Source organism: Solanum verrucosum, unplaced genomic scaffold (assembly GCF_900185275.1).
Source record: "Solanum verrucosum unplaced genomic scaffold, falcon-dt-bn FXZP01000128.1, whole genome shotgun sequence".
NCBI classification, from domain to species: Eukaryota; Viridiplantae; Streptophyta; class Magnoliopsida; order Solanales; family Solanaceae; genus Solanum; species Solanum verrucosum.
Genome location: NW_026020327.1, coordinates 2,770,934 through 2,990,522, shown reverse-complemented (window position 1 = coordinate 2,990,522; position 219,589 = coordinate 2,770,934). Strand labels below are relative to the sequence as shown.

Sequence of the window (219,589 nt, the reverse complement as noted above, 5' to 3'; positions counted from 1 at the left end):
ATTTTGTTTGAATCTTCTTAGAAATAGTTTCACAGATTTATTGTTTATTTTTCTAATTGATATATAAATTATACGTGAGTTATACATATATTATACATCCGCTGGCTATTTTTTATTTAATCACTTGGATGGGATGCTGCTTTTGTACGTGAACCTATGTGTAAAACCTTACCGCATGAGAGTCTTTCCCCAATGAAAATAAAGAAAGTTTTAAGATTGAGAAACATATAAAAGAAATACTAGAGTTGAGTCTAATGTTATTTGAAGACTAATTTTTAAGGGTTACATATATACCACTTTTAAAATAAAAACATAAATTATGGTATATTTGTGGCACAATTACGTAATTTGCCAATTATTGTGGTAGGCAATTTTATTTTAAGTTTTTTTTTTTTTCTATATACTTCGACGCTCGATAGACTCTAAACTTGGCATATTTTGTTAGGTAAACTCTTTCAACTTAGATAGTAACCAAATAAACACAGTAACTTTTAAGCACGATTTCTAAAATCTCAACAGAAGGCCCCATGTTTTTATAAAGGATTTTTTTTTTTGGTTACTCATGTTAATATTCTCACTTATAATATCTCTAAATTTGTCACCAAAAACCTTCCCCAATTAACAGGACATCAAGCTTAGAAAACAAAACTAAAAAAATCCATATCAATGAACTTTTATCTTTGTAAACAACTAGAATAGTACTTACTCAACGAAGAGGAATTTTCCTTTCCCCCACTCTGTTAAAGTTGATGTTGATTTTCTTAAGACTTATTGAATGAGCATAGACAAAACTCAAAAGTACAAGATTACAGGTTCTTTACAAGATTAATCATTCTAAATTTCCCAAAGAACATATGAGAACAAGAAGGGCAGAGAAAAATGCACTATTTCAAAATTTTAAAATGCCTAACAATGTCGATGCTCTATAAGAAGTAACGGTATCAATATCATCAGACCATTTTCGCGACAGAAGGTAATGTCTTCAGAAGTGATGGAGAAGATCGTCGTACAGTGTGATTGAGCAAAATCATGAATGTTAAAAGAGTCAATGCTCCTGCCTGATGAGCAGTTCCTAGAGAAACTGGGACATAGGAAAGAAGAGTAGATATGCCCAATGTAACCTGCATTTGAAATGAAAGTGATTGAACCATCAAGTAATTGAAAAAAAAGTCATTATGGAGGATTTCTTATGATGCATGAAGAGTAGTACCTGCAGAGCAGCCATGCCCATGGTGCTTCCAATTAAATGTCGTACTGCAGGATGCATATCCAGTTTTCTGGCTGACAACCATAATCCGCCTATTGCAGCTAAAGTAGCAGTGGCAAGTATACGATGATCAAGCTGCAAAAGACAAGAATGAAATTCATCATAAAGAACATGTCCCTTCCAAACAGCTAGGAAATGCTTTATTTTAAGCCGAGGGTCTATCGAAAACAGCCTCTCTATATCTATGAGGTAGGGTAAGGTCTGCTACACTCTACCCTCCCTAGACCCCACTTGTGTGATTACACTGGATATGTTGTTGTTGTCTACAAAAAATGCTTAAACTGGCATTCTAAGCATTTCTGCTGGTTGCCATTTGGCAGGTCTCATTTTTCGCGGTTGTGCCAACAATACATAACAAGCCTAGCTCGAGTCCAACAACATAACTTTCTCAAAGCAGCTTTATCTGGATAGATGAAAATCCACGGCTTGTAATAGAAGGTTAATCATAATTCACATGCAAAAACTTAACAAGGAAAATTTAAAGCACCTTGAGTGCTACCTTCTCATGAAAAGAAATTTAATCAGCCAGAGTAATTCCATTCAAACAAACATACAGCTTTGCCATACTTTCTGATGTAAATAAACTTTGTATCTTTAATTAGCCAGAGCCGAGGGTCCATCGGGAACAGCCTCTCTACCTCCACGAGGTAGGGTTAAAGTCTACGTACAGTCTACCCTCCCCCGGCCCCACTTGTGGTATTTCACTGGGTATGTTGTAGTTGTTGTAAAAAAAAAAACAAGTCAAGCTTGAATAAGAGGATCTCAGCAATTCTCTTAGTCAACAGTAACATTCTCTTCTTCTGCTTTTTTTACATAAAATTCTATCAACAGCAACATACAGAATCACCTCCATAACCACACTTTCTTAATTTCTTTTACCATATCTTCTTCATGATGTTAAATATGGAATTAAAAATTTCATGCCAAAATATCTGATCTTTCAAAAGTAGACAAACCGGAAAGTCCAGAAACAAAAGTTTACCTGAACTGTTGAAGTATTCTCAAAGAAGTTGCGGATAAGAGGTTTCATACTAAAGATATCATCTGGAATCCATGTATCTCCCATCTTTGGAAAAGTATTGAATGCCCGGCCCTGAAGTAAATTCATTCAGCCAATATTCAGATGATTACTTCCCTTTAACCAATCCTATTAAGAGAACAATGTAGGCAACGTATACATGAAAGAATAAGAAAGCTTGGATTTTTCTTTGTTGTCTCTCCAATCCCATAACAAACCATCAAATACTTAACCTGTGCAAGTATAAACTACGATATGGAGAATATAAGCTACATACAGCGTCATTTCCAGCAACAAAAGCTCCAGAGATAGCAGTAATTCCAACAAGGATACCCACAGGAAGTGCAAGCCGCCTAACTTTTGCAGCCCCACGAACACAGGCAAGTGATTCAGCAGGAGGTTCAGGCATAACAACAGAAAGAGCTGTCCAGAAGAGTCCGCAATAAATAGCAAATGCAGAGGTAAGATGAGCTGCAAGACGGTAAGGGCTTACTCTTGGTTCAACATACTCAGATGCTGGCTCCTAGGGGAAAAAATGATTTAATCCAACTTAAAGAATGATGTGTCTTATATGAGTTTAACAGACGCATAAATTAAATGAATTGCTTGGTACCTCTAAACCACTTTTCACCATCCACCAACCTATGAGCCCCTGTCCAGCACCAAGAGCAAAGAGTCCAGAGAGTCTAAATCCAAGTCTTACTGTTATGTATCCCTTACGGAGAAAATATGAGAATGGGAGTGCAAACATTATACCAAGGGCCCTTCCCCACATTCTGTGTGCATATTCCATCCAATATATGAACTTGAAATCCTCAATGTTCATCCCCTTGTTCACACTGTCAGGATTAAATTTAAGTCAAATCACTAGGCAACCCCAGTAAAAAAAAAAAACAGAAATAAGACTCAATAATAATCTTCATGAATCATAATAAAAAAATATCAATATGGAATGATCCACCAGTGCATATTTGTTATCCATGGCTAACAACAAAAGTCATTTCATGCAGCCAAACAAAGAAAAATTCTTTTTAGTGTTTTAGCATGTAGGCACTAAGATTAGAGTAAGTGAAGTGCACTGAGCACATACTGCTGTTTGGACTGACCGTTTGTATTCCGGGGATTGCTTGTACTTCTCAAATTCAACCAACCAATCTTCATCTGTTAGAGGAGGAAGGCTCCCGGTGAATTTCCAGTCCGTCATTGATAGACCAGAACGGGTTAGCCGTGTGATACCACCAAGCACAACCATACTAAAGACCCAAGCAGCAGATGCAAAAAGCCATATGCCAACCATTTTCCGGGCATGGGGTCCAGCAGTTACAAGGAACTTCAATCCCTCCTTATTTTCAGCTGCAGAAGCAGCCACCGTGGAAATTTTTCTGAAAGACGCTCTATGTACACCCTGAAATCAATACATATATCCTTGTTGGCTGCCACAATGTAAATATATAGACAGAAAAACAGATGCAAAGGGACAGAAATCTGGCTTAAGCATTTCTAAATTTCATACTTGCATATTCATACACCTATTCAATGCATAAACGCCTGCCTTTAACTTACCATATCAAAATTGCAATTCTAAATTGAAGCATTTTGGGAATACATACACCCTCGTTGGCTGCCAGAATGTAATTAAATGAACAGAAAAACAGACACAAAGGGAAAGAAATCTGACTTTATCACTTCTAAATCTCTTACTTGCATATTCATACACCTATTCAGAACATAAACGCCTGCCTTTAACTTACCATATCAATATTGTAATTCTAAATTGGAGCATTTTGGGAGAACAAAGGTGAGCAAAGAATAAGTTATAAGGCATTAGCTATACAATTGTAAAAAGCAATCAAAGCATTAACTAGATAGATCACAATGATAACTAATCTAAGAATGTAAAAGACTAACAACTTAAAAAGAAGGCACAGTTCAATACAAATTGGTCAATCCATAACAGAAAATGTCACAATAATTAACTAGTCCACATAATCCGTCACACAAATTACAACAACATACCCAATGTAATTCCACAAAGTGGAGTCTGGGAAGGTAGAGTGTACACAGTCAGAGGCAGAAAGACAGTTTCTGATAGACTTTAGCTCAAGAGAAAACAACAGTTAGTAACCAAAACAAGACAATAAAACAATATAATCGAGGTAGAAGAAATAAACCATCACACAAATTCCAAAGATGAATAAACCATAAAACCCATTGAACAAATCATATTCAGTTAACAAAAAGGGGAAAACACTACTATAAAAATAAAAAAGACAACTTTTTTCTCCAAAATAAAAGCTCAAAAACCAACCTTGTGATTAAGTTGATGAAAAGATCTTAAACCATAGTTAACAAAGGTCCTCCTAACAAAGTTTCTACTATAAGGAGCAAGCTTTGGAAGAGAAGATAAAAGCCTATACTGATTCAATGTCGAAAATGAAGCTTCATTTGAAATTTTGGCTGCTGCAAAGCCCCATTTTCCAAGATTCGATGAAATCTTGACACCCAAATCTTTGTTTTGCCTCAGAAGTGAAATTAATCTGCTCTCTAACATTGCTCTTTTCTGGGTTTTGATTTTTTCTATCAAATTTGCTGTAAATTTTTGTGCGTTGAGTTTATGTTGCTGCGTTCTTTGAAAAAGTTAAATCTTGGACAGGGTTTAAGGATGAACCGGCCGGTTCACTCAAAACCGTGGGCGAACCGGTGAAACAAAGCGTGGATATTCGTATAGCCATGGGATTTCAGAGTTTTTTTTATTTATTCGTATTTTTATTTTGAATATGTTTTTATTCTCAAAAAAAAGAAAGAAAAAACTGTATTTTAAAATTAAATATTTACGCAATTTATATTATGAAAAAATTGTATAGTTACACCCGCGTGATGTTATCTCTATTTTATAAAACATATTTAAAACTTTTATATAATGCAAATCCTACACAAATGTTACTTCATCGAACTAAATATATATAAGATAATATTAAAGCGAAAGAATATGACATATTTTCTTATAAAATAAAATATTACAATTAAATTAAATTACAAATAACCTATATATATATATATATATATATATAATAATAAATATACATTATATTTAATTATGCATGTTAATAAAAGATATAATGACAACAATATAGTGTTGTTAACACATAAACCAAAAGTTACATAGAATGATGTGTTGCACAAAGATGCAATATTTGCTATTATTTCCTTCTTCTAGTTAGCACATCCTCAAAAGTATCACATTAATTGTAGTTTGTACTGAGAAAATAAGTAGTAAAAATCAAATATATATACTTTTTAACTCTTTGAAAAAAACATATTCTATTTATTTGCATGAGATATATAAAATTTATTTCAACAAAAGACACAAAGAGAGGAAATAGATGAAATTGAAATTTCATATATTCCTATCAACGTATAGAAGATTGAAAGTTTTTACACAAAGTGCTCCCAAAATTATTGAAAAAGATGGTTGAAAGTCCAAATTCTTATCACACAAAAACAATTATAGCAAAGATCACAAATAATTACATAACACATGATTGTGCATAATATGACATTTTTTGCGTACAATAGTTAGAAGTATAAGAAAGGAAAAAAGATAGAGCAAGGGGTAAGAGTTAAGGAACAAATTAAGGAGGTGAAAGAAGAACGAATAAATACAAGTAAAAGTAGAGCGAATGAATATATATATAATGAAAGAAAGTTATGGAGTACTAATATCTTATTAAATTACAAATAACCTACCTAATCGTTTGCCCTAATGATTGTATCAACGCATACAATCTCGATAGATATAATCACAATAGGTTATATTCATTCAATGTTGTATTACTTATATTCATTCGCTCTACTTTTACTTGTATTTATTCGTTCTTCTTTCACCTCCTTAATTTGTTCCTTAACTCTTACCCCTTGCTCTATCTTTTTTCCTTTCTTATACTTCTAACTATTGTACGCAAAAAATGTCATATTATGCACAATCATGTGTTATGTAATTATTTGTGATCTTTGCTATAATTGTTTTTGTGTGATAAGAATTTGGACTTTCAACCATCTTTTTCAATAATTTTGGGAGCACTTTGTGTAAAAACTTTCAATCTTCTATACGTTGATAGGAATATATGAAATTTCAATTTCATCTATTTCCTCTCTTTGTGTCTTTTGTTGAAATAAATTTTATATATCTCATGCAAATAAATAGAATATGTTTTTTTCAAAGAGTTAAAAAGTATATATATTTGATTTTTACTACTTATTTTCTCAGTACAAACTACAATTAATGTGATACTTTTGAGGATGTGCTAACTAGAAGAAGGAAATAATAGCAAATATTGCATCTTTGTGCAACACATCATTCTATGTAACTTTTGGTTTATGTGTTAACAACACTATATTGTTGTCATTATATCTTTTATTAACATGCATAATTAAATATAATGTATATTTATTATTATATATGACTGGTGTGGTATGGTGTCTTTGTGCAATTTTTTTTGATTAGTTCAACTTAGTAATTTTGAGATTAAAAAGAGGATAAACAAATCTATCTCAACTTTTTGTGCATGGTTAATAAAAATAAGAAGCTTGAAGAGGAAAACAATATTTTTTTTAAAAATTGCTTCTCAAAGAGCCGAATATCGTCCAACTCCTCCAAATTAATACAAGGGAACGAACACTATTTTACATTTTTTGTATTTTTATTCCTCCTAAACATTTTTACCTCCAGTTTAAATGTTCTCTCTTTTTCCTAACAACAAATTATCTCATAATCATATATAGTCACTTTTTCTTAACAATAAAAACTAATGGCTTAATGTCTACTAATCAAAATCAATTTGATACTAAATTCACTTGAATAACAGTGGAAGAGAGTTTTTTCTATAAAAAGTAGTAATTTGTATTGTTCTTCTAGAACTAGATAGTTATATTTATATTTATCATTGTTATTACTGAAATGATACACAATAAAAGTTATCATCATAACAGCCGTCTTGACTAACGTTTAACTTGAATTTTTCTATGACTAAAATGTGGAATGCGCAAATAAAATACTTTATGAAAATATGATATCATTTTTTATTGGAACCAAGTAAAGAAATAGAATATGCAAATCAACATTATTTTGAACACATTTCGGTTTCTACTATATTTTTGCAATATGAAACTTAGGATCTCTTATATTTCACACTAATATTCTTCAAAAGTAATTATCCTTTAATATTTAGCTTATACTTGGCACGAATCATAATATAGCTAAAGACGGTAACATAATTGGAGAAAATTTCTTTACTGCAGAATTATTTAACAGTAAAAAAAATTCTAAGAAAAATGAAAAAGATAAAGCAAAGACCAAATGATACTTGATATAAAAATTGATATTAGCGAATTGCTTAACCACAAAGTGTGCGGTCAACATTTGTTTGCAAAAAGGTTTTTGAGCATTTAGGGACTTATAATTATGTTATTGTAATTTTACTCGTGATAACATATACTTGAGGAAATATTTTATTTTTTTTATAAAAAAAAAATCAATTGAACCGTAGGGATATGTTAATCTTCTCTGTTCGTTTTAATTTTATCGAATGTTCCTGAAGGGACACTCGAAGAAATATTTGGTAATGTATTAGACGAAAAATTTAATGTATAAAAATTTATACTTAATTATCCAATGTTTGATACCTTTTATTGTTTTGTTTTAGTTTCTGAAGATTTTAATCCTAGTATAAGTTATACATCAATTCACGTATTATTTTAGGGCTTTTACATATTTGATCGTTCGGTCAAAACTAAATTATAATCGCTTGATAATATACAAAAATATATATATTCATTATGTATAAAATATGTATATTATAATTAATTATAATCGCTTGGCTATTATTTTGATGATCAACTATATGAGAAAGGCATGAGAAGTCATTTCAAACAACCTTATATCATCCATATTTCGTTATAGCTTGTACCCTATGCCAAATGCAACTATGTTTGATAAAAAATTAAAATAGCGAATTTTGATGTCTATTTACCAAAACATATTGATAGTTTGAATAATTAATCATATATATATATATATATATATATATATATATAAAAGAGAACCCTAGGTCCGCCTACACGGCGCCATCACAAACAAGAATTCCATTTTAATTTATTTATCTACAAAACTAGTCTTCCCCTTTCATGAAAAGTTGAGACTTTAATGAAAAGTTGTAACTTGTATGAAAAGTAGTGACTTTTATGAAGAGTTGCAACTTTTATGAAAAAATATGACTTTTATGAAACGTCGTGACCTTTCCGTAGAGTTGTAACTTTTCCAATGAATTGTGACCTTTTCGACAAGGCACAATAAGAATTTGTTCACACTATCATTTGTTGTCTATAAATAGAGGGATTTCCTGTCACTATTATTTGTAGGGTTTTTTTTTCCGCTATAGGGTAGTCAAATTCAAATTCATTAATTATGCTTCTCATGAAGTTTGTTTCATTCTTCAAAGTTTCTTCCTCCAATTTCATGGAGTTTAATCTTTACTATAAGTCATAGTGATTCATGTAACAATGGCAATTCTTTTTTTTCTATCTTGGTGACTTTCTTTTACCTCTGTTAAAAAAAATTCAGCAAGGATGATTGAAAATTGATCTTCTCTTTTGTCCCTTTCAACAGGTTTCTTCATATAAATAATGAAAAATGATTTTAATTGCAATGCGACATTACTACTCTTGCACCTCCCCACAACTCATAATGCTTTTGAAATGGTTGAATTCATTACATTTGGTTCTTTAGTAAACAAGTCTTTTATTTCTGTCATTATTATTTGTAGGTTTTTTTTTTTTGCAATAAGACGGTCAAATACATATACATTTATTAAGCTTCTTATGAAGTGTGTTCCATTTCTCAAAGCTTTCTTCCTCCTATTGTATGAAGCTTAATCTTTTACCGTAAGCCATAGTGATTCATGTATCCCTTGCAATTTCTTTTTGTTATTTTTATAACTTTTTTTTTTTAACTCTGTTAAAAATTTCAGTGAGAATGATTGAAAATTTATCTTCTCTTTTGTCCCTTTTTACAGGTTTCTTCATATACTTTTTGGGAAAACTGCTTGTGGATTGTGTTATATTTGATAGCATACAACAATAAATATGTGATTACTAATATGGAACCAATGATGATGTTTGTTAAAAGAACCAAACAAATTGCTCTCTTGCTTGCCACAATTAATATATTATTTTGATTGTTTTTTCTTAGGTACAAACATTTTGTATGGATTAAGGTATACATATTATCGTCTCTATTGGAGAAAATTACTGAACTTTTTCCAGCAGATAATGAAGAAAAACACATATACAAAGGCTCGAAAAAAAACTTAGTTTATTATCAGTTTGTTCCAAGACTCTCCAAGTAAAAGTTTTCCCCCTATTTCTTCACTTCTCAATCCTGGCAACAGTAATGACTATTCTGAGACAATGAAGAAAAACATTTATGATACTCACAATTTTATGGTCATTTTTAACATATACATAATACAACATACTATAATAAAAAAGAGATTGATGGAGGTTCATAAGAAAGGAGTCGAAGGTCCTCCATTTGAATTTAGTTAATTATGTTCTTGTATGGACGTGGTGTTCCACTTTACTTGGGAGTGTTGTTGTTCGAGGCTTTTTGGTCTCTTCTTTAATGTCTGATGTTGTTCTTTATAACTTCTTGGAATTTAGAAAATTTCATTACTTTTGACCAACTATTTCCATGGAGATTTTCTTAGACTTCTTTCTTATACTTAAAATTTCTCTCTGACTCATAATTTTTGTATAACAAAAACGAAAATTTAAAAAAATATTGCACTTTAAGATTTCAGAAGAAGGCTTTACCTTAAGATAAAATGTTCTTGACAATGTAATGTATGTATCGAAAATACGAATATTACCGAATGACCATATGTAAGCTTAGTAAAATAGTTCAATCCCGTGCGAATTTACCTAGTTAGCAAATATAGCAACAATGTGCAATTCATTTTGTATCACTCATTTTGTGAATATAATTAATGGAAATTCCTATTGGATACACGGTTGAAAAAATGTAGTAGTAATATGTTAATTAACATGTTAAAATGTCACAACTCTATTAATTTTGAAGGAGTCTACACTTATTCATTTCGAACAAAATGACTTTTTGGTTCATTTATATATATTTTTTTAAAAAGAGTGAAACTCCATTAGTTTTTTGTTTGACCAAATGGAATATTTTATGTTTAAAAAAAAAAAGCAAAAAGGGAAAAGAAGGACAATGAGAGCAAAAAAAAAGAAAAGAAAAAGGAATCCCAAGAAATAATAATGTTTTTTCTATCTCTGGTCGGAGCTCGACTATTTTAGATTCACATCGAAAAGTTTAAGTGTTCCTTACCAACCAAAAGTTTCATACTTGCTCGATTCCAAAACCTTTAATTGATTACTAATAAAGAATGAAGAATAATTTATCGCTCGATCACAATCTTTAACGTAACAATTACAATATTAAGTGGTCAACAACCCCTAAATTACGGTCTAATCAAACTCTCTCTGCTAATAATCCTCTTTTTTCCTGTTAACTATGCCCTTTCACAGTGGCCAATAGCCCCTCCAGATAATAAGGGTTTAACTTAATGTTTACATAATATACTTTAATATATTATATGGTGGGTTACTTGTTTTTTTTTATGTTAAGGATTTCACTTATAATAGATAATTATTGCTCATAATTATTTATAGTTGTATGTTTTAATTGATTAACTATTAGTGTAACTATTTATTTTTTTCTGTCGTCAAATATAGAAGTTAAATTGATAAAATCAAATAACTATGCCTCAATCTCAAACTAATTAGTATCAGTTATATGAATTCTCAATTAAAAATTTGTTATAATATTTCAGGACATTTTACTAAAGAATTTCTAATACTAAGTATTCTCTAATACACAATTCAGAGGTTATATTTTTCGTGGTATAAAGAATAATAGTATAGAGATAAAGTATGAAATGATTTAATCCCATTATTATTTAATTTGGTATTATAATCCCCATTGTATAATCCAATATAACTTGTTCACAAATCAAATGATACGTAATTGGTATCATCTTATTTTTGTTTTTCCATCTTTTCGTTAAGTTTGCCTAACAAGAAAAAAAAAAAAAAAAAAGAACGGATTATAGTTACAAAACTAAGTCAATATTTAAATTTTATAAGTTTAATATTTTAATAGTTTTATATCATTAGATTCTAAATGATTAATTCATACATGTTCAATATATTCTGACACAAATACATAATTTAAATTTAAATTATTAAATTCGATCGATCATATTTTTTACCACTCCTATATGGACTTTTTAGGACATAAACATTGATCATTTGAATTTTGACATCTTAACCACTCCTACTTACTCTAGAAACAATGGTAATCATTATTAATGATTATAACAACAATAATATACTCAATTTTTTTATACATCGATTTTGATGAGGACGGCATATATATAACTTTACTTTTATTTTAGGAAGGTAAAACAATTTCAAATAAAAAGTATCAAAATCAATATGAAAATGAAATATAATAGTAAATAAGTCGAGTAAAAAGATAGTGACAAAAAAGAGGCATAATACATAAACGAAATCTTTAATTTGACCTTAACTTTGTCTTCCAACTTTGTGTGTACACAAGAGACTCTTAAATTTGTATAAAATTGAACAAATAGATATACACATCCTACATGACAATTCACATGAGATACATTCGATCTGATTTGTATGTCTTGTAAAACGCATGCCCCTACTTATACACCCTCAAAATTGAACGAGGTAGATGTTAGATATGTCAAATTAAATAACACATTTATAAATTATATCAACAACAAATAATGCAATAATCGGACAAATAATCACTAATGACTATAGTGAAAGTAAGTAAAAAAAAAAGTTGATTACCACATGTTGATAGGACCCATTCACTCCGCCAGTCATGGCGAAAAAAGAACTCATTTTGTCTTTAACTTTTTTCAAAATAAAACTCAATAGATAAGAGCATCCAAAACCCCTGTTTAATTTACTCTGCCATCACTCCAAGAAACTCCAAAATTTTGCAAATTAATGGCAAAGAATTCATTTTTATTACACATTTTGTTGTTTTTTGTTGTTATTTTGAGTTTATTTTATGGGATTTTATCACAATATGAGTTGGAGGAACTTACATGGTTAGATGACAAAGATGATGAAATTTCAATGTTTCATAGCCAACATTCTTCTATGAGAAAATGTGATTTCACTTCTGGGAAATGGGTTTTTGACCAAAGTTATCCTCTTTATGATTCAAGTTGTCCTTATCTTAGTACTGCTGTTACTTGTACCAAAAATGGCAGACCTGATTCTGATTATGAAAAATGGAGGTGGAAACCACATGATTGTGAAATTCCAAGGTACTTAAAATGTCTTCTTACCTATTTTGAGTTATTTTTAATAACTGTGATGTTCGAACCAGCTTGCGTGCATCTCGAGATAGTCAACAGGTATCATGGCACTAAGGCTAAGACAGATGAAAAGTAATTACTCGTAAAAGTTAGTGTTTTTTGTATTTGTATGCATCTCGAGTTGTCAGCTCACTTTATTGACCACTAGTGTGAAACCACCTTTGCATGCAAAAGTATTTTAAGTTTTAATCTTCTTTATATTTTGGCCTATTGAAGGGAGTTTGGAGCAATGGTAAAGTTGTCTACATGTGAGCCGTGAAATATAGTCACTGACCTGAATTGCACTCCGTTGGGGTGTGGCCCTTTCTCGGTTCTTGTGTAAACACGGGATGTTGTGTATCGAACTGTCTTTTTCTCTTGTACTTTGGGATTACCTTTATTGTTGTCAAATTGTCTTGTATTTGCTCTTGGTACTAACGGAGCTACAATCTGAAGTTAGTGGTGAAACCAACATTTTCACTAAAGAGTTCAAAATATAAAAGAACAAAAAAACAAGAGGTTCAACATGTATTATATTTATACGTAAAAGTTAATTTTAACAATGTATAAACTGTGAAATTTTCCGTCGTAAGACAATTGGGTTACCCTACCTGGCTCCGCCTCTGCTAAAGTATAGGACTAAATTTGAACGTTTTACTCGAAGTAAGGACAAATACGAGACGATTTGTGAATAATGAGGGTATGAATGATCCGAAGTATAACGGAGGGTAAAATTAAGATATTTAGATGTTTTTGGCCTTTCTCCTGTTTTTTGGGTTGAATTGTTGGAAAGTATCCATATGATGGTTTAACTTCCTTTGGTTGAATGTAGGTTTAATGCATTGGAATTTCTTGGAAGGATGAGGAAGAAGAGAATTATGCTTGTTGGTGATTCTATAATGAGGAATCAATGGGAATCTCTTGTTTGTTTAATTCAATCTGTTATCCCTATGGCTAGAAAAACAGTAACCTATGTTGGCCCTACTATGGCCTTCCATGCTATGGTAAGAGTTTTTACTTATTTTTTATACTGACGGTGTATAGAAGTTAAACTCTTACGTAACTGATAAACGTACTAATGGTTGACCGGTGTTTTAAAGGATTTCGAGACAACAATAGAGTTCTGTTGGGCTCCTTTCTTGGTAGAACTGAAGAAAGGACCAGAAAACAAGAGAATTTTGCATCTGGACATGATTGAAGAGAATGCAAAGTATTGGAGAGGAGCTGATGTTCTTGTTTTTGATTCAGCTCATTGGTGGACTCACTCCGATAAATATAGTTCGTAAGATAAATTTCATTTTCTTCATGTGATTCTTGAATATATACTAGAAAAACTAGTATAAATACGAAGGCGGTTTCTTTATGTGTTAAATCCTATGAGGTTATGACATAGTCTTATTGTACCATTTCATTGGCTTCAGGTGGGACTTGATTATGGAAGGGAACAGTTTCTATAGAAACATGAACCCAATGGTTGCCTATGAGAAAGGACTAATGACATGGGCTAAGTGGATTGATTTAAATCTTGATCCTCGAAAAACTCGAGTTTTCTTCAGAAGCATGTCACCTCGACATAACAGGTACTCGTCTTAATTACTCCCTCCATTTCATTTCATATGATGGTATTTGACTGAGCACACAACCTAAGAACAAAAAATGACTTCTGGTATTTTTAGAACTTGTGTTTTAAATATGTTATGACATTTCTATGACTATAGAGCACGTGACTAAGGGTAAAATGAGAAGTTTAAAGTTGAAGAGTTTTCTGAATGTAGAAAGGTGTCATTCTTTTTGGAATAGACGAAAAAAGTGTTCTCCTTTTGTAAATGACGAATACCAATATTCATTATCTTTTGAAATACACCACAATTTTCCTTACAAAAAGAAAAGAGTCATAAAATGGAATAAACGGAGCACCATATTTTTGCAAATATAGAGTTCTCTATCCAACATTGCTACAGAATAGAATGTGTGTAAAGTTTCAGTTACGATTTTTCAATCTCGTGTCTTTTACTATGATTCGCTAGGGAAAATGGATGGAAATGTTTCAACCAGAGGGAGCCTCTAGAGTTCTTTAGCCATCCACATGTACCAGAACCATTGTTGGTGCTAAAAGAGGTGCTAAGAGGGATGAGTTTTCCGGTATCTTTCCAGGATATAACAACAATGACAGCTCTTCGAAGAGACGGGCATCCTTCTGTCTATAGTAAGTTTGTAAGCCAAACAGGTAAGCAGCACTTAGGAGACTATAAATCTGATTGTAGCCATTGGTGCCTTCCTGGAGTACCTGATACCTGGAACGAAATGCTGAATGTCATGCTCTAGTTAGTAAGACGTAACAATGATATAGCTAGGAGGTCATCATTGAGATGGCTTATTTTCAATGTTAAGTTATCTTTCCTTTTTAGTCTTGCTTGATGTTTTCATCACTGTACTTCAGTGCTGAGTGTTCAATGTTGTATCCTATGTAAACAACTGATGTCTGATGCTTCTAAATGTGAGATACTATGTTAGTCTCAATTTTATCAAAGGCAAAAAGTGAAGAAAGCTCCAAAGTTTATTACACCTTAGCATTGGTGCCAACACTAAAGAACTACGTACTTAAGCAAGACGAAGTACATAACCTGTTTTTGTACCTTAGTTCAGGGCTTAAGCGTGCCTAAGACGAGTCTTATAGAACACTACTAGTTCATGAATATTTCATCATCTCTTCACTTGTGGGGAAGAAACTTTCAACTTTAATAGCTTGAACATTGATCAAATGATGGTGTCTATCAATATGATAGCAGCATGCCTGCTTTCACCCTTTTTGCTTTTTTCCTTTGAAATAATGATCCTTCTCTTTTCTTTTTTTCCCATTCTGATGTAGACAAGTTTATGACCAAAAACAGAACTATATCTCTGACTGGAAGACAACAAAATACTTAATAATCATGTTATAACAGCATGTAATGCCTACATTTCTAACTCTTTTCTGGGGATCTTGTAGAATAGTTTTGGCCTAAACTAATCAACAACAATAACTTCCCTGGTGTAGTCCCATAAAGTGGGGTCTGGGGAGGGTAGAGTGTATGCAGACCTTACCCCTATCTCAGAGGTAGAAATGAAATGTTATTTCCAATAGATCCGCGGCTCAAGAAAAAATAGTCTAAAGCAAGTCCAGCAAGAAGTAATGGAAGTGAAAAGCATACTGAGCAGTAACTACATCAAAATAATAATATGATAATCGAAGTACAAGAAACAATAGAAATCTGAGGACAAGAAACTACAGGAGCAATACTATGATTACTACTATGAACGGATAGTGAGACAACACACTGCTACCTACTAACCTTCTACCATAATTCGTGTCCTTCAACACCTCTAATCATTTTGGCCTAAATTAATCGATTTGAAGAAGAATCATTTTTAACCTATATGTGAGCGTGAATTTCAGCTCCCCCAAAACTCACACACACCAAAAAGATGACCAATTATCAGTATGCTTATGTTGCAAGTTGCAACCTTTAGAACTATGGAGCATCTTTTGGAACTAAGGTAATTTAGTTGCATTACTGAATACAGAAGAAAAGAGATGAAACACAGAAACTACAAATATTCCAATAATCTATCCTACTATTGAGGAACAAACTTCTTCCTCAATTTAGCAATCTCCTTGTCATTCAATCCAAAAGCTTTCATCAAGAGCTCCTCTTTAATTCCTGTTCCAAAAACAGCAGATGGGATTTTCACTAATCCAGGATTTTGGCTATTAAAGCTTCCCAGAATAGTCGCTGGCGAATCACCAACATTCATCTGGAAGTGAACTAAACCTTTTGGAAACACCATGACTTCTCCTTTCTCAAGAACCTTAGCAAATACTCTGTTTCCTGAATCAACAAACCCTGAATAAATCTTCCCCTCGAGCACGAATGCAGTTTCTGTTGCTCTCGGATGAAAATGTGGCACATTGACACCATCAACATCAAAATCAGCGCGCACAAATGACATGCCTAATGTGTTCAGTCCAGGAAAGACAGTGGAACTCACTGGAATGGATGAAAATCCAGTATGCTTAAAGTTTCCTGGATCTTTAATCCCCGAATAGATAAAATCATCGACTGTGACAAGTGATGTATTCTTGCAAGAAAGGAAGATTGAAGAAAACTCTGTTCTTGGGATGCAGTAATCATTAACTGGATCAGGATCATATGCTAGGCTTGTATAGCTTTGAAGAAAAATAAATAGAAAAACTATCATTTGAGAAGGAATCATTTTTCAATATTCAAGAATGAAAAAGCTGGAAACTTATGAATCTAGACACATAAAAATGTATAGTAGCAAAGAATATTGAAACCTAGTGAATATTGATTCTATTAAAAAAAAATTGGCCTACTATTGAGAAATATATATATGGAATTTCAAGTGAGAAAAGTTTTTTCTTTTTTGATGTTGTCCCGGTCAACTTTTGCGCACCTTGACTAATTCCGCGTGATACATATCACCTTCCATCAGCAATATGTACCAGGTAACTATGTCTTCCAAGGCTGGGATAGAGAAAAGTTTCTTTTTATAGGACTAATACTCTTTCCGTCCACTGTACTAAAAATAGATGTCCGGTTTGAAAAAATCAAGAGATAATTTATTACTTAGTTCCTAATTTACCCTTACTATTAATTATAGTTGTTCATTTTCCAAAACATTGAATTCATTATATTATAAGGGCAATATAGTAAAATTGTCTTTCTAATTATCACTCCTCAAGGAGTGAGCCAAGCCAATACTGGACGAGTAAAAATAGACAGAGGGAGTAATTCTTTAAGGACAATGTTGTGCTTCACAAGCAAAGGCTTTGCTTGTGAATTAAGATATGGAGGATTAGTGCTTTGCCATGCTTCTGATGTTGTCTTCTTGAAAGATAATGGCAAAAGGTGATGATTTTAAAATAAGGTCACCAGGAAAAGGAAATAATTTTTTTCTTGAATTAAAAGACAGATGAATATTATAAGCCATATTTTCACAACTCACCAACCCAAAAGGCAAAAGAAAATGATAAACAATTGATAATGCTACATGATGGACATTCTTTTTCTTTCTTTTTTCTATAACTAAAATGTCAGCCAACTTGTGCATATACCAACAAGTTGAATCCCTAAATTATTACCGTATTGCGACTTTCATATCTAGATTTTTGGGTGTTCACAAAATCTTTTGAATTATCATAAATTCATATTAAAATATTCTCCGAGGAATATTACATGCTACGTGAATATCACATTTCAAGAGTTCCAAATCATAGTACACATGAAGAAAAAAAATTGAGTGAAAAGTTAAAATCCCCCTAAACTATCACTATTTTATGAGTTACAAACCTAAATATTGGGTGTTCACAATCTTGGTAGCTTAGTTGATTGGCTATCTGAACTCTCACCATATTGGTGAGGGTTCGATTCCCCACATTGTAATCCCCAACCGGCCAACCCCATTTCCCCTTCCCCAACTCCAATTAAAAAAATGAATCATTGTGCTTGGTAGACTCATTTTTAAGACTTTTTTCATCTTTCACATATCTCTCAACCAAATTTTCAAATATTTTATCATATCTAAGGGGACCAACTTCATTTTTCAGAACTTCTGGTCGTGGATTGGATGATCATCAGTACTAACAACTCTTGGTTTAGGTGGATACAATTCCACCATTCCCCCTCTAAACTCCTTCCACCTAGATATTCACCTTTTTAACTTCATCTTTTCTCCATCATGTTTAGGGCATGGTAATGATATTAGAAAACTTTGATTTTATTAAGTCATTATTTTGATTTACTGCATTAATATGGAGGGTTTTTACATTGTAATGCTATCTTTTATATAAAAAAAAATAGGATTAAAAAATCAAAAATAAGAACTAGATGAGAGAAAAAAGGCAATAACACAATCACATCAAATCTATAGTTACAGAAAACAACACTTTTCACCATTACATGACAATGAATTTAACAATACAATATGATTTAAGTTACAATCAACATTCTTGTAAACATGCCATATGAAGTGGCTTTTTACTTTTCAGGCACAAGTAATTGTTAGCAAAAGAAAATAATGTCATGATAATGACAACAACCGCTCGTGCTGTCGTGCACGAGGCTAGTGAGACTAGACGTCACTACGAAGTTTCGATTGCATCAGATAGATGCTGCCATTTAATTTGTACCTACTTCTTAAAATTTAGTCATTCATACAACTTTATATAGTTGAAGTTCAAGTACGTATAATGGAAGTTCAATCATTTTTGTCTCACTTCCGTCATTTTTGCCCAATCCAAGCCTTTTTGCTTGAACTTCAAACATAAATCGCAGAAGTCAAGCAAAAATGACGGAAGTCTAACCGTTTTTGCCTGCACTTCACATCTCTGAAGTTGGATACCATGTGCAGAAAGATTTTTAAAATGAGTACAAGTTAAATCGCGATGTCAAAATAAAATTTCACCTGGGCATCTTGAAGACAAGTAGGCTGACAGCAACCGTGCATGTCAATGTCATTTTATCTGAAACGAATCAAATTTCTCTTCTAATTTGATTATATTTTGATACATTCAAGCCTTCATCCTTCAGTAATAGCAATAACAAGAAGGCAAAGAAATCACCTAGCGTTTCCGGTGCTCATTCTTATTGAGATTATGAACTATTAAGAAACAAAAAGTTACAACTGTCATGTCTTTTGATCCCGCTAGTGTTTTTTACATTCGATAGAAGGACAATCGGAAGAAATTGTGCACATTTTCATGACATTAGTAGTCCTGTCAGTTTGTTTAGTTTATTCATGACGAGAAGGGAGAGTCACAAATGCATAACATAAATTACGACTCAATCAGAAAACGGACATAATATGTTACATGACAACTGAGATGACTCAAGCCCTTGCATTGATTGGGAGACAAGGTTATACATATAGTGTACATACAAGGATGCGCGCTGGCTAGTAACTTTCTTCACCTGTTTCAGGCCTCCTAAGGTAATAGCGCAGACAATTTACAAGCACCTGCAAGTTCAAAGATGGGGTTAGAGATAGCAAAAGAGAACAACGCTATGATAGGGAAGAGACTAAGAGAAATCATTAAGCACAACCAATGAAAATGTTAAAGCCTTTAACTGCTCAGAGTAATCTCCAGGTTTTACATACTATCCTACATCAATTCACTGTAGAGTTCCCCATGTTTATATTATTGACCACTTACAACTTGACATATTGTATTTTGGGTCAATTCAAGGAAATGGGGAGATTGAAGATGATGTCACACACTGTACTAGTGCAAGAGGGGTCAAATGGATGCTTGTTTTCGAAGTTTGTATGACAAGAATGTACCACCAAAGTTTAAAGATAAGCTTTCCAGAGTGGTGGTTATGCGGCTGAATGTGAAGAACTCTCATGTTCTGAAGATGGGAGTAGCGGAAATGAAGATGTTGAGGTGGATGTGCAGGTATACTAGGAGAACAAGATTAGAAATGAATATATCCAGGACAAGGTGGGGTGGCTTTTGTGGTAGACAAGATGAGGGATGCGGGATTGAGAGGGTTCGTACATGTGAAGAGAAGAGATGTAGATGCCCAAGTGCGGAGGTTTGAGGGGTTGGTTGTGGTGAGCTTCAAGAGAGATAAAAGGTAGGCCGAAAAAACATTGAGAAGAGGTGATTACACAAGACATGATGCATCTCAAGCTTACCAAGGACATGACTTTAGATAAGATGTTATGGATGTCGTGGATTAGAGTGGTAGGTTAGCAAGTAGTTGAACGTCATCTCATTGTCCAACGAGATACGTTTCTCCTTGCATACCAGTAGTATTCGCACTATTCTCGTAGTTTCTGGTCCCTTGATTTCTGCGACTACACGTTGTTTAATGTACCTCAATTATCGTTTTATTTTGTTGTTGTTATTGTTCCTTTTCATTGTATGATTTAAAATGTTTCCCCTATTATTTGCAATGTTTTCATTACTTCTGTTTTCTCCTTTTGAATCTGTTTTGATATGCGTTACTTGAGCCGAGGGTCTTCCGGAAACAGTCTCTCTACCTCCATACCTCCATGAGGGTCAGATCTGCATACTACTCTACCCTCCCAATCCTCACTTATGGGGTTACACTGGGTATGTTGTTGGGTATGTTGTTGTTACCACTTGACATATTCAGCAAGACATGTTAGCACCAGAAAAAAAATGAAGGGAAATGGACGATATTTGGATTTAGTTTACACTGCTTTTGAAAGGTCTTAGCTATAAATCATAAAAAGATGCCCCAATAAAGAAACACTGCTAAGACTGTAGGAAGTAGGAACCGCTTCACAACTATATGTTACCTGAGACATAGAACGAGTTAATGCTGCTCCACCGTAACTGACATAGAACTTGTCCTTTGCAATTAGACCCTATACATTTTCAAAAGTGAAGTTGAGGCAAACTAAGAGAAGGAAACTAACATGGAAGAATGTAAGATACACTTCTTCTTTTGGAGAGCGAATGTAAGATGCACTTCTGCACGACAGGGGAACAAAAGAAACTTACTTCTGTATCAATCTCTGCTGATTCGACATGAATGTTAATATCAGCCATTATTTTGACAACTTCCATCAGCAAACCAGATCGATCAGCTGTTTCAACATACAGCATACTGAAATAACCACAAAACAGGCATGTCAGTTTGTGTTGCATCACCAATTTCAATTGCTCATCAACATTAAACTAATCGAGAAGTGGTAATTGTGAGCCATATGAAAACAGCTGCCAGAAGATGCTACCTCCTCTTAGGTCCATCATCCTTAACATGTATATGAGTCGCAATATCAACATCCGGCTGCCATGGAGCAAAGCACAAGTTTATTAGGCATACTTGAAAAGGTTGAGGAGAAATTACCAAGGGCAACAAAATGCAGTGGTATTGAAGGAAATCTTTAACCGATCAAGGTCATTAATTCCCCCCTAGAGCAGAACAAAATAAGAGAAGATATAGGTGGAGTAGCAAGCATTTCCCGAAGGAAGTTATAATTATAACATATGCCCGCTATTTAAGTATTGACAATCATAAAGATATCACAAGGACAACTAACAAATTGAATGGAAGGTAGAGTACCCATATGTAGTCATAGCTTTCCCTCAAAGAATATGCAAGCAGATTTAAAAACTCACAGTGAAATGACAACTATGACGACTACTGGTACAGTGTGACCAGATTTCATGGGAAGCCACCTAAATAGCACCATAACTAAAACCAACAGATGATAAGATAAAACTGAAGTGTTCCCAAGACACCACAAAAATATTTTCAATTTTTCACAACCTTCACATCGCCCGTTGCTTTTCCACCGTTTCTCCCAATATCTATTTCTATTAACACACATTTAGATTTGTCAACAGCCCAGCTTATCAATATGCACACCCTTTTCAAGTGCAAAATAGTTATTTGACTTCAAAAGGGAAAGAGCAGCTATCATGAAGTCTAGAAGATAGTGAGAATGATGAATCTCCTTCATTCAACCAAACCATAGAACCAAAAGCAGATCACATGCACTTGAAGGGGCATAGGGAAGTGAAATATTGTTTATTTTTATTTGCCTCAAATGGGAAACAACAGTGATCATGAACTCTAGAAGATAGTGAGAAAGATATGGTAGCATCTCCTTCATTCATCCAAACCATAGAACTTAAAGCAGAACACATGCATTTGAAGGGGCACAGGGAAGTGGCAACCTTGTTTATTTAAATGGCTCCCTCCACCAAAGAAATAATAATATTTTAAAAATATATAAATAAATAATAATAATAATAATAATGTTGATAATTATAGTAGTAGTAGCAGCAGCAGTTCACCAACAAACAGTTTGATAACATCAATACATCTATATCAACAATAGCTGTAAAATACTTGAAATTTTGTAAGTATGTAGATGTCGAAAGAGGTCCAAACAAATTTCATACATCCGACCCTCCTAGCTTATGATTGAGGCATAATTGTTGTATTGACATAGAGGCCCTGGGATGAAGAGAGGAAACAACTAAATTATCTGAATGTTTCACCTTCTTTTTGGGTGCTTTTATTCCAAAAGCCTCACCCATAGCAAGCCGCTCGCTGGACTCCTGATAAACATAAAACATTCTACTTTAAGGGTTGCAATAGCAAGCTAAGGATCATGAAAACATGAACAATTACTCTATCACAGGATAGATCAATCAGGATGGCATGTATAGGTTCAAGATGTTTCTAGAGATTATATAAGGGAAGTTCAGGAAACATACTGGATGATACTTGATAAGGTTTTGGATTATGGTCAAACGAATGTTCTCCAATAAATCAGGATCTTCAACTTTGCGCCCGGTATCCCTGGAGAGCAACAATCAATGGCATCTAAGCTGAAAATGTAATGGCATATGCCAAAAGACAGACATGGAGGGATATCATTAACTGGAGATAGAGGGAAGTTATGGAGTAACACCGCATGTCTTTCTCATAGAAAATAGATATGAAGATGAACACATTTGGAGAAAGTTACAAGTAGTCATCACAGCATGCTATTGGACGTCCACCATTTCTGTATCATTTCACAACAGGACATACATGCTACAGGGTAAATCATTTTACAGGCATACTTACCCCTTGTTCCATCTACCATTAGGGTTTCAACTATGCAACCTTGAAATATGCAACATATAATCCAACATCATTGCTCTTATTCGGCTAATTTGACTTGCATTATCTTCAACAATTCCCATATATTTCTCAAATACTATAGAGAAGATTCAGAATCAAACAGTATCAAAGCAAGTAGATAAAGAAGTTAAAGAATAATATGCAAAATGCCTTCCATCAGATAACTTGCATTGCAGACCACACTGATTAATGCTCAAAATTTGCAGAAGTGTGAAGAAAATGACAAATAGCCAAAATGATTAGCAAACATCTTTTCTTATAAATAATATGAATGAAAGAATATAAATCACAAACTACTACAAATATTCAGAAAATCTAATTCCAGTATTAACATCCCAATGCACATATTCAATTGAGTAAAAGTTAATCTACACACTTACAATCGTGTAATAAGAAACTGTGTCTTTTTCACTGAATCCTGGGTCGTAACAACTCCTTTCACAACATCCAAGCCCAAGTCTTTGAGTGCCTTCATCTGCAAAACATACAAGATCAACTAGTTGGCTATGTATACTTGAGGAGAAGTCAAGACAGCAAAATTAAAAGCACTAGACCCTGGAAAAGGAAATAGTCTGCAAAAATAATGTATGGGTATACCAATAGTGAAAGGCAAGCAGACGAGTCTCATCCAAATAGTTATCCAACAAATCTTCTCTCGTGTATAAAATGCATAAGGCAAGTATTAACAATCGTGATAAACTCTATCTGCTAAAAACTGATAGTGGCCAGTAAACAACAAAAATCAGAAACCTAAGGGGGTGTGTGACTAAAATCAATTGTTTTTAAAAAACATATATAATGATGTAGGTCCATTTAAGTGTTTATCAGTCAGGAAAGTATCTCAATGGAAAATGATATCTCTAGGCCTCTCACAGAGCATTCTCAACAGGACGATATGGAATCCGACAAACAACGAATATTACAAGCAGAATGGCTATGTCAACAAGGAAGACCTGATTCCGGTCTTTGTATATAACGTCCTCAACTAATGTACAAGTGGAAATGGTTATGACAAGGAAGTCCAGATTCCAATGGTTGTATATCTTATATCTCTTCCCTGTCTTTCAAAATTCGGCATCAGATGGAGAAGAACCTTCACAAAATTCCATTTATATGGAAGCAAACAAGAAACATGCATGTGTACATTGGCATACCAGGCTAGGAATGGTGGTTCAAAGAATTTACCGTGTCAATGAGAAGACCTAGCCGATCACCAAAGCTAATTTCCACAGTGGTTGCATCGCATTCAGGATCCTGAATTATCTGAACAATTGGCAAAGGAATAGAAACAGATTCCTGTTCGTCTTTCTGAAAGGAAAATATAGAATCACTATGATGATCTAGTAAAATATCAGAAAAGTATAAAAGAAAGATACTAATGATTGGAGAAACAGGAGATTTTCAAATCTCCGTATTTCTTTTTTTTCCGCGTTCATGATTATGAATATTCAGTAAAACTATAAATAGCATTTAATTTTGCCAACACTTCTTAAGGAATTTATCCAATAAGGAAAATAATGATACCATTTCTAAATGATTTCACACCCCGTAATATGATTATATTTCCAACAAATGGTGATGTCACTAACATTTGCTGCAAGTTTACAAGAAATCACTAAATTATGGTGTTGGTAAATAGAAAAAAAAATTCAAAGCCATTGTCAGCTTAAACCGTGTAGTTTAGTTTCTTTTTAATCTTCTATAGAAGAATGGCTCGCTCTTGTTTCTCCACTTCTTCTATCCTCCATCAGCCATTAGTCCATTGTAGTATTTCACTGAGTATTCATTTGTTTCACCCAACACCATGATAAAAAGCAGCAGTTTCTGTGTTAAATTGTTGTTACTTATCTTCAGCTGCCAAGATGCAACTTCGGAAGGCAGTGCATTTTGACAAATGCAAGCAAATGTCAAACAACTACCACCTAACACAACGCTTCCCCTTTTTCTCCGGCTGCATCATCACACTGGAAATGCATCAACCATGTTTTTGTTTTTATTCTCACAAGTATCTCGAACTCAAAATGTGATTTATGAGATAAATAGAAGATTCGGACATGTTTCATTTGATTTTATTACTTAAAAGCCTCAACAACATGCAGTTAAGCAAAGAACTAAAATTCCTGAAGTCGCTAGCTCCTTGAAGACTAGGATAAATTCCTGATTGCTTTAAGAGTTTCCCAAGACAATCCATGAGACAGAAAGTACTTCAACTATTTCAGTAACAGTCTATGAAAACCAGTCATCAAAGTCGGATAAAATTAGATAAATTACATCTAGTGAGATTAAAAAATGCACAAAATTAATATCCAAATGAGAAAAAGATGCACAAAACAGGATTCACGTACTTATTTATTGCCTATAGGTAAAATCGAGACGTTCAAGCAATCATTTTAACGCATAAAAATATGATTATTCAAGGTAAACTAGCTATAAAAGAGATACAAAACTCACTAATGCTGGTGACAAACTATCAACACCATCAAGAGTGCACAAAACAGTGTACCTACAAGACACCTAAAATTTGTCAGATAACCAATCAAACGTATATTTAATTACTTAATAACTGGAAATCGTTAACTACTACAGTTTCACTTATCAAAAAGAAAAAAAGATTATTCATTTGCTACTCCAGAGTCTAGATGCCAAAAATTAAACAGTCGGATGATTTCTTAGAAACCAAATTAAGTACCAATTTCAGTTCTCCCTCAATTATATAGCGAAGAGATTCTATACGTACGTTTAATTCACCAAAATGCTTCTCAGGTAAATACGATTCGAATAAGTAGCTCAAACCTTTACACGAAATCTTCAACTAAGTTTACCTAAACTCATATAAACACACAGCGACACTTTGAAGTTAAACCGAATCGTATATCAGGAAACAAGGAAAATGTTCAAGTTTGTAACTTACCTTCTACGGCGAGAAACGGCGACGCCAGAATTGGAAAATGTGTGAAAGACGGCAGAGGAGTGCAACTTGGAGGCAGTAAATTGAGGAAGACTAGGAGAGTACACACCGGAATCGGCGTCGGAGATCGCCGATCGGAGAGAAGTGCAGAAAGCGTTAGCGATAGCCATGAACAAAATGGAGAGAGAAAGAGTGAGTTTTCTGATCAACGGCGAAGTGATTGGACTTAAGATTAGTGAAGAAATTAATACTCCTATATAGCTAAATAAATATTTACTTACCCTTTGTTTAGATGTTTCTTTCATAATCATAACTATGATATATTAATGTGTAATTATTTAATAAAAAGGATAAAATATAATTGAAAAAATTTGATTTCATAATTAAAACAATAAATTAAGATAATCGGAGCCATGTAATATAAAATAAGGAAAGTATTATGTTATATTATATCATATCATATTATTTTAATGAATGTGATATAAAGTAGTTTATATCATTTTTTATGTTATGTAATATTACACAGAATGAATGACAAATCTATAATTTAAAAAATGTATAAGGCTATAAAAAAAAAATTATATGTATATATATATATATATATATAATAAAGATAAAATAACAAAATAACTACACTAAAGCAATTGTTACATCACAATAATTTAATCATATTATATAATAAAATTTAGATACCATTCAAAACAAATATAACATTTAAATTATAAACACAATTCAATATAGTGATAATAACCAACCAAACAAAGTGTAAAGGGTATACGGTATTTATGCTTGAATTTATTATAATCAAATATTTTAATGAAATGTGTATAAATATTACGTAATTAAACATTTGCAATTTGTATGTGAATTCATTTTATTATATTTATTAATTTAACGTAAATATCGTTAATAAAATGTATTGTATCTAAATATATATATACGTGCGTTGAGATATTTCTGATAGCAACGTTAGGTACAAGTGACCATCAGCATTGTGGGCCCACTTGCCGCAGTGTAGATACCACGTCAGATAGGTCCCATTACTCCTCCTTTTCATTATGCTTCCTTTTTTTTATAAATTTCTATTTTAAAATTTCAACTTGTTCAATCGTATTTTAGAATTGTTTTTGTACCAAAACAATATGGAAAGGTCATATAGTATATTGTTTCCTTCCAATAATGAGGTTAGTTTTATTATTAGAATTAGAAAATATATGAAAACGATTTGCTAATTACATAAGCATTGAATTATGAGATATGATATAATATGACAAGGCTATCTTTGAGTTGATTTCTTATCTTTTTTATATAAAAAACAAAAAATTGAGTTGATAAATTTTGAAACTATAGTTAAGGTACCTCTTGGAAAGTCATTCAACTAAAAATAATTTTTTTAAAAAATCACTTACTTTTGTTGTTTTAAAATTTAACTCCAAATAAAATTTCATAACAAAAAAATTAATGAATAGATTTATATAAATTGATTGAGTGGTGACACATCAATAATTTAATGACTTTGGGATTAACTTGTCTAATTCGTCGTGATGGTATGTGACGCATCATTGCGCATTTATGTTCAAATAAACATGCAATGCATTGACTAAAAATTTGACCATCAACTTAAAAATAATCTAGATACATGTGAATGACAATAGATGCATGCACATTTTTTAAAAAAAAATTACTTCATTCTTCACTTCTTTGAGTTCTAACACAGTGTTGATCTCCTCTCCTCATCATTCCACATCAAATTGAGGTTATTCCATGAACTTCTAATTTATTCTAATGTTAATACATAGATTCTTAACAAGATCTTAATCTACAATCTTAGGAGTTTCAAGAAAACCCTCCTCAAAGCACTACTAAAAAAAGCAAAAAAATGACGAACGAAAAACAATGGACTGCATTGCTCCAAAAAGCAACGGCAAATGTAACACAATCTGTTAAAATAAGTTAAACTAGTTGTCGACAAGTTGTTATATGTTTTGAGTTGTTGTTGAAAGTGTAATTCCTTGTTTATATATTGTTGTTCATCTTGTATTCTAGAATCTGGAAAAACAGAAAGAAGATCAAGCCCACTTAATGCACCGTGTCCTCTTAAGGAAATTATTCCCCTCTAGTATCCGAGGTTTGATTTGGAATATGTCCTCCCAGGATAGAATGATCTCAATCACCAGTGTATTGATACCTAAAACGCTGGTGTCAGCGAGCCACTCAACGGCAGTAAAGTACACTTAGAATACTAGATTTAGTAGTAGAAGAAGAAGTCCAGAAATATTCTGTTTTTAAAATGAGAGGAAATTCCTCAATTTATAGAAAACAAAAGGTAGTGTGAAAAAGTTCTTATTGTGCCTTATCGGAAAGCTCACAAACCTTTGGAAAAGTCACAATCTTTCGGAAAGGTCACCACCTTTCATAAAAGTCACAACTTTTCATAAAAGTCACAACTTTTTCATAAAAGTCGCAACTTTTCATAAAAGTCACAACTCTTCATAAAAATCGCAACTTTTCATCAAAGTCACAACTCTTCATAAAAGTCACAACTCTTCATTTTACATTCACACCTTTTAAAACCCAACATATATGGCATAAGAGCATGACATAACTTCGTAAAGCTTTGTGAGGAGTAATTAAGGTTATTCCCTTCTTTCGACATTTTTTAGAGATTAAGAGCAATTTGTCTAGAATATTGTAATAAACTATTCTTAACCACATTTGATCATGTTATCTGCCCTACTTAATATTCTTATTATTTGTGACGTGTACTCTCTATTGATAACGACTCAATGCTTAAATACTAAATAGAGATTATTCGTATATATCGTTTATAGCTAGTTGCATGCTTTCAGGCTACTTGATTATTTGTTGACCTTTGCGGATTAGTGAGTCTTGTATGCTCGGTTATACAGTTCACCTACATGCTAGTGAATTTTGTGTTTTCGATTATAGAATTCACCTACTGATTACTAATCTTCTGTGCTTGATTATATTGTTTGCTTGCGAATAAGTTAGAGTATTGTAATCATATATATAGAGCTAATGAGCTCGTTTAATTGTACGAAGTTGATGGATTCCTCAACGGCAAACAACATATTTACTTACATGCTGCTAATGAGCTCTTTTAATTTTTCTCCATGGATAATTAATATTTTTTTCTAGGAGTAATTTCCCTGGACAGTCATCCATGTTTGAGAAATTACCTAGGAATATCACTTATGTTTGTTTTAGAACTACAATATCACCCAACTTTATCTCTTTTTCTCAAAATATACTTGACACAAAAAAAACATTATCTCTCTCCTAATAGGATGCCATGTCACATTGTTCATTTTTGTGTCAAGTATATTTTGAGGAAAATAGGTAAAGTTGGGTGATATTGTGGTCCTAAAACAAACATAAGTAATATTCCTAGGTAATTTCCCAAACATGATGACTATACAGGAAAATTACTCCTAGAAAAAAATATTAATTATCCATGGAGAAAATTTTCGCATACTCAAAATTAAGGGGGAATACCACACATTGCTAAATCCAATTTTTTACATTTCTAGCATTGAAAATTTATATTCTGATTGAAAAATTTGTTCCTTTAACGATGCTTATTTTTGTGTTTTCCTTTTAAAACATTATGAGATGCTATTCTTAAAAAAAGAGTTGAACTCTTTAATCGATAAAAGGATAACCGCATGCGAGTTAGCTGGAAAAACACAAGCTTAATACATCATTTTCTTAATCCTTTTCATATCTGAACTATTAATGTTTCAATATAATATTGCTACTATTAAGTAACTTTTAAAAAATGAGATGATGAACATTGTTTTAATAGTCTAATTTAATTATACACGTAACAGAATAGTAATAAAAAATTCACAAGAGTATAATATTTTCATTTTATGAATAATCATATATATATATATATATATATTTATATAAGAGAACCTTAGACCCGCCTACGTGGCGCCATCACAAACTAGAATTTCCTTTTAATTTATTTATTTCCAAAACTAGTCTTCCTTTTTCATGAAAAGTTGTGACATTTTTGAAAAAATGTAACTTTTATGAAAAGTTGCGACTTTAATGAAGAGTTGCGACTTTAATGAAGAGTTGCGACTTTTATGAAAAGTTGTGACTTTTATGAAATGTTGTGACCTTTCCGAAGGGTTGCAACTTTTCCAAATAGTTGTAACATTTCCGATAAGGCACAATAAACATTTGTTCACACTACCATTTGTTGTCTATAAATAGAGAGATTTCCTCTCATTTTAAAACAATGAAAATTCTGAACTTCTTCTTCTTCACAATTAAATATTTGTGTACTTTGCTCCTGTTGAGTGGCTCGCTGACACCATTGCTTATGTTACAAATCCTGGTATGTATTTTTACAATCATTAATTTATGCTTATGTTGTTAAGGATAAATAATAAGATGTAATAATTTTCATTTTCCTTTACATTTTTAATGTTTGTTACTACGCAATCTTGTATGTAAGATAATATAGTGTTTAGTTTTAATGACGGATAGATTTTAAGTATTATTTTATAAATTCCGTGATATTAAATTCCCGTGCGAAGCGCGGTAATTTTACTAGTTTACATAATATTTTTTTAAAAATTATTAAGTGAAAATCACAAGAAGGAAGTTTCTAGAAGAAAAAAATGAAAAACATATGAGAATTTTGTAATTTGATTGTGAAGTAAAATAAAAATAATGTTGGCTTAAAATGGAGTATGATTTATTTCATACTAGGATGATAAAATATAGAAGTAAACTACATAAATTACCTAATTATTTTTCGTACTTCTCAAAAAAAAAAAAAGAGAAGACCTAAATAATTTGTAAGTTTTAAATAGAAAATTAATAAAAAACACATGATGTGTTATTTAGTTAAGCCAAATATAAAAATTTATAAAAGAATTAATATATTTCTAATTTATTAATACTTTGATCATAAATATCATTTTCAAATAATAAATATTTTAGTTATTTTTTCTTCTAAGGAAAATCTCTAGCAATTTTAAAATGTTAATTTTTTAATACCTTAGGGGTCGTTTGGTTTGAATATGAGTTATGATGGGATAAGTTATGTTAGGATAAGTTATGTTGGGATTAGTTATGATGGGATAAGTTGTCCTGGGATTATTTCTTATTGAGTGTTTGGTTTGTTATATTCAAAATAATATATATTGATAAATTTTAAGAACAAGTTGTTTGTTTACAAAATTACCCTTCACTTTATTTAAACTTTTTAAATTTTTCTTTGTGAGCTTTAGTTATTCATTTTTTAAAATAAAACTTTTATTTTTTTTAACTTAAATATTTTTGTTTATGTATTCCCATGATAAGTACCATGTGTATTTAAAAATATAACTTTTTTCTTATTTAGCTTAAAAATAGAACTTTCCTCTTAAGTTTATTAAAGAGAAGAAAATTTATGAGAAATCAAAATAAAATAAACATAAGAATTAGTCAAATAAATTCATAAATAAAAATTATATTTATATAGTATAATTTTTTAATAGAAAAATATGTATAATTATCATAAAAATAAGGAGTAGTAAATATTATTATACATGGTATTAAAAAAAATGTAAATATACATAAATGTAAAAAATGATATATAAAAAGGATTTAAAGGGACATATTTGTCATTTACCTATTCTATCTCGGGATAAGTTATCCCGGGATTACTATACCACCCATGGGGAGGGATAACTTATCCCGGTACTAATTATTAATCCCGGGATAAGTTATCCCGGACTTGCCAACCAAACAACATAATTTTTTTTTTATCCCATCACTATTTCCTTATCCCATCACTATTATTTCTAATCCCTCACACCAAACGAGCCCTAACTGTAATCATCATTTTTAGTGATTAGTCTTACTGTTTTCCTCCTAATTGAAAGCCTACCAACTTTCCAAGATGATTGGAACTAGAATCTCAATTTTAATTATTTTTTATCATCTACAACATAAAAAAGGCTAAATATTTAAACTTCGCACATTTACTTTTTATCAGTAAATACATATGTGATTAAGATTTCTTCAATCAAATGGTACATTCATTTAAAAATACATTACAGGCCGCAAATTTTCTGCATCATTTAAATAGAAAATTAATAAAAATATATGATGTGTTATCAAATAATTAGTCAAATTGGATTTTTTGTAACAAAATTAAAATGTTAAATTCTTAATACTTTGATCGTAATTATCATTCTCAAATACTATAGTTTTACTGTTTTACCTTTCCAGGAAAATTTATAATAAGATTAAAATGTTAAAGTTTTAATATTTAAATCGTAGTCATCATTCTCTTTGACTATAGTCTTATTATTTTTCCCCAATCGAAAAATCTTCCAAGTTAATTTGACTTAAAAAATATTTTAACTATCAACTACAACATAAAAACTATACATTTAAACCTCACTAATTTAATTTTTATTAGTAAATACTTAAATATTTTTTTTTTCTAATCAAGGCTCGCCTTTGTCCTATAAATAACAAACCACAAACTCCACACCATCAAATTCCATTCATTTCTAGCAATACTCGGCATCGTTTCATCCTTTTCAGTTCTCAAATCTCCTTCTCGTTTCCCTGAATAATCGTGAGTCAAAAATCCAACCCTACAACACTCTTGACAATCACATCTTCTTTAACTTATCAATCCTGTTTAATCATCGAGAATTTAATGAAGTCAAAATCCAAACCCTACCAACACTTTTTGATATCCCCACACTCATATATTCATATATATATACCTTCTCTATCCTTTTCATCATATAAAAGAAAATCCAAAAAAAAACAAAAAAAATCATGACTAGACAAGTACACTTTTTGCAAATAACTTGAAAAATCCTTTTTGCCCCTAAATTTTAAGCGGGATAAACAAACCGCGTCAACCAAATTAGCCGAAAACGAAAAGAAGAAGAAAAAAAGAAACAAAAACAAAAATCAAGCCCACCATTATACTTGTAAGTTTTTTTTTTTTAGTTTCTCTCTCTTAACTCTTTTTTTCCCTTCACTTTATTACTTTCTCTCTCTTCGTTTTATCTTTTCGCTGTATTTTCTCTCTCTTCGATCGCTTCCGATCAGTGAATGCTGGGTATGTTTTCGAATTTTCGATATCTCTGTGCTTGTTAATTGAAGTATTTTGTATGAATTTCGTTAGTTTTTAGTGTTTAACGGGTTTGGGGGAAGGGTTGATAAACCCTAGATTTTCAGTTTTGTTGGAAGTAGGGTTTGACGGTCAGTTGAAGTGTTGTGATGGTTGATTTTGTGTGATTCTGCATTTCAATTTGAGTTTTGTTCATTTAGCTCAACGAATTTCAGCTGAATTTTGTTTGTTTGGTTGAGTTTTTGCTTGAATTCAGTGTGTTTCAATTGTTCTTCTCACTGGCTAGCCTTTTTAGAGTACTCCGCTTCCTATTGTTATTATTGTTGAAGTGGACTGAGGATTTTTTAATCGTATGCCTTAAATTTAGTCAAAAGTTTCGATTTTTTTTTTTTTTACTTCAAACTTTGATTATGGAATTTAGTGTCACTGATGTCTTTAGATAAGATTTCAACTTGTGTAGACGCTATGTCATGTGAGTTTATGTTTTTTATTCTTTGTGTTAATTTTTATTGAAGTTTATTGTTCAGTATTGAAAATTAGAAAAGTTAATAGTTCATTGATGAAATGCAGTTTAGTTTACCCAAATAAATGGATAATTTTGTTGGAAACTCAATTAAAACCATAAAATGTTCTAGTGTTTCTTTCGCCAAAATCTAATCTTGGTTGGAATAGTAATGGATTTTCCTAAACAACAAAAGATTATAAGCGTCTTGCTATTTTTGTAGTTATAATGTGTTAAGATTTTGGAGTGATGAGATTGTTGCTATGTTTTTAGTCGTAATGTCTTAAGCTCTTGCTATGTTTTTAGTTAAAATGTGTTAAGTTCTTGCTGTGAAGATTTGTGAGTTAATGATCCATAGTTCCCGAACGGTGTGTTAAGTGAAAAGGAAAACTAAATAGTTTCTCAAGGGCAGTCCTGTATTTTGGCGAGCTTGCCTTTCAGAGAATGATGTTTCACTGGATTTTTAGTACTGAGAATCTTTCGCAAAACTGGCGTTTGATTGCCTCTTATCTTGTGTCTTTAAAGGTTATAACTTCACTACAAGCTGATCTTTTTTCTGGACCCAATTGTAAACGGGAATATCTTTGGAGATATAATGCTCTAGTTCTGAGTTTGTAAATGGCTGGAAATGGGAGATTTAACTTAACTCCAACTAGCAGTGACTCGGGTTTTGTTGGAAGCAACACCAACGGGCCTAAGGGTGGCTATATGGGTCCCAGTATGGACAGGTCTGGGAGCTTCAGAGAGAGTTCAGACACCCGTATATTTGGTTCTGGGAAGGGTGCATCCCGGGGAACTGGTGCAGTCGTGGGTGATTTGCCTTCCCTGTCACAATGCCTGATGCTGGATCTAATTGTAATGAGTGACCAAAAATATACTCGCTCAGGCGAGTTAAGGAGAATTTTGGGCTTTACTGTTGGGAGCACGTCAGAAAATTCTTTTGGTGCTGCTCATTTGAAGTCTTCACTTCATTTTGGTGATGAATTAAAGAAGTTCAGAGATAGTGTTGCAGAGTCGTGCAACAAAGCTAGGTACTTTTGTCCTCTTAATTAATAAATTAGTTTTCTTTGGATTAATCAGTTCTGTTGCATCCTTCTTCATGGTTTTGTATCTTTACTTGCACTGATCCGCACTGTCCTTCTCTTTCTTGTGTTTGTACTAATTAAACATCTTGATGGCATTCTTTCTTGAGTATTGGATAAACTTCGATTGAAAGTTGCCCTACCTTAAAGTCAAGTTGCATTGCTGAGATGCTGTTTTTTGTTTGGACTAGTGGTAGAGCTAAAAAGCTAGACGAACAATTGCATAAGCTGACAAAATATTCTGAAGGCATACCTTCTACGAAACAACAGAGGAATGAGCAGTTAACAAATGAGAGATTAGGTGGTTCAAAGAACACAGATTCATCGATGCCCTTCAGCTCTTGTAACACAGAAGACAGAGTAGCGGCCGAAGAATAGTACTCTTAACAAGCGTGTACGCACATCGGTGGCAGAAACTCGGGTTCGTAATTGATATCATGTTATTTAAATTTGTTGACCTTAGATCAATTACTTTTCGTGACAATTGTATGCTCTATCCAAGAAAAGGAGCTATTTATCATGTTGATAAGGAAGCATAATGTTCCCAAAATTATTATTTTCCCCTTATATGTTCTTCTGCATAACCCTCATGGTATATATATTTTTTTCGATAAGTAATAACACGTAGGATGATGAAAAACTGCTCATAGAGGATTTTACTAAATAAGTTGTAGAACAATGGTGTAGACCATAAAAGATATATCGGAGAACGATGTATCTTTGTGTTGGCTTTCTACAATTTGGTACACCTCGTGTATGTGGTTTTTCTCCCCAACATCAATAAATTAATTCTTGTAAAAAAGAGAACATCAACAAAACATTGCGTTCATAAAAAAAAAGGAAATATTGTGTTATATCATATTTTGTTATTAACTTATTTTCATGAATATGATATTTAAGTAGGTTATATCATTTTCTTCATATTATATAATGTCATGCCATTTGAACAACGAATTTATAATAAAAAATGTATAAAACGAAAATGATATAATAGAAGATAAAATTACGGTTATAGATAATAAATAATGAGAAAAAATAAGATAAAAAATTCATTCACGCTAAAATGATTTTTGGGTAAATATAATTTAATCTTACTATATAATAAAATTCAGATGATATTCAAATCTTATATTTAAATTACTAATACAATTCAATACAATAGATAATACCCATCCAAATAAATTGTTATTGGCATACCGTCTTTAAGCGTGAATTTATTATAATTACTATTCTAATGAAATGTGAATAAATAAAAACGAAAAATAATTAATTTTTTAAGATTTATATGAAAAATCGTATTTATTAATTTGACGTAAATATTATTAATAAATTTTTATACCTAAATAAAGATATACGTGCGTTGAGATATTTTCTGATAGCAACGTTCGGTACAAGTGTGCATCAGCACTGTGGGCCCACTTACCGCAGCGTAGATACCACGTCAGATAGGTCCCATTACTGTTTTTTTTTTATGACTTCCTCTTTTTTATAAATTTCTATTTTTAAATTTCAACTTGTTCAATCATATTTTAGAATTGTTTTTGTACCAAAACAATTTAGAAGGTCATAGTACATTGTTTCCTTCCATTAATGAGGTTAGTTTTATATTAGTAGAAAAAAAAATAAAAAAATATATATATATATATGAAAACGATTTGCTAATTAGATAAGCATGGAATTATGAAGATATGATACAATATGACAAGGGTATCTTTGAGTTGAGATTTCCTATTTATTTTTTAAATAAAAATAAAATTGAGTTAATAAATTTTGAAATTATAATTAAGGTATCTCTTAGAATGTCATTCAACTAAAAATAGATTTCTCAAAAATCACTTAATTTTTGTTTTCTTGAAAAATTTACTCCAAATAAAATTTCATAAAACAAAAAAGTTAATGAATAGATTTATATAAATTGGTTGAGTGGTGACACATCAATAATTGAATGACTTTGGATTAACTTGTCTAACTCATCATTGCGCATTTACGTTCAAATAAACATGCATGCATTGACTAAAAATTTGACGATCAACTTAAAAAATGATCTAAATACATGCGAATATGCACGAATATTTTTTGAAATTCTACTTCATTCTTCCTTCTCTGAGTTCTAAAACAGTGTTTATCTCATCTCCTCATCATTCCACATCAAATTGAGGTTATTCCATGAACTTCTAATTTATTCTAATGTTAATACATGGATTCTTAACAAGATCCTAATCTACAATCTTAGGAGTTTCAAGAAAATTCTCCTCAAAGCACTACTAAAGAAAAGGCAAAAAAATGACGGACGCAAAAATAATGGAATGCATTGCTCCAAAAAAGTGGCGACAAATGTAACATTGTATGTTAATGTAAACTAAACTAGTTGTCGACGAGTTGTTATGTGTTTTGAGTTTGTCACGATCCAGATCGTCGTGATTGACACCCACACTAATCCTCCGGTGGGAGAACTATTATTACAACCCAAACTAACAACTCAACCAAATACTAAGGCATTTAAAGATACGAAAGCAGGTTTAAATGACCAAAAGAAATACGGAGTTCCCATAAACTCCAAAGGTTTAAACAAATAACTAACCAAACTAATGTGGAAGAACAACCCCTAGAACCTGAAAGTCAATGTACCAAAACTCTACTAACGACAAGTCTAAGAACAAGGGGTACAACCCCGAAACTAAACAACTACTAAAACAATGTCTAAGTCCGAAAAGAGTGGACTTAAACAAGAGAGATTCATGGCAGCCTGATGAAAGAAATGGCTCACCCTTGAATCCGGTCACGCTCAATAGCCACCTAGCTGAGGTCTATCAATAGCCGCCTGAAGATGCCCTGTACTCAACAAAGAACAAGCAAGTGCAGTATCAATACACAACCATAGTGTACTGGTAGGATTATGAGGTTTATCCCACTAAGTGAAACACATGCAAGTAACCACAACATTATAAAACAGGCATATACCGAACATATACAATATTAGTCATATTTTCGGGATCAATGTAGCATTCCACGTTCTCAATAATACACATTGGTTATCATTTTAGATCAACATACAATCTTTCAATTATCAATCGTCATTAGATATGAACGTAATCATCACAAGTAGATACATAACACAATTCAATGGCCCTCTTACGGAACCCAATTCAATGGTCCTCTCATGGAACCCATACTCAAACTGTTAGTGTACTGGTACGTGGTACCCGATCCAAGTTAGTGTGTCGAACGTGACACCCGATCCCATATATGCGTCGGAATGTGGCACCCGATCCCATATATGCGTCGGAATATGACACCCGATCCAAGTTAGTGTGTCGGAACGTAACACCTGATCCATTCATCAAGCCACAATCACAATCACAATGTACATTCTCATAATCATACAAACAAGAGTTTATTCATGGCATATAGTTATTCGTTCATACTCGTTTACATATAGTGTGATCAATAATGCAACATTCGCATACATACATACAATACAATGAAGAAACTACAAGCATATATCACACAAACATGAAATCACAACCATCACTTACCTCAAATCCAAGCTTGAATCCCCAAAGGCACTTAAATCTTGCCTTTCTGGATTCTTTCTGCTTGTTTTAGGTCTACAAACAATTTATATACGCAAGGATCAATAATCAAGGCCTAATTACCCGAATTATAATTAATAACATCAACCCTAGGCCAAACCCTTGATCCTCATATCCAGGTTGGGGTTTATTCCCCCATAAATCACAGATCAAAACCCTCCCCCATCGATAATTATCTAAGAAACTAAGTTCTACGGATCGAAAAGTTGATTCGGAGAGTGAAAACCTTACCTTTAGCCTCAAGAATGGTGGAAAACTGTCAAGAAAATACCTGGGATCGTTCCTTAGCTCTCAAAGTCGAAACTTGCAGAAAAATAACGTTTTGGGGGTTTATTTTCGACTTAAGTCGTGACTGTCCCGCCACAGCGGACCTCATCCCGCTACAACGGCCCCGCCCTGGTGGGAATAATCTCGCCCGAACGGCTTGCATGGAAACATAGAGCTAAATTAAGAGTTTCAAACCCCCATTTCACAACACACCTTCATCCCATAACACTCAAAAAATACATGTTCACACTAAGATCAATTTCAGGAGTTCTACTCGCCCGAATTCGATTATGTAAAGTTGTACGTGTTCCTTAAAGTCTTAGCTATCTATTCATGCAATCAATTTCATTATTACACTTCTCATTCATTGCCATATTTCCCTAGACTTGTCTGACTCCGATTTCGTTCAAATCTGGACTAGGCTAGAAAATTCCAAGTTACTACTCAAAAGTTTTTCTGGTCCAATTCTTTCCCATTGACTTTTCCATAACAACGAAATCAGGTCGTTACAGAGTTGTTGCTGAAAGTGTAATTCCTTGTTTATATTTGGCACAAGAGTATGACATAACTTCGTAAAGCTTTGTGAGGAGTAATTAAGGTTATTCCCTTATTTCGACATTTTTTAGAGATTAAGAGTGATATGTGTTAGGGTTTTACCTTGATTTTCTTACCATAATTTAAGATTTATTTTTTCTTAAAGAAAAGTCAAAGTATTACCATAAATGCTTGAACTTTTTCTGAAAGGAAAATATAATTCTCTTCCATATTTGGTTTATTCCTTCCTTGGAAGAAAAGTTTGGAGATCTATAAATTGAAGATTCATATTCTCATAATTAATAGAACACAATAAAATACACAGTGTAGTCATTTAGAGACTTTAGTTTATGAGAAGATTTATTCTCTCATCAGTTTTAATATTTTTTCTTTTATATTAATTTTCATATAATAATATTATGTTTTTCATATGAGTTTTTGTTATCTGATTTATCATGTCTATGAATTGCAATTGTAAGCTTCCGCATGACGCCCTAATCACCCTTCATAACCCAACAATATGTCTATAATATTGTAATAAACTATTCTTAACCACAATTGGTTGTGTCGTCTACCTTACTTAATATTCTTATTCTTTGTGACTTGTACTCTATTGATAACGATCCGATTCAATGCTTAAATACGAAATAGAGATTATTCGTATAGATCGTTTATAGCTTGTTGCATGCTTTCAGGCTACATGATTATGGATTAGTGAGTCTTGTATGCTTGGTTATACAGTTCATCTACATGCTAGTGAATTTTGTGTTTTCAATTATATAATTCACCTACTGATTACTAATATAGTTCACACAACATATTTACTTACAGATTGCTTAATTGTCTAGGAAGACTAGCCTATGTGTTAAGACGATTACACGAAATCTTTGAGCTAGATAATTAAACAGATTTTATGGACTAGATGACAATTGTACAAAGGTTATAAGCTAGACAGTTGTACAGATAACCTATGGGTTATTGCAGAGAGCTTTAGACAAACAGCTGTACAAATTGTTCACAGACTAGATAATTATACAAAGTGCCTATGGGGCCAAATTATTAGCAGTAAGCATATTAGATTGACTTATCTTTGTCTAGCTTGTGAAGTTGGATTAGTTATATTTATTATTATTTGTACATGTCAAGCTTATGAGAACCCTATTAAATTAGTTGTTTGCTTATTTTCATATTTGCGTTAGAAATTGTTGGATTGTGTTGTAATTATGCATCTCTTTTTTGTAACTGCCTTCAGTATAGTATGACATCACTTGGCCAAGTTAGGTCGAATTGAATATCATTTGTGAACAAACGAGTACATTTTGAATTTTGATTATCTATTGATTCCCAGCTGATTACTTTATTATATTAATTTCAATTATTCAGTTATCTTATTTATTCGGTACATTGTTTTGTACTGTCACTTTATTGCTTGAAGGTGTTGTATTCCTGTCTACGTGTCTTAATAGAGAAGTAGAAAAACTTCTTTAGTAGTGTCGTCGAGTTTGGCTAATCAATAAGCTTCACTTCATTCGAAGTTGTATATTCAAATTTTCGGAGCCTATGATGGTATATAGCTGACAGATGGGTTGGGGATTTATCCTGACTAGAGTCTAGATATGGCTTAAACAATTTGAATTTAAAAAGTATTTATGAATGAAATTGTTTTTAAAGACTTTATATGAATCTATTTCATCTACTTTATTCACATCTTAAACTCTGTGTCATTTAAATTGATTCGCTTTGACAAGTCAAGATATCAAGTGTTTGTTCGTCTAAGAGCCCGTTTGGATTGACTTAAAAAAAGTAGCTTTTAAAAAGTAACTTTTTAAAATGCTGGAACTTATTTTTAAAATAAGTGGTTATGTATTTGGATAAAAGTGTTGCAATTGAAAAAAAAGTTGTTGATGTGTTTGGCAAATAAGTGCTGGTAAACACTTTTTTTATCAAAATGTTTGAAATATCCTTTAAGTTGTTAACGTGATGAAAAGTTGATTAATTTAAGGTTTTTATACTTTAAAAAAAATTAAAACAAAATTAATTTATATTTTACATCCATAAGTAATAATATTTTCCTATCATTCACATATTTCTTTACCACCACAAATTATTTATAAGAGGAATAATAATAATAATAATAATAATAATAATAATAATAATAATAATAATAATAATAATAATAATAATATAATAATAATAATAATAATAATAAAATAATAAAATAATAATGATAATAATAAAATAATAATGATAATAATAATAAAAAAATAAAATAATAATGATAATAATAAAATAATAATAATAATAATGATAATAAAATAATAATAATAATAATAAAATAATAATACAAAATATATATTATAATAATAATAATAAAAAAAAATTTTATTTTTTATTTTAAATAATAATAATATAATAATAATAATAATGATTAATGATAATAATAATAATTTTAAAAAATAAAATAATAATAATAATTCAATATGCGCAATTTGGAAATTGTATAAAAGAATTAAGGGCAAAAAGGTAATATACTTGGTCAACATAAAAAGACTTTTAAAATTTTTTAAAAAAAACTCCCCTCACCTAGCTTTTAGCTTTTGGCTTAAAATAAGTCATTTTTGACTTAAAATAAGTTATTTTGATAATTGTCAAATACTCTAATAAGTCAAAAACTGACTTGTAAGCCAATTTGACCAGCTTAAAAGCTCATCCAAACAGGCTCTAAGTCAAAGTTTGAGGTGTGACAATATTCACAAATAAGACTCCACTGTGATAGTATTTTTTTATTTATTAAAAGTTAATCAACAAAAAGCACTGATATCTTATTACGATTTAAAATATAAACTTTGCGACATGATACCCAACTAGCAATAGCTCGTTGATGAAGAATTTGTTTCACAAAAGGGCAATATAAGAAACATCTCTATAAAAATCAAAACATAAATAAAAATTAATATTCATAACAATAAAAGTCTAAAATACAACGCATTAGCTGAAATGATAACTTTTACATGGAATACATTGTCAAAGAGTATATATAAGACATTTTTAGCACGGATAAAAAAATATTAAGTGATTTTCCTCAATTGTTCTAACTTCGATAGACAAAGTTACTTGATACTTGTTGTTGGTGTGGGAGGTGATAAGTATCTCGTACAATTAGTTAAGGTGTGCAAAAACTGACGCAAACTCTACGGTCATAAAACATATATATAATAAACTGAAAACATAAGTCAGAGTACAAGATTTGAAAGGAAAAAATTACATAAAAAAAAAAAAACCTAAGTCAACTAGTCTAAAAAAATATTTTTTTTATTGAAATTCTTTCCGCCTCCATCGAGGTCAATATAACTCTATTAAAAATCTTTATATATAAACAAAAAAACAAGTAAAATTGTTATAACTAAGTCTAAAATGATGCATAGAAGTGACAACAACAATAATAATATATAAACAATACAATACCAAAAATATGTAAGATAAGTAGAATAACACATATAAGACAAATTAAATTCAATAATAAGCCATAAATTAAGACGAGCAAAAAAAACTAAACTTGTAATACAAATATTGATCTTTGTGGACTCCGATAAGATACACTAGATCTAAATCATATGAACCATCATGAATATTGAGATTTGATAGACTTAAATTCATGGTTCATCGTGACTATTGAATTCGCTAGGTTTGATAGTCGAATGTTGATATTAAATTAGATAACTAGCATCTACACAACAAATAAAATAAGAAATAACATCATCATGATACTAATATCATATGAAATCAGTCAAATCAATACACGTAGTGATGTTAACTCTGCTTAGCATGATTCATACTAATGCAATCTTTGGATAATATGTTTAATTTGTAGTTTTTTTTTTCATATTTTGTTTTATGTCTTACCATAGACATGTCAAAGTCATAAAATAGTTTATAACATATAATAAGTAGATTAAAATTGAGTAAATTTTAGAAATAACACTCATAATAGACATAATAAGGCTCTGTAACTATAGTTTCGATATTTGCGCTCCATAGCCATAGTTTTGTTTGCTATGGAGCCCTGATTTGTATATTTCGCTTGCGAATATACAAATAGGGTACATATATACAAATTTTGTATTTATACATTTAATTTTTTTCCAGAACTTCTTTTGTATATTTCATTTCCAATATACAAACAGGGTAGTCTATTGTGAATTTTTTCATATATCGTATACAAATATTTAGAATAAACATACAAATTAGAGATTTATACAATCAAAAACCAAATTTTACAAAATTATGATTTATACAATCAGACGAATTATACAATTTTGGATGAATTATACAAATCAAGCAAATAGCAATATTTAAGAAAACTATATCTGTGAATCACAAATTTTCAAAATAGCAGCTATATCATTTAATATCGTTTAAATGTTTGCTTTTCTACACATTTTTCATTAAAATATCATAAATGATCTATCGCACAAGCTTATGATCTATCGCACATGCTTACCTTATAACATCTTTAGATGTTTTGAAATTAGTACAATCCCTTGTGCTTTTAGAACAACAAGCAATTCAAAAGTTAAAATCTCTCTAACCTCTAAATTAATGAGAATTTTCAATTAACACTCTCTGACTTTTAATCAAACATCTTTTGATAGGCTTAATATATGCAAATATTAAATATAGTATCAAATTAGGCTAGGTTGTCCATTTCATAAGTACAGAATAAGTTAAAGTCAAGACTAAAAAAATCAACCATCGATCAACTTGATTTGATCGTGAAACAAATTGTATGAATCTCAGTTAATAAAATACTAGAAAAATTTATTAATTATCCATGGAGAAAAATTAAAATAGAAAAAATTCGCGTACTCAAAATTAAGAGCGAATATAATACCGCACACTACTAAATCCAATTTTTTACATTTCTATCATTGAAAATGTATATTCTGATTGAATAATTTGTTCCTTTATCAATGTTTATTTTTGTGTTTTTCTTTCAAAAATTATGAGATGCTATTCTTAAAAAAAGAGTTGAACTCTTTAATCGATAAAAAGGATAACCTCATGCGAGTTAGCTGGAAAAACACAAGTTTAACACATATTTTTTAATCCTTTTCATATATGAACTATTAATGTTTCAATATAATATTGCTACTATTAAATAACTTTTTTAAAAACGAGATGATGAACATTGTTTGAATAGAATTTAATTATACATGTAAATGAATAATAAAAAATTTATAAGAGTATAATATTTTTAATTATTCATAAAATGAATAATTTACATAATGTTTAAATTGTTTTTAATAAGTGAAAATCACAAGAAGAAAGTTTCTAGAAGAAAAATATGACAAAAACATAGGAGAATTTTGTAATTTGATTGTGAAGTAAAATAAAATTAATCTTGGTTTAAAATGTATGATTTATTTCACACTAGGATGATAAAATATAGAAGTAAATTACATAAATTACCTAATTAATTTTCATACTTCTCAAAAAAAGAAAGAAGAAAAGACCTAAATAATTTGTAAGTTTTAAGTAGAAAATTAATAAAAAACACATGATGTGTTATTTAGTTAAGTTAAATATAAAAATTTTTAACAGAACTAATATATTTGTAATTTCTTACTACTTTGATTATAATTATCATTTTCAAATAATAAATATTTTATTTATTTTTTCTTCTAAGGAAAATCTCTAGCAAATTTAAAATGTTAATTTTTAATACTTTAACTGTAATCATCATTTTTAGTGATTAGTCTTACTGTTTTCCTCCTAATTGAAAGCCTTCCAACTTTCCAAGATGATTGGAACAAGAATCTCAATTTTAATTTTAATTTTTTTCTATCATCTACAACATAAAAAAGGCTAAATATTTAAACTTCGCAGATTTACTTTTTATTAGTAGATACATATGTGATTAAGATTTCTTCAATTAAATCTTACATTTATTTTATACATTACAGATCGCAAATTCTCTGCATCATTTAAATAGAAAATTAATAAAAATATATGATGTGTTGTCAAATAATTAGTCAAATTGGATTTCTTATAACAAAATTAAAATGTTAAATTCTTAATACTTTGATCGTAAATATCATTTTTAAATATTATAGTTTTACTGGTTTTCTTTCCCAGGAAAATTTATAATTAGATAAAAATGTTAAAATTTTAATACTTAAACCATAGTCATCATTCTCATTGACTATAGTCTTATTATTTTTCCTCAATCGAAAATCTTCCAAGTTAATTGGACTTAAAAAATATTTTAACTATCAACTACAACATAAAAGGCCATACATTTAAACCTCACTAATTTATTTTTTATCAATAGATACATAAATATTTAAATCTTTTTCTAATCAAGGCTCGCCTTTGTCCTATAAATAACAAACCACAAACTCCACACCATCAAATTCCATTAATTTCTAGTAATACTCAACGTCGTTTCATCCTTTTCAGTTCTCAAATCTCCTTCTCGTTTCCCTAAATAGTCGTGAGTCAAAAATCCAACCCTACAACACTCTTGACAATCACATCTTCTTTAACTTATCAATCCTGATTAATCATGGAGAATTTAATAAAGTTGGAATCCAAACCCTACCAACACTTTTTGATATCCCCACACTCATATAGTCATATATATACCTTCTTTATCCTTTTCATCATATAAAAGAAAATCCAAAAAAAATCATGACTAGACAAGTACACTTTTTGCAAATAACTTGAAAATTCCTTTTTACCCCTAAATTTTAAGCGGGATAAACAAACCGCGTCAACCAAATTAGCCGAAAACGAAAAGAAGAAGAAAAAAAGAAACAAAAACAAAAATCAAGCCCACCATTATACTTGTAAGGTTTTTTTTTTAGTTTCTCTCTCTTAACTCTTTTTTTCCCTTCACTTTATTACTTTCTCTCTCTTCGTTTCATCTTTTCGCTGTATTTTCTCTCTCTTCGATCGCTTCCGATCAGTGAATGCTGGGTATGTTTTCGAATTTTCGATATCTCTGTGCTTGTTAATTGAAGTATTTTGTGTGAATTTCGTTAGTTTTTAGTGTTTAACGGGTTGGGGGTTGGGTTTGGGGTAGGGGGGAAGGGTTGATAAACCCTAAATTTTCAGTTTTGTTGGAAGTAGGGTTTGACGGTCAGTTGAAGTGTTGTGATGGTTGATTTTGTGTGATTCTGCATTTCAATTTGAGTTTTGTTCATTTAGCTCAACGAATTTCAGCTGAATTTTGTTTGTTTGGTTGAGTTTTTGCTTGAATTCAGTGTGTTTCTATTGTTCTTCTCACTGGCTAGCCTTTTTGGAGTACTCCGCTTCTATTGTTATTATTGTTGAAGTGGACTGAGGATTTTTTAATCGTATGCCTTAAATTTAGTCAAAAGTTTCAATTTTTTTTTTTTTTACTTCAAACTTTGATTATGGAATTTAGTGTCACTTATGTCTTTAGATAGGATTTCAACTTGTGTAGACGCTATGTCATGTGAGTTTATGTTTTTTATTCTTTGTGTTAATTTTTATTGAAGTTTATTGTTCAGTATTGAAAATTAGAAAAGTTAATAGTTCATTGATGAAATGCAGTTTAGTTTACCCAAATAAATGGATAATTTTGTTGGAAACTCAATTAAAACCATAAAATGTTCAAGTGTTTCTTTCGCCAAAATCTAATCTTGGTTGGAATAGTAATGGATTTTCCTAAACAACAAAAGATTGTAAGCGTCTTGCTATTTTTGTAGTTAAAATGTGTTAAGATTTTGGAGTGATGAGATTGTTGCTATGTTTTTAGTCGTAATGTGTTAAGCTCTTGCTATGTTTTTAGTTAAAATGTGTTAAGTTCTTGCTGTGAAGAGATTATTTGTGAGGTAATGATCCATAGTTCCCGAACGGTGTGTTAAGTGAAAAGGAAAATTAAATAGTCTCTCAAGGGCATTGGCTAGGTCTTAGTCCTGAATTTTGGTGAGCTTGCCTTTCAGAGAATGATGTTTCACTGGATTTTTAGTACTGAGAATCTTTAGCAAAGCTGGCGTTTGATTGCCTCTTATCTTGTGTCTTTAAAGGTTATAACTTCACTACAAGCTGATCTTTTTTCTGGACCCAATTATAAACGGGAAGATCTTTGGAGATATAATGCTCTAGTTCTGAGTTTGTAAATGGCTGGAAATGGGAGATTTAACTTAACTCCAGCTAGCAGTGACTCGGGTTTTGTTGGAAGCTACACCAATGGGCCTAAGGGGAGCTATATGGGTCCCAGTATGGACAGGTCTGGGAGCTTCAGAGAGAGTTCAGACACCCGTATATTTGGTTCTGGGAAGGGTGCATCCCGGGGAACTGGTGCAGTCGTGGGTGATTTGCCTTCCCTGTCACAATGCCTGATGCTGGAGCCAATTGTAATGAGTGACCAAAAATATACTCGCTCAGGCGAGTTAAGGAGAATTTTGGGCTTTACTGTTGGGAGCACTTCAGAAAATTCTTTTGGTGCTGCTCATTTGAAGTCTTCACTTCATTTTGGTGATGAATTAAAGAAGTTCAGAGATAGTGTTGCAGAGTCGTGCAACAAAGCTAGGTACTTTTGTCCTCTTAATTAATAAACTAGTTTTCTTTGGACTAATCAGCTCTGTTGCATCCTTCTCCATGGTTTTGTATCTTTACTTGCACTGATCAGCACTCTCCTTCTCTTTCTTGTGTTTGTACTAATTAAACATCTTGATGGCATTCTTTCTTGAGTATTGGATAAACTTCGATTGAAAGTTACCCTACCTTAAAGTCAAGTTGCATTGCTGAGATGCTGTTTTTTGTTTGGACTAGTGGTAGAGCTAAAAAGCTAGACGAACAATTGCATAAGCTGACAAAATATTCTGAAGGCATACCTTCTAAGAAACAACAGAGGAATGAGCAGTTAACAAATGAGAGATTAGGTGGTTCAAGAACACAGATACATCGAGGCCCTTCAGATCTTGTAACACAGAAGACAGAGGAGCGGCCGAAGAATAGTACTCTTAACAAGCGTGTACGCACATCAGTGGCAGAAACTCGGGTTCGTAATTGATATCATGTTATTTAAATTTGTTGACCTTGGATCAACTACTTTTCGTGACAATTGTATGCTCTATCCAAGAAAAGGAGCTATTTATCATGTTGATAAGGCAGCATAATGTTCCCAAAATTATTATTTTCCCCTTATATGTTCTTCTGCATAACCCACATGGTATATATATTTTTTTCGATAAGTAATAACACATAGGATGATGAAAAACTGCTCATAGAGGATTTTACTAAATAACTTGTAGAACAATGGTGTAGACCATAAAAGATATATTGGAGAACGATGTATCTTTGTGCTGGCTTTCTACAATTTGGTATACCTCGTGTATGTTGTTTTTCTCCACAACATCAATAAATTATTTCTTGTAAAAAAGAGAACATCAACAAAACATTGCTTTCATAAAAAAAGGAAATATGGGAGAAATATTGTTCTTCCACGGCGCTCATGGAAGGAATTACGAAAATCTATTTCATGGGGTATAGAAAGTAGAGGTGTGCATTACATATACTTCAAGTTTAGAAAAGATTGGGAATGATACCAGGGCAGTAAGAGGAAGAGAGATTGTCCCCTAACATGGAATATTATTTTTTATTGTGTAAATAATTAATATGAAGGAAAGCTCCTTATATCTCACGATTTTCAATTAATGAATTAACTGTAAGTAGGAGGAACTCACTTTGTTGCGAGTTCCATTTACAAGCATTGAGAGGTTGGTGTTTCTCAAAATCTTGATTTCTTCTAATTGAACTGCCATTAGATCTTGCAAAGATGGAGGCTCTGTGCCAGGAGGATCTTCCTCTGGTTACTCTTCTAATGACAGAGAGAATTGTAGCAGGACAAGATTAAGTGCCATCCGTGGAGCCTTCATTTCTAGTGGGTGGTGCATGATACCAATTGCCTTGTTTCCTCTCTGCACCCTTAAAGGAACCTCTAGATACTCCACAAGTATAAATTATCATTTGGCTGTTTGCTTTCTTCTTTTGTGTTGCAATGGAAAAATTCTTCCTTCTTATGACCATCATCTAGCATTGCTTGGTTAATGAAATTTTTCTTTCTGTTGAATGAATACTGTTGGATATTACTTGCTGAGTGTTGTAAGCTTCATCTGCTTCTTCTTGTATCAAAACACCTAGTGATCTTTTCCTTTTCCATATAAATCAGGCGGAGTACCGGAATAGTGCTCTATCCAGGCAGCCTATGATAGTAAAAGATCGAGACATGTTAAAAGATAGCAATGCCGATTCTGATATGTCTGAAGAAAAGATTCGCAGATTGCCAGCTGGAGGTGAAGGTTGGGACAAAAAGATGAAAAGGAAACGATCAGTTGGTGCTGTCATTTCAAGGCCTTCGGAGAATGATGGAGAGCCTAAACGAATGCTGCATCATAGACTTGCCAGTGAACCTGGCTTGTCACCTTCTGATTCCCCTGGTTTCAGGTAAATGTTATTCTGGAATTATCCCCAATAACATCACTTCCATGTTGATGTCATTAAGTTTTATATAAGAATGTTTGGTTGAACTATTTGCCGTCTAAGATGAAGGATAAGTCTCGTTTAGGTTCTCTGGCGTTGTTGAGTTAACACATTAATTTAAATTGGAACCAATTGATGATGCCTGTTGCTCTCAGTTGTACAAGACTGTAGATGTTTGTAGATGATGGTTTTAGTACAGGATTGCAACTTTCACTTCGAGGAAGTGTTAGGACATTTCTATTCAATATTGTCCAATTCCAGATAGGTTTAAGAAAGTAAAGGAATTACTTCGCATTTTGTTGTAAGATATAGCGGGTAAGTTCCTTACTTCATTGAATTGCTGTACTCTTCTAAGGCAGCAGCTTAAGCATTAAGCATCTTGTTTTAGTTGGAATGTGAAGAATTACTTGGGAGAATAACCAGTGAGGAGCAAATGGCCTACCATATCTATTAAGTTGAGTGTCCTCTTTGGTTTATTGCCTTCAAGGCAGCCCTCGTCAGATCAAGAACCAATTCTTTGCGGGTAAGCCTACTAAGTAAGGGAGAGTTGTCTTCTACCCAATGTTATAAAAGGCGCTCTTAAGCCCTGAAGTGAGGCTCAAAACGTGTTGAGCGCTTCACCTCACTTAATTTGCGCTTTAGTGTCGTCATCAAGGTTCTAAGACATACTTTTCTTTGCCAATGAACCTCTTCTAAAGAGACGGCATTAAACAATTTCTATTTCACTTTATCGTTATTATTTTTCAATTTCTTCGTTCATATGTTTGTCCTTCATGCTTTTAAATTATTAGTCTTGGACTAGACATATTTATTGTATTTTTTCTCCCCTTGCGCCTTTTTTCATTAAAGCCCACGTTTTATTTGCACTTTGTGCTTAAATCACCAACGGAGCTTAGGACTTTTTTGCGATTTTTTCTTTTGATAACACTGCTTCTACAAGCCTCTAGTGTTTGATTGACATGATTCTAGTTAGAGCTCGGTCAAACAGAATCATTCATTCCCTGTGCCTTCAATCTCTTATTCATTCTTTGTTTTGCTGTTTTTTCGTGTGAATAGTTGTTTTTCACGGCTCTGATAAAAATATTTATTGTCCAAATGAGAAGATTTCAAATGGAATCACATTTGACCTTTATTTTCTTAGGTTGAGCTAAGGAACTTAAATTGAAATTGGATACATAGATTGATGCTTTATCATGCATTTTTGACTACTGTGATCTTAGAACATTCTCTCTTCAAGATGCCTTTTTGTTATTTTTCATTTTTGCACAGACTTTGTTACCTAGCACTGGCTTAAGAAGAATAACTATCTATGTTGTAACCAACTCTTTTGCACAGGTCGGGAATATCAAACGGTGCTGGTAGCATTAATAAGTCAGATGGCTCATCACTTGCTGGTTCTAATGCTCGTACAATGCTTAAAAATGAACAGGAAAAGTCTGCTCTTTCTAGGGATCCAACTGCTGGTCTGAATAAAGAGCGGGTGCTGGCAAAAGGAAGCATTAAGTATGTCTTGGTTTGCAATACATTTGTTTTTATCTCCTAACTAATGGGTGTTCTCAGGCTGAATTCTTACTATGTGGTTTTCTTCCTCTAGGTTGAATAGTCATGAGGAGAACCATGCTGTCTGTCCCAGTCCAACAGCAAAAGGGAAGGCCTCAAGGGCACCACGGAGTGGCTCCCTTGCTACTGCTAATTCACCCTCTAACATTCCCCGTTTACCTGGAACCTTGGAAAGCTGGGAACAGCCCCCAAATGTCAACAAAAATCTTGCTGTAGGTGGGGCTAATAATCGCAAGCGTCCATTACCCACAGGATCCTCATCTCCACCCATAACACAATGGATTGGTCAGAGGCCTCAAAAAATTTCTCGTACAAGGAGGGCTAATCTTATCTCACCAGTTTCAAACCAGGACGAGGTGGAGGTGCCATCAGAGGCATGTTCACCTTCTGATTTTGGAGCTAGGTTAACTCCTGGTGTAACAAGTGGTTCTATTCTTTCAAAGGCTGCCAGCAATCTTACGCAAAACCTTAAAGTTAAAGCCGATAGTGTCTTATCCCCTACCAGACTCTCTGAAAGTGAAGAATCTGGTGCTGGTGAAAGCAGATTAAAAGAAAAGGGTGGTGTTACTTGCGAAGGTGAAGAAAAAACTGTAAATACTGTTCAGAGTAATGGGGTGTCTACCTCACATATGAAGAAGAACAAATTTCTTGTCAAAGGAGAAACAGGTGATGGCGTGCGAAGACAAGGCCGAAGTGGAAGAGGGTCGGCATTTTCTAGGAGTAGCATTTCTCCTACAAGGGAGAAGTTTGAAAATCAAGTCACAGCGAAACCACTTCGTAACTCGAGGCCGGCTTCAGAAAAGCACGGAAGGTTCTGGTCTTTTTACTGAAGAAGTTTCTTGAGCTTTTGCTGTTTCTCTTCTCCAATAACTTAAATCATATTTGATTGTGGCAGTAAGTCAGGCCGTCCTTTGAAAAAGCACTTGGAACGCAAAGGGTTTTCTCGTCTCGGGAATCCTTTGAGCAGTGGTTCTCCTGATTTCACTGGTAAATCCGTCATTTACTTACTTAAATAAATCAAGTACTTCAGTGTAAAATTTTCCTTCACTAATGTGGAGTATGTTTCTTAAATTTTTAATGAACCAGTTTACCCTTTTCCAAGATTTTTCTCCCAGTTTCTAGCAGTCTGTATTTGTCTTTTAATGAACTCATTTGCCTTTATCCATGATTTGGACTTCTAGTTTCTAGCAGTCTCTGTGTGTGCCCACCTCCTTATGTGGTGAAGAATATGGAGGTGGTATGATGTGATTCATTGGAGAAGAGAAAAACTGATTTGTTTTTGTATTTCCTTCTGTTCACTGAAATGTAAAGTCAGTTTTCAGTACATTATCAGTTTGTTAGAATGAGCTGGTATTGATTGTGGACAAAGAAATGAAGGGGGTGAAATAAAGGAATAGGAAATGGCTAAACTTGTTTCTTTGATACTACTGAACTTGTGTGACCAATTTCCAGTGATTGTTGAGTTCCACTGTTTGATATTTAGGTTATAGTTTTGGTTCTGCCCCTAGTGCGGGCTGACAATTGGCATATTATCTAGGTGGTTCTGGTTTCCCCCCTGCCTCAAACAAATAATATTGCTATCTCATTTTCGATATTTCAGGGGAATCAGATGATGACCGCGAGGAGCTCCTAGCTGCTGCAAACTCGGCATATAATGCAAGTAGTATGTGTCTGACATCAAAATTCTCCTTTCACTCTTTTGTATCCATCTTTTTTGGTAGGAAAAAATATAAACAATAAGGTACTTAGTTTATTTTGATTGCTGTTGTAGTTCACGCATGTCCAAGTGCATTCTGGAAGACAGTGGATAGACTTTTTGCTTCTGTCAGTGCAGAGGAGAAATCCTACCTTCTGGAACAGGTGACAACTAATGATGATTTTGATTGTACCACACAACTATCTGCTTTTGTCTGATATTAGATGTTTATTAAGTCTTGTTCTTTGATGTTTTTTATCAGCTGAAATCAGCAGAGGAATCTCATGCTAATCTGTCTCAAACTCTTAATCGTTCCAATAATGTTCTGGTACCTACTGAAACCTAATTATCTTTATCTTGCATCATAACTTATTTTTAGCAGTGATTTGGTTGGTTGATAGTTTATGCAAAAAGTGGGAGGATAAAACATTTCTCTGTTGGGGATTAAAACTGGCTTCTGGTGGGAGAGCTAGGGCCTTGGGGGGTGGGGTGGGTGGGGGGCTTAAATCCCTTCACTAACCTCCTTTACACCTTTGTCAGATATTCTCCTCGTAGCTTTTCGGGTTTCAATTTCGTTTATATGTTAGCCTCAATCTCTGTGCCACCACCTGAAATTCTTTTTCAAGTGGTTATTTTCTGTTTTTTTTTTGCTTTTGTTGGGGGGTTTCTGGCATCTTTTTCATTTTGTTGCTTGAAGCACACTGCCGTATAAAAGCTTCGTACTGTATTTGAGTGTATTGTTGGTAATTCCTGGTCATTGTCTCTTGAATCAAAATCCAAATTTATAATCTTTCCTTTAAAGCTATCCATAGATAGGAATCTGAAAGTTTACCCCCCTCTAAGTCCTTCACCATAATTTGGGTGTTTGTTAAATCTCCTAATGGACTCCACACTTTTACATTTTTTTTTTATCCCTGCTAATTTCAAGAGAGCAACTAACAAAACGGCAGATGTTCTCTAGCCATCTTGTATTTGGAGAATGCGTTCCTTTATATCCTTACTTCTAGTTTTATTGATCTGTATCACATGACATGCTTCAGTCACTGTCTAGCTGGAGCTTCCTAACTGTTACCTCCCCGTACAAGACTGTTTTGTCCCTTTTATGCTTACCACAAAGTGCATGAACGGATTGCCTAGATTATTTATATTAATTAAAATATTCGACATGTCTTGCCAATTCTCATATTTTACTGCTGCCTGTTGGGAACTAAGATTTCATTTTAACAATATATCATATGTTGTTGGCAACTCTGCTTTAGCTAAATACTTCTTGATGCTTGCTTTCCCAGGGTGGTCATGCTCATGATGGAACTTCTGTTTCTGATTCTCCATCTGTTGAGAAGAACAGATGCATCAAGAATCAAAATGGCTCGAAAGTGTCATCTGATACAGAACTGGTCGATCAGTTTCATGATTCTATTCTAAGTGCGAAAGTTGACTCAGATAGAATATTTGACAAAGTTGCTCCACTTTACCAAAGAGTACTGTCAGCTCTAATTGTAGAGGATGACATTGAAGAATGTGAAGAAAATGGGTTTGACTTATTTATGTCACCACAGAATGGTCCAGAAAATTTATTGCATGGTGTCATTGATTCTCAGAGTAGAAAAATGAATAGGACAGAAGTTGAGTATGATACAGTTTTTAGTACTCAGATAAAGAAAAATGGGACTGGTAATGAGTTTGTTTCCTGCAATGGATATGGTGTATATCATCGAAACCCTGATGTCCGAGGACCTCAATACAGTGATGAGATGTCACGAGGAGATAATGGATATTTGCATTCAGAGGTTGGGCTGTTTGTAGGCCTTTCTGAATGTGATCCGGATGTACCACAAAGGTTGCAGATTAATAGTTTCGGTATTTCCTCATTTGAACGTCAATATGCACAGATGGCTTTTGATGATAAACTCTTGCTAGAATTGCAGAGCATTGGCCTTTATTTTGAACCTGTGGTATGCTTTCTCCAATTGGTGATTTTAAAATGAAGGATATTCTCGTCTTTCATTTTGCCTCTGATTTTGAGATTTCCCCCTATCATTTTCCTTCCTCCATGCTTATAAATTTGCATATTTTACTTTGGGTGCGTAAGAGTAAGTATTATTCTCTAGTTGGAACAAAATCATATGCTTTATTTTAACATTTGTACCTACGATTATTTGATTTTAATTTTACCTTACCTTTTTGCATAATTGTTACAGCCTGGCTTAGATGATAAAGAAGATGAAGTTATCAACCAGGAAATTATGCAGCTGGAGAGGGGACTCTATCAAGAGGTTGTCTTCTGTCATTATTAGTGTCCTAATAATTTACTCATTCTCTGTCTTTTTCCTTGTTTTGTTTGTTGCCAAATATGCCAGCAAATCTAATGTTCTCAAGAACATTGAGAACACATGGTTGGGACAAAGACCATCTCTTTCAGGTCTATATGGACATCTTTCTTCACATGCTGTATACCACTGAAGTATATCATTTGTTCTATTTCCTGTAGATTGGTAAAAAGAAAACATATATGGAGAAAATATCTAAAGCAATTCAAGAAGGCAAGGACTTGGAAGAATGGTAAGATATTAGATGTCATCAGGTTTGCTTACGTCTCTGCATTTTGGATTCATGTGTGCCTTATAAACTCAACTGAATTTCCAGGGACCCTGAGCAGATTGCAATGAATAAACTTGTTGAGCTGGCTTACAAAAAGCTCTTGGTAAGGGTTGCACTCTTTTATCTGTACGGTCATGATGCGTTTCTTGTACTGTGCTTAATGTTGTAGCGCCTGCTATACTCTCCGAACTTTTATTTTGTGTTCTTGCCGTCCCTTTTTATGTCTTCTCCTGCTACTGCAGCTGTTCTCTTCTAAAGTCCTGTATTTGGTTAGAAGTTTTTGTGGCATCAAGTTTACTCTGAAGAACATTGATTTTCGTTGCGAAATGTTGTGAAGGATATTTATACATAATTACTATAAATGATCATTCTAGACTATAAGGAGTATACATTGTTGACCAGAGCATTCATAGATTTGGGAGGAAACTAAAACTCTAGAAGCTTGCTCAAAGTAACTGACTGTGTAATATGTGATCTGAAACACAAATGTGGTATTTCTTTCTATGTTTGAACCCAGTTCTGGTTTTCAGATGGATTAATGTTTGATACATTGAATAAATTCTAAAGTTCAATTATAAGATGCCCATCAAAGAAAATTTGATCCTAGTATAGATTTCTTCAGGTCAATATGATTTTGTTGAAAAAATGTCTATTGTCATGCCCAGAGTTCAAAAAATAAAAAATAAAGAGAAGGGTAGAGGGGTGGGCCCAATAAAAAAGATAGAGCAGGTGATTTATCTCACGCTCGGTATAAAATAAATTTTATAAATAGAACAAAACCAGACACCTAGATGGTGATAGGAAATCACAAGAGTGGGCTCCCCTGCACAAAATTTAAAAAGAACAAAGAAAAAAAAAAGGAAGGGGATGGGCTCTACACTAAAGATTTATTCCTGAAGTGAGTTTTGTGTATCTTATATACATCCTGGAGTTTACACCAAAAGTGATTTCTTTTCCCTCAAAACACCCAGTATTCCTTTCTTTCCATAGAAACCCAACTTACACATGCTGGAACAGTTTTCCGCTATTGAAGACATTAGGAGATCCACTATTGAATAAGGCGTAGTATAATTAAAATGATGCAACTTTATTTCACCAATCAAAAGAATTATGAAACTTTATTATTTTTCTTTGCTATATTTCTTAACACACCTTTATCTCCGGCAAAGGATGTTGGCAACTTACATATATATTGTGTACTCAACTATAGTTCGCTAGCTAGCGTACTGACATTGCTATTGACAAATCCTAGAGAATTCATACACAAACATGGCTGAAGTGAATCAATCATGTAATGTTTTGACCCTTATCTGTTTATGGTAACCTGATTTTTGGGAATTTGAATTTATTTATCCTTATGCCGTGCAGATATTAGTTACTGGAGATTTCATAATTAACTTACTACAGCATATGGATGTGATACAACTTTGTGATTCAGATTAATAACTACATATCTTTTGGATTAATTTGACAGGCGACTCGAGGAACTCTAGCTTCCAAAAATGGGATTCCTAAGGTGTCAAAACCGGTTGCATTGTCTTTTGCAAAGAGAACACTTTCCAGGTGTCGGAAGTTTGAGGATAGTAGAACTAGTTGCTTTAGTGAGCCAGTGCTCCATGACATTATTTTTGCTGCACCTCCTCGTATTAATGAGGCAGATCTTTTGGCGGGTAAGCAGTTGCTAATAAAGCTTTTCATTATCGAGTTAAGTTATCATGTATATTGGAATGACACTGTGCTGACTATGCTTTGACAACTTTGAGCTAGTCACAATATTTTCTATTTCCTTTAGCTATGGGTCAACCAAATATGTTTGGTTTTTGTTTTAACAAGAGGTTTTTTTCTTTCTGTAAAATTATAATGTGATCTTCTTATGCTTTAATATCTTTCGTTTATGTCTTGCACGCTTTGTTCTTCTTAGCTGGGTAGTAATTACTGGCACCGTTTCTAACAAAAGCTCATTTTAAAATACAAATTGTTCCTTCATCTTCACATGCTGAAGTAATTTTAGTTTTGTACTCCCTCCGTACCATTTTATGTGAGGTAGTTTGACTTGGCACGGAGTTTAAAAAAGAAAAGAAGTCTTTTAAAACTTGTGGTCCAAAATGAATGAAATAAATTTGAGTGGCTGTAAATCATTTCAGTAAGGGTAAAATAGACATTTTATAGTTAAATTGTTATTTTATATAGAAATGTGTCATTCTTTTTGGGGGACTGACTAAAAAGGAAAGTAAGTCACATAAATTGGGATAGAGGGAGTATGTGTTTTGCTAGTTTTGCCCTTATCAGATGTGCTGTAATAGCTGACATTTCTCCTGTTACACAGGCTCGTGCCCTGTTAGAGCTGATGGTGTTCTGGTTGATCCATATGAAAGGTTCAATCACCAATCTGATCATGCTTTTGCTAAAAATGGGCCGATATTAAATAGAGGGAGGAAAAAAGAAGTACTGCTTGATGATGTTGGCACTGGTGCTGCTTTCAGAGCCACTTCTACTCTTGGTGGAACACTTCTAGGTGGTGCCAAAGGAAAGAGAAGCGAAAGAGATAGGGATTCTTTAGCGAGAAATGCAAATGCAAAAGCTGGGCGTTCACTGGGGAACTCCAAGGGTGAGCGCAAAACAAAAACAAAGCCCAAGCAGAAGACAGCTCAGCTTTCTACATCCGTAAGTGGATCTTTTAACAAATTCACGGGGATCGCGACACATCCAGTTTACCCTTCTGCTAATGGTTCTGGGGAATTGGTCAATGCTAGTGGTAATAGAAAAAGAGAGGGTGATGTTAATTCATCAATGGAGAGGAAAGAATCTGCCGACGGCATGAATTTGCCACTGAATGACATTGATGCGATAGAAGATCTAGGCGTAGAATCTGAGCTTGGGGCGCCTCAAGATTTCAATTCTTGGTTCAACTTTGATGTTGATGGTTTGCCAGAAGAAAATTGTGACGGACTTGAAATACCAATGGACGACCTTTCTGAGTTAAATATGTTTTAACAGTGACTGCTCATTGTACATTCTTATGGACTATTTAACTGTTCAGTAGAGAATGATCTTTTGCTTGTTCAAGAAGTGATAGGTTAAGAGATCTCTGGCCAATTGGCACTTGTAATTATGGCCATTTTTGTATACTTATTTGAAGGGAATGCTAGAAAGTCCTCATTGTTTAAATTCAGGCAATGTTTCCTTGTAAACTAATTAGCAAAGATTGCAAGGGCAATTTTGTTTGATCATCTTTTGTAGTGTTTCCTGATCCTTTTCCTAATTTATTGCAGTTTTGACATTTTTACCTGGTTAATATTATGTTTTCTTAAAGCTTGTATATGAGCATAAGAATCTGACACTTGGCTATTCAGTCTTTTGGTTTTGCTAAGCCTTCACTAACTGTCTGCAGCTCATGAGTCCGGGACTACACTGTAATCTTATATGTAATTTCTTAACCTCTTGATTATCATTTTTTAGTTGCAGATGAATGCTGATAAGTACCGTGAGCATATTCACCTGTCAAAACAGTCGCTTCTTCCTTAGCAGATGCTAATAGTATCTCACCAGCCAAGTACTGGTCAGCCTGAGAAATGTTTGGTTAGGTAGCTGACAGGTAACTCATCCTTTACCTTAACCAAACTTTGATAAAGTGAGTCACAACTTTAACTTACACATTTCTCAGTTGTGATTCTTCTCCCTCGCATTATACATTTATAAATACCTGTAAACATACTCCTTAATCCATCCAGTTTGTTTCTAGCACAATTATCTGGTTTCTGGACATGCACAATTAATTAAGATTGTTTAAATAAATAAATTATTGAATTGTTGAGTATCCAGTTTTTGTTGTGCAGTCCTTCGTTGATGATTAAGTACCAAACTATGCAGATAGATTGCATTTTCATCATGTGTTCTGTGTTGCTTACTTATCTTCTTTAAAAACAGATTTTTGCTTTTAAGACTGAATTGCTGTACTTCTATTATATATGCCCAATGACATCTTTGATGACTATGTACCAAAGCTTTGGTAAGAATGCTTGCTTGATTGTGTTGCTATCCGGTGCACGAATTCCATTGATCTAGGAGGTACACAGTTACCATTTTCTGTAACATGGTGTTACTTGTGTGTATATATTTTGGGAACTTAGAGGAAAAAGAAAAATAAAGCCTTGCCAAGGTTGGAAATAATTGATTATGGTGCAAGGGGCAATAAGAATGAGGAACAGACCGAAGCAGAATTGAATTCAATCGAAAGGGAGTTGGAGGAGGCTGCAAAAGTGGAAGAGAACCCTTCGGGGTGGCCCAGTGGTTTGAGCTTTGAGCTTGGGACTTCCATGTTGGAGGTCTAAAGTTCGAAACCCCTTGCCAGCGAAAGCAAGGGGTTTGCCTTCTGGGTCAAGCTCGTCGCACCAGGCTTGCCTAGTGCGGGTTACCTCTCCTATGTGGTTTGCGAGCTATTGCATAGGAGCGGGGGTTTTACCCTGTGCTCACCTAAAGGGTAGCGGCTGTGAGTTTCCCTTGTCATAAAAAAAAAAAAAAAAAGCGGAAGAGATCTCATGGAGACAAAATTCTAGGTGTCTATGGATCAAACATGATGAAAGAAATATAAAGTTTTTTTCACAAACAGGCCAATGCACACAAGATATATAATTGTATTGACTAAATAGTAATTGATGAGGAACTGGTGGATGATGAGAAGGTCATAACGGATCACATCCAAGACTTTTATGACTAATTATTCAGGGAAACAGAAGAATGGAGACTGAGTTGGGAAGATGAGAACTTAAGTAGGCTCCCTGAAGATGAGAAGGAATGGCTGCAGAGAAATTTTACTGTATAGGAGTTAGAAGCTGTCATTAAATCCTTCAAAGGAGACAGCTCCAGGCCCAGATAGTTTTGATCTTCATCTTTTAAAAGATGCTGGAACACAGTGAAGGATCACATCTGGAGAACAGTGGAAGCATTCTATCAGAAAAGATCTTTTGTTTAAAGCTTAAATGCCACAACATTGTCACATTAATCTCCAGGCAGCTGATAAGCTCAAATGGGGACACCAGAAAGAAAGGAGTTTATACAGTCAAGGAAGGGTATCAACAATTGTGCTCTAGAAACCCTGTGATAGCTAACTGGCCCTGGAAACTCATCTGGAGGACCAAGCTACCACCTAAGGTAGTTTTTTTTACCTGGATAGCTCTATATGAGGCATGTCTCACCCAAGACAACATACATAAAAGAAAAATCCAATTCCCAAACAGATGCTATATGTGCAAAAAAGAGGCTGAAACCCCCAGACACCTTCTTCTTCATTGTGAGGTGGCCTCAGAATTATGGAGCATGTTTTTTTGTCTCTCTGGCATCAATTGGACCACACCCCTCACTGTTAAGGATACATATGAGAGTTGGAGTCTATGGAAGTCGACAAAGCCATCAAGAAGATCTGGATTATGATACCTGCTTGTATTTTTTGGTGTATTTGGTTAGAGAGGAACAAGAGACGTTTTGATGGAGAGTCAACTGCTTTAGGCATTTTGAAGACTAGGTGCATTGAAAATTTGTTTAGTTGGACCAACTTGTATCCTGCTATTAATGCAGAACAACTTCAGGATTTTACTAACTCATTAGCTCTGGCTTAGATAGTTTGTATAGTTAGCCAGAGAATTTTTTGTAAGCTCAAATGCCATATCTTGTAAATTTAGCATCTTGATGCTGTTATTAATACCACTTATCTTATCAAAAAAAGAAGAAGGGGGTAGTTGAGGTGAAAGGTTTCAGGCTCATCAGTCTGTTTTTTTGAGAATGGTAAAGTTGTATTCATCAGCAATGAGGGTATGCTGGCAACCAAACAAAAATAAAAATTAAAAAAAAAAAAACAAAAAAAAAAAACAGGCTCATCAGTCTGTTAGGGAGTATTTATAGGATAATTGCTAAACTTTTGGCAGAAAGGATCAAGCTTGTGATTGATTAGCTATTTTCAGCCAATCAGAATACTTTTATTTAGGGAGGCAAATAACTGATGCAGCTATAGTGGCCAATGAATGTCTTGATCATCTATTGAAGTCAAAAAAGAAAGGGATAGCTTGTAAGCTTGATCTAGAAAAGGCTTATGACCATGTCAATTGGTCGTGTCTGCAAAATATTTTGAAACAGAATAAATTTTGGTGATAAATGGATTGGATGGATCAGGTATTGCATAACCACCGTTAGTGTTTCCTTTATGATCAGAGGGAGCCCACATGGTTTCTTTAAATCTTAAAGAGGATTGAGACTGGGAGATCCGTTAACTCCTTATTTCCTTACTTTGGTGATGGAAGTTCAAAGCATGATGATAAGGACGGCAGAAAATTTTGGCTGGATAAAAGGAATGAGCTGTGGAAGAACTGGTGGTGATAGTGTGACTGTTTCCCATATTCTATATGCTGATGATACCCTACTGTTGTGTGAAGCAGATAGAACGCATTTCTTGTATCTCAGATTTATCTTTAGCCTGGTGATGGCTTCAAAGGCCAGAAGAACCCCTCCAAACAAAAAAGTAAATGAAATGCTTTCTATCTCAGATTCTATATGCTGATGATACCCTACTGCTGGAGGTGGGCATGGAGCTAACATCACCAGATTGGAGGTGGGCATGGAGCTAACATTAAATTCTGGACAGATCTATGGGTTGGTGATGCATGCTGGAAGGACAAATTCCCTACTTTATTCAATTGCTCAACAAAAAGGAATGGCAATGTGGCACATTTTCTCTCAAATTCTGGTTGGCAGCAAGAGTTTAGAAGGAATTTGAATGATTGGGAGGTAGAGGACTGCCAGTTGCTTCAACAAAATAGAATCAGAATCAGGCAAGGACAAAAAATTTCTCAGATAGGAATTGCTAGACTGTTAACAAAAGAGCCAGGTCAACATTGGTGGGTTGCAACATAGGGGGTATGTTTAACATAATAATCTGCAAAAAAGGGGATTCATATTTATGTAATAGATGCTACTTGTGTGGAGACTGATTGACGAGAACCGAGGTGGAGTTAACGCTAAGCTTAAGATTTGGAGGCAGACCTTGAGTCTAAAGGGTTCAGGTTGAGTAGAACCAAGATAGAATACTTGGAGTGCAAGTTTAGTGACTTAACGTTTGAGGTTGGCGTGAAAGTGAGGCTTGATACACTAATCATTTAGCAGAGAGGAAGTTTCAAGTATTGGGTCTATTATCCAAGGAAATGGGGAGATTGATGATGATGTCACACATTGTATAGGTGCATGGTGGATGAAATAGAGGCTCGGATTTGGAGTCATGTGTGATAAGAAGGTACCACAAAAAGTTAGAGGGAAGTTCTTCAGAGCGGTGGTTAAACCGGCTATGTTGTATGGAGCAGAGTGTTGGCCAGTCAAGAACTTTGTTTAGAAGATGAAAATTGTGTAGATGAGGATATTGAGATAAATGTGTGGGCATAACAAGAGAAGTGACATTATGAATGAAGATACTCGGGACAAGGTAGCAGTGAGGTGGACAAGATGCGGGAAATGAGACTAAGATGGTTTGGGCATGTGCACAAGAGATGCATGGAGGCCCTAGTGCAGAGTTGTGAGATGTTGGCTATGGATGGATTCAAGAGAGGTAGAGGTAGAGGTAGATCGAAAAAATATTGGGGAGAGGTGATTAGATAGGACATGACGTAACTTCAGCTTATCGGGGACGTGATCATAGATAGGAGGTTATGGAGGACACAAATTAGGGTAAAATAGTTAAGCGTCGTCTCTCGCTTATTCTTCTGTACTATTACCCATACTTTTAGTCGTAGTATTACTCTTGTAGTTTCTTGTCCTTTGTGTTTGGTTACTATCTGTTGTTTTTTGTAATTCCATTGTCGTTTGCTTGTTGCCAAACCCTTCGCCTTTCTTTTGAATCAAAGTAGGTCGCGACTGTTGTATTTTAGTCGGTCGGGGGAAGCGGTAGCTTCGTGCTCCGCTTCTCTCGCGCTTGCTTGCGTGAAGGCTTAGAGCCCTTTTCGCTAGGTCCAAAAGCTTCCCAAAAGATCTGATCCAACAGAAATCCCGCATTGAGTGACTTCTTTATTTCTGTTCTTTCTTTCTCTTTACTGCTTTGGACTGTTTTTTTCCTTGAGCTGTGGGTCTATCAGAAACAACCTCTCTACCTTAAGGTAGAGGTAAGATCTGCGTACACTTTACCTCCCCAGGCCCTTGTGGGATTACATTGGGTATGTTGTTGTTGCCGTTGTATGCTCTACTTGTGTCAAGAAGATCAAGAAATAGTGGAGTACCTGTATATCCATTACAGAGTTTCCAACAATGCTGTAATTATTTCTAAGTATCTCTGGTATTGCATGGGTGATGCCTCAGAATGTGAGAGGTTTAATACAAAGTTGGCAACAACAGGCAAGTTACTCACAAAGAGAATAAGCAGAGATACGGAGGACTATTCCACTGTGAATTTCTGGACGATATGGCTGGAAAGGTACAAGGCCTGTTTTTAAGAACATAGATCTCCAATTTTTAGGGTAAAAGATAGTTGTTTGCAGAATCTATTCTTCTGGTGTAGAAGTAGTTCAATAGGTAGTTTGAACCAATTAATGGATTTCCTAGATTTGTTAGGAAGGAAAGTCTAGTAGCCTGTTTTTCTTTTTGGAGTTTTTTGTTGTTTATGTAACCTTTTATTATCTTCTTGGTACCCTTTTAATAAAACTTTTACCTTATAAAAAAATCTTTAGTAACTTGCTGGATAGTTTGTTGTAGTTGAAGGTGAAGACATCTTTAATTTATCTAGATTTTGGTGCTTTACTACCATATTAGTTAAGATCCTTTTTAATTGAGTGGAGTGATCTTGTTCTCTCAATTACTTGACTTGCAATTTCAAATTTTCTATATTAGTAGTTCTTTTCCTTATTTCCTTTTGTACTAGTTGGTTTCTTTGATACCCCCGGCGAAGCCAGCTGAAGGAAGGTCATGTTACTGTCCCCTTATTCACTGAAGCACACACACTTGGTTACCGTTGCTTATCTGTAAGTAACTTCTTTATGTAACAGCACCAAATTTGGTTCTCCAGGGAACTGTATGAAGATTTCGATCTTGCCTTTTGAGGCCAATCAATTTTTTTAGTTTACGTGTTCTGAATCACAATCTTTTTTCGCTTATTGTGTTTTGGATTAATTATTTATACATACTAAATAATTTTCTTAATCCAAATACAGGTTGAGCCAAATCTACTGGATTCCGTCAACTTGTAGCTCCATGGATGAGTCCTCCCACTGGCTACTTGTTACATTTCATTGAATCGCAGGATTGCTCAGACATCCATCCCCTTTACGCTTTGCCTGCCCTAACCATCTGTTAACTGGCAGGTAGAGGCTTATCTATGTGATTTGATACGCTTGTTGGTTATCAAAACTTTTTCTCAATTGCTATGCTTTGCCACTTTTTATATGATAATATAATCACATACGCATGAATTGCTGCCACTTTTATTTTTTTATTTTTTTGTGTTCTAATTTGTCTATGAGAAAGTTAAATTAATTATATTAAAGATGTCATGTCCTTTAATTATATATATTTGCCTTAATAATGTGAAACCTTATACATTTACTGTGTGAAGTTGATGTGTATAATTAAAGAAGATATATTTTATGTGATTTGCTTAATTATCTTACAGACGATCAATAACATATGTAATTTTTTTTAAAGCATCTGGATACTTTATTAGAAATTAAAATATTAAATTAAAAATATGAATATTTTGACAATTTATGTTTTTATTTTTTAAAGATGATGACTATGTATGAAGCCTTAAGTTTGTGGTTTTGAGGCCGCCCATGCTGGCCAATCAAACTTGGGTGGCATACATTAATTTCTGGGGCATTCACGTGAGACTTCAGCCTCCGTAGAGTTTACAAGCGGAGTCAGTCTGTGTAACATTTACTATCTCCATTTTATAATAATTTCTCCGTCTTAAAATTAGTGTTACTTAATAAAATCATGCATGCACTATCATCCTCTCGAGGTAGTATAATATCTCTTCGTTCACTTGTTGTTTAGTTTGAGATATTTTTTAAAAACTAATAAATAAAATAATATAATTTAGGTCCTTTTTAATTATTAAGTATTACTTATAAAATGATAAATTATTTTTTGATTTTTCAAACTAAATAAATAAAAATGGACATCAATTTTCAATATAGTGGACAAGTAAAAATAGACGGAAAGAGGTGGTTAAGTTCTGAAGGGTAAAATGGTCACACTATTCCCACCCCTCTATCTATATTATAGGAGTTTTCTCATTTGATAGCTTCATTCAAAGATATTAGAAAGCATTACCAAAAAAGGATGATCAAGATGGAGAGGAAGACTTTTGGGCTTTTGTTCCTTCTCATTGTATTTGCATCACGTAATTAGTCTTTTTCCCATTATATATTTTGTGAATCCAAGTTAATGATTTATGGTTTCTAAATTTTTTCGATATACATAATACACTGTCGAAAATGTGTGTTTTACTATGAGTTTGATACTTCTATTTTCTTTTTAAAAATTTAAAATGACCAGTAGATAATCGAGCATTGTCGTGCTTTACCTCAAAGAGGTAGGAGCTAGCTTGATCATATTAGTAATTAACAATAGTTTTTGGTTAGTTTCTTATTCTCTAACGAGTGATGCTAGTTGTTGTTTCCTCTGCTTAGTATCTTGTTATTTGACTATCATATTTTACTTGTGATGAAAACTTCTTTTTTGAGTCAAGGTCTATCAAGAACAACTTCTTTACCCTACAAAGGTAAAAAATAAGATCTGTGTAAATTGTATTCTCTCCAGATTTTACTGAATATGTTATTATTATTATTATTATTATTATTGTTATTTAAAAATTTAACTTATATGTACATCGACATCTAAAAGACTTTAATTTTAGACTTTCGAATTTTGTGCATGTAGAAATAGGAATCCGACAAGTGGAGGGAAGAGTGTGCATCTCACAAAGCCATCGGTACCGCGGCCCATGCGTCCTTGACCACAATTGTGCTATCATTTGCCGCAACGAAGGCTTCTCTGGCGGAGACTGCATTGGCTGGCGCCGAAGATGTTTCTGCACTAAGCTATGCTAATAGTAGAGAATTGTAGTAGCTCAGTTGTTTGACTACGTGAATTTGTTCAATTTCTAATTCCCGTTGTTCCAGTGCTATCTTTAGTTTATTGTCCCTTTCTTCTTGTTTTTCGTTTTGGTACTCACTCTATTACAATTTGTTTGTCTATTTCTTTTGGTTCAAAAAGAATCCCCCCTAATTTGTCTATTTTTAATTTAAAAATCTCATATGATACGTTTAAGATGGACATCTTGATATATACATTACACACATTTTAAATTTAAGATTAGAAGATTCAATTTTTTTTTATCTTCTTAAATTTCGTGTCGAGTTAAACTAGGACAAATAAATTGAAATAAAACAACAATCGTATTTTACGGAAGTTGGTAATATACTAATCTGTGTGTTCAAAAATTCAAACTTAATGTCAAAAGAAATAACAAAAATAGAGATTATCACTTGATCCAAGCTTACAATTAAATTAAAAGCAGTAAATTTGTCCGCCTTGTTGAATTTAAATACTAAAATTTTTCTATTAAAAGAATAAAATAACACATGATAAGAAAGAAAAGTAAATCAAAATGTACAAAAAAACGTCACCAACGTTGTACAATTGTTAGCAAAATTTATCTCACATCGGACACAAGCTGTAAAATGAACAGTTTCGGCCCGTATTTAAAGTTGGCTCCAGCCAATCAGTCAAATCACGCACATAACGAACTATTCTTTCGCCTTTTACTAAAGAATACCGTGTGCACATTGCAAATAGTGGTATATGTCAATTTTTGAAGGGTTTTTCTCTTTTTGAGAAATACCCAACAATTCTTAGTTGAAATGTTTCTTTGTTTTAAAGGGCCTCGATATAAAATCATATGGCAAGAGCAGTGTTTTGGACGGCGAAAGGCGACAAGGGCCTCGCCGCTCGCCTTTTTGAATCGAGGCATCAATTAATATCAAAAATTAAAAATATTTAATTGCATATATAAGTATTCAAAATCTCAAAAGCAATAACATATATTAGCATATATTTCAATTCAAAAACTAATAGTAGATACTAAAAGTCCAATAATTCAAAAGATAGAACTCTAAAAGTCTATTCTTCTTCAAAGCTATCCAACTATTGAAGATCAACATCTTCTACATCATGATTATATTGCTCCTCATCATCTTCCTCCTCAGATTCTTCATCAATTAGTGTCCGAGTCCTACTTGAAGTTGAACTTGTAGATGTAGTTTCTACTCCTTTGCTCTTGTCAAGTGCTCTTGATCTTGAAGAAAGTCTCCTAAGATGATAGATACTCTCGTCAGCTCCAATTGCCATAACAACACTACCTCAAGCAAGATCATCATCCTCATATACTAGTTCATCTTCTTGATCTTCGGGGCATCCAGTCGATCAGTCAAATCACGCAGCCACACAATGAGCACATTGCGAACTATTCTTTCGACTTTTACTAAAGAATACCATGTGTGCGTTGCAAATAGTGGCATATGCCAATTTTTGGAGAGTTTTTGTCTTTTTGAGAAATACCCAACAATTCTTAGTTGAAATGTTTTCTTTGTTTTAAAGGACCTTGGTATAAAATCATATGGCAAGAGAAATAACATACAAATTTTCATATTACAAGAAGAACAATAATCAAAATTTATGTATTCAATGATTGACTTATAAACTAGAAGTTGATTTTGGTACACATACAAAAGAGAATGCACAATTATTTGATCTTGTGGATTGAAAGGTGGGCCCTACTTTCGTATAAAAGGTTGAGACTTTCTTTCTGAGATAGATAAGAATAGAAAGGGCTCGTGCTCTCTTTCAACCGCTGATGCTAAAAATAAAGACAGAGTGCGTAGACCTGAGGGGAGGTTGAGTCAGCAACTAGTTTTTCCAGAATAGGAAGTGTTGACACCAATTTGGCCCTCCACAATATAAATTAATTATCGAGCTTCTTAAATTTCCAACGATTTAAAATAATTGACTTTATAATTCAAAATATTTTTCAAGTCATTTTAAGTAATTTTTTCATTTTTACAATTTTTTAAACTAATATATATATATTCTATATAATTTTGTATGTATTTATGAATATTCAAAAATCATCTCAAAAAGATTTTACATTTTTTAGTTAAATATTTTATTAGTTTAGTTTGGCTTAAGTTATAGTTATAATTTCGAGTTAATTAGTTTATAGCTAAATTAATTATTTTATGTTGTTAAGATTAAAAAGCTTATTAATTAATTATATTAATTCACCTTATTTTAATTTTGGGTCATTCCAACCCAACAACAATTTACATCAGCCCATTGCTGCCTCCAATTTCCAGTCAACATTACAGCCCACCAATATAATACAAAAGACCCAATTCGGCCCAACTTACAACATTAATTTTCGGAAAAATGACAGAAATTCCACCTTTTAGTTTACTTATTACCATTATCCCCTATAAGTTTTACAAATTTCCAAAATTCCTCATTTTCGCACATCAGATTAGTGTATCTCGCACATCAGATTAATGTATCAGCGCTTATATTATTGTATCTCGCGCATCAGATTAGTGTATCATGTATAAAATGTAATGTATCTTACTTAACGATTAATGTATCTCGCACATCAGATTAATGTATCAACGCTTATATTATTGTATCCGTTTGAGGAATTTCTATAATTATAAACTTTTAAGGAATAAATTATAATTTTACCTTAAAAGTATGTGATTTCTGTAATTTGCCCTTAATTTCCTCCAGCCTATTCAAATCTCAGCCCACAAAAACAACATTCTAATACCCAGCATATACATACATATACATACAATACAGTACCCCCCCCCCCCCCCACACACACACACACCCCTGTACGTCTTCTTCTTCCATACACATCAGTTCGGGTTTTTTTTTCCCCTTTTCGCGGATATTCAGAGCAACAACAACTCCCCATTACTTTTAACTGTTGCTCTCGAAAAGGAACGGATAGATTAAAAAATCCAACGGATTTGATTCTGTAAGTGGAGTTAGCTTTTTCTTGATTTCTTTGTGGCATTTTATCAAACACATAGTGGATGGTAATAAAGCCCACTCTTTCAAGCTAAACACACCTACAAAATACTTATAATTGTCAACAATATTACTAATTCTTGCACAGAGAATTAATGTGGAGTTGTCATCACCATCTACTTTGCTTTTGTGGTTATGTCTTTGATTAGAAAATGCATAAGAACTGAACCATCATCCTTTACGGTTCTAAATCTGTTGAGAGAGAGCAGATGCATAAAACACCTTGAACAAGTTCATACCCACATAATACAAAAGGGTTATGAGCAAGACCATTTTATCATTAACCAGTTTATATCCCTCTGTAATGTGTTTTCGTATGATATATCTTATGCTACAAGTGTGTTTGAGCATGTTATTCAGCCTAATGTTTATGTATGGAATACATTGATTAAAGGGTATAGCAAAAAATCATCTCTTGTTGATTGTTTCGTAGTCTTGAGACAAATGAGAAGAACTGTGAATGTGAAACCTGATGAATTTACTTTTCCGTCGTTGGTCAAATCTTGTTCTAATGTGTTTGCTTTGAGGGAAGGTAAGATTATTCATGGGTTGTTAGTGAGATATGGGATTGATAGTGATGTGTTTGTAGGATCTAGTTTGATTGATCTTTATGGGAAGTGCAAAGAGATTGAGTATGCACGAAGAATCTTTGATGAAATTCCTCTGAAGAATGAGGTTATATGGACTGCGATGATCGTTGGATATGTATATGTTGGTGATTTATTAGAAGCAAGGAAGTTATTCGATGAAATGCCACAGAGAAATGTAGCTTCGGGGAATGCAATGATTAGGGCATTCGTGAAGTTTGGTGATTTGTCCGGTGCGAAGAAATTGTTTGATAGTATGCCTTATAAGGATGTGGTATCTTTTACTACTATGATTGATGGTTATGCTAAGGCTGGTGACATGGCATCAGCAAGGTTTCTGTTTGATAGGTCTTCTGATAGAGACATAATTTTGTGGTCTGCTTTGATGTCTGGGTATGCTCAGAACGGGCAACCCAATGAAGCTGTCAAAATATTTCACGAGATGTTGTCAATGAATGTTAGGCCAGATGAGTTTATAATGGTAAGTTTGATGTGTGCCTGTTCCCAGTTAGGTCGTCTGGACCTAGCAAATTGGGTAGAACATTATATGAGCCAAAATTCTTTTGATCTTAATCAAGTACATATAGCTTCGGCCCTCGTGGATATGAATGCTAAGTGTGGGAATATGGAAAGGGCAAAAATGTTGTTTGAGGGGATGCCTAAGCGTGATCTAGTATCATATTGTTCAATGATACAAGGGCTGTCTATTCATGGTTGCGGTTCTCAGGCTGTAGATTTCTTTGATAGGATGCTGAACGAGGGTCTTGTGCCTGATGATGTTTCCCTAAAGATAATTCTGACAGCTTGTAGTCGTGCAGAACTTGTTAAGGAGGGTTTCCGGATCTTCAATCTAATGACAACCAAATACTCTGTCAAGCTATCTCCAGATCATTATGCATGCGTAGTAGACCTTCTTGGAAGGTCAGGAAAGCTTCAAGACGCATATGAACTTATAAAGTCGATGCCTGTTGAACCTCATGCCGGTGCCTGGGGTGCACTTCTTGGGGCTTGTAAGCTACACTGTGACATTGAGGTTGGGGAGGAGATATCGAATAAACTTTTTGAACTAGAGCCTCAAAATACGGGTAATTATGTGATTTTGTCAGACATCTATGCTGCGGCAAATAGGTGGTTAGATGTTGCACTGTTGCGTCAAAAGATGAGTGAGAAGGGTCTTAGGAAGATACCTGGTTGCAGCAGTTGGGTATGGAACAATCCTTAAAACTTTTATCCTATTATTATTTGTCTTCATGTCCCTTTTTTCGTTTTTACTGGTTTTCCCCTTCAGTGAAAAATCATTCTTATTACTTTATGGATGTGTTTCGTATGAAGGAAGTCACCCATAATTTAAATTACAATTTCATTAGCAGTACAACCATTGTTGAACAAGCGATATTGCATCAACAAAGACTTAGACGTAGACATTGGCTGCATGTCATTTGCTCAACAATGGTTTTGCTGTCGAGAAAACACTCTGCCTTGACACTTCTCTTCCTTATTGCTCCAACTTGTAAAAAGGAGATGTCTTTGCTAACAATTAGACTTTCTGCAGGAGACAAATGATGGAATGTTTTCCTTAATTAGGTGAAAAATGACAAGGTTTGAGTGACATTCTTTATTAGTATATGCATTTTGAAAAGTTGGGAATCAACTGATTACTCTGCAGAAGGAAAGGATAGTTGACATTTCTGAATGGAACCCATCTCCCAATTACTTCTCTTTTGCTATGTCCTTTCGTCCCCAACATGAACACTCCTCCATTACCAGGTTTCTTGATTCTACCTCTTCTGTCCTTCAGTTTTTTATGTAAAGTTTTCATCTTTAGCTTTATCACACTTCTTTCTTTCTTGTTTGCATAAAGGGTCCATATCTTTTTTTATGAAAATGCTAGAAATTTATGTTTATCATATAAAGTTTTAATCTTTAAGTTTATTCTATGCTACTTTGGTTCTTGATTGCACAAATTGTATATAGATTTTATATGAAATGCTAAAAGATTGTGTATAACATGTAAAGGTTTAATCTTTTAGTTAATTGTATACCATTTGGTTCTTGATTGCATAAAGTTTTCAAGGGTCTTATGTTTTATTTGAAGTACTAAATTGATGTACAACAACAACATACCCTATGGTATCCCACAGAGTGGTATTTGGAGAGGGTAGAGCGTACGCAGACCTTACATCTACCTCTGTGGCAGAGAGGTTGTTTCCGATAGACCCTCGGCTCAAGACGAAAACAATTTAGGAAAAGACGTAATGGAAGTACAAGAGACAATAAAAAATAACAAAAACAACAGATAGTAGTAGAATAGTACTACAACAATAATCCTATAATCGAACTACAATAGATGCATTTCAAGTAAAATGATTTTTAATTTTTATCTGTACTTTTTCCTTCTTGATTGCATAAAGCTGTCTATGGAAGTAAATTGTGAGTTTGTACTTTGTTATACTTGCCTTAATTTTGAATGTGAATATGCACTTTGTATTTCAAGTAAAAGTTTTCATCTGTAGGTTTATTCTAGAATTCTTTAATTTCTCTATTGCTAAAAGGTGTCTACCAAAGCAATATTTTGAATATGCACTTTGTTTTTACTTGCTTAAGTATATATGGGTGTTTAAAAAAGCTTGTTGAGGAATTTGGTTATCGAGATTACCCCTTTGTAGAAAGTTGAGCGGATTTGTCACTCATTGATTAGGTTCTTTAAAATGGAAGATCGAAAACGGGCTCTTGTGAGCAGATTGTTGCAGTATGCACTAATACATCAAGTCTTGGGGATCCCATATAACAAAATTGTCATCAGGCGCACTGCTGAGGGGAAACCATACCTGTTATATTTAGAACGTAGTCAGGTACAATGCTGAAAGTGCACTAGCTTTTGGTTCTCATTTTTTGTTGAAATTATGTTTTTCATGTTTGCTCGTTGAAGTACCTTATCAGAAGTGTGTCTTTTATCGATAACTATCTGGATTCTTGCATTCTTCCAAGTGTTTCCAGTAGAGTCAAAGATTAGAGGTGTAAAATGACTCGTCCTTGGATGGAATTTTGCTATAATTATTTGCAGTAGCCTTATACTAGAAATATGTTCTATAAAGGTTTATTATCTACTAGACAACTTGCACAAGACAAATACTTGGAATATGACATGAAAAACATGATGTTAACCCCTTTTTCCGGATGGTATATACGAAATTTCCTGCTGTTGTCAATTGATGAATTAGTTTCTCACCAGTGTCAAACACATACTTTCCGTAATATCTGTCGAATAGTTTTTTCTCTTCATTTTGGTCCTGCTTCATCAGCCATGAAGAAAGTTGTCTCTCGGCCAAGTCCTGCTCTTCTCTCTTATTTGAACACCACTTATTTATCAATGAGGAAGTACTCAAGTGATGAATATTGGATATAAGAATTTAATATGTACTGGTTTCTTCTTATACATCTTTTTCCCCTTGTATTAGTGGATGCAGCTGTCGTTTCCCATATCCAAATAAACCAACTTATCCAAAGTAGACTCTGTAAAAGCCATGAAGATTAGATAATTGCAACTTTCAAGAACTTACATCTGTTATTTTGATCATATGATACATGGTTTACCAGCATTTACATAACTCTTCTTCGGAAAATTCTCCCAATTACTGATGCTTTCTCATATTTTTCATGTTTACATCATCGATAAAGATTCAGTTTCAGAATCACATATTCTGATTCAGCTGAAAAGATTCTCATTATATATGTTTGAAATTACATTCTTGATGCCAGAGTAACATTGATTGTTTAATTTGAGTATGTTCTTCATGCTACCTGCTTTGCTGTTGCTTGCAGTCGATATCTTCACATTTGCAATATCGTTTATCCTATCCTCTTCTAGGAATGTGACAAACTGAAGTTGGAGTTGCCAAATTTTAACTTCAATGCATCACATCATGGTGATTTTGTGGCTATTGCTTCTGAACCAATATGCCTTGTGGGATTGGATGTTGCTTCTCAAACCATCCCTGAGAAAGAATCAGTGAAAGAATCCATTCAGAGCTTCTCATCATACTTCTCAACGCTGGAATGGTTTAATATAATCAATGCTGGCTCTTCTCGTGAGATTGTGAGTGAGTTTTATAGGTACCTCTCTATTTATAGATCTTATCTAATGCTTTGTAAACGCCACTACTGAAAGCATTTTATTCTTGATTAACCTCAAACTCGTACAACTATGTGATTTTCAAAGTGTTCTTCCATGTTCGAGTTAGAGATCACAGTGAGAGTACTATGTATAGCTTGTTTTCTCTTCCATTACTCGTTAGAGTTTGGTGTCTCATTTATGGATAAGCCTTGGCTGAATAGATATTCTTTTTTAGAACATTATTGACAAGTTACATAAAGAGAACTTCTCTAAAAGATCTGCTCTTGTATCTGTTTCTGGCATAATTTGAGCTGCACTTAATGTATAATTGGTCTACTGATGATTTAATCTTATTCACACCGAGTGAATTCAGTAGTGTGTATAACTCATCAAATGTGTGCGTTCAGGCACGTCGGAGGTGTAATGGAGTTCACAATAATAGTGTACATTTACTTTGTGCTCAAAGTTTCAATATCCTGCTCTCAACATCTGCATAGAGCTATTCTACCGATTTGTGCAAGCATGTTCCTACAGATTATTCTGCCGATTAATCATAATTTATTACCTTTAGAACTTGCCTTAATAACTGGTGCACCCACTGTGAAATGTCTTAAAGAAAAGTAAACCATCTTCGAAATTTCTCAAAAGTAAAAGTAAACCATATGTGAGATTTATCGAAGAAAAAGTAAACCATACTTTAAATTTCTTCTGTCACGTGCTGTTGATTTCCAAAATAACCTTGCTTGTACAGACGATGAAGGAAAATTTGACAAGTTGATTGAGGACAAGGGAGGGAAGATACTGATTGATCCAAAGGCACTTATGCATGTCATAGGTACCGAGATGGATTTTGTTGATCATAAACTCAGGTATGAGATGGCATTTCTGCTTTATATTGTACTAGTATAATTATAGACTTGTGGTCATATGTCATTTGTTCATGGTGCTACTGTTGCATTTGTAATCTTTTTCTTATGGTCACTCTTATAAGCTTATTCTTAGAGCTTTCAAATCACAGGATTCAGTACCACTATAAGTATAAGCTAAGATTAAACCAAGTTTAACTTTCTAGTTTTTCCAGTACCGTCTCATGTCATGACATTAAGTATCTCTATGAACTAATATCAAAGCAAGTTAATTTTTTTAGTTTCTCAGTATGATTATGACATAACTTTGATGTTTAATAGGCTGAAGTGAGCTGCAGTCTTTTCTTCTTTCCCTGCAGAGATGAGCTTCTTTTTGTTATTCTGCTGAATCTTTCAGTTGCTTTTAAATTAACTTGACTTAGAATTAGGATTTTGCCTAGATGACCTTTGCGACTTGTGTTGTAACTTTCTCTAGATTTGCCTATCACGTACTTTTAGGACTCCACCTTAAGGAAAAATAAGGTGCAACAGAATAGCAATTACATTACTGATTCTCTTTTGCTTGTCATGTCTAGCTATAGTGCAGTCTCTTCCATGTCATATGAAGTCTCGTTCTCTTAATACAAATATTACAACGCACCCTCTTTATTCTCTCGTCTCATTGTCTGTGATTCCTATGGATGAGTATAAGAAAATATTCTTTCAAATTATACAGGCTTTACCCATGATTCATGTCTTTCCTTTTTTCTGTGAATTACCACCCTTGTTTCCCCCAAACGAACTTTTGTGATGGTGTCTAGAACCGTTGATTGGATAGTGGTTAGCCACATTATGGCCTCCTTGCGTCTCCATTTTGATACCCCTACCCTAGCAACATATGTTTTCTCTTTTATTGCCATGGCAGATTAAATGCTCTCGATCCTATCACTTTGTTGCCATGCAATTTAGAATGAGAGGCATATGAACTTCATATACTGATTAACGAGATTGAGTAAAAAATGTAGTTTTTCCTGTTCAATTCATAGTTATCTTTGTCCTTGTGAAACTGATCCACCATGCTTTACTGCATGAATTCTAGTAGCACTAACTTGCATCATCCATTTGCACTCCAATATATTGCTATTCATTAACCTGGTTTATCGTTATATGTGTCTCATAAGCATCAAAACTGAAATATTTGATTTCATGAACAGATCTGAGTTCATATTTGTCAATCCAAATGCAACTGGACAATGTGGTTGTGGAGAATCTTTCATGACAACAACTAGCTCAGAAGCTGCTAAGTTCGTGGCAAATCTAGCTGATAGTTTATTATATACTCATATTACGTACGTTAGTCGTTATATATACACTTAGAAGTGTGAGTATATACTATATAGTCGATCTGTAGTAACAAATTAACGATGTTAACGGTCAGAAACAGAAGGTTTTGTTATGTTTTCTCCTTTTTTCCCCAAATCCTATGTACATTAGCTGTTGTAAAGAATAAGATTTTCTTTGCCATGGAAAGGTGAAAGTAGAACAATGAAAATTGAACTCACGCTTATTACGTTGAAGACTCTCACTTGTACCATTAGACTATACGTTTTGACATTTGATTAGTGACTGGTAGTTCATAATTGATATAAAAGGTACATTACACCATAATAAACCATGAAACTGATACAGATGAAGAATATATATATATATATATCTTATTACCGTTTACACTTTTTTCAGATGAGATGGTCACACAAAATCAACTAGTTTTTTCCGACCGAACTGGATTCTCCTCTTGAGACTTTTTGGACTCAAATTTTATAATCACTTTCTGCATGGCTGCTTTGAATCTTTTCACCCTTTGCTTGTCATGATCATCTGCTAACTCATTATTCTGCTGAGTAGTGTTGCCACTTGACTATTCATCTTCTTGGCTTGCATGGAATTTGTGTAACTTCACATACTTCATGATGTTTTCCACAAAGTTGTTGAAAGTTGAATGAACTTATAATGAAAAAGTGAAGTTATTTATAGTATGTGAAGACTCAAAAATTGGACATAAAAAGACAAAAGAAATTGCAATTTTATGCTAAATGAGAAAAGAGCAAAGGATTTTGTTGGTGGTTGGTTGTGTCTTTCATGACGATTGATATATTGATCCAAACAAAAAAATGTTGGTTTGCTCAACTATGTAGAAGGTAAAGACAAATTATTATTTGTTTTTAAAAATAATTTGGGGGCAGGGAGGGGAATACAAGGGTGGAGGAATCGAATGAGTGGGAATCAAATGAGAAGGGACAACAGAGTGGGAAATCAAACTTTCACCAGCAAATAAGAGACATAGATAGCTAGTACTTGTATATGTAGGATTGTGCATGAGTCAAACTGGATCGAATTTGAGATTGTCGATTTTATATTTTGATTTTTGGATCTTGTACTCGAAATCCCATCCAAACTTATAAGTTTGATTTGGATTGTTTTAAATATTTTTATTTTTAGCTTATAAGATAAGTTGATTCTTCTTGTTACAAGAAAATGTTGTTGGTTCTGCTCATCCGATTTGGCCACCTAATTAAAGACTGCAAAGCCAAATAATTGGTAGGCAAATTAATTGTAGATTATGTGAAAGAGACCGTCACACAATCCTATTAGTCAATTAACAAGGTTTTGCTTTCGTAATTTCTTTTTAATTTTAAATTATTACTTACTGAATACAAAAATATCATTTTTGTGAGACTAACTTTAGAAAAAAGAGAAAAAAAAGAGGAAGTATCATGTAAATTAGGATTAAAAAAAATAAATACTTTAACTCCATAATTGATGCCCCATCAAATAATGGAAAGAATATTTCCTTCTTTTGCTAGAGAGAATTGATAATGGAAATAATTCGCGTAAGTATGATTTGTATCATATCATGTAATACACCGTTTATGTATTATGACTTTTAATATACTTGAATTGATTTGTATTATATCATATAAGACAAAGTTTATACGACTTTCAATAGAGATATACCTTAAAATCTTTATCATAACTTCTAAACAATTAAAAGTTATATATACAACTTATTTTTCAGAAGGCACTTATTAAAATATCTTATATTTCGATCTCACATGTAAAATTAAATTTATGCCTGAATTGTGGTGGAGTTGTAAGTGTTTCTTTAATCACATTTTGGATTTTGAATTCTCCTTAATGATGGTGTTGGCTTTGTTTGAACGAGTTTTACTTCCAATTCAATCTGAATTCGTGCTCCAATGCAAATATCAGACGAGACCAAAAAAAAAAAAACCAAAAAAGAGAAAGGTCATTCTTGTAATTACAATTGAATTGGAACTGGTCAGCAACAATTTATTAGGAAGAGAAGTTGAAATTCAACAGTTTTTTCTTGAGAAAATGATCAAAATGGTCCTTAATGTATGAACTTTGATTCCATTTGGTCCTTAATGTATGGACTTGATGGAAATGGTCCTTTATGTATCATAAATTGTGATCAATTTGGTCCTTAACCCTAAAATTAATTAATTTATTTTTTGCCGTTAAAATACACGGAATATATAAAAGATGCGCTCGTTCAAGACTTTCCTTCCTCTGTTTCCAAAAATTTCAAAAGGGCACATAAAAATTTTTTTAACCAAAAGGGCAAAATCGCTCCTGACGGAGCGATTTTTTTATGACAAAATTGACGCTGTTACTCTTTTAAAAAACATAAAAATCGCTGCCGGTCCAATTTTTCTTTTCTTTTTTCTTTAAAATCGTTGTTGTGAATTTTTTTTAACAACGTTGCCCCAGTAGCGTTTAAAAAATAGAAATAACTACTATAGCAGCCATTTTCTTAAAAAAGTTTAAATTTTTTTAATTAAAAATTCTCGAGACGAGGACTGCTTAAAAAAATAATGGGAAATCGCTCCACATGTAGCGATTTTAGTTTTTTTTTTTAATGGCAGCGATTATTTAAAAAAAAATCAAATCGCTACACATGGAGCGATTTCCCATTATTTTTTAAGCAATCCTCGCCTCGGAAATTTTTAGTAATTTTTTTTTTTTTACTTTTTTAAGAAAATGGCTGCTATAGCAACTATTTCTATTTTTTAAGCGCTGTTGGGGCAGTATTGTTAAAAAAAATAAATTCACAGCAGCGATTTTAAAGAAAAAAGAAAAAAAAAATTGGACCGACAACGATTTTATGTTTTTTAAAGGAGTAACGGCATCAATTTTGTCAAAAGAAAATCGCTCAGTCATGAGCGATTTTTCCCTTTTGGTTAAAAAAAATTGATGTGCCCTTTTGGAATTTTTAGAAACAGGGGAAGGAAAGTCTTGGACGAGCGCATTTTTTACATATTCCGTGTATTTTGACGGCAAAAAAAAAAAACTAATTTTAGAGTTAAGGACCAAATTGATCACAATTTATGATACATAAAGAACCATTTCCATTAAGTCCATACATTAAGGACCAAATGGAATCAAAGCCATACATTAAGGACCATTTTGATCATTTTCTCGTTTTTTCTTTTCTCTGTAAGTTTTGGAAATGGAAATGGAATTGGAACTGGAATTGGAGAAGGGTGTCCATAGATGGATAGTTAACATTTCTGAATGGAACCCATCTCCCAATTACTTCTCTTTTGCTATGTCCTTTCTTCCCCAACATGAACACTTCTCCATTACCAGGTTTCTTCCTCTTCTGTCCTTTTTGTTTTTTTATGTAAAGTTTTCATCTTTAACTTTATTAAACACTTATTTCTTGATTGACTGCATAAAGGGTCCATGGATTTTTTATGAAATGCAAGAAATTTATGTTTTATCAATATAAAGTTTTAATCTTTAAGTTTATTCTATACTACTTTGGTTCTTGATTGCATAAATTGTATATAGATTTTATATGAAATGCTAAAAAAATTGTGTATATCATGTAAAGCTTTTATCTTTTAGTTTATTGTATACCATTTGGTTCTTGGTTGCATAATGTTTCCAAGGGTTTTATGTTTTATTTGAAGTGCTAAATTGATGTATAGCAACAACATACCCTATGTTATCCCACGGAGTGATATCTGGAGAGGGTAGAGTGTATGCAAACCTTACATCTACCTCTGTGGTAGAGAGGTTGTTTTCGATAGACCCTCGGCTCAAGACAAAAATAGTTAAGAAAAAGATGTAATGGAAGTATGAGACAATAGAAAATAACAAAAACAACAGATAGTAGTAGAATAGTACTGCAACAATAATCCTATTATCGAACTACAATTGATGCATTTCAAGTAAAATGATTTTTAATTTTTTCTGTACGTTTTCCTTCTTGATTGCATAAAGCTGTCTATGGAAGTAAATTGTGAGTTTATACTTTGTTATACTGGCCTTAATTTTGAATTGTGAATATGCACTTTGTATTTCAGGTAAAGTTTTCATCTTTAGGTTTATTCTAGAATTCTTTAATCTCTATTGCTAAAAAGTGTCTACCATTACTTGCTTAAGTATATATGGGTGGTTAAAGAAGCTTGTCGTGGAATTTGGCTATCAAGATTACATTTGTAAAAAGTTGAGCAGATTTGTCACTCATTGACTAGGTTCTTTAAATGGAAGATCGAAAACGAGCTCTTGTGAGCAGATTGTTGCAGTATGCACTGATACATCAAGTCTTGGGGATCCCATATAACAAAATTGTCATCAGGCGCACTGCTGAGGGGAAACCATACCTGGTATATTTAAAATGTGGTTGGGTACAGTGCTGAACATGCACTTACTTTTGGTTCTCATTTGTTGTTGTAATTATGTTTTGATGTTTGCTTATAAAGGTATCTTAATAGTGTGTGTTTTATTATTAACTAACTGGACACTTGCATTCTTCCAAGTGTTCCTGTAGAGTCAAAAACTAGAGGTGGAAAAATGACTCGTCCTTGGCTGGAATTTCTCTATGAAGATGGGAATTATTTGCAGTATCTTTATACTATAAATGAAGACAAATTCTTGGTATATGACATGAAAAACATGTTCAACCCTTTTTCCGGGTGGTATATACAAAATTCCTGCTGTGCTCAATTGATGAATTAGTTTCTCACCAGTGTCAAACATATACTTTCCGTAATAAGTTCTCTCTGTCTTTGTTTTGGTCCCGCCTCATCAGCCATGAAGAAAGTTGTCTCTTGGCCAAGTCATGCCCTTCTCTCTTATTTGAACACCACTTATTTATCAGTGAAGAAGTAATCAAGTGATGAATATAGGGCAAAAGAATTTAGTATGTACTGGCTTGTTCTTGTAGATCTTTTCCCCTTTGTATTAGCGGATGCAGCTGTCCTTTCCCATATGCAAATAAACCAACTTATCCAAAGTAGACTCCGTAAAATCCATGAAGATTAGACAATTCCAATTTTCAAGAACTTACATCTGTTATTTTGATCATATCATACATGGTTCACCAGCATTTACATAACTCGTCTTCGGAAAATTCTCCCAATTACTGGTACTTTCTCATATTTTTCATGTTTACATCATTGATAAAGATTCAGAATCACCTATTCTGATTCAGCTGAAAAGATTTCTCATTATATATGTTTAAAATTACATTCTTGATGCCAGAGTAACATTGATTGTTTAATCTGAGTATGTTCTTCATGCTACCTGCTTTGCTATTGGTTGCAGTCGATATCTTCACATTTGCAATATCGTTAATCCCATCCTCTTCTAGGAATGTGACAAACCGAACTTGGAGTTGCCAAATTTTAACTTCAATGCATCACATCATGGTGATTTTGTGGCTATTGCTTCTGAACCAGTATGCCTTGTGGGATTGGATGTTGTTTCTCTAACCATCCCTGAGAAAGAATCAGTGGAAGAATTCATTCAGAGCTTCTCATCATACTTCTCAACGCTGGAATGGTTTAATATAATCAATGCTGGCTCTTCTCGTCAGATTTTGAGTGAGTTTTATAGGTACCTCTCTATATATAGATCTTATTTAATGCAAATGTAAACGCCACTACTGAAAGCATTTTATTCTTGATTAACCTCAAACTCGTACAACTATGTGATTTTCAAAGTGTTCTTCCATGTTCGAATTAGAGATCACAGAGAGAGTACTATGTATAACTTGTTTTCTCTTCCATTACTCATTAGAGTTTGGTGTCTCATTTATGGATAAGCCTTGGCTGAATAGATATTCTTTGTTAGAACATTATTGACAAGTTACATAAAGAGAACTTCTCTAAAAGATCTGCTCTTTTATCCAAGAACTTATTAGTCTCTTTGGTTGGAAATAGTTCCCTTGGATAAAGTTGAGCTCAGATGGCTAATGATTAAGTTAAATGAACCGTCATACCTCATTTAGAGAAAGAAAATCAACCTTTGTACTGCTGAGTTCTGGGAACGACCATATATAGGTCATTCAAACTGCTCAACAATCATTTTCCTTGGGAAAATATGACAAGTTGGTTTCTAACATTTTATGATACGTGGTGTAGTGTGATATTAGCTTCTGCTGTTACCAACTCATCCCCTGCTTATTTGCTTGTTAAATATGTTTTACTGGAAAATAAGGTGAAAAAATGCAACTCACTCGTACTTCCTTCAACAACTCCATGGGAACGATCTCTTTGAGGAGACAAACTGTAAAAGTTGTAGGCAAGTAATAACTTCTAAAGCATCTCCGTCACTTGTTTGTAAGTTGTAACAGTCATACTGAGATTTGGTCTAGCTACTAGCAACTAACAACAATTGCCTTGACCAACCACCTTTTCTTTACTGCAATAGTATTGCCATTTGTTCTACGTTCATAGTTTCAAATTGGATTTTACAATTTCTACGTCTAGCCTTGCCAAATTAATCTCTACTTTCCTGAAATGAGTATGTCAGATTTTTCAACCTTCATGAGGGTTCCGAATTTATCCTTCCAGCATCGACATGAATCAAAGAGTAATCTATCACATCACTTGTCGGAAAAAAGGTTCATACTTCACAACCAACTCAACAATCTAGTAGAGTTGAATTTGATGTAGAGGGAGTAGAGAATTAGATATTAGGAACATCTTTTTTTTTTTGGTGATTAGTTGAATGACAGGTTTTGTCGCCCGACAAACAAAATTCATGCTAAATGATAGAAAGATTACACTGACAGATCTGACAACTTATGCAGATATTGGAGTGTAAAGGAAGCATTTGTCAAAGCCATTGGTGATGGTGTGGGTTACAAATTGGACACCATTGAATTTCATCACAAAAGCTGGGAAAACATAGTTGTCAAGGTTGATGGCAAAGAACTAGAAGATTGGAGATTTTGGCTTCTTGAATTGGAGAAAGATCACGTGGTTAGTTCTTCAATAGTGCTAATTCTCGTCTAGTTTCCCTTTTAACTGTTAGTGATGCTTGTTCCAAAAGGAGAGTAAACAATAAAGAACCGTTTAAGTAAACGTTTTGAATCTCTTATGCTATATCAACTAGAAGCTTACATATAATCAACAACCCCTCTTTCATAAACTAGGAATTTAGTTGTTTAACTTGTGAACGCGCGTTAATTACTTCCATTCTATCACAACATGCATTCCTTGTCTCTCTTAGAACCTAACTTTTAATTACCTGAAACTTGTGACAGAATTTTATGAGTTAGTCATTGAGCCGAAAAGAGCATATCTTCCAAAAACTATATAATCGTGAAGCTGAAGGTGGTTAAACTGGAATGCAACTTGTAGGAGTTCATACAAAGTAAAGCGCAATATCCCTTCTTCCATGTCAACAAACTCGTGCTACGAAGCACAATCTCCTTCTTTGAAGCTTCTCGTTTGAATTTTGAACTGCACATGCTAGAGAACGATAGGGAACTAACACTCGACATTGTTGAATATTTAAGTTTCATGTTATTCTGGCAAGCTGTCCGGATAGCAAATGGAGTAGCTACCTTAGTTGAACGGATAGTAGAACCTTTTTTCAATTGTATGATTTTTGCAATAAGACTGACTATTCTGTAATGTTGCAGGCATCAATAGCTAGGGGTCACCCTATGTATGCCACCAGCAGTTACAAGACAACGTTGAATTGGACAAAGTTCAATGACGAGGAATACAATTTAGGACTTCATCTTCCTAATGCAAGATTCATTTTCCGGAAGGTAGAAGACCTTTTTCCCTCCAATGGAACAGGTAGAGTACCACCGTGTTGATCACAAAATTGTGTCTGTGTTGAAGGATTAAGAAGAGGTCAAAGAAGCTATTGTATTGTACCAAGTGCTAGAGATTTTCTCCGAAAGACATGATCCAACTAAAAGACGAGAGCTACTCAAACTTCTAAGCTAGGAGCGGACCAAGCTTAGAAGTTGTGAATTCACATGAATCCAGTAACTTTTGCCAAATCCAAAGTTGAGGAGTTCGCACAATTTATTATGATTTCTTGTACTTGGTTTATTCATACATTAGAGAGAAAATCAAATCAAGAATCATTTTGAGCTCAAACATTTAAATGATATCTAGAAAATCATATTTTTGTTTGGTTTAGGTATTTCGTTTAGTAGATTGGTATTTTTTTTGTCCCAATTTATACGATAATTTTGCTTCTTTTAGTCTATTTTAAAAAATAACATTATCTTTTAATAATGAGAAATAATTTAATTTTAAAATTTCACCTTTATTCTCAATGAAACAATTTATAATCATAAAAATAGCCAAAGAGAATTTTAGACATAAATTTCACAAGTCTTACTATATTTTCTCTTAAATTTTGTGTCAAGTCAAACGGTTGTCAAATAAATTTGCATAGAGGGAGTACCAGGTATGTCCTGAAATATGTACCACTTTAGTAAAAATCACGTCCATTAGAAAATCAATAAATAATACTCCCTCCGTTTCATTTTATGTTGCACCATTTGACTTGACACGATGTTTAAGAAAAAAAGAAAGACTTTTGATATTTGCGGTCTAAAACAATCTTTAGGTATATGTTTGGTTGTAAATCATTTCATTAACAGCAAAAGGAGAACTTTAAAATTAAATTGTTTCTAGTATTACTAAGATGATATTCTTTTTTGACGAATTAAAAAAAAGGATGTCACATGAAATGAGACAGAGGAGTATATAGTTTGAATGCTTCTTAAGAAATGACCACTAGTATTAAGAAAATGAAATATAAGGTATAGTTGAAAAATATACAATTTTTAAGATAATTTTTTTACAAAAGAAAAATAATAATAAAAATTTTCACTTATTTTGTAACAGGAATATAAGTGATGTCGCCTGGTCGTTCACATCCGAACCAAAACCTATTTCTCTGCACATTCGTATTCCTCAAAATCTTGAATAACTTTGTAAGTAGGATGATATTCTTCTTTAACGAATTAAAAAAAGGATGTCACATGAAATGGAACAGAGGAGTATATAATTTGAATGCTTCTTAAGAAATGACCACTAGTATTAAGAAAATGAAATATAAGGTATAGTTGAAAAATACACAATTTTTAAGATAATTATTTTACAAAAAAAAAAATTAATAATAAAAAATATCACTTATTTTGTAACAGGAATATAAGTTATGCCACATGGTCGTCCACATCCGAACCAAAACTTATTTCTCTGCACATTCGTATTCCTCAAAATCTTGAATAACTTTGTAAGTAAGATGATATTCTTCTTTAACGAATTAAAAAAAAAGGATGTCACATGAAATGGGACAGAGGAGTATATAATTTGAATGTTTCTTAAGATATGACTACTAGTATTAAGAAAATGAAATATAAGGTATAGTTGAAAAATATACAATTTTTAAGATAATTATTTTACAAAAAAAAAAAAGAAAAAAAAAATATCACTTATTTTGTAATAGACATATAAGTTATGTCGCCTGGTCGTTCACATCCGAACCAAAACCTATTTCTCTACACATTCGTATTTCTAAAATTTTTGAAGAACTTTGTAAGTAAGATGATATTCCTCTTTAACGAATTAAAAAAAAGGATGTCACATGAAATGAGACAGAAGAGTATATAATTTGATTTTTTCTTAAGAAATGACCACTAGTATTAAGAAAATGAAATATAAGGTATAGTTGAAAAATATACAATTTTTGAGATAATTTTATTACAAAAAAGAAATAAATAAATAAAATATCACTTATTTTGTAACAAGAATATAAGTTGTGCCGCCTGGTCGTTCACATCCGAACCAAAACTTATTTCTCTGCACATTCCTATTCCTCAAAATCTTGAATGACTTTGTAAGTAAGATGATATTCTTCTTTAACGAATTCAAAAAAAGGATGTCACATGAAATGGGACAGAGGAGTATATAATTTGAATGTTTCTTAAGAAATGACTACTAGTATTAAGAAAATGAAATTTAAGGTATAGTTGAAAAATATACAATTTTAAAGATAATTATTTTACAAAAATAAAAAAATATCACTTATTTTGTAACAGGAATATAAGTTATGCCGCCTGGTCGTTCACATCTGAATCAAAACTTATTTCTTTGCACATTCGTATTCCTCAAAATCTTGAAGAACTTTGTAAGTAAGATGATATTCTTCTTAAACGAATTAAAAAAGAAAGATGTCACATGATATGGGACAGAGGAGTATATAATTTGAATGTTTCTTAAGAAATGACCACTAGTATTAAGAAAATGAAATATAAGGTATAGTCGAAAAATATACAATTTTTAAGATATATTTTTTTACAAAAAAAAAATAAAAAAAATATCACTTATTTTGTAACATGAATTTAAGTTATGCCGCCTGGTCGTTCACAACCGAACCAAAACCTATTTCTTTGCACATTCATATTCCTCAAAATTTTGAAGAACTTTATAAGTAAGATGATATTCTTCTTTAACGAATTAAAAAAAGGATATCACATAAAATGGAACAGAGGAGTATATAATTTGAATGTTTCTTAAGAAATGACCACTAGTATTAAGAAAATGAAATATAAGGTATAGTTGAAAAATATACAATTTTTAAGATAATTTTTTTACAAAAAATAATAATAATAAAGAATGTCACTTATTTTGTAACAGGAATATAAGTTATGCCGCCTGGTCGTTCACATCCGAACCAAAACCTATTTCTCTGCACATTTGTGTTCCTCAAAATCTTGAACAACTTTGTAAGTAAGATGATATTCTTCTTTAACGAATTAAAAAAAAAAGATGTCACATGAAATGGGACAGAGGAGTATAAATTTGAATGTTTCTTAAGAAATGACCACTAGTATTAAGAAAATGAAATATTAGGTATAGTTGAAAAATATACAATTTTTAAGATAATTATTTTACAAAAAAAATTTAAAAAAAATATCACTTATTTTGTAAAAAAAAATCCCCTTAACTCATAGTTCCTTAATAAATAAATGTGATAAGGGTCTGAAAAATACCTCAACTTTGGTTGGATTTGTTGTTGCGATACTAAACTTTCATGAGGACCTATTACCTCCCTAGACTATTTAATACCGTATTTTAAATATATATATTTGCCTACGTGGACATAAAAAATAATGCAAAATTATATATAGTAATGTCTCCACGTGGGCACATATATACCTTTAAAATACACTATTAAATAGTTTAGGGGGTAAAAAATACGGTATTAAATAGTCTAGGATGGTAATAGGTCCTTATGAAAGTTTAGTATCACAACAGAAAATCCGACCAAAGTTGAGGTATTTTTCAGACCCTTATCCCTAAATAAAATCATAACTTTCAAACTTTTCATATTCATAACTTTCAATTATTTAATGTACAAATTTGTAACATCTTAAAATCATTTTAATAGATTTTTTTTTTGAGGTATATATTCATCCCACTATAATTGTCTTCTTTATTAGAGTTAACAATATAGATTCATGTATTTTTCCATCTTAAATTTTTATAATTGTTAATTAAATTTAATTGATGTGGAGTAATAACATGTTAAAAGATGGGAGATTAATTTTTATTTTTATTTTATAATTAAAAAAATATTAATTCAATTCAATCAACTTTTCACCTCTCACTATAACTATCTTCTTAATTGGAGATTTTATATGATTCATCCACCTTTAATTTTATATTTTTTAATTAATTTTATTAATGTGGAGTAATAATGCATTAAAAGATGGGAGATTAAAAGACAAAAATTAGCCTCTATATATATATATACACACACCTTTCACTACCAAACTATGCATACATGAACTTACTTTAGTTTTAGTTGTTCTTAAGAAATGCTTCCACATAATTTTCAATGTATTTTAATTTGTTTTTTGGAGTAGTAGCAATTTATCTAATGAGATCATGTATTGATGAATATTTATCTTAATTACACTTACTATATGTGTTCTATTCTCTGTAAAATTTCTTCATAGGCTAAGATTTCTCATCTTATTGGTTGAAATTTTTATATTTTTGCTTCATTACTACTTTTTGCTCAACATTTGCCAATTTTTAATGATACATGCTATGTCATCTATATTGAGAAGCTTGGTACATATAACAAATTTCTTCTAAGGTGATTTTATGCACTCAATTTTAAATTCATAAAAATAAATTCTGCTCCTACTTTATTTCAATTTCTTTTATGATATATTATTTTCTTAGATTAACTTTGTTCAATAATATGATTAATGATTGATATTGGTGTAACTTTGAAAACTGTTTTGAAGTTTATGACTCAAAAATATAAACAATATCTTAACAAGAAATTAAAAGGAAAATAAGAAGTCTACTATTAAAAATAAGTCATTTATATTTGGTCATAAAATTAATAACATGCATTATACATTATATATGTATAATGCATTTGAAATAATTGTTATGAGTAGTGCAAGAGTCAAACTATTCACTAAGTAACTGTAATTTTTTAATTCTTCTTAATCAGTGGCGGATTCAGGATTTAGAGTCCGTGGGTGCCAAATAGACTTATCGATTAAATTAATTTTATATTTGATTAAATTATTTGTCTTTTCGATATATATCATAAATCAATCAATAAAATGTAAATAATAAGATATTGCACTTTTATTGAGTATTTAATCAAATAAAAGAAAAATCAAAGGAGTAATAATGTAATTAATTTAATTTAAGTCAATAACAATTATAAAAAAATAAAAATAAAAATTGTGCCAGCTGTTTTTCCTTAAAAAAACGTGCTTGGAGCCTTTTTTTTTTTCTTAAAAAACATCTGCATCAAATTTCTCAAAAAAATAGGTACAAATGGGATTCGAACCCGCAACATCAGCCTTCTAAAGTTGCCCTCTTACCATGGCACCACAAGACAGTTTTGTTCTGTGGGTGGCACGCTTTATATTTATATAAATATTATATATATATACCTATGTATATATAGAGTTTCCGTCGAAGTTCGGGGGTGGCGTGGCACCCCCAAACCTCTGCATAGATCCGCCACTGTTCTTAATAAAGATATCATTGCAAGAGTCAAATTATTCACTAAGTAACGGTAATTTTTTAATTTTTCTTAATAAAGATATCGCTCAAGTAAATTAGTAACTTCTTTGTATATTAATGCCTAATGGTAGTTAGAAGTTGGTTAATTCATCTCTTTATATATATATATATATATATATATATATATATATATTATCATGAGCTTATAAATGTATATAATACCTTTTGTTTGGAAAAAAGAAAGAAAAAAATGCATTATCCATGAAAGTGAAAGTATTCAATTTTATATTTATTCTACAGATAACTCAATATTATTAATAGATGTTCCATCAATTATTTTTATTTTCTTATATTTTTCTGATTATCTATATCGTATATACACATAAAATTTCGCATATACAAGACGATATGATACTTTTCTATAACAATTATTCATAACTTTTTTTCATATTTTCTATTGACATCTTTCACTATTATTTTCATTTGATTGTTTTAAAGAATCTAATATCCATTATTAATAAGAAAAAGTCAGATAAAGAATCAAAAATCTGATGTGATACCTTTTTACGGTCAATATTTTTATTTATTTCTTTCTTAATTTTTTTTAATCTTTTGTTCCATTTATTTATTGTATTAAAAAACTATTGAAGAAGATAAGGAAAAAGATAATGTCCAGTATATTAACAATAGGTAACTATCTGTAACAATAATAGATAAATGTTAAAATTAAAAGAAAAATAAATAATCATTTAAGAGGAAAAACAAGTCTTAGCTATAATTAAAATAGAATTTATCTTTTTATTTCTATTTAATTTATAAAAAGTTCATTCTAAATTATTGTTATACCGCGCAAAGCGCGGATAAGTTTCCTAGTTATCGTATAAATTGGGACCAAAAAAATACCAATCTACTAGACAAAATACCTAAACCAAACAAAAATATGATTTTCTAGATATCATTTAAATGTTTGAGCTCAAGATGATTCTTGATTTGATTTTCTCTCTAATGTATGAATAAACCAAGTACAAGAAATCGTAATAAAGTGTGCGAACTCCTTAACTTTGGATTTGGCAAAAGTTACTGGATTCATGTGAATTCACAACTTCTAAGCTTGGTCCGCTCCTAGCTTAGAAGTTTGAGTAGCTCTCGTCTTTCGGAGAAAATCTCTAGCACTTGGTACAATACAATAGCTTCTTTGACCTCTTCTTAATCCTTCAACACAGACACAATTTTGTGATCAACATGGTGGTACTCTACCTGTTCCATTGGAGGGAAAAAGGTCTTCTACCTTCCGGAAAATGAATCTTGCATTAGGAAGATGAAGTCCTAAATTGTATTCCTCGTCATTGAACTTTGTCCGATTCAACGTTGTCTTGTAACTGCTGGTGGCATACATAGGGTGACCCCTAGCTATTGATGCCTGCAACATTACAGAATAGTCAGTCATATTGCAAAAATCATACAATTGAAAAAAGGTTCTACTATCCGTGCAACTAAGGTAGCTACTCCGTTTGCTATCCGGACAGCTTGCCAGAATAACATGAAACTTAAATATTCAACAATGTCGAGTGTTAGTTCCCTATCGTTCTCTAGCATGTGCAGTTCAAAATTCAAATGAGCAGCTTCAAAGAAGGAGATTGTGCTTCGTAGCACGAGTTTGTTGACATGGAAGAAGGGATATTGCGCTATACTTTGTATGAACTCCTACAAGTTGCATTCCAGTTTAACCACCTTCAGCTTCACGATTATATAGTTTTTGGAAGATATGCTCTTTTCGGCTCAATGACTAACTCATAAATTTCTGTCACAAGTTTCAGGTAATTAAAAGTTAGGTTCTAAGAGAGACAAGGAATGCATGTTGTGACATCCATGATAGAATGGAAGTAATTAACACGCGTTCACAAGTTAAACAACTAAATTCCTAGTTTATGAAAGAGGGGTTGTTGATTAAATGTAAGCTTCTAGTTGATATAGCATCAGAGATTCAAAACGTTTACTTAAACGGTTCTTTATTGTTTACTCTCCTTTTGGAACAAGCATCACTAACAGTTAAAAGGGAAACTAGATGAGAATTAGCACTATTGAAGAACTAACCACGTGATCTTTCTCCAATTCAAGATGCCAAAATCTCCAATCTTCTAGTTCTTTGCCATCAACCTTGACAAATATGTTTTCCCAGTTTTTGTGATGAAATTCGATGGTGTCCAATTTGTAACCCACACCATCACCAATGGCTTTGACAAATGCTTCCTTTACACTCCAATATCTGCATAAGTTGTCAGATCTGTCAGTGTAATCTTTCTATCATTTAGCATGAATTTTGTTTGTCGGACGACAAAACCTGTCATTCAACTAATCACCAAAAAAAAAGATGTTCCTAATATCTAATTCTCTACTCCCTCTACATCAAATTCAACTCTACAAGCTAGTTTGTTGAGGTGGTTGTGAAGTATGAACCTTTTTCCGACAAGTGATGTGATAGATTACTCTTTGATTCATGTCGATGCTGGAAGGATAAATTTAGAACCCTCATGAAGGTTGAAAAATCTGGCATACTCATTTCAGGGAAGTAGAGATTAATTTGGCAAGGCTAGACGTAGAAATTGTAACATCCAATTTGAAATTATGAACGTAGAACAAATGGTAATACTATTGCAGTAAAGAAAAGGTCGTTGGTCAAGGCAATTGTTTCTAGTTGCTAGTAGCTAGACCAAATCTCAGTATGATTGTTACGACTTACAAACAAGTGACGGAGATGCCTTGGAAGTTATTACTTGCCTACAACTTTTACAGTTTTAGTCTCCTCAAAGAGATCGTTCCCAAGGAGTTGTTGAAGGAAGTACGAGTGAGTTGCATTTTTTCACCTTATTTTCCAGTAAAACATATTTAACAAGCAAATAAGCAGGGGATGAGTTGGTAACAGCAGAAGCTAATATCACACTACGCCGCGTATCATAAAATGTTAGAAACCAACTTGTCATATTTTCCTAAGGAAAATGATTGTTGAGCAGTTTGAATGACCTATATATGGTCGTTCCCAGAACTCAGCAGTACAAAGGTTGATTTTCTTTCTCTAAATGAGGTATGACGGTTCATTTAACTTAATCATTAGCCATCTGAGCTCAACTTTATCCAAGGGAACTATTTCCAACCAAAGAGACTAATAAGTTCTTGGATAAAAGAGCAGATCTTTTAGAGAAGTTCTCTTTATGTAACTTGTCAATAATGTTCTAACAAAGAATATCTATTCAGCCAAGGCTTATCCATAAATGAGACACCAAACTCTAACGAGTAATGGAAGAGAAAACAAGTTATACATAGTACTCTCTCTGTGATCTCTAACTCGAACATGGAAGAACACTTTGAAAATCACATAGTTGTACGAGTTTGAGGTTAATCAAGAATAAAATGCTTTCAGTAGTGGCATTTACATTTGCATTAAATAAGATCTATAAATAGAGAGGTACCTATAAAACTCACTCAAAATCTGACGAGAAGAGCCAGCATTGATTATATTAAACCATTCCAGACTTGAGAAGTATGATGAGAAGCTCTGAATGAATTCTTCCACTGATTCTTTCTCAGGGATGGTTTGAGAAACAACATCCAATCCCACAAGGCATATTGGTTCAGAAGCAATAGCCACAAAATCACCATGATGTGATGCATTGAAGTTAAAATTTGGCAACTCCAACTTCAGTTTGTCACATTCCTAGAAGAGGATAGGATTAACGATATTGCAAATGTGAAGATATCGACTGCAATCAACAGCAAAGCAGGTAGCATGAAGAACACACTCAAATTAAACAATCAATGTTACTCTGGCATCAAGAATGTAATTTCAAACATATATAATGAGAATCTTTTCAGCTGAATCAGAATATGTGATTCTGAAACTGAATCTTTATCGATGATGTAAACATGAAAAATATGAGAAAGCATCAGTAATTGGGAGAATTTTCCAAAGATGAATTATGTAAATGCTGGTAAACCATGTATGATATGATCAAAACAACAGATGTAAGTTCTTGAAAGTTGCAATTGTCTAATCTTCATGGATTTTACGGAGTCTACTTTGGATAAGTTTGGTTTATTTGGATATGGGAAACGACAGCTGCATCCACTAATACAAGGGGGAAAAGATCTGTAAGAAGAAACCAGTACATATTAAATTCTTATGCCCAATATACATCACTTGAAAACTTCCTCATTGATAAATAAGTGGTGTTCAAATAGGAGAGAAGCGCAGGACTTGGCCGAGAGAGAACTTTCTTCATGGCTGATGAAGCGGGACCAAATTGAAGAGAAAAAAACTATTCGACAGATATTACGGAAAGTATGTGTTTGACACTGATGAGAAACTAATTCATCAATTGACAACAGCAGGAAATTTCGTATATACAATCCGGAAAAAGGGGTCAACATCATGCTTCTCATGTCATATTCCAAGTATTTGTCTTGTGCAAGTTGTCTAGTGGATAATAAACCTTTATAGAACACATTTCTAGTATAAGGCTACTGCAAATAATTATAGCGAAATTCCATCCAAGGACGAGTCATTTTACACCTCTAATCTTTGACTTTAGAGGAAAGACTTGGAAGAATGCAAGAATCCAGATAGTTATTGATAAAAGACACACTTCTGATAAGGTACTTCAACGAGCAAACATGAAAAACATAATTTCAACAAAAAATGAGAACCAAAAGCTAGTGCATTTTCAGCATTGTACCTGACTACGTTCTAAATATAACAGGTATGGTTTCCCCTCAGCAGTGCGCCTGATGACAATTTCGTTATATGGGATCCCCAAGACTTGATGTATCAGTGCATACTGCAACAATCTGCTCACAAGAGCCCGTTTTCGATCTTCCATTTTAAAGAACCTAATCAACGAGTGACAAATCCGCTCAACTTTCTACAAAGGGTAATCTTGATAACCAAATTTCTCAACAAGCTTTTTTAAACACCCATATATACTTAAGCAAGTAAAAACAAAGTGCATATTCAAAATATTGCTTTGGTACACACCTTTTAGCAATAGAGAATTAAAGAATTCTAGAATAAACACAGATGAAAACTTTTACTTGAAATACAAAGTGCATATTCACAATTCAAAATTAAGGCAAGTATAACAAAGTACAAACTCACAATTTACTTCCATAGACAGCTTTATGCAATCAAGAAGAAAAAGTACCAGATAAAATTAAAAATCATTTTACTTGAAATGCATCAATTGTAGTTCAATTATAGGATTATTGTTGTAGTACTATTTTACTACTATCTGTTGTTTTTGTTATTTTCTATTGTCTCGTACTTCCATTACATCTTTTCCTAAACTGTTTTTGTCTTGAGCCGAGGGTCTATCAGAAACAGTCTCTCTACCACAGAGGTAGATTTAAGGTCTACGTACACTCTAGCCTCCCTAGATACCACTCCGTGGGATTACACTGGGTATGTTGTTGTTGTACAACAATTTAGCACTTCAAATAAAACATAAAACCCTTGGAAACTTTATGCAATCAAGAACCAAATGGTATACAATAAACTAAAAGATAAAAGCTTTACATGATATACACAATTTTTAGCATTTCAATCTATATACAATTTATGCAATCAAGAACCAAAGTAGTATAGACTAAACTTAAAGATTAAAACTTTAAATAATATACATAAATTGTTAGCATTTTATAGAAAGTCCAAGGACCCTTTGTGCAATCAAGAAAGAAAGAAGTGTGTGATAAAGCTAAAGATGAAAACTTTACATAAAAAAACTGAAGGGCAGAAGAGGTAGAATCAAGAAACCTGGTAATAGAGGAGTGTTCATGTTGGGGAAGAAAGGACATAGCAAAAGAGAAGTAATTGGGAGATGGGTTCCATTCAGAAATGTCAACTATCCATCTATGGACACCCTTCTCCAATTCCATTTCCAAAACTTACATAGAAAAGAAAATAGTGTTGAATTTCAACTTTTCTTCCTAATAAATTGTTGCTGGCCAGTTCCAATTCACTTGTATTTTACAAGAATGACCTTTGTCTTTTTTTTTTTTTTTCTTAAAAGGAGTGATATCCGTACTGAAACACGATTAAATTCAGAATTTCTAATAAAGATAACACCATCCTCAAAAGATTCAAATCCGGAAAATGATTAAGAATAAAAGAATAGTTATCTTTCCACAACTCTAATAAGTTATGGGCATAAATTTAATTTTACACGTGAGACAAAAATTTAGGATATTTTAATAAGTGTCTTTTGAAAAATAAGTTGTATATGTAACTTTAATTGTTTACAAATTATGATAAAGACATAATACATAAATATATCTTTTAATTTGATCTTAATTAAAAGTCATAATATATAAATCGCGTCTTACATAATATAATACAAATCAATTCAGGTATATCTGAATTGTTTCCATTATCAATACTCTCCAGCAAAAGAATGAAATGTCCTTTCCATTATTTAATGGGGCATCAATTATGGAGTTCAAAATATTTTAATACTTAATCCTAATTTATATGATATATTTTATTTTATTTTTAGTTAGTCACACAAAAATAATAATTTTTTTTATTCAGTAAGTAATAATTTAACTTTAATAAAAATTACGGAAGCAAAATCTTTTTAGTTGACTAATTGGATTGTGTGTGGATCACTTTCACATAATCAACAATTAGTTGCCTACCAATTCTTTGGCTTTGCAGTCTTGAATTAGGTGGCCAAAACGGTTGAGCAGAAACAACAACATTCTTGTAATAAGAAAAAGCATCTTAAACTTATAAACTCATAACAAAAAATTCAAAATAATTCAAATCAATTGATTCAAAATCGAACTTAAAAGTTTGGATCGAATTTCAATTACATTTAGCAAGATCCAAAAATCAAAATATAAAATCGAATACCTCAAATTCGATCCAGTCGCAATCCTACATATACAAGTACTAGCTAACTATCTGTCTTGACTTTGGGAAATTTTAGTAGCTTAATTGATTGACTACTGAACTTTCATCTTGTTGGTGAAAGTTCGAGTCCCCACCTTGTTGTCCCTTTTCGTTTGATTCCCCACCTTACGGTTCCCTCTCGTTCGATACCCCATTTTTTAAAAATAATAATAATTTGTCTTTACCTTTTACATAGTTGAACAAACCAACATTTTTCCCATCACGGCAATATGACATCTTTTGTTTGGATCAATATATCAATCGTCATGAAAGACACAACCAACCACCAACACAATCCTTCGTTCTTTTCTCATTTAGCACAAAATTTTGTCATTTCTTTTGTCTTTTTATGTTCAATTTTTGAGTCTTCACATACTATAAATAACTTCACTTTTCATTATAAGTTCATTCAACTTTCAAGAACTTTGTGGAAAACATCATGAAGTATGTGAAGCTATACAAATCCCATGGAAGCCAAGAAGATGAATTGTCAAGTGGCAGCAATACTCAGAAGAATAGTGAGTTAACAGATGATCATGACAAGCAGAAGGTTAAAAGATTCAAAGCAGCCATGCAGAAAGTGATGTTAAAATTTGAGTCCAAAAAATCTCAAGAGGAAAATCCAGTTCGGTCGGAGAAAGCTAGTTAATTGTGTGTGACCATCTCATCTAAAAAAAGTGTAAACGGTAATAAGGTATATATATTCTTCATCTTTATCAGTTTCATGGTTTATTATGGTGTAATGTACCTTTTATATCAATTATGAACTACCAGTCACTAATCAAATGTCAAAACGTATAGTATAATGGTACAAGTGAGAGTCTTCAACGTAATAAGCGTGAGTTCAATTTTCATTGTTCTACTTTCACCTTTCCATGGCAAAGAAAATCTTATTCTTTACAACAACTAATGTACATAGGATTTGGGCAAAAAGGAGAAAAAATAACAAAACCTTCTGTTTCTGAACCGTTAACATCGTTGATTTGTTACTACAGATCGACTATATAGTATATACTCACACTTCTAAGTGTATATATAACAACTAACATACATAATATGAGTATATAATAAGTTATCAGCTAGATTTGCCACGCAACTTAGCAGCTTCTGAGCTAGTTGTTGTCATGAAAGATTCTCCACAACCACATTGTCCAGTTGCATTTGGATTGACAAATATGAACTCAGATCTGTTCATGAAATCAAATATTTCAGTTTTGGTGCTTATGAGACGCAAATAACGATAAACCAGGTAAATGAATAGCAATATATTGGAGTGCAAATGGGTGATGCAAGTTAATGCTACTAGAATTCACGCAGTTAAGTATGGTGGATCAGTTTCACAAGGACAAAGATGACAATGAATCGAACCAGAAAAACTACATTTTTAACTCAATCTCACTAATCAGTATATGAAGTTCATATTCCTTTCATTCTAAAAAGGGAAGACATGAATCATGGGTGAAGTCTGTATAATTTGAAAGAATAGTTTCTTATACTCATCCATAGGAATCACAGACAATGAGACGAGAGAAAGTAAAGAGAGTCAAGAGACTGCACTATAGCTAGACATGACAAGCAAAAGAGAATCGGTAATGTAATTGCTATTCTGTTACACCTTATTTTTCCTTAAAGTGGAGTCCTAAAAGTACATGATAGGCTAATCTAGAGAAAGTTACAACACAAGTCGCAAAGGTCATCTGGGCAAAATCCTACTTCTAAGTCAAGTTAATTTTAAAGCAACTGAAAGATTCAGCAGAATAACAAAAAGAAGCTCGTCTCTGCAGGGAAAGAAGAAAAGACTGCAGCTCACTTCAGCCTATTAAACATCAAAGTTATGTCATAATCATACTGATAAACTAAAAATATTAACTTGCTTGGATATTAGTTCATAGAGATACTTAATGTCGTGACATGAGACGGTACTGGAAAAACTAGAAAGTTAAACTTGGTTTAATCTTAGCTTATACTAATAGTGGTACTGAATCCTGTGATTTGAAAGCTCTAAGAAAAAGATTATAAGAGTGACCATAAGAAAAAGATTACAAATGCAACAGTAGCACCATGAATAAATGACATATGGACTATGAGTCTATAATTATACTAGTACGATATAAAGCAGAAATACCATCTCATACCTGAGTTTATCATCAACAAAATCCATCTCGGTACCTATAACATGCATAAGTGCCTTTGGATCAATCAGTATCTTCACTCCCTTGTCCTCAATCAACTCGTCAAATTTTCCTTTATCGTCTGTACAAGCAAGGTAAATCAATGGCAAGTGACAGAAGAAATTTCATGTATGATTTACTTTTTCGTTGATAAATCTCACATATGGTTTACTTTTTACTTTTAAGAAATTTCAAAGATGGTTTGCTTTTCTTTAAGACATTTCACAGAGGGTACACCAGTTATTAAGCTAAAGATAGGCAAGTTCTAAAGGTAATTAATTATGATTAATCGGCAGAATAATCTGTAGGGACATGCTTGCACAAATCGGTTGAACTAGCTCTATGCAGATGTTGAGAGCAGGGTATTGAAACTTTGCGCACAAAGTAAATGTAGACTATTATTGTGAACTCCATTACACCTCTGACGTGCCTGAATGCACACATTTGATGAGTTAATACACACTACTGAATTCACTCGGTGTGAATAAGATTAAATCATCAGTAGACCAATTATACATTAAGTGCAGCTCAAATTATGCCAGAAACAGATGCAAGATATTTCTTTTTTGATAACCGAGAAATCCCCTAGGGCCAATGGCCCAGGGTTCGAAATTCAATGCATAATGGTCCCGCTCCTCCTCCCTTCTTTACTTAAGTACCAAGCCGTTGTCTACAATATGGTTCAAACCCGTAACATGCACCTAACTCACACATCGTGAGGTACACTCTTATCACTAGACCAAAGCCCTGGGCTGCGGATACAAGTCATTTTCTTATTTAGCAGATGCAGATAATTAACAGTTAGCACAGTCAAAAAGAAAATCTGGAAGGATGGCAAAAGAGTGGAATATGGCATTCATTTTCCGAACCATTCTTTTTGGATCAATCTTCAATTTCCAAAGTCATCAGTCCATTATGTTAGGCAACATTGGTGCAGAAGTCTTAGTCAGGCAAATGAGCAAGCTGAGAGAGGATATATTTCATCATTTTTGCTGACTCTTTATTATTTAATCTGTCAAGGCAAATACTCCCTCCTTCCCATTTGTTTTTGACTAATTAACCAGACACGACATTTACAATGTTAGTGTGTATTTATGAATAGTAGGTATGGTTGAGTTCAACATGGAGAATATCACATCAAAGTTAGAAAAAAAAAAAACATGGCTATAAGAATTTTCTTGAAAATTAGTGTAAGTTGGGTAAATAATAAGTATATTATTTGAATGGTTCAAGCATTTTGGACCTTACAAATGGAGAGAGCGCTATATAACTTGGGGGCAGAGGGGTAGATTTTATGCAATCTATTTGCTACCGACATATTAATTTCTGATAGATGTTAAAGAAAATCATGATTACGACTGTTGTAAAGCAAAAGATATTTGTGCTAAAATGACATTATCGTTTTTGTATTTGCAAGCAACTTCAAATCACCTTAAAACCAAAAAAGATCAATAAATAAGAAAAGTATTTCAAACTCTATCTTAATACCACTTCTTCCCCTCCTTCATCTCTCATTCAACGGGATGCGTGTCACCTCCCACCAGCAACAAGTTTCAAGTAAATGTATCAACCAAGACTAGGATAGATGGAGAGATATCACTATCATGCTATCTATAACCAATTTTTCTTTTTTCAAAAAGAAACCCAAAGAGGGTTATGAAATACCGACAATGCAAAGTGCAAAACCATACACCCAAAATTGGTAACACTAGACAAAAAAAAAAAATCCAACATAGAAAGCATTCTATAAATCACTCCTAAGAAAATTCACCATTCCCTGCCTCTTTATAGACCCCTTACCCTACCATCGCGCCACAGGGGCAGAGCTACAATCCTATCTACAAGTTCGGCAGAACCCAATAACTTTGCCCATATAAGTATTTCCGCTTAAAAATTTACTTAACATGTATAATTAATTTATCCAGAATCCATTAAACTATCATTTCCAAAATTTCACAAACCATAAACTCAAAATCCTAGCTCCGCCTCTGCATTAACTGATCATGGATCATTAAATTGATTTATATACTCACAATCCGCATTCAGGATCAATTACAAATTTCAAACTAACACAACAATAAATAAAGATGAGAAAAAAAACATAAATCAAAAAGGGGGGAAACCTGCATAATTGAGGGTATAAGACAAGCCGTTACAACCGCGAGATTTGACACCAAGCTTTAGGAAAGAACGCTGACGCTGTTCCAACAGCTGCCGTACTCTGGAAGCCGCAGCTTCCGTCAACGTTAACACTTGCTTTCTCATTTCTGAAAATTTCTCAACTTACAGTAATCAGATGAAGAAGAAGAAGAAGAAGAAGGTGGCCTTATTGGCTGTATTAGTATACTGTAAATGGATTTTGGGCTTGACCCGATTGGGAGTTTATGGGTTGTTATGAAATGGATCGACGGGCCTTCTTTATGGATAATATTCACAAAATAGCCACTTTTAGGATTGCTGTTAAATTTTATCTAGTGCTTGCAAGTTGTTTAATATTGAGTCACTTGTCATAAAGTACACTAACATTGATAGTTTTAATAATTATATATATTTTGTTTGGGTTGTTTTTGGATACATTGTATCAAATGTATTTTGCTTTACTCGTTTGCCTCTCTCGTTTCTTTTTCTGTTCTGTATTTAACAATTTCATATATATGTGTATTTAATATGAAATATACATTGATATATTCTGTGTATATCAATTTTATTCAGTGTGTCTAATATTAGTTTTATGTATCATGTATAAAAATGTATTGATGTATTTAATGGAGTTGGGCATAGTTACACATTGGTTTTAAAAGTGCACAGATATATCCAGTGTATATGGAATGTATCTAGTGTATATATGCATAATTTCATCTCTCTGTTGTAATTGTGGCTTAATTATAGTTACCCTTCAATACTATTTGACATCAATTACGTAATAACAAATTATGAGTCATAATTTCCGAAATTCAACTCAAAAATAATAGTCATTAATCATTTGGTAGAGTGTATAAAATAATGCTAAATGGAGTGTATCAACAATGGCTTACATTAATAATGATTGTATTAGTTATGTTTGCATTAGTTATACTTGGATTTATTTCTTATGCATTATTGGGTTTGGTGCATTAAAAATAGCATGCATTAATGTATAAAAATATTTATTTACAAAAATATCATCCAAAATTATGATGAAAAAGATGTAAAAAAGATTTAAAGGAATAATTGAGTCTTTAACCATGCTGATGCATATATTATTAAAACCCTTTACATTACTAATACCTAAAAATCTATGATATTAGTAATACACTCATAGCATTTAGATAGTGTTAGACATGGACATAGCTAGGCAGGGGCATATTTAGAGGGGGTGTCGTGGGTTCACGTGAACCCATGCTCCCCTCTCTAGATTATACATAGTAGTGTTATATTTTTTAAAAGATACTTAACTATAGATGTGTGAACCCATGTTCGAAGTGTCATATAATAATACAATGATAATTGGGTGCATCTCTCTTTGTGAAGATAGAAATTTAAATCTTATATATATCCTGTCTTTATGAATAACACCTCTCCAAGTGGTTATTGGTTGGCATTTCAACTAATTTTTCTTTTGTTTTTTGTTTCCTTTAATCTCTCAAAATTTTCAAGTGTGTTACATTGAAAATTCCTAAAAAAATTAGCATTTTAAAGATTTTACATAATTAAATCAAATGTGTATATTAAAATTTAAAACAAGTAGTATATATATTATTTTGGATCTATAATTTTTAAAATTTCATGGTTCAAAAACTAAAAATCAAATCGATTAAATTTATATTTAAAATGCATTTTTCGTAATCGTGCACTCATTTTACCGAAATTCTGAATACACCTCTATTAAGCTAGGGTATTCTAAAATGATAATTTTCTTTTCTGAATAAATAGAAGTTAACTTCATTTTTATCTTAGTTATTGTTTATATGTTAAATTATTTTTTTAAAAGTGAAAATTCTGATTCCGCTATGAGGGGTTATAAAGTAAGACAACTATAATGGAGTATGTTTAGAAAGATATAGAAAATTCTTGATTCATTGCTTAGATGTGCAAGACAATGAAGAGTGTAGAAACTATATCATTTTCACAACCTCATGTCTTTATCTGGATTCAATGTATCTCTTCTACTTGACTCCTGAACCTACTTACCAACTTGGCTGCTTCCACCTCTTAAAATTATTTTTAAATTACTATATTATATTCTACAATTTTATATAGTATATAGTTTTACGTCCCATTTGCACCAAATAATCTCTGCTTCATTATGTCTACCATGTATATATTTAATTCCTCATCACAAAAGAACAAAAAAAGGTCTTAAAAAACCTACTTTTAAGTATTTATAAAAATACTATAAATTACATTCACTATAATAAAAATAATTTTCAGCGATTATAAATATACATATTAACAATTTACCTGTATTAATTAATTGACATTGAATTTAATATCGTTATAAGCTTTATGAATATTTACAAAAAAAGGTCCTAATTATCATTAAAAATACATATTTAACAACAATTAAACTTATAACGATTAATAATTTACATTAACATGTTCTACTATCACTTTAAATTTCTTTTTGACAAAAAACTTAATTTTTCATTAATATAGAACCTAAATATGTCCTTATACAGGGTTGAAAGGACAATTAAATAGAGTCAAGGGCATGTATGTATCCTAATTGCTTTTCCCCTCTGCGTATTTTTTTTTTCTATATAAAGCACCACCAAATATATTTTGTGAGCACACTCTGTAGCACTATTTATTTGGTCTTTTATTGATTAAATTCTGCAATTTTTTTCAAGTTCAAAATTCAGATCTTCTACTTCAGTAAGTTAATTATAACCTTCTCTCTCAATATATATACAGTACTGTTTTCTTTTGATTAATTACTTGGAGTTATTTGTTTCTCAAAAAGAAAAGTATTAGTTTGTTGAATGTTTAGATTAATCAGATTAGGATTATTCTAGACAGAAGAAAACTCAATTTGGAAATTGGATCATTTATTTTTATTTAGTGTGATGATACCCTGAGTGGAGTTAAAGGGAACAAGGAGGATTCATTTAGCCGATTCCAACTTGTTTAGGACTAAGACGTAGTTACTGTCGTTGTTGATTGAAAGTAGAATGGTCATTGAATTGAAATTGGTCAGATCCTTACTAGAAAAAGTTACAGTTATTAACTTATTTTAATTATTACAAGGCAAAGAAAATCAGTTTTTAAAAAAAATAAAAATAGCACGGGGCATGTGTATATCACCGCAGCTAATTGAATTGAGTTGTGGCTTCATGTCAGCACATAAGGTGCAAAGAAATATAGAAAAAAGTTAAAGGGGGAATTGGACTCCCGTAAAGATAAAATGTGTTGTTGGAATTTTCCTTATAGTTTAAGGGTACTTTTGTCTTTTCCTTTTGTGTTACCTTGATTTTTCTTTGTTAATACACAAGTGTTTGTAGTGAATTGTGGCATAAGTAGTATTTCTTTTCAGTGCAAAGAACATTATACTCCCTGCAAAATGAGTTCTCTGGTGAGTCGGGGATTTATGTTGCTCGAACTCTTCAAAATGTGGTGTCAGATCCTCCAAAAAGTAGTGCATTTTTGGAGGAATGGTCATGGTGCGGTAACATTTTTGGAGAGTCTCGACTTATATATAGTCTAGAACTCTCTGTTTGTGTGTTACTTTGAGTATGCATGAGAGCAATGAATTCCCCGTTCAACTCAGGTCTTGATTTGAAGTTTATGAATCCTAAAGAAATAGCATAAGACGAAACAAAAGAACAATTTCTGGCTAATGACAAATTTCATCATCTATGATTGAGTTGTGAGAATTTCTGGATAGATATCGTGCATTTGAACTGTATTCTTTCCGGTTAAAGAATCTTCTTTCAAGTTGCTTTGGAACAATTAGGAGATTCTTTAGAAGAAATACAGTGTTCTGCTTCTAGCAACAACATACTTGGTCCCGCTTATAGGGACAAATCAATGTCTTCTGAGAAGAAAGATTAGAATATCAATCTCATCAAGAAAGAGTATTGTTTAAACTTGGATATCCAACATCTGTCATGTTTTTTAGCGCGAATTAGCTTAACTGATCGTGTTTTATGTCTCTCAGGTATAACATGTCGAGTATAACCCTTCCTTCATCTTCCTTGCTCAAGGTTGCACCATCAATAAAATCGTCCGTCTTTACCAAACCACTCTGTTCATTGAGTTCCATAAAGAGTATTTCCAAAGCATTTGGATTAAAGTCTTCGCCCTCGTTCAAAGTCAGTGCAATGGCAGCATACAAAGTAAAACTCATAAGTCCTGATGGCAAGGAGAACGAAATTGAAGTCTCCGATGATCAATACATCCTCGATGCAGCAGAGGAAGCTGGTTTAGAGCTCCCTTATTCGTGCAGGGCCGGCTCGTGCTGCACTTGTGCAGCACAGTTGGTTTCGGGTTCAGTTGATCAATCCGAAGGTGCATTCCTGGACGATGATCAGATGGAGAAAGGTTATTTGCTGACCTGCATTTCGTACCCGAAATCGGACTGTGTGATTTACACACACAAAGAGGAAGAAGTTCATTGAATTTTTGTTTGATCAGTTAACTCATTCTGTGTCTTTTAAAGGGAAATAGGAAAAACTTGTTTCAGAAAAGGGGAATAGGAAAATAAGAAACAGAGTTATTCTGTACTTTCCACTTGTATTGCTTTCTTGAAAATGCATTTAAATTTGGATGATATTGGTTTAAATTTATATTGTTGGTTAATTGTAATTGAATTAATTATTTAAGTCCAATGAATACAAATTGACAAAAGAATTCAATTTCATTGTGGTGGTTCTTTGATTGAGCTATAAATGATGAACTTAGTTTTATTAGCCTAAGATTTGTTGAGTATCATTTGTTTCAATCAATATTAGTCGATAATTTAAGTCAACCAATCGAATAAAAAAGGTCTGTTTTCATCATAATTCTTTGCTCAATAAAGGTTCTTATAATTTAAGGAGACTAAAATTCATTACCAGAAGCAAGAGCGAGCTTGTGGATCAAAGATCACTAAATTTTATACAAATTATAAATATTCAAGTTCATGTTCATGTTCTAGATCAAGCATCAAATTTCAAACTCAAGAACGAAGAATAAATTAAGATTCGAGGAGTTTGGTTTTAAGTTGTTAGCACTTAGCACTACTTGAATTTAAAATCATGTTCAATAATATAAATTCAAGATCAAATTCCAACGCTCTTGAATATATTTTTGAAAAAAAAAAATCAAATGAATTATAAATCACATATGATATAATGTGAAATGAATTCCAAGAACCGGAGATGTACTGGTCATTTTTTTCATTGAAAAACATCCAATTAAACAAATATTCTTATCATTTCTCTTAGATCCTATTATACTTTAAAATAATTACACAACATTCCGCTCTTTCTCCCCCTCGCTATCTTCCTCTTTCTCTCTCTCTCCTCTTTCTACTACCTAATTGACACCGGATATTCATTGAAGGACTCTAGTTAAGACATAATTATATCAGACATATGTATCTTTGTACATATACATGTATTTGGATGATTATATTTTCGTCTTTGTTTTTTTCTAAGTATGTATCTATGTACGGATACACTAGATATATCACAAAGTTGATACCAAATAGATCTATTTATGCACGAATACATTAGATATATATACATCATAGATACATTAGAAACATTAATGTCCTCTCATAACCAATATTGAATACTATGCACAGATATACTAGATACATCAATGCATTATATGTTAGATACATGAAATTAATATTAGATATACTGAATGAAATTGATATATACAGATACATTAGTATATATTTGATACTAGATGCACAAACATATGATTTTGAGATATACATATACAAAGAAATAGACGGACAAGGGATGAAGAGAAGTGAGCGCAAAAAAGGAAACAAGATATATTCGCTAGATATATTGTATTTTAAGGCAAATACCCTATCTTTAGAGGCAAATATAGTATATCTAAAAATAACTTAGATAAAATATATAATTATTAAAACTATCGATGCATTAAGTGATTACCACCTAGTGTGCTACATGAAAATTGCTCTTTTTTCATTATGAGTTGAAATCAAAGAAATTTTAGGCTCTATGTGGCCCACCATTTTTTTCCCTATCAAAAGCAAGCTGGAAGGAAAAGAAGAAAAGTAAGGATTTCTAGTGATAATATTAAAAATTTGGTACTTGCTAATGTTTTGAGCTTCATAAAGGCATTTAGCTGTAAAAAAAACTGAAAAATTCTCTAATCAAAGGGTGGCTTAGTCAATATGCATTCAAATTAGAGTTGAAAGTTGAAATTGTGATGTGCTTCTTTTAATAATATTGGTATCTTGTTTCTCAAAATTTCTCAACATTGTTAGAACTTTGATTTTTCAATGATGATTTGTAGAATAAGCTACACAATTTTTTAATTTTTTTTGCTTCTTCTAAAATAATTATAATGGTGTTCAGGCATTTCTGCATATCTTAACTATCTCATCTGGATCAACGAAGATTGTGCTAAGATGGATTAAAAATTTTCACTCTTCAAATCAACTTCCTAAAATGATTAATGAGTAGAAAAGTGATTAATGAGTAGAAGCACTTCTTTTATTCTTGTTGGATCATTTTCTATTTTCTATAAAACTCTCCACGTTTATTTTTATAATCATTTCTATTTCCACGTTTAGTTTTACAATCATAATAATTTAATTATAGTCAAACCTAAAGTCACTATCGTTTCTCATATATTCAACATTGGCTACTTTTGCACTAACAACCTATACATATTTAATGTTGTTTTTTAATATTAAATGGGCAGAAAGTGGAAAGTCATTATCAAACAATTCGTATAAACAAGTGGATTATTACCCTCTATCTTAAATCAATGATTACTAAATTCAAAATTCAAAATTTCAAATTCAAAACAAAAGTTGAATATATAATTCACAAATTATAAGAATGAAATAAAAAAGAGTTTCAAATTTGTCTTTGTTTACCTATCGGATCATAAGAGGCTTCTTTGTTTTCTTTCATCTAAAATATTTCCCAACTACGACGTGGATGATAATAATAATAATACACTTAGTGTAATTTTATAAGTAAGAATTGAAACTGATGGCATATATGTAGTCTTAACTCTTATCTCTACCTAGTGAAGATAGATATGTTGTTTTAGTTAGACCTCGGCTCAAATAATAACGTATATCAAAAACAATTTGAAAAGGAAAAGCAATAATGAAATTTAAAGTCACTGTAATAACAAATAATATGGTAACCAAAACAAATGAAACAACATGTACCAAAAAACCAAAAAATAAGATAGACCCATGCCACCAACATTTTCCACTATTAAAAAATATTTGATCTGATTGACACGACTGTAACTATATAGGGCTATATTTGAACCTTTTCTCGAACCGTCTATACATATAATACTGTTTTTAATATTAAATTTGTAGAAAGTAGAAAAGTCATGCATCAAAACATTAGTATAAACAAGTGGATTATCCTTTTTCTCAAAATAATGAGTACTAATTCAAAATGCAAAGCAACTGGAAATTGAATATATATTATATATATTTTACAAAATTTAAAGAATTGAGGAAATATCAAAATGGTGGGACCCGTATATCTATTTATTGTCCTTGTAATGGGCCTATTGGGCCTTATATGCCTCAAATCACGGCCTAACGAGACAAACAAAAGTGGGCCCATTAAGCTTACGTGTAAAGCCCAATAAGTTGCCGCTCTATGACTTTGACCGGTCACTAGTCTCCAACCGGTTCACACCAACCGAACCGGACGGTTCAACATTTACATTAGCCACACTTTTTGCTCTGGGCCGGATCTTTAAAATAGTTCTTAACTTTTTCCAAAACCCGGTTCTTACACCTCTGTCTTTCTTTGACCTAACTCTTCCAGTACAAGAAACTTTAGGTGAACCCGGTTCACTCACATTTGTTGAACCCTTTCTACCCGGTTCAGACCGGCTTCGGAATAAACGTCTCGGTTGCTTGCCTTGCCGGAGACTTACGTCGGTCGAGCTAGTTTTATGAGACTTTGGAAGAGCAAATAGAGATGAAGATTTTGGATTTTGATGATGATGATGATTCAACGTCGAGGTGAAAGGATGATGAGAGAATGATTTAGAATGATGATCATTTGACTTTCCAAAAAAACCTAGTTTCATCGATGTCTTACGTTGTATGGTTGCATTTTCATCGAACCAATCTTGTTCCGAGTCTTTTGGGATCCAAAAAGACTCCGGAGGTAGATCTAGCAAGGTCTCCGGAGATTTTATGACATGTTTGTTATTTTGAAATAGGGCTTGATGATCAATATCTGCACGAACCTGATTCTCATTTAGATAAGATTGTAGAGACATAGCTTATTTCAAATTTCAATTTGAGTTTGATGAATATAATGAGAGGAGGAGAAGAAGAAGAAGAAGAAGAAGAAGAAAATTGGAATATGTTAAAAAGAGAAGAAGATCAAGGGCATATGGGTCATGCTTTCTCACATGATATATAGTGACAATAATTGAAACATATTGTTTTGTAAATGACAGACGAATCACGTTGCAGGACCAAATTGAATTTTGTCAGCACTTGTAAATATATTTCTATCCAATATTTAATCTTTTTAATACTAATATATTTCTTGGAAAATGACATATTTGTTATCATGCATTAGTAGTTACATGTACGTGAATAATATGGCTGCTTAAGGTAGAAATAGACGTTCGTCGAATTTAGTAACTTTAGTCTATATTTTATATATGTCTTAAGAATTTATTAAATATTTATAAATTATTTTTAATATAGAACTCTATATATCTTAAATTAAAAGAACCAAAATTCTAAAATCAAAAGCTATAAATTTTACTTTCATATAATATAATTTTTCAACGAAGAATATTCATTTGATTATCTTTTAATTAGCTTACGTGGCTTCACCATCCAAGATAAGTATATGGGAATTTATTACTAAATTTAAACAAATCAAAGATTAGGAATTAAATATAATATAAATATAGGAAGAACAAATTTTCCTATATTCGGCGATCGCAGTGAGCGATATGTCCTTTTCCCAAAATGTAAAACATAAAAAGTTGCTAAATTCAACGGTCTGGCGGCAAATTTTGATATTCCATATTTTCATCAAATCATATTAATATATTATAGTTTAAATAAAAATAGAGAGAGGTGGGGTGGGGGTGGGCGTGGGAGTGGGGGTTGGAGGTGGGGGCAGAATTAAATGATAAAAAATTATGTGCTAATAGATATTACTTTCTCTATTTCATTTTATGTTTTAGCTAACCAGTTAAGAAATGAGTGAAGACTTCTGAATTTTGTAATCTTAAATTAAAAAATATGTATATTAATATATGAAAATGTCATTCAAAATTTTATGGTCTTGAATAAATCATCTGAAATGTTTGAATTATAGAGTTACTAAATGTAGAAATTAACATTTTATAAATATATATTATAAAAAATACGACATGTAAATTGAAACAAAGCTAAAGTATATATAATTTATGAATTTACTGTTTAATGCAAAAGACATAGGGAATTTGCTGCATGGGCTATAGACTTTTTGTTGCTCTTAGTAGGAGTTTGAACATAAATTGAGTGATATTGCAGAAAATATTTGAAATTTAAATTTTTAAAAATGATATTTAGAAGTTAAAGTATGTTTAGACACATAATTGACTAGAAAGGGAAACGCACATGTGATGATAGCCTTGTGTAGATTCAAGAATGTGTTGCGGATTCGACAAAATTCAATTTGGGTTCTTTAAATATGTACGGACACTATATTAAAAATAATTTTTAGAAGGGAGATAAATATATTCCTTAATAAAGAATGCTAAATTTTTTACTGGTATTAATCTATTGTCATTGGATGTAATATCGTATAGGTTATATGGACATTTACTAAGAGTGCTAATTAATTACCTTCATAAATATATATTTAGCGACAATTAAGCTATAACCGTTAATTAATTGCCGCTAAAGATCATTTTTAGTGTAGTGGAAAAAAGTAGAAAAATTATGGCCCTAAATACTTTGTCCATAGTTTACTCAAGAAAATTCAATATACATACCAATAGTATAAATTGTGTATACTAACCAACATGGATTGTGGTGCAGTAGTGAGATTACTTGACTCTTAATCAAAGATTTCGGGTTCGAGCCTTGAGTATGGAGAAAATTCTGTTGGGAGCGTCACCCCCAAGTGGGCCCTGCACTGCCCTATCCGAATCTAATCAGGGTTCCAAACACCGGATGAAAAAAAATAATAAAATGTATACTTTATACTAAATATACATATTATAGCTATATAATATACATACATATAATATATTATATACATACCTATTGACTATATGTTGTATGTTTTCACTAAGTACTAGAAACAAAAAAAATTTCTACATTGAATCAATATATATATATATATTACTAGATAATGAAAGGCCCGTTACGGAAATTTAATTAGTTTTCGGGGAAAAAAATTATTATGATATATTCAAATAAACAGGATAGAAAAGAATAATAAAATATCACATGATTCAATGATTTTTTAACATCATGTTAAACATATATATTTGAATTAAATAATTAAATTAATGATGTTTTTTCTATTTTATATAAAAATTATTCAAGAGAAAAGATTAAAATGATGAGTGTCAATATATTAACAATTTTCATAAACTATATGAAGCAATAAAGTCTGATGATCCATCTATAGATTAATTTTAAATATACTTAAAATTTGTATTATAGGTGTTTAACAAACAAAAATAATGACCTACTTGATGAAAATTAGAATGAATTATCTCATTCTTTACAAAGTGATAAAGGATGAAAAAAAAGTTTTGACTTTATGTCTTGTCTTTATGTTCATTAAAATTAGGAGAACAATTTAGTGTAGTAGACAAATAATTTTTTCTAAAGTAATTTTACCTGATGAATGAATATTTTATCTCAAATAAAAAGGATTCAAGAATATTAACAAAAGTTAACTTCAAAACAAAAAGGGCACATCCGATTGACCATTTAGGGAATTAGTTTGGGTTGGCCATTTTTAGATAATTAATTTAGTTTTAAGGTCTATTTGTGTATTTTTTTTTCAAAATTTAAATCATACTGTGGATCATTCTCATGAATACCCTTATTTGGGGTGATTTAATTCTTGTTTCTCAATATTTTATATAAGTGAAAAGAGTCGTTGGTAAAACTTTTCCTAATATTAAATTATAGGAAGTTCTATCGATAGTTTTTTTTTTTTTTTTTGGTGAAGTCTATGGATAGTTTATCTTAATGGATAATAGAAATTTTAACATTTCTTTATTTTTATTGGTAAAATGAATATATAGTTATAATATAATATGTATTGTTTTATTATTTGTATTAATTTAATGAAAAGATGGCATATAGTTTCAAATTATGCAATTTTCCGTATTATAATTATGCATTTTTTATTGTCAATTTTTTTCCTAGATTTTAATTAATTTATCTTTCTGATCACCAATAAGTTATATGATCAAAACATGATTAATGTATTAATTTGTATTTTTCTATTCTTATTAGAGATAAAAGAATAATAATATTAAGTGTTAATTGATAACTTGAAAAATAAAATAGGTCATATACTATAATAATTAAATTTTGATTTGATTAATCTTAAAGAGGAAAACATTCTATTGTAAATGAGATTCGAAGAATATTTTATTTTTTTTCAATTTTAATTAGGAGGATTTTAAAATTATACTTGAAGAATTATTATTTCAAAATTTTGTGAGCATTCTGAGTTTACTTTATTACTTCATTTGTACATTTTATTTATCATACTGATTTTTTTTACAATCTTTAAAAACTTTTATTCAAAATTATGTTAATTTATTATTTAATTTAATTTAATACTAATTTGTTTATTTACCATGTATTATTTTTTTTAGCAAAATACATCAATTAGATTAGAATTTATTCTAATTTTAGGAAAGATCAAAAAATAAAAAATAAAAAAAATAAAAAGAATGGTCTTGATTGTACTCTACTTTTTACAAGAGATGGGTCCCACTTTTTAGAGGTAATAGATTCTTCTAGTAAGTTGCCTGGTTTTTTGGAAAATTCAAGAACTCCTCTGCATTATGTACAACTGCTTTAAACTGAGATTTTATTAAATTGACGAAATTGCCCTTGGTCGTCCTCCTCATCACATTTCTATATAATAGAAATTATTATCATTTTTTAAAATTTAATATGTATAAATAATGCAATTTTTTAATTAAAAAAATCTAATAAATTCCCTTACGCCCCAATAAACAACTCCAAGTCTCCAACACAAAGGAACCATTGATGTGTTCAACTTTCATTGAAAGTGATAACTTTAGATTACTTAGGTTTGGCTAAAATGAAACAAAGAAACCGAAGCAAAAAAGGAAAAGAGGAATCTTGGTAAGATTTGGCCCACATGACTTATTATATTATATGGATGATTACCGGTCTAAAGCATTCGATTATCTAATTTATAAAATAAATTGTTTATAAAATAAGTATAAGATATATGTGTTGGATATAATAGAGTATTAGAATGTATCCACACACAAAATATATCTGCACATTTCAACTTTTGATAAACTAGTTAGCCGAATGGTATACATATATATTTATAACTTCTCTAATTATTATATTATATTAATAAATAATTAATTAGCTAAATTTATATTAGCCTAACAGTTTATATCCGTAAACCAATAGTCTTCTATCTCCTTTTAAAAAAAAAGGTTCTTCAATCTTCATCTATGTTTATCCTAAAGAAAATAGTATCAAATAATTACTGCTAATTGAGAGATCATATGTGAAATCAGATTAATAAGAACATATATTATTCTCTTTAAATAGACTTAAAAATATATAATACATAAATTAAAATAGAAAAAGTACAAAAAAATATAAATATGGGCTAAGACGTAAAAAAAAAAAGAAAATAATTCAACAATTCAGTACATAAAATATTTTATATGAGCAAATTTTACGAAAAATTTACATTTAAAAGATATAATATAAACAATCTTTCCCACGTCCAAACCAACACGACACATATTGCTTGATTAAGCGTCGTAGGTTTAGGCAATTCAATAATTTTAGAGACAAGAATACGTGTCCTAAGATTAGTATCACTTATATTCAGCCCCCACTTGATAAGATCACTTAAAGAAGAAAATAAATTATTGTCTTTTCTAACTTTAATAAAGTTTTTTTCTCTCTTTCTTTTTTTAAGTGAGAAGATCTATTCAAGAACAATAAACAAAGGCTATAAATACTGGGAAATTTTTAGAATAAGATCAAATTAAAATTCTTTTTATGGGAGTTCTTGAATTTATTCAACAAAAATGGGAACCAAGAAAATAATACTACTATTATTTTTGGCCTTCTACTTTTCATGTGGATTTTATCAAGCCAATGGTAATATTTTTTTATTTCATTTATACACTTTCTCAATTCCTCTATGTTTTTTTTTAACTCTTTCAATTTAAATCAAGGTGTTGAAGTGTTGCTATTTGTAATTTGATCTAATTACTTAATTGAAAGGAAAACTTTGTATTTTACCTTATTTCAATGAACTGAGATTTTTTTTTCTCTTACTTTTTACATATGAATCATAGTATAGGAAAGCAGGGGATGTTTTTTTTTTAATTTTCCAATTATTTCTTTGGTGCATCTCTACGCGAGCCTAAAGAAAAGAGAGTTCAGTCTAGGAAGGGTTCGGATTATCAGTCCTGAGAGGATTTAGTCAACAAGCTACAAATTCATTTGAATACAATAATTTTGACTAAATCACTATATTTGGAAAAATTATCAAGTTTCACATTATTTCAGCGAGAATCTGTTTCTCACCATGTATTTTCACAGTGAGTTTGATTCGATAAAAGATGACTGGAAAAATCATGTTCTATCAAGTTTAAATTCTGTATCTAATTCGATTGAAATTTATATGCTCATTAATATGCATAAATCTTGTATTGTAGTATCTGAACAACTTAACAACAAACATAATGTTGATGGAGATACAATTATAACAAGTAACAACAACAAATATGGCCATGCTGCAGAGTCTCATGTTGTTGGTGGCAGAGGAAGTGGAGGGGAAGCAAATGGCTATGGCTCTCGATCTCCAGGATCGTCGAATTTCATACCAATTTACGCTGCAAATGCTCATCACAATCGCCATCGCGGTGCTGCTAGTAGCCACAAAAGCCACAATGTATATCTAGCCTTATTCGCTACAATGTTCTTCGCGTACCTTTGTACTTAAACAGTAAAATGAAGTCGTTCTGGATCCCTGACTCGTCTCATTTTGATATAGGGCATTATGACTATGTCTTTGATCTACTTAGGTTACAATTGTGTTTTTGTTGTTGTACATGAAAAACAAGTTGATATGTGTAGTGTTTGTTTTGATTAGGCTGGAGATGCATTATTAGGATGTGTATTATGTCTCTTTTATTTTCCTCTTTTTTCTACTAAACTTTCCCTTGTATAAGATGTTGAATTGTTATACATAAGTTTATCATCTTGTCTTTTATCTATTATTTTTGTTTTTGTCCCCAATCTCTTCACATACATAGACATAAATAACAAAATCATACTAATCAAAAATGAAAAACAGAATAACTTAGTGAAAACTAGTTCACTAGAAATAGCGGAGTCATAATTTTCACTAAAGAGATACCTTATTTGGATGGTTGTTACCCGCTGTGTTGTATTGTATTGTATTGTTAGTTTAAGTATAATGTTTGTTTTGATTGTTACTTAAATTATATTGTATCGTATTGTTGAACTTCATCGTTAGGTAACGATGAAAAGAATCATTTTATGTAACGACTAATTTGGTGTAATCGCATAGTTACCTTAGTATTTTCTTTTATTTTATTTTTATTTATTATTTAATAATTATATTTCATCTTTCATCCTCCCTTTTCAGAATAGCTCTACCACGTACTCTACTTTTCTGGTAGGTTTATCACTTAAATTATGAATGTGTGACATTATATAACGATGGAGAACGATACAATCTATCCAAACACTGTATACATTAAAATAATACAGTACGATACAATACGATACATTATGAAACAATACGTAACAACCATCCAAACAAAGTGTATAAATTCGAATAAAAAATTAAATGCACAAAAGCCAAACAAGTTTTAAAAAAAGTTCAAGTATAACATAATCTGAATTCTATTTATGAAATTATACTGAATTTCTTGTAATATGTGTCTCTCATGCGGGTTTTCTCCCCTTTTTAAATAAATAAATTGTTTTATACATTAAATTTCATTCTTTTGTGCAGAGAAAAAATTAAATCAAATAATTGTTGCCTAAACCTCAGAGGAGGTCCATGCAATTCTTCTTTATTTTTATCCTAATGGTTTAGCATCAATTAGTAGTGGAGTCATAATTTTTATTATGGAGGCTCCAAATATAAGCAAATAAATATAAAAAGAAGTTAAAGAAATATTTATTTTGAACTTTATATAAAATATAAAATTAGCATTATATATTAGTTTTTATTTAAATTAAAACAGTTAAATTATTCTCATAATTACTAATATAAGTTTTTTCTCAAGTTTTTACAATCAAGAGCACTTATCCCGAACTTTAAATAGAGGACAAAATTATCCTATTTTGAATATTCAAGAACAAAATTGACCCATTTTTCCTTGTTTTGGAGCAAACGGTAGTAAGAAGAGTATTTTTTATTTGAGTTAATTTGATAGTTTGAGGATATTTTTAAGCCAAAAACATAACAGTAGAGATACTTTTGAACAAAAATATAATGAATGAAAAATAAAATTATCCTATTTTAAATAGTTCATAAGTATATTTGACTTATTTTCCTATGTTGTAATTAATAAAAATTGATGCTTGCATTAGGATGCGATTCTTCTCCAAATTCTACCTGAACATAAAATACATTTTACACCAAATAATCTTTTATATACCATATAATTTTTTAAGATAAAATTTTTTTTTGAATAAACTCTTTGCGCCCCTAGCTCTACCTATAACATCAGCCAAGGGACTCTACAATGCCCCCACATTCCACAAAGTAAAAAGGAAATAAAAACTAATAAAAACTATGGATATCATGAATTTTACCACAAAGGACAAAGACATTCCAAGCACTGTATATCCTAGGAATCTTTAAATTTAAAGTCAAGTGGACAATCTCATCAAGCAATTGCTAAATTTTAGAATATAATGAAAACACATACCATATATTAAAATCATGAAACCCTAGTTACATGCCTTTTCACCAAAACATAAACTTTATTCTTTAAGACTAGCATATGTAGTCCATTGCTTTCATAAATTGTTTATAAAAAAATACACATCATATTATACCTTTTCCAAACTTTCTTTTATCCTATAATTGTATTCTATGACATTATCTATGTAAACTAACCTTTCCCTTTAAAGTATTAAACCTAACTCATAGTTAAGTGCATGCATTTTCCTGCATAGAATAGTGTATATATATATATATATGTGTGTCAGTGTGTCACCTCTAAATTTTTTTTATTGAATTCTTGATTAATTATTCCTTTTCCCTTAAAAAAAAAATCTATTCCTTTTCCCTTAAAGTATTAAAACCTAACTCATAGTCAATTATTCCTTTCCCTATAAAGTACTATTAAAACCTAACTCATAGTCAAGTGCTTGTATTTTCCTACTTAGAATAGTAGAGATATATATAGATGTGCCACCTCTACAAAAAAAAGTTATTGAATTTGTGATTAATTATATATATTTATTAACTAAATTTTAACATAAATATGGGGATTTATGCTAAACCTATTGGATTTTGCCGAACCAGATGTAATCAACATGCTAGCTTCGCCCTTACATGTATGCTACAGTAGGTGGAGCTAGGGTACCACAAGGAGTTCAGATTTTAATAAAAATTACATTTGATATATATAATACAAGATTTAAATTATTTTTTACGTATATATAATATATATTGAATTTTTTGATTTTTTTATATTTTAAATCTCCTTAGTAAAAACATTAACTCCGCTACGATGTTAGTTTGTTCTAAAAGCAACTATCACATCCCTTTTCCTTTTATTAAAAGTAATGATCATTTAATTTATAATTTCCTTGGGATGGAATATTATGGGGGGAAAGGAATAGCTAATAAATGGTATCTGAGTTTCCAAGCCACAGATTTGTGTATGAAATAATGAGAAGCTTAAAGATGTACACTTAATTATTCTAATTCATCAAGAAATGCAATGTAAAGATTCTTTTCTTGGATATGTCTGTTCTTGCTAAGTAGTCAAAGGTAATGTACTTCTTTGAAATTAATTAAAGATAATTGTTCAAAGTACCTCTCTTTGTTGGGTTCAACAAGTAATATCCTCCCCCTCCAAATGTATGATATGGAAGGTTAGAGTCAAATGTACAGGTTGAGTTGAAATTGTATACGTTAAAATGAGTTAAATAAAAAAATAAATGATGTCATTGACATATATAAAAGTTTATTAAGTTGGGTTGGTCAAAATAGATTAAACGAAAGGTTATAGTCGAACCAACTCAATTTTTACCAAAGTTTTATTTTCTTATAATTTGTTTAGTACTAAACAAAACTAATGATTATTTTTTTTTATGAATAAAACATATCAAACAATTTATTTTTCTTAAAAGCTTTTGAGAAGGTTTACATGGATCAATTTAGACATTATATTTAACCTAAATCAATTCTAATTCTTAGATGATGAAATGAATTAGACAAATTAAAATAAATTGTATTTTAATAAATAAGTGAGTGCAAAGGCTACAAGAAAAGAACATGAACAATATAGTACTGTGATAATTGAAACACAGTTAATTACAAATAATAATAGATATCAAAAGTAAGAACTACAATAATACGACTAGTACAACGACAAACACGTACCAACAAGTAGTCTAAATCCTCGAAAACACACAAAACAACCCTCCACTACCTACTAACGGTTTACCTTAGTACAAACATCATCCACACCTTTTTTTTTTTTATCTAATATCATGTCCTCAATAACCTAAAGTTACATCATGTTTTGTCTAATCACCTCCCTCAATACTTTTTGTCCTATCTCTTCCTCTCCTCATACCTACTACTCCCTTCATTCATTTTTAGTTGTCATTTTGCGCTTTTCGAAAGTCAATTTGATTAGTTTTCAACGTTAAATTAGATTACATTAATTCGATATTTTTAAACTAAAAATTTTGATATTCAAAAACTATATACAAAAAGTACTATAAATTACAAATTTGACATATTAATATAATGAAAAATTACATCATAAAATGTTAATCAAAGTCCTTATCATTTGACTCAAAAAAAAAATCATGATATAACTAAAAATAAACCGACGAAGTATAACCAACCTCTCATACCCTCCTCACCAGGGTATCTGGGCATCTCCTCTTCAAACGTCCAAATTATCCTAATCTCGCTTTTCTCACCTTGTCTACCACAAAGATCACTCCCACCTTATCCTGAATATCCAACGTTTAAAACAAAAGGTAATTTATATTAACATTGACTTGGGTCGATAATGGGTACTCGATTCATGGTTAATATGGTATTACCCGACCCGGGCCACCGATTAGGAGATCTTTTAAACCGTGCGGATCCGTCCAGCGTTCCGGGTTGGCCCCACCCGTTTAACAGACTTGGTACCATTGCTCAACAGAGACTTCGCTTGAGGCTTCAACGAAGTCATCAATCTGAGTTGTTGAGAGAGAAGAAACTGCGGAGAAGATGAATCAGAGGTCAGCCGTAAGAGGGAGGCCGTCGGGAACTGATGGCTCTGATTTCTCCTACCGCATGGTCGTTGATTCAAGTACTATTTCCCCATTTCCGTTTCACAATCTCTCATTTCCATTTTCCATCCGATTGCTTTAATGTTCATTTTTGTTTTGGCAGGATACACGAAAGTTGCAAAAGCAAAGTCTCGTTTGGCCAAATTGATCATCGTTCAGGTTTGTAGATTGAATTTTTGTTTTAAAAAAGTAAAATTGGGGTAGAGGAAGCAGAAATGGAGGAGAGGATTACATAGTCAATTAACTGAGCTACTGAATTTTTTAATTGTTACATAATCTCTGGTTTAATCAGAATTGGTTATTTTAGGGCTATTTTCCAGTTTTTGAGGTAGGATTTAAACAAGTTCTGAAGTTAATGGTTTCTCGGTCTAGCTCATTGCACGAGGTTTGCCTAGTGTGGTTTACCTCTGCGAGTTATTACACTGGAGTGGGGTTTATCGAGTGCAAGGTAGTGGCTGTGGATTCACTTGACATAAAAAAGTCATGAAGTTCGTTGTTTTTAAATACACCATTACTCATCAGTTAATATAGGCATCTGAACTTGAATTGTACTGCCATTAACGCATTGACATTTTTGTTTAGGATCCAATAGGATAGTATACTCTCGATTCCCCTATTTTAGATTTGTTGGTTAACTGCATCATTTTCTTAAAACTAGAATATTGATAGTCAAAACTAGTGGAAAGAGAGATGAATGGAGGCTTAACTAAACTAGTTATCTCGTTTCCAGTATTTTAAGCGACATGCTCTGGAATAACAATGTGTAAGCATATTAGTGTGAGATCTTTCTATTGATAGTTTTGTATCGTGCGCTTCAGGTTGTCACTCAATTGATGATAGCAGCTAATGTATTTGTTTCATTATCAAAGAACGAGTCTCCCGACAGAGTTTCGGTTGTTTCCCTTGGGATTGGTTTCGTGTCTGTTGTGGCAGGAGAACTAGGTTTGCTACTGGATCTCATTCGTGATCTAATCTACTTAAACATTCATCTTTTAATTGGACATTCCCTCTTGTTGTAATTAGGTCGAAAGAAAAGCCGATCCAATTTTCTGAAGTTTTATGTCTTTGGGTCGTCGATGGCAATCCTGCTGTCAGTGGCATATCTTGCTATGAGCAATCTCCAATTGGAGGTATGGTTATGTGGTTATTCATTCCGACTAGAAAAATGATGCTTAGCTATTGTATTAGACAGAAATGTATCTACGACAGAAATATGCTAAATAGGTTTTATATTTTAGCACTATTCTCATAGTTTCTTGTTCGTCGATTGCTGTTACCATCTGTGTTTCTTGTGCTTCGGTTATCACATTAGTTCATTGTTGTTACTGTTCTTTTTTGTGTATGCTATGTACTGCTTTCCAGCTTTATTTTGTTATTGTTACTACTTTCATTTCTGTGTTCTCTTTTTCAAACTGCTTTGAGATGCTTTACTTGAGCTGAGTGTCTATCGGAAACAACCTCTCTATCTCTACAAGGTAAGGGTAAGGTTGCGTACATTCTACCCTCCCTAGACCCACTTTTGGAGTTACATGGGGTATGTTGTTGTCAGAGGCGTATCCAGGATTTCCGCAAGATGGGTGCACAATTACAAAAAAATGTATCTTAAATATAAATTTGATCGGTTTGACTTTTAGGTTTTTAATATGAACCATTAAATTTTAAAAATTATAGGTCCAAAACATATAATGCTACTAGTTTTAAATTTTAATATACAAATTTGATTTAATTATATAAAAATTTTATAGTGCTAATTATTTTAGGAATTTTCAATGTAACATACTTGAAAATTTTGAAAGATTAAAGGAAAAAAACAAAAGAATAATTAGTTAAAACGCCAAAAGTGTAACCAATAACCACTTAGAGAGGTGTTAGTAAAAGACAAGATAGATATAAGATTTAAATTTCTATCCTCACTTAGAGGGGTGCACCCAATCATCATCGTAGTATTATATGATACTTTGAATGTGGGTTCACACATCTATATTTAAATATTTTATAAAAAATATAACACTACTATATATGATCTAGAGAGGGGAGCATGGGTTCACGTGAACCCACGGCACCCCCTCTAGATACGCCCCTGGTTGTTGTTGTTGAATAGGGACCTCTTAGTTCTTTGGCATGATTGTATTAAGAGAACCTTGATTTACTTGGATGATCTAATGGCACTTGAGTTGAATTCCTTGACTTCACTAAGAATTTCTTTTGAAGTTAGTATTTGAGTTTTTAATGTAAAACTTAGGAAAACAATCTTCAAGTTCAAGATTTTAAATTGTAGTTTCAAGGTGTATTTGAAGGGAAGTTTTTCAAATCTTGAACTTGCACTCACAAATTCTCAAGTTCCACTAACTTTTTTCCAATCTTGACTTCAAATAGTTTTTTAGAATCGAAAGAAGCAGTACTTATATTTCTTAACTTTGTAAGTAATGTTCTGATCGATAGAACTATTTCCTCCATTTACACGATGGAAAATTTTGTCACTCTAGTATGATTTTCAGGTAGTTGCTCGTTAATTTGCAGTCCAAAATAAATAAGTTGATATCACAAGTCCTTCCTTGACAACCCTTATCTTAAGAAGGTTAAAAAGAGAGTATAACCCAACTCAATAGGTTGCATAAGGCTTGATAGATTGATTAAGATGGAAATAAAAGAACGCAACTAAGCAGTAAGTATGATACTTAATTGGAGTACACAAAGCACCATCTTTACAGTGTATCTGCTTTTTCCTTCCTTCAGAACCAGTCAACCTGAGGTATTTCTTCCTCAATTGCAAGAAGTCGGTCGTTGTTTTGATTTTATGTGAATTTTCTTCTTCCTTTGATCTCTTAATGACATTATTATGTATTTGCTTCTGTCTTTGATTTCTCGTTATCATTTTGGCTTGACTAAAAATAATCTAATGATGTTATTGCGTAGGCTTTCCAAAATTTTACGAGTTTGGAAACTCTGAAGATTGCAGTTGTCCTACTAGGTAAGCTTCCTGATGCAAAGCTGGTTCTCATCATATGTTGTATACAGTTGATGTATTGACCGTGCTCTTGTTCTGCAGGATTTGTGGTGCAATTATTTGTAATTGGTACAACCATTTCTCTCATTAAAAATATGGCACCTCCTAAGAGGGCTTCTTGATTATAGTCACTCTGGTGAAATTCCAAATGTCTTTTGACTGACTAAAGAGGATACTTATATACTTTGGGATTCAACTGATATGGCGTTTTTGATTTAAGATACGTGAGCTGACTATCAGATCCCACTGATATACTTTGGATATCAGTGTTTCTTCTCTTCACACAAGTCGGCGTAGAGACAAGATTGTTGGATTTAGAAGGATTCATACTAGATTGAACTCACTTATCTTTTACATTATGTTTCATTAGGTGCAACGGTTGCTGCTCGCGTGTACTTTGTATCCGACTTTGTGAGGGCACTGATTTTCCTACATTCTCTTGGGACTTAAATACACATTTTGGCTAAATACTTAATGAGGATTTGAGAACATGGGATCTTTAGGTGGTTCATGTTTGTTGAATTCTTTAACTTCACTTGGAAACAAATTTTTGAAGTCTGTGTCTTGAGTTTTTCACTAACAGCTTTATAAGACTGAGTAAAGATGTTAAAATGAATTTTGTGGATAGCTTTAAAATGGGCCTATGATAGATGAGTAATCCGGTGTTTTTGATTTTTGACCCTGCTAATTTTATTATTATTTTTTAATAAAAAAAAGCCTCCGTTTAAAAAAAAAAAAATTAATTAATTTTTGCTTATAAGACAAACATTTATAATATTTAAGATTGCAAACTTGTTCAATTGATCAGAAACTGTCTTATAACCAAAAGTTAAAACTTAGGTGGTGTTCAGTTCAATTGAAAACTTAGGTGACATATGTTCAAAATATTTCGAGATAATGAACTTATTCAATTGATCATAAATTCCGTCTTATAGTAAAAAGTTAAAACTTAGGTGCCAGGCGTTCAGGATATCATATATCATATCATATCATATATCATATATAAAACATAACTTTATGCCCGCCTACGTGACGTCACCACAAACTAGAATTCTCTTTTAATTTATTTATTTCCAAAATTAGCCTTTTCTTTTCATGAAAAGTTGTGACTTTTATGAAGAGTTGCGACTTTAATGAAGAGTTGCGACTTGTATGAAAAGTTGTGACTTTTATGAAGAGTTGTGACTTCAATAAATAATTGCGACATATATGAAAAGTTGTGACTTTAATGAAGAGTTGCGACTTTATGAAAAGTTGTGACTTTTATGAAAGGTTGTGACCTTTCCAAAGGGTTGCAACTTTTCCAAATAGTTGTAAGTAGTAACCTTTCCGATAAGGCACAATAAACATTTGTTCACACTACCCTTTGTTGTCTATAAATAGAGAGATTCTTCTCATTTTAAAACAACGAAAATTCTGAACCTCTTCTTCTTCTTCTGCTGCACAATTAAATATTTGTGTATTTTGCTCATGTTTTGTGGCTCACTGACACCATTGCTTATGTTACAGATCCTGGTATGTATTTTTACAGTTATTAATTTATGCTTATGTTATTAAGGATAAATGATAAGATATAATAATTTTAATTTTCCTTTACATTATTAATGTTTGTTACTACGTAATCTTGTATGTAAGATAATATTGTGTTTAGTTTTAATGACTAATAGGTTTTAAGTATTATTTTATAAATACTGTGATAATAAATTCCCGCGCGAAGCGCGGATAATTTTACTAGTTTTAAGATAATGAACTTGTTTAGTCAATAGTTAAAAATTAAAACTTAGGTGACATACGTTCAGAATATTGACAATGAACTTTTTAAAAATAAGGTTAATAAAAAATAAATAAATTATTACGGACAAATATTCAATTGATTGACCCCAATTAAAAAGAGAATTGCTCCCAAAATCCAAAATCACAAATTGAGGGGAAAAGATGATCGGAGAAGTGGAGAAGATGATAACAGTAGGCCTTGTTTGGGGAGCAACAAATGCCCTAATGCGAAAAGGGGCAATCAAATGGGACGAAACCATCAAATCTTTACCTCAACCAAACACACCCCAACACCCAGTCCTCACAACTCTACAAAATTGGCTCAAACTTCTGTTGATTTGGCAATATTCATTGCCATTTCTTCTAAATCTGTCTGCATCAGCTACTTTCTTTGCAATTCTAAGTGATACACCAATTTCTTTAGCTGTTCCTGTTACGAATGCCACCACTTTTGCTGCTACTGCTGTTTTTGGATTGATTCTTGGTGAAGAAACTCGTGTTGGTCTTGCTCTTTTTGGTACTTCTCTTATTGTTCTTGGTGTTTACATTTGTATCATGTAATCTTTTCAAATAAAGCTGGATCTGGATCTGATAGACAGGGAAGGATCTACAACTTTGGGTACGTGTGTTTTCGAGAATTCAGTAACTTTTGTGTAGATTCAGTATTTCTTTAGAAATGTGTGTTGGAAATCATAATAACAAAGCAATAGATGTTGAATCTCTTTCGACTTCACCAAAGATTGATGTAATTCTGGCTCCACCGCCAAAGATGTAAATATGAAACATTTCAATTTAAATGCATAACATCAGAATTCTTCAAATCAGGTGGAACTATCTTTTGCATATGAGGAGTTATAAATCTAGAGGCAATGTAGGAAGATACATCAGACACTAATGATTGATACACATGAAATAACACATAATTTAAGTGATTACATGAAAAACGAGACGTTCCGAGTCCCTTTCAGATGAGCAGAAGATATTCTAGTTGCTGCAAGTACAAAAAACTGTGGGAACCAGGGAGAACATGTATGGATAATCCTTAAAAGATGTTTATCATATTAATCGCATTACAAATCTGGTAAACATTTTTTCGATCAGCTAGCAGGTATATAACTAACTAATCTAATCACCATCCTGTTCTAGTTAATGCCAGATGAATTTGGTTTTGAAGCAACATTTCACATTCTATCAGTAAATGAGAATTGTGTCCTTCAGAACTGTGAGAGGAGCTCAAGTTTACGAGCTTGGAAGAATTTGCAACGGCCTTTCCCATTTGACTCAATATCTTCACTTTTCCTCTTTACACCAGTGAAACCAATATTAGTTAGCTTCACTTGCCGCTTACTAGCTCTTCCGTTGGGTTCATCTTCGTCATTAGCATCAGATTCCCTATGGAAATAACATGAAAAAGATCCAGATTAAACATTGATAGCAATATGATTTTGATATTTTGAACTTGCTTCTGTTGCAGTCGGAAAAAAGAACTTGATTAAGCTCACTCATTTCCATGTTCCAACTCTCTATTAAAACACGCCACACAAAGGGATTTGAGGTGAAAGTAAAACAACGAGATTTTGAGTACAAGGATCCAGCAGAATTTAGTACAGTCAAATGTTTTATGGAAGTTAGTAATGGACTCACCATACTACTTCGACGTTATCCTTGGAGTATGCATTACATGTTCCCCAGCTGAAACGGACCAAGGTTGGGAACCCAAAAACTGCATGTTTGTGATTATCCAGCCAAGCTTTTGTCTCAGGATCTACAGACAAAAATGGATGTCAAATTGCCCCATCCATTTTGAGTAAGATGTTAGAATCTAGCAACATATAATCCCAATTTTAACTGAATGGAAGTTTAACACTACCTCCAGGATATCCAGATCCAAAGTTCCTTTGCATGTTCTCAGCAGTTTCATCAAGCACCCAATCCCGCAAGGCTCGGTCCCTAGTAACCTTAAAGATGGTTATAAATGACATTAAGACTTATGAATTCAGATTCTAATTTTACAAAGGGAGGTAAATAGAACGAGACAAAGTGGCAGATGCCAAGTCACCTTTGCAACAATACTGGCTCCACTTACGACAGGGTAAAGACTGTCAGCTTTTTTTGCAACAACAAATTTGATTGCTGGAAATATTTCAGATAGCTTCACTCTGTACTTTTCAGGATCACCAACAGTATCCACATAAACCTGAAAGGGATTCATTAGTGCATTGCTTCTGAAAATGTCTAAATAACTTGTGGAATAAATTATATAATTGATCTGTACTCCCTTTGTCCCCAATTTAAGTGTCTTACTTTCCTTTTTGTTTTGTCCCAAAAAGAGTGGCTTCTTTCTATACTTAAAGACTACAAGATTTAAAAAACTAAACACATCTTTTATTAAGATCACAAGATTCAAAGGTCTCATTTTGTTTCTTAAACTCCATGCCAGCCAAACTAAGACACTTGAATTGGGACGGAGGGAGTGAATGCTATCAGTTTCAGTATTTGAAAAGCCATCAAGTCTACTCTTTTCCTATTTGCTTTTTAGTGAAGTACACACCCATCCAGGAAAATGGGCAACTTATACAGTATACTAACAAGATTAAAGGTATGAAATGTGATAACCAAAATCAAAGTAGTGGTCTGTGGCAGAGAGAACACGACAAGCACATACCAATAGAGGAGAATGTTGAGTTCTGAATAGTATATTTAGAAATTGAGGTCTGACAAGTATATGTGGACAAAAGACATAGGACTCTAGGTTAAGCTTGGAGCTGCTGAGAGCTAGGTAAGCTGCAAAAACTTTGGTCTGGTCTTAAATTTGACCCAAAAGAGTTCCATTGCAGCAGTATGCTATGAACATCAGAGCCTCATCTATCAGGTACAGAAAACTGACAAAAGGTTGAATTTCAGAAGTTGGCACGTTTGTTTGTCAATTAAGAAAAGATAGCCTGTAGATATCTGGAGGCAGATTATGTCATATATAGTCAGGTTAGAATAACTTAGCCAATGTGAGCTATGCATAGTATAGTCGGTCTCAAACCCAGATAATGAACAACACAAAAATAGTCCAATTATGATGAATCCTCTAAATGGGCTATGCAGGATTCCCATAGCTGAACTCAACTAGTTTGGGGTTATTCATCTAGCTGATTGATTGATATTTTGGTTAAAATAGCAAGGATAATTGAAGTATAGTTCCTGCAGCTGATTTATTTCAGTGACTCTTCTCTTAATAGTCACAGAAAGGGGTCTATCCTGTGAGACAAGAGAAAGCCTGATGTATGCCAACTAGAGAAAAAGGAACAGGAACCAGAAATCAGATTTACTCATTCTTCCCTCCTTATTTTGTTTCCCCACTGGTGGAGTGGTAGTAGATGCATACACATGTTAATGGATCTGATATTAAGTTTCCCCTTTTGCTAAAAGAAAACATAAGCCAGTGCAGAATTATATCAAAGTCAACCATCTCTAGAATAATCAAATCTACATAATTTTGCTCTGATACCAAGTTTGTCACGATCCAAAACGAGTCATGAGTGGTACCCACACTTAACCTTCTAGGCGGGTGAACCAACGAATGCAAACCCCAACTTATTATTAGTTTTTCAACTTATGCACTACAACAATAATACATAAACTCAAATCTTATTAAGAAATAAAAATCATTTACAGTCTATTACATATCGTTTCCCAAAACTTGAAAGTCATCACATCAAGGACATCTAATCCCCAAATACTAAGTACGAAAGTATCAAAGAAACCATAATATATGAACAAAATAGTTTGTGTCCGAAAACTAGGACATTATGCCATGACTGAGAGAATCCAACAAGAGCTAGAAGGAATAGCTTACTCTGGAATCTGATGTGCTGGAGACTGGCTAAAGCTGAGGGCAAGTCGAAGGTACATTCCACAAAAGTCACAAGGCAAGACCTATACACCTTCTCAACTAGCACAAACTCAACAACAGGAGTAGCAACATGAATAGGCATGTCAAGTAAGTCACAATGCAAATCAAGTCCCTTAGCTAACGAGGAAGATACATAAGAAAAAACGGATCCAAGATCAAACAATACGGAAGCCATGCGATTGCAGACCAGAAGAGTACTTGTGATAACAGCATCGGATGCCTCTGTCTTCCTGGAAAAAGCATAACAATGGGCTCTGTCGGGCTGCGCTCTAGTAGTTCCAACCCGGCGACCACTATGTCCTCCAGAATGACAACCTCTACCATAACCATCCCTGCCTCTAAATGTTGGGGCTCTGTAACCCTGATCATATCGAGCTTGACTCTATTTCCTGATATGCCCAACCTCACCACATCCATAACAAGGTTTGGAGTCGAGAGTAGGTGTCTTTGAAGATAACTACCAAACTCAGAAAAGGGTTGATTGGTATGTGACGGACCCTCAACGAAACCTGCAATGAAGATTGAATAAGACAGGATGGACAACCCCCAGAACTCTGCCCTCTGGGTAAGAACCACTAAACTCGCCTCCCTTAAAGAACTTCTTGAATGTTGTCACCTTGGGGAAGTCATTTGGCTTCACCCCCTCTATCACAAAATCAACCAGTTCCTAAAAAGATTTTGCAGAAGTAGCCATTTGTAAAGCTGGAATCCACAAATCTGACCTCAATCTCGATAAAGCGGCGAATCCGCTTTTGTTGACTGAAGTAAAGCTGGATAAAACACGACTATTGGCCGTAACATATATCTTTCCTTGCTCTATATTCAGGAGTTCATCTCTCCTCAAAGTCCAGGGCATACACTTCTCCGTGGAGAAGTTAGAGAATGATGCCCTAGTCATAGGTAATGCCTTGGCGCACTGAGCATGAGACCACCACCACATTTTGGCGTCTCCCTGTAATTGGTATGTCACAAACTCAACACCAAATCGCTCCACTATATCCATTTTATGAAGCAGCTCCTAAAAATCAACAAGAAAATCATAAGCATCTTCAGATTCAGTACCCTTGAAAACTGAAGGTTTCAACTTTAAGAACTTAATAAAGAGATCATGTTGGTCACTAGTCATTATTGGCCCTGTAGTAAATCGAGGAAACATGCTTGTTTCTAAGGATGCATCCATGCGGGGATCCCCAACATCTTCTGCACCAACACCTCAGGTTCAGGAGTACAACATGCAACTGTTGTGGCTCCCCGCATAGATGCGTCCTTGGAAACAAAAATGTTTCCACAATTGACTATAGGGCCAATAATGACTAGTGACCAACATGATCTCTTTATGTAGTTCTTAAAGTTGAAACCTCCAGTCTTCAAGGGTATTGAATCTGAAGATGCTTATGATTTCATTGTTGATTGTCATGAGTTGCTTCATAAAATGAATATAGTGGAGCAATTTGGTGTTGAGTTTATGACATACCAGTTCCAGGGAGACACCAAAATGTGGTGGCGGTCTCATGCTGAGTGTCGACCAACAAAGGCATTACCTATGACTCGGGCAACATTCTCTAGCTTTTTCATGGAGAATACATACCCTGGACTTTGAGAGACATGAGAGATGAGTTCCTGAATATAGAGCAAGGAAAGATGTCTGTTGCAGCCTATGAGGCCAAATTTCGTGATTTATCCAGGTATGCTACTCAGTTTGCTTCAGTCCACAAGAGCGGATTCGCCGCTTTGTGAAGGGATTGAGGTCAGATTTGAGGATTCCAGCTTTATAGGAGGTTGTTTTTGCAAAAAATTTCAGATGTGGTTGATTTTGTGATAGAGGTAGAAGGGGTAAAGCCAGATGACTTCACCAAGGTGACAATGTTCAAGAAGTTCCGTAACGGAGGTGAGTTTAGTGGTTCCTACTCCACAGGGCAAAGTTCTAAGGGTTATCCATCCCGTCCTATTCAATCTTCATTACAGGTTTCAGCTGAGTTTGGTAGGTATCTTCAGTCTTCTTCGTCTTCAAAGAGACCTACTCTCAACTCCAGAACTTGTTATAGATGTGGTGAGGTTGGACATATCAAGAAATATTGTTCGAGGCAGAGTCAGGCACTGTATGATCAGGGTTACAAAGCCCCAACAGTTAAGAGGTAGGGACGGTTATGGTAGAGGTCGTCATTCTGGAGGACGTGGTGGTCCCCAGTCCGATCGGGGTGGCGAGTAGGTTGGAACTACTAGAGCGCAGCCCAGCAGGGGTAATGGTCAGACAAGCAACAACGCCCATTGTTATGCTTTCCCCGGGAGTGCAGAGGCATCCAATGCTACTATCCCAGGTACTCTTCTTGTCTACAATTGCATGGCTTTCGTATTGTTTGATCTTGGATCCACTTTTTCTTATGTATCTTCCTTATTAGCTAATGGACTTGATTTGCATTTTGACTTACTTGACATGCCTATTCGTGTTTCTACTCTTGTTGGTGAGTCTGTGCTAGTTGAGAAGGTGTATAGGTTTTGCCTTTTGACTTTTGTGGAGTGCAGTGAGTGTACCATGGTTTCTTTGATACTCTCAGACTTAGTATTTGGGATTAGATGTCCTTGATGTAATGACTTTCATGTTTTGGGAAACAATATGTAAGGTTTGAGTATGTAAGATTAGATGTTCTAGAGGATTTTTATTTCTCACTTTAATAAGGTTTGAGTTTCCGCATTATTGTCGTAGTGCATAAGTTGAAAAACTAATAAAAGTTGGGGTTTGCATTCGTTGGTTCGCCCACCTAAAAGATTAAGTGTGGGTGCCACTCATGACCCGTTTTGGGTCGTGACAGTAGCATACCCATCTTGAAGGGTAGCAAGTCTATTGAACTCAATAGTCTTACCTCGGTTAAAAGAACACCAAGCTCCAGTGTCTTCCTCACGAGGCCAATGGCAGAATTATGTGATATTTCATTGAGATTTATTTTGGTTCTGTCAAAAAGAAGAAAAGAGTACTCATGTGAAGAATTGATAAAATTGGAGTATGGTAAACCAAAGAGAGTTTTGTACAAACTTCTTTAACATTTTGGCTGAGAGATCTCTAGGATCTATCACATCAACAGCCCATCCGATGGATTTATTTGTCTTTAATTCCTCAAATAGTTCTTCCCTCTTCTCTTCTTTCAAAGTCTTCGAGTCTGTATAATATATCATCAAAAAAAGTTGAGTATGCATGAACATGAAGAGAAATTTGCAACTTGTTATATGTAGAGAAAACAACATGATAGCTTATGCCAGTCATACAATATTTTTTTCTAACACATTTTAATCAGGATACATAGCTTTTTTTTGTAAATTCACCCAGCTGAGGATTTTCCGTAAAAACTAAAATAATCAACTTTATACTTCAAAAAAGGCAGTCGCATAATTCTTCATGCAACACCTCTATGTGGTTCAATTTCTCACTTTCGCTAAAGTCGAGAGAAGTTAAACAAACCTCTCAAGAAGCAATGAGAAAGGTTCAGTCGCTTATGTATAACAGGAACAAAATATGGGAATGAAGAGATCCGAATTAGGTAATTCAGAAAGAAAGATACAACATTTTAGAAATGATCTTCATTGATCATTCAAATGAAACAATGAATTTAGTTGGCTGACTACTATTCACTTTCATGCTTTAACATTTTTTTTTCCGCACAAGCCAATTCCCAAGCAGATCATAAGGTGACTACTTTCCATATAATAGAAAAGATCAGAAAATCAGACCCTACATCACCAAAAACAATAGTAGGCAACTCCAACATGCCAAAAAACAAATATAAACAACTAAAACATTGAATGCATCCTTAAAGAAGATACTCGAATCCAAATCCAACAAAAATCAAAGAGTGAAGGCGGAACAAACACAACAACAACAACAACAACAACAATTACACCTCAATCCAAAGTAATTGACGTAGACTATATGAAAATCTTAAATATCCATTCTGCTCTATTTGGGCTTGAATCCTTTCCTATCTAACATCAAATCCCCGCACTGATAATAGATCAGGCCTAGGAGAGTACATCCTGACACAACATATTCAATATGTGAGGATTCATCATACATTGACTAATTTTACTCTGCTTCCAATCTAGCACAATTATCTATCCTCCTTTAGTTGGGTATAAAACTAAAATAATTCAAAAGAAGTACAAGTCTTTAATTAATTACCTGCAAACTGTAAAGTGGAAAGAGTCTTCTGGTATGAGCGTGCACAATACAGGCATCCATAGACCATTGGCCCTGTAAATCATATGAAAACATGCATACAGAGAGTTAAAACGGATACAAAGTGAATGCAGATGAACTACTTATCTTTTCTTTTGATAACCATGGTGTCCGGACAGTTCGGGCACACCTTAACTAATAAGGTGGGATATCCATTACCCTCACTAGCAACAAATATGAAGTAACTCAATCCACCAACACTGAGACATTTGAAAGAAATCACCTTGTTTTTGTCTTAGTTGGGATTTGAACATGTACCCACTACTTTCCATGCGGAACACTCCCTCCCCCCCAATTTAAATGTCTTACTTTATATTTTGGTTTGTCCCATATAGACAGTATCTTTCTATATTTAGTAAGTTTTCCAATTACAACATCCAACTAGACAAGTTTAATACCACAAGATTTAAAGGACTACACACATTTTCAATTTTAAATCACAACATTCAAAAGTCTCCATTTATTTCTTAAATTTCGTGTCCAGTCGGTTGAGGAACTGACTAATTGCATAGCAATCCCCTGAAGTTCCCTGTTACACTTCAGCCCACACAATTTGTATTAATTAAGCAGTTAGTTAGAATGAGCCGAATCTAAGATCATTAACTCTATATAATCAGTGCCTTGTACAGTTTTGAGAAAAGCTTTCACAAATATCTTCTCTACTTTGTAGCTTTCTTCTCCGATTAATCACATTTAACACAGTTAAACTTAAATTGAGACGGAAAGAGCATAGAATAATGTGTAAAAATCCACTAAAATTACAATAAATAGTAGATATGAACTCGTAACAATAAGGGGGAAAGTACCTAAAACAGGACCGCGACCAGCTTCGTCAATACCCATGATACAAGGCTTCGATGCCCAAATTGGAAGCTGCCCCAAAGTACCCATCTCCGATCTCCGATGTAGCCGGCCGCCGCTTCTGTCTACCGACGATCTGCTCACTTCCCGCCACAAAAGTGCAAAATACTGAACACTACACTCCTGAAAATAATATATTTATTCCCCTTTTTGACATATATAGTCAAGAAGACGCACAAAATAGTCTATTATTTTTGTATTAAAACTCAAAGTCATCTTGAGCGGTTTATATGAAATACTAATAATCTCTCGTGTTTGTAATATTGCCACACTTTAGTCCTCCCTCAAATTTTTATCTATTTTTTAAAGTTGGTTTTATCCACAATTTTATGTATGGAATGTTCAATCGTCTTTTATATATTTAGTAGAAATAATAATCTCACGTAGAGAAGGTAGAAGAAGAATACTTTGTTTTATTCAGTAGAAATATTATTGCAACTAAACTAAGAACACGTTGACATATGACGTTGCAAGAAAGAAAAATTGTGCTATTGCACGTGAAATTGAGGTGATTAACCTCTCGATTTTAGCTGTAATGATATTTTTACTAAACAAAATAATGTATTCTTCTTCTGACCTTCTTTCAAATAGAGTTATTATTTTTACTAAATTTATTAAAAGACGATTAAACATCTTATACATAAATGGATAAAATTAATGTTAAAAACTAGACAATAATTTGAGGAAGGACCAAAGTGCATCAATATGACAAATACTAAGGATTATTAGTACTCCATATAAATACTCAAGTATGACTTTGAGTCTCAATACAAAGATAAATAAACTATTTTGGACTTTTAACCGAAGGCTATTTGATGATTGAAAAGTGAACGATGAAAGGTGTTAAGTGGTATTTAATTTAATTTAATTTTAGTATTCTCTCAAGTTTAATTAAGAAATTGTTTAAAGCTTGAATTTAAATTATTATTCGCATAACTATGCCACTTTTCTTCATATACTTGCTCTATGTTTATATAAGATTTACCAAGTTGTTTCTTTTAAAGTAGTATTATTTAGGGTGTGTATCGGTCGGTTTGATTTAAAGTATTATCGATTTGATTTGTCGGTTTTTGATTTTTAAATATGCTAAGCCGATAATCAAACCAATAAGATATTTGTTATTGGTTTATTGTTTTTTTGTTTAATCAATAAGAAAATGCTTTCAAAACAAATATATGACTTGTCCAATAATTTGACGCGATACAGGCATACATCGAAACAAACAAATTAGACTAAATTGCAACAATAAAGACCAAAGTAATACTAAAACCTAAAGGACTCGTTTGGTGTAATGGATAAGGGAAGTTAATCCCAGGATAAATTTTAAGTACCCTTATTTCCTTGTTTGGTTGGAAAGCTTGGGATAACTTATCCCGGGATTATGAATTAGTACCGGGATAAGTTATCCCTCACATTGGGTGGTATAGTAATCCCGGGATAACTTATCCCGGGATAAAATAAGTAAATGACAAATATATCCCTTTAAATCCTTTTTATACATCATTTTTCACATTTATTTATATTTACATTATTTTTAATACAGAAAAGGGTCAACATTGCCCCCGAACTATATGAAATAGACCATTTATACCATTCGTTACATTTTGGGATAAAAAATGCCCCTGCTGTTATCCTAAGAGACCACAAATACCCTCAAGAGTTAACACCCCAAATTTTTGTTGACGTGGCAAGCCACGTGGGACTAATCTTCCACCTCAGTGTTGCCAACTAGGATTCACTGCAAAAGAATTAGACCTTTAGCGACAACAACAATCGTCATAAAAGCCCAGAAAATTGTCACTAAAAGTTTTTATCATTGAATTCTAACTTTGTGTTTTTTTCTTCATTATTTTAAAAAAACCAAATATGATATCGATTAAGTAGGAGTTTGAAGACACTATATGTTTTATTTTTATGTCATATGTAAATGTATAAAATGTACAATGATGCATTATATATATATAGTAGGAGATTTGAATCGAGAAGTAATTTTGATTATTTTTCGTAATAATATTGGATGTTTTTAATAGGGATTAGTCCCATGTAGCTTGCCACGTCACTAAAAAATTGGGATGTTAACTCTTGAGGGTATTTGTGGTCTCCTGGGATAACTGCGGGGTATTTTTGATCCCAAAATGTAATGGAGGGTATAAGTGGTCTATTTCGCATAGTTCAAGGGCAATTTTGACCCTTTTCCGTTTTTAATATCATGTATAATAATATTTACTACTCCCTCTGTCCCAATTTATATGACTTACTTTCCTTTTTAGTCAGTCCCAAAAAGAATGACACATTTCTATTTTAAGTAACAATTTAGCTATAAATTGTCTATTTTACCCTTAATGAAATGATTTACAGCCACACAAATTTCTATCATTTATTTTGGACCACAAGTTTTAAAAGTCTTTCTTCCTTTCTTAAACTTCGTGCCGAGTCAAAGTACATCATATAAAATGGGACAGAGGGAGTACTTCTTATTTTTATGATAATCATTCATATTTTTTTATTAAAAAATTACACTATATAAATATAATTTTTATTTGACTAATTCTTATGTTTATTTATTTTGATTTCTCATAAAATTTCGGGAAAATACATAAGTACCCCCCCAGCCTATGCCCGAAATCCCAGAGACACACCTAACCTTTACTAAGGTCCTATTACCCCCCGAACTTAATTTATCTATAATATTCTACCCCTTTTCGGCCTACGTGGCACTATCCTCGAAAAAATGTCAACATGCGCTGGGCCCACAAGAAAGTGCCACGTAGGCCAAAAAGGGGTAGAATATTACATATAAAATAAGTTCGGGGGGTAATAGGACCTTAGTAAATGTTAGGTGTGTCTCTGGAATTTCGGGTATAGGCTGGGGGGGTATTTATGCATTTTCCCTAAATTTTCTCTTTAACAAACTAAAGAGGGAAGTTCTATTTTTAAGCTAAATAAAAAAAGTTATATTTTTAAATACACATGGTACTTATCATGGGAATACATAAAAAAAATATTTATGTTAAATAAAATAAAAGTTTTATTTTAAAAAATAAATAACTAAAGCTCGCAAAGAAAATTTAAAAAATTAAATAAAGTGAAGGGTAATTTTGTAAACAAACAACTTGTTCTTAAAATTTATCAATATATATTATTTTGAATAGGGAAAATGCATAAGTACCCCCCAGCCTATACCTGAAATCCCAGAGACACACCTAACCTTTACTAAGGTCCTATTACCCCCCTGAACTTATTTTATATGTAATATTCTACCCCTTTTTGACCTACGTGGCACTATCTTTGTGGGCCCAGTGCATGTTGACATTTTTTTCAAGATAGTGCCACGTAGGCAGACAAGAGGTAGAATATTATAGATAAATTAAGTTCGGGGGTAATAGGACCTTAATAAAGGTTAGGTGTGTTTCTGGGATTTCGGGCATAGGCTGGGGGGGTACTTATGCATTTTCCCTTTTGAATATAACAAACCAAACACTCAATAAGAAATAATCCCAGCACACTTTATTCCATCATAACTTATTTTTCAAACCAAACGACCCCAAAGGGTAAATATAGCGATCAGAGTTAAGTAATGCTAATTGTATAGAATCCTTATAGTTATAATTTAATATAGTGATTATATTAATATTTTTGTTTAATAATTATGCATGACTAAAAATTAAACTGTTAAATTCTTATATTCTTAATGGGTTATTGAGACCAATAAAACTGAACCTAATAGGATTAGACCCTTAAAATCTTACTAAAAATGAATTATATCTGATTTAGTAAGGAAAAGACCAAAATACCCCTTGCTATTTTCGGTTAACCTTCCTTAACTGGACAACCCAACTTCAAAAGGTCATATCTCACACATCCGACCTCAAAACTTAGCAAACTCAGCGGCTTTGGAAAGATAATTCAAAGGTCTTTCCTACGGTATCTTGTAGCACATCTAACTCATTTGTGCTAAGAGTTATGATCATTTCAAGTTGACCTAAAACTAATAACTTAAGCATAACTTGCAAAATTTTAGATTTTGCTATTTCCAATTTAATTCTTTTTGGAATTCAAGGTACTACATCTAGTGACTTTAACACTTAAGAAATTTTAATTTCTCGGTAAAATTCTACTCACAACGAAAAACGGTTCAAGTCTTGGTTCAAAAAAATTTCTGAGGTGTTACAGGTTCAAACACTTATCTCATGAACTAAGCAACACAATTAATTATTTTTTTTACCATTTTCTAACATATGATTACCATTATATGGACAGTAAATATTATATTTGGTAAAAAAATTATGAGAATACTTTATTTAAGAGCTCTTCTCGTCTTGAGATGAGAAACAAGTGATACAAAAAAAATTAAAATAAATCAAACTTCTTTATTCTTATTTTGCTCCAGTTCTTGTCAATGGGTTCTTTGGATCAAATCCTTAATGAGTAAGTATCTTTTCTATTACTTTTTATTTCCTCACACAATAAAGAAGTAGAAATTAATGAGAAATTTTGTTAAAATATTTTTTTTAAAATATTTTATTTTATTTCGATATATTATAGAGTCATAATAAAGAAAAATAATAGTTTTATAAGATACTAAAAATTGAAAAATAACAAATAAAATAATTAAAACTTAGTAAAAGTTGGATCGATTAGGTTATTACCTGCATTTTAGTCCATTTAAGCCCAAGTAACATCTGGACAAGCCAACAACACATTTATTTACTAAGAGAAAACAAAAAGCCCCCCTAATCTATATCCGAATTTCCAACTGCACACTTTATCTTTACGGGAGTCCTATCACCCCCTGAATTGCTTAAAGTTGAAATAATTACATCGGTAAAAAACCACAACCACATCTATGTTGACCTGTGCATTTCACATGTTTGACACATGGAGATTTGATTAATTTATTATTCTTTTTCGATTTTTTTTTTGTAATTCCTTTCCCCTTTTTCCTATACTCTCTCAATTTCTTCAAATCCTAAAGTAATTTCTTCTCCCAATTCCTTCAAATTCCTAAAGCAACTTCACCATTACTTTAAACACCAAAGTACATCAAAATTGGATTGTGAGGAACAAAGATGAATAGTGATATTCGCTCTTTGCTCGTCGTAAAACTGAAAAACAAACTAATCGTTGTTTCGTTAAGGTTTTGCTTTCTTCGCCGGAGATCGCTAGTCGGAGCAGTGCAACCACAAGGTTTTGTTGTTGTTGTCGTCGACCTCACTACGAGAATAAAGGTAGATCGGAGGGAGGGTTTTTGCTGGTGGCGACAGTGGTGGCTGCTGGTGTGGCATTTCGCCAGCCAGTCAAGCAGGGAAAACCTAAAAACAAACTAAAAAAAGTGAGGGGAGGGAAAGAGGGATAACGAACAAATGAAAATTCTCTCAGGGAATATGAGGAAGAACCAATGTAATTGATTGATAATTAAAAGATTTATAAATAAATAAATAAAAAGAAAAAATATTCTCATTTGGGAGTTCAAATGAATTTGATTTAAACCTAATTTGATTTTTTTTCAAATTTGATCCAAATCCCTTTTTTGAGTGATATAAATACATGTTATTTCATATTTAATTGATTTGATTGGTTTTTAAAAGTTTTTTACGTGAGAGTTTAAAAGCATGGGTGAAATCAATAATTGTGAATCCGGTGAAGATGGTGGTGGCAATGGCGGCTTAGAGAAGGTGAATGGTGGAGGAATTTGATCTTTATTGCTATGGAGAAGGAGGACAATAAATAAGAAGAAAAAAATACATCTATTTACAAAAAGAGATTAAAAATAAAGTTTTAATATTTATTTTTGTGCTCACTCTCTTAAAGAGCGTGAAATACTTACTTTGCCAGCTAAACATTCAGGGAGGTATTAATTTTAGCTTTAAGAATTCTAAGGGGGTGATAGGACTCCCGTAAAGTTGAAGTGTGTAGTTGGAAATACGAATATAGGTTGGGGGGCATTTGACCATTTTCTCCATTTACTAATTCTATCATTTTGACCAGCTCAAATTCGACCCAACCTGCCCATTCACTATCCATAGTCCCAATCATCGCCTAATTAAGATGAGTTCAAACACATGACTTATCTCATGAAATTAGTAACAAAATCAATATTTTTCCATTTTCTAACATATTATTAAAGAAAAATTTGTCTATTTCAGCATAATGTCATTTGGACAAGCTTCATTCATTTATTAACTCAATTATTTTGACCATCTTAAATTCAATCATACCAGTCTATTCATCACGCATAGTCAATCATCACTTAATTAAGAGGGGTCAAACACAATATCTCATGAAATTAGTAATAAAATTATTATTTTACCTTTTTCTAACATATGACTACAATAATTTATATGGACAGTAAATATAATACACTTGGTAGCAACATTATGAGAGCGGTCTATTTAAAGGTTTTCCCTTCTTGAGATGAGAAACAAGTGATATAAAAAATTAAAATAAATCAAGTTTTTTTATCCTTATTTTGCTTCAAAGTTCTTGTTAATGGCTTCCTTCAATCAAATGATTAATGGGTGAGTTTATTTTCCATTTCTTTTTATTTATTCACACAATAAAGAAGTAGAGATTAGATCTGAAATTTATCGTCAATGCTTCACTAAAAAAATCTTAGCTAATAAAGACTTTTTTATAAAATAGAATTAAGGATATAATTTTATTCTTTAGCAATTTTTTGCTTTGTGGGTGTATGTAACATATAAATTGTTATTTATTCTATAGTCTTATGATTTTTTTTTAACGATGCTTAGAATTGATCTTGAGGGCCAGAAAGAAGCTGAAAAAATTATGTTGGAAAAGAAAATGCTCTCAATGGAGAACAAAATGCTCGAAGAAATATTGAAGGCATTGGAGAAAGGCATTTGCTCTACTTGCATTTGGGAGAAATATTTGCGTGAGATGAATATGCAGGTTAGCGCTATATTGTTAATATATATATATATATATATATAAAACTTAAATTCTATAAATTATTATTGACTTTATATGTGTCCTTTTTTTGTAGACTGAGATGTTGTTACGTGTTTTCCGAAATTTGGAGAACAAACGAGATGAGGAGTAAAGATGGCCATTGAAACTTCTAGTGAGATTACATGATACTAACATATCATATTAGTAGTCTCAAAATAAAGTATTTGTGACTCTCTAGAAGGGAATTTTTATTGTTATGCTTAAGTTTATTAAATTCTAGTGGCACTCTAGTGCACATTTTTAAATTTATGGATTATCATTTCTATTTTATCTTTATGCAACTTCTTATATTTTTCTTGAAATTATTTTGTACATGTTAAAAGATAAGCAAATACAATGAAGGAAAGATCAACAAAAATAAAGATACAAGATACATTGGGTCTCAAAATTTTAATGTAGAGGCAAAAAAGAAAATATTATTAGTAACATAAGATAATAATGCAAGTTACCTAATCTAAGAAATATAATGTGCAATAAGGTACGCAAATCCTTTCTTCCCAAAATTGTAACATTGAATTAATTATATGTGAGGTGGTTTTCAGTAAAAATAACCGAATTAAAACCTAATGTTATATCACAGACTAATTATAAGTATTACAATTATTTTTAAGTACATGAGAATAAAATTCACTTGATTGATATATATAATTTGACTTCTTAAAACAGTCCTCACATTGAGCTTATTCGATCAAAATTTCAGAACAACCTCCATTGAAGGATAAGAAAGAAATTTGGGGTGTATTGATTAAAACTAGAAATATTGCAACAACATTAAAAATAAGGAAAAAATATCTAATTACACAAATGCTTCTATCATAAATATTTATACACTATATAGTTTGAAATAATTATATATTGTCTCACTAATTAATACAATTTTTATCAGATTTCAAGTCAGTTACATCGATTAGGTGTATCTTTTTTTTTGGTAAACAAGATGATATATTCTAATTTAATATGCATCAGTACAAGTAAATGGCTGAGTATGGCTAGTAACGTTCGGGAAAGGGATTGGAATTACATTATACACATTAATACCTTCTATAGTAAAGACGACTTTTTTAGCCTAACATAAAGAGTTCCTACTTTGTCTGCTTCTATTATACTAGAAACAATCAACGGAGGAGCTGTCCAAAGTACGAGGGAGTTAGCTTCCTTCAATCTAGACCCCTCCTTAGCCAAGGTATCTGCCACTTGATATTCTTCCCTGTATTTATGTTGCACCAGAGGGTTTCCAAGTTTAAGTAGAAGTTCTCTGCAATCAGCCAAAATATTAAAGTAGGATGGATGATCATTTGCTAGGCAGTGAAGGATATCCTGACAGTCTACGTTAATTTCAAGTGGCGTTAAGTTGTAGGCTAGTGCAACAGTTAAACCTTTTTGCAGCACTAATAGTTCAGAAACAATATTTGTTGCTTCATATATGTTTCCCATGAAGCCTACCACCCAATTACCATATTTATCTCTTATTACTCCTCCTATTCCACTAGTGCCAGATTTAATCGAGGTAGAACAATTAGTGTTAAGCTTAAATCCAATGTTTGGAGGTTTACATTTTACATACCCTACTATAGATTTTTCTATATTGGTCCTTTGGTTTGTGAGTGAGAAAAAATCGATGGCATGTATGTATGGAATATTAGCATTTATTTTCCCTTTTTTATTATTGTGGTAATTTTCATTTCTGTTAAGCCATATACTCCACAAGTAGAATGGATAGAGTTCTTTCCACTTGAGGTTTTTTATCACTATGCTAAATTGCTAATGTTCCTAAGGAAATCTAACTAGTTCATGTCCTAGGTAGATGTGAATATGTTGTTGCTTTCTATAAGTCCTATCTCAGACCACAACTTCCTGACATTTGTACATTCAATGAAGATATGTTGGATGATTTCTAGGGTATTACATATGTGACAAGACTTACTAACATCTATTCCTATAAAGTTTAAATAGTAACATGTCGGTAGTCTTCCGTGATTGCAAAGCCATAGGAAGTACTTAATTTTGTTAGGGCAATGTAGTTTCCATATCCAAGTATGGTCCTTGTCTATCTTGTTGTGCTTCTCCCCTTTATCTTTAATATGGTGATAAACATTTTTAGTAGTTAGAGTTCCTTGGGGGTTAAGGCTCCAGGATGGTTTATCCTTAATTTCAGAAGTTGTTGGTACATAGACGTTTTCTATCATATTTTTTATAGTTGATGGGAGATCATAGGACACGTTGTTATATTTCCATGTACCCATGCTCGTAAGGATGTTCTTAACTTCCAATTGATTATCTTCTAATATTAGGGGTCTTATTAGTAGATCTCTTAGCTTCCTATGATTAGGTAGTCAGTCATCGAACCATAGAGATATGTTGGATCCATCCCCAATTGACCATTGTAGACCTTGTTTACATATAGTCCAACCCAAAGTAATGTTCTTCCAGGTTCTCCCATGCGATGGTTTTGCATGAATCTCTATTGGAAATTTTCCATCACTAGTGTATTTATTTATTATGAGTGAATCCCATGTGGAGTTTGGGTTATTGAAGGCTCTCCATGCTAGCTTAGCTAGAAGAGCTTTATTTTTTTGTCTCAGTTTATTTAGTTGGGAGGTATATGTATTGCATTACATGGGTTGGTATGTTATTTAGGGTGGACTTTGCTAGGGTTGTTCGTCCTGCTATGTTTAGGAATTTTGTCTTCCAACCCGCTAGTTTCTGTTGTAAGCTATCTATAATAAATTGGTAATCATTTATCTTGGAGTTTTTTTTTTATTAAAAATAGGGAACCCCAAGTATTTTTCGAAGGATTTGCCAATTTTTATACCGAAGTTGTTTGAATTCCTAAGGTCACTGTTGCAATTTTTGGAGCATATTAATTTAGATTTTCCATAATTAATGTTATGACCAGATTCTGTACAAAAGTTATCAAGAACTATTTGGATTATGTCACAGTTTTTCGCATCAGCCCTACTCATTAGTATGAGGTCATATGCGAAGAATAGGTGACATAGTTTTGGACTCTTATTTGAGATTTTAATGGGATTCCACTTCTTTAGTTGAACTTTCATCTCTATTTTCCGTGACAACATTTTCATACACAATATAAATATGTATGGAGACATTGGGTCCCCCTGTCGTATTCCTCGAGATGGTTGAAAAAATTCAGTATGATCCCTATTTACAAGTATGGATATACTACTCGTGGAGACACATGACATGATTAGATTGATGATATTATGGGGGAAGCCAAAGTATATGAGTGTGTTCCTAATGAAGGACCACTCAATCTTATCAAAGGCTTTTTCGAGATCGATTTTTAGGATTATATTAGCATTTTTGCCTTTCATCTTTGAAAGTGAGTGATGGTTTCTTGAACTATGATTGCGTTATCAGTGGCTTTCCTATTTTTTAGGAAGCTTGATTGACATGGACCAATCAGGGTATTCATGATACTTTTTAACCAATTGGAGATAATCTTTGTTATTATTTTATAGGTGGTGTTGCACAAGCTTATAGGTCTGCAATCTTTAAGAGTGTTTGCACTTTTTATTTTTGGAATTAGGCATACATGGGTTTTGTTTATATCTTTTGGTATGCATTCCTCCTGGAAGGCTTTCACACAAAGAGATACAACTGATTCCCCTACTATGTTCCAATAATTTTGATAGAAGAAAGGGTGTAATCCGTTAGATCCTAGAGCTTTATAAGGTTGAAAGGAAAATACAAATGTTTGGATCTAGCTGATAGACGGGATATTCCCTAATTCTAAAAGATCTAATGAGTGTTGGTTGGTTATTGCAGTTATTTTATTATGAACTGAGGAAACCTGAGAAGTACAAAATATATTATTAAAGTAGTTGTGCGTTAAGTTTTTGATACCCTCTAAGCCATAAATCCATTCCCCATGTGCATCTTGTAACGCCATTATTCAATTTTTCCTTCTTTTGTTTAGGGTGGTAGTATGGAAAAACCTAGTGTTGGAGTCACCCTCATTTAGCCAGATAACTCTTGATTTCAGTTTCCAGAAGTCTTCCTCTAATCGAAGAATTTGATTATACTCCTGACTAAGTTTTAGTTCTAGGTTTTGAGGAAAGGTACTAGAAGTGAAGTTAGTAGATTTTTGTATTCCTTCTAATCTCAGTAGTAAAGTCCTTTTTTGTGAAATATGTTCCCAAAAGTGTTTTATTCCAAATGGTCACTTTTTTTGAGAAGTCTGAAATAGCATCTAAGATGTCCTTTTTTCCCTCCCAACTTCCTAGTACGATGTTCCTTAAATCTGGGTGCGTCGTCCATATAGATTCAAATCGAAATAGTTTATTAGGTTTTATAGGGCTATTTTGTAGTACGTATAGGAGTTGGGGACAGTGGTCAGAGTGTGTACGTGGTAGATGATGTACTTGTGCGACAGGGAACTTATGTAGCCACTCTTCATTTGCGAAAAAATGGTCAAGTCTTTCAAAAATTAAACTTGACCTATTGATAAAGCACTTATTTAGCCAAGTATATTTCCCTCCTTTATATCCCATGCCTATAAGTTCGCAATAGTTAACCATATCCCAAAACTCATTTGTACGAGGTTTGTTTATAGGCCTACCTCCAACTTTTTCTGAACTTTTCATAGGTTCGTTAAAATCTCCTCCTATTAACCATTTACCATCATAGTTATCTTTGATTTTTTTCAAATTTTCCCATAAGATCTTACGCGATTGAAGGTATGTGCTAGCGTAGATACAACTAAAAAGCCAATACTCATTAGTAGCACATACCTTGACCATGGCATGACTTTCTTGTCCCGTTGTTGCGATATCATCCACTTCTATAAAGGAATTATCCCATAGAATAACCAACCCACCGGAGTTTCCCACTACGTGAACTTGGATCATTCTTGTGAATGGGAAATAATCTAATTACAGAGATTTTTTTTTCAAAAAAAAAATAAATTCCAAATTTCAGCTCATTTTTTTTTCAATATCAATTTTCCATAGATACATATAATTTTAACTCATATACATGAACTATTAATTTGGTGCATACGTATATTTTTTCATATATATATTTTGACCACCGTCATCCATTTGTGATCTCTCTCCTCTTCGGCCAGAGATCGTTGTCTCTGGCAAAAACTCCACTAAATCAGCGAAGCGTCGTTCTAATGATTTAGATACATGTGTATATTTTGTCATTAAAGGATCTATAAACAAAAAAAAAATATTCTCATTTGGGAGTTCAATTGGATTTGATTTAAACCTAATTTGTTTTTTTTTTTTAAATCTGATCCAAATCCCTTTTTTGAGTGATATAAATACATGTCATTTTATCTTTAATTGATTTGATTGATTTTTAAAAGTTTTTTACATGAGAGTTTAAAAGCTTGGGTGAAATCAATAATGGTGAATCCGGTGAAGATGGTGGTGGGCTGGTGGCAATGATGGCTTAGAGATGGTGAATGGTTGAGGAATTGGATCTTTGTTGCTATGGAGAAGGAGAACAACAAATAAGAAAATAAAAATAAAAACACATACATTTATAAAAAAAAATATTAAAAATAAAGTTTTAATATTTATTTTTGTGCTCACTCTCTCAAAGAGAGTGAAATACACTCACTTTGCCAATTAAGCATCCAGGGAGGTATTAATTTCAATTTTAAACACTCTAAGGAGGTGATAGGACTCCCTTAAAGTTAAAGTGTGTAGTTGGAAATACGAATATAAGTTGGGGGGCTTTTGGCCATTTTCTCCAATTACTAACTCTATCATTTTGACCAGCTCAAATTTGACCCAACCTGCCCATTCACTATCCTTAGTCCCAATCATCGCCTAATTAAGATGAGTTCAAACACATGACTTATCTCATGAAATTAGTAACAAAATCAATATTTTTCCCATTTTCTAACATATTATTGTATAATATGGACAGTAAATATATTATATTTGGTAACAACATTATGAGAACGATTTATTTAAAAGATTTTTTGTTTCCCTCTTGAGAAAAAATTGTCTATTTCAGCCTAAATGTCATGTGAACAAGCCTCATTCATTTATTAACTCAATCATTTTGACTATCGTAAATTCACTCAAACCAGTCTATTCACCACCAATAGTCAATCATCACTTAATTAAGAGGGGTCAAACACAATATCTCATGAAATTAGTAATAAAATTATTATTTTACCTTTTTCTAACATATGACTACAATAATTTATATGGATAGTAAATATATTACACTTGGTAGCAACATTATGAGAACGGTCTATTTAAAGGGTTTTCCCCTCTTGAGATGAGAAACAAGTGATATATCATTATCTACTTGTACTAAACTAGCAACCCTGGGTAACCTTAGTGTGATGGAGTTCAACAACCGTATTAATAGAGATGCTAGTAATATAGTTACTACTACTAATGCTTCTAACAGCAATGCTACTAGAGACACTAATAGTATTACTTCAATTCCTCTTGTAATATCTTAAGTTTATCTAATAATATTATCCTTGGTTACCAAAAAAAAAAAAAAATCAAGTTTTTTTAGCCTTATTTTGCTTCAAAATTCTTGTCAATGTCTTCCTTCAATCAAATGATTAATGGGTGAGTTTCTTTTCCATTTCTTTTTATTTCCACCAGCTTTAGGCTTGCTCAACATCTTCACTGCTACATCCCTTCCACTTTGAAGCTTTCCTTTGTACACAGTTCCGTAACCTCCCTCACCTAATTTCTCTTTGAATCCTCTGGTCATTCTCTTTATGTTGGAGATTGGCATGAAATTGTTGTGTTTGCAAAAAGCCTTCAATCGTATCGTACATTGACAAATGCCTCCTTTTGAATTTGTACACCAGAAATGCAATTACCAACGGAAGGCCTATTACAATTTTTGCTCCCGAATACACTGCACGTTTGAGAAGTCATGGAAAGTAACTTCCCCTTAGGCCAACAAAACATAGAGATGATAAGGAGATATAAGGCTATGTTTTTAGAAATATTGCTATTAACAGCTTTCTATACTTAACACTATAAGGTACACAATCGTTGTTCTTGCTCCTTTAATTATATCATCATGAAGTATAAAGGATTCGAAGAAATTAGTCTTCACAAATGGAGAAATTAAAGCATATGTAGAGAAAAGTTTGAGTACTCACAGAGAATCATTAAAGCAACTCCTACAAAGACAAGAAGAACTCAAATTGTAGTGAGTGAATCCATTGTTTTCCTAATAAAGGAGAAAATCATATATAGTTGAAGTCGTTACTTATCCTTTCTTCGAAACTCCAATAGAGCTCAAAGCCATAAAGGATTGCTTGATGAAAATCAGAAAGGGAAATGTTGTTAATATTAGCCCATGAGGTCAAGCCTATAAACTCCGCTCTGCATCCATCACTCACTTCAGAGACATTCATTTTTCCAATCTTTAGATAAGTGTATTTGCTTGATTTGCAGCCACTAATTTCCATAAATGTCGAATCATTAACAGCAAATGGACAATTGAACATGAAAATGGGCGCTACTATTCTAAGCTGTGATGCATAATAGTATGGGCTGAAGAAATCACTGTATTCGTGACAGGTAAGCTTAGAAGGTATGAGAGAACATAGATCATCTGTTTGTAAAGTCGGATCTACCAAGCGAATTGTATGATAAGCATAGTCGATGCCTTGAACGTGCAACTTCTTGGAGGATAACCATATAACGGTTTGGTTACCTTCACAAGCTAATTCAATTCCTGAAAAACGACAATGTTTTGGATCGGTGTTTAAATGAAAAGGGTAGCTTATGTTACGGATATCGCCACAAGCAGAACGAGGACAGTAGTGTTTGCTCTTCCGAGCATGGCATGTTTGCAAAAAGATGATTTGAAGGATTAATGTAAAATAGTTAAGCTGAGAGTTTCCTTTAGACATTTGTGTATTACTCAGGTTCAGCTGAGACTTCACAATTATTGTTGTTATCATATATAAGACTAAAAATGCAATTAAGCCATCTAGCAAGTTGAAGGTTTGTGGACTTTTCATTACCAATATTACTCCTTTGGGTCCCAAACCAATATTAATCTTTTTGGTCCTTGATGGGAAAGTTGAAGGTTGATGAAGGGCCCTCATGAGGAAGACTTTGACGTTTACCAATTTGTTAGTGAGGGAGATGGATATGTCATGTTTCCCCCATATGCCAAACACACCTTTTGCTCAAACTGTGTATTTGTGTTGAACAATTGTGACTTTATATATTTATTTATAGGTATAATAAATAAATATACCTTTAAACTTGGCCTCATTTTATATTGGGGAACTTTTGCATATAGCCACTCAAAAATAGCTATAGTTTGTTAATTATGATTCGTAGCTACATGTTATAGGGAGGAGAGAGAAGAGCGAGATTGGGAGAGGGAGGAGAGAGGCGAGCAAGAGAAGGAAGAGAGTGGGAGAGATGTGAATTGTATATGTATATTGATTAGATAATTGTATATTATACATATGTATTTGTATATCTAGCGAGCGAGATTGGGAGAGGAAGGAGAGATGTGAGCGAGATTGGAAGAAGCAGGAGAGAGGCGAGCGAGAGAGGGCAATAATTTGTATAATTCGCATCTCGTTTGTATAATTCACAGGTACGTCTTTATAATTCGCTTGTTTTTGTATAATTGAGTAATATAAACTCTGGAATTAACAAATATGATAAAACTCAAAATAACGAATTGATACAAACATAAACATATGAACTTTAAACAATTATACATAATATATTATACAAATTACATTATATAAATTGTATTATACAAAATCCGAAAACTACACGTTTATACAAACTGTAAAAAGTTATACACAAAAATATTGAATGTGAATGGTGACAAAACTGAAAAACCAAAGGAAATCATCGCCATATACAAACACAAACCATCGTATACAAAATACAAATCAAACGAAGAATTGTTAGTTACGAATTATCCAAATGTGGCTAATTATACAAACTCGAAGTCAGCCCGCGTAATTAATGGTTAATGTTAGTCGTGAGTTGTAATTGTAGCAAACTACAACTATGATGAGTAATTAAGTAATATAAGCTTGCTTAACCTCGTAATTTTCCCTTTTATATTTATGTCCTCCTAGGGTGTGCACAAGTATACAATTGAACTTGTGTAAAGTTGAACAAATAGACACATGAATCCTACATGACATAATACACATACGACACCACATAGGACCCAAATTGTCATGTAGGATGTCATGTAAGACACATGTGTCTATTTGTTATACTTTATAAAAGATCTACTTGTGCAAACTCAAAGTTAGAGAGCATAAATGCAAATTGAGGTCAAATGAAAGGGCATATTTATGTATTATACCTTATTTATATTTACCTAGACATTTAATTGATAAGCATAACTAGGGGCGTTCGTGGTTCGGTTTGGATTGGTTATTGATTAAAACCAAAATCAAACCAATTTAGTCAGTTTTTTAAATTTCTAAAACAAAACCAAACCAAACAAAAAATAACCGTCGTTTGGTTATTGTCGGATTGATTCAGTTTTTCTGGCTTATTCGGTTTGAAAATAATAACTTTTTTGAGGACGTACGTATCTCGATAGATACAAACACCTAGTACATGAACAATCCACAGAAAAACTATTGTCGGTTCAATTAAGCAATACTAGAGTTATCATTACATGAACAAAGTGATTCAATTAAGAGAAAGTGTGACTATTTTATGTGAAGTATGGTAGGTAAAGACTAAAATGGATTTTGATGGACTTGGACTTAGGATTGTTATAGTTGGGTTAAAGTGTTGGGCTTGAGAAAATGATAAAGTTAAAGACTTGAATTAATTAAAATTTAACAAAATATTTATATTTTATTTATGAATAATATATAAAAAATTATAAAATTTATATATCTAATTTATCGGTTTGGTTAGATTATTTTTGCAGTTGTTTTTTAGTAAAACCAAACCAAATAGTATCGATTTTCAAAATTTAAAACCAAACCAAACCAAATATCGGTTTTTTAATCGGTTTGGTTCGGATTGCGGCTCCGTTTGGTTATTTAACCATGACCATGAACAACCCTAAGCATAACACATAAATAGGACCTTTAACTTGGTTTCAAATTTTAACTTTGACCTTAAACTTTCAAAGTGCAAAAAGAGGCTTTTTAACTATCCAACTCTTGAATCTAAAAAATACTCGAATCCTACCTAGCAAAACACGTGATATACACTCAATCTGAGCGCGTCAGGAGTAAATTTTGAGGCCCACAACAGTAAAATATATGTTGAAATGACAATTATACCCTTAATGAATCCCTTATATATATATATATATATATATATATATATATATATATATTTGTATATTTTCTAATCAAAATCCTCTTTTTTCCTCTTCTTTTAAATCAAGCTTTTTTTTCTCTCTTTTAGCATGATTTTCCTCGTTTTTAGTGCAAATGGCTTCTATTTTTTTTGTCATTGTGAAAAAAGAGCTATAATGAACATTTCTTAGTCTGCAAACAATACAGGTCGTTGGTGTGCAAATAATCCTGATTTAAGCAAAGATTCTACCTTCTATTAAAATAAACTTTCAAAAGGGCAAAACTAAGCATACCTGAACTAAGCTAGCTTTGACAATAGATTTCCAAATATTTTGACAAATATTATTTGAGTGAAATTTCACCATGTGTTTAGTCATAGTATTTGGGAAACATATTTCACTTTTTTTTAAAAATGATTTATACCCATAAATCTTTAAAACAATCAAAACTAGGTTTGTATTACATAGCACATGACTTTGTTACGTTGTGGCGATTGTTCATCACTTTCATCAACAATCATATCATCACTGAATATTCCATCACTACTTTGATGTTCATGTAAAAAATTATGTAAAACAACGCAAACAACTATTATAAATGGTGTTTTTGTAAAAGATAAAAGTTAAAAGATAAAAGTTTGGTGTAGAATTTGAATTATTAAAAGTTCCCAAATAATGAGACTTGACCCAAATACAGTTTTTTCTAGTATTTGGAATTTGGGATATTTGCCAAAAATATTTGTCAAATAATGGTAAATTGTATGGACAAACACTATTTGCCAAATTCTTCCCCAAATTTTACTTGGAAAATCTATGGTCAAACGGGTCCTAAATTGAGGAAGATGAACATATAACATCAGAGTATATGAACTTTTAGCACAAATCATAAACGATTTTTCCCTTGATTCACGATTTTGGTTGTAAATCCCAAGCTAGAGTTTCGTGATTTTGAGAGAGAAACAGGGTAAAATGGAAGAGTATTTCACCCTATACCCTTGTATCAATTTGAATATTAATTTAGTTTTTTTTTTAATTCTTATATCTACGTGTAAATTTTTTAATTAGTTGGCAGCTATTGAGCGGCTCACTAATCCACGTTGGATCGTATGCATTTCACGTGTTTGGGCTGCATTATTCGTGTGTCTATTTATTCAACTTTATACATGTTTAAGTTTCTAAGCATAAATGTGAGTTGATGCCAAGTTAAAATGCATGTATTAGGTCTTTGATATAACTAGTACAACAATAACAACACCATTCTTTGTCCGAAACATTGTTGGATTGGCTATGTTTATTTCACATAAACATTACATCAACTATAATCAATCAGCATAAATGTCTACCTCAACGGAATTATCTAACAAAGCTATGGAATCAGACGAAAATGTCGTAGAACTTCCCATGATCTGATGAACAATCGGTTCAGATTGAAGAGGCTGAGGAGGTACTTCTAGCACTTCAACTTCGCCTTCAAGCATTTCTACTACTTTACTCATTGAAGGGCGTTGTATCGGATTTGTTTGTATACACCATAATGCAACTAAACTCAGCTTTCTAGCCATCTTCTTTTCATCATCATTCGCTTCTTCATCCACCACAATCTCTTTCCCCTTGTTGAACTTATCGTAAATATTATAAGGAAAGTATTGGCTGGAATTCTCTTCATTTGCAACTTCATTTCTCTTCAAGTCCAACATTTCCATTAGCAGCATTCCGAAGCTGTAAACATCAGCTTTGTATGAGATTGCTCCAATGCTTCTGCTGATCAGCTCTGGAGCAACATATCCAATCGTTCCACGAGCAGCTGTGAGAGTCACAATGCTCTTATCTGTTGGATATAATTTCGCAAGCCCAAAGTCAGAAATCTTTGGAATGAAATTCTCATCCAAAAGAATGTTGTGTGGCTTGATGTCAAAATGCAAAATTCGTACATCACAGCCTCGATGCAAATACCCGATTCCTCGAGCCACTCCAAGAATAATGTCATACTTCCTTTGCCAACTTAACAGAGGACTTCCTTCTTGATCCGTGCTGATGTACTTATCAAGTGATCCATTGGGCATGAAGTCGTATACAAGAGCACACTTTGTTCCCTCAACGCAATACCCCACGAGTCCAACCACGTTGACATGATGAATCCTTCCGATGGTAGCTACTTCATTCATGAAATCTTGCCCATCAGCTTTAGGCTTGCTCAACATCTTCACTGCTACATCCCTTCTACTTTGAAGCTTTCCTTTGTACACAGTTCCGTAACCCCCCTCGCCTAATTTCTCTTTGAATCCTCTTGTCATTCTCTTTATGTTGGAGTAATTATATCTTATAGGAATGAAATTGTTTTGTGTTTGCAAAAAGCCTTCAATCGTATCGTACATTGACAAATGCCTCCTTTTGAATTTGTACACCAGAAATGCAATTACTAACGGAAGGCCGATCACAAATTTTGCTCCCGAATACACTGCACGTTTGAGAAGTCATAACGAACCACAGAGATGATAAAACACATGATCAATGGAATGTTAATATGTGTCCATCCAAATAACATATAGATTGCTAAAGGGATATATAGGAGCTTACACACGCAAAACTGGCCTAGCAATTCAGTGATCCCTGGTTAGATTAAAGTGCAAACGTTTTAGAATGAGAGATCAATGGAGAATTAAAAGTATATGTAGATAAAAGTTTGAGTCCTCACCGGAAATCCATTCCAATAAACCTACAAAGACGTGCAAAAATTAAACTGTAGTGAGTGAATGTTGAGAATATAATTAAAAGTATATGTAGATAAAAGCCTTGAGTCCTCACCGAGATTGAATGGACTAGTACCTACAAAGTCTTGAAAATAAATTAAATTATAGTGAGTGAATGTTGAGAATATAATTAAATAATAAAAATGTGTTCTATCTAACAACTAAAGTATTTAGATGAAATGGTCACATATTTCAACAGTGAATCCATTGTTTTCCTAGTTTCTTACGTATAGAGGATGGAAAAGAATGTTACCCCACGAAAAATAGGAAAACTCAAATCCGTAGAGAATTGCTTGATGAATATCAGAAAGGGAAATGTTCTTAATATTAGGCAGTGAGGTGAAGCCTATAAATGCTGCTCTGCATCCATCACTCACTTCAGACACTTTCATCTCTCCAATCTTTAAATAAGTGTATCTGCTTAATTTGCAGCCACTAATTTCCACAAATGTCGAATCATTAACAGCAAGTGGACAGTTGAACATGAAAATGGGCGTGGCTATATGCTGTGATGCATAAATGGATAACCTGAAGATATTATTGTATTTGAGAAAGGTAATAGCCTTAGAAGGTATGAGAGAACATAGATCATCTTGTGTTTGTAAAGTCGGATCTACCACGTGAATTGTCTGATTATCATAGTCGATGCTTTGAACGTGCAACTTCTTGGAGGATAACCATATAACTGTTTGGTTACCTTCACAAGCTAATTCAAATCCTGAAAAATGACAATGGTTTGGATCGGTGTTTAAATGAAAAGGGTAGCTTATGTTACGGATATCGCCACAAGCAGAAGGAGGACAGTAGTGTTTGCTCTTCCGAGCATTAGATGTTTGCAGAAAGATGATTTGAAGGATTAATGAAAAATATTTAAGCTGAGAGTTTCCTTTAGACATTTGTGTATTACTCAGGTTCAGCTGAGACTTCACAATTATTGTTGTTATCATATATAAGACTAAAAATGCAATTAAACCATCTAGCAAGTTGAAGTTTTGTGGACTTTTCATTACCATTATTACTCCTTTGGGCCCTCATGAGGAAGACTTTGACGGTTTACCAATTTATTAGTGAGGGAGATGGATATGTCATGTTTCCCCCATATGCCAAACACACCTTTTGCTCAAACTGTGTATTTGTGTTGAATGGTTGTGACTAAGGGTGATAAATGGTTGGATTGGATCGGATTTGGATGTATTGAATATGATTTGAGTAAAAATGGTTTGGATTACAATCCACCCAAATAGAATATGAGCAAATATGGATTTGGTCAAATATGGTTTGGGTAAAATGGTTCTAACCCATTTAAAAAAATCTGTTTTTCAAAAACAAAAATTACCCCCTTCCCCGGGCACCTCCCCACCCCGCGCCCTCCCCTCCATTCCAACAATCGACCCCTAAATTTTTTTGTTTTCCAAAAACAAAAAAAAAAAATCTTTTTTTTCAAAAATAAAATAAAAATTTACACCCTACCCCCACCCCCCATCCTCCACCTTCCACCAACCTATCCTATTTTTATTTTTTTGTTTTCCAAAAACAAAACAAAAAAAATCTATTTTTTCAATTAAATTTGAAAATTTATTGAATTTTTGAAAATTAATATTTATTATTTTTATTTCTTTAGCACAATTAAAATTTTTGAGTGGAAGTGAAAACTAAGTGATCTATTATGGGTCAATATGAGACTCATATGTAACCCATTTTGACCATATTTGTAGATACTCTTAAAATAGCTTGAAATCCATATTTAACCAATTAAAATATGAGTGATCCAAGTCATTAAATATGGGCAAGATGGACTCATTTTATTAATGTGTTGAAATTGCCACCCCTAGTTGTGACTTTATATATTTATTTATAGGCATAATACATAAATATGTCTTTGAACTTGGTCTCATTTTATATTTATGTCCTCCAACTTATGGTGTGCACGAGTATACAGTTGAATGTGTGTAAAGTTGAACAAATAGACACATGCATCTTACATGATAATTTAGGTCCTATGTGGTGTCCTACATGTATTATGTCATGTAGGATTCATAGGGTTGGGCATTTGGTAATTTGGTTTAGTTTTGGTTTTTTCGGTTCATGCAATATGTGTACCGAACACCGGACCAAAATAATTTGGTTTGGTTTTTGTTAGTTCGGTTTTTTATTAGAGCAACTTTCACATATAGCAAACATAAAAATCATATTTGTATGTTTAGTTATAGTTTGTATAATAATGCTCCATAGCAAACTTTATGTTTGCTCTGGCTATTTCGCTATACATATATACAAAAGAAGCAATTGTATAATATGTTTCGTTATACATATACAAAAGAATCAATTGTATAATCTGTGTTTGTATAAATCGAGAAAGAGAGAAAGACAAAAGAAAATTGGGCAGGGAAAAATCGTATTTATATAATCATAAGTGTATAGGACAAATATATGCATTTGTATTTGTATATACAATTTTATCTCGCTTTATACAAACACAAACGCAATGTATACATTTGTGTTTGTATAAAGTGAGAGTGGCAAGCGAGATCTGGGAGAGGGGAAAGAAGGGAACGAAAATATATGTATATATACAATTTTCTCTCACTTTATACAAACAAAAACATATTTTATACATTTGTGTTTGTATAAAAGTGAGAGAGGCGAGCGAGACTGCCAGTGAGAACGAGAGTGGCAAGCGAGATTCCATCAGGGAGAGAGGCAAAAATAGCAATAGTTTGCTATGGGGTACAATTTAATCAAACTATGTTTATAACATTTAATTTGAATTAATAATTTCCTATTATGTACAATTTTCCCTTTCTGTTATGCGCCTGCTTAGTGGCTTTTTAAAATTAAAAATTTTACAATTTTTTTGTTTGATTTTTCAGCTTAATGGGCTAAAAATAAGTGATCCTTAAAGTGTTCAAGCTATTACTCTATTAAATATAAAGAAAATTTCACAAACAGCTACAATGAGAAATATAATAGGCCTCATTAACTATAGTTTGCCTATTTACGCATCATAGCTGTAGTTTAAATAGCTATTAAGTTTCTGATTTGTATAATTCGGTCTATTTATAATTAATTATAAAAAATCTATTTAATTATATTTAACTGATTAAGCGTTAATTAAGAAATGCCTTTAATTAAGGAATGCCTTAATTAAAGATCATTTAGTTTAATTATGATACGTTACCAAAATAAGACTTCTTCTTTTTGAGGAAACGCAAACTATTCCTTGTTTTCCTTCAATCAAACCTTCATCTGTATTAGAACATAAACAATTGGTTTATTTTTGTGACTTGAACAACGAAAAGGTAAACACAAGAATTTATTCATTACGAGTTGTATATTCGTCTGACTACATTCAATGTATATATATTTCATATATTTCTTATTTAATTTGTCTTTAATTTGTATTGTTGTTATCATATAGCAGAGTAGAAATGCAATTAAACCATCTAGCAAGTTGAAGTTTTGTGGACTTTTCATTACCATTATTACTCCTTTGGGCCCTCATGAGGAAGACTCTGACGGTTTACCAATTTATTAGTGAGGGAGATGGATATGTCATGTTTCCCCCATATGCCAAACACACCTTTTGCTCAAACTGTGTATTTGTGTTGAATGGTTGTGACTAAGGGTGACAAATGGTTGGATTGGATCGGATTTGGATGTATTGAATATGATTTGAGTAAATATGGTTTGGATTACAATCCACCCAAATAGAATATGAGCAAATATGGATTTGGTCAAATATGGTTTGGATAAAATGATTCTAACCCATTTTAAAAAATCTGTTTTTCAAAAACAAAAATTACCCCCTCCCCCGGGCACCTCCCCACCCCGCGCCCCCCCCCCCCACCTTCCACCAATCGACCCCTAATTTTTTTTGTTTTCCAAAAACAAAAAATAAAATTGCCCCTCCCCCGGGCACCCCCCCCCCCCTCTCCACACACCTTCCACCTACCTACCCCTAAATTTTTGTTTTCCAAAAACAAAAACAAAAAATCCGTTTTTTCAAAAAAATAATAATAATTTTACACCCTCCCCTGATGCAACCCCCCACACCTTACACCAACCTACTCCTAAATATTTTTATTATCCAAAAACAAAAAAAAATCTATTTTTTCAAAAATAAAATAAAAATTTACCCCCTACCCCCACCCTCTCATCCCCCACCTTCCACCAACCTATCCTAATTTTTTTTGTTTTCCAAAAACAAAACAAAAAATCTATTTTTTCAATTAAATTTGAAAATTAATTGAATTTTTGAAAATTAATATTTATTATTTTTATTTTTTTAGCACAATTAAAAATTTTGAGTGGAAGTGAAAACTAAGTGATCTATTATGGGTCAATATGGAGACTCATATGTAACCCATTTTGACCATATTTGTAGAGACTCTTAAAATAGCTTGAAATTCATATTTAACCAATTAAAATATGAGTGATCCAAGTCATTAAATATGGGTAAGATGGACTCATTTCATTAATATGTGTTGAAATTGCCACCCCTAGTTGTGACTTTATATATTTATTTATAGGCATAATACATAAATATGTCTTTTAACTTGGCCTCATTTTATATTTATGTCCTCCAACTTATGGTGTGCACGAGCATACAGTTGAATTTGTGTAAAGTTGAACAAATAGACACATGCATCTTACATGACAATTTAGGTCCTATGAGGTGTCCTACATGTATTATGTCATGTAGGATTCATAGGGTTGGGCATTTGGTAGTTCAGTTCAGTTTTGGGTTTTTCGGTTTTCGGTTCTTGCAATATGTGTACCGAACACCGGACCGAAATAATTTGGTTTGGTTTTTGTTAGTTCGGTTTTTTATTAGAGCAACTTTCACATATAGCAAACATAAAAATCATATTTGTATGTTATAGTTATAGTTTGCATAATTGTGCTCCATAGCAAACTTTATGTTTGCTCCGGCTATTTCACTATACATATATACAAAAGAAGCAATTGCATAATTTGTTTCGTTATACATATACAAAAGAATCAATTGTATAATTTGTGTTTGTACAAATCAAGAAAGAGAGAAAGACAAAAGAAAACTGGGCAGGGAAAAATTGTATTTATATAATCATAAGTGTATAGGACAAATATATGCATTTGTATTTGTTTATACAATTTTATCTCGCTTTATACAAACACAAACGCAATGTATACATTTGTGTTTGTATATAGTGAGAGCGGCGAGCGAGATCTGGGAGAGTGGCGAGCGAGATCTGGGAGAGGGGAAAGAAGGGAACGAAAATATATGTATATATACAATTTTCTCTCGCTTTATACAAACACAAACGTATTTTATACATTTGTGTTTGTATAAAAGCGAGAGAGGCGAGCAAGATTGCCAGCGAGAACGAGAGTGGCGAGCGAGATTCCATCAGGGAGAGAGGCAAAAATAGCAATAGTTTGCTATGGGGTATAATTTAATCAAACTATATTTATAACATTTAATTTGAATTAATAGCTTCCTATTATGTACAATTTTCCCTTTTTGTTATGCTCCTGCTTAGTGGGCTTTTTAAAATTTAAAATTTTACAATTTTTTTGTTTGATTTTTCAGCTTAATGGGCTAAAAATAAGTGGTCCTTAAAGTGTTCAAGCTATTACTCTATTAAATATAAAGAAAATTTCACAAACAGCTACAATGAGATATATAATAGGCCTCATTAACTATAGTTTGCCTATTTACGCATCATAGCTGTAGTTTAAATAGCTATTAAGTTTCTGATTTGTATAATTCGGTCTATTTATAATTAATTATAAAAAATCTATTTAATTATATTTAACTGATTAAGCGTTAATTGAGAAATGCCTTTAATTAAGAAATGCCTTAATTAAAGATCATTTAGTTTAATTATGATACGTTACCAAAATAAGACTTCTTCTTTTTGAGGAAACGCAAACTATTCCTTGTTTTCCTTCAATCAAACCTTCATCTGTATTAGAACATAAACAATTGGTTTATTTTTGTGGCTTGAACAACGAAAAGGTAAACACAAGAATTTATTCATTACGAGTTGTATATTCGTCTGACTACATTCAATGTATATATATTTCATATATTTCTTATTTAATTTGTATTGTTGTGTTACTGACTACGGATATCGATTAAAATGGTATTTTATGTGGAGTAGCTGATTTGTTTGAAAAAAATTGTAGATGTATATAATTGGTATCGAATCCACACTAAGATTGTTTGTGAGTGCTTCTTTGTCTAAACATATAATTGAGTGTTTTTCGATCAGTAGTATTATTATGTATATGTTACTGTTTGTTTTGTATATTAAATAGATTTTATACAATTCGATATAAATTTTAATTAAACAGGTGTATACAATTGAGTAATTTTAAGTACTTGTATCAGTTTGTATATTTTACTATTTGATTTGTATATTAGATAGATTTTATATAAGTCGTTATATATTTTGAGTCAAAAAGTTAAAATAATTTAGTAATTTTCCATTATTTCTTACCGTTTGTATATGTTACAATTTGTTTTGTATATTAGATAGACTTTATACAAGTCGTTATATATTTTAAGTCAACAAGTGAATGTTATTGAATAATTTCCGATTAATTTGATCAGTTTGTAGATGTTACAGTTTTTTTGTGTATTTGATGAATTTTATACAAGTCGTTATATATTTAAGTCAACAAGTTAATATAATATAGTAATTTTGGATTACTTGTAGCAGCTTGTATAAGTTACAGTGTGATTTGTATATTAGATAGATTTTATACAACTCGTTATATACTTTAAGTCAACAAGTGTATATAATATAGAAATTTTCAATGAACTGCATCAGTTTTGAATCTATTATTGTTTGATTTGTATATTGGATAGATTTTATATAAGTCAACAAATGAATATAATTGAATAATTTTTTAATTACTTTTACCAATTTCGTGTATGTTACTAGTTGATTTATATGATAAATAATTGTATATTTAAATATATTTTATTTGTATATGATCAGTGATGTTGCTATAGCAATTTTGGTAATGCATTCGGATTGGAGTTAAGTAATGTTAATTTCATATGGGTTGCAAGATTTCCAAAAGGTGAAGAGCAAAATCTTGAAGATGCATTACCAAAAGGTTTCCTTGAAAGAATTGGAGAAAGGGGAAGAGTTTTGGACAAATTTGCACCACAATCAAGAATTCTAAATCATCCGAGTACCGGAGGATTGCTAAAGATGATGATGGGAAAATTCACAGAAGAGAAATTGCGAAAACTCTTAAAGGTGTCATAACAGGAAAACAGGGGAAAATTTGAGGGCTAAAGTAAGAGATATAAGCAAGAATTTAAAATCTATAAGAGATGAAGAGATGGATGTTGCTGCTCAAGAGCTAATTCAACTTTGTAGGATTAGTAATGTGTATCTTATGATTCAACTAACAAAATAATATTGTATGTGGGGTGTTTTTGTTTGTCTTCAAAATATATTGAGGTTGAATAATGTCATACTTCCTTTGCCAACTTAACAGAGGACTTCCTTCTTGATCAATGCTGATGTACTTATCAAGTGATCCATTGAGCATGAAGTCGTAAACAAGAGCACGCTTTGTTCCCTCAACGCATACCCCACGAGTCCAACCACGTTGACATGATGAATCCTTCCGATGGTAGCTACTTCATTCATGAAATCTTTAAGGAGAAATGCATCTCAATGTATTTGGTTCTAAATCTGATATCAACTAATAAATAGTTGGATAATAAGTAATTATTTGAAAATATATATTGAATTGATAGAAATGGTATTAATGTATGTCTAATTAGATAATTTTTCATTTATTTATTATAACTCAATTATTTTGACCAACTCAAATTCAATTCAACCAGCCCGTTCACTACCCATAGTCTTAATAATCACCTAATTAAGATGGGTTCAAACACTTATCTCATTAACTAAGCAACACAATTAGTTTTTTTTACCATTTTCTAACATATGATTACAATTATATGGACAGTAAATATTATATTTGGTAAAAGAATTATGGGAATACTTTATTTAAGAGCGCTTCTCGTCTTGAGATGAGAAACAAGTGAAACAGAAAATTAAAATAAATCAAGCTTCTTTATTCTTATTTTGCTCCAGTTCTTGTCAATGGGTTCTTTGGATCAAATCCTTAATGAGTAAGTATCTTTTCCATTACTTTTTATTTCCTCACACAATAAAGAAGTAGAAATTAATGAGAAATTTTGTTAAAATATTTTTTTTAAAATATTTTATTTTATTTCGATATATTATAGTCATAATAAAGAAAAATAATAGTTTTATAAGATACTAAAAATTGAAAAATAACAAATAAAATAATTAAAACTTAGTAAAAGTTGGATTGATTAGGTTATGACCTGCATTTTAGTCCATTTAAGCCCAAGTAACATCAGGACAAGCCAACAACATATTTATTTACTAAGAGAAAATAAAAAGGCCCCCTAATCTATATCCGAATTTTCAACTGCACACTTTAACTTTACGAGAGTCCTATCACCCCCTGAACTGCTTAAAGTTGAAATAATTACATCGGTAAAAAATCACAACCACATCTATGTTGACCTGTGCATTTCACATGTTTGACACATGGAGATTTGATTAATTTATTATTCTTTTTCAATTGTTTTTGTAATTCCTTTCCCCTTTTCCCTATACTCTCTCAATTTCTTCAAATCCTAAAGTAATTTCTTCTCCCAATTCCTTCAAATTCCTAAAGTAACTTCACCATTACTTTAAACACCAAAGTACATCAAAATTGGATTGTGAGGAACAAAGATGAATAGTGATATTCGCTCTTTGCTCGTCGTAAAACTGAAAAACAAAATAATCGTTGTTTCGTCAAGGTTTTGCTTTCTTCGCCAGAGATCGCTAGTCGAGGCAGTGCAACCACAAGGTTTTGTTGTTGTTGTCGTCGGCCTCACTATGAGAATAAAGGTAGATCGGAGGGAGGGTTTTTGCTGGTGGCGACAGTGGTGGCTGCTGGTGTGGCATTTCGCCGGCCAGTCAAGCAGGGAAAACCTAAAAACAAACTAAAAAAAGTGAGGGAGGGAAAGAGGGATAACGAACAAATGAAAATTCTCTCAGGGAAGATGAGGAAGAACCAATGTAGTTGATTGATAATAAAAAGATTTATAAATAAATAAATAAAAAGAAAAAATATTCTCATTTGGGAGTTCAAATGGATTTGATTTAAACCTAATTTGATCCAAATCCCTTTTTTGAGTGATATAAATACATGTCATTTCATATTTAATTGATTTGATTGGTTTTTAAAAGTTTTTTACGTGAGAGTTTAAAAGCATGGGTGAAATCAATAATTGTGAATCCGGTGAAGATGGTGGTGGCAATGACGGCTTAGAGATGGTGAATGGTGGAGGAATTTGATCTTTATTTCTATGGAGAAGGAGGACAATAAATAAGAAAAAAAAATACATATATTTACAAAAAAGAGATTAAAAATAAAGTTTTAATATTTGTTTTTGTGCTCACTCTCTTAAAGAGCGTGAAATACTCACTTTGCCAGCTAAACATTCAGGTGGATATTAATTTTAGCTTTAAGAACTCTAAGGGGGTGATAGGACTCCTGTAAAGTTGAAGTGTGTAGTTGGAAATACGAATATAGGTTGGGGGGCTTTTGACCATTTTCTCCATTTACTAATTCTATCATATTTTCCAGCTCAAATTCGACCCAACCTGCCCATTCACTATCCATAGTCCCAATCATCGCCTAATTAAGATGAGTTCAAGCACATGACTTATCTCATGAAATTAGTAACGAAATCAATATTTTTCCATTTTTTCTAACATATTATTAAAGAAAAATTTGTCTATTTCAGCCTAATGTCATTTGGACAAGCTTCATTCATTTATTAACTCAATTATTTTGACCATCTTAAATTCAGTCATACCAGTCTATTCATCACCCATAGTCAATCATCACTTAATTAAGAGGGGTCAAACACAATATCTCATGAAATTAGTAATAAAATTATTATTTTGCCTTTTTCTAACATATGACTACAATAATTTATATGGACAGTAAATATAATACGCTTGGTAGCAACATTATGAGAACGGTCTATTTAAAGGGTTTTCACTTCTTGAGATGAGAAACAAGTGATATAAAAAATTAAAATAAATCAAGTTTTTTTAGCCTTATTTTGCTTCAAAGTTCTTGTCAATGGCTTCCTTCAATCAAATGATTAATGGGTGAGTTTCTTTTCCATTTTTTTTATATTTTCTCACACAATAAAGAAGTAGAGATTAGATCTGAAATTTATTGTCAATGTTTCACTAAAGAAATCTTAGCTAATAAAGACTTTTTTATAAAATAGAATTATCGATATAATTTTATTCTTTAGCAATTTTTTTGCTTTGTGAGTGTATGTAACATATAAATTGTTATTTATTCTATAGTCTTATGATTATTATTTTTAATGATGCTTAGAATTGATCTTGAGGGCCAGAAAGAAGCTGAAAAAATTATGTTGGAAAAGAAAATGCTCTCAATGGAGAACAAAATGCTCGAAGAAATATTGAAGGCATTGGAGAAAGGCATTTGCTCTACTTGCATTTGGGAGAAATATTTGCGTGAAATGAATATGCAGGTTAGCAATATATTGTTAATAAATATATAAATTAAATTCTATAAATTGTTATTGACTTTATATGTGTCCTTTTTTTTTTTTGTAGACTGAGACGTTGTTACATGTTTTTCGAAATTTGAAGAACATAGGTGATGAGGAGTAAAGATGGCCATGGAAACTTCTAGTGAGATTACATGATACTAACATATCATATTAGTAGTCTCAAAATAAAGTATTTGTGACTCTCTAGAAGGGAATTTTTATTGTTATGCTTAAGTTTATTAAATTCTAGTGGCACTCTAGTGCACATTTTTAAATTTATGGATTATCATTTTTATTTTATCTTGATGCAACTTGTTGTATTTTTCTTGAAATTACTTTATACATGATAAAAGATATGAAAATAAAATGAAGGAACAACCAACAGAAATAAAAATAAAAATAAATTGGGTCTCAAAATTTTAATGCAGGCCAGACAAAAAAAAGAAAATATAATAAGTAACATAAGATAATAATGCAAGACCTAATCTAAGAAATATATTGTGCAATAAGGTATTCAAATCCTTTCTTCCCAAAATTGTAACATTGAATTAATTATATGTAAGGTGGTATTCGGTAAAAATAACCGGATTAAAACCTAATGTTATATCACATACTAATTTATATCAGATTTTAAGTTAATTACATCGAATTATATATGTATCTAATTACGGAATATTGAAACATATCATTAAGGAGCGAATCATACATTTTCCCCTGAAATTCAGAATTTTTTTCAAAAAAAAAATATTCCAAATTTTGGCTCATTTTTTTTCAACATCAATTTTTCATAGATACATATAATTTTAACTCAGATACATAAACTATTCATTCGATACATATGTATATTTAGTCATATATATATTTTGACCACCGTCACCCATTTGTCTCTCTCTCTCCTCTTCGGCCAGAGATCGTTGTCTCTGGCAAAAACTCCACTAAATCAGCGAAGCGTCGTCCTAACGATTTAGATACATGTGTATAAATATCACATATATATTTTGACCATCACCTCCCCTTCGTCTCTCTTTTCTCACATTAGACATGGTTGTTGTTGTAACAATTTTTGGAGTCTGCACGTGGATGAGAAGAATTCAGAGATAGAGTGAACTGATTTAGGGTGAAAGAATAAATTAAGGAGATAATTAATTGGTAGGATTCTATTTTAGGGAGATAATTAAGTGTGTAAAATTTTATTTTAAGTTATTTTTAAGGAGAAATGTTTCTCAATGTATTTAGTTCTAAATCTGATACCAATTAATAAATAGTTGGATTATAAGTAATTATTTGAAAATATAGATTGAATTGGTAGATATGGTATGAATATATGTTTAATTAGATAATTTTCCTTCATTTATCATCTCAATTATTTTGACCAACCCAAATTCAATTCAACCAGCTCATTTACCACTCATAGTCTCAATAATCACCTAATTAAGATGAGTTCAAACACTTATCTCATGAAATAAGCAATATAATTTAAAAATTTTTACCATTTTCTAACACATAATTACAATTATATGGACAATAAATATTATATTTGGTAAAAACATTATGAGAATACTTTATTTAAGAGCTCTTCTCGTCTTGAGATGAGAAACAAGTGAAACAGAAAATTAAAATAAATCAAGCTTCTTTATTCTTATTTTGCTCAAATTCTTGTCAATGGTTCTTTGTATCAAATCCTTAATGAGTAAATATCTTTTCCATTACTTTTTATTTCCTCACACAATAAAGAAGTAGAAATTAGATTTAAATTTCAGCATCAATCTTTCACTAAAAATCTATTAAATATTAAGGACTTTTTTTATAATCCATCATTTAATAGAATTACCAACGAAATTTCTTTGCTTAGATATTATTATTTTCTGTGTGTGTTTGTGTAACATGTAAATTGTTATTTATTCTATAGTCTTATAATTTTTGTCATAATGCTTAGAATTCTTGAGGTCGAAAAAAACATTAAAAAACTTATGTTGGAAAAAAATATGCTATTAACGGAGAACAAAATGCTCAAAGAAATATGAAGACAAGAATTTGCTCTATTTGCATTTTTGAGAATTTGCGCGAGGAGAATGTGCAGTTAAAAATACATATTAGATTTACACTATCAGTATATTTATTTTAAATCCTACAAATTATTATTGACTTTATATCTTCTTCTTTTTTTGTAGTATGAAACGTTGTTACGTATCTCCAAAGAAAAGTAGAATTGGCCATTGGAACTTCTAATGAAATTGCATGATACCAATATATGATTTTTAGTAATCTAAAAATTAATTATTTGTGATTCTCTGTAGACGATTTTTTTTATTGTTATGATTAAGTTCATTAAACTCTAGTGGCACTCTAGTGCTCATTTTTAAATTTATGAATCATCATTTATATCTTCATCTTGATGCAATTTGTTGTATTCTTATTGAAATTTCTTTGTATATGTTATAAAAAAATATGCAAATAAAATGAAGGGAAAAAACAACAAAAATAAAGATACAAAATAAATTGGGTCTCAAAATTCTAGAGTAGAGACAAAAAAAAAATTAAATATATTTGTCCAAATTTTGTTGAACAAAGTTATTTGATATCTAACTAAGTTGAATGTCATAGGTACTAATATATATAGATATTAGTTATCCAAAAAAAAATAATTAAATACTAATATTATAATTTATATGTACAAACTCAATTATATCTAAAAGCTGTTGATGACAATTGACAAAGCACACGTTATTAAACTTGTGATGAACCTTGAACAATGATTATGTTGGCCCCTATATGAATTCCTACCTTGAATTTCAAATTTAATTTATCGAAATATATAAAATAATACATTAAGTATGTACCTATCTTGTTTATTAATTATGGTTTCATTATATATTTTGCCCATAATTATTTATTAAATTAATATGTATTGATGTCTCGTGTATATCTTCTTTCTCATTCCTCTAATACCAAATTTTTTAAAGAAAAGTAATACTATGATTTATTTTATAAATAATGGTTCGATTCATTCCATTTAAGAGATTTCAAGTTGAATTCTCACATTCTTGTTGGTGAAATTTATACGAATATTTATACCAAATCAACATATGCATGTCATGTATTTGAACACGCACAATGACTATCATTTAGTCATGACTAATTAATATATATTTTTACTTTCATAAATCACTTTATCATGGTAAATTAATGAAAAAATAATTAAAGAGAAAACTAGAAGTAGAAATTTTCCTTTGTATTTCTTGATTCTCGACTGTACAGAGAAGATGTGCATTTATACAAAAAGAATCTCTCCTGATGAATACAAACTGTAAAAGATAAATACTGAAGATAATTACAAGGTAGATTATTTACATGAGGAGTCCTAGTTACATCAGAATTCAGCTCAAGATGGGCCATTTCCATTTTTTCCGACAACACCCCCCTCAAGTTGATGCCCGGAGATCGGACACTCAACTTGTTCAATAGAAAACGATGAACAGGCCCTGCTAGAGCCTTGGTGAATAAGTCAGCTAACTGAGAAGAAGATGGAACAAATGATAACGAAATCAAGCCATCAAGAAGTTTCTCATGAACGAAATGACAATCAAGTTCAATATGCTTTGTTCGTTCATGAAAAACAGGATTTTTGGCAATGTGAATTGCTGCTTGACTGTCACAATTGATAGGCACTGGAAAAAATGGAGTGACAGACAAATCTTGAAGAAGTCGAACAACCCAAGTGATCTCGGCCACAAGACGACGCATAGAGCGGTACTCTGCTTCAGCGGAAGAAAGGGCAACGACTGGCTGTTTTTTTGATTTCCAAGATATTGGACAACCCCCAAGACTTAAGAAGAAACCGCTTACAGAGCGTCGTGAATCAGAACATGCCGCCCAATCGGAGTCGCAAAAGGCTTGAATCTGGAAAGAATGAGTTGGAGATAAGAAAATACCTAAGCCTGGATCTTTACTTAGGTACCTTAAGGCATGATAAGCAGCTTGCAGGTGACCAGAACAAGGATTTTGCATATACTGACTAAGGTGTTGGACGGTATAAGCAAGGTCTGGCCTGTATTGGTTAAAAAATTCAGTTTCCCCAAAAGTCGTCTATAGAAGGTAGGATCTGTGAGGGGTTCACCGGAGGTGAAAGAAAGCTTTAATTTTGGATCAAAGGGAGTAGACACATCCCGACATTCGAGGCAATCAAACTCAGTGAGAAGCTCTAATGCAAATTTCCTTTGGGTAATGATCATTCCCCCATTTTCTCGCACCAATTCCATTCCTAAGAAGTAATGAGCTTCTCCCAAATCTTTTATCTTGAATTCAGAATTCAAGAAACATTTAATCTCACATATTTCCTCTGTATTGTTTCCAGTAATTAATATGTCATCAACATATACAGCCAAAATAGTGACAAGGTTCCCGGTGATCTTGAAGAAAGAGAGTAGTCATTGAGGGAACAATGAAACCCTCGAGTGCTCAGGGCAGAAGATAATCTAGCATACCATTGGCGAGAAGTCTGTTTTAACCCATATAATGATTTACGAAGTCGACACACATGATTGGAAGAAGGGGGTGTCAAACCTGGAGGAAATTTCATATAGACCTCTTCTTCAAGGTCGCCATGGAGAAATGCATTATTCACATCAAGCTGGTAGATTTTCCAGTCCTTCTTTATAGCAACTGACAAAATGCATCTGATTGTAGTGATTTTCACTACAGGGGAAAAAGTCTCAGTATAATCGATTCCTTCTCTTTGTGTATCTCCACGAATTACTAATCGTGCTTTTAATCTCTCCAAGGTACCATCTGATTTCAACTTTACTTTGTACACCCACTTGCAAGGCAAGGCCTTCTTTTCCTGTGGTAATTTAACTATGTCCCAAGTGTTGTTAGAATCTAAAGCAGCAAACTCATTATCCATAGCAATTTTCCAACCAGGATGCATTACAGCTTGAGAATAAGAAGAAGGCTCAGATATTTGACAAATAGAGGTAACCAAATTCTGATTAGAGGGAGTCAAAGTAGTGAAAGAGGAACAATGTAAAGAAAAAGAAGGAGGATTAGGAGAAATCATAGAGTAGGAATTTGCACAAATGTAATCTGATAAGTACCTTGGTTTCTGAGGAACCCTTTGTGATGTATGCAGCAGGGTACTTTGTTCTGAAGATATAACTGGTGGAATTACTGGAGATTCAATAGGAAAAGAATATGGTGCAGGAGGAGAATGTGGAGTGGACAGTAAAGAATCACTGTCATTGGAAACATGAGACTGCTTCTTAAAAATTAACGCATCATCGACGTCTGAGGTGGAAAACCATTGTGGGAATAGTTTAGTAAGTGGACTAGAAAAAGAAAAAGGAAAAACATCTTCAACGAACTTAATATTTCTAGAAATAGAGATTTGATTGTTTTGTAGGAGCAAAACTTTGTAGCCTTTCTTTCCGAAGGGGTACCCCAAAAATATTCCTGGTAAAGCTCTTGGGCCAAGTTTATCCCTATTTCTAGAAAGGGTAGAAATAAAGCAAAGACATCCAAAAGATTTTAGAGATTGATAGGTAGGGACGGTCCCAAATAAAACTTGATAGGGAGATTTTTGTTTCAGAACGGAAGATGGGAATCTGTTGATTAAGTAAGTGGCAGTAAGTAAGCAATCTCCCCAAAATTTTTTGGGAGCATTTGAATGAAACAATAGAGCTCTACATGTCTCCAAGAGGTGTCTATGTTTCCGCTCAGCCACACCATTCTGTTGTGGTGTTTCGACACAAGTAGTTTGATGTAAAATGCCCTTGGATTGAAAAAATTGTTTTGGATCATGACATGCCCCTAATTCAAAAGCATTATCTGATCTTATAGCCTTAACCTTAGTGGAAAATTGTCTTTCAACAAGAGGTAAGAAGTTTTGCAAAGTAGGAAATGCACTAGATTTGGTCGACAGAAGAAAAGTCCATGTACATCTAGAAAAATCATCTACTATGGTCAAAAAATATCGTTCTCCCTTGTAAGTAGGAGTTTTATAAGGTCCCCAAGTGTCTATGTGGATTAGATCAAAGCATTGGTTTGAGCTAATAAAACTTTTGGGAAAAGGTGGTTTGGTTTGTCTTGCCATAGGACAAATAGAACAAGGTAACTCCATTTTATCACTTTGATTCAAGTTCAATTCTTTTATGTGTTTCATTGCATGAAGGGGCAAATGCCCTAACCTATTGTGCCATAAAAGAGTTGTAGAAGATGCAGAGAGAGTTGAATACAAGGAAACTGGAACTAAAGACTTCTCAGGAAGAAGCTTCATATGGGGTGAGTTATTCTTCATCACATAGAGTCCTGCTGCGACATCACCAAGAACCAGGTTCCTCTTCAAAAAAGGGGCCTGTATGGTACAAGCAGATTTAGAAAAGGTTAGATCACAATCAAATTGAGCACACAATTGAGAAACTGATAGTAGATTATGTTTGAAAGTGGGGACATAAAACACATTATGAAGCTCAAGTTCAGGAGTAAGATGCAAACTTCCTACACAATTGACTTTTACCTTGAAGGAATTAGGTAGAGTGACTAAAATTGGATAGGAAAGGATTAAAATATTATGTAATAAAGATTTGTCAAAAGTCATATGTTGAGATGCTCCAGAATCTATGATCCAGGTATGATGAGTAATTGTAGAGAAAAATGAGGTAAAAACATGATAGCCATAATGCATACCAACCAGATTTACACTGGCAGAGGCCTCTGAATTTGTTGCTGCAGAACCTGTTTGTACAGACTTGAACATTTGAATCAACTTCTCGCATTGTTCCCTAGAGAACCCATGGCTATTGACGAGGTCTGCCATTAATCCGTCCTTGTTGTAGTCTTGATCAACAACTGCATTAGCTTGATGATTCCCAAAGTTTCCCTTTCTTGGTTTGTTGAATTTGAAGTGAGCAGGATAGCCAACAAGTTTGTAGCAATCTTCTTTCATATGTCCAGATTTTTTGCAGTACTTACAGAACAATTCAGATTTCTTACCTTCAACATTACCTGCTGGTCTAGTTCCCCTGTATTCTCCAGAATTCTTAGTTAGAGTCCATTTTTGTCCAGAAGTCATAAAAGCAGATGAGTCAGTAGTATGAGAATTGTTAGAATGAACTTCCCTTTGAGATTCTTCATGTAAGATTATAGAATAAGCTTGTGCAGTGCTTGGAAGTGGCTTCATCATCAATATGTTTCCTCTCACACCAGTAAAAGCATCATTAAGACCCATTAAAAATTGTATTAACTGTTTATCTTCATTCATTTTCATGTTATGGGCCTTAGCTCCACAATCACAAGCACATTTACATATCATAAAAGTGTTAAGAAGTTTCAATTGGTCCCAAATTCTTTTAAGTTTGGTAAAGTAGCTTGCTACATCATTAGTACCTTGATTGATGGTGTTTAGTTCTCTTTGCAATTGGAAAAGCCTTGCTCCATCTGCCTGTCCATATCGCTCTTCAAGCTCAATCCAAAGTTCCCTGGCTGTTTGAGAGTAGAGTACACTCTCAGAGATTTCCCTGCTGAGGGAGTTTAGCAGCCAAGCAATGACCATGTCATTGCATCTTTTCCACTGAACAAGTAGCGGTGAATCTTCAGCCGGACATTTGGAAGTTCCATTTATGAATCCAAGTTTGTTCTTGGCTGAAAGTGATATGAGAACGCCCCTGCGCCAGTTACCATAACATGTTCCATCAAAAGTGACATTTAGCAAAACCATCCCTGGATTATCAGAGGAGGCCAAAAAATATGGGTGACAAGGATCTATTTGTAAGGAAGCAACAGTGGTTGAACTTCCTTCTGCAACAATTGGTGTTGTAGTAGCATCGATAGTAATGTTAGTCATGATTCAGGATTGGATCGAAGGGGAAGAATGGCAAAGAAGGAAAAGAGAAAAAATTATGCTTCTATAGAAGCTCCGATACCATGAAAAAATAATTAAAGAGAAAACTAGAAGTAGAAATTTTCCTTTGTATTTCTTGATTCTCGACTGTACAAAGAAGATGTGCATTTATACAAAAAGAATCTCTCCTGATGAATACAAACTGTAAAAGATAAATACTGAAGATAATTACAAGGTAGATTATTTACATGAGGACTGAAGATAATTAAAAGGTAGATTATTTACATGAGGAGTCCTAGTTACATCAGAATTCAGCTCAAGATGGGCCATTTCCATTTTTTCCGACAACAATTAAATTAATCATGATGTATGATTAATTAATTAATCATCATGTTATTACTTTACTTATAAAATGAAATAATTAAACATATCTTCCTATTAGTACAAAATAAAAAGTTAAAAATTCAAGGCTCTATATATATTTTTTTTCTTTAAGTTTTACTTAGAAGTTCTTATATACTATCAATATCTTTTGATCTACAATAGAAGATTTATTTATCTTTTGACGCAAAAGAGAAGATTTATTTCCATGTTTCTAATGTTTAATTTGCACAATACAGTAGCTACAGCAGGATATTTTGATCTACTATAGAAGATTCTTAATTTTTAGTAAAATGTATTACTTATATTAGTATGTATATTTTGATAGATTGAATGTTTTCCATTTTTAAAAAAAGTTATCCATTAATGATTGAAAGATAATTACTTGCATTTACCTTTGAAGTGACACGATAAGAAATTATAAATTCCAAATCTCTCATTTTTATTTTTATTTTGCAATTTCACTTTGAGGAATATAATAATTCCCAAATAAGAATTGAGAATGAAGAATACAATTCCTAACCAAAGCCTTTTCATGGCTTATATGATATTCTTGCTTGTTTCATTCTCTGGTAAAGTATATGACATCTCTTTTCTCCTTTTTCTTATTTTGCATTTATTATTTTTAGAATGTTTTTAGAATTTTGATATATCAATTAAAATATTGTCATGTGTATACATATGCGGAGTTTCATGGACCTCCTTCTTGTGTTTACTTCTTTATATTTTGAATGTTCTTCGTAAAAATCTTGATTTCACTACTAATAGTGGGGTATGAAGAATTTTGTGTCATCATTGTCATATTTTAAAATGAAAAATAATAAATAAAACATTGTAACACTATATTTTAAAAAATGTACAAATAAAACATAGTTCATTTACCCTATACTATACCTTTTCTAAAAAAAAAATTGTATCTTTTTTCCATGATTTTTTTAGAAATATATTTGAAATAACTTTATTAAAAATAATACTAAATTAATACTAAGTAATTTTTAGGAGACTTGGTGAGATCGACTAATAATACAAAAAATAATTCTTAGTAATTAACTCCAATTGATCTCGTTTACATGCAGCGATGCAAACTAATCATGCATTGAGTCTAGTAAAGGAAGGTGATGATATTATTCAAGAATTTCAAGATGATCGTAAGGTGAATCGCGTTAAACCTTTACCCGGTCTAATGTGCACGGAAGGTAGTATCCTTATAAATCAAGGTCCAGCAGGTACACTTCCTAGTGGCATTCCATTGTACGTTGTTATAATTCAGAATATGTGTGTAGCAAAAGGTTGTGGTAATATTCACATGACATGTGGTTGGTTTAGCTCAGCAAGATTGATAAATCCAAAGATTTTTAGAAGACTTGGTGAGAATGATTGTCTTGTCAATGATGGGAAGCCACTAGGACCTGGATCATCACTCACTTTTGCATATGCTAATACTTTCCCATATCATATTGCTGTTAAGTCTGTTACGTGTAATTAGATACTTATATCGATTTGAGACTCGATTATTGTCTTTCTTATTATAAGGGGAGATGGAAAGAAGTTTAATTTATATAGTCGATTATAAATGTTTTCGATCGAATATATTGAAGTGTTAGTTGATGGATTTATTGCACTAGGTATGGTTTTATATGATTAATTAAAGGTTTTTCTTGTCTACGTATGTTGATGGCTTCTTTTTGTGTATGTTATTAAGTATTCGTTTATTCGCTTTTATTTATTATTTTTTGCATTTTAAGAGTCATTTTGATTAATTTTTGGAGTTAAATTGAACTAGATTAATTTAATATTTTAAAATTTTGTCTTGAATTGAAATGTTAGGTGATTGATTTATTGCACTAGGTAGGGGTGTTCACGGGTTGGTTTGGGTCGGTTATTGGTCAAAATCAAAACCAAACCAACTTAATCGGTTTTAAAATTATCAAAACCAAACCAAACCTAATATAATATACATTTATCGGTTTGATTGTTATCGGTTTTCGATTCGGGTTGGTTCGGTTATTAACCATATACATAAAATTAAACAAAATAATTCATTCAAAACGTGAAAAAAAAAAAAAAAAAAAAAAGTGACAATAATCCATTCAAAACGAAAAATAGTTAGATGACTGACATTACGAAACTTTGGATCGTTGAATTTACTATGAATAAAAACTTCAAAATTCACTATTTTTGGCCTAGAAGGAAGAGACATTAACATTTTCAAATGCACAAAGAATTGTCATAGACACTCATATACATGAAACCAATAAGATAAATGTTCTCACCTTGGGCATTTTTACTTTCACAAGTAAATTATAAATAAATTTTGATGAATATATATATAAGATCTTTAAAATTATTTATAAAAATAATATATTATGTATGTATAATAATAAAATTTATGTATATTATTTATCGGTTTGGTTCGGTTATTTCTTCGATTTTTTCGAACAAAATCATAACCAAACCAAATACTATCGGTTTTAGAAAAATTTAAAATCAAATCAAACTAAACCCTAAATAAAATCGATTTGGTTTGATTTTTCGATTTGAATCGGTTTTTATCCAAACCGTGAACACCCCTAGCACTAGGTATGTTTTACATGATTAATTAAAGGTTTTGTTTGTCTATGTATGTTGATGGCTTCTTTTTCGGCACTCTTTGTGTATGGTATTTAGTACTCCTTCATTTGCTTTTACTTGATAAGTTTAACACTTTTAAAGGGTCATTTCAACTAAATTTAAATTTTAAGCTGTTAGTTTGAATTAGATTAATTTAATATTTTAAAATTAATATTTAAATAGTCAAAAAAAAATTATACAAAAGTATTATAAAATGTGACTTTTGAAAAATAAAATATGACAAATAAAAATAATGGAGTATCACGGGAAAGGCTATATAGAAAGAAGTTTGTCAAAGAGGCAACCTAAATGTTAACTATTGTTGTTGTTGCAAAAGGTTGTTATTGGTTTAGGACGTTTAAATTGACTTATTTCAAGTGTTTTAAGTTGAAATAATTTTTAATTACTTTTGAAGTGCTTGAATAAATTTTTAAAAAAATATAAGCACTAAGTTTTAAGTTAAAGTGATAAAAAAAAAAAAATACAACCTATACATCAAAAATTAAAATTCAATTCAAATATTCTCTTATCCTTTTCTTATGTGCTATAATATCATTGTTTATTTACCGAAAAGAAAAACTTACTTACAACAAAATTATATTTTTACCATTTTTAGACATGATTATGATCATAATATGAATTCCTTTTTTTTGTATGCACTATAACGTTTACCATTATTTATTTACCAAAAGTAAAAAATCCACTTACCTCATGAAATTTAGTAACAAAATTATGTTTTTACCATTTTTAAACATATGATTATAATATGGACTCCTTTTTGTGCTATAATGTTTACCATTATTTATTTATCAAAAAAAAAAAAAATCCTCACTTACCTCATGAAATTTAGTAACAAAATTATACTTTTACTATTTCTAAACAATATGATTATAATAATATGGACTCTTTTTTTTTTATGTGGTATAATGTTTGCCATTGTTTATTTACCAAAAAAATCTAGCTTACCTCATGAAATTTAGTAACAAAATTATTATTTTACCATTTTCTAACATATGATTATAATAATGTTGACTTCTACATTTGGTAAGTACCAAGTTTACCACTATTTAAAGGGGTTTCTCATCTTGTGAATAGAATCAAGCGGTATAGCAAATTAAAATAAATCAAACTTTTTTATTCTTATTTTACTTCAGATTTCCACTCAATGGCTTCACCCGATTATGACATTGAAAAGTGAGTTTCTTTTTTATTTTTTCCTCCTCCCATTATAAAGTAATAGAAATTAGTAACAAAATGCATCGATCTGCTAAAAAACTTGTATCTAGCAAGGAATTTTTTATAATCAATTCATTATTAAATAGGATTATCAAATTTATTTAATTATTTTAGCGACGAAAAATTATATCCCATTAAAAATTATTTTTGTGTGTGTAAAATATTAGATTATTATTTATTCTATAATCTTATGAAGTTTTTATGGTGCTTAGATCTCTTAGGGAGGTCACTGAGGAATTTGAAAAACTTAAGCTTGAAACTGAAATGTTGGAAAATCATATGTTGAAGGAAGAAATTTGTTCTTCTTGCTTTTACAAGCATATGCGCGAGCAGGATGTCCAGTTGGAAATAGTGGTCAGTATTATATTATCGATGTATATTACTTAAATTTTTTAAATTATTGACTTTATGTCTTTCTTTTTTCTTTTTTTTTTTGTAGAAAGCAAAGTTGTTTCGCCTTTCGCTTGAAATTTTGGTGGAGAGTAAGGCCTTGGAAAAATAAAGTATTTGAAGATCTCTCTATAAGGACAATTTTACTTTGATAATTAAGTTCAATAAATTCTGGTGGTACTTTAGTGCTCATTTTCTGATTTATAATGTATTATCATTTTATCTTATCTTAATGAAATCTATTATTGTTTTCTTGAAATTATTGTGTATCTATAATTAAAAAAATATAAAAATGAAAATGCAAAAAACAAGAAAAATAATGATATAAAATACATCATATCATAGAATTTTAGAAAAAAACAATAGATGCATGATATGTGTTTGAGCACATATAACTATCAAAATAAATAAATATAAAATTAGTAAACACAATTTTTTGATAATTTTCTTTTTGGTATAAATGTTTATACCAAAACAATAAATACATCAAATGTGTTTGAGCACATGTAACTGTCACTTAATTATGATTATTTAATTAATATATTTTTTTATAAATTACTTAATTATAATAATTAAATTAATCTAACGCATACACTCAATGCGTTTAAGCTTTTTACTGAAGGAAATACAAAAAGCACAAAGTTATTTGGTTTGTGATGATAAATAAATCAATTAATCATGGTATTTTATTACTTAACAAAGGAAATAATAAACATCTTCGTCCTTCTTTATTATTTTTTTTTTTTAAAAGCCATCACCTTGCTTGTTAATTCAAATATCTTCATCTTCGTCATTATTCCTTCCGTTCGATAATAGTTGATCATCTTATTCCAAAAAAAAAAGTTGATCATCTTACTAAAAATCGTTGTAACATCTCGCAATTTGAAATAGCTAGGAAGAAACTAAGAACTGGAAATAGTCATTTTTGGAAATGATGGAAATCTGGAAATTTGTTTAAGTTAGGAAAAAGTTGAATTTTGGCCAACTTCAAACGGCCATAACTTCTAGCTCAGGATTTGTTAGAAGTACTTGCAGATATGGTAGGAAAGATCTTGGGATGATCTTTCCAACGCCACCAAGTTTGCGCGATTCCGAGTTCATATGAGTAAGTTATTCCCTTCGAAAGTTGGGTTGTTCGAATACGGAAAGTCCAATCCGGATTTTGGAAGGGTAGTTTGGTCTTTTCCTTACCCAACTTAATTAATTCGTTTTTAGGAGTTTAATTGGGGTAAAGTCAGATTTCAGTCAGTTTTAGAAAAGTGAATTTCACGTTAGGGATTGGAGAAAGGAGAAAGGAGAAAGGAGAAGAACGTTCAAGATTCGTCGAGATTAGCTTGTGGATTTCATCGGGGGTGATCCCTACAAGGTATGTGAGATCACATAGCTTTGGGTTAGTTCACCCACGCGCCAATCATGATTCAATTTCAGCGAAGTTATTAGATTTGAAAGTAAATCCTTGAGTTCTTGATAAATTTTCGTTTGAATTCTTGTGGGTTGTGTTGATTGGAGTTTCTTGAGATTGATTCACGTTTTTAGGTTTGATTTTGAGTAGAATTTGTACTTTGAACATATAATCGATTCTAAGTGTTTGGGGAAAGAACCCATGGAGTTTAAGGGGTTTAGAGCTGGAAACCAAGAAGAAAATTTCGTCGATCGAAATTTAGAGATGCCTCCGAGTCGCGGAGCTGGTCCCCAGTTTTGGGAAAAGTCATTCCGCATCGCAGAGCGGTCACAGACCGTTCTGCCTCAGAAATTATTTTCAAAATAAAAAATTAAATATGTCTCCGCGTCGCGGATCCACCCTCAAATATTGAGTTTTGGTCTTTTCTCATGTTTAGCCATATAAAATCATTCCTAAACATCATGAGATCTTTCCAATCACAAATCACAATCCTTGAATCCATAATTCAATTCAAGGACCAGTTAAGAGTCAAGTCAAGAGCAGTTAAGATCAAAGTCAAGAGAAGTTCTTAGAGTTTTCCAAAAGTCTTTTCCAAATGTTTTAACTTTGTTTTAAGACTTAAAGTTCAAGTTGAGTAAAGAGTAAAGAGTAAAGTTTGAAGTCCATTTCTTCAAAGGTATATGGGGACTATGTATTCCCAAAGGGTTTAAAATGTTTTCATATTTAAACAAGAAAGGAAACCTCAATTTCCAAAGGGACTTCAGGCTAGTTTTCAGAAAAAAGTAATCGCTTTCTAAATGATGCAAGAGGGGAAACTTTGATTTCCAAGATAGACTCTGAGCTAAGTTTTTGAGCACTAATCTCAAATCACAGAAGAAGTATGCTTTTTAAACATAAAGAGATAGTATCATATTTTGGGAGTAGTATTGAGCACCGATATGGGGGAGCGTTCAGAGAACCCACAGCCCCCATAAACTATGTAGCCATCATGGGTAGAAAAGGGTCATACTTTTTAGATGAACCCTTAGTGCTTTTTAGCATAGACTAGTGGATCTACTTAGTAGTTCAGGTCTTATACCCTTGGCAAGGTATAGGATGCCTTGGCAGCGTGAGGTAAAACGCGGTATCATCACTATAGCTCTTAAGTGATGGTTGTCGGTTAGAGAAACTCCCACAAAAGTTAATTGTATTCTTATATACACGGTTATTTGTATTTTTACATACATTTCAAGTTTTAGTGTATCTTTGCATACACACAGAGTTGACATCATGTTTTAAACAACTTTTCTTTATATTGCACTTGTTTTAAACTGCTTTATATTGAAATTAGTTCAGTTATGTTGAGTTGAGTTGAGCCAGGTAAGTTCTTCAGTTTCCTTTCAGTTTCTTTTCAAACTTAAGTTGTGTTTAGCATTCCAACTCGCATACTCGTACATTCAATGTACTGATGCCAGTTGGCCTGCATCTTATTATAATGCAGACACAGATAACTAGGATCGACATCTAGCGCATCATTGATCCAGTGAGCAGTTCAGAATCTGTTAGTGAGCCTCTTTGCATTTCGGAGGACTCCTTTTATTTCACTTTTAGTATTTCATTGTTAGGATGATTGGGGGTCTTGTCCCAACATCCCTCTTTGTTTTAGAGGCATCATAGACAGTTAGTAGTTCAGTTGTCTTTACATTATCATTTCTTATGTTAAGACTTGGATTGCCATTTTTGTCCAAGTTGAATATTAACTTTTAAACATTCTCAGTTATTTCATTATTCAGTTGAGTTAAGTGCATTTGATCATTGTAATAATGCTTAGAGTCTTCCGTTGAGTAAGTAAGTCAGGCCATGGGTTTGCTTGGGGCCGGCAATGGTTCTCGAGTGCCAGCCACTTCCAGGGTGTAGGCTCGGGACATGACAATGGTATTCCATATTAGCTGTCCAATTTACTAAATCAAAAAATCATTAATTAAAAATTTTCTATATTATCCTTACAATTAATTCTTTTTGGGTACTCTTTGTGTATGGTATTTAGTACTCCCTCGCTCGTTTTTACTTGACGTATTTCGCTTTTCAAGAATTATTTTGAGTAATTTTCAGAGTTAGTTTGAATTAGATTAATTTAACATTATATAATTAATTTTTAGATACTAAAAAAAATTGTATGGAAAGTACTACAACATGTGATTAAAAAATATAATTATTCTCATATTATTTTTAGAATTTTGATCAAAATTTACCTAATTTGACTCTCGAAAAACAAAATATGACAAATAAAAATAAACGGAGAAAGTATCACGGGAAAGGCTATATAGAAAGAAGTTTGTCAAAAAAGGCAACCTAAATGTTAACTATTATTGTTGTTGCATGTAAAAGTTGGTTGTTGGATTAGGGCCGGTTTGAATTGAGTTATTTCAAGTGTTTTTAGTTATAATAATTTTTAAATATTTTTGAAGTGTTTGAATAAATTGAAAAAATATTTATAAGCACTTAATTTTTAGTTAAAGTGATAAAAATAAATCAAAATTATGACTTGTACGTCAAAAACTAAAATTCAATTCAAATTGACTCTTATCTTTTTCTTATGTGCTATAACGTTTATCACTATTTATTTACCAAAAGTAAAAAAACTCGCATACCTCATGAAATTTAGTAATAAAATTATATTTTTACCATTTTAAACATGTGATTATAATATGGACTCCTTTTTTGTGTGCTATAATGTTTACCATTATTTATTTATCAAAAAATAAAAAAACTCACTTACCTCATGGAATTTAGTAACAAGATTATATATTTACCATTTTTAAACATATGATTATAATATGGACTCCTTTTTTTTTGGCTATAATGTTTACCATTATTTATTTATCAAAAACAAATCTCTCTTACGGCCTCTTGAAATTTAGTAACAAAATTATACTTTTACTATTTCTAAATAATATGATTATAATAATATGGACTCATTTTTTATGTGCTATAATATTTGCCATTGTTTATTTATCAAAAAAGATCTCGCTTACCTCATGAAATTTAGTAACAAAATTAATTTTTTACCATTTTCTAACATATGATTATAATAATATTGACTTCTACACTTGGTAAGAACCAAGTTCACCACTATTTAAAGGGCTTTTCCCATCTTGTGAATAGAATCAAGTGATTTAGCAAATTGAAATAAATCAAGCTTTTTTATACTTATTTTACTTCAAATTTCTACCCAATGGCTTCACCTGATCATGACTTTGCAAAGTGAGTTTCTCTTTTATTTTTTCCTCCTCCCATGATAAAGTAATAGAAATTAGTAACAAAATGCATCGATCTGTCACTAAAAAATTTGTATCTAGCAAGAATTTTTTGATAATCCGTGCATTATTAAATAGAATTATCAAATTTATTTTATTATTTAGCAACAAAAATTATATGCCGTTAAATATTATTTTGTGTGTTACTATATTAGATAACTATTTATTCTATAGTCTTATGAAGCTTTTATGGTGCTTAGATCTCGTAGGGAGGTCCAGGAGGAATTTCAAAAAATTAAGCTTGAAATTGAAATGACGAAAAATAAAATGTTGAAGGGAAAACTTTGCTCTTCTTGCTATTGCAAGCAACTGCGCGAGGAAATTGTCAAGTTAAAAATACTGGTCAGTATTATATTATCGATGTTTATAATTTAAATTCTTTAAATTTTTGACTTTATGTCTTTCTTTTCCTTTTTTTGTAGCACGAAAAATGGTGTCAAGTTTTGGTCAAAAATCGGTGGAGCTACATGAAGAGTATTGGGGCCTTGGAAAAATAATTTTTTTTATAGATCTCTCTATAAGGACAATTTTACTTTGATAATTAAGTTCAATAAATTCTAGTTGTACTTTAGTGCTCATTTTCTGATTTACAATGTATTGTCATTTTATCCTATCTTAATGAAATCTATTATTGTTTTCTTGAAATTATTGTGTATCTATAAAAAAAAAAAGGTATAAAAATCAAAATGAAAAAAACAACAAAAAAAAATAAAGATATAAAATACATCATATCTTAGAATTTTAGAACAAAACAAAAAAATTAAGTTATTCAATACCTATCTAGATAACAGTTATTTTTCGACTGTTACATTTTCAGCGATAAAAAAATAGAATAAAAAGAATTAAGAGAAAATAATTAAAAATGAGATGTTTTTATCTTCATGCTTATAAATTCAATTTCTTTTTATAGTTTTAGTAAGACACACTTTCCAATTTAAGGGATCTTACATGGGATAGAATTAAGATTCACTACCAAAAAGAAAATGAAATTAGCTAGTAATTTGCTAAATACAAGCATGATATGTGTTTGAGCACATATAACTATCAAAATAAATAAATATGAAATTATTTAACACAATTTTTTGATATTTCTTTTTGGTATGAATAGTTATATCAAAACAATAAATATATAAAATGTGTTTGAGCACATATAACTATCACTTAATCATGATTAATTAATGAATATTTTTATTTTATAAATTAGTTTATTATGATAAATTAAATTAATTTTGTGTACATACCCGATGCGTTTTAGCTTTTTACTAGAAAGGAAACACAAAAAGCACGAAGTTATTTGGTTTGTGATGATAAATTAATTAAGAAAAAAAATTAAATGTGTCATCAAATTTTGAAAAAAAAAAATCATTTATATCATGTGTTAAAGTTTAACTCATCAATACCTTCAATATTTCACCAACAATAGTTATATTAACAGCAAGACCAACAATAGTTATATTAACAGCAAGACCAACAATAGTTATATTAACAGCAAGACCAACAATATAAATAGTACAATTAATGATAATGATAAATATTGCAACAACATCAAAAATAGAAATAAAAATAACAGAATATTTCCCAAACTATTCTTTTAGCAGTTCAAATTTCATAAAAATAAATAATTAAACCTTACTTCAATTTACAAAAAATTGACTGACACTCATAAGTAATTATCAAATTTCCTCATAATACATGTATATAATATATGTATCTAAGTGTATCTTCCTCATAATATCTGCTTATCTCCATTTTGGAAAGTAATTATCAAATTTCGAATTTGTTACTTAATTATTTATTTGAAAAAAAATCTAATTATCTATAGTTCAAGATCAAGTGTTTCAATTAGAGGTGACAAAATTAGTCCATGAAATTAGAAGGAGAGATTATATAATTAGACGTACTTCACTACCATATATGTTATATTACCTATACTATTAAAATATTACGTATATTTCCACTAATTAACGGTTTCCTACCATTTATTGTGTAAGATACACTTAGATACATGTATTTTTGCTATCAGATTCACGAAAATAGCGAGAGGTGAGCGAGATTCGTTATGTATTGCAGATACATGCGAGTGGACTAGATACATGTATTTGGTATGATTCACATCTATCTAAGACCAGATACATAGGAGAGAGAGGCAAGGCAGGCGAGCAAGATTTGTTTTGTATCTAAAATACATGTGAATCCACTTGGATACAATGTATCTAGAACAAATTACACTTAATTTTGACATAATGTATTTCAAGATACATGTATTTGAATGTATCTGAACACACCAAAATTTAATAAGATACGTAATATTGCAAATTAAAGTATATCTAAGTAATTAACTCCTAAACTAATAGAATTTTCGCAAGTCCCTAAATTAGAACCTGCCCAATTTGTTCATATTTGGATTGATTGTTGACCTGGCCATTTCAGCCCAACCTATTTTAGCCTCCATCAAATTTTGGGCTGGCATCTAAATCAAATTGATTCTTGAGAAATTTTGTCAAAATATTTTCAAAACGACAATTTATTTTATTGGATCATGAAAGGCTCAAAGAAATGTTGAAGAAAGAAATTTGCTCTAATTGTTATCACAACAACTTGCGCAAGAACAATGTCGAGTTGAAAATACAGGTTGATTTTACACTGTCAATATATACGACTTATTTTTTTTAATAAATTGTTGACTTTATATCTTTTTTTGTAGCATGGAACTTCTAATGAGATTGCATGATACTAGCATATTGCTTTCGTAGTCTAAAAATAAATTATTTATAGATCTCTCTAGAAGGACAATTTTAATTTTATAATTATGGTCATTAAATTCTAGTGGCACTCTAGTGCTCATTTTCAAATTTATGAATTATGAATTATCATTTTATAAGATCTTGACGAAATCTATGATTGTTTTTTTGAAATTATTGTGTATCTATAAAAGGGTATGAAAATTAAATGAAGAAAACAACAATAAAAATAAAGATATAAAAGACATCGGATTTTAGGTTTTTAGAACAAAGAAAAAAAAATGTATAAGTAACTTTTTTATATTTGTCCAAATTTTGATGAATAAAGTTATTTGGTACCTATCTGAGTAAACTATTTTATTCTAATAAATCCCTCTATTCCTTCTGATAAATAATTAAATATAATTACTATAATTTCAGTCATATTTAAAAGGCCAAACACATAAACAACCCCTCAAACTTGCCCTCATTTTTCATTTTGGCACTCCAACTTAGCCTTGTTCCATTGTAACCCTTAAACTCCATTTTTTCTTACCATTTAAACACTAATACTAATTTTTATGATTTTTTATTTATTTATGTTATTCAATTGCAATTTCTTATTTTTAAAAATAGACGTGTGTCTGTTAATTTTCATTTAAAAAATTAAACATTCGCGAATTTTTTTTTCAAACAATAATATTATTTTTTGAGATTTCTCTGTATTTTTGCATGAAAGTAAATTGACGAAAGTTTTTTGATCTTCTTTCTTAAACATTCAATTAAATTAAATAACACTACTTATTTATTTTTTCTTATCATCTAGGCTATCTAAATTTAACGCAAATACTCACTTTTTATTTTAAATATAAATCAATACGAATAAAAAAACTCATCTTCAATACGAGTAAAAAAGATTCTTGTTCATTGCTAATAACACTACTAGAAAATGTTAAAACTTGACTGACTTTGTTAGATTGTCAGTGATTTTTAAGAAAGAAAACCAACACAATTTCATCGGTTATTTTTCACACAAAAATACATAAAACTCTTAAAAAGAAATTATTATTTTTTAAAAAGAATTAATTTTTGTTAATTTTTATTTTTTAAAACTAAAATTAACTGACACATGTCGATTTAAAATAAGAAGTTGCAATTGAAGAATATATATAAAAATAAAGAAATCATAAAATAGTATTTCGTATTAAAATGGTACATAAAAAATGAAGTTTAAGGGTTAAAATGGAACAAGGCTGCCAAAATGAAAAATACGGACAAGTTAAAGGGGTTATATATGTGTTTGGCCTATTTAAAAATTATTTAAATATATGGAATGAGTATGTAAGATTTGGTCAATATTATTATTGATTAATGCAAGTATTGTTAAGTCTGTTAAATCACGTGCTTTTTCCAGATTGAATTTATTTCGCCCATTAAATTTAATTTCAAAAATTGAAAAAAGCATCATAGAAGTGAGGCCAGCTATCATCAATTTCAACACTATGGATAGAATTAATTGAGTTAGATATTTTGTCGGAAACAATCTCCTGCATATAAAATAGACGTAAAATATACCTATGTACTTCATTTTTCTTCGATCTTACTTATGAATACATTATTAAATATGTTGTTCTTGCGTTTTTCGTAATTTAGTGGAACATGATCTAAGAAAATCGGATAACTTAAAGAGACAAAAGATATACGTTTAAATTTAAACTATAGATTATCAGTTACATATTTGAATTATGCAGGATGCTATGAGTTATGACCCATGCGATAAGTTAGAAGTGAAGAATAAAAATTAAATATTATAAAAAATATATATTTTTTAAACAAACTAAAAATAAATAAATACATATAAATTAAAATGGATAAGAAAGAGTATTACTTTCTCTTTCTCAATTTATATTACACACTTTCTGTTTTAGTCCATTCTAATAAGAATGTCAACTTTCTAAATTGAAAATAATTTAACTTTAAAATTGTCATTTTATTCTTAGTAAAATGATTTGTAGTCAGACAATTGATCAAGAAGTTTTAGACCACAAATTTCAAAAAAACCTTTTTTTTCCCTTAAAATTTATGTCAATAGTCAAATGGTATCACATAAATTGAAATAGAGAGAATAAATTTTTTCCCAATCTCCTAAGGCTATAGAATCTACGAGCATGTTTGATTGGACTTATAACTTATAACTTATAAGCCAAAAATCATAAGCTAAGCTAAGATATCTAACTTATAACTTTTGACTTATTTTTATTACTTTGACTTAAAAACGAGTGTTGCTTAAAACTCTTTTTATTGTATTCAAACACTACCAAATCGTTTAAAAGCTATTTTGAGTTAAAAACACTTAAAATAAACCAACCCGAACAAGCTCTAAATGGAAAAAATGCAGCTTAACTTTGAAGTGAAGAATAACAAAGGAAAAGAAGGCTAAAAAGTATAATACAAAAGAAGAAGCAATATGCTTATCCACAATACAATATTCTCTTTTTCTCTCCCCAAGCTAAAGGCATTAAAGTAAACAATTGCATGATATACAAGTGACTTTGATGAACATGTACAAAAACATAAATGACATCAAAACCTTTCTTTTTTTAACATAAAAGCAACAACATTCCACATGGACTACCTCCAAATCATTTACATTAACAAAGTAGTAAATTCAAAGCAACATCCATCAAAGCTTGTCTCTTTGATGTTTTCACTATGTACATATTGTATTATAACCAGCTAAAGTGCTAAAGTAAAAGAAAGAAAAATATAGCAAAAACTAAAAGTGGAAAGAACATAAGGCAACCTCTCCTCCCTTTTGCTTTGAGTATCTGCCTTGTGAAAGAAACAACAAAAGGTAACAATGGTTCTTAAAGAAAATAAAAGAAGAGCAAAGCAATTACAAGTGATGATAGCATCAAGTGCTCCACTTTAAGCGCGAAGCTGGACTAGACTCAACGATTAATTTCTTGATCATCGAGTGATTGTTGTATGGATTAGACAGTCTTATCAATGATTAACCGGAGCATAGTAGACACTCGGTTTTGGTCACTGCACCTAGAAAGCATGTCCAAGTAATGCATGGCATCTGGAGGGAGGAGGCCTTCCATAAAGAAACGAAACAGATGTGAGTGTGTCCCGTGCATGACATCCAGACACTGGTCTAGGACTTTATCCTGTTGTGCTTTACTCAGTTCAGCCGCCTCCATCAGTGGCAGTAGATTCTTCTCCTCTTCTTCAAAGTGTTTCTTGCTATGCTCCTGCATTAGATAGACACATTTCAGAAGGATTTGGTGGACTAAAATCTGAATCACCCTGCAAAACATCTATCGGAATTCTGACAAGTGATGTTATAATGAATGTAGAATGTACGTTACCTTTAAGGTTTTGAGTCGAGTAGAGAGGTTGCAGAGGGCATCTTGGTAGGCAGGATGCCCTGAATCAAGAACTCCTATAGATTTGATATCTTCTTTAATACCATTCATCATAGGAAGGTCCCTTGCATGCTCCTCATTTGCAGCTTTAGACAGTCCTGAATTATAAGCTCACTAAAGGTCAATATATCGCGGCAAAACAACAGATTACCAGATCAGCATGCATTCGGAGAAGCAACTAACGTCAGACACACTAAGTACTAAAGCAAGGACATAGCTCCCTGTAAGTAAATTAATAAGCTAAACGTTCTTGTTGATCAGTCACTGCCTATCCTGGAAAACCTGTCTCTCTTTCAGTTTAACACCCTCCACCCTCAGTTGGAGTTCTGATTTTGTTCAAACATACATTAGAATAACAGTTCCACCGTAAAGATAACTCAATCTAAAAAATTGATTTTGTTCTGCATCCCGCCTTTCTGCATCCATTGAGGATCAATCGATCTTGTAAGTTAGTACCAACTAAATTTATTGCAAAAGCTGCTATATTTGACTCTGTCGTTGTAACCCCGTTTCCATTTCCAAATATCTTTCTTAAAACAGGTATATCATAAATAGAATTAATCATAACAAAGAGACATTTTTCAAGCATAAGGTCACAAGCTCCAATAAAGGAGAAGACTTGTGGTTGCTTTATGAGCTAAAACTAGTCTACTTAAACTAGCTAATCCTCTTGAGTATTGAGCCAAAAAATTCAACAAGTCCAAAACAATCCCCACAGAAGGGAATCAATACCAATACAATCCAACAATCAGCAGTAAATAACTCAATATTTCTGCACGTCCAACTACAGACAGCAAACAACAACATACACAATGAAATCGCACAAGTAGGATCTAGGGAGGGTAGAGTAGAGTGTACGCAGACCTCACTACTACCTTGGGAGGTAGTTTGATTGTTTCCAATAGACCCTCGGCTCAAGAAAAAACATATCAAAGCAGATTGGAAAAAGAAATAACGGAAGTGAAGAAATCATGGCAAAATACTATCGATAGTAGCAGAAATTGAACAATAAGGAACTATAAGATTAATACTACAACTACTAGTATGGAAGGATAAGCAACACAACGCGCTGCTACGTACAGGCATAGTTGATTGACTGATAAAAAGATTTACTTGATTCACAGTTAATCAATGGAGCTAAGCTAACAAACAAATTATCTTCACTATATTCTCAGCAATCTGATAAAACAAAATTTACCTCTATCAGCTTTTTCCAAGATTTGAAAGACAACTCTTTCTTCCATTTGAGCATGTTCAAGCATTAGCTCCAGCAACTGTGAATAACCTCTAGCAAACTTCCTCACCTCCATTCGTGGAGTCCCCATCGCCGGATCACCTCTTGCTTTACCTCCACGCGCCGCCAAGTCCTCCGCCCACCTCCCCATTCTCTCCAAATGCCACATCATACTCCTATGCTGCAAAATCACCAACCACACAACATACGGCGTCGTTTCATCATACCACCCACCAATACACCCCGTCAACAGCTTCGGCTCCGGAAACTTCAAATCCAAGTAACGCACCACGGAATCAACAGACCCAGTGACGGAATCCGATTTATACTCCACCGCCGGCGATTGGTGGGCATCGGAGGGGATGAAATTGACTGTCACCGGCTTGTAAAGCAGAGCACATCGAATGTAATAGGTCGTAACACTATTCGGATTTCCGTACAGCTTAACAGCCGGATATTTCTTCAGCACATCGGCCGGCGCAATCTCCGATGCCGACTTCCTCGATACCCCAAAACAATTCCCCATTTACCCAAATCGTATAAAAATCAAAATACAACAATCTTAATACAAAAAAACAACAACTGGGTTTTCGATTCTTTTCTTGAAATGATGAAAAAAAAACATGGGTTTTTCTGGGTTTTTGTAATTAAGCAATATTATATTCCCCGTTTAGCACAAAACGAAGAAATACAGAGATTCTTTAACCACTTGAGGAGAAGAAGAGTTAAATGGAAGAAATTAACAGAATAGAAAGGGACAAAACATTAACAAATCTTGATAGTGAAAACAGAGGAAGTTTACGACTATACGGTACCCATTAACCCTGTTATATTAGAAGAAGAAAAAAACAAGTGAAAGGAACAAATCTAGATCAAGCTTAAACGTGCATAGTAATGGAGGAAATGCAGGGGTATTGTGTATTGATTATTGAATTTTCTTTGAGTATTTTTAGCTATGGGGATGTGTGCAGAGCAAGAAAATGTGTATTATTATACTGTGTGATTCAACAATGGCTGGTTGATGAGGAAGATAAAGAGTTACAGAACGAGAAATTAGGTGCCAATTGGAGAGACGCTCCTTTGGGACCGGACGGCTCTGTTTTATTTGGTGATTCACCTTAACGTCTTCATTTTGACTAACTGATTTCCTTTGATTAGTAAAGGGGTCGGTTAAAATGGGATTTCGGTTGGGTTGGGTTAGTATGGTCTTGGGCGGGATCTAGAGGGTAGTGAGCGGGTTCACTCTGATTTTCTCGAAAAAAAATTTATATGATATATATAAAGTATTTTTAAGTGTTTTTTTTTATGTATATTTTAGATTTTTTAAATATAAAATTAGAAGTTGAATTAGTGATTAATGAATTATAAATTAACTAACATGGGGGGTTTAATTTGATGGCACAATAGACTATTTTTGATGGTTTGATATTCTCTTATTTATATTAGTAGTTGTTTATTTTCCTCTTTACATGCAAAAGAACAAATTTACTAATTTATCACTCAAGATTTTTTCTGGAATTTTATAAATTTATTTATACTGTTAAAAAGAACTAATTTAAAGATAAAATTACTTTGATTCTGTAAATTGACAAATAATATGAAATAACTATTTTTAATACATGGACAGTAATATAAAACGGAGGGAATAACATACTATTGAGTTTTTCTCCCAAATAAAGGGATAAGACATAAGTACTCCCTAAACTATGACTGAAATCTCAGAGATACACCATAACTAAACTAAGGTCCTACAACACCCCTGAATTCTTTTTTTTTTGTAATTTTGTACACCTTTTGTCTTACGTGGCACACTCCGTGACTTCACGCAATTGAGGCACATGTGAGATATTTGGATGCCATGTAAGCCAAAAAGGTCTACAAATTTATTTTAAAAAAATGGATTCAGGAAGGTAATAGGACATTAATTTAGTTAATGTGTATATCTGGGATTTTAGTCATAGTTTAGGGGGTACTTGCACCTTTTCCCCCATATAAATATAAAACCATATCAAATGAACCAACAAGGGTTGTGGTGGAGTGATAAGTATTCATTCATCCTTAATCAAGAGATGTCAGATTTGAGTTCCCTTGGTGCAAAGTCAGAGGGCGCTCTACCCACTACAAGAAATTTGATTATTAAGGACGAATTATTTTATCACTTAAAAATCATATTTCGTCACAAAAATAAATTTATGACAAAAAATATTTCGTCAATCTTTCGTCTCTAAACGCTCGTCTCTAATAGTATATAAAGACAATTTAGTGTGTCGTCACTGAAAGTCTTATATTAACTACAAAAAGAATATTTGTCCCCAAATGCATAGTATTTGCAACGAACTTATTTGTCATAAAAATGTAAATATTTTGTAGCTAAAAATGTCATATCGTCACTAAAAGTGTGTCTAATAAGGACAAAATTTATTTGTCACTAATTATTAATTTAATTAGTGACGAGCTTGATCGTCTTTAACGTTATGCATAATTTGTAGTAAAAAGAATAAGATTCCGTCACTAAAAGATGACAATTTCATGGTTGAAAAAATATTTTTGGCAGATAATAGGCGGTATTAATGATGAATTAATTTGTAGTTAAAAATATAATTATTATTGTAATTATTTTTGTCACTAAATTTTATCACTTCGTGTTAAATAAAAAAGTAGCAATAGGGTTACTTATTTTTTATCCAAAGAAGATATTTTTGTGACCTAATATAATTCTTATAACATTTAATGCTATGTAAATAAATATGTACTTAAACTATTTGTTGTTAATACATGTCAATTTCAATTGTTAAAGTACACAATCTATGTAAATAAAAACATCATAAAAAAATAATATACCAAAAAAACATAAATAAAAACACCGTATATTATAATAATTTGTAGATAACACTTGCATACAAACTCATTAAGTAAATAAAGTGAAATTACTCAAACAAAAATAGATAAATCTAATTGAGGTACGAAAACAATAACAAATTTAAAAATATAAAACTATGTAGTTTCCTTGTATACCAGTGCTCCATTATCTTACATTTTCACTCATTCACTTTTTTACATCTTCATCATTCATGTACCTGTGTAAAAGAAAATAAAGAATTTTAGTATTCAAACTTTAATTCTAAAAATACTTTTTGATATCATGATGTAAACAAAATATGTATTCAAACTTTAATTTTAACAATAATATTAATTAGTGAACTAAATTATAAAATGAGAATATATAAAATAATTTCTTCTATCAAAATTATTAAACATTCAAGTATCACAATCAATAAAAACTTATCTCCTTATTGAAATGGTGTCAAGAATTTCTACATTCAATCAACACCAAGTAAAAGTTGAATAACAATTTTGTAAAATAATTGTTCCTCATACTAGTTGAAACAAATATTTAAAAAGTTATAGAGCATTAACAAATGCTAGATGGACATAATTTGGGATACTAGATAAAAGAAGGAAAAGAAACGAGAGAGAGCAGTAAAATACCTATAGGAATGGAATATAGTATTTGTATTCTAGTTGGTTTTTTAGATTTAAGTGGATAGATTTTAATTTATTAATAATTCTAAAAAGGAGGAAAAAAGTGAGTGGGTAGTTTCATGTAACGTGGGATGGAAAATGGGGAATGAGTGAAGGAAATTTAATGCATTGAAAGTGGAAGGGAAGGTCAAATACTTAAAAGTTAAATTTTATTTTTTTTACTTTTACTATAATATTTTAGTTTTAAAATATAAATTCTCACAACTATGATTTCCGTCACTTAATGGTTTTCCATTAACTACTAAAATTATTTAATTTGTTTGACATAATCAAGTAAAAATAGTATGTCAATTATACTCCATCTATATAGATAAATTTAAAAAAATGTAAATTACATTCAAATAGATAAATAATAAAATGAGAATAAAATTTGGTATCTATTTGACAAAAATTATTTGTCGCAAAATTATATGTTAAAATAGAGACAATAATATCATCATCGCTAATTATTTAAATTATTAGTGACAAAAAATAAAGTCACAATTAAATGTAAAATTTGTAGTTAAATTTTACAATAATTAAGTACAAATTGTAATTCGTCGCTATTGAATCATCATAGTTTTAGTGAGCAAAAATTTTCGTGCCCAAATGTAGATTATTTTAGGACAAAAGATGATTTGTCATAAATTGGGTACATCATTTAGTGACAAAATAATGTGTCATTGATAGCTTTATATTTGTAACTAATAGTACTCAATAAATGGCGCCAACTTATTTTTTGGTGGGAAATTTTAATAGACAAAAATTTGCTACGAAATTTTATGTTTCGTCACTTAAAGTATTGGCCATAGATCTTTAGCAACGTAATATGATTTTCGTCATTAAAGATGAACAATTAGTGACGAATTTCATGTTGTAGCTAGTAATTTCGTAGCTAAATATCATATTTGTTGTAGTGACCCCAATGTGGGATTTCCCAGCGCGAATCTAAATTTAGTCGAGCTTCAATATAATTACGAACACCGGAGTATCAAATGCATTCAAACAAATTGGTTGATAAACATAAATAAACAAAGTCCTAAAAAATAAATGAGCATATTAAATGCATAATTATGGAGAGCAGGAGACAGCAGCAAAAATTTACTGAACAAGCTTCTTCATCAAAGTTTTTTTGGTGGCTATAATATCTATGCATTTATGACAATAAATTTGTTGATGCCATTTGTTAATAATGGTAAATACAAACTTAGCAAATTAAGTATTTAGGTTGTTGATATTTTTATCAATGGTTGATAATGTAAAGTGTAAAAAATTATTATGAAGACCTCTTTTATAATTAGAATTATATGAGTCCAAATAGAACAGAAAAAATATATATGGATGGTAATAATTAATTTATACAGTTTGTGGTATCAACTATATTTGGATTAAGGTGGAATTAATTGTTGTTGTTGTTGTTTTCTCTAGGCTTTTATCTATTAATTCAAATTATAATTTATATTACCTTATTTTCTTTGAGTTTGTAATATATGATGGGACACGTGGTTACTGACTAAAATTTAGCGGGCAATTTGTTTACAAATTTGAAATTAAATCATGTTAAAAAAAGGTTGATAATGATATACAGTACTACAATATATTTATTATTATATAATAAGTACATAAATGGTTTGAAATCATGTGATGGGACATTGCACTTTGTCTTCATGATTTGAATTAGTTAAATATATGATATTAATACACCATAGAGAGTAAGCATTAGTTATACATAACGTGAAAAAATATATTTAACAAGATATTACTAATATACGAAGTTAACACATGTATTATTTTTGTTAATACACTCTACCAAACAATTCTATATATATATATATATATTATCATCCTCATCTCCGTTAGGAATTACGAATTCGGCAAAATACAAAAATTTTAACTCAAATTTTATATGTATGTTCAAAAAATTTCTTAACATGAATATACATATATCAAGAACCTATTAAACAATATTTTTTAAGCTCAAATTCGTTGAATACGTACAACATTTGAAAATGAGGCTATTAACATGTTATGCTAATCTTTTAAGCATTAATTTGGGCCAAACAGTAGATGTATTTGAAGTCTTAAATTTTAAACGTATGTCCACATCATGTCAAAAAAAAAAAAAAAAAAAAGAAAAGAATTATTACATAGTTTTCAAAATGAATAATGCATAAGAGTCACAATTCCTAAACTTTATTTTGGTGAGTTTGTTAAGAAATGATTATTATGTGTGATGAAAGTATGTTGAACACGCAATCCAAATAATCATGGCAATGTGGATTATGGCTTTTAGCTTTTGATTGCTAGCTAGCTCAATCATAGAGTCTATATCAAGTAATAAGTTAATGACGCTCGTTTTTTTACATCAAATCATATTAGGTAATTATAAAAGTTAAAATATGTGTTAGTTAATCATAGTTAGCAATAAGATTATGAATTAAGAAATGCTTGATGTATTCATCAGTTTGATCTAAATATCGAATTTGGAGTAAATATTTATTACCAGTATCGTATATTTCACATCTTATTTTATTTGAAGTATATATGAATTCATGAATGTTTGAACTCCAATAAATATACCTAAAATTTGAGTCGATAAATATTTAAACACCATGAATCATGATTCATGGAGTTTCCACTAATGTTTTGAACACCTATACAAAGTTTCAAACTCGATCTATATTGTGTGTTAGATTATTTTGTTTTATTTGTCCACAAATTATTTTCGTGTTACATAATATATACTCCTATCTATTTCTTTATCACATTTTAATCAATGACTAAATATTAACAAGTGATTTGAAAATAGTCAATCTGAAATAATTTTTACAAATAACCGTTGCAGGAGCGCCCTCTAAGCCCATCTTCCACTATGCAATAATGGAACGACAATAATATGGTGCAAATTATCAAGATAATGGATGAAAGAAAAATGTTGGATTTAGTTTTGATTTACTTTTTCAAAAATTAAATTTTGAAAAAAAGTTTTTGGAAAATTAAATTTGTTTAGACATCCAAAACTTTTAAAGTGCTCTTTAGTTTGGCATGATTGGATTGTAATAACTAGAATTTTTATTTTGAATGAATGATAAAGAACTACTCTGGAAGATTTGAAAGAAAAAATATTGGTGGATAATACAGATAAGATATAAATTAATATACTATTAATAAATAATTTTTTTTTCTTAATTAGATTGTGGATTGTCAAAGCGTATGCAATACTAATGAAATTTTAACATGCAACTAGATCTTATGAATGTATCTTAGACCTACCTATATGATTTATATCGAAACAAAATTAGAATTTGAAATTTGCTAGAATCAAGCACTCATCTTAATCAATTATCCTACGCAAATCAAAGCAGACAAAAATTTAGACTAAAATAGTAAAATAAGGACCAAGCAAACATATATGTATGACAAAAACAATCAATTCAATTCAAAAGAATATTAAACACGACATTTATTTGTGAATAACTTTTTTGAAATGTTACAATTCTTTCTTAAAAAATATTTTGTTTGGATCATTTTCAAGAGATGGTTTCGATTTCTATTTTTTTTTTTTTTGCTGAAAAAATCAATTTTCAAAGTAATGGTTTTAAGCTATTTTTCAAAAAAATAATCGCATCTCAGTGTCTCACAACTCAAAAACACTTCACTCAACCTTTAAGAAACAATTAAAATTACCCAAACTTTTATTCTGCACAAAAAATCTTTACAAAGTATGGTAGAAAAATGTGACAACTTGAAATTTTTGGTCCCAAACTACCAAAAATGTGACGGAGTGGTAAGTTTTCCTTCACTTTTAATCAGATGTCTTTCGAGTTTTGATAAATAGAATCACTTTTGTTAGTTACCCCTGGGACATCCCGGCGAGAATCTGTATTAAGTCGAGCCCCACTATGAGTGTCAAACACGGGATGAAAAAAATTAATATATGAACCGAGATATCGATCAATCGAGAAATGGTTCCATTTCATGAACCTTCGCCAGTTAAATCCAGCACTAGGATCCTAATTCACAAGTGAGGGCCCGTTAAAAGCCCATTTCCTGTCTCGGCCCAGTAAGGAATGTTGGGTAAGTTTTAAAATGTAATCTAGGATGATTTTGACAAATAGCCACTTTAGGCCTTAAGGGTAATGGAATATCAGTCCCTATTTTAAAATTAATTGGTACTTGCCACATTTTATTAAGTAAAAGATATTTCGATAATAATATCTCAACTTCATACGATCATTTTTTCTCCACACAAAAGAGTTTCTTCTTCTTCTCGAATTCCATGACACTATAAAGAAATTTCTCTCATAAAAATTGAATCTCTGGAAAAACATCTTAAAAATGCATAGCAATTAAACAAAATCTACATCAATATTGACCTATAATTTTTTTTTTGTTTCCCATTCGATGTCTGGTACCCACATTGGAGCCCAACTAAACTCGGATTCGCGCCAAAAAGTCCCACATTAAGGGGTAAAACACTCCCTAACAAAGGCAATTCCATACCCAAGACGGCTCAAACTCGAGACCTCTTGGTTAAGGATGAAGAACTACTTATCACTACTCGTCTTGGTCATGTTTAAATAATTTCGAATTTAAAGAAATAAACTTCAAATATAACCATAGTTCCTTTTTTTTATTTAAAGTAAAAAATTAAAATTACCAACCTAACCCTCCGTTGGTTTTGGCCACAAATAAAAAGCGGACTGAAGTTAAACATTTTGAGTCCCGACTGCGCAGCAAAAGTACAAATTTTCTTCCATTTTTCATCTTCATCTTCTCCGGCAGTGAGCAAAAGGTAAAACTCTCAAGGATGAGCAGGTCTGGTCAACCTCCGGATCTCAAAAAGTATGTTATACCTCTCATCGAGCTTAGCTTCTGATTTTCATATTTTTTTCCCTTTGTTCCGATGTGTATATGAAGATTTCTTATTCGTTTTTCATTTTTGGTTTTGTTTTCTACAGGTATATGGACAAGCAGCTTCAAAGTAAGTTAGCAATGCTTTATATTTCTATGTTTTTTTAATTACTTTTTGTGGTTGGTTAGTTTGTTTTTGCTGCTATTTGCTTAGGGTTTAAGTATTTTTTCAGGGATTTAGGGTTTATTAGTTAGTAATACAGTATGTTTTTAGGTTTTTGTGCTTTATGTGGAGGGCTAGTTTGGTTTTGCTGCAATTTGTTTAGGGTTTAGGTGTTTTGTCAGGGATTTAGGATTTATTAGTTAGTAATACAGTATGTTTTTACGTTTTTGTGCTTTATGTGGAAGCTTAATTTGGTTTTGCTGCAATTTGCTTAGGGTTTAGGTGTTTTGTCAGGGATTTAGGGTTTATTAGTTAGTACTACAGTATGTTTTTACGTTTTTGTGCTTTATGTGGAGGGTTAATTTGGTTTTGCTGCAATTTGCTTAGGGTTTAGGTGATTAATAGGAATTTAGGGTATATCAGTTAGTAATGATTTGCGCCTCAAGGTGTGACCTAGTGGCTAGTGAAGTGGTTGAGAGTCATGAGGTTTGTGGTTTAAATTCTAGCAGAGACAAAAAACACTAGGTGATCCTGCTCAACTGTTCGAGCTTTGGTGGACAGAGTTACTGGTACCTGTTGCTGGTGGGAGGTGGCAGGTATGATGTGGAATTAGTCGAGGTGCGCCAAAGCTGGTCCGGACATTACTGTCATCAAAAAATAAATTAAAATCAGCTAGTAATGATTTATGTGTTTCTTTCTATGTTTGTGTGCTTTCTGTGGAGGGTTAAATTGTTTTTGCTGCAATTTATTTAGGGGTTAAAAATTGAAGTTTGTGTGCTTTCTGTCTTCTGCTACTGCTTACATTTGTCCGTGCAAAGTTGGTTATTATCGGAGTCTGTTAGTGACTTTTATCTAGGTACAAAGGTCAAAGAAGTAGTGTTTGCTGGCAAGTGATAAATTCTTGTCCCCTTCCTCATTATCACCAGAGAAAATTAAGTTCACTAAGTAATGCATAACCAGCGACAATCAAAGACATTATTGTTAGACTATTAAGAGCTGAAACTATTTTACATTATACTCTTGCTAGAACGTTATCATAGCATTATTTACCATGCTCTCTGTGTTTCCTATATCCCTCTATTACATCCCTGTTTAACATTTCCTTTAATGCAAAAGGATCACGTCCGAGTGGCTTAAACTGCAATTTTACAGTACCTTCTAGTCACCATGCAACCCAAAACCTTCCATGAATATTCCTACTGTTATTGCATGCTTTTGCTGCAGCAATTTCTTTTGCAATGTGTGGGGTTTAAAAAATGCGTGTGTGTGCAACTTTTGTCCCAGCATAGATGCCCCTGGACTTGAACATCTCTCTTTTTTTTGTGTGTGTGTGTGGGGGGGGGGGGTGGGGTTAAATAAGCAGTTTAACTAGTAAAGTGAACATTACAGATCAAAAAGAAAACCAGAGCTGGACATCTCCAGCCTGTTAAAGCATCTAACACTACGCAAGCATCCTACTATTCTTTCGAAATCAAAAGAACGTTCAGTATAGCAGCCTAAGGATGATAATAATTCAACTGAGCCAGTATTCTAGATAACCTTGCTCTCATTTCTCCTCTAATGTGGACATCCTGGATTGTAATTCTAGTGAGAGCTTCAGGACCTTCTTTTAGATTGATCTGCAGGTTCCTTTCTTGTCATATGTGTCATCCTATATACTTCAGGTAGTGCACCCTTACCTTTGCAGTTAGTACATCCCCATCCCATCTCCCCTTGCCACCCCTGAGCCTGTCCATGAATCTGTAGCCACTGAGGTATCTTGCTCCAGACTTGAGCAAAGTAAGGACACATTAGCATGTGGACACGGACTACATTTGTCATGATCTACACATGCCCATTTTGCCAACCTTTCTTTTGTAAGCAGTCTTCCAGAATTACCCAGGAATAAGTTAAATATTCATTTAGAAGAAGCCGCATTGTTGCATTTCAGTCTCCTCCATTCCACTTTCTGGTGGTTCCTTCTCAATTGTAAATATAACTGCTTAGTAGGAACTTTCCTGAGCATAGGACATCCGTTTCTTACCAGTCAACTTCCACACAAGTATTGATAAGCTTTAATGATTTCTTGGACCACCCAAGAAGCTTTCTTTGGTTGCAAAATACATCCCATAATGTACCTTGCTTCCCATAATAAATATGTACCACTGCATCCATAATCTGTCTTTCTTAAATGGCAGCCATGTTCCATGCTAGCAGATCAAATATATTCAGCCCTCCAACTGATTTGAGGCAGCATAAGCCATAATTTGTCCCAGGCAATCAGTGCTTTCCTTGATGTCTCTAGCCCTACTGTCCATAAGAACCTCCTACATACCTCTTCAATACATTTAATCACCTTCTTGGGCAAGATGAGAATTTGTGACCAGAAGTCGTGCACAGAGAATAACACAACTGTGCTCTTCCTGCATATGATAAGAACTTTGAGGTCCAGCTAGATATTCTGCCTAATATCTTCTCAATTAAGGATTGACACTGCACAATAGATACTCTTTTAGTATTCAAAGGTACACCCAAGTACCCAGTAGGTAGAGTACTTTTTGAGAACCCAAGTACTTGTAAAATCTCGTCCTGGATGTCTGATTGAACCCCTCCAAAGTAGATAGCACTTTTATCTACATTAGCAACCAGCCAGGTGCATTTGAGGATACCTGAAAGTAGGAGTATAATAGTTGTATGGAAATAGCATCCCCTTTAGGCCTCTACAATATAGCAACAGGTCATTAGCAAAACTTAATTGCACTATGTTCGTCTTTGCACATTTAGGGTGGAAGCTAAAATCAGAAATTCTCTGCAGCTGTTTCATTAAATTAACCTAGTAAGGTATTCCATAGCTGAAACAAAGAGGAAGGGAGAACAGTTTTTATGAAGCTGTAAATGCATCTTTTGCGTTAACCTTGCGTGCTGGACTGCATAGAATTTTTTAAAAGTGCAGTCTGAATGAAGGTGTTTTTTTTAGAAAAAATCTCTATAGATAGCGTTTTCTTAGTCAGAGAGAGCATCAATTTCCATGGTCTCATTTTTTAATTTTACATTCCTCTGTTAAATGCCTTTTGAGGTTGCTACCGCACTTGAGTAATGCTGTTTATCTTTCACAGTCAAGTTGAATGCAAACCGCTTAGTCACTGGAACTCTTCGTGGGTTTGATCAGTTCATGAATTTGGTCATTGACAACACAGTGGAAATTAATGGCAATGATAAGAATGAAATTGGCATGGTGGTGAGTTTCTTATTCTCTTCTCCTTCTCTCTCTCCCTTTACCCTTGTTCCTTTTCACTCTGGTTGTTTGGATCTTAGAGCTGTGAATACGATTGCTAATACATAATCAAGCCTATTTTCTTTTGAATAGCATTTGGCTTTTGTATAATTTAATGAGTTTTTGTTCTTTATCTGTTAATCTAAAAAAATCCATAATGATAGATGTCCCTTGAGTGAATTTAAGCTGGTCCTTACTGGTGCGTTGCTGCAAAATTTCAATTTCAGGTAATTCGCGGTAATAGCGTGGTGACAATTGAAGCGTTGGAGCCAGTCGCTAGACCACAGCAGTAGCTCTAACGGATCTTTGTTTATGCCCCAGATGCTGCTGCTGCTCGTTTAAAGGAACCTTAGGAACATAAGTTTGTACTGTCAGTTAACTTTCCCAAAAAAAAAAAGAAAAGTTTGTACTGTCAGGATTCAGTATTCGACTAGATAACAGTTAAGATGACAAAGGATTTCTGTTTTAAGTTTGATCATCAATTCTCTCTATTCAATTAGTGCACTATGTGCTGAATGCAGTTTGTATGTGTTCTTGTTTTTTTTCCAACTGAAAGGTGCACGATGTGATGTTCCCTTTTAATGCTCTTGAGGTAAAAATACTTCCTCATTTGAGTTTGTCACGTTTGGTTTGCCTTGTGTGGTTTCCATCTCCTTGCGAGTTATTGCATATGATTGAGTTTTGCTCAGTGCACACTCTATCCTTCAAGTTATAATGGCTGTGAATTTCTCTGTGTTCAAATAAATAATTAAATCATGATATCATCTCTACAGAATGATGCTACTAGAGGGACGTACACAAACAGCTGATTGGGTAGAAGTTCATCTTTTCATTTTGGGAAAAAGGACAAATATATTCTTGATATACCCTTATGATAGACGACGTGTTGACACGTGGCATCATCTCAATGACCTAACCAAGATTATTTAATTTTTAACCCAAAAATCAAAATACCTGTGACCTGGATAACTTAAACACCATGAGCCAAATTATAACTTAAACATCCTGACCCAAATGAAAAAAAAAAAGGCAACAACAACCATTGTCTCTTTCATCGATTCCTCACTTCTTCTTCAATGACATCTTTTAATTTCATCTTCTTCAATGCAACCATTGCCTCTTCAATGCCTCTCTTCTTCTTCGCTTTTCATAACACATTTTGAATTGTATTTTAGCATTTTAGTGATGTTTTTCTCCCGATTTTTTTTTTTTTGCAGAAGCAATCATTGGTTTGAGTATCAAGTGGAAGTTTCAGTATCCACGCATCGCCTAAATCGCTGCCTCTCCCGATCAGTTGAAAAGTGCGAGATACAAAATTTTAGCACTACTTGAAAAAATCATTGAGTACTACGTCAAATTCCGTCTTCTCCTGCTCTACCAGGGCGGCGGCGACGGCAACGGGACTACCTCCTCTGGTGCTTCAATGGCGGCAAGAGGGCGAGCGAAAGTTGCTCAACGCTGATGGAGTTTGGGAATGCGAATGAAGGAAATTGAAGCTTGGAAAATGAAGAACTTGACCAGAAGCTCTTGAAAAATCGAAGAACTCAGTATAACTAGAGAAGATGGAGAAGTGTTTTGGGTTATAATTTGGGGGTGGGTATTATGTTATTTGGGTGGGTTTTCAAAATAATGGATCAAAATTTAATAAATTTCGGATAGACATTTTAGATTGAGACACGTGTCTCGCCGTTAGTAGAAAGGGTATATACGCTCCAAAATTTAGACAGTAAGAACATAAAAGTCTTAAAAGTATAACATATGATATTTGCGCAGTTATAAAAAATATGAAGGAAGTTATAAAATTATTTGTTTTTTTTTTTTTTTTTTTAAAATATGATCAAGATCAAGTAAATTTCCAAACTTCAGGATAAGATACTTGAAGGAATTTTTTTTATATGACTTCAATAATTAAGCTTACCATTATGATTGTTAGTGTGTTTCATATACAATTGATTTTTAAGATAGGTAGCAATTACATCATTCTCCAACCATTAAGAACCTCAAATGTTTATTTATTCAACACTATCTATGCCAGGCAACTGTATCCATTTCGTATCCACTCTTTGACAGAGTAATGACTACAAAAATGAAAAAAATAGTGAACTTGTTCCTACGGACCCTCTCTTCACCATTGCAACTTGTGAAGATTTTACCAAAACAAAGGTCCGCCCGCATTCACTTGTGAAATTACCATTGAATATGTTGTAATTGTTGTTGAGTAGTAGAAAGAAGTTGAGAGGTAAAGGGTGATATAAGAAAAGAGAATTTGCCAGGATAGGAAAAAACTGGTGGATTGAAAAAAGTTAAAAGGGGAAGAAGGAACTATTATTTTTTAAGGAAAAGAATCATTGGGCTGATTTAATGCCATTTATCAGTAAAAAGTAATAGACTTGTTTAGATTAGGATTAAATTAATGACTACAACATAAAGACAGGGTCTTGGGATGTTGACTCAATTTAGACATTTTTTTTTTTTACATCTTATTAAAATAAATTTCAGATAAATATAAACTATATTAAAAACAATGTAAATTATAAGAGTGAGTGGTGTTAGAGAAAGTGGAGTGGTGGAAAGAGAGAAAAGAGGAACAAATTAAACAAATAATTAAAACTCAACATTAGGGGTAAGGGTTAAATTTGCCTTTGAATATTTATGCAAAAGGTTCAAGTATCCCTAAGTTTTAAATAATTATTTTTTAATTATGTGACATGTAACATCAATACTAAGCTTCTACTATTTATTCTAAAATAAGGATAAATTTATTTCATTTCGCATAGTTCAAGGATAGATTCGACCCCTATTAGTAACATTGAGGACATCTTTGACCCAACCATTAACGGACGAAAAATATATTTCCTTCCATATAATTCAGGAGCAAATTTAATTCTTTTCCCTAATTTCTATAATATTCAAACAATGCATGATTATTAAATTAGTTAATCTTAGTCAACACCACTAGGTTATGGACTGTTGACTTTATTAGTCAAAGGCGATGTTAAGAATTACTGATTGGTGTGTAACATTAGAATGCTATGCTTTTTTAATCTTCAAAGTCTACTATAATTATATGTTATTTTTAGGAAAAATTTACACTTAACAAGTATGTAATATTTTTTTTTTCCTTTTCAATATTATATTTTTATTTCCCTTGTAAGCCCCCACTCCCCCCCTATACATACACACACACACTATAAATTGTAACATTGTCATCAAAATTGGGTTATTGTCCCCACAAGTGAGAGTCAAAATTAAGGCATGGATGATCCAAAAGAGTTTACTTTTAGAGTTCTCATAGAAGAGTTGAATGCTCAAGAACAAGGGTTCCTTAAGAAACAAAGGTTTATGCAACTTGTTAATGAAATTGATCCCTCTTTGCAAAATCCTCATCCTCCTACTCCTCCTAGTGTTAACCCCAAAGAAAATGGAGAGGTGAAAATGATGATCGATGAGAAACCTGATAGGTAATCACTTAATTTTGTTTCGAGTTTATCTTTATTGACATGTTTTTATAGTCATCAAAATGTCATTGTATGCTTAAGATCATGCGTTGCATGGATACTTTTTATATGTGTTCTTTGATTTTGTATCAGTTAAACATCGTCATATAAAATGAGATAGAGGTCGCGTTAGTTTATTTCTTCTATAATTTATCTATTGTTTCCAAATGTTGTTTATTGATGCAGGAAAAGGAAGGACAGTGACTTTGATATGGAAGGTTCATCAAAATTTCCAAGAATAGGAGGTTGAGGCATTGATAGGATTATATTTCAAAGTATTTAGGTTTCAAAATTTAGTTTTTGACAATTTTTATTAATCTTTGTATTAATAGGATTTGTCCATGAACTACATATGTATGCATTTACAGTTTCATTTTAAAGATTTATAAAAATTTAGTCTCTTATCACCTTTGTTCTTTTTTAAATTATTTATGCATCTCCCTGATCAAATTCGCCTACATTAGATTTACTCGTTAATAGTTGAACAAATTTGATAGATTCGTCGTCGAAAACAGCTTACTATGATTTTGAGTTAATGTTTAAGAAGATGCATGTCACTACATAGATTACTTAGTCATTTGACTCATCTTACAGCTCTCAATCACGTAATTTGGGTTTATATAATTAAAATTATTTTCCATGTATATAGTAAATATTGAACCCCCTTCATCTTTTTCGTATATATTTACTTCTTTATATTTAGAAAACACTTAATAAAAATCTTGACTCCGTTACTACACTACCACATTACTCAATCATAACATGCTGGTCGAGCATTATTTTCGAGAAATTGGACAAAAGCAAATATATAAGTTTTTTTTAATTTAAGGTAGCTTTTAATAATATTAATTCTTTGCGGGATGTTCAAAATCGAAATGAAATCGATAATTAGAATAAAAAGGGTTATTGATTTATTAATAATGACTTATTAGTGTACGATTTCAGTAATAGTTTTGATTTTTTTAAATCTTGTTATTGGTTCTTAATGGTTGGTTAATCGATAATTCGATGGTAAATTAAATAATTATATTTATACCATGTGATATATAAAGTCCTTGACTTAGAGTTCAGTTTCGTACTTTTATTTCTGGTTGTCTCAACCTCTCAGTTATTCTATGTGACAGTTATTTGCTTTTGAGCAAAAAATTATCAACTCATGCGCATAGTAATATTATTTTCATTATTATTACGACCTATCTCCAGCCTCCTTGCAGCAGCCCTTCAAGTCAAACATATATGAATTTTACTGTCAACTCAAGTATTTTTATTTCTTAATGTTTTTTGAATTAAAGTAGAATAAACATTTTTGAATTAAAAAAATCAGTATTAGAAAAAAAAGTGTTTTAAAAGAAAAGAAATAATATATTTATCTAGAACATGGTATATTTGATTCATTAGGTAACAGTAAGGACATATTTGGACCAAATTATTGAAGACAGGGACATTTTAAAGTCAAAATATCAACTGAGGACATTTTTATTCATTTCACATAATTTAAGGACATTTTTAAATACTTTTTACGTGACATGTGTTATCACTGGTGCTAAGACTCTTATCTGTAAAACTAAGAACAAATTTACTTTATTTCACATTATTTGGGGATAAATTTAACTCCAACTACTAATTATAAAAATGATATATTTGACCTCAACTATTAATGAAGGGTAAATATGTTCCATTTGTCATAGTTTAAAAACAAATATGGCCCTTTACGCTAATTTCTATAATATTTAAACAACATATGAATAGTAGGATTTACTAAAATTCATTAAAATAGTCAATCTAGTCAATTTTTCTATAATATATATTTAAACAACATATAATGAAATATTAGGATTTATTAAAATTCCTTAAAATAGTCAATCTAGTCAATACCACTAGATTATGGTGATTCTATTAGTCAAAGTCAATTAAGGTAAATTACTGATTAGTGTGTAATACTTTTTTTTCTTCTTTTGATATCATATAATTAAAAAAACGAAAATCATACTATAGAGCAAGTTAAAAAAAACACGTTATATTATATGTTCCTTCTAATTTTCAAATGATTACTTGTACGGTTGTACCTAAGTAGTCAATACTTTACCAAATTATAATTTTGCTAATTTCATTTAATTTAATTTGCTTCAAAAACCAATTTCTATACTCTCCAAATACAAACTAAAAACCAAAAAATTCAAATGCAAATTCCCCTTGACCCCCCACCCCCACCCCACCCTCCTCATTTTTCCCTATATATACACACACTACAAATTGTAAAATCATCATCAAAATTGCTTAATTTTCACAAATTAGGGTCAAAATTAAGGCATGGATGAACCAAAAAAATTTACTTTTAGAGAGTTCATTGCTGTGTTGGATGCTCAAGAACAAGATTTCTTTAGCAAATTAAGGGCTAAGCAATCTGTTAATGAAAATCCTCCTACTCCTAATGTTGATCCTAAGGTGAAAAGGGTGATTGATGAGAAACCTAACATGTAATCACTAATCTTTGTTTTATACGTCACTCTTTTCTTTTTGCTATACGTAATAAATAGAATAACACTTTTCTATGTTTGAGAATTCGGTAACATGTTCAAATTATAGTCATAAAATGTCATGGTATATACATATATATATATATATATATATATATTTAAGATTGCTTGATTTAAGGATATTCTTGATAGATGCAAAAAGATTGTTTTCTCTCTTTTTGATTTCGTATGATCTGTCAAACATCGTCATATATAATGAAATTACAAATGTTGATTTTCTATTGATGTAGGAAAAGGAAGGTCATTGAATTTGAGGTGGAAGATTCATCAAAGGTACTTGGCAATGGAAAGTGAAGTGGAGGCATTGATGTGATTGAATTTCCCAAAGTGTTTAGGTTTCAAAGTTTAGTTTATGATAATTTTTATTAATCTTGTATTAATAGGATTTGTCCATGAACTAAATGTATGTTTTTATGATTTCCTATAAAGATATATAAATTATTCAGTTTCTTATATATCACCTTTGTTCCTTTATTGAATTATTTTTGTATTTTTTCTGACTAAATTCGTCTACATTTGATTTACTTGTTAATAGTTGATTGAATTTGATAGATTCGTCGTCCTCAAAAATAATTTATAATGATTTTGAGTGAATTTTTGAGATGATGTATATCGCTGCATTTAAAAAGTAACATATATTGAAATTGTTTATACCTAAATATCAAAATTTGGGAAAAAGGGAATTAAGTTGTATATTATTGTTTAATTATAAATTTATAATGAATTGATTCTCAAAAGGAATTTACTAAAATCCCTAGATTTCTTTTTCTGTTCAAATTTAAATTAAACCATCTAAGATTGCAATGTATTCAACTAATCAATACCGATCATATAATAGAAAGCCAATTATATTTTATGAAACAAGTTTAATTTGATCTTTACTTAAAAGAATATTAGTTATCCGCTTAATTACCTTTTACTAATCGAATATTATTTTCAGGAAAAAAAAATACATGTAATTCTAACTAAAGGTAGAATATTTGACCCATGAGGTAGAAGAGTTTAGGGGTGTCATGGTACGGTTTGATCGATTATTTAAATTTTTTATATTTTTTCACTTATTTTACTACACATAATTAAATTTAAACTTTTCCAAACCGTCCTAATCATCTCGAGTTTCTTTAGTGTAATGATCCAGAAGGTCATTTTTGGTAATTTTGAAGTATTCGTTGACTTTAGTTAATTAGTTGATGGGTAATTGTGAGTAATTGACTTAATCGATAGTTAATGGGCTAAAGTGATCATTTATTCAAGACCCTATACCATTTATACCATATAATTAAATTAAATTAGTGAAATTTACCACTTTGAATTATACCTAATTATTTTATTTAGAAATAAAAAGGAGATAGGGGAACAACGAAGGAGACGTTCTGAACCTTGTGATATTTAGCAAGTTTTGACCATGTGTAGCATGTAATATTTTTGGTTTTTAGCGAAAGGTTTATAGATGGGGATTTACATGAAAAAGGGCAAGATTTTGACAGTGGGGTCATGGTGTCGCCGTCACTGATTTGTTTTTGTAACAGTGGCTTCGAAATTAATAATATTAGTCATTTATTATATTATAAATTCAGTTTTTAATATATTGAGATATGTAATTAATCATTAGGGATATGATATTATGTGAATACCATTTGAATTATGCTATTGGGAAAATTGGATTAACCCTAGACTTGAAACTTGAAAAATATGATAGTTGAAATGTTAATTGGCATCAAGATTTATGAACTTGATTATATTGGGTGAATTTTTGGGTCAATGCTAAACACATAGTAATATGAGTGTTGTTCGTTTTGAAGTCTTATTGTGGTTATTGATTTGAATAGATTGTATTGATTTGAAAGTACATTGAAAGAGGAAGGCTCAAGTACCGGAGTGATTGCTTGATTGGTTGAGGCAAGTGGATTTCTAAACTCTTGTTAAGTGTATGGAATTCGTGTATTTCCTTGTAATATGTGTTTCGGGGTAATGAGACTTGGTGATGGGTTGACTTGTCCACATTGATTAATTCTAATGATGAAAAAGGGGTAATAAAAGGGAATGTGATTAATTGTTTGTGTGTGATGTGTTGAGAATGGTTTGAAAGGCTTGTTGAATCATTGTTGATGTTGTATCATGATTGTGTTGTTGTGAATTCTGCAATGTTATGAAAATGGTCATCTCCTCATTATTTGTGTGAACATGTCATTTGCATGGTTCTGAGACATGGTTGTGACAAGTGTTATGTGAATTGAGAAAGAATAAGAAATTAAAGAGGATGTACCATTTTGAGGGACGTATCGCGCCGCGATGGATACTACGTATCGCACGCCGCGATGAATGCATGGACAAATATGTCCCCCATAGGTCCCCGACTGAGAGACAGCGGGTGTGTATGTATCACTAGGTCAGACATGCATCACTATACTTGACATTGCATTGCACATATTTATCATTAGTGAACTTGATATTGTGTTTTGGTGATCTTGTGAGTCCTTTCTGTGAAACTTTGATTGATGAATATTAAACTTGTTGTTGAGGATATGTAATTGTTAGAGTGTTGTTGTTGAGCTGTGTGCTATGTGAATTATGAACTGTTAGGTTGGGCTGGTTTAAAGCAGGTTGTAGTTGTGGAGGTTGTAATTGATGTATATTGAGCTTGTTGTTGAGTATATGTGATTGTTAGAATGTTGTTGTAGAGATATGTGCTTGTAAATTGTGAACTGTTAGGTTAAGCTGATTTTATGCAGGTTGTAGTTGTGGAGGTTCTGTTGGGGTGTAAGGAGTACCCGTATTCTATCCCCTTAACTTGTGTTTATAGGTTTACTTGCTGAGTACCGTGTGATTTGGTACTCACCCCTTGCTACTACATTTTTTTTGTAGGTTACTAGCCCGGACCTTTGTGATATTTTCTCTTCTCCTTGTCTGAGGCTTCTTGTGGAGGTTTGTGAGGTAGCTGCTTGTCATTTCAGCGGACCTTCTTTCTCCTTAATTATGATCTTGTTCTATTCTAGAAACAATGTCATTTGAAACATGTATTTTCTTTCAACTTTGTTATAACACATTAGAGGAGTGTACACGTGACAACCAAATTTTGGGGATATTTTTGAGTTGATTATGAAATTTTCGCATTTTATTGTAATGGTTGAGTTTTAGGCTGACTTGTCTTGGTGGGATAAGACGAGTGACATCACATCCATTTTTGGATCGTGAGGATAATTTTTTCATAAATTTTCTTTAGCTCCATCTTAGAGGCACATTATTATTCAAAAGTTCGATTTGTAATATAAAATAATAACTATTATTTTTAGTTTTTGCATAGTCATATAAGTGATCCTATATATTATTCAAAAAATTAAAGTTCGATTTGTGTATTTTATAGTTGCTTCCATTGAATTCAAACCAAAGGTTCAATGCCAACTTTTTAAATGTTTAATTACTATTTTTAAACTTAACCTATATATTAATATATAAATTTGATATTTTATAAAATAAAAAAGACCTACACTAATTTTTGTAAGGTTATATATATATATATATATATATATATATATATATATATATATATATATATATATATATTGAAACCTGTAGTTTATTTAGAAAAAACCTAACAATCGACTTGATTATTTAAGAAAAGTTTTGATACACCTAGAAAAGTTGGCCAAGACCTAGTTTTATTGGAAAAGTAAGGGGTGTCTGGACATACAATTTTATCTCGTGATTTCAAATTATGAGATGAAATTTCAAATTCTCTATAAAGCTTGATTTGATAATATTATATCACGATTTTATATTTTCCAATGTAAAAATTGACCTACAAGTTTATTTATATTATTTTTTAAAAAAAATCACCAATTTTTATTATTTGATAAGATTGTATAAAGAATTAGAATAACTTTGATAGTTTTCACAATTTATGAGATTTTTATGTTTACGAGCAAAAATTACAACTCAAAAATTTAAATTTCATGTCCAAACAAAACTTAAAATTTATTTCATATATTTTCATATCATAATTACGTTTTATTTAATTCAAAAATAAGTTGGGACAATGTTAGTCAATACCACAAGATTATGGTGATTTAATTGGTCAAAGGGTATGTTTAGTAAGTTAAGTACTATTTGGTGTGTAACATTAAATGCTATGCATTTGGACACTTTTTTTCGTAAAAGTTAATTTATTTATTTTCTAGAAAAATTTTAGACGTAAAAATATGGAAGAATTCGCTCGTTTTTTTTTAAATTTCTTTTCGATATTATATTTGTAAATTGCAAATATAAAAGGATGAGACTCATACTATAAAACAAGTTAAAAGAAAGAAAACATAAAATCACGTGTTATGGACACTACTATGTAGGTGTGTGAATTGTTATTTTTTTTTTTAAAAAAAATGACTTAATCGATTGAATTAAATCTAATCGTATCAAATCAATTTTAGATTTCTTTTAATAAATAAAAGTTTTTATATAAATTTATAATCATATCAAATAATTGGATTGGTTTGTTATTTTATAAAATATTAACGAAAAAAAAATAATCAAATCATACCGAATAGTATGTGTAAAATATATTTTACATATTAAATTTAAAAATAATAGAATATTAAAATTAACACTCCTAGTTCGAACATTAAAATTTCATATATTACTCCAATTGAAACTAAATTAGTTCTAACATCCCGACTCTCGAGTGGTAACTAGTAAATAATAAGGTAATAAGCTATAAACAAGTTATTAGATATTTTTCTTCTCTTATGGTTTAAATTTTTCCTATTGGATACTTAGATTAAGTAGACCCAGTTCTTGAGTTTCATCTTGATTGATTTCGTCCTGATTGTGCGATGATATAAATTATATATATATTTTTTTTGCTTAATATGACATTACACGAGTAAGATGTAAATTGTTTTCATCTCTTATGTGAAACGACGAGTACTCATCAACTTCTGAATATCTTTGTCTAGCGAGAATTGTGTCTTTATCATCCTATCATTATTTAGAAGCTTTTGTATATGCCTAGAGTAGGTCGTGAGAGTTGATTTTTTAGTTTTGGTTATTTACGTATTAATGTATGGGATCCATAAATTTGATGTTAAACTATATTTGTTATTTATGTAAAGGATCTTAAAATATTTATTTTCGTATATTTTTTATTAAATGGTAAATATTCATGTATCTAGTTTAAAAATAGGACAGATGCCTGTACGATCCCGTAATTGGAGTGACATTCAAAATATTCAATACCTTAACAAATTACAATTTTGTCAACTTAATTCATCAATTAATTAATTAGTATCCATCTCTTCAATAATTAACTCACCTTATACTAAATTTTCCAAATACAAACAAAACACAAAAAAATAATTAGTACTCATCCCACTCACTCCCCCCCCCCCCCCTCCCCCCTATATATACACTCTACAAATTGTAACATCATCATCAAAATTGATTTTTTGAGAGTCAAAATTGAAGTATGGCTGATAAAAAAGTGTACACTTTGAACAATTTATGTCAGAGTTGAATCCTCAAGAAAAAAAAGTCCTTGTCACACTATGGTATCTGCAAACTCTTAGTGATGAAGGTGATTCATCTTTGCCAACTCCTCCTCCTCCTAGCGTTGATCCTAAGGGAAATGATGAGGTGAAAAAGGTGGATGATAAGAAAACTGATAGGTAATCACTTTAACTTTATGTTTAATATTGACACGTTCTTATAGTCATAAAAATGTTATGATATATATGTTACGTTTAAGATTACAAGTTCTGAGGGTACTTTCGGTATGTACTAAAAGTATTCTCGTTCTTTGATTTTGTGTTTGCTATATGATAATAGAGGAAACGTAACTTCATTTCTATTGATGCAGGAAAGGGAAGGGCATTGCATTTAAAAAGTGAAGTGGATGCATTGATGGGATTGAATTTCAGAAGTGTAGTTAGGTTTCATTGTTTAGTTTATGACAATTTTTATTAATTCTGGTATTAATAGGATTTGTCCATGAACTAAATGTATGCTTTTATAGTTTTATTCTAAAGATTTATGAGACATTTAGTCTCCTTATCATGTTCCTTTTTAATAAAAAAAAATGTTTTTGCATTTCTCTCATGATCAAATCCACTTATATTAGGTTTATTCTTTAATAATTGATCAAATTAGATAGATTTACCTTTGAAAACAATTTACAATTATTTTTGAGTTAATGCTTAAGAAGATGTATCGCCACATTTAGAAAGAAATATATATTGAAACTAGATATATCAAGTTTTAAAAAAATCCGTTAAGTATAGTCACTCAATTATGAACTTTTCTCTTAGAAAGTCACTTAACTTTAGTTTTTAACTTAAAAGTCATTCAATTATGAGCTTTTCTTTTAGAAAGTGACTCAACTATGAGTTTTTCTATTAGAAAGTCACTCAACTATGAAAGTTATACTTATAAAGTCACTCTATCTATTTAATTGATTTTTTCATTAAAATTTGTTGATATTCAATTTTTATTTAAAACTAAATTTTTAAAAATAAAAAGGTATCTATTTAAATTATTTTGGGCTGTGTATCGGTCGGTTCGATTTTGAAGTTTATCGGTTTGACTTATTGGTTATCGATTTGTAGAGATGCTAAACCGTTATAGAACCATTAAGATATTGGCTTATCGGTTATTGGTTTATCAGTTTTTGATCGTTATCGGTTCGGTTATCAGTTTAACCATTAAGATTTGACACAAAAAAAAAACATTGAAAATCACTTAGAAACAAGGTGACAAACCAAATAAACCATGCACATGAGTTTACAAGTTACATCTTTCTCAAAAACAAACACTTTTACATTGTAGAATAACCAAGTGTTTGAGACAACCAAAAAAAATAATAGGAAACCAAACTCTAGGTCAAGGACTTTATATACAAAATGGTATAAATATAATTATCTAATTTACTATCGGGTTATTGGTTAACCCGTTAAGAAAAAACCTCAAACCGTTAAGAACCGATAACCCAATAACAAAAGAAATCAAAACCGTTATCAAAACTGCTAAATCAATTACCCAATACTGATAAACCAATAACTTTTTTCGATTCGAATTATCGATTTAGGTTCGATTTTGAACAGCCCTAATCCAACCTACTAAAAAGATGTCTATTCAAATCATTTGGCCTTAGATTTGTGGATGATTAATCAGCAGCAGTGTGTAACTTTTAAATTTAGATATTTATTAATTGTTCCAAGACCGACGTGATGCTGATTCTTAACCAAAAAAATAACATATTACAATAACTGGAATTGTTGGTATTTATGCATTTTAATATTAAAATTAAAATTTAAGTGCATAAATTAATGGGTACAAGTTGATAAGAATGTGGTCATTATTATGATGTACGTAACTCTTGTAACCACTATATATAAGCCATGACCTATCACTAATTTCACCCATTATTCTACCTCATTGTATCTTGTAATCTATATAACCTATAGGTCATTCAAATTATCCAATTTACTACCCCATTATCTTCTCATTCATTGCAAGAAAGAATTCCTCACCTATAAATAATGATATTCCTTTGTGTTATAAAAAAAATAAGAGATATATACAAGAAAATATAGAGTGAAAAAGATGAGTAGTATTGTATTGTGTTTCTATTGAGATTAGTGTAGTGAAAGAGAGAGTTGAGACATAGAAAAATATTCTAAGTCTTCAACTATATTCACTATACAAACGAGAATATTTACATGTTGAAGGAAAATGCTCTTTTTGTGAAGCTTTGGACTATTCAACTAATCCGAAGTTGTTTGATTCGTATGACGTTGTTGAGCTGTTGCATCCTGGAGGCGACAAGGCAAGAGTGATACTGCTGGATTGATGTAGATTATGCCACAGAGGGCTTGAATCTCCTTAAAGAGAGGGAGATATTCGCGCCTCAGCCTAAAAAATTGTTTATTCATTTTTGTTATTTTGTTTTCAACCGTAATATTTTATATTTTTGGTATATTACACCTACAAGAATTGATTTGAAATGATAGAAAAAAAGGGTATGGAGAGGGATTTAATTTCTTAAAATGGTTTAGTTAAATATATTTTTATTTCTTAAAATTTTGGTTTTAAATAAAATTACATATCAATAAATTTTACTGAAAAATTAATTAAATAAATAGAGTGACTTTGTAAGTAAAACTTTTATAGTTGAGTGACTTTATGAGGAAAAAAACCCATACTTGAGTGAGTTTTGGATTAAATATCAAAGTTGAGTGACTTTCTAAGAAAAAAACTCATAGTTGAGTGACTTTTGGGTTATAACCAAAGTTGAGTGACTTTCTAAGATAAAAACTCATAGTTAGTGACCATCTGTGATATTATCTCCTATATTAGGGATAAGGTCTGAAAAATACCCCAACTTTGACCGAAATTGTTGTTACGATACCAAACTTTAATGAGGACCTATTACCCCCCACCCCCCGCCAGAATATTTAATACCGTATTTTAAACATATAAATTTGCCCACGTGGACATAAAAAATAATGCATAATTATAAATAGTAATGTGTCCACGTGGGCACATATATACCTTTAAAATATACTATTAAATAGTTCAGGGGGTAATAGGTCCTCCATAAAGTTTGGTATCGTAACAACAATTTCAGCCAAAGTTGGGATATTTTTCAAACCCTTATCCCATTATATGTTCCTTCTAATTTCCAAATGATTACTTGTCCCAAAGTATTAATTACTTCACCAAATTATATTTTTGCTAATTTAATTTAATGTAATTTGCTTCATCAATTAATTAGTACTCATCCCTTCAAAAACCACTTTCTATACTCTCCAAATACAAACAAAAAACCAAAAATTCAAATGCAAATTCCCTTTGACCCCCCACCGCACCCCACCCCCCTCATTTTCCCCTATATATACATACACTACAAATGGTAACATCATCATCAAATTGCTTTATTTTCACAAGTTATAGGGTCAAAATTAAGGCATGGATGAACCAAGAAAAATTAGAGAGTTCTTGGCTGAGTTGGAGGCTCAAGAACAAGATTTCTTCAGGAAATTAAGGGCTAAGCATTGTGCTAATGAAAACCCTCTTACTCTATATGTTTATCCTAAGGTGAAAAGGGTGATTGATGAGAAACCTGCTAGTAGGTAATCACTAATCTTTGTTTTATACGTTACTCTTTTTTTGTTATACGTAACAAACAAAATAACACTTTTTTATGTTTGAAAATTCTGTAACATGTTCAAATTATAGTTATAAAATGTCCTGGTACTATACATATTTAAGACGACAAGATCTAAGATTGTTTTCTCTCTTTTTGATTTCGTATCTGTCAAACATCGTCTTATATAATGAAATTGAGGATGTGTGATTTTATTTCTACAATGATTTATATTTACTATTTACAAATGTTGATTTTCTATTGATGTAGGAAAAGGAAGTTCAGTGAAATTTGAGGTGGAAGATTCATCAAAGGTACTTGGCAATGGAAAGTGAAGTGGAGGCATTGATGTGATTGAATTTCCCAAAATGTTTAGGTTTCAAAGTTTAGTTTATGATAATTTTTATTAATCTTGTATTAATAGGATTTGTCCATGAACTAAATGTATGCTTTTATAATTTCATTATCAAGATATATAAATTATTCAGTCTCTTATAATTATTTTTGTATTTTTCTGATTAAATCCACATACATATATTCAATTTACTTGCTAATAGTTGATCAATTTTGATAGATTCGTCCTCAAAATAGTTTATAATGATTTTGAGTGAATTTTGAGATAATGTATCTTCACATTTAAAAAATATACATTGAAATTGTTTATACCTAAATTTCAAAATTGGGAAAAAGAAATGAAGTTGTATATTATTGTTTAATTATAATGAATTGTTTCTCAAAAGGAAATTACTAAAATCCCTAGATTAAGTAGTCATTTGACTCATCTTAAATCTCTCAATCGTGTACTTTGTTTTATATTTCCTTTTTTCTGTTTAGAGTTAAACCGCCTAAACTAAAGGTAGATTATTTGACCTATAAGGTAGAAGAGTTTTAGGGGCGTTCAATGATACGATTTGATCGATTATTTTAAAAACATTATAATTTTTTACTTATTTTATTACACATAATTAATTTTAAACTTTTTCAAACCGTCCTAATCATCTCGAGTTTTCTTGGATAATTTTTTCATAAATTTTCTTTAGCTCCTTCATAGACGCACATTATTTTTTAAAAGTTCGATTGTAATATAAAATAATAACTATTTTTTTTAGTTTTTGCATAGTCATATCATCCGTGATTAGAAAAGTTTTGATACAAAAGTTCGATTTGTAATATAATTTTTTAAAACAGTTGTTTGCATAGTCCTATAGTTTATTTAGAAAAAAAACACTAATAATCGACTTGATTATTTAAGAAAAGTTTTGATACACCTAGAAAAGTTGGCCAAGACCTAGTTATATTGGAAAAGTAAGCAGGCGTTTGGACATGCAATTTTAATTTATAATTTCAAATTATGAGATAAAATCTCAAATTCTCTAAAAAACTTGATTTGAAAATATTGTATCATGATTTTACATTTTCCAATTTGAAAATTAACCCACAAGTTTATTTATATTATTTTAAAAATAAAATCATCAATTTTTATTACTTGATAAGATTGTATAAAGAATTGGAGTAGCTTTGATAGTTTTCACAACTTATGAGATTTTTATGTTTATGGGTAAAACTACAACTCAAAAATTCAAGTTTCATGTTCAAACAAAACTTAAAATTATTTCATATATTTTCATATCATAATTACGCTTTATTTAATTCAAAAAATAAGTTGGCACAATGTTAGTCAATACCACAAGATTATGGTGATTTAATTAGTCAAAGGGTATGTTTAGTAGTAAGTTACTATTTGGTGTGTAACATTAAATGCTATGCATTTGGACACGTTTTTTTTTTCTTTTTTTTTAAAAGTTATTTATTTATTTTGTAGGAAAATTTTAGACGTAAAAAATATGGAAGAGTTTGCTCTTTTTATTTATTTTCGATATTATATTTGTAAATATAAAAGAATGAGACTCATACTATAAAACAAGTTAAAGAAAGAAAACATAAAATCACGTGTTATGGACACTACTACGTAGGGGTGTTAATTTTTTTTTTTTAAATTTGACTTAATCGATTGATCGAATCGTATCGAACCAATTTTAGATTTTTTTAATAACTAAACGTTTTTATATAATTTATGATCATGCCGAATAATTCGATGGGTTTGTTATTTTATAAAATATTAACCAAAAAATTATCAGATCATACCGAATAGTATACGGGTAAAATATATTTTACATATTAAAATTAAAAATAATAAAATATTAAGACTAACACTCAAAGTTTGAACAATAAAACTTCGTATATTGCTCCAATTGAAACTAAGTTAGTTCAAACATCTTGACTCTAGAGTGGTAATTAGTAAATAACGAGGTGTTCCATCGATCTTAGGTAACAAGCTACAAGTTATTAGATATTTTTCCTCTCTTATGGTTTAAATTATTTTTATTGGAAACTTAGATTAAATAGACTCAGTTCTTGAGTTTCATCTTAATTGATTTCATCATGTTCGTGTGATGTAAATTATATTTTTGCTTAATATTATATTACACGAGTAGGATGTAAACGATTTCATCTCTTATATAAAACGACGAGTACTCATCCTCAACATTTTGATATCTTTGTCTGGCGAGAGTTGTGTCTTTTATCGTCCTATTATGATTTAAGAGCTCTTGTACTGTTTGTACATGCTTAGAGTAGGTAGTAGGAGTTGATTGTTTAGTTTTGATTATTTTCGTATTAATGTTATGGGATTCATAAATTTGATAATAAAATATATTTTTCATTTATTTAAAAGATCTAAAAATATTTATTTCCCTCATATTTTTAATTTGATGGTAAAGATTTATGTATCTAGTTTAAAAATAGGATGGATACCTGCACGATCCCGTGATTTGAGTGACATTCAAAATATTCAAATTACAATTTTGTTAACATAATCTAGTCAACTTAATTCATTAATTAATTAGTATCCATCCCTTCAATAATTAGTACTCATCTCACTCACTTTTCCTCCCTATATATACACTCTATAAATTTTAACATCATCATCAAAATTGATTTGTTGAGAGTCAAAATTGAAGTATGGCTGATAAGAAAGTGCACACTTTTGAACAATTTGTATCAGAGTTGAATCGTGAAGAAAAAACAATCCTTGTTACACTATGGTATTGCAAACTCTTATCGATGAACGTGATTCATCATTGCCAACTCCTCCTCCTAGTGTTGAACCTAAGGATAATGGTGAGGTGAACAAGGTGAATGATAAGAAACCTGATAGGTAATCGCTCTAATTTTATGTTAAATTTATCTTTAATATTAACACGTTCTTATAGTCATAAAAATGTCATGATATATATGTTACGTTTAAGATTACAAGTTCTAAGAGTACTTTCGATATATACTAAAAGTATTCTCTTTTTTTGATTTTATGTTTATTGCCAAACATTGTCATATAAAATGAAATAGAGGGTGCGTAACTTCATTTATATTGATGCAGGAAAGGGAAGGGCATTGCATTTAAAAAGTAAAGTGGATGCATTGATGGGATTGAATTTCAAAAGTGTTTTTAGGTTTCATAGTTTAGTTTATGACAATTTTTATTAATTCTTGTATTAATAGGATTTGTCTATGAACTAAATGTATGCTTTTATAGTTTCATTCTAAAGATTTATGAGACATTTAGTCTCTTATCATGTTCCTTTTCAATAAAAATGTTTTTTGCATTTCTCTGATCAAATCCACTTATATTTAGTTTATTCGTTAACGATTGATCAAATTAGAAAGATTTGCCTTTGGAAACAATTTACAATGATTGAGTTAATTTTCAAGAAGATGTATCGCTGCATTTACAAAGAAATATACATTGAATTGTTTACCTAAATTTTGAA

At 31.9% G+C, this 219,589-nt stretch overlaps 17 protein-coding genes and 2 non-coding genes across 23 annotated transcripts; 10 read left to right on the top strand and 9 right to left on the bottom strand.

The window, feature by feature from the left end:
* Positions 1–677: 677 nt before the first annotated feature.
* Positions 678–4,950, bottom strand: LOC125835801 (cytochrome c oxidase assembly protein COX15). The gene is made up of 7 exons (XM_049514903.1): positions 4,594–4,950; positions 3,392–3,690; positions 2,899–3,124; positions 2,563–2,808; positions 2,250–2,360; positions 1,211–1,342; positions 678–1,121 (listed from the first exon to the last, which is right to left on the bottom strand). Exons 1-7 carry the CDS (start codon positions 4,834–4,836, stop codon positions 951–953), a joined length of 1,428 nt encoding a protein of 475 aa, XP_049370860.1. The 5' UTR covers positions 4,837–4,950; the 3' UTR covers positions 678–950.
* A 7,311-nt stretch (positions 4,951–12,261) lies between these two features.
* Positions 12,262–15,241, top strand: LOC125835813 (protein trichome birefringence-like 36). Its single transcript, XM_049514918.1, has 5 exons — positions 12,262–12,730; positions 13,593–13,764; positions 13,861–14,042; positions 14,182–14,340; positions 14,788–15,241. The coding sequence occupies exons 1-5, from the start codon at positions 12,405–12,407 to the stop codon at positions 15,083–15,085; spliced, it is 1,137 nt and encodes a 378-aa protein (XP_049370875.1). The 5' UTR covers positions 12,262–12,404; the 3' UTR covers positions 15,086–15,241.
* A 1,046-nt stretch (positions 15,242–16,287) lies between these two features.
* LOC125835821 (germin-like protein subfamily 3 member 2) lies at positions 16,288–17,043 on the bottom strand. Its single transcript, XM_049514925.1, has one exon. The coding sequence runs from the start codon at positions 17,012–17,014 to the stop codon at positions 16,376–16,378; it is 639 nt and encodes a 212-aa protein (XP_049370882.1). The 5' UTR covers positions 17,015–17,043; the 3' UTR covers positions 16,288–16,375.
* A 2,402-nt stretch (positions 17,044–19,445) lies between these two features.
* LOC125835817 (ACT domain-containing protein ACR12) lies at positions 19,446–26,576 on the bottom strand. The gene is made up of 10 exons (XM_049514921.1): positions 26,345–26,576; positions 25,885–25,936; positions 24,619–24,741; positions 23,814–23,908; positions 23,022–23,106; positions 22,803–22,862; positions 21,527–21,582; positions 21,294–21,399; positions 21,089–21,157; positions 19,446–19,777 (listed from the first exon to the last, which is right to left on the bottom strand). The coding sequence occupies exons 1-10, from the start codon at positions 26,509–26,511 to the stop codon at positions 19,715–19,717; spliced, it is 876 nt and encodes a 291-aa protein (XP_049370878.1). The 5' UTR covers positions 26,512–26,576; the 3' UTR covers positions 19,446–19,714.
* Positions 26,577–33,354: 6,778 nt separating this feature from the next.
* On the top strand, positions 33,355–59,038 carry LOC125835807 (uncharacterized). Of its 5 annotated transcripts, none has more exons than XM_049514908.1 (16): positions 33,355–33,449; positions 47,494–47,999; positions 48,242–48,470; positions 49,641–49,915; positions 51,287–51,454; positions 51,546–52,322; positions 52,407–52,498; positions 53,112–53,174; positions 53,283–53,371; positions 53,470–53,535; positions 54,497–55,162; positions 55,409–55,483; positions 55,699–55,769; positions 55,854–55,911; positions 57,283–57,478; positions 58,135–59,038. In XM_049514908.1, exons 2-16 carry the CDS (start codon positions 47,587–47,589, stop codon positions 58,800–58,802), a joined length of 3,906 nt encoding a protein of 1,301 aa, XP_049370865.1. In that variant the 5' UTR covers positions 33,355–33,449; positions 47,494–47,586; the 3' UTR covers positions 58,803–59,038. The 5 variants fall into 5 exon arrangements, with proteins under 5 accessions (XP_049370865.1, XP_049370869.1, XP_049370866.1 ...); XM_049514912.1 differs by lacking the exon at positions 47,494–47,999 and adding an exon at positions 34,489–34,994 and having other exon boundaries at positions 48,242–48,443; XM_049514909.1 differs by lacking the exon at positions 47,494–47,999 and adding an exon at positions 34,489–34,994.
* Positions 59,039–67,567: 8,529 nt separating this feature from the next.
* On the top strand, positions 67,568–67,678 carry LOC125835962 (U5 spliceosomal RNA). The gene has a single exon (XR_007443431.1). It is a non-coding gene; the product is annotated as a U5 spliceosomal RNA (small nuclear RNA).
* Positions 67,679–68,276: 598 nt separating this feature from the next.
* LOC125835971 (U5 spliceosomal RNA) lies at positions 68,277–68,394 on the top strand. The gene has a single exon (XR_007443438.1). It is a non-coding gene; the product is annotated as a U5 spliceosomal RNA (small nuclear RNA).
* A 1,617-nt stretch (positions 68,395–70,011) lies between these two features.
* Positions 70,012–200,939, top strand: LOC125835811 (putative pentatricopeptide repeat-containing protein At5g37570). Its single transcript, XM_049514916.1, has 3 exons — positions 70,012–71,708; positions 200,438–200,559; positions 200,823–200,939. Exons 1-2 carry the CDS (start codon positions 70,053–70,055, stop codon positions 200,444–200,446), a joined length of 1,665 nt encoding a protein of 554 aa, XP_049370873.1. The 5' UTR covers positions 70,012–70,052; the 3' UTR covers positions 200,447–200,559; positions 200,823–200,939.
* Positions 91,946–95,766, bottom strand: LOC125835827 (uncharacterized). The gene is made up of 4 exons (XM_049514930.1): positions 95,618–95,766; positions 94,545–94,698; positions 93,295–93,526; positions 91,946–92,080 (listed from the first exon to the last, which is right to left on the bottom strand). The coding sequence occupies exons 1-4, from the start codon at positions 95,737–95,739 to the stop codon at positions 92,067–92,069; spliced, it is 522 nt and encodes a 173-aa protein (XP_049370887.1). The 5' UTR covers positions 95,740–95,766; the 3' UTR covers positions 91,946–92,066.
* LOC125835832 (iron-sulfur assembly protein IscA-like 1, mitochondrial) lies at positions 97,698–101,258 on the bottom strand. The gene is made up of 3 exons (XM_049514936.1): positions 101,049–101,258; positions 98,890–99,007; positions 97,698–97,941 (listed from the first exon to the last, which is right to left on the bottom strand). The coding sequence occupies exons 1-3, from the start codon at positions 101,188–101,190 to the stop codon at positions 97,830–97,832; spliced, it is 372 nt and encodes a 123-aa protein (XP_049370893.1). The 5' UTR covers positions 101,191–101,258; the 3' UTR covers positions 97,698–97,829.
* LOC125835829 (ferredoxin, root R-B2-like) lies at positions 103,620–105,708 on the top strand. Its single transcript, XM_049514933.1, has 2 exons — positions 103,620–103,779; positions 105,062–105,708. The coding sequence occupies exon 2, from the start codon at positions 105,069–105,071 to the stop codon at positions 105,519–105,521; it is 453 nt and encodes a 150-aa protein (XP_049370890.1). The 5' UTR covers positions 103,620–103,779; positions 105,062–105,068; the 3' UTR covers positions 105,522–105,708.
* Positions 108,527–109,464, bottom strand: LOC125835822 (uncharacterized). Its single transcript, XM_049514926.1, has one exon. It carries the CDS (start codon positions 109,354–109,356, stop codon positions 108,721–108,723), a length of 636 nt encoding a protein of 211 aa, XP_049370883.1. The 5' UTR covers positions 109,357–109,464; the 3' UTR covers positions 108,527–108,720.
* Positions 114,303–115,569, top strand: LOC125835833 (uncharacterized). Its single transcript, XM_049514937.1, has 2 exons — positions 114,303–114,445; positions 115,009–115,569. The coding sequence occupies exons 1-2, from the start codon at positions 114,373–114,375 to the stop codon at positions 115,293–115,295; spliced, it is 360 nt and encodes a 119-aa protein (XP_049370894.1). The 5' UTR covers positions 114,303–114,372; the 3' UTR covers positions 115,296–115,569.
* Positions 119,697–123,064, top strand: LOC125835828 (uncharacterized). The gene is made up of 6 exons (XM_049514931.1): positions 119,697–119,880; positions 119,964–120,019; positions 120,679–120,802; positions 120,884–120,990; positions 122,777–122,831; positions 122,910–123,064. Exons 1-6 carry the CDS (start codon positions 119,799–119,801, stop codon positions 122,987–122,989), a joined length of 504 nt encoding a protein of 167 aa, XP_049370888.1. The 5' UTR covers positions 119,697–119,798; the 3' UTR covers positions 122,990–123,064.
* Positions 124,775–125,225, top strand: LOC125835831 (uncharacterized). The gene has a single exon (XM_049514935.1). It carries the CDS (start codon positions 124,803–124,805, stop codon positions 125,199–125,201), a length of 399 nt encoding a protein of 132 aa, XP_049370892.1. The 5' UTR covers positions 124,775–124,802; the 3' UTR covers positions 125,202–125,225.
* Positions 125,608–133,737, bottom strand: LOC125835816 (ribonuclease H2 subunit A). The gene is made up of 8 exons (XM_049514920.1): positions 133,579–133,737; positions 132,716–132,787; positions 131,576–131,699; positions 131,406–131,493; positions 126,700–126,837; positions 126,511–126,598; positions 126,285–126,405; positions 125,608–126,032 (listed from the first exon to the last, which is right to left on the bottom strand). Exons 1-8 carry the CDS (start codon positions 133,661–133,663, stop codon positions 125,855–125,857), a joined length of 894 nt encoding a protein of 297 aa, XP_049370877.1. The 5' UTR covers positions 133,664–133,737; the 3' UTR covers positions 125,608–125,854.
* LOC125835820 (uncharacterized) lies at positions 152,079–154,526 on the bottom strand. The gene is made up of 2 exons (XM_049514924.1): positions 153,884–154,526; positions 152,079–153,596 (listed from the first exon to the last, which is right to left on the bottom strand). The coding sequence occupies exons 1-2, from the start codon at positions 154,524–154,526 to the stop codon at positions 153,529–153,531; spliced, it is 711 nt and encodes a 236-aa protein (XP_049370881.1). The 3' UTR covers positions 152,079–153,528.
* Positions 186,933–189,513, bottom strand: LOC125835815 (uncharacterized). The gene is made up of 3 exons (XM_049514919.1): positions 188,768–189,513; positions 187,513–187,667; positions 186,933–187,395 (listed from the first exon to the last, which is right to left on the bottom strand). The coding sequence occupies exons 1-3, from the start codon at positions 189,327–189,329 to the stop codon at positions 187,132–187,134; spliced, it is 981 nt and encodes a 326-aa protein (XP_049370876.1). The 5' UTR covers positions 189,330–189,513; the 3' UTR covers positions 186,933–187,131.
* On the top strand, positions 197,016–201,217 carry LOC125835835 (probable small nuclear ribonucleoprotein G). The gene is made up of 4 exons (XM_049514940.1): positions 197,016–197,170; positions 197,287–197,309; positions 200,438–200,559; positions 200,823–201,217. The coding sequence occupies exons 1-4, from the start codon at positions 197,136–197,138 to the stop codon at positions 200,886–200,888; spliced, it is 246 nt and encodes an 81-aa protein (XP_049370897.1). The 5' UTR covers positions 197,016–197,135; the 3' UTR covers positions 200,889–201,217.
* The last annotated feature ends 18,372 nt before the right edge of the window (positions 201,218–219,589 follow it).

Excerpts from the sequence above, each read along its gene's own strand:
- LOC125835827 (XM_049514930.1), bottom strand. The coding sequence starts at position 95,739 with ATGGAATTGGAGAAGGGTGTCCATAGATGGATAGTTGACATTTCTGAA. Across the intron at positions 94,699-95,617 it reads GAACACTCCTCTATTACCAG|GTTCTTTAAAATGGAAGATC; the intron begins GTTTCTTGATTC and ends CTCGTTGATTAG. Across the intron at positions 93,527-94,544 it reads TATATTTAGAACGTAGTCAG|GAATGTGACAAACTGAAGTT; the intron begins GTACAATGCTGA and ends ATCCTCTTCTAG.
- LOC125835828 (XM_049514931.1), top strand. The coding sequence starts at position 119,799 with ATGAATCAGAGGTCAGCCGTAAGAGGGAGGCCGTCGGGAACTGATGGC. Across the intron at positions 120,020-120,678 it reads CCAAATTGATCATCGTTCAG|GTTGTCACTCAATTGATGAT; the intron begins GTTTGTAGATTG and ends CGTGCGCTTCAG. Across the intron at positions 120,803-120,883 it reads TGTTGTGGCAGGAGAACTAG|GTCGAAAGAAAAGCCGATCC; the intron begins GTTTGCTACTGG and ends TGTTGTAATTAG.
- LOC125835807 (XM_049514908.1), top strand. The coding sequence starts at position 47,587 with ATGGCTGGAAATGGGAGATTTAACTTAACTCCAGCTAGCAGTGACTCG. Across the intron at positions 53,372-53,469 it reads AATCCTACCTTCTGGAACAG|CTGAAATCAGCAGAGGAATC; the intron begins GTGACAACTAAT and ends GTTTTTTATCAG. Across the intron at positions 55,163-55,408 it reads GCCTTTATTTTGAACCTGTG|CCTGGCTTAGATGATAAAGA; the intron begins GTATGCTTTCTC and ends TAATTGTTACAG.
- LOC125835801 (XM_049514903.1), bottom strand. The coding sequence starts at position 4,836 with ATGTTAGAGAGCAGATTAATTTCACTTCTGAGGCAAAACAAAGATTTG. Across the intron at positions 3,691-4,593 it reads TTCATCAACTTAATCACAAG|GGTGTACATAGAGCGTCTTT; the intron begins GTTGGTTTTTGA and ends TATTGATTTCAG. Across the intron at positions 2,809-2,898 it reads TGGTGAAAAGTGGTTTAGAG|GAGCCAGCATCTGAGTATGT; the intron begins GTACCAAGCAAT and ends TTTTTCCCCTAG.
- LOC125835813 (XM_049514918.1), top strand. The coding sequence starts at position 12,405 with ATGGCAAAGAATTCATTTTTATTACACATTTTGTTGTTTTTTGTTGTT. Across the intron at positions 12,731-13,592 it reads CATGATTGTGAAATTCCAAG|GTTTAATGCATTGGAATTTC; the intron begins GTACTTAAAATG and ends GGTTGAATGTAG. Across the intron at positions 14,341-14,787 it reads ATGTCACCTCGACATAACAG|GGAAAATGGATGGAAATGTT; the intron begins GTACTCGTCTTA and ends ATGATTCGCTAG.
- LOC125835831 (XM_049514935.1), top strand. The coding sequence starts at position 124,803 with ATGATCGGAGAAGTGGAGAAGATGATAACAGTAGGCCTTGTTTGGGGA.
- LOC125835833 (XM_049514937.1), top strand. The coding sequence starts at position 114,373 with ATGGGAACCAAGAAAATAATACTACTATTATTTTTGGCCTTCTACTTT. Across the intron at positions 114,446-115,008 it reads TGGATTTTATCAAGCCAATG|TATCTGAACAACTTAACAAC; the intron begins GTAATATTTTTT and ends CTTGTATTGTAG.
- LOC125835835 (XM_049514940.1), top strand. The coding sequence starts at position 197,136 with ATGAGCAGGTCTGGTCAACCTCCGGATCTCAAAAA. Across the intron at positions 197,171-197,286 it reads CAACCTCCGGATCTCAAAAA|GTATATGGACAAGCAGCTTC; the intron begins GTATGTTATACC and ends TGTTTTCTACAG. Across the intron at positions 200,560-200,822 it reads AGAATGAAATTGGCATGGTG|GTAATTCGCGGTAATAGCGT; the intron begins GTGAGTTTCTTA and ends TTTCAATTTCAG.
- LOC125835832 (XM_049514936.1), bottom strand. The coding sequence starts at position 101,190 with ATGAGAAAGCAAGTGTTAACGTTGACGGAAGCTGCGGCTTCCAGAGTA. Across the intron at positions 99,008-101,048 it reads TTATACCCTCAATTATGCAG|ACGATAAAGGAAAATTTGAC; the intron begins GTTTCCCCCCTT and ends TTGCTTGTACAG. Across the intron at positions 97,942-98,889 it reads TTTGTTGATGATAAACTCAG|ATCTGAGTTCATATTTGTCA; the intron begins GTATGAGATGGT and ends TTTCATGAACAG.
- LOC125835821 (XM_049514925.1), bottom strand. The coding sequence starts at position 17,014 with ATGATTCCTTCTCAAATGATAGTTTTTCTATTTATTTTTCTTCAAAGC.
- LOC125835815 (XM_049514919.1), bottom strand. The coding sequence starts at position 189,329 with ATGGGGAATTGTTTTGGGGTATCGAGGAAGTCGGCATCGGAGATTGCG. Across the intron at positions 187,668-188,767 it reads CTTGGAAAAAGCTGATAGAG|GACTGTCTAAAGCTGCAAAT; the intron begins GTAAATTTTGTT and ends CTTATAATTCAG. Across the intron at positions 187,396-187,512 it reads CTCGACTCAAAACCTTAAAG|GAGCATAGCAAGAAACACTT; the intron begins GTAACGTACATT and ends TATCTAATGCAG.
- LOC125835820 (XM_049514924.1), bottom strand. The coding sequence starts at position 154,526 with ATGTCTAAAGGAAACTCTCAGCTTAAATATTTTTCATTAATCCTTCAA. Across the intron at positions 153,597-153,883 it reads GTTTTCCTATTTTTCGTGGG|GTTTATTGGAATGGATTTCC; the intron begins GTAACATTCTTT and ends ACGTCTTTGTAG.
- LOC125835817 (XM_049514921.1), bottom strand. The coding sequence starts at position 26,511 with ATGGCTATCGCTAACGCTTTCTGCACTTCTCTCCGATCGGCGATCTCC. Across the intron at positions 25,937-26,344 it reads GCCGTTTCTCGCCGTAGAAG|GTACACTGTTTTGTGCACTC; the intron begins GTAAGTTACAAA and ends GGTGTCTTGTAG. Across the intron at positions 22,863-23,021 it reads ACCTTATCAAGTATCATCCA|GAGTCCAGCGAGCGGCTTGC; the intron begins GTATGTTTCCTG and ends TATGTTTATCAG.
- LOC125835811 (XM_049514916.1), top strand. The coding sequence starts at position 70,053 with ATGTCTTTGATTAGAAAATGCATAAGAACTGAACCATCATCCTTTACG.
- LOC125835816 (XM_049514920.1), bottom strand. The coding sequence starts at position 133,663 with ATGGGTACTTTGGGGCAGCTTCCAATTTGGGCATCGAAGCCTTGTATC. Across the intron at positions 131,494-131,575 it reads TCAGCCAAAATGTTAAAGAA|AACCAAAATAAATCTCAATG; the intron begins GTTTGTACAAAA and ends TCTTTTTGACAG. Across the intron at positions 126,033-126,284 it reads GATAACGTCGAAGTAGTATG|GGAATCTGATGCTAATGACG; the intron begins GTGAGTCCATTA and ends TTATTTCCATAG.
- LOC125835829 (XM_049514933.1), top strand. The coding sequence starts at position 105,069 with ATGTCGAGTATAACCCTTCCTTCATCTTCCTTGCTCAAGGTTGCACCA.
- LOC125835822 (XM_049514926.1), bottom strand. The coding sequence starts at position 109,356 with ATGTCTCTACAATCTTATCTAAATGAGAATCAGGTTCGTGCAGATATT.